This window comes from Callithrix jacchus, chromosome 1 (assembly GCF_049354715.1).
Source record: "Callithrix jacchus isolate 240 chromosome 1, calJac240_pri, whole genome shotgun sequence".
NCBI classification, from domain to species: Eukaryota; Metazoa; Chordata; class Mammalia; order Primates; family Cebidae; genus Callithrix; species Callithrix jacchus.
In genome coordinates this window covers 162,605,422-162,809,189 of record NC_133502.1, presented here as the reverse complement: position 1 = coordinate 162,809,189, position 203,768 = coordinate 162,605,422, and the positions used below count along the sequence as shown (strand labels likewise).

The 203,768-nt window shown below is 49.2% G+C and overlaps 3 protein-coding genes and 1 pseudogene across 19 annotated transcripts; 3 read left to right on the top strand and 1 right to left on the bottom strand.

The window, feature by feature from the left end:
* Positions 1-15,100: 15,100 nt before the first annotated feature.
* Positions 15,101-120,185, top strand: WHRN (whirlin). Of its 13 annotated transcripts, none has more exons than XM_035255557.3 (13): positions 15,101-16,418; positions 42,304-42,522; positions 54,727-54,852; positions 95,403-95,605; positions 96,771-96,807; positions 97,256-97,468; positions 98,281-98,490; positions 101,707-101,739; positions 113,878-113,949; positions 115,008-115,545; positions 118,223-118,401; positions 118,925-119,047; positions 119,332-120,185. In XM_035255557.3, the coding sequence occupies exons 1-13, from the start codon at positions 15,801-15,803 to the stop codon at positions 119,512-119,514; spliced, it is 2,754 nt and encodes a 917-aa protein (XP_035111448.1). In that variant the 5' UTR covers positions 15,101-15,800; the 3' UTR covers positions 119,515-120,185. The 13 variants fall into 13 exon arrangements, with proteins under 13 accessions (XP_035111448.1, XP_035111441.1, XP_078231162.1 ...); XM_035255550.3 differs by having other exon boundaries at positions 118,220-118,401; XM_078375036.1 differs by having other exon boundaries at positions 114,741-115,545.
* A 3,566-nt stretch (positions 120,186-123,751) lies between these two features.
* AKNA (AT-hook transcription factor) lies at positions 123,752-185,721 on the top strand. 4 transcript variants are annotated; one of them, XM_078375025.1, is made up of 23 exons: positions 123,752-123,784; positions 141,147-141,534; positions 144,741-145,807; positions 147,947-148,021; positions 154,398-154,554; positions 155,296-155,450; positions 158,778-158,837; positions 159,561-159,674; positions 161,044-161,171; positions 161,682-161,889; positions 164,213-164,379; positions 164,481-164,684; positions 166,141-166,387; positions 167,290-167,396; positions 168,668-168,879; positions 170,695-170,857; positions 174,106-174,252; positions 174,886-175,001; positions 175,979-176,125; positions 178,208-178,303; positions 179,821-179,937; positions 180,224-180,413; positions 184,543-185,721. In XM_078375025.1, exons 2-23 carry the CDS (start codon positions 141,261-141,263, stop codon positions 184,793-184,795), a joined length of 4,404 nt encoding a protein of 1,467 aa, XP_078231151.1. In that variant the 5' UTR covers positions 123,752-123,784; positions 141,147-141,260; the 3' UTR covers positions 184,796-185,721. The 4 variants fall into 4 exon arrangements, with proteins under 4 accessions (XP_078231151.1, XP_078231155.1, XP_078231143.1 ...); XM_078375029.1 differs by lacking the exon at positions 123,752-123,784 and adding an exon at positions 124,283-124,336; XM_078375017.1 differs by lacking the exon at positions 123,752-123,784 and adding an exon at positions 134,464-134,586.
* On the top strand, positions 163,223-163,949 carry LOC100411120 (large ribosomal subunit protein eL14 pseudogene; annotated as a pseudogene). Its single transcript, XR_013536135.1, has one exon. The product of XR_013536135.1 is annotated as a large ribosomal subunit protein eL14 pseudogene (transcript).
* A 3,423-nt stretch (positions 185,722-189,144) lies between the features above and the next one.
* Positions 189,145-192,718, bottom strand: ORM1 (orosomucoid 1). Its single transcript, XM_002760446.6, has 6 exons — positions 192,570-192,718; positions 192,014-192,156; positions 191,739-191,809; positions 190,910-191,017; positions 190,652-190,755; positions 189,145-189,352 (listed from the first exon to the last, which is right to left on the bottom strand). Exons 1-6 carry the CDS (start codon positions 192,681-192,683, stop codon positions 189,260-189,262), a joined length of 633 nt encoding a protein of 210 aa, XP_002760492.1. The 5' UTR covers positions 192,684-192,718; the 3' UTR covers positions 189,145-189,259.
* Between the last annotated feature and the right edge of the window lie 11,050 nt (positions 192,719-203,768).

The following is a 203,768-nucleotide window of genomic DNA, read 5'->3' as shown; positions in this document are numbered from 1 at the left end:
GATGAATTTGCATTGCCATAGAAAAAGACTGACCACATATTATTGATATGGTAGAGAAATTCAAATTATATATAATATATATAATGATAATATCTTTTATGTAGGGAAAGATGTATATATTACATACCTACATATGTAAAAAAAAAAGTCCCCAGGGTTTGGTAAAGTACTTAGCAATTGGTAGACACCCAATAAACCTTTGCTGAATGTGTACAGAAAAAATGAATTGTTCTTTATATTCACAGTTAACACTTCTGTGGCCCCAGATACGTGAGGATTTTCCCCACACAGACGGATTCCTACAATACAATTACATTCTGACACTATCTACCTGGAGTGAGCACACACCCACAGGTGAAGTGTGCAGTCCTACAAGACTGTCACCCACTTCAGACACCGATCACATGTCCACATCATCACCTGCGCTTCTGACCAACCAGCTGTAAATCGGAGGTTCCTACAACCTTCTCGGTTTTGATCTTTGCCAGAGCAGCTTACAGAACTTAGGGAAACACATGCTTATGCTTACCAGTGTATGACGCAGGATGTTATAAAGGCTACAGACAAACAGCGGAGGAAGTGGTAGCAAGTGAAGGTATGTGGGAAAGGGGGGCAGCACTTCCACGTCTTCTCTGGACTTGCCACCTTTCCAGAACCTTCATGTGTTCAGCAACCTGGAAGCTCTCTGGACCCCATAGTTCAGGGATGTTTATGGAGGTTTTATCACATGGTAGATTATTAAGTCAGTCTCCAGCTCCTCTTCCCTTCCGGGGGACGGGGGTAGGTGGTGTGAGGCCTCTGAAAGTTCTGAGCTTCTAATCACAGCTTCATCTTTCTGGTGACCACCTCCATTCAGGAACCCACCAAGAGTTGCCTCATTAGAACAAAATACGCTTCTATCATCCAGGAAATTCTAAGGGATTAGCAGCTCTGTGTCAGGAACTGGGGTCAAAGACCAAAAAATATATTTCTTATTCTAACTCACAATATCACACTGAATAAATGAATGAATAATTACACAAATAAAAGCTATACACCCAACATGTTTACATCCATTTTCCATAGTAGGGGGAATTAGGAGTGATCTTTTTCAAAGAAAAAAATGTGTTTTTATTCTTTTTGCATCTATTTACATCTATTTTTAAATTTTTATACAATAAGCAAAAATTACTTCTATAATAATAAGAAAAAAGAAACGGAATTCTGTCAGACTCTGCCATCAACTTATTTTCTGACCTAGGACACCACAACTCCCCTATCTTGCCTTAGAGTCCCCAGCAAGAAATGGAGATTTGGTTGGATGACCCCCCAGGAATCCCCCTCCCCTGGCCGGGTGGAGTGGAGAAGAGGGCAGAGCTAAGGAAGGCTCTGCAGCAGAGGGAACAGGAACAAAACAGAACTGGGAACAGAAAGATTCTCCATGAGCCAGCGAAAGTGTGCAGGGCAGGGAGCTGCAGTACGTCAATCTTGTCAGGGCCTCGAAGCCCAAAGGGAAGAATAGACAGAGCTGCCCCAAAACTGTGAGTTTTCCTGGGCCTGAAGCCACATCGCATCTCAGTGCTGGTTCGTAAAAAGCTGACAAAGAAAGAAAAACATCAATAACAACAAAGAAGAAACTGAAAGTAACACAAGCAGGTGTTAGATTAAAAGGCCTCAAAAGGTTGACTCTTGAAGGCTTTAAACTCTAAGGCTTATTGCAGCCATTTTGGAAAACGGTCTAGCAGTTCTTCAAATTGTTTAACAGCTTAAACAGCTCAGCAGTTCTACTCCTAGGTATATAACTAAGAGGAATGAAACATTTATCTGCACGCGAACTTCTACATTAATATTCATAGCAGCATTATTCATAGTAGCCAAAAGGTGAAAACAACCCAAATGTCCATCAGCTGATGAAGAGATAAACAAAATGTGGCAAAGACGTACGATGGTATATCATTCAGCCGTGGAAAGGAATCAAGTTCTGGTACATGCTACAACATAGATGAACCTTGAAGACACTATGCTAAGTGAAAGAAGCCAGTCACAGCTGGGTGTAGTGGCTCATGCCTGTAATTCCAGCACTTGGGGATCACTTGAGGTCAGGAGTTAGAGACCAGCCTGGCCAATATGGTGAAACCCCATCTGTAATAAAAAAATATATATAAAAATTAGCCGATGTGGTGGCAGGCACCTGTAATCCCAGCTACACAGGAGGCTGAGGCAGGAGAATGGCTTGAATCTGGGAGGCAGAGGTTACAGTGAGCCTAGAATATGCCACTGCACTCCAGCCAGGGCTACAAAGCAAGACTCCCATCTCAAAACAAATAAACAAACAACAGAAAAAAAAAAGCCAGTCACAGAAGGCCACATATTGAATGACTCCATTTGTATGAAATGTCCAGAATAAGCAAATCTCTAGAGTCAAGAAGTAAGTGGCATTTTAGGCCTGGGGCATTAATTATGGGGGATGATGGCTAGAAGGTATGGAGCTTCTTTTTGGGCTGAAGAAAATGTTCTAAAATTGATTGCACAACTGTGAATATATCGAAAACCACAGAACTATACACTTTAAGTGAGTAAATTGTGAATAATAATCCAATAAAGCTGTTACAAAGAAAAGAAGAGCAATTGAAGGTTCTCTTTTTCTAATTCATGTTATCAGTTCATCCTGCCAAAAGTGTGATTCCAGCTCCCATTCATTCGAGGCATCTCCTATCTCCCAGGCAAAGGTGTTAATGGTGACATGGAATTGGATGACAAGGGATGTGTGGGCAAGTTGCTCCTGTGGCCCCAGCCAATTGCCAGAGAACTGACAGGCAAGTGAGTAAGGGCCTCCTAGATCATTCAGCTCCCAGCTGAGCCTCCAGCTGACTGCAGACCCATGAAGGAGCCCAGCTGGCCCACAGAAGTGTGAGCTAAACCAGTGATGGTTGTTGAAGACGCTGCTTTTTGGGATGGTTTGTTACATAGCAGAAACCAATGGACACATGTCTGGTACAAATGTGTAAGAGTTTCCTCCAGGAAATATACCAAGATATGGAGCTGCCAGGTCTAGAGTTGGCATTTTTCAAGTCTACTAGATACTGTCAAGCAGCTCTCCATAGCGGTCGTGCCAATTTCTACTCTCACCTGCCCTGTAAGCACATTCCTTTTGCACCACAACCTTGCCAATACTTGGTAATGTCAGTTATTTTGATTCTGCCAATCTGGTATGTGTGAAATGGTATCTCAATGGTGTTTTAACTTGCAACTCTCTGATTACAAGTGAGGCTGAATATTGTTTCCGAGGTTTATTGGTTGAATAAGGTTACTGCAAAAAAAAAAAAAAAATGACCTTGGTCAGATCTGTGTTTCTCCCCCTTCTTGAACTGGCACACTCCCAGACGCATGTTAGTCTTCACTTCTGGATTCCTCTTCCCAACTCTTTTACCTGCCTTGTCCTTAAGATTCAGTGTAGGCATTCACTCCTCCAGGAAGCCTTCCTGACTTGCAGCCTCTTTGTTGGGTCAGGTGCTCTCTCCATGCCCCATCTGCCTTCCTCTGTTGGAGCGCCCACCTCGTTCTATCGCAGTTGTCTAACTCTCCTTTTAGAGCAGGGAAATTCAGTGGTATGAATGGATGAAACTCAAGCTTTGCCTTTTAAAAGCTTCACCTCCCAGCCTCAGTTTCCTCATCTGTTGAATGGGGATGATACAGAAATCTTGGAGAACTGATATGAGTCGTAAACAAAGAAAGGAACATAATGTATCTGATAAAGTAAGTGCTCAATAATTTGAAGCAAGTGTTATTTAGAATAAGGAGGTCTTAATATTTTTGGTCATGGACTACAGAATTTAGAAAAATGAAACATTGATAACGCACACATGCACAAAGATGGTGCATAATTTCTGAGACTTTACAGATGCTCTGAAGCCATGAGCCCCACATTAAGAACCTGTAATCTGACCAGGTGTGGTGGCTCACGCCTGTAATCCCAGCACTTTGGGAGGCCGAGGCAGGTGGATCACGAGGTCAGGAGATCAAGACCAACCTGGCCAACATGGTGAAACCCTGTCTCTAAAAACAAATTAAAAAAAAAAGAATCTATAATCTATAGATATTTATAAATGCCTATTATTTTTACTTTTATTCCCACGATTAGCACCTAATAAATGTTCAATAAGACAGTGCTGATGAAGGAGTTAATTTTGAAAATGGATCAGCAGCCACCCTCTCCCCATGAAATTCCTGCATCTCAGTCCATGGTCAGGCATTGTTGTCCATCACTTAGAAAGAAAGAGGACTCCCTGCCAGTGAAGTGACCTTGGCTTTTTTTGACAAGTGAGAAACAGTGGCACAAAGCTTTTGCCACATGACCAGCAAAAGCTTCCACGGTCTCCCTGGGCCGGCCACCCTTCCTAACCTCCCCACAGTCCAGTAAAAAAAATCCTCATTTTCTCCAACTCCAAAATCAGAACAATGTGATTCTGAAATGCAACTGCCATTGCCTTCTTGCTACAGTGCCTTTTAATTAGACGACAAAAAGCCCTGGAGATCATACTGCTCCCTTGTAATGGTGTGTTCCAGAAAATTACTGCCACCGGATTACATTAGAGAAAGGTTATTCAAGTGATTGGTTAGGCACATTCCAACAGTGTTAGGATAGCACCAGGGCTGTTGTTGCTGTTTTTGTTATTATTTTTTTTGTCATTTACAGAGCAAGGAGCAAATGCATGTCCTTCTAGAAGGTTTTCGATGACACAAACTAGTTTGCATACAATAGTTAGGATGGGAGTGACTGAGAAGTCATGCCTGGAATTGGGACATAAAGATTTTCACCAATTGGAGGTGGAGGAGGAAGCATCTAACGTTGGTTGGGAATATACATACTATTATATGCTGAATTATGTCCTCCGTTACCTCATATTCATACGTGGAAGTCCTAACCCCCAGGATCTCAGAATGTAACTATATTTGGAGATAAGGCCTTTAAAGAGGTAATTATGATGTTTTAGGGTGAGCCTTAACCCAATGTGACTTATAAGAAGAGAAAATTTGGGCACAGACATCGGCACATAAACAGGAAAAAGACCATGTGAAGACACAGGGAGAAGGCTATCTACAGGCCAAGGAGAGGGGGCTCAGAAGACACCAACCCTGCCGACACCTTGATCTTGGACTTCAAGCCTCTATATTTGTGAGAAAATAAATGTCTGCTGTTTAAGTCACCCAGGCAGTGGTATTTCATTATGGTAGCCCAGTAGGGTCTGGATCTGTGTCCCCACCCAAATCCCATGTTCAATTGTAATCCCCAATGTTGGAGGCGGGGTCTGATGGGAGGTGATTGGATCATCTGAGTGAATCCTTCACTGATGGTTTAGTACCGTCCCTTTGGTGCTGTTCTGATGACAGAGTTCTTGTGAGATCTGGGTGTTTAGAGGTGTGTAGCACCTTCCCCCTTCTCTCCCTCCTGCTCCAGCCATGTAAGATGTGCCTGTTTTCCCTTTGCCTTCCACCATGATTGTAAATTTCCTGAGGCCTTCCCAGAAGCAGAACGACTATGCTTCTCATACAGCCTGCAGAACCACGAGCCAATTAAATCTCTTTTCTTTATAAATTTACTCAGTCTCAGGTATTTATTTTTATTTTTTTATTTTTATTTTTATAAAGACAGGTTTTCACCATGTTGCCCAGGCTGGTCTCGAACTCCTGAGCTCAGGTAATCTGCCTGCGTCAACCTCCTAAAGTGCTGGGATTACAGACATGAGCCACCATGCCCAGCCTCAGGTATTTCCTTATAGCAGTGCAAAAGTGGACTAATACACAGCCCTAGCAAACTAACACACACACTGTATGCCAAGTGAGTACTTGGCATCTATAACTGTATTTCCTCTTCACTGCATCCTCTGTTATCTTCATTGAATGGCTGAGGAAATGGAGCCAGAGGGGTCAGTCATTCAAGGTCTTTCAAGCCAGTAAGTGGCAGAACCAGGATTTGAACCCTAGGCAGTCTGACTCTGATGTCTACCACATCTGCCAACCTGCATCAAACTGCGATGAGGAGAAAATGCAGTCATTGGCTTCTGTGGATTTTGACAGCCTCTTCCAACATAAACAGTCTGTGGCTTGGTACGCTGTGGTGGCTCAGACATATTTTTAGCAAGCTCTGATGTCTATCATACTCCTGAAGGAGTGCTACTGTCACTGTGGATCTTATGGAGTACAAGTGCATCTATAAATCTTTCAGAGCTGTTAGAGAAGGTGCCTGCTACCCCTCCAGGAAAAATCAGAACCTGCACCTGCCAGTGGATGGTTCTCTGTTGCTCTTAGGATAAGGTGAAAACTGCTTAGCCCAGCATTCCATTTCTGTCATAATCCACCCCTCTCCAGTCAAATCTCTGACCATGTGTTTGCTACATCCAGTTACACTGGACTTTCTTCATTTCCTGAACTTACTGCATTCTTTTTTGCCTCTATGTCATTGTTCATGCTGTTTCTCTGCCTAGAGTGTCCTCCCCACTTTGCCCACCTGGTGACCCTTTACTTACTCAAGTGTCATCCTTTAAGTGTTCCCTCTTTCAGTCCTTTTTTTTTTTTTGTGACAGAGTTTTGCTCTTGTCACCCAGGTGGAGTGCAGAGGCAAGATATTGGCTCACGGCAACCTCAACCTCCCAGGTTCAAGCAATTCTCCTGCCTCAGCCTCCTGAGTAGCTGGGATTACAGATGCCCACCACCATGCCCATCTAAGTTTTTTACTTTTAGTAGAGACCGGGTTTCACCATGTTGGCCAGACTGACTTCAGGTGATCCACCCGCCTTGCCCTCCCAAAGTGCTGGGATTACGGGTGTGAACCACTGGGCCAGGCCTCAGGAAGTCTTTTTGACCTCACCTGGAAGAATCTGTCGCTTTTTCCTCTGGTCACTTGCTATACTTGGACATTTTCTGTGTGATAGACACACCCTAAGGGGACCCCCCCGCCCAGTGAGTCACACCCATGTATAGTCTCCTCCCCTTCAGTGTAGGCAGACAGGCTTCTAACCCATAGAATGTAGTAAAGGTGATACAAAGGCCCTCCCTTGCTGAGGTTACTTTATGTGGCAAAGACAATGGGATGTTGTTCCTATGATTACAGGATGTTGTATAAGGTATTATCTTAGCAGACTAGAGAGAGCGAGATCCCCTCATACCTTTCAAGAAGTCAACTAACATGTGTGGACCATGGCAAAACACTGTGAGTAACTTCTTGGAATAGAGAGTGGCTTCCAGCCAACAGCCAGGAAAAAGGTGAGCCCTCAGTCATACTGTTACAGAGATGGACTCTGCCATCGACTGCATGAGCTTGCAAGTGGATCTTCCCCAAGTGAAGATTTCAAATAAGAACATAGCCCTGCCAAAACCTTGATTGCAGCCCTGCGAGATCCTGATCAGAGGAACCAGCTAACCCATGCCCTGACTCCTAACTCATAGAAACTGTGATGTAATAAATACGTTTTGTTTAGGCAGTCAAGTGAGTAACAATTTGTTACATAGCTTTAGGTTACTAATACACTATATTACAGCACATAGTGAGTATTATTCTTTATATGTTACTACCTCTTAGATGAGAGCCATGAGAACAAGAACTAGAGTTCAGCTCTTTCAGCCCACACACAGTGCCTGGCACATAGTAGGCACTTGATGAACTGTTTGTTGAATGAAAAAGATAAATAGGTCTTTGAGGTGCCACCTGGCTTTTAAAAAGGACTATAATTTTAGGATGCTGAAACTCCGTTTACTGTGACCTTCACAGAAGGTCAATGAGAGTATTATATTTCCAAGGAATAAAGAAGAATGCAGACAGAAAGCATTCTTCTGTAACAGTTACAGATTCTTTGACACAATTTGCCAAGTAGTTGGGCAAGCTGGGCCCTGTAAATGTAATAACAATGTCTGCTGAGTGTCTTTGAAGATGGTCAAAGTCAAAAGCAAAAATCACTGGCTGAAAGGCAGCTAGGACCATTAGCTGCTATTTGAAACCCAGAGACAGAGAGACATTAGGAGCTCCAAACCAGTCAGAGGAAGAGTCATCAGTCAGCTGTGGAGCCAGGGACAGAATTCTCAATTTGCATCAGCCCAGAACTCCCAGAAAATGTTTCACACCCCACCACCCCACCCCCTGTCCTTCTCTTCTTCCTTTCTCCTACCTCCTCCTCTGCTACAGAAACAAAAACATAATCCTTAGAGCTAGAGAGGGCTGCAGACCACCACCTCCAAGCCCTTCATTGTACAAATGGGAAGACTGAGGCTGGAGAGAAGGAACTTGACCAACAGTATACAGAGGGTCCCACATTACATTTTCACACTGCCCTGAACACTAAAGTTAAAAACAAAACCAAGCAAAAGGCTTCCTTAAGGATCAGTGAGAAAGTGAGGCAATTCCATGGAAAGTGAGACACCTCACTATTAAATACAAAGTTTGATGGGAGCTATACAGATAGGCAAAGCAAAGGAGCAAAGTTTTCAAAGTATTATAACCAGCCCAGAGCTGCCCCTTGTTCCATCTTTCTACTGTTTCCATTGCACTGTTCCGAGCCACTGTGCAATGTGCTTTACAAGAGTTCTTTTCACTAACCTTCCAGCCACGCCCCCTCCTCTTTTTTTTTTTTTTTTTTTTTTTTGACACAGAGTCTCGTTCTGTCGCCAGACTGGAGTGCAGTGGTGCAATCTTGGCTCACTGCAACCTCCAACCCCGATTCAAGCGATTCTTCTGCCTCAGCCCCTTGAGTAGCTGGGATTTCAGGCACATGCCACCATGCCCGGCTAATTTTCTTATTTTTAGTAGAGACAGGGTTTCACCATGTTGGAGACCAGGATGGTCTTGATCTCCTGACCTCGTGATCCATCTGCCTTGGTCTCCCAAAGTGCTGGGATTACAGGCCTGAGCCACTGCGCCTGGCCTCAGCCCCACCTTTTAGCTCTTTTTTTTAATAGATGAAAAAACTGAGGCTCAGAGAGATGATGTGATTCCTCCAATGTTAGTAAGCAGGGATTATTTAACCAAGTCCATCTGCAGTACTGACCATGGTGCTCTGATGCTGAAATGGGTGGGAAGCTGAGGCTCAGATTAGAGGATGCCAGCTGGGAAGCCTTGCCTGGAATCGTCACCTCACACCTCACAATGCTTGTATCCAGCCACCCATCATCACATTTGATGCACACAATGAAACAGCTCCTGACAGTCAGCTCCAGGAGGGCAGGGACCGTGGTGGTCTTGCTCCACCTGTTGAATCCCCAAAATGTAGTCTGGCAGAGCAGAAGGACCTAAGTACCTTCTGAATGAATGAATGGAGTGAGCTCATGAATGGATGCTTCAGTGAACCATGTGTACATGGCAAGAATGATTTTGCTAGGGGCATCTCTAATCAGAACCGAGCTGGTGTTGGTGTGAGTGTCCCAGTGAGTGAGTGTCCCAATACCTAATCCCCTGATTTAAGAAGCTCTTAACAGACTTGTAGCAATCAGATTACAGCACAGCATGCATGATAAGGTTGCCTCCACTGTTCTGCCTCTTTCCAGCCCACAAATCAGCTCCCTGCAATTTAGTTTTGCTATCATAATAGTCTGCTATTCCCTCCAAAGCTATAAAAGAGAAATTGGCATCGATTCTACCGGTCTTACTATAAGATGCAGTCAGAGCACAGACTTTCAAGAAACAACTCATAGCTTGGACACTCAGTTTCCTCATCTGTACAGTGAAGGAAATAATAGTATTCTTTTCACAGAATTCTGGGGATTAAGAGAAACAATGCCTGTAGAGTGCTTAGCCCACTGCAATCACTCAATATATTTTCCTTTAGGAAAAAATATTGGAACAGGCACCACGGTCTACTGGCAGTGCTACGGGCAAGACAGCAACCTTCTCTGGCCCCTGAGTGTCCCATATGTAACACAAGAGTGGGAGAGGGAGGAGGCTAAGGAACCATTCAGCAAATTATTATTGAGCATCTACTGTGTGCTGATCCTTGGGCTGAGCACTGGACACAGAGATAAAGGAGCCATGGCCCTGCCCTTGAGGTGCTCTCATGTGCTAAGAGCTTTGAGATGTATGTCAAGCATTGTAGGAGCACCTAATATGTGCAGGGCATATTGAAAAACACTTTGTATATAAGAGTACTATTGATATTTGCGGTAACACTGATGACAGCACCATTGTCCTTGTTTTAGAGGTACGGGAACTCAGGTACAAAAGCCCTGAATGATTTGCCCAAGGTCACAAAGGTCGTGAATCGCAGAGACGGGATTTGAACCTGGAGATCAACTCTGTGCTCTAACTCCCTTTCTTGCACAAACATCATACGATTCTCCATAATGATGAGACAGACTCAGGAGATTACACCTAGGCTAAGATAAATACCGGTATCTCTCCTCTTTTTGTGATGTTTTTGTGTTCTTTTTCTTGCCTCTCTTTTATCTCCCTGCACTTCCGTCAATATTGTCTGCATTATCTACCACTCATAGGAGTGACTGCTTCCCTTTTCATTGCTGATACCGTTGCCACTGACATTGCAGGGAAGAGAAAGGTTGTGGTCCTGGAGCAGAAGTGATAACTCCAGTTGCTAAGGTCCTTTCTCCAGGGATCCCAGAGCTGGAAAATATTCCTCATGATACCCAGCATCAGATAACCTTGAGCCTCTTACTCCTCCTGCAATCAGTCTGAGAACCCTGGGAGGGTCTCCAGATCCTCTCCGTCTCCATCTCTCCAAATGACATCTTCTTGACTAAACCCCTGTTCATTCCTGTCGCCACAAAATATCAGCTTATGAAATAGGAATTGTTTGTATGTAGCTTGTTTTAAACTTTGATATTCCCAGACACATTATTTTTATTTCTTTTCTTTCTTTTTTTTTTTTTTTTTTGAGACGTATTCTCGCTCTGTCGCCCAGGCTGGAGTGCAGTGGCGTGATCTCAGCTCACTGCAACCTCCGCCTCCTAGGTTCAAACGATTCTTCTGCCTCAGCATCCTAAATAGCTGGTATTACAGGCATGCACCACAATGTCCAGCTAATTTTTGTATTTTTAGTAGAGACAGGATTTCAGCATCTTGGCCAGGCTGGTCTTGAACTCCTGACCTCGTGATCCACCCACCTCGGCCTCCCAAAGTGCTAGGATTATAGGCCTGAACCACCACGCTCAGCCCCAGCCACATTTTCTAGAGAAAGTGTGACCCTCATACCATTCTCATCCATGGGAAAATGTGGTCCTCATACCAACCCCAGCAGAGATACTGAGACAGTTCAGCATTTCCAAGCCAAACATTGGGGGGATCACACAGCACAGGCGTTCAAAGTAGGAGCTCTGCGGCCAGTGCGTTTGGGTTCAAATTCCAACACTTCCATTCACAACTTCTATAAACTTGGGTATGGTTATTTCCCTATGTCTCAATGTCCTGTCTATTTTACCAGGAGCATGATGATGATGGTGGTAATGATGATGGTATCTCCCTTACAGATCATGGGAGGATAGAATGAGTTAAAATATAAGTGTTTAAAACAGTTTGACACTCAATAAACATTAGCTTTATTTTTCTATATGTCCCATTTCAAATCCATCTCCATTGCTTTTAATGGTATATTCCAGAGGATAAAAGGAAAAAGGAGACACTCCCTGTGACTATGAAATATGTAATAGCAAAAGGCTTTTTAAGATTGCCATGAAGAAGAGGGAAAATAACTCACACCCTATGTTACTCTATGAGTTGCAGCATGTTTCCATTTGCTGCACAGAATATGAAACATACAGGTCGCAGTTGTCTTCTGGGGAGGCAGGAGGTTTGGGGACCTCATTTTACAGATCAAAGGTGAAGTCACTTTGCCACATAACTAGTTAAAGGGAAGCTCTGAGACTGGAATAATGATTTTCTGCCTGGTATCCAGAGTGCAGCTCAACTTCTTGGTTAACACTAACACATAGGAACTAAACCACAGATCAGGCCTGCCATGGTGACTCACACCTGTTATTCTCGCACTCTGGGAGGCTGACATGGATGGATTGCTTGAGTCCAGGAGTTTGAGACCAGTCAGGGCAACATGGCAAAATTTTGTCTCTACAAAAAATTAGCCGGGTATAGGAGTGCCAGCTAACCAGGAGGCTGAGATGGAGGATTACTGTGCCTTGTGGTAGGAGCTGCAGTGAGCCATGATCATACCACTGCACTCCAGCCTGGGTGACAGAATGAGACCCTGTCTAGAGAAAGAAAGAGAGAGGGGGAGAGACAGAGAAGGAAGGAAGGAAGGAAGGAAGGAAGGAAGGAAGGAAGGAAGGAAGGAAGGAAGGAAGGAAGGGAAAATGTCCAACACAATTTACTCTTCTTCCCTCTGTCTTTTCTTTTTTTTTTTTTTTTTGAGACGGAGTTTCGCTCTTGTTACTCAGGCTGGAGTGCAATGGTGCAATCTCAGATCACCTCTACCTCCGCCTCCTGGGTTCAGGCAATTCTCCTGCCTCAGCCTCCTGAGTAGCTAGGACTACAGGCACGTGCCACCATGGCCAGCTAATTTTTTTTTTGTATTTTTAGTAGAGACGGGGTTTCACCATGTTGACCAGGATGGTCTTGATCCCTCTGTCTTTTCAACTGCTCCAGTGTGTTCAAGTTTCCAGAAACATTCCTAAGGGAAGGGCATTAATTGGCCAGGGCTGGGGAACATTCATGAACAATTAAAAGTGCCTTTGGTGAAGAAAGCAAACGGAAGCCTGCTGCGTGCACGGGCGAATAACATTTTCCCTCTGAAGAGGGCAGTATGCAACCAAGGCCAAGTTGTGTACTCAGGGTTTTCCAGGTCTTGCAGTGCAGCAGCCCTCGGAAGCGGGGGCATCTTGGGTTTCCAAGAGCTTATTTCTGAATGACAAACATATCTTCACACATAGAATAGGATTCTGGAGGTCGGAGCATAGTTACACACTTCCTCTTGGCTGAGGGGACACAGTGCAAAATGATACTAAGGTGGTTATGAAAGATAGATGGAAGCAACTCGAACGATTTCTTTTTCTATCATCTGTCCTCCCAAACCATCCTCTATGAAACTAAACAATAGCATAGCATCTCAGATGGTCTCTGATGTTTGCAGAAGAAAGTGTTTCTTTTTATGCTAAGACTGCATGGAGCCTAGTTTCTGCTGCCCAAAGCAAAACACCTTCTCGAAAACATCCTTTGCACAGAAATAAAATGTTGGGACTGGGGATCTTAGCTCCTGGGATGCATTTATCAAGCAAATCACAGTAATTATAATTAAAACACAAACTAAGTGAAAGCTGAGCATGAAATACATTAGCAGGAAACCTGAACTGCATACAATCAAGCCCTACTAGGTGGTGTTTTGAGGTATGTCATGAATACATTTTTGAGGTGGAGAAGATTGATTTTTTTTTTCTTAAATATCTTGGTTTAGTTGCATGAAAGGCTTCAACGTCAGTTACCAAGGAGGAATAAGGATATACACTATTAAGTGCTAAACTTAGAGCTGTAAGACAGATGTCCAAAGGTAGCCTAATTGACTACTTAAAAAAAAATCTTCCTCAGACACACTGTTAAATCTGTTTATTGGGCATTAATTTAACCTATGTCTGTTTTAGGGAAGTAAAATTAGAAGATCTTTAGGGAAAATACAGCTTCAGTTCCTAGCCTCAATGCATTAAGTCAACAGCCTTGAAAACCTTTCCACTCTTCTCCATTGTCTAGAGGAAAGTCCGTTCTTCTTAGGGGTTCTTCATTCAGGTATCACCTCTTCCGTAAAGTCCTTACCATATTCTCCTCTCCTAAACCTGGGCTCCCACAGCCATTACAACACTTATGATACTGTTTTTCAACTTTATTTATTTGATCTTTCTCCCCTGGGTCTCCAGCACCGAGCACATGACCCAGCACAGAACAGATGCTTTAAAAACATCGAATGAAGAGTAACCAAATAAATAAATAAAGGAATGCTCTGTCCTTCTGGGTCCAGTACAAACCAACTCCTCCAGGTAATCCTCCATCTTGCCTTACCCTGGATAGAAGTCAGCTGCCTCTACAATGGAAATTCTGGAAGAGTTTTAGGAAAAATACATAGGAGAGTAGTTTAGGAGAGGCAGTTCATGTTGGAAGGGATGTGTGTGAGGTGTGTGTGTATGTGTGTGTGTGTGTGTGTAGCACTGTGAAGCTCCCCCTTTGAATAAAAGCACAGGGCTTTTACTTAGATCGTTTTTGGGGGATTGGGTGGGTGACAACAGACTCCAGGCCATGCCTGGGTATATTTTCCCATTTTGCCTAGGGATAGGAGAGCATAGAAAAGTTTTTTTCTCCAAGCCACTTGAAATATGTTTATTTTAAATTTCTATTTTGAGATTGTAGATCCAAATGCAGTTGTAAGAAATAATACACAGACATCCCATGTTTCCCTTCACCCAGTTTCCCCCGATGTTGAGACGATGACATTGACATTGATACAATCCACCCACCTTACTCAGATTTCACCAGTTTTGTATGCACTCATTTGTATGTGTGTGCGCGCGAGCGTGGGGTGCACACTTTATATAATATTTCTGAAAGTGGCTTTTCCCTCGCACTGGAGACTGGGAAAGGTCCAGTCTGACCCATCCCTGCCACGGAGTTGGCGGACAGCAGTCTGTGCTTGTATTCGTCTCTTGCACACAGTAGGTGGCAAACGACCGTCCACCTAGACCCTTGAACTTGTCAGTACGCGTGCAGGAGGGGGGCGCCACATTGTAAGGAAGAAAACCGAGACCGAGGTGCCCAGTATTTTAGAAGCAAAAACCAAACAAATAAAAACTTGGCGGCATCCCCCATAATTGTGAATTAGCGAGCTGGCTAATTGCTCCAAAGCCATCCCGGTGCAGGCGCTCGCTGAGACCGCCGAAAAGCGCTGTTTTTTTGAGGCCCGCTCCCCTCTCTGCCCGTGGGGTCGGGGACGCGGGGGCTCCTCCCGCCCCTACCCGGGCGTTCACCCCTGTCTTCCCTGGGGCTGGACTGTTTCACCCCGTCTCCAGGCAACGGCCAGGCGCACCAGGCGGGACGTCATTTCCTGAAGAGCCCGGGGGGAGGGGGCGGGCAGGAGGAGGGGCGGGGGCGGGGCCCGGCCGGGCAGGCCGTGAGGCGGCGTCGGAACTCGCTGGAAGACTCGGCCCGGGCGGCTCAACAGTTCGCAAAGTCTCGGCTCGCGGCTGCTCGGCTGTGTCTGCGCCCGGGCGGTGCAGGGGCGCGGAGGCCCCGGGGCGGCTGCATCCCGGGGCTGCCCCGGACATGCCCCGCACCCCTTGCCGGACGCCCGCGCGGCTCCACCGCCTGCGACTCCCCGGACTGCTCTGGGACTAGAGCGCCCCCAGCCCCAACTTCTGACTTTGGGGTCCCCCAGCCCGAGAGGAACGGGCGGCCCGGCTGGGGGAGCCCCGGGCATGGTGTGACGGGGCGGTCAAGTCAGCTTGGTGGCGCCCCCCGACTCCAGCCACCCGTGGTCTCGGTGCCCTCCGGAATGTAGCTGCTGACTCCGCGCCCCCCGGACTTTGGCCGCAGTCTCCGCGACCTCCGGGCCCAGCAGCCAACTCCTGCGTCGCCCAGGAACCCGCCGACGTCTGCGCGTTCCCTAGCGGATTCCAGGTTCGCTACCCCCGCCGTCTTCGCGCCTCCGGGACTCTAGCAGCGGTCTCCGCGATCCCCTAGGATCCAGCCACTGTGCCGGTGCTCCCCAAACCCGGGCTCCAGCCGTCGTCTCCGCGCTCCCGGGAATCCAGCTGTCGCGCCGGTGCCCGCGAGGGCAGCACCACCCTCCTCCCTCCCGCGCGCGCCCCGAGCCCGGCCGGGCCTCAGCGGAGAGATGAACGCGCCGCTGGACGGCCTGTCGGTGAGCTCGTCCTCCACCGGCTCGCTGGGCTCGGCGGCCGGGCCGGGCGGCGGCGGGGGCGCTGGGCTGCGGCTGCTGTCTGCCAACGTGCGCCAGCTGCACCAGGCGCTGACCGCGCTGCTGAGCGAGGCGGAGCGGGAGCAGTTCACGCACTGCCTGAACGCGTACCACGCGCGCCGCAACGTCTTCGACCTGGTGCGCACCCTGCGCGTGCTGCTGGACAGCCCCGTCAAGCGGCGCCTGCTGCCCATGCTGCGTCTGGTCATCCCGCGCTCCGATCAGCTGCTCTTCGACCAGTACACCGCCGAGGGCCTCTACCTGCCCGCCACCACCCCCTACAGGCAGCCCGCCTGGGGCGGCCCCGACGGCGCGGGGCCCGGGGAGGTGCGCCTGGTGAGTTTGCGTCGTGCCAAGGCCCACGAGGGCTTGGGCTTCAGTATCCGTGGGGGCTCGGAGCACGGCGTGGGCATCTACGTGTCGCTGGTGGAACCAGGCTCTCTAGCTGAGAAGGAAGGATTGCGGGTCGGGGACCAGATTCTGCGTGTCAACGACAAATCCTTGGCCCGGGTGACCCACGCGGAGGCCGTCAAGGTAAGGCTGTGGTTTGGAGAGGAGTATGGGCAGAGTGGCACAGCTTCTTCAGTAACTCCGTGCTGTGTGTCCTTAGGGGAATCACTTGGCCTTTCTGGGCTTCTTTTTCTTTTCTTTCTTTTTAAAAATACTTTAAAACAGGAATATATAGCTTACAGAGCAAATAGCTGTCAGACACTGGGAATGTAGTGATGCACAACAGACATGGCCCTTGCCTTCGTGAGACTAAAAGGCTAGTGCAGGTGATAGTATGAAATACTTGAGCAAATATATGGTTACAATGTGTGAAAAGGACTGTGGATTCATATGAGCATTAAAAGAGAGAAAATCTCTGCTTGCAATCATTAGGTAGCCTTTGCTGCTGCCATTCTGTAGGTTTTTTCCCCTGAAAGAAAGTTTTGTTAGCTCTTAAGTGGCCTGAGGAGGCCTTTTGTGTGATCCACAGAGCTCTGGCTTGACCCCGCTGTTTGTGTACCGGGCATTGTATCCTGGAACAAGTCACTTGCCCTCTCAGGACCTCTTGTTCTCCACTTGGAAAATGGTGCCACTGGACCAGATAAGTGCTCCCTAACCTTTTTGAAAATAAGATTCCTGCCTGAATGTCAAAAATAAATTTCCCAGCCCCTGAGATTATTTGTCTTCTCTGCAGTCTGTTAATTGAGAAAAATAACCTCCTGACAACAAGCTTCCAGGGATTTAATCATGCTTTTTAAAGGAGTGTTTGTGCTCTCCGATCTCATAGCCCAGGGCTACTGAAAACCGGTTGGAGTCTGATGGGTAATGTTGGATCCAGGGTGGATTCCAGGATCCCTTGCAGGCATTTTTTCCCCTTTCCTCTTCCCCCACCTCCTTTGTGTGGAAGAAGTAAAGAGTTTGGGGAAAAGGGATAATAACACATACTCTGCTTCTGCAGAGAAATGCTTCTCAGGGGTTGGACTGGCCTGTAAACCCCCCAGTCCCCCCGCCCCCAGTGCAGGTGTTTTGAACTCCAGCTGAGGGCCTGCTGGCTAGTGGGGAGCTCCTAGGCAGCACAGGCCACGGTTACTTCCTCCTGAGTGCTGTTCAGTGACCCGTCTCCAGGTGAGTCTTGAGCCAGCGCCCTGGCTGTGCGCCTGATGTTGGCTTCCCTCATTTGCTTCCCAGCCCATCAACCCCTTGAGGCTTTCGGAAACTTCCTTGCAGCTTCTGGAAAAAGGCCGATCGGTTTATACTGTTCCAGGGTGCAGTGGGCGACGCTCATTGCGAGTTTCCATGCAACAATTCCTCTTCTCCCGTATCAACCTTTTCCCTTTGTTTAGCATTCCATTAGCCTTGGCCCAAAAAGGTCTGGAGTTCCCAGACGATAAATTTATGCACTAAAGATACTTGATGCAAATGGTCATTTATAAATGTGGATTCAATTTTAGTGGCAATTTAAAAAGACTTGGGTAACTTAACCGTCACAGGATGATAAGGTGATAGGCTTTGGAAAGGCTGTCAGTTACCTTGGGCACTGAAAACACAGACTGTCCCTTCAATTTGCAGCCCAGACTCAGCCGTGCCATAAGGGTCAAGCTGCTTGGCTGTGAGTTTCAGTTTACCAGCAGTGCTCTCCGCCTGCCACCCCCAGCTCCACCCCTCCACCACTTCATTGATCCCACTCCAGATCTTCTCTCTGAACCTCCCTCAACAATACCATGGTGCTGTTAAACTGTGGCTCAGAGCAGCACCGGCCTTTAGCTCGTTTAATTTACTCTTGCTGCTTCCAGAGTAAAAACTAAACTCTCCATGTGATAGTTTTTGAAGCCTGAGAAGGAACCCTTGCCGGCAAGGGAGAGGTCGATAGGAGCAGAGCTGTCCTTGAAGTGTGGGGGCCTGTGGTGCAGGAGGCTGTGCGAGCCCAGCAGCTCTATGTCTGACTGTCATTTTCCCATCAGAGGTGGCTGCATTGGCAAAATGAGCTCCTGCCCCAGGGTCACCCCTCTTCTAGCCATGGCGGGACACATAACCTGCCTACCATGGACCCCTTTGGACCCTTCAGAAGCAACAGGCAAAATGTCAGCTGCTTTGTGTTACATTAACACTCCAGGGGGAGAGAGGACAGACTTTTCTTTGGTGGGTGGAATTTAAAACGGAGGAGGAGGAACTTAGTCCCTGAGGCCAGGGCACTCCAGGGCACTCCTCGGGTAGTTTCAGGGACATTTTAAAAGACCGCCTGGAGAACTGTTGACACATTTTCACAAAATTAAGAGCAAAAAGTCCCTTAAGTGAAAGCCAAAGAGGCCCCAGCTTTTCTGCTAGGAACAGACTGCGCTTAACCAGGATTTCTCTACGGGGAACCCTTGTTTATAAACTGCAGTGCTGCAAGTCACCGTGTCGGGGATTTTATGGTAAAGGGACTGACTGTTGACTGGACTTCAGACTTCATTCAAATTTCACCAGTTTTTCTGCCTACATCCTTATTTTGTTCTAAGATACCACACTGCATTTAGTAGATGTGTTTTCAATCTTAACAATCTTTGTTTTCCTGCGATGGAAGGTGGGATGGGGGAGGAGATCTTCTGGGAGAGAGAGAGATAGAGAGAGAGAGACTGTGTGTGTGTTAAAAATTAAATTTTTAGATATCAAGTTACCTAAGAGTTTACGAAAAGGGAGTGTTGCAGCTTTTAAAGAGTGGGTCGAGCAAGGCTTTTTCCACTTCTCTTTCTGATAAATCAAACATCCATTATTACCTGAAGCAGTTCAGTGAGGATTTGATCTTATATCCATTGGGGCTGCCATCCCTCTCTTGAAACTCATTTATGAAATCAGCAGTGACAGGTCCAGATAAGGCAACCCATTTACTATTTGAAATTATGTTGAAATGTTTGATTTTTGAAAAAAAAATCGATATCTTGAATGAACAGGAGACAAACTCATAATAATAAAAAAGTAGATCTTTCAGAGGTTTTCAGCCAGATGTGCTTGACAAATTGGCCAAAGAGTCCACAGACCAGGGATGCTGCCTTAGTCCCTGCAGCATACTTGCTATGTGACCTTGGGTTATTCACTGACTATCTCTGTTCCAGGGTGGATGGGCCAGGAGCTGTCCAAGTCCTTTCCAGCTTAGACAGTCTGTGATTTGCTTGGTATGTGCTACACAGAAGGCATTTAGAATGTCTAATCTGATGTTTTCTTGTTCTTTTGAAATTGCTTTCATTTAAGGCAGAATCAGGAAAGTTGGCTAAGGATTGGGAGATGAGAATCTTGGCACTCTTGTGTGGCATTCTACTAAATCAGGAAATTGATGGGTTATACACCGTACTGACGAGAGCTTGACTGCTGTCTCTTGACCCACGAACTCCAACCCTGGTGCTATTCCAGAGCAAATGAGGAAACAATAGGATTCTGGCACAAACAGCACTGCCCTGGGAGCATTCAAAATCAAATTCACTTGCTCACTTGCTTTCTGAATCCCCTGGTTGTGTGGGTAGCAGAACACAGTGTATCCAGGTACTGCTGGGATATGTGTATGTATGTGTATGTTTTATCTCAGTAAAAATTAAATCGCTTCCTTATGGCTTCAGCACCCCCATGGGCAAGTTCAAGGAGCATATTAGAATTTGAAATATTCCAGAAGTTAAAAAATGTTGCTGGTACTTTAATTAGGATGATCACACCCTCCCTCCCTTTGCATAGTAGCCTGAAAAGAATCTGTCCATATTAATAAAAGACATTATATTTGGTCCAGTACATTCTAAATGACACAATTGTCCTTTTTCCATTGTGCATGGTTAGCTGAAGCCATTACAAAGTATTACCACTTCCAACTCCGTGTCTGAAATGTGGGTTCTCCCCCTGGTCTCGTTCCTGTGTTCCAATATGGAAACCATGGCACCAGGGCGTGCGCAGACTTTCCTCTGGCCCTGCTTTCACTCTTGGGTCCTGTGAGTCCTGCCAGCAGTGACATGTGGAATACCTCATTTATTAATAAGCCCATTATTGAGTAGATTCGTGGCTGCGGCATATCCAGAGTGTGATGCATTGAGAAGGTCCGTTTCTCGTGTAATTTAGTTGGCTCACTCTTGTGTATTTAGTTGGCTCAAGCTGACACTCAAGGTTTTAGAAAATTATGATGCCTAGGTAGGGCTAAATCCTTTTTCATTTGTTTAAATCAAAAAAGCATTTTGTAGGATGGAAGAGAATGCCCTGTAAAAATAAAAAAGAATCAGTGTTTTTATAGAAGATTCTTTCCTCCTGATTTGAAGCTGGACGTGAAAGAGATAGAGAACCACGCCAGCACTAGTGTCTTGTTTTCCTGTCATTTTCCTCTGCTGATAAACCCAGCATTGTTTATTACTTGCCATCGATTCATCATTTGGATGGAGCTGCAAAGATAAGTGTGATCCTTTAACCCTCCCCCCGCCCCCGCACCAACCAATGGGATTGTGTGTGTGCCTGCTGTCAGCCGTACCCGCAGTACACAGCCGGCCTGCACCTGTGAGTAGCTGCAGCCCCTCGCTCGTGTGCCTGTCTGCTCAAGCTTGAAGCACATGTACAGTCTCCTCAGATTCATAATCCCCCCTCCATCCTGCACAGGGCTTTGCACTGAAGCAGGCGTTCTTAGGAGATTAGGCGCCAACTGGTGATTCCTAGCAAGGTTCTTTTATGACCTGGAAGAGAAGCCTTGAGTTTACACTTCTCAGGGACCCCAGACTAATCCTCAGCCAGGACCAGAGAATCTGATTTGAAAGAATGACATTAAACGGCTGGAGGTAGCTGGAGGCTGAAATGCAGATCTTTCAAAACTGACTGTTTCTTTTTTAAACTCCTGAGGAAGAATCTGATATTAACTCTGAACTCACACAGACTTCTAATTGTGCCCCAAGGTAGAGGTGATTTTTAAGGTTTTTGTACTGCTGACATTGGCCTTTTACTTTTAAAGCCTGGCAAGCGAAAGGGTGCCAAGAATAGGAATCAAATGCTCTCTCCATTCTTTTTCCATGCATTCCTGGTGTCAGCTGCAGGAAGCAGCACTGTGGGACCAGTGCACTTGTGGTTATTTATTTATTTTTCAATAGACTGTTTTTTTAGAGCAGTTTTAGATTCACAGCAAAATTGAGCAGAAGATACAGAGATTTCCCAAACACTAGACAAATGCTAGCCTTCCCCATGATCAACAATCGATGATCCTACATTGACACATCATTGTCACCTAGAGTATGTCACTTACATTGCACTTGCACTTTAACTTTGCTTTAGTGGAAGCCTGTTGGGAACAGGGGAGACTGACATTAATGAGTACTTACTATGTGCTGGGTGCTCTGTCCTTCCTCTTTCCCTTTCTCTTTCCCAGGGGAGGCAGGCAGGTAAGGAGGGTCATGCTCAAGGACATGGAACTGGGGAGCTCAAGGTCCCCATTGGAATTGGGAACCAAGTGGCCTCCCTGCCTGGACCCCAGCCCAAGGGTTTTGTAGTCAGTCTCCTGGAAGAGAACACCAGCCAGTCCCCTTACTAGAAAGCATGGCAGATGTCACATGTTGTGTTTGACACGTGGGGGCCTTTTAACAACCACCCAGAGTCTGAGCACAGTGGCTCACGCCTGTAATCCCAGCACTTTGGGAGGCTGAGGTGGGCGGATCATGAGGTCAAGAGATTGTGTCCATCCTGACCAACATGGTGAAACCCTGTCTCTACTAAAAAAATACAAAAATTAGCCAGGCGTGGTGGTCTGTGCCTGTAGTCCCAGGTAGTCGGGAGGCTGAGGTGGAAGAATCACTTGAACCGGGAGGCAGAGGTTACAGTGAGCAGAGATTGTACCACTGCACTCCAGCCTGGTGTCAGAGTGAGAAAGAAAGAAAAAAGGAAGGAAGAAGGGAGGGAGGGAAGGAAAGAACCACCCAGAGACTTCTCTTTACTAAGTGAAGGGGTCTGAGACCTACATATCAAGGGAGAGTGGTGTATTTCAGCCTGTTCCATCATCCGGTAGAGCCATGCAACCATACATTCTCTGAGCAGCGCTTACCACATACAGGCCTATGGCTGATACTTGGACATCAGAGATGAACAGGACGTGACCTCTGTCCTTGGGGGATATAGACCCATCTGTGGCCACAGGTCACCCAGCATTTAAAGCACAATGACATTCTCATGCTTCTGCATCCCTGCCACCTGCCCACTCCTCTATCCTTTGTTTGACCTGGCTTTAATGGCCTGCAGCCCATTTGTCTCTACTAAAAGGACATTTCTTTATGTCTGTTTATGGTCTGCCTCCCCCATTACAAGTTTGCTTCAGGATAGCCAAGATTTGACCTGCCTTGCTCATTCATGTATCCCCACCTCCTGGCACACAGTAGGTGCTTTAATAAGTAAATGAATATTTGCCAAATGAATGGAATGATCTTGCTCCTAATCCAGCATTAGTGAGTTCAGAATTCCTCAGCTTCTGAGAGTGAGATCTGAAGGAAGTCAGTATGGTGTGTGGTAACGTTGTGGGTGCAAGATAAAACATTGAAAAAAGCCACAGACTGTAGTATTTGCGTTACCACCAAGCCGTGTGGCTGTGGGCAGTTCACACGACATCTCTGAACCTCAGTCTCTGGAGCTATGAAATGGGCGTAGCTACCTCCTACCTGCCTCCTTCCTGGGTGGCTGTGGGGGTCAAATGACTACTAGATGTGGCTACATTTGGAACCCTCTGCTATTTGAGTGTAAGGCCCTTAAAAAAAAAAAAGTGGTCTGTGCCTGGATACTTCTCATCCCCTGAAGCCCAGATCCACCGTACAAGACCCTTTCAGCTAGTTCATTTGTCACTTTGCTCTTAATTTTCAAACCACATCCCCAGAAGTGGGTTATTTCAGCAGCCTGATTGTGTCGGTGATTCCAAAATAGAATCATTTATGCATTCTGAAGCAATCAATGAACCAATTTTGGGTGAGATATATCTTCTGGCTTTTGGGTTTCTTTCTTTCTTTCTTTGTTTTGAAAAAACAAAAACCGTTCAGGTTTCTAGAAGCCCAGCATTTTGGGTGAAGGCCAAGTTTCCAGTAGCCACACGTATGCTTAAAAGCTGCTTTATTCTCTGAGCATGCATAAATGCATTTAGTTTTTCTTCCTTTTTAATCCCAGCACCTTTGCTTCCTTCCCCAATGAGAATTTGTGTTCCTTTTGCTAGCCTGGCTGTGGCTTTGCTTCAGTTAGCAACCAATTTTGTCATGATTTTTTCCCTCACCTGAGTTTCCTAATGTTAGCATCCTCTCAACTCTGAATGCAAAGCAAATATATCAGCCTTCCACAAACAAGTCCCCAAATGTCCTCTTTTCTGGATTCTAAAGCTGTAGGCTGCAGGGAAGTACAGAGTAAAATGATATATATATAAAAAAAGGTGTTCCCAAATACCCAGGTGTTGGAGCCTTAGAAGTGTAATTTACAATGGTTAGCTTGCTTAAGAATTAACAAGCTCCCCAGGCAAGCCTCAACCATGCTAAGGTTTGGAAAACACTGTCTTCCTTTAGGATTCCTCTACCCCCAACACTGTTTATCCCATAAAGACTTGACCAGAGAGGTGGTCCCTTCCTGTCCCCATCCTTAACTATTTTGTAGCAAGATTCCACTTGTGCAGGGTCAACTGATATGCTGGAAAATCTGAGTAAGGGAGGGTCCCTTTACCTTTCTGTTATTCAGATGTCCCACCACCAAACCTGCCTCATAGTTCTCACAAACAGGCCATTGTTGCTGTTGAACATCAAAGTCTGGAAAACATGGCAGTGGAGGTCCCCCTGCAAGCATTGTAATGAAAAATGGTATGGACTGCATTTGCTTATCTTTGAAAGTCTTCTGTTATGCCTACTTAGTTTTTTTTTTTTTTTCTGTTTGGTTGGATTTTTTTTTTAGGCACCATTGGAAGAAAATACTGAACTCAGGGCCCTTGTGATTCACTGTAGCTGTTTGAATTGCAGAGTTATTTACCAAATGTAGTCAATATCCCCACGTAGACAGAGTTTCTTTAAAAATGTAATTGCTCCTATTTGGCTTTTGGCATTGGCATTTTTGTTTTACAGCAGTAATAAAGCCCAGTGGTTCAATAGAACTGTGTCCCCCTCCCCCCACCATCCCTTCTGATTATCTGTGGGTGGCATACCATACAGTTGCATGACCCAGAGTGTGACAGCTTGTCCTCTGGATCAGCTGCATCCATAACTTTGTTCCCCAGCAGCCTTCCCTGATGGCCTCCCCAGGGGCCCTGATGAGGAGGGAAAGGAGGTGGCTGTTTTTAGAGCCCATTAAAGCAATTAATGCAGGTGAAATTGGTGATTTGATAACATGGGCTTCTGCACTTAAAAAAAAAAACCCTGTAATTTATTTGAACTACATCTGAAAAGGTGTCTCATTAAGAGGTTGCTGATTAAGAAAAGAAATGTGGTCCAGCTTTCAGAAACTAACCTCCCATGTAGATAGGAAAACTTCAAAAGTCAGGGAGGAGATTTTCCTTCTGCCACGTCCATTCTCCTGTCCCTACACGGAGGGGTGGCATCCTTTGTAGTGTCTGGACCTAGTGTACCCTTTTCCTTTTCTTCATATGTCTCCTTCTGCCTCCCTCCTCTTTCTCTTTAGGAAGCCACACATTTCTCCCAAATTTTCCTTGAGTCTCTTGAGCCCTCCTCCCTGCAAGTCCTTCCGATCCTGAGATTTTTAACTCTGCTTCAAAGGTCAACATACATGTACAGCTCTCCCTCAAATTCCTCTTTCTCCAAATGTCTGCATCTCCACCCATCCTCTGGCCTTGTCTCTGCACAGGATCTGTGTCTCTTTTTAGTGTATTCATCTATCTTTTCATTGCCTTCGCATTGTACCTTCTCTCACCCTTAAACTCATGGACATTTCCCAAGTTAGTAGCCTTCACCTTCTCTTCTTCTCCGCTTTCTCCTACTTGAGTGTTGTACCAGCCCCAGGGAGGCTGGACTCTCCAGCTTTAACTTCTCTCCAGCATTTTCCAGGCCACACCTCTCTCTTCCCCATCATCACCATCGCCGCCAGCACTGCCCAACCGCAGCAGCCTACTGACCTGTAGGCCTGTCCGTCTCCTGTCTTGCTCATCAGCTCCCTGGTCTGATGTGCATCCTGGTGACAGGGCACACTCTCTAACTATGTATCTCACCAAGCTGTGCCTGCAACCCTGCTCTTGAGCTGGGAGCCTGCAGGGCAGAGGCCAAACTCTTCAACCCAGTGTTTGGGCTGTCCATGCTCTGATCTTTACCTGCAGGCAGTCCTGTTACCCAAGTTATGTCCACTCTTGGCCAAGCAAGCAACATACTCCCCTCTGAAGCATGGCATTGACTCTGCACCTGTTAACACCCACTGATCCTGTCAGGTTCAGCCTCAGTACACCCTCTCCAGAGGACCTGCCTGCTCACCTCACTGCTGTCCCCATCCCCAGGAGCCTGCTCTTCCCTCCCGAACCACCGCCAGTGTCCTGGCCTGTCTCACTTCTCTCATGACACAGATAATGCATTTCTTGGTGTTTTCTTTTCTTCGTTGCTCATTGTCTGATAATAAGCTTTGATAGAGGGCTTAGAGTGAGCCAGGCACTGTCCTCAGAGTGTGTATAAACTCACTTAAACCTCGTAACAACCCTGTGAAGCTCAAGGTAGGTATCATTTTTATCACTTTGTTTTCCAAAATTGCCAAGAGTTTGTCACTTGCCAGTCATCACAAAGGTGGAAAGGGACAGAGCCAGGATTTACACCTAGGTTTTGTAGACTTGAGGGATTGTGTCTTTGCCCCAACAGCAAAGAGAAGGGATACCCCACTGTGCTCAAGTCTGAACTTTGAAGCCCTGGGTTTCAAAGCCTGGCTCTGCCACTTTGTGGCTGTGGGGCCTTGAACCAGCTTCCTAACCTCTCTGATTCTCAGATTCCTCTTGAATGAAATTTGTGACAGGAATAATGTAATATAGCAGGCAAGTTACTTACCTTCTCTGTTCAGGTTTCCTTGTCTTACAAATAAGGATACTGATGGTTGTGCAGATAATGTATTAAGGCACTGGGTGGGGCCAGGCGCGGTGGCTCACGCCTGTAATCCTAGCACTTTGGGAGGCCGAGGTGGGTGGATCACGAGGTCAAGAGATTGAGACCGTCCTGGTCAACATGGTGAAACCCTGTCTCTACTAAAAATACAAAAAAAATTAGCTGGGCACGGTGGTGCATGCCTGTAATCCCGGCTACTTGGGAGGCTGAGGCAGGAGAATTGCCTGAACTCAGGAGTCGGAGGTTGCAGTGAGCCGAGATCGCACCGTTGCACTCTAGCTTGTGAAACTCCGTCTCAAAAAAAAAAAATCACTGGGTGTATCTATTGGTCTGAACATTTGATGGTAGTTTTCCACGTTCAAACTGCTGTGTTGGGATCTGTTTCCTACCAGATGCTGCTGCTCTTCCAGACACTGTAGAAGGTACAAAACAGAGAACATGCAAGATGCTTACAGTACTTAGCGCACTAAAAATATCACCACCATTGGGAATCTTCTGTGACATCACAAGCTCTGTGTGGGTTTCACCTAAACCCCCGACTGACATCTCACATATCCGCCTGGGAGAAGACACTGAGCATTGGAAGAGGAGGTGACCCATCAGAGGCACACAGTCAGGGGTGGCAGGACCAGGATTTGAACATGGGTATTCTGGCCTCCAGAGTTGCCTGCTCATTGCCAGGGCTCTCGGCTGCTTCTAACAGAGAAGCAGGGTGTACGGCCCAGCCTGGTGCTGGCAAGAGCAGGAGTTCAGTAAATGTCCATTTCCTCCTTGAGTTTTTTCCTTGTGGAAGTGACTTCACAGCTATTTGATGAGAAGACCTAGGCTGCGGCCGCCCTGTTCTCTGCTGGGCACACCATATGCATTTTATTGACTAGACTTCAGGAACAGAGGTGGCATTGGGCACTTCTTCCTTTTTGTTTTTCTTCTTTTTTCTCTCTCTTGTCTCTCTCGCCATGCCTTGACCTTTGTCAGGTTTTTATTTTGCATGTTGTCTGTGGAAATTCCCTGATAGAAAACTGTAACCTCAGTGCCCCCGTTAGAATAAACTGGTGACTTGTGAAATTATCTCATTGACTGGTAGAGTCTCTGAATTCGTCTATACTGCCAGATCAACACACTTCAAGGATGAGAGCAGGGTTTCTCTCCCGGGCCTCATGTAAAATGCTTATGGTCATCAACCCTGCTCTCACAGACTGGACAAGTTAAAGGGGCATTTTGTTTGGTCATAGGAAACTTGTGGAATAGGGGAATTTGTCTAGGTTCTTAAAATAAAATGTGTTTCTTTCCTTCCCCTTCTTCTTCTTCTTCTCTTTTTTTTTTTTAAAGAGATAGGGCCTATTCTGTTGGCCAGGCTGGAGTGCAGTGCTATGATAATAGCTGCAGTTTTAACTCCTGGGCTCAACTGGTCTGCTTGCCTCAGCCTTCCAAGTAGCTGGGACTACAGGTGTGCACCACCACATCTGGCTAATTTTATTTCTTTTTGATAGAGATGAGGTCTCAGTGTGTTGCCCAGGCCGGTCTCAAACTCCTGGGCCCAAGTAATTCTCCTATCTCAGCCTCTCAAAACACTGGGATTACAGGTGTAAACCACTGTGCCCACCCTCTTTAATTACCTAACATGTATGGACTTAATTTTCTTTTTTTGAGACGGGGCCTTGCTCTGTCACCCAGGCTGGAGTGCTTGGGTGCGATCCTGGCTCATTGCAGCCTCAACTTTCCAGGCTCAAGCAATTCTCCTGCCTCACTCAGCCTCCTGAGTAGCTGAGACTACAGGCTCATACCATCATGCCCAGCGTGGTGTGTGTGTATATATATATGGGGTGTGTGTGTGTGTGTGTGTGTGTGTGTGTGTATGTGTATTTTTCTTCTGTAGAGATGGGGTTTCACCGTGGCTGGTCTCGAGCTCTTGGGCTCAAGCAATCCACCTATCTCTGCCTCCCAAAGTGCTGGGACTACAGGTTGAACCACTACACTGGGCCTGGACTTAATTTTTCGAACTTGAAAACCTCAGAAAAACACCAAGAAAAACCTCCCCAAATCAATAATAATTGTACCCACTCACCTACCCAGAAATAATCACTGTTGACAATTAGAGGACCCTGTGTGTCTGCGTGTGCTTTTACATTGGGAATTCTCCTCCCAGCTGCCATTCTGAGCATCAATATCTAGCCTACTTGTTACACCAAGAGATGTATCATGACTATGTTCCCACCTTGATAAATGTTTCTACAGTGTGATTTTTAGTGATCACATAATATAGCATAGTGAAGAGGTCCATGATTTATTTAACGAATGTCTTCTTGTTAGACAGTTTGTTTTTTAATATTATCCATATTGCTGCATCAAACATCCTTGCACATTAATCTTTAAGCACATTTCTAGTAATTCCTTGGGCTGTCTTTCTAGAGGTGGCATTGGCTTGGGGGAGAGGCATCATTTTAAAGCTTCTGATTAACTGTTGCCAAACTGCCCCTGGGTGGGAAGGAATTTGTTTTTTCTGTCCTCCCACCAGCGTTTAACAGCACTCGATGTTCTTCATTTTTCTCCAGCCATGCCAACTCTGGGTATTAGATTTCTTTTCCATTTTTGCCAATCTGATAGACAAAAAGGTATCCAGTTTTAATTTACATAACTAAAGTAGTGAAGTTAAACTCTTTTGTTTTTCAAATTGCAAAGCTATTTTTTTTTGTTTTTGAGATGGGAGTCTTGCTCTGTCGCCCAGGCTGGAGTGCAGTGGCATGATCTCAGCTCACTGCAATCTCTACCTCCTGGGTTCAAATGATTCTTCTGCCTCAGCCTCCTGAGCTAGGATTACAGGTGTGCACCACCACGCATGGCTAATTTTTTTGTATTTTTAGTAGAGGCAGGGTTTCGCCATCTTGGTTGGCCAGGCTGGTTTCGAACTCCTGACCTCAGGTGATCTACCAACCTCGGCCTCCCAAAGGGCTGGGATTACAGGCGTGAGCCACTGTGTCTGGCCAAAAGCTGCTTTTAGTATTTTGGGGTGAGCTTCACAAGAATAAGAAACACTGGGTAGGGGTAACCCTGTCACCCCTGGGAGTGACCCAGGGAGAGAGAGGCCACCTGAGGGGAAGGAAGTCCAAAAGGGACCCGCTGTAGACTCAGGGCGAAGGAAGCCATCAGGACTGGGACCTGTGGGCCCCGAAGGAGGAGACGTGGGTGTGGAGGGACTGGCTCCAGGCACTCAGGCAACGGCTGGACATGAAGCACAAAGCTACTTGGGTTCCTGCTGCTGCTTTTTTTTTTTTTTTTTGAGACGGAGTTTTGCTCTTCTTACCCAGGCTGGAGTGCAATGGCGCGATCTCGGCTCACTGCAACCTCCGCCTCCTGGGTTCAGGCAATTCTCCTGCCTCAGCCGCCTGAATAGCTGGGATTACAGGCACGCACCACCATGCCCAGCTGATTTTTTGTATCTTTAGTAGAGACAGGGTTTCACCATGTTGACCAGGATGGTCTCGATATCTTGACCTTGTGATCCATCCGCCTCAGCCTCCCAATGTGCTGGGATTACAGGCTTGAGCCACCGCGCCCGGCCATCCTGCTGCTTCTTGTTTGCCTCTTTCTGCTTGTGCTGCCATCATCTCCGAGTCCCTCTGCTTGCGGGCAGCAGCAGAAAGCCTGTCATCTGGGTGCTTTCCTTTACCCAAGGCACGCTCTGCTTTTTCATACTCTTCTGACTGGTTCCCTTGCTGGTTACCACAGGTCATGGTGATGGCAGTGGGTCTGACCTGCCTCTGTTGCATCCGCTCATTCTGTCCCACGTTGCAGTGAAGTTAAATTCTTTTACATATTTATTATTTGTGTGTGTGCTCATGTATTTACACGTATATATTTCATGCATAAGTGATTGATATCCTATCACAAGAGTTTTATATTTCAGTATCATCAAATGTATCGTTATTCTCCAGACATTGGCTGAGAAGGTTTTTAGGAAATGGTTGATTCATCCACCTTGAATTCAGATTTTTCACCTGAGGTCGAATTAAATTGGAAGGCTATCACCTTTTCAACTGAGAATTGTCAGAAAGTGATGAGGGAGGGGGATATCAAGAGTCTGGGAGGAGACTAAATCCCATCAATGTATCTACTCGTGGACTGAGAAAATGATATGGACATAAACAGATATTCCTGATGGATCTCTGCTTCGGACATGGATCCCAGGCAACAGAATCCTCCATTGCAGACCCATCTGGGGTCATCTTGAGTGAATATATATATGACTTTGAGAATCTTGTTCTACCTTAAAGAAAGAAAAGAGAATAAATAGACAAAACTTAAAAGAACATTTATAAAGCAATTTACTTAAATTATAACAGACTGAAAGCCAGGCTTTGAGGATAATTGAAGAATTGCATTAAAAAGGAACCAATATCTTTCTGGAATCTGTTCTCTCCTCATCTTATGAGTTGTTTCGCAAAGGAGTGGACAGTCTATCTGTCACTTCCTTGCAGATTTCTTGTAGCATTATCCCCAAGGTCAGGATTTTATCCCTCTCTTTGAAGGTTTATGTTTTTTCTTTTCACACAGCCTTAACTCACCAAGACATTTAGAAGCAATGACAGAGGAGAGCAGGGACTTTAAAATGTCAGGTCTTTCTTCCAGCCTCTGAGATCCCGACATCCCCAGCATGGGAGCAAATGTGTCCTTCTGCATCCTCACACTGAACCCTTGGAGAAGGTCAAACTCTTAAAGAAAAGAGGGTGGAAGGAATGAACAGTTGGTTTTTATATCTTTTTTTAAAAAAACTTTTTCTTTAAATGTTCTTCTTTCCTTAAATACTCTCCTATCCAGCCGTTGGTTTTTAAAAACCTACTTCGTGAGGCCCAAATTAAAGGCATATTTAAATAGCATTAAAGAAAACCAGAAAAGGGGAGCAGACACCCACGTTCCCATCGTCCTAACTGGACATCATGCATTTCTCTGCCATCTCCCTTGGCCTTTATCCCTGTGCATTCACGTTTCCTCAATTGTCGAATCACCTGCTTCCTCGCATTGCTGTTTTGACGTATGTTGTCATTTTGTTTCATGATCCTTGTGTTGAGCTGCATTTCAGGGCTGGGTCTTGGATGGTTTCACACCAATGGTCTGCGGTCCACTCGATTTACGCTGGAATGCAGCAGCTCAAGGAAGTGAGGTGGATGCACAGAGCCGAAGCAGATGGGCCACATTGTGGCATGGCTGTGTCGCAGGTCACGGCCCCTGAGGAGTGCACAGATGTTGAGGATGCTACTGTGAAGCTACAGTTCTTCGAGAAATACTAAATTCTTACCACACCGCTGCCCAGTTATGTCACATTCCTCAATAGTATAACACTTTTTGGACTTTTGTTTAAGAGAATGTTTACAAATGACGTGTTCTTAGACCACACTCAGTAGCTACAGAGCCTTTCTGTAGAGTGGAGGGAGGTAGGAGGAGAAAGCAGAATGATTGCCCAAGCATCTGTAAAAAGGATCTCCATTGCCAGTTGCATAGAAGAGGTGTCTAATTCTAGAAATGTGCTTAGATTTTAGTGTTTATTCACTCACTTGGCAATGGTTTTGTTGAGTATCTATCATGTGAATGGTGTCGTTTAACACCCATTTAAAACTCTACATGTTAGTTTATTTGCTAATATGTTTATGATTAAGATTCTTTAGTCAAAAGTAGTTGAGTGAGTTCATCTGAAAAGCACTTCATTTAAAAGGTAGAGGAATCAGAAGTGATCTTGGAAGGTGCCTTTGATGGGAACAGTGTTTAATATTGAAATTGAATTCTGAGCCCCCTAGCAACCAAGAGAAATTAGTAGATTATTTCCATTCTACTAGAGAAATCATCAGTAACTTCAGGAGAGGTAAACTTCTTTATTGGTGTTCAATTGCAAGAGGAAAGCATCCTTGCATTTCTTCACTGTCTCTTTATGTGGAATCTCTCACCATCTCCTGTGTTTTCTAGTTTTTGGTACATCTGTGATCAAGCCAGAACAATTTCTCACCTTCCTGGTCAACTGAGAGGGGTGTAGATAATAAAATAATCATTTGCATAAGTAAGTATGTTGAGATGTGTACTTTCAGGGACAGAGCATCACGTGCAAAGGCCTGAAGTGGAAAAGTGCTTGGAGTACTTGATCCTGTAAGAAAGCTCAGGTGGCAGGGCAGGAGATGAGGCTGGCCGGGCATCCAGGCCAGCCATACAGGCCTGTGATGCACTGTGGGGAGTTTTATAGCAGAAGCAATGGGGAGAGTTTGGGGAAGGGAAGGGCCTGAGTCCACTTATATTTTATAAGCATCCTCTGGTTGCTCTGCAGTGACTGGGCTGAGAGAGGAGGCTGGGAAGCTGCTGCAGTTAGTGGTCCCTGTAAGAGGTAATTAACACAGATAAAAATGGTACAGATGGAAGGAGCTTGGAAGACAGAGTGCTAATTAGGCTTTTACTTTCTCGTGGCATTAAAATATGCTACTGGGGCAGAGTCCGCATCACCAATTTCTGTCCTCCCTCAAAGCAGGGGTAAATGGGAAGGGACTTTCCAGTCCATGTGACTGGACCCAGCACCTGCTCAGGGTTCAAGACTCTAACAGACTTTCTCTTGTTTACCTCCTGTAAGGCCCGCGTCCTCTTTAAAAACCTTCCCTTGTCTGTCTTGGGCCAAGATGTAGGATTGGCCTGGTGTTATCCGAACCCCTTTAAACTGCTGGGGAGAGGGCCATGAATATGGAAAGATCAGGATCCAGATCCAAGCCCTGCCTTTTATCCTCTTTGTGACCATGCATAGACCCTTCACCACCTAGAATCTTTCCTCCACTGTGCAGTGGGAAGAATAAAATGTGGCATCATTGCTGTAATTTTGCTGTTACTAATGCTAATCACTATTTGCCGAGCATCTCCTGTGTGCTCTGCCCAGTGCAAGATGCTTCGTGTACATCTTCTCCTTGGTCCTCATTCAGTTTGCATGACAGCTCCATGAGCATATGCATTATGGCCCCTTTTAATAGGTGGGAACACTGAGGCCAGAGAGGTTAAGTAACTTGTCTAAACTCTCATTAAGCTAGGAAGGGGTTGAACACTCTTTGAGAATGGGAGAATGGCTTTCTAGCAAATGTGCCTTCCACTGGGAAACCTTTGAGAGGGTCCACACCCTAAGACACTACCAGGTTACCCTTTTCATTTTAGTACTTTGCAATGCTTTAGGGCCCAAGATTTAGCCCCCAGATGATTGAAAGATAGAGCCAAGATTAGCCTAAACTGGGAGCTTTTTGGAGCCTGTGGAAGAAAGCACGAAGGAGGGTGGATCTCTGCACCAGAGCGGTTACTGCCTTGGGAGAAGGACGTTGCGAAGCCTCCACCCAGCCCCATCCACTTTGTCAGGGGAATTCAGGGCCTCTGTGGGCCCAGAGGGTGTAGTGCTTCCCCCTGCAGGTAGATATAGGAACTACAAAAGGGATAGAGGCATGCCCCAGGGGTCACCCTGGCCAGGAACCATGATTGTCCATGAATAAAGACACGCTGCCTATGGATTCAGGAATTCCATTTTTCTCTAGTCTAGGGAATAGTCTTAGATGCATGTGTGCTCCAAGATGGCACGTACAAGGATGTTCATCGCAGGTGATGGTGCTAGCAAAAAACTAGAAGCAGCCTAACTGTCCACTGATAGGAGAGTGAGAGTTCAGTGGTGGTGAATCCCTTCCGGGGAATGGGATGTAGTGTGGGAAGAGATGAGCTTCATGTCATTGAACTGACAGAAAAGATCTTCAGAATACATTTTTAGCAGAAAAAAAGATGGCGCAGAAAATGTGCAGTTGCAAGTTGATTTATGTAATCAGATGATAAGCTGGTGTATGTATACATACATGTTTATAAAGTACAAGAGCAAGTCAGGAAGGACAGACACCACCGTGGATCAGTGGTTACCATGGGTGGTGGGTGGAGACTTCCATTCTGGGTACTGGGTTCTCTCCAGTAATAATACATAACTTTTTTATATCTCTTATCTATGTTCCAGGTGCTAAACATTGTTTTTTTTTTTTTTGAGGCAGAGTTTCACTCTGTCATCCAGGCTGGAGTGCAGCGGTACAATCTCGGCTCGCTGCAACCTCCGCCTCCCAGATTCAAGTGATTCTCCTGCCTCAGCCTCCCAAATAGCTGGGATTACAACTGCCTGCCACCATGCTCAGCTGATTTTTGTGGTGTTTAGTAGAGACGGGGTTTCACCGTGTTGGCTAGCTGGTCTTGAACCTCTGACCTCAGGTGATCCATCCGCCTCGGTCTCCCAAAGTGCTGGGATTACAGGCGTGAGCCATAGTGCCCAACCACTAAAACATTAACTAATTTAATCATCAGAACTACCCTGTGAGATAATACCTTTGTTATCTCATGGTTTTTGTTTGTTTGTTTGTTTGTTTGTTTTGCCTGGGAATCTGGGGACACAGATTGCTCAAGTAACTTGCCCAAGGTTACTGTTGGCAGGTGGCAGAGCTAGGATGGAATTCCTGCAGCCTAACTCCAGGGCTGCGGCTCTTAACCATACTTTCTTCGCTTGTCTCTCCACATTCCATGTGTATCTAAGGTGTTTATGCTTACATTAAGGTGGAGAAGCGTGGTCTGCCTGATTACTGATCTGAAAGAGAACTGTTCTTTCTGTGCCCTAATCTGAACAGATTCTTGGGGGCTATCTGGCATATAGAAAGCTCATTAAATATCTTGTTCAATGAATGAATGGATGATTGGCTAAATGAATGAAGAGGAGCAGGGAGAGGTTTTAAAGGAAACAGAACATGTACTGTGCCTCAAGGACCTTGTCTTGTAAAGACAGGATCATGAATGTGACTCAGAGCCTATGGTACAGATGGCAGCACAATCACAGAAGTGTGCTGGATGCTCCTGGAGGACGGAGTCAGCCACAATCTGGGAAGCCTTTCTGGAGGTCACGGGAAAGGAACTGAGTGTTGAAGGCAGAGCAGATATGAGGAAATGTGGATTATAGAAGGATGTTTGTTAAAAAGAGGAAAGTTGGGGGACGCATGTATTTGTGCCCATACAGATTCGAGGTTTAGAGAATTTCTGGGGCCTGTGTTTGGGAGAAGGAGCTCAGAAAGGGAATTAGCATGCAATTAGTACCTACCGTGTACCAGGTACTGTATAAGCAGTTTACAGTGTCTTAAATCTTCAGAACGGTTGCTTTTAATTTTATTATTGAGACAGAATCTTGCTGTGTTGCCCAGGCTGGAGTGCAGTGGCTTGATCACAGCTCACTGTAGTCTCGAACTCTTGGGCTCAAGCAAACTTCCCACCTCAGCCTCCTAAGTAGCTAGGACTACAGGTGCACAACATTATGCCTATGTGCTTTAACTTTTTTTGTAGAGGTAAGGTCTCACCGTGTTGCCCAGGCTGTTCTTGAACTCCTGGCCTCAAATAATCCTCCTGCCTCTGTCCCCAAAGTGCTCTGTTTGCAGGCGTGAGCTGCTGTGCCCAGGCAACAGTTGCTTTTTAAATGTAGAAACAGCCACAGAGAATTTAGGTAATTTGTTCAGTGTCACACAGGAAGTCATCTGCAGAACCAACCCCTGAACACACAAAGCCCCAGCTAGGTAAGGTGGGGCTGGGAAGAGCAGGCATGCATCATTCTTCCTCCCTTCCGGGTCACTAATCTGGGTCTTAGACCAGTTCTCCTTCCTGTTGTTGAGTCTCTGTTTCCAAAAAGAGAAGACCTTGGCCTTTGAGGTCTGTACCCTGAAATAAGCTGGGTGACTCACCATTATATGTCCTCACTTGAGACTTTCCTGGAATACCTCAGCACGAAGATCTGATAGTCTCATGACCTTGAGGTCCATCCCATGCTTGCCTTTGAACACAGGAGAGCATATGTGTGTCTGCCGTGTTAACACATCCCATTAGTTCCCTATACTATGACCCTCTCCAGTCTGTTTCTCACTCCTCTGCTAAGCAGAGAATCATGTCAGCCTGGCCTATGATTCTGGGGTTTCAGAGTTGTCTCCAAAGAGCTGAGTGAGGCATATTTGCCTCCTGAGAGCACTAGTCCAAGTAGCAAGTTATTAAGTTTGAAGACATACACATATAATTTATATTTCCATAATCATAACATACTGCCAGAATAGTCATCTGGTGATGGATGGTATCTTGGTCGTGCCATCTGCTGGGTCAGATTGAGATTTCTCTATGATCTGAGTTGGAATGCCCCAGGGTCAAGCTTCACTAGTAAACACGTGATAACGAGCATGGGAACACAGCTCTCTGATGACCATCCTGGCATGCGGTGGGCTCCCCACCCCGGACATCACAATTTTTTGTTTCAGCCTTAGCTCATTGAATTCCTCAGTGACAGGCATTGTGCAAATAGGGCTCCCCTACATAAAGAGAGAGGAGAATGATGAGCTTCATTTTGCAGGAGAGAAAACAGATGAACAGAGACGTTTGGTAACTTGTGTGAGATGGCACAGTTAATAGGCCATTGATTCAGGGAGACTGGTGGGTCCTGCGGAACTGTCATGGCTGGAGAGGGTGTGGTTGATGGAGAGTCACTGATGTGCTGATGGATGTGCTGGATGTGACTTATCACCTGCAGGCAGCTTCCAACAAAGAGCAAGGACACAGCCATGGCCTCGTCGCAGGGGCAGCCCTCTGGCCTCCAAGTCCTTTCACAGGTCTCCTGCTGCTGCTGATAGTGCAGAGTTGGGTGTGTATCCTGCTGTAACTGAGATGCCCAGTTGTCCTTCTGATGTTTTCTTAAACTCTGTGGAACCTCAGAGTCCCCAGGCTCTAGATCTAGTTCGGTGACCTGGTAGCACCACCAGCCAGCACAGTTCAAGCTCTCACTCCTGGGATGGGCGAAGCTGAGGACAGTTTTCCAGGCCCAGAAGTCAGGTGCCCACTAGGCCCAACCCTCAGCCTGCCTGGGGTCTATCCCTGGGTGTCCCAGAGCCCCTGATCTCTCTACTTTAATGACCCGTGACCACTGTGAAAGCAAATATAGTCTTTCATTCTATTCTAAATCCAGCCTGAACCAGAAAGACATAGAAGTGTAACTTGGAACAGGATCTTAGCAAACAAGCAAGACCAAGGCCTAGCAAGGGGAGAAGTAACCCTAGGACACCCAGCAAGCTGATGGCACAACAGGGACCTGCTGGGTCTCTGTCTCACAGTCTCAAGCTCTGCTGGCTGAGGCTACTTGCTCTGTAGGCTACTCTGGTGAGGGAAGTAAAATGATGGTCTTGTGTACCTAACCATGGCTGAGGACCTTGCACTCCCTTGGGTGGCCTGAGTCTCAGGGATCAAGGTAGCAATGGTGGGTGAGTTTGAAAGGCTGGCAGAGTGGCTACAGGGAGAAGGCATTACCAGCTTTGTTTAGGAAATAACTCTTCTGTTTAATGATGCCCTTTAAATAAGCAAGCAATGGTTTGTAGAAATGGAGACAAGAAGACAGTAGGAGCAGAGACCATCCCTCTCCCCTGCCCTGCATGACCCACACACACTTTAGTGGCATTAAACAGCGATGGGTAGAGCTGTTCCTGCAGGATTCTGATGGCCACTGCACCAAAACCATATCCCCAGAGCCTGCATAGATGTTGAAAATCTGTCTCAGGAATCTCGTTTATCAGTTTTGCCAGAAACATAAAAAAGCAGCAGAGGACGATGATATTCTTGCTTCCAAGACCCGTAAAAAGCCCATGTTTATCCCCAGAGAATAATCATCATCAGAGGTAGACAAATGGTCTATGCTTGAGTGGCTGTCCAAGTTGCTAATCCCCATCCCTGTAATGGGGAAACTGAGGCAGAGAGGGGAAAGAGGCACAGGGCTGGCCTCCTGCGTCCTGGGCTGTGCCTCTTGTACTCCTGTACCTCATCTGTCCCTTCCCTTCTTGGGACTTCAGGGTCCCCTTCTGTAAAATATCGGAATGGGCAGCACGTGGGAGACTCAGTGTCTCGGCCCAGGCCCTCTCCAGCTCGAACTCTCCGTGGTGTTCTCATCAAGGGCATTAACCTCCTCCCCATTCTCAAGGTTGCTGCGGGCCTATTTATAGAACTGACCAAGAGGATTCTACTGTTGCTGGCGGTAAAGAATACAAATGATGCTCTGCACGTGGTTCTTTATTCTTTCCTTCACTTTTTTTTTAAACTCCTTGGTCAATGTTTTTCTACCGCATGGTTTCCCATCTCCATGTAGACGTTCTGGGGAGAGGGGAGTGGGCTCTGCCATTTGCTGAGCTCCTGCTATGTGGCCAGGAAGGTTCTGAACTTCATGCACCTCATCTCATTTAGCCCACGCTGCCCTGGGAAGTGGGCATTGTCCTTCTCCCCAGTTCACACATGCAGCTTTGCAAGGGGAAGCAGCTGGCCCAAGGACTCTCCACCGGCAAGCCAGGGAAGTGCAGCTGGAATCCCGTTTTCTCTGTCTCCACGATCCATGTGTGGTTTTTCCACTTGCACTCCTCTGTTCCTGACCTGAGCATAACCTTCCAGACTAGATGTGGGTGCAGGAGAATGCCTGTGGATGTTAATCGTTTCTTTTGAGGGCAATATGTACTTTCTTAACCAATCAGGCAATCTTTTTTCAGAACCTACTGTGTGCCGGATGGTACTTTTATTTCTCACCAGGCTGTGAGCATCATTGAGGACCTACTGTGCACCAGACGATGCCTTGTCTCTCACCAGGCATGTGTCATGAAGACCTTCTGTGCACTTGGCTGTGCTTTGTTCTTCAGCACACAAGTGTCATGAGGACCTACTGTGCGAAGGACAATGCCACTCACCAGGATCAAGTGTCATAAGGACCTACTATGTGTCAGGCGATGCCTTGTCTCACCAGGCATGTGTCCTGAAAACCTTTTGTGTACCAGGCAATGCCTTGTCTCTCATGAGGCTCAAGTGTCCTGAGGACCTACTGTGTGCCAAGTGATGCCTTGCCCCTCCCCAGGCATACATGTCATGAGGACCTGATGTGTGCTGGGTGATGCCTTGTTTCTCACCAGGCTGCAAACTATCATGAGGATAGGCCCAGTTTGTTTCCTCTAGGCTTGGCACACAGTAGGCCCTGGGTCAGCCCTTGTTGAATGAAAGCTGTGGTGTAGTCCTGAAGAGGAGCAGAGAAGAAGGCAGGCCAGGAGGAACAGCACTGGAGCAGAGACCTGTGCCCTCATGGAAGAGGGAGCAGTGGGCAGAGAGGAGAGGAAGAGGGAAGATGGCCACGGAGGATGTGGTAGCCTCAGAGGCTTCTGCCAACGCCTCCTGTGCCCTGAGCCACTTTCCACTTTGCTCTGGGAGAAGCCACTGGGCTCAGGCTTTCTCCATCCCACATCTTGACCTTAGCAGGGATGTGATTTTCCCGACTGTTCTGCCAGGGGAGCCCCGGGGAATGCTAAAAGAGTACTGTAAATCTTACCCCACTCATCTTTACAAAAATCTTTTTTAAAAGCAGAATTTTGGAGAGACTCCATCTTCTCATTATCCCTCCACTGGGGACTGGCATTTAGCTGTGGAGTTGAGGGCCCAGGTGCCCCCTGGCTCAACCTTCCTCTGCTGAAAGAGGCTCAAATGTCAGAGAATTGCCTCTTCCCGCAGGCCTTGCCTGGCCAGAGCCCCCTCCTGTCTTTAAAAGCTCAGCCCAGGGTCTGGTTTGTCTGTTGAGAGTGTTGGGGAGTCGGTAGAGCTGTATGTGCAAATGGGGGCAAGCTTGGGGGACACAGAGAGCTAAGTGTCCACCCTGCTTCTTAGGCATATTATATATTTCTCCAATATTGAAAGCGATGTGACCTCCTTGTGGAACATTTGGAAAATATTGAGAAACAGGGAGAGCAAAATAATAATCACCCGTCATCCTCCCACCGGAGAGCAGCACTGCCTGCGTCTTGGCACATTATTCTCAGTTTCGTTTCATTTTGTTTTTCCAGTATGATTTTTCTCTTAACATAACTGACTTCATATTGTAAGGCATGATTTATAGCCTTTTAACCCCACTTAACATTAAAATATATCACATTTCCATGGCATTACAACCTTTGTAAGTATGATTTCAATGGCAGCATAAAATGTCAGTGTGTGTGAATTCCATCATTTATTCAAACAGCCAGATGGTGCTTCCATAACAAAATACCATAGCCTGGGTGGCTTTAGCAAGGCGCCTTTGTTCTCAGGTTCTGGTGAGGGCCCACTTTCAGACTTGAAAACTTCCATCTTCTCATTGTGTCCCCATGTGGAAGAGAGACCAGAACTCACTCACTCTCTCTTCCTGCAAAGCCACTGATCCCATCATGAGGTTCCCACCCTCACGGCCTCATCTAACTCCAGTTACCCTGCAAAGGCCTCATCTCCAAAGTACTGTCACATTGAGGGTAGGACTTTGGTGTATGGATCTGGAGGAAACCCATTCAGTCCCTGACACAGGCTGTGTTGATTAATCCTAGTGCTTAGTGACTGTCCCCTTGGGTAAATGTCTTCATCTCAGCTGCAGGTGCCTTGTGGTAAAGCAATATAGCAGACCTCAGCTTCCACCCCAGGCTGTAGTGTGGGCTTGCCCCTCCACACCGTGGTTCCGTCTGAAGACCGGGAAATGTACAGTAAAGGTGCTGTCTACATTCAGAATTAGTTGCTATGAAAAAGGAACCTTTTTTTTTTTTTTTTGAGATGAGGCCTCACTCTCACCAAGGCTGGAGTGCAGTGGTGCAATCTCAGCTCACTGTAACCTCTGCCTCCAGGGTTCCAGTGATTCTCCTGCCTCAGCCTCCCAAGTAGCTGGGATTATAAGTGCCCACCACCATGCCCAGCTAATTTTTATATTTTTAGTAGAGATAGGGTTTTGCCATGTTGGCCAGGCTGTTCTGGAACTCCTGGCCTCAGGTGATCTGCCTGCCTCGGCCTCCCAGAGTGCTGGGATTATAAGCATGAGCCACTGCACTTGGTGAGAAAGGAACTTCTTACTGTGGGCAGGCAGTTTCCCTCCATTTCTTCATCTGACAAACAAGATCCCCCTTTCCCTCTGCAATCTGCCTCCCCCATTGGATTTCATGAAATAATGCATATCAGGTGCAGTGAGGCACGGCTGACACATACAGGCCCTTATAAATGTTAAGCGATAGCTATAACCATTGTTTTATCTGTCGACTCTCCTGCCTGGTATTTCATCAGGGTCCCCAAGACCACACTGGGGTTCAGTGATTCTCTGAGAAGGCTAACAGCATTCAGCATATGGTTGTACCTGTGGCTGGGGTTTATTGTAGCCAAAGGATACCGAGCAGAGTGAGCACAGAGGAAAGGTGCATGGGGTCGAGTCCAGAGGAGACCAGGCACAGGCTTCCACGGGTCCCCTCCCTGTGAGTTCCACAGCACACACTCATTCCTCCACTGCCCAATGTGACAGAGGTGTGGAATGTTGTCTGTGAGGGGAGCTCATTTAGAGAGCACCCATGGTTTTTACTGGGGGGTGGTGACATAGACCCTGTGTTGGTGACATACCTACCTTCCAGACTCCAAGGAGGAAAGCGGCTTGAGCATAAACCACACCATTTGTAGACAGTCTAAAGCACACGAGCCACATTTCTCAGGGAATGGTGGGGACACTCTCCAAATCAAGGTCCTAGATGCCAGCGCAAGGCCGGCCCTGCACACGAGCCTGCCTGAGGATAGCAGTCTCAGGCCCGCGACGCAAACTCCTCTGCAGAGGTATCCTAAGGGATCCCATTTCTTGTATTTGGACCACTTCAGGATAGGGGTGGGACAGATGCTCTTGTTTTCATGGGACAAAACCGAGGGCTAGAGAAGGAAAGGGACTTAGGGGCTGTCCTCTTCTTCCACGTGGGGCTCCTGCGAAAAACCAAGGTCTGGGTCAGGGGAGGGTGTTTCTCAACAGCCCCAGTGCTTGCCTTCCTCTAACCTGTGTGTCCCTCTCTCCCCAGGCTCTGAAGGGCTCCAAGAAGCTAGTGCTATCTGTGTACTCAGCAGGGCGCATCCCCGGGGGCTACGTCACCAACCACATATACACCTGGGTGGACCCGCAGGGCCGCTGCATCTCCCCGCCCTCGGGCCTGCCCCAGTCCCACGGCGGCACCCTGAGGCAGCAGGAGGGTGACCGGAGGAGCACCCTGCACCTCCTGCAAGGTGGGGATGAGAAAAAGGTAAGTGGGATGGGGAAAGGAGGTCCCTTCATTCCAAACCCAGAGCAGCAAAGCTGGCTGGAGGCACCAGGAAGAAGCTGGTTCTCTGTCCAAGCTGTCTTCCCTCACGTCTGTATTGAAGGGTGGTGTTTTTTCTTTGCTTTTCTTTTTGACCTGTGTAGTGTCTGTTAGGATACAGGCTAAGCTGCCACAGTAAAAGAGCTCAGATGCTGTGATTTCTTTATGTATTGGTTTATTTATTTATTTTGAGACAGAGTCTCACTCTCTTGCCCAGGCTGGAGCGCAGTTGCACAGTCGCGCAGTCTTGGCTCACTGCAACCTCTGCCGCCAGGCACAAGCGATTCTTGTGCCTCAGCCTCCTGAGTAGCTGGGGTTACAGGCATGCAGCACCATGCCTGACCAAATACTGTGATTTAAATGAGAGGGTTTTATTTTTTTTCTCCGTCATGTAACCGAATAGAGGGCCAGTATCATCTAGGGGACAGTTTTGCTCCAGGACTTATACTGGGACCCAGATTCCCTCCATCTTCCCTCCCACAGCGTGTTGCCTGTTCTTGTGGTTGAAGCTGGGCCACGTCTAGCTCCATTTTAGCTCCCTGGAAAGGGGAGGAGAGGCATCTCTTTAAATTCAAGGTCACCCAACCTCCCACTGGCCCAGACCCAGGTGCATGGCCACACGTAGCTGCCAGGACTGTGGCCAGGATTGCTATTCCACGGGGAATCTTGTGCAGTATAGATCTTGGGTGTAAGGAACAGAAACCAGCTCTGGCCATTTCACAGAGCAGGGATGTACTGGAAGGATGGGGCCAGTCCCAGAATTGAAGCTGAGAATCTCAGGGTGCAGCCTGCAGGAGGAGGATGTCCACAGTTCTGTTCTCAGTGTCCTTCCCCTGAAGATTCCCAACAAGGGAGCACCTCACAGGCTGGCAGGGATGTCTGGGGACTTTGATTGATAGGACCACCAAGACTGTAGCCGCTGGGGGAGGGGTGGTTGCTCAAAGCACCATGGAGTGTTCTAACTTGCAGAGGGGGGCAAGGACACCAATGGATGTCCCCGGGGGAGCCCTTTCTCACCAAGACCTGGACTGTTTCTTGAAACACAAGAAGACTGGAATGTTCCCCGATATCTAACCCTTTTCTCTGGGTGCTGTTTGCATTGCGCCCCTTGGTTACTCCTGGAACCAAGGACGTAGCTGCTGCAGGCGGCTCCCTGGTGTGTAGGACCTTGACACTGATGGCCAGGAGGCTTCATGGCCTGGGGCTCCCAGCCAAGTGCCTTCCCTCTGGAGACTCTTTCTCAGCTCTCCTTTTCCTGTCGATAAGAGTGTAACATTTATTTAATGTGTTTTGTGTTCTTTGCTCAAACGTCAATATGCAGGACGCCGCAGAGATCATGGGCGGCAGTGGTTAGCTCGTTGGTATGCACTGCGGCAGCCCGGGCCGCGTCACGGTTTCCAGGGCTGGGTGGGCTTGTACCCCCACCCCACCAGGGAACTTGTTCTCTGGCAATCTTGAAAGAATGCTGCCAGTGGGATTGAGTCATGTTCAAGGGCAGCTGTCTAGTGTTGGGCACCAACCTTGCTTTACCTTTTTCAGTCCTTTTCCTGTGCAGGGCGTGGGGTCAGTTGAGCTTATCATTGATAGAGCTTGTGTGTCCAGCCCTGAGTCCCCCTCGCAGCCACCTCAGTGGTGGGTAGGTGTTGACATCCCCATTTTACAGATGAGGAACCTGAGGCTCAGCACTGTGGCCACCACGACCCAACCAGCAAGTCTCCCAGTGTTTACTGAGCACCTGGGTGCCTGACGATGTTATGGGAGGTGAGAATGAAGCAGTGAACCAGAACGCAGAGGCCCCGCTCTGGGGAAGCGTCCAGAGAGTTTGGAGGTGGCGGGAAGCATGAGATGATAATCCAGAAATGAGCACTAGCGAACAAGATAAGATAATGAAGACAGTGCAAACTGAGGGGAGGCAGCGAAACCAGGAGCAGGGTAGAGAGTGCCAGGGAGGGAGGGGCTGTTTTAGATGAGGTGGTCAGAGAGGACTTCTCTAAGGGGATGGCTTCTGAGCTGAGACCTAGAGAGGGAGAGGGAGCTGCTGTGTATCATTCAGGGACTGAAAATCCTAAGCAGCAAGGACAGTGTGTGCAAAGGCCCTGAGGTAGAACTGAGGCCAGTGTCTGCAAGGATTGAGCAGATGGTGGGGGTGGAGTAAAGTGCCTCTGGGAGTCTCAGAGTAACTCATATAAGAACGTGGGGCCAGGCACAGTGGCTCACACCTGTAATCCCAGCTCTTTGGGCGGCTGAGGTAAGAGGATTGCTTGAGCCCAGGAGTTCGAGATCAGCCTGGACAACACAGTGAGACCCCGTCTCTAGAAGTCATTTAAAAAAAAAATTAGCCAGATATGATGGCATGCATCTGTGGTCCCAGCTACTTAGGAGGCTGAGATGGGAGGACCACCGGAGCCCAGGAGGTCCAGGCTGCCGTCAGCTGTGATTGCCCCACTTCATTCTAGCCTGAATGACAGAGTAAGCTCCTGTCTCAAAAAAAAAAAAAAAAAATAATGCAGAGGTGGAAGCTGCATGAATCGTACTCCAGGGAGGACCCAGAGACCACAGGAGGCAGGAGACACCCTGAACCATGCCACAGAGAAGCCTTCCCAGATTCCACAGCCCCAGACTGGCACATCCACCCCCCTCTTCCTGACACAGCGGGGAAAGCCTATTGGGAAGAGGCATGGGCTGATGTCTCTGGATCCCTGGCTGCTGGATCTGGAGTAAGGGGCCTGGTGGGCTCTGATTCTCTTCTCTCCAGCAGCCTGGTTCCATCTTCTGATAGTCCAAAAAGCCACGACCAGACTCTTGGACCTCTAAACATAACCTCCACAGAGGAGGTGCACCTCTCAGGAGGTGGATTCTCAGGGCAATAGTGACATAAAAATCGCACATGTAGCCAAGTTACCCCTGAAAATCCTTATGCCGTCCCCTGAAGCTGGTTATGGTTTTATAGCTCTTTTCAGAAGTGTCCTCCTCTGTGCCATGGTATGAGAACTGTCCTGTGATGCTGGAGGCAAAGAATAGAGGGAAGAACAGATGTGGCTGGCGCTTGGAGAGTCAGACCCAGCTGCTCATAAATCACCGTCAGATACTCAGAAGTGAATGGGCAGGTGCAGAGCGCTCAGGATACAGCTTCCCATGTTGTGCTAACCTGCAGCCTCCATGGCCCTCATAAACTAGAATGGATTTGTCGTGGGGGGTTAAGTGGGATAGCATCAGTGTGGCGGGGATGGTAAGACCTTGGGTCTCAGGCGGCCTGAGTGCAAACCTTTGTTCTACCTCTTGCTTTTAGTTTTTTTGGTTATATACCCCCAAGAGGAATTGCTGGACCATATGGTGGTTGTATTTTTAATTTTTTGAGGACCCGCCATAATGTTTTCCCTAGTGTCTGCACCACGTTCCGTTCCCACCAGTGGTGCACAGGGTTCCCTTCCTCCACATCCTGGCCAGCACTTATTATTCTGTTGTTCTGATGGTAGCTGTCATCGTGGATGTGAGGTAGTATGAGTTTTTTTCCTGATGTGTCTTCACTTTGGGCCTTTATGTGATGCCTTAGCAACATGATGACAGCGCTGAGGGTCCCAGCAGGGACTTGGTGGTGTTCAGGGGCAAGGTCAATTCTGCCTCTTTTTAAGCTCTTGATCCTAACCATTCCCCTATTTCACCTCCCCAGTATGAGGAAGCAGGTTTGTGGCACAGGACTTGTTCTGGCACATTCTGTGAGGTATAAATGTGATACGTGTCCTCTGAAAGGGACAGTGAGAGTGCCGTGGTGTATAGAGGAGGGAGATCCTGCCCACCAGAGAAATTGGGGAAGGCCTCCTGGAATAGGCAGCATTTTAGGTTTGGACATGTGGCAGTGGAAGGGAAGGGTGATCCAGACAGAGGGAATAGCATGGCAACGTCCAGAGGATAGAGAGCACAAGATGGGTCCTAAGTGATTCCTTTGACTGTAAAACAAGATTGGAGAAGTAGAATATGGAGTTGGCTCCTGCAGGCTGAAATGCTGGGCTGGGAATGTGTGGGTGGGGGAGTTTATTTCTGTAGACAATGGAGACTCGCTGGGCATTCTCTTAAATGGTGAGGGAAGAAGGGCAAAATCAATTCTAGGTTTGCAAAGATCTTTAGCAAGACCATGAAAAAGAAGGTGTGCAAAGCTCATTTTCAAGAGGGGTGAGAGTGTCTAAGTATAAACACAAAGAACTTCTGGAGCCGGTGATGATGTTTCTTGTTTTAGTCAAGGTGAGCTTCAAAGGGGGAAAATGAACCTCGGGGGAAGGTGCCAGCACTCCCTCCCGTGTGCATATTCAGGATGAGATTGTTCTTGAGTTGAGTGGAGTGAACTCATTTCTTTAAAATGGCTTGAAATGGAGGATGGTTTGAATCAGCTTACAGGACTGGGATGGCAGGAGAGAAAGAAGGAAGACCCAGGGGAGGAGGCTGCATCAGGATGGGAGCGTGAGGGTGTTGCTTTGGGGTCTTTGGGGTGGAGGGAACAAGCATGTTTCCAGACCCTGCTCTGAGGCAGGCACCTTTGCTTCTCCTCCATGCCTCCCACAGGCTTGGGGATGCCGTCTGAGCTGCAGGACTGATTGCCAGTTCTTGGGTTCTGACTGTGAAGGTGTGGGGGCTCAGCCTGGGGCCACTGCAGAGCGTGCAACAGCAAGTCACAGATGGGCGTTCAGAAAAAGGCTTGCTTCTCCTGCCTCCACTGCTTCCACACACCACACTCACACTTCTGTCACGCATACTTTGGAGATGGGGTTGTTAACCTGGTGATGACCTAGCATCAGAGTGATAGAACCGCAGCTTCCCAGGGCTTTATCTCTGCACTGCAGTTTTCAGATTTCACTGAAAACTGGTTTTGTAGAGTCATTTGACTGACAGGCCAGTCCTATAAAATACCTATAGATAGTCTCATTACTCCCATTTTCCAGATAACAAAATGGAGGCCTGGAGAGCCTGCATGAATCATCCCAGGTCATATAACTAGAGAGCGGCTGGGGCAGGTCATGCTCACATTCTCAGGCTTATGCTGGGTCCCTTCAGTGTCCCCTGGCTCTGACCCTTTGGGTCCGGTCTGTGCACAGCCACAGTGGTGGCTCGGCTCCCTCCAGGTAGAGACTGCAGAGCCTGCCTGCCACAGCACCAGTCATCTTGGTCAGCATCTGGAATCTGCTCTGGTAGTGATGGGGGCAGGAACAGCTATTTGTAGAACTCAGATGCCCCTCTCACCCCTGCCCAGTCATTTGCCCATGAACTTTATTGAGAACCTCCTAAGTCTTATCTACTGCCCACAGTCCTCGACTCTGCAATGAGCAGTGAGAACCTGCTGCAGCAGAAGCAGCCACTCCCCCAAGCTCATGTGTCTCCAGCAGCCACAGAAACAAGATGGCACCTGCCCTTCAGCTCAGGCTGCTTCAAGCCTGGAACACAAGGAAAGGGTGCTTTGGGCTCAGCAGCACTGGGTGTGAAGCCTGTTTCTGAAACTTCCTGACTGTGTGACCTTGGGCAAGCCACTTAACATTGAATGAGTCACTTAGGCTTCCCCATCCTTGATTGGAGAATGGTCACACCAGCCATGTGAGGCTGTTTCAAGGATTAATAAGCAAGGCTCATAAGCACAGAGCACAGCGCCTGGACATAGCGATGAATTCCAGCAACAGCCATCAGTTACTGAATGCTGTCTAGGTACTAGTCTCTTTCCACCAAAGTATGCACTTTGAGTGCTCTGTGTACTGGGGCTACAGCAGTGCTGTGTACGCTGAGTGCTTTGCATACTGGAGATACATCAGTGAATAGACAAAGAACAGACCACACCTTGGCCACTATCAAGGGCTGACACTCTAGTGTGTTGTGGGGGGACCTTGAGGGGCATTAGGAGAAACAATATACAGTCTATTGTAAAATGGGGAAGAACTAAGCAAGGAAAAGGCATGGGGGCATGAGAGGGTGGTGTATGCATGGGGCAGTGTTACAGCAGGGGCAGGGAAGGCCTCATTAAGAAGGTGACAAAAGAAAGGGTCTGGGCCAGTGCAGTGGCTCACACTTGTAATCTCAGCACTTTGGGAGGCTGAGGCGGGTGGATCACGAGGTCAAGAGTTTGAGACCAGCCTGGCTAACGTGATGATACTCTGTCTCTACTAAAAATATAAAAATTAGCTGGGCTTGGTGGCACACGCCTATAATCCCAGCTACTTGGGAGGTTGAGGCAGAAGAATCACTTGAACCTGGGAGGCAGAGGTTGCAGTGAGCTGAGAGCGTGCCACTGCACTCCAGCCTGGGTGATACAGCGAGACTCCATCTTAAAAAAAAAAAAAGAAGAAGAAGAAAGGGTCTGGAGCTGATGAGGAAGTGGTTGTACACGGATCCATCCCATCTGGGCAGAGTGCCCCAGGTGGCTGGAGGCCTCAGGCAGGCGAGCAGGGCCTCTGGAGGAACAGCAGAGAGACCTATGGGACTACAGAGGAGTGAGGCAGCAGGCACAGGCAACCAGGTCGAGCCTGGGACTTCAGTCTGAGTGAGATGGGTACCATCGCAGAGCTTTGAGCAGAGGAGGGATCTGGTGCAGCCAGACTGGCAGGAGCAAGGGTGGAAGTGGGGAGCCCTGGCATCCTCATCTTTACAACAGCCCTGAACGGTGCTATGAGTTAGGGGTGCCTTTGGCTGGGGATCACAGGAAGCCTGTATTGCAGGAGCACACACACTCAGGTATTCACTGCTCTCCTTGGAAGTGTAGGGCTGGGCAGCCCCAGCTGTGGTTTGCCAGGGAGTGAGTCTCTCCTTGCTCCTGGTGTTGGCTCTTGCCTTGGGCTTGTTGCTTCACAGCTGCAAGATGGCAGCCACTGCTCCTGCCATCACAGCCTTTCACAGCCGTGCCCAAAGCAGAGTGGGTGGAGGGAACAGGAGGCCCTTCTCTTCCTGTATTTCTGTCTTTTCAGAGTGGAGAACCTTACCCCAAATCCCTTATCAGAGATCCCCCACCACGCCTCTTGGCCAAAACTGGCCCAGAACTACCTACATGTATTCCAGTCCCTGGTAGAGGGGAACGGATGACCTAGACTGGTGTCATTTCCTGGAGCTGCTCTGGTTGCCTCTGGATATAGTTGAGGCTCCGTGGCAAGGCAGGAAGGGAGATGGCTGCTGACTTGGCCATGGGCAGTGCTGGCCCCAGGCAGGTCACACAATTCTCATTTTATAAATTGGGCAACTGAAGATCTGAGAAGCAACAGGCTTATCCTAAGGGCGCCCAAGAGTGGGGGCAGAACCAGGACTTGAACTCAGGCCCGTGAGAGGCAGTGTGGTGCCTTGGTTAAATGCCCAGGCACTGCAGGCAGGCCACGCTGCTGGCTCTGTCAATCTCAGCCCCATCATTTCACCCCTCAGTGAGAGTCGAGCCTCAGTTTCCTCCTCTGGAAAGTGGGGCTAACAACAAATCCATAGAGGAGGAGTGAGGATTCAATGAGGTAATGCGTGTAAAGTGCTGAGCACGGCGCCTAGGCCGTAGGAAGCACTCAGTACATTTAGTGATCAATTTTGTGAGTTATTATTCTGTTAATATTATTAGCAGTAGTGTTGTTAGTTTCACTGGGCCAGGCTGCATCTCACTGTGTCGTTTGCTTTCCTATAGATGAATTCCGTTTCATGCCAAATGCTGGTTGAATTTTCAGCAAGTGATTGAGGCAGATTACCCTGTGCTTGATAGAACTGTCATTACAGTTCTGTGATAAAGACTCATTTTATTCCAATGTAAAGAATTTATGTGGAGTTGGGGAGGTTTGTTTTCATCCTTGGTATTCAGAGGGGACTGCTGCAGACAAGGGCTGCCATCTGTGTGTTCCTGGGCTTGGCTGCAAAGACGCCCAAGCTCCTCTTGGCTCTCTCCCTACCGAGATCTTCATGTCCTGGAGCTGCAAGGGCCCCAGGTGGGGTTGGCAGGGTGGAGTGGGGTGGAGGACTGACTGCAGGTCACCCAAGGAACTGGGATCCTGGGTGTGCAGACCCCAGGCCAGGCCTGGCTTGTACCAAGTCCTTAAGGTACAGCATGGAGGAGGGGGCCATTCCGGGCATGGCAGGAGTCGGGGTCAGGGCAGGAGCTGCCTACTGTGTCCTCAGCCACCCTTTCTGCTCTGTCCCTGGTCTGAACCCCACCTTCCTCCTACATCATCACATCATAAGACACAACTCCTTTCATGGGGGAGATCCAGATCCCCTCTCCTGCTCCCTGTCCCCAGGAGTCTCCCTGCAGTCCACAATGGAGTCTGTCACTGCCCTGCCCGCTCACAGCCCAGCCTCTTAGCCTGGCTCATGGCACCCTCACCAGCCAGGTGAATTTCAGTCATTTTCCCCACTCTCTGGCACACTCTGGCCATATAGGACCCGAGTGGTGACTCCAAGGGGCTGCGCGCTGTCCTATGTGTGGGCTTAGCACATGTCGTTGGTCCTGGGGTGGGATCTTCCCTCCTCTGGCCCTGGCTGCCCCGCCACCCCGCCCCAGCCTTTAAGGCTCATTGGTCATATTTCTGGGGAACTCTGCCTGTGGCTGGGCTCCTGGAAATAGACACCAAGATTTGCCTGAAAAAGGTTTATAGGAGTATCCCCAAGTTTGAAGATGTCCACCTCCTCCTCCCTGGAACCTGTGAGTGGAACCTTATATAGCAAAAGGGATGTTACAGATGTGAGTGAGTGACAGTCTTGACATGGGGGATTGTCCAGGTGGGCCCAGTGTCATCACAAGCGTCCTTGTAAGACAGAATCAGGAGGTCAGAGAAAGGGAGATGTGATGATAAAAGCAGAGAGCAACCGATTAGAAGATGCTGTGCTGCCAGCCTTGAAGTTGGAGGATGGGGCCGTGAACCAAGGAATGCAGGTGGCTTCTAGAAGCTGGAAGAGGCAAGGAAGCGGGTTCTCCTCCAGAGCCTCTAGGAGGAGTGGGGTCCTGCCGGCACACTTTATACTTCAGCCTCCCAAATGGTCAGATAACAAATCTGTGTTGCTCTTAGGCTCTGACTGTGGTGATTTGTTACCGCGGCAGCAGTGCCCTGGGGTCAGTGCTGGCAAAGGAGTGAGGGACCCAGGCCGGGGCTGTGCTGCCCTCTCAACACAGGTCTCGGCAGGTCCCACAGGGAGCTCTGGAGCTGGGATGGCCCTGCAGAGGTGTCCAGAATTGAGGCAGGGGCTGGCTTTTATCCAGCCCCATCAGCCACTAGCCACAGAGCTGCTTCCGAGGAGGGGTGTGACCCTGGTGACCCTGGTGAGGTGCTCCCTTGGCCTAGGGCAGTTCTTGAGGAGGGACTTGCTGCCCTGGAGAGGAGCGCCTTGGTCCTGGAGGGGGTGCACTGTCCCTTCCTGGGTGGCCTTAATCTTTCCTCTCAGCATTCTCTTACCACCTGGTGACTCTTGAGGGACCCAGCACAAGGCCTAGCACAGACTCCAGGCTCAGAGGCATTTGGATGAAACTCCAGCCTGGCTCATGTCCACATAGTCATCCTGGCCTGTGAAGCAACCCACAGTCATCGTCCCCCATGAGGAAGGCTGTGGCATGTTTTCCAGGTCGTACCTGCTGGCTTGGCCAAGATGCCACTGTGAGGATAACCACAGACACTGTTTCCTAGTGCTTCCCTGTGCCAGCCACAACCCGACACAGTCCACACAAATGGACCCATTCATCCCTCACAGCAGCCCAGCAAAGTGGGCATGACTGGTTTCCCCGTTTTCTAGATGAGGAAACTGAGGCACAGAGAGGTGAAGCAACTCGGCTGGGGTCACACACCTAGCAAGTTGGCAATCTGGCTCTGGAGCCCGAACATGTATTAACCACCACGCTGTGTTGCCTTCCAAATACACAGAGCTGCCTGTGACAAGGGACCAGGGTGGGCCTTGAACCCAAGTCCCCTCGGATCTGCTCAGGCCTTGGAGCTGGCACTGCACTGGGGCAGGACGGGTCAGATTGGGTGCTGGGTCACTGTTTCCAACTCTGACCTCCAGTGTCTGCAGAGCCTGTTGTTTCCCCAACATCTATCAAACCAGCGGCCACCTGTGAGTCTCCTGCTTGCTCCCTGCCAAGCTCCGTGGGCCTCACCAGGGCCCTCCTGACTAACGCGGCCGTTCTGTCTAAGGAGCAAACTAGAGCTGGTCCCACAGAGCTGGGATTATCCCTGGCATTACCCCACAAGCTGGACCACCCTGCCATACTGCGGAGTCTGCTGTCCTGGAACCAAACCCTGGAGAGTCACTGTCTGTTGGGCTCTTTCCTGACGTCAGTCGACAGCCAACAGGAGCAGAGCCACCGCTTTTGTTTCCAAGCAGTGGTCATCAGAGAGAAGCAGCACATTAAAGGGTTCTGGGTTCTTGAGGTGGGCAGAACCCAGGTCTGACTTGGTCACGAGTCGGCTGCGACTGTGTGACATTGTCCAGTTTCCTAAGAGGACTTAGGTGTGCAACAGAACCAACAGTAGCTGATATCTATTGAGCATCTACTGGGGCCAGAGACTGGCCACACGCTCTGATTCGTCTCTTAATCCTCTTCATGGTAACCTTATAAGACAGGCAGATATAATTGTCATCCTCATTTTTAGGGGAGGAGGCTGAGGCACACAGAGGTTAGGTAACTTGCTCAAGGTCACACAGCTGTGCCCTCCCCTGGAACGTTGGAACTTGAGTCTGTATTCTTCATCACCTCTCTCCTGAGACAACATGTTTAAGGGGCACAGAATGCTTGCTAACTCTTGGGTGATTAACTTCCGAAATAGAAATCTGGCTAGATGGCCTTCCTTACTGCAATGAGCTCTTTCCTGGGGCCTGAAGATCCCCACCCGTCCCAGTCACACTGCTCTCTTTGGATCCCTCGAATGTCACTGGGTCTTGTTGCCGCTTGTTTCTGGCCTCTTTGGCCTGGGTTTCAGCTATTCTGGTACCCTGCTTGCTTTTCCATGAATCCGCCTTTTATACCCAAGGTACACTTAAACTGCATGTTCCTGCGGCTTCCCTCATGGATTAGGACCCCTTCCAGAATCTGCCTGCAGCCCCCACTACCTGTCCTCCCGAGCCCCACCCTGGCCCCCAGCACTCACTGCTCTGGCCACAGCGACTCACCTCCTCCCGGGCGGTACTTGCCCTCCTGAGCACTGACATGAGCTGTCCCATATCCCTGGAATGCTCCATTTCCCCTTCCCCACCCCCTCGCTGACTCTCGCTCACCCTCCCATCTCATCAGAGACGCCACTGTTTCCAGGAAGCACCCCAACCTCAGTCAGGACCATTGCCCCTTCTCTGCACCCATGTGGCCCTCGAGCCGCTTTGTCTCACGCTGATCACACTGCCCATGAAGGTCAGTTGACTGTAGCACTAGACTGTGGGCCCCTCATGAGCAGGACTGTGTCTATCTCATCTCCAAGCCCCAGCTCTGGGGCTGCATTTAGTGGGGGTAGAGCTAGGGACCATCATGGTTCCTCAGGACGGATGGCACAGCATAAGATCCCAGGGAGGCAAAAGACCCCCAGGGAGGCAGAAGACCCCAGGGAGGTGGAAGACCCCCAGGGAAACAGCAGACATCAGGAGAAATAGACCCCTGAGGTGACAGGAGACCCCTGGGGAGGCAGGAGCCCCCTGAGATAACAGGAGATCCCTGAAATGATAGGAGACCCCTGAGGTGACAGGAGGTCCCTGAGGTGACGGGAAAGCCCTGGGGAGGCAGGGTGGTGGCTGCTCTGATCCTGGCCTGAGCTTTGATCCTAAGGAGGGAAGATGTTGCCTAATTGAGACCCCGGGGCATGAACAGTCACCCCCTGACTGAAGCCTCAGGTGAACCTGGCCACTGTGACTTACAGAAGGTGTGGAGTGTCTGAGTAGTCTTGGGTGCTAGTCCTGAGGGGATCCTGGAGGTCATCTCCCTCAGCACCTTCCTCCCACTGCAGTTGCAGCTGTGACCCAGAGAGGGTGAGGGGCTTCCTTAAGGTCACCCATCAAGTCAGAGGTGGAGCTGGGGCAGGAAGTAGAATGTTCTAGGGTATCTTCCAGGACTTGGCTTGGGCCTCCTTGCCAGCCGGATAAGCTGTGCTCTTCAAGGTACAAGAGGAGGCTCTGCAGCCTGCTGTCTCCTGAAGGTATGGCTCACCTGGTTCCTCTGATGTTCTCCTCTCCCTCTTACAGGTGAACCTGGTGCTGGGGGACGGCCGGTCACTGGGCCTCACGATCCGTGGGGGAGCTGAGTACGGCCTTGGCATTTACATCACTGGCGTGGACCCAGGCTCTGAAGCAGAAGGCAGCGGGCTCAAGGTGAGGGGAGGGTGTGGGGGAGGGCAAGCTCTGTGCATGGAGCTCTTTGATGCTGATTTTAATCAGCCTTCCAGCAGAGCAATCAGCACCCCACCTTGAGGACTGGTCCCAGCTGGGGAGCCCTCCCTGACTGCTGTACTTCTAAATTCACAGCTCACAGCAGCAGCGGGGTGGCCGCCTACATGGTGTGGGCAGCAGGCCAGCCTGAACTTGTCGTGCTACTGTTTTGCAAACACTGCTGATGGCCTGTGATGGCCCGTGATGGCCCTGACTTCGGAGTTTGTTAGGATGTGTTAACACGGAAGAGGAGAGAAAGTGATGTGCAGGGTTGGGGTTCCCTGGGCAGCTTCAGGCCTGGCATTCAATCCAGACAGCTAGCAGTTGTTGAAATGATATTATCGGCTCCCATTTTATTTATTTTTATTTTTATTATTTATTTATTTATTTTCTTTATTTTTTTAAGAGATGGGATCTCGCTATGTTGCCCAGGCTAGAGTGCAGTTGTGATCCCACTACTGATCAGCATGGGAGTTTTGACCTGCTCCATTTCCGACCTGGGCTGGTTCACCCCTCCTCAGGCAACCTGGTGCCCCCTCCCCCCACCGAGAGGTCACCATATTGATGCCGAACTTAGTGCAGATACCCGATCGGCATAGCGCACTGCACCCTGGAACTCCTGAGCTCAAGCGATCCTCCAGCCTCAGCCTCCCGAGTAGCTGGGGCTACAGGCACGTGCCACTGCACCCGGCTATTAGCTCCCATTTTAAGAGGCCTAACTGTGTGCCCAGCATTTGTGATCCACTTTACACATATCATCTCTTTGACTCCCCAAGCTGCCCTGAGGGGTAGGGTATTACTACCCACATTTTCCAGTTGGGGAAACTGAGGCATGGAGAGGTTAAATTGACTTGTCCAAGGCCACACAACTGGTGGGTTGCACAGCAGAATTTGAAGTTAGGCAGTCTGAATTTCAAAGCCCTCACTTAGCACGCTGCTGGTGAGCCCAGGAACTCGCTCAGAGAGGCGAAAGGTGGATGCTGGACCCAGGACACAAATCACCAAATTAAAGAGCACAGTGTGTTCGAGCTAAATTCTGGTGCCGGGGATGCCACAGCAGCAGCGATGGGTAGTGGTGACCATGGCACAGTTGGCCTTTGAGCCAGGCCATGGGGAGTGTGAGAGAGAGGGATGGGTAAAGGGGAAGGATGGAAGTGGCTGGCCAGAGGACCACGCTTGTCTGATTGTTGGTGACTCTGCATGGATGCCTAGTCTGTGTGCAAAGTCAGGAGAACACAGCACATGATGAGGCTGAGTCTTTGCAACAAAGGGCCTTCCTGGCATGCCCCGATATCACAAGATTTCATTCTTAATGCAGACAAGAAGAAAAGGTCACATGTGGCCACCAAACCACATCATGGCAGACAGGCTAGAGTACAGAGACGATGCGTCCGTCAGGTTCTCTTAGGAAACAGGCATCGTGGGAAGAGCTCTGGGTTTGCCGTAGCGGAGACTGGATTCAAGTTCCAGTTTTGTTGCTTTTGCTGTCACAGCTGTGTGACCTTGGAGAGTCCCTCCACCTGTCTGGGCTTCCCTTTCCTGTATAGTACTAAGTAAGCCCTCTCCAGACACTGAACCTGCTGGCATCTTGATCTTTGACTTCCAAAACTGTGAGACATACATTTCTGTTGTTTATAAGCTGCCTGGTCTCTGGTACTTTGATATAGCAGCCCAAAGGGACAAAGGCAGACATTATCATCACCGTCATCATTGCTGACGTAATCATTAACATCTGTCGCGTCTCCCCTTTCCCAGTTACTCTTCTAAGTGCTTTACATCATTAACTTGCTTCACCTTGCTTCCCCTTCCTATATAATAATAATAGATAACATTCCTTTCTCAGGTTTATTGCAAAGATCACATAGGGGAATTATTTAGTATAGTAAACATCGCCATAGATTGTTTCCTCCCAAATTCATGTATTGAAATCCTTAACCACAAGGTGATGGTATTAGGAGGTGGGGCCTTTGGGAGGTGATTAGGCCATGAGGGTGGAGCCCCATGAATGGGATTAGTGCCCTTATAAAAAATGCTGCAGGGGCTGCCTCACCCCTTCCACCATGTGAGAACACAGCAAGAAGGTACAGTCTATGAACCAGCAGATGGGTCCTCACCAGCCAGTGAACCTACTGGTGTCTTGATCTTGGACTTCCAACCTCTAAAACTGTGAGACATGAATTGCTGTTGCTTATAAGCCACACAGTCTATGGTACTTTGTTATAGCAGTCCAAATGGACTCAGACAAACATCATCATCACCGTCATTATCGATGTGGTAATTTACACTGATCATGTGTCTTTTCTCCCAGGTGCTCTTCCGGGTGCTTTACATCATTAACTTGTTTAACCTCATGATACTCTCATGAAAGTAGGTTCTGTTGTGAGCACCATTTTTATTAGTTTTAATTTTTGTGGGTACATAGTAGGTGTATACATTTGGGGGATACATGAGATGTTTGAATATGGGCATGCAGTGTGTAGTAATCACATAGTGGAGAATGGGGTATCCATCCTCTCAAGCATTTACCCTTTAGTGAGCACCATTTTACAGGCTCAGTAGGTGAGACTCAGAGAGTTGCATAGCTAATGAGAGGGAAAGCCAGGATTCTCATCCAGGAAGGAGGAGTCTGGTTCTAGAACTGTGCCCATAACCAGGCCAGCCAGATGGGTAGGAGGTGTTCCACAGTGTCGGTCGGGTCTAGATGATTCTGAAACGTGTTGGATCTAGGTACTTGCTTTGCTTTTAGCAGGTAGGAGTGAAGCTTTGTTGGGACTCCAGGAGGAAATAATCTTATAATATTCTATATGCAATTTTTGTTTAATAAATTTATGTTGGAATAATATTAGACTTAGTGAAAATTTGCAGAGAGTTTCTGTTTATCCTTCACCCAGCTTCTTCTAATGTTGACATCATGTGTAACTGTGGTATATTTGTCAAGACCGAGAAACTAACATCAGTACAATATCGTTAAACACACTGTAGGCCTTATTCACAGTTTCTCCGCTCATGTCTTTTTTCTGTTCTGGGATCCAGCCTATTCCAGCATACCACATTGCATTTAGTCTGTATGAAGTTTAAAAGCCATTTATTTTCACCAAAAAAAAATTTAAACAAAGGTTAGAGGCAGTTTCTAAACACAGAGTAAAGATTTTGAATAAGTGGAGGAGATTGGGGAGGAGGAAAATGGTGGCAGAGGAAAAGAGATGAAGCCCGGATGGGTGACTTCCCAGAGCACCTGCTGTGTGGGGCTTCAGACCCTGGTACAGGCAGGGCACAGACTTGGCTCTGAGCTTCCTGGAAGCCAGCACAAAGAGTGAAGCAGGTCAGATGTGTCCATAAGAGGAAAACAGACCAGCTGTGTTTGAAAAGTCCAGTTATTACTCCTTCTGAGGCCTCAGAACAGTTTTCCTCTGGCCCCTCCTTGAGAGAATGTTGTGTAGTGCCATAGTGTCCTTAGTGACATAAATGCATGAATGACTTACATACTGTTGGTGGTGAATACCCCTGATTAAATCGACATTAAGAGAAAGGGAGAGCGGAAGCATTCCAGAGAGACAGCGTGTTAGGTCTTGGCCTGAGAGCACTAAGCATCTCTCCTTATCTCTCTGATTACTGATGAGTGATGTCTTTTATTATCACGTTACTTTTTTATTGAGCAATTACTCTGTCAGGAACCGTGCTATTCTCATTCACTGTTACATAATTTTTGCAATGATATGTTTAAAGAAAGAATGTTCTTGTCAATTTACGGATAATAGATTCAGGAACGATGTTAAGTGACTTGTCCAAGACCACCCAGCTAAGTGCTAGAGCTGAGATTTTAACTCATGCCAGCAAACTCCAAGTCCATGTTCTTAACCACTATGATATAGCACCTCCCAGTCCTCAGTTTGCTGAAGAAACCAAGACTTATAGACTTAAGCTGAGTTGCCCAAGATCAAATTCTTTCTGTTATCAGAGCTGTTATTTCAACCCAGGCTTGACAGAGTCTGGGGTTGCCTTGTGCAGAGAAGGACAGGAGCCCTGGGACCTCCACTGACAAGCTGTGTGAAGGTGGGCATGCCCTTCCCCTCCCCGGGCCTCAGTCTCCCTGCTTGACACTTGGGCTAGATGATCTCTGAGGTCTTCTCCTAGATCTGCACATTTTCCTGCCCTGAAAAGTTGCAGAGAGTTCTCTTTACACAGAGTAAAAATTTTAAGTGAGTGGAGGAAATTGGGGAGAAGGAAAATGGGGGACAGAGAAAGAGATGAAGGCTGAATGAGTGATATTCCAGAAGAGTTGCCATGTGGGGCTGCAGACCCAGCCACAGGCAGGACACAAACTTGGCCCTGAGCTTCCTGGCAGCCAGCACAAAGAGGGTGCCCAGACGCCGGGAATGTACTCCATTCTTTGACCTGTAGTTTTTATATTCACAAAGAGATGTCAACATCAGCAACCAGCTGATAGATCCCTCTTTTGTGTGGAAGGATGTGGACATTGCATGCAGGCAAGTGTCTGTGGCTGTCTCTTGCTTTTTCTCTTTCCATTTAGTCTGTGAGTACACATACTTATGATTCCTGTAAGCTAACACTGTACTTTGCAGCTTCTGAGCTGAGCAAGACAGACACAGTCTCTAAACCTCCTCAGCTTATATTCTAGTAAGAAAAACAAAAACAAATTACACAACTGTATATTTAGTTACAATTGTGACAGATACCAAGATGGCAAAGCACATGGAACCAATGGAGTGTATAACAGGGGAGACCAGCCCTGGTCTTGGATATCTGGGAAGGCTTCCTGGAGGAGGAAGCACTTCTGTTGAAATTTAAAAGAGAACAAAACTAATTATGTGAAAGAGGAAATGAGAATTCCAGGCAGCAAGAACAGCAAATGGCAAGTCCCTGAAGTATAAATAAATGTTCCAGCATGCAGAGGAAGGCCTGTGTGGCTGACTGCAGAAAGCCAGGTGGGGAGAAGATGCCTGGCGATGCTGCTGAGGAAACAGCCAGATCACACAGGAGATGTAATTCACCCAAGACTGTGCAGCTGTGAAAAGACGATGACCAAGGTCTGCAGTTATTAATGTGGCAGGATGTCTGTGGGCTGTTATAAAGTGAGAAATGCGGGCGGCAAAAGCACATAGCTAACAGGATTTCATCTGTATTCTGTGTGAATGCGAGACTATGCATAGAGGAGCATCTGTGCTGGACACACAGCACAGTGTCAACAGTGGTTATCTCAGGTGGTAAGATGAGGGATGATTTTCACTTTGTTCTTTATGTCCTTAGGCAGCATCTGAATGGGGCAAGTATTCCTTTTATAGCCTTAAAAACAGCAACAGTAAAGTGATTTCTATTCGGAAACAAGGCAGAGAAAAAATATTCCGTAGAAGTTTTCCAATCATTTAGTTTGCCTCTCAGTTGCAGGCAATCAGAGGCTTTATTTGCTCATAAAATGCCCGCCTTCAGTAAAGTCCTTTCTATCTTCAGTGCCCTCTGCAGTAAAGCATTTTATATTCCTTCCATTATTGTACTTTCCCCTCCAAGGCCCTTTGGATATGCTAACACCTGCCTACACTCACTCGGACTGATTAATTCTGTGTATTGCCAATGCACTTTCAGTGGAATTAGACATATTGAAATGGAATAAAGGGGCTTGGCTATGTGGGCAGTGGAGCCAAGAAAAGGCTTTATTTGTAAATAGGGCTCCTTGCTGCCGTGCAGAGCTTCCCTGGAGAGAAAATGTGCCTTTTGCTTGGCTTCCAGCTGCTCAGCCCACTTAGTTCCTGAGGGCCTGGTTTGAGTCCAGGGGAGGGTCAGGACGGCACTGCCCTAAGTGGAGAAGCACTTGGGGGGTCAGGCAGGTTCCCAGCATTTGCCCTGGGGAGGCCCCATGGAACTTGGCACCTTACCATGCCCCCGCCCCCCAGTGGGTGCTAACACCCCTTTCAGAGTTTATCTTTGGATCTCTCTTATTCCTTTGCACCTGCCCCCAGCTTTAAACTCTGCCAGAGAATGGACCACAGAACCTTCTTTGTTTCTTTAAGGACAACTGAGATTGACTGACATTTAAAATTAACCATAGTGATAGCAGTTGCCATTTATTAACCAGTCATTATGAATCAGGCACTGTACTCACACATTAGATACACTTTTCTTTCATCCTCCTGGTAGCCCTGTGGGAGACATTAATAACGTTATTTAATACGTGAGCAACTGAGGCTCAGAGAGGTGCAGTATTCCCCGGGATTACACAGGGATCTAGTATCTGGCCTTTTAAGGCCCTCCAAAGGTCATACTTTGGAGGTGGCTTTGCTCTTCCACCTTCCTAGTACCCTGACCTGATCAAATATCAAAAGACTGTAGAGAGAGGAAATCAAGGACACTGAGTCTTCTTAGAAATCACCAAGCTTCCCAAGCCCAGTGTGGTTCCTGGATCTTGCCTGGCCCACGCCCTTCACACCTGAGGTTACCCAGGGGTGGGAGCACGTTTCATCTCTGCTAAGGGAGGCAGATGCCATCCTGGCTGAGGCTCCTTGGAACAGAATCTCCATTCCCATGAATGTCTCATTCTTGGGGTCACCGCGATGCTGCTTGTGGCCATAGGGCAGGCCCATTGAGTATCTGGTGCAGGAACAGTGTTTCAGTGATGGTGGGGATGACCTGCTGCTCTACAGGTCTATCACGGATGCTGGGCTTTGCCAGGAGCCTGACTATATTGGCTTCATAGGTGAAGCCAACCGAGCTGGGACTGTCCCCTCCATAGACTGGCTTCTGCCAGGGTCCGTTCTCCACACCCGCCCTCTCTGGACAGCATCCCATGCTAAGTACACACCAAGCAGCAGGTGATCTATATGTGTCATCTCTCTCTACCCAGCTCTAGGAGGTAGGAACTCTTTTCTTTTTCAGATGAATCTTTCTTGGTTGCCTAGGCTGGAGTGCAGTGGCGTGATCTCAGCTCACTGCAACCTCTGCCTCCCAGGTTCAAGCAATTCTCCTGCCTCAGCCTCCCGAGTAGCTACGATTATAGGTGCCAGCTACCCTAATATGCCTGGCTAATTGTGTGTGTGTGTTTTGTAGAAACAGGGTTTCACCATGTTGGCCAGGCTGGTCTCAAACTCCTGACCTCAAGTGATCAACCCACGTCAGCCTCCCAAATTGTTGGGTTTACAGGTGTGAGCCACCACACCTGGCTGAAATTCTTAGCCCATCTATAAATTGAATTGAGTACTTGTTTAATGAATGTCTCTTCTCCCAGATCATGGCTACATGGGGTAAAGAATGTTCCTTATACATAGTATCCCTGCCCAAGACAACACCTGGTACATACTAGGTATTCAGGAAATTGTTCCTGTCTTAAAGTGCCTGTGGAGAAGGCAGGCTCTGAGCCAGGTGGCTTTGACTCCAAACCTTCTATCTTGAGCGCTGTCTCCTTTGCATCCTGGCCTGAACCCAGCACAGAGCAGGCATTTTTGTTTGAGAAGTGTGACTGGTTTTTCCACTCACCTGGGGTTGTGAATTGAGCAATCAGACCCTGTCTCTCAGAGATGCTTGCCTTTGGGGTAAAGGAACTGAGTAGTGAGGTTTGCTCGTCACAGGTGCTCTCTGGACATTAGGTGCCATCTTCAGCTCTTCCCTGATGGAGGGCAGATGGCAGGAATCAGTCTACACTCACAGATCTCAGCTGCCAACCCTCCATTTTACACATGGGAATGCTGAGGGCCAGAGGGGAGGAAAGGACTGGCTGAGAGAAGGGCCCAGAGCTCTGGGCCCCCAGCATAGAGCCCCCTTGCCATAGGGCAGTTTGGTTTTGTTGCTGATTCTGTCCTGATGCTTCTGCTGGGAGGTGAGAGCAAGCCCAACAGACTCTCCACGCCTGCTTCCTGTATCTTCATGGAGGAAGGGGTGTGGTTACTGTGCTTGTTTTGCATTGCTATAAAGGAATTCCTGAGGCTGTGTAATTTATAAAGAAAAGAGGTTTATCATGGCTCACAGTTCTGCAGACTATGCAAAAAGCAAGGTGCTGGCATCTGCTTCTGGTAAGGCCTCAGGATGCTTCTACTCATGGCTGATGGTGAAATGGGAGCAGGTGTGTCACCAGGTGAGAGAGGGAGCAAGAGAGATCCAAGGCTCTTTTAAACAACCAGTTCTCACATGAACTAGTAGATCGAGAACTCACTCATTACCTCTGGGAGAGCACCCAACCCCCATGACCCAAACACATCCCAGCAGGCCCCGCCTCCAACATTGGGGAAAACATTTCAACATGAGATTTGAAGGGGACAAGCATCCAGACCACATCAGTTACTATATAATATTTGTTTAATAAGGACCTTTTAAATGTATTTCATTCTGTCGTTATGGCTGATCTTATGGCAGTCCTAATGAAGATGACAAAAATAATGTCTTAATATTTTTGTATAATTCCTAACAGTTAAAAAAAACCTCAGATAATAAGGGTATCTTACAAGAAACTCTCTGCATTTAAATTCCACAACTTGGATGAATGGACCAATTTCTTAAAAGACCCAAACTACTAACACTCAAGAAAGAAAAATAGATAGCCTATAGATATCCTATATACTACATGTCAAAAAGAAAAGAAGTTTATAGTTAAAATTTAAAAAAATCAAACCCAGACAGTTCTATGAATGACTTCTGTCAAGCAGTTAAAGAAGAAATACTGTATTTTCTTGTACTGAAAATAAGACATGAGAGAATACTTCCCAACTCGTTTTACGAAGCTGGCATTATACAATACTAAGACTAGATATATTATAAGAAAAGAAAACCCAACCACTATTCTTCACAAACACAGATGGCAATATCCTCCACAAAACATTAGCAAATCAAATCCAGCAATCTCTGTGAGGGATAATTCACCCCAACCAAGTGGGTTTATACAAGGAATGCAAGGCGGATTTGAACATCAATGTAATTAACAAATTTAAAGAGAAAAGCCATGCGATCAGAGAACGTACTTAAAAAAACTCAACATCTATTCATGATAAAGACTCTAAACAAACTAAGAATCAAATCTGAGGAAGAGTGTCCACAGCAAACTCACAGCTAACATATTTCATGGTGAAAAATTAATGCTTTCCTTTAAGATTGAAATGAGGCAAAATTTTTCTCTCAATTGTTCTATTCAGTATCATACTAGACATTGTATTCAGTGTAATAGTCAAGAAAAAGAAAGAAAAGGCATACAGATCCAAAAAGAACAAATAAAACTCTGACCGTCTGCATAGAAAATTTCAAAGATTTGGCCAGGTGTGGTGGCTCATGCCTGTAATTCTAGCACTTTGGGAGGCTGCAGTAAACCTCCCAGGACTAATAAAGGTTTAGCAAAGTAAAAAGACACAAAAGTCAGCGTACAAAAATCAATTGTATTTCTAGCAATGAACAGCTGGAATCCAAAGTTAGTAACAATACCATTTATAATAGTGCTAAAATACTTAGGTATACATAGCCAACAAAATGTGTGTCGTTTCTGCATGCTGACACTTAACAGAACAAAAAAACAAAAACCTAAATAAATGGAGAGACCTGTGTTCATTGATTGGAAGACTGAATAGTATGCAGATGTTAAATCTTCTAATTTCATCTAGATTCAACATAATTCAAATTCCAATCCCAGGAAGCTGGTTTTTTTTTAAAAGGATATTTATAAGCTGGTTCTAATTTTTTATGGAAATACAGAGAAACCAGAGGAGCCAAAACAATTCTGAAATAAGAGCAAGTTGGAGGACTCTGTACCTGACTTCCAGACTGACTGTAAAACTAAGATAAAAAAGATAGTGCAGTGTTAGTGAAAGGCGGGATACATAATAGGGTCCAGAAATAAACCCTCACAAATATACCCAAGTGATTTTTGGCAAAAGTGCAAAGGCAATTCACTGGAGAAAGGGTAGTCCTTTCAGCAGATGGTGCTGGAACAATTGGCTGTCTATATGCAAACAAATGAACCTCACCCTCACACCTTATATGAAAATCAACTCAAATCATAGACTAAAATGTAAAACTGTAATACTTTCAGAGGAATTTATAATACAAAATCTGTGTGACCTTGGGTTAGGCAAAACATGACCAATAAAAGAAAAGATTGACACAGCAGACTTTATTAAAATGAAAAATTATTGCTCTGCAAAAGATATTCTTTTTTTTTCCCCTCCCATTGCCCAGGCTGGAGTGCAGTGGCTAGATCTAGGCTCACTGCAGCTTCGACTTCCAAAGCTCAGGTGATCCTTCTGCCTCAGCCTCCCAAGTAGCCAGGACCGTAGACACGCACCACCATGCCTGAAAAGGTACTTTTAAGAGAATGAAGAGATAAGTCACAGAATGAAAATATTTTCCAGCCAGGCATAGTGGCTTATGCCTGTAATCCCAACACTTTGGGAGGCCAAGGTGGGCAGATTGCTTGAGCCCAGGAGTTCAAAACCAGCCTGGGCAACATGACAAAACTCTTTCTCTACAAAAAATACAAAAGAAAATTACCCACTTTTGGTGGTGCATGACTGTAGTTTCAGCTAGTAGAGAGGCTGAGGTGAGGAAGCCCAGGAGGTCAAGGCTCCAGTAAACAATGATCATACCACTGCATTCCAGCCTGGGCAACAGAGCAAGACCCATCTCAAAAAAAAAAATAGTTTCCAATCACATTTCTAACATAGAACTTGAAAAGATGGTCCTCAACTTATGATGGTGTTATATCTCAGTAAACCTATAGTAAGTTGAAAATATTGTAAATCAAAGATGCATTTAATACACCTAATCTACCAAACATCACAGCTTAGCCTAGCCTGCCTTAAATGAGCAGAGCACTTACATTAGTCTACAGTTGGGTGAAATCATCTAACACAAAGCCTATTTCTTAATGAAGTATTGAATATCCCGTATAATTTATTGAATACTACATTGAAAGTGAAAAACAGAATGGTTGTATAGGTGTTTGAAGTATGATTTCTACTGCATGCATGAAGTTGAAAAATTTTAAGTGGACCCACTATAAGTCAGAGACTGTCTGTATTAAGAATGTGTGAAAAACTCTTAAAAAAAAAAAAACCAAATCTCCAAATGGGCAAAATATCCAGGAAACTTTTGTGTTAGAATTGCAGTGGTGGATGCGTGACTCTGCATTTGTCAAATTCATAGAACTGTACATCACAGAGTGACTTTACTGTGTACACATTTGTAGAACTCAACCAGGATGTGTATGGGAGGGGACACCGTGTGGACAGGGAGAGGAAGATAGAATGCAGACTGAGATGAATGAAGACAGCACAACTGCTACGAATGATTTCCATAACCACACTGCAAGGGGATAGAGAAGGAAGGAGCTGACCTAAGTAGCTGGGAAACATTGGTTCAAATGGTATTATAAGACAGAAACCAGAAGAGCCATATACCAACACTGTACTTCAGTTGGAAACCCCCCCCACAAAAGTTAAATGGATTAGGGGCCGGGTGTGGTGGCTCACGTCTGTAATGCCAGCACTTTGGGAGGCTGAGGTGGGCAGATCACCTGAGGTCGGGAGTTCGCAACCACCTTGACCAACGTGGAGAAACCCGTCTCTACTAAAAATACAAAAAATTATCTGGGCATGGTGGCACATGCCTGTAATCCCAGCTACGGGAGGCTGAGGCAGGAGAATTGTGTGAACTCAGGAAGCGGAGGTTGTGGTGAGCCGAGATCACGCCACTGCACTCCAGCCAGGTCAACAAGAGCAAAACTCTGTCTCAAAAAAAAAAACAAAAAAAAACTGAGTATGTATATACACAGAGATGAACAGATACAGAAATAGATGTAGATATGTGCACATGTATGAGTTATTATACATATGTATTGTTCCTCACTCTATCCATTGAGAAGGGACTGTAGCCTGGGTCACCCCAATAAAAATAGGTACACCTAGCACCTGGATCTTGGTTTCTAAATACTGTTCTTCAAATAAGAGGAACCAGGGCTCTTTTTAGGAATGGTAGATTCCAGGTCTAGGGCAGGGAAAATGAACAACATGAATCTGGGATTTCTTGTGCCAGAAAGTAAAGACCTGCTATAAAGTAAATGAGTAAATGCATGAGCACATCAAATGTGCACAGAAGCCAACCTAAACGCACTCTCTGTAACCAAAGGAGAATAAAATAAGCATCCATGAGCCCATACTAATGTCATTACATAAATAACTGAACAAGTAGATACATGAGGGAGAAGGGATGATTTTTCCTGAAGGAAAAATGGAAATTTTCCTTTCCCATTAATAAACGTAGAAGGAACATGGGAATAGAAAATCACCCTTAGAACATTACGTTTGGTAATCATTTCCATGGCAAGAATCATAAATAGATGCTAAAAAGTAGGCATGAGTTAGCTAGGCGTGGGGGCTCACACCTGTAATCCCAACACTTTGGGAGGCTGAGGTGGGTGGATCACTTGAGATCAGGAGTTCAAGACCAGCCTAGACAACATGGTGAAACCTCGTATCTACTGAAAATACAAAAATTAGTCAGGAATGGGGGCAAGCATCTGTAATCCTAGCTACCAGGGAGGCTGAGGCAGGAGGATCGCTTGAACCTGGGAAGCAGAAGTTGCAGCAGGGCTAGATCATATCACTGCACTCCAGCCTGGGTTACAGAACCAGACTCCATTAAAAAAAAAAATAGTGGGTATGAGTTTAAGCAGAAAAAGGATTTTCTGTGTGATTTCAAATATCTCTATCAACGTATTTCATAATTATAAAGGGAAAACAGTAAGTTTACTGGAGGATTCGGGTAGTCACCCTTAGCAGAGTGTAATACGTATTTTTAAAATCTTTACTATGTTTTCCAATGCAGAAATAATACTTGCCAGTTGTAGAAAAGAGAAACAGTTTACCGGGATGTGACAGCAGGTGGCACGTCCTTCCAGGTCCCTTTTGGCCTGACCTACTGTCCACAGTGACTGGGGACCCTTCTTGTTTGTTTGTTCCTTTTATGATTCAACCATGAGCTTCATAGATGGTTGCTTCCCTTCTTCAAAACCTGACATCTCTAATTTACAAGATGTTGATTAAGTTGTTGCCATTTCAAAGTATTGAGATGGGCCTCCTTAAAAGTAGAAGCACAGAAATGTAGCAAATGTGTATTTTTGCAGGCTTAGCATTATCATTTTTTCCTATTGTGATTTAAAATCTATAATGTTGTCTCTTCTGCTGTCAGAGAGAGAAAAAAAAATGCAGGAAGAAGAAACTACAGAATGTCTCCTGAGCATGCTTGTGTTACGTTTTCCTTGAGCAGTGGGGTTTGGAGAGAGCTGTTTCCGGCAGCAGGGGGGTGGCCTTGTCCCTCCCTGGGTGCCTCAGGGCCCAATGAGTCTTTCTTGTTGTTGGAGCACTGCAGGCACTTGGGTGGGCACCAGGTACTGACAGCTCATAGACAGAGCAAGATGCGCGACCCAGCACATAGATTTGTGTCTGTAGCACACTCTGCATAGAAATGGCATTGACTGGGGAGGGTAGGAGTGGGAGGCAGAAGGCAGCAAAGACTCCTGGTACCCCAGGTGCTGTGCTGGTGAGAGAATGGTGGCAGCCAGCATCCACAGAGTGATTATTCTAGGCTGGGCACCCCACTAAGCACTTTTTATGTCCCACTGTAGTGAATCCCTAAAAAGTCTCCGCGGTAGGTACCATACCATCCTTCGTTGAAAGATGTGTAAACTGAGGCTCAGAGAGGGCATCACTTGCTTGAGGTCACAGAGCAGGGAGGTGGTGGAGCCACGATGGGGATCTGGCCCCAGAGCCTCCCTTGTTAGCCCTATAACTCTGAATTTGTGTGATGGAAACTCAGGCCGATGCCCCTTGGCAGCCGGGCAGCCAGCTCTCCTCACTTCTGCCCAGTTCTCTGCCGTCAGCACATTGGCGACACCTGCCCGATGTTTCTGCACAGTCTGCTTTTAGATTTGGAACCTGGAGGATTCTTCCGGCCATTTGGGATACGTTTTAGTAAAAGCGTGGTGAAAATGGCAGAAGATACAGCAGTGTGGGGGTAGTGGTGGTAACAGGGAACAGTAATAGTATATTTTTAAATGTTTACTCTTTACCTTTCCTGTGTTGCTGAGGGAATAGTAATGACAGAAATAAGTCATTAGGGCAGAGCAGTCTTCTAGTTATTTCTAACGTGCGGTAATGATGACAACAATTGCCAGCGTTTGGGGAATCTGCCCTCTGTCCCACCCATGGTGCTTAGTGAGTACTGTGCCTACAGTGAGTGATTTGATCCTCCCAGTATCTCTGCAGGGAGGCTCTGGTATTATCCCCATTTTAGAGTGGGCAGCTGAAGCCCAGAGAGTTTAAGTAACTTGCCCAAGGTCACACAGTTAATCGGAAGATGAGTTAAATGCAAGAAGGTCTAGCACTTAGTCACAGAAATCCCATTCTTATCTCGTCCCTCGCCTCACACCTTCTCCAGTGAACCCCAGAGGCTCTTACAGAACTTAGATGGGCCACCTCCTTGTGAAGTGGTTCTCAGGCAGACTGGGGGAGGAACACAGGGCAGGGCCTTCCCCTGTAGCAGCTTGAACTTACTGCTTCCTGAAAATGAGGGAGGAGCGAATGATCTTTACCTCGGGTTTTCCTGTGTGCAGTGTGTGTTCATGTACACATCCCCCTACAGTGGTATTTCTGATGTCTCCATAATAACGATGGCACAAAAGCAACTATTTCTTGACCGTCCGCTGCAGGCCCAGCCCCATCAAGGTGCAGCCTTGGAATCATCTTGCTCTGTCCTCTTAGTATCCCCAAGAGGATTTCCTGAGTTTCATCATGCCCATTTGACTGATCAAGAACCTGAGACTCAAGGAGATTAAGCAACTTGCCCCAAAACCTATTTTTAGTTGGCAGAGAAGCTGCGATTCAAAGGCCTCGTGCCTCACCTCTGTGCAGATGCCAACAGGGACGGCTGAGTACAAAGTCACAGTGCCTTGGACTGGCAAAGGACTTCCTATTTTACCTTGGGAAGGTTTTATCCATGTTTCTCTGACCCAAAATCCCATGCTTTTTCCACTCCCAAGGGCAGCAAGCCATCGATCACTTCCATGCCGATGCCGTTTCATCAGTGTGCCTGTACACGTGTTTGTACCTGTGTGGTTACAGCCAGACTCTGCAAGAAGGGATAGTTAGCTAATGCTAAGAGTTGCTTAGTGCTGTGTCTGCCATGGTGCAGAAAAGGGGGACCTGTGGCCCAGATGATTCAATGTCTGTCACCCCCAAGTCAGAGCATGGGCCTAGCTCAACTTTTTTAATTATTGAAGAATTTATAACTGAAACTGTATGTCAGCCAGAAAGTATTTTTTGGGGGGAAAACTAATAATAATAATGACAATAGCAGCTACTTCTGATACCTACTGTGTGCCAGGAGCGGGGATGACATTCCACTGTGGGGGGTGTTACAGGGTAGGTAAAACTTGTTTTGTCACTTTATCACCCTGAGACTCGTTTTCCTCATTTGTAAAGCTGGGGTAATAATATCTCCTGGAACATGGTGAAGATGTAGCCAGAGAATCTCTAGCAAGCCCTTGATGCAGATAAAAGTATTTTTTAAAAATTAGCTTTAAAATATTATTTCGGATTTTCGGTATAACCATGTAAGGTAACTGCATGAGTCTTGCTTGAGGCTGAGAAAGTGGAAGTGATTTGTCCAAGGTCACTTGCCAGGCAGGGGCTGCCCACGGTTGCAGGCTTGGCTCTGTCCTTGAACACCAGGTCAGCGCAGTTTCCACAGTGGGGTCTGCCTCCTGGGTAGGGGACAGTCTTGCATTGTCCCTCTGGGGTGGAACAAAGCCAAGGCTGAAGCTGCCTGTCCCTCTCTGGCACTCCAGCCCAGGCCCCACGCAGCCCCTGCTTTTGAGGACTCATGGCAGAGCAGCAGCCTCTCCAGCACCTGGTTGCTTTGGGGCCTCAAAAAATCCCCAGGCTTGACCAGGCACGGCTCAAGCCTGTAATCCCAGCACTTTGGGAGGCCGAGGCGGGTGGATCACGAGGTCAGGAGATCAAGAGCATCCTGGTCAACATGGTGAAACCCCGTCTCTACTAAAGATACAAAAAATTAGCTGGGCATGGTGGCGTGTGCCTGTAATCCCAGCTACTCGGGAGGCTGAGGCAGGAGAATTGCCTGAACCCAGGAGGCGGAGGTTGCGGTGAGCCGAGATCGCGCCATTGCACTCCAGCCTGGGTAACGAGTGAAATTCCGTCTCAAAGAAAAAAAAAATCCCCAGGCTTTTTTAGCAGGAGGTGGGATGACAAATTCCTTGTCCTTGCTGATGTCCAGCTCAGATAACTGGGCTTCTCCTCCCCACTGGCACCTCTTGCTGGAGTGGATTCTTTTCTAGTGAGCCCTTGGGACTGCCTGTCCCTGAGGTGCAGTGACCACCTCCTACCCCTGGGCGGGGGGGGTCCACAAGTCCTAAGCCTCAGAGTTGGCTCTTGCTTCCCTTCCTAGAGACTATAGAGGGGCGGTGCTTCCCAGGCTCCTACAGATTCCAGTTTCTGTTAATAATACTAATAATAGTACCACCTATATCCTAGGTACTATCTTGTCAAGACAAAATGAGCTAATGCATATAAAGCCCCTGTGCCTGGCACAGGATAAGCAACCAAAGAAAAAAATGGTAGCTGTAATTGTCTAAGTGATTTGCTTATGGCAAGATTGATCGGCAGTGGCATCTGAGATGCTCAGATAACTGAGGAATTGACATTGATGAACGTCTTTCCTAAGGAGCCGGAAGGTGATTTATTTCCCAAGAAGCTGCCACAGGCTGAGTGACTGCTGGAGCCTCTGTCCCCTACCCGCCCCCAGCTGTGCCACCTTCTCAATCCTTCCTTATGATACTCTTAGTTGGATTTTTGAAATGGCCTCTCTGAATGAGTGTGTAATCAATCGCAGAAGTTGGAGGTGCTTAGTCCTCCAGCCTGGTCTTTACAGCGGCCCTTGCTAGAGTGCTAATTGCTTCAAGGCAGGTCGCCACCAAAAAGACTTAATTTCTCTGGGCAGGCCCCATTAGAGCAGAGCTCACTTGCAGCTCAGCCACAGGAAATGGTGAGATCATTCGTTTGTGCACTCAGGGTCCCTGTGACCCATTCTGTCCACCAGAGAGAGGCTACTGGCTGGGGCTGGCTATGGGCTTTCCTTCTCATCTCATTCCCAAGTGGCTGAGAAAAGGTCCTGGCATAGGGTAGGGGCTTGAAGAGCTGACTGGCTCCAGGAATGTCATTAGTTGCCCTTCTGGCTTCACATGTGGCCATGCTAAATTAAATGCCTGCTCGTGGGTACGTGTGGTTTACTGAATCTGAGGTCAGCACGGTCCCCTCTTTCATAAGGGAAATGATTACAGTGAGCATTTCCTCAGCCTCTGCTGTGGGATGGTGCACGTGTGAAGGGCTTTGGGAGAGGTAGATGACTATATTAGGCAGTGCTTTGGGTACTTCACCATGAATACAGATTGCCAGGGGACCCTTTCAAGTACCAATTATGATTCAGCAAATATGGTTCTATGGCCATGTAACCACTGCAGAACTTAGGGATGTGCAGAACCATGAGCTGTGCTCCCAGATACTGTGGGTGAGGAAGTGACAGGGCACAGCAGGGGCGGCGTGTCTCTGCTCTATGATGTCTGCAGCCACAGCTGGAACACTCAACATCTGGGTGCTGGAATCATCTGGAAGCCTGTTTCCCCCTGTGCCTGGAAATTGATGTTGGCTGTGGGCTGGAGGCCCCAGTTCTTCCTGCATGGGCCTCTCCCTGTCATCTTTCCACAGTGCTAGTTTGGGCTGCTTCTAAGCATGGCAGTTTAGAGGGATTTCCAGGGGTTGGGTGCTGGGAGAGAGGTGGGTGGAGGCTGTATTCTTTTGATGACACAGTCTCAGGAGGCATGGAGTATCCCTCAGCTGGGCTGTCTTTAGAGCTGTCACAAGTCCATGCAGGTTCAAGGGGAGGGGGGCTAGGCTCTTCTTCCTGTGTGAGTGTCCTAGGGCTGCTGTACCAAATGGCCACAAACTGGGTGGCTTAAAACAACAGAAATGTATTTGATCATGGGGCCAGAAGTCCAGAGTCAAGGTGGCAGCAGGATCACACTCATCCCTCCAAATGCCCTTCCAGTTTCTGGTGGTTCCTGGTGGCTTTTGGCTCGTGGCAGTGCCACTCCAATCTCTGCCCTTGTCTTCCTGTGGTCTTCCCTGTGTGTGTCTCTGTGGCTCAAGTCTCCCTCTTCATTCTCTTATAGGGACAGAAGTCACTGAATTTAGAATCCTCCCTAAACCCAAGATGACCTCTTCTTGAGATCCTTAATGACACCTGCAAAGACCTCATTTCCAAATATGGTCTCACATGCACAGGTGCTGGGGGGTTAGAACTTGGACATATTTTTTGGGGCACACAATTTGACCCACTCTTTATGATGGGGTGACAGGGTCCCAGGGAGCACATGAAACTCGGAATATTGCTGTGGCCATTTTTGGAAAAATCAGCCTGCCTCAGTAGATTTGGGATGGAGCCTGAGATTTTGCATTTCTCACTGGCTCCTGGGTTTTGCTGTTAGTACACGTCTTAGTCCATTTTAGCAGCTCTAACAGAGTACCCGAGATTGGGAAGTTTATAATGAACATAAATTTGTTAGCTCACAGTTCTAGAGCTGGGGGAGAGAGAAAGTGTGTGTGTATATGAGAGAGAGAGAGAGAGAGGAAGAGAGAGAGAGTGAGAGAAAAAGTGGGTGAGGGAGAAAGAGAGAAAGGTGGAAAGGTGGAGTCTTTGTGGCCAGATCACCTTTGAAGGGTTTCATCTCTTCATACTGCCTAAGTTTTAGTGGATACACATTCAAAGCACAGCACTGTTGGTCCATGGACAACACATGGGGTCCTGCTTTCAAATTGCTGACAGTCTGGTGAGGAAGAGGGAGGAGGAAATAGCAACCTGTAATAAGGTCAGACCCGTAAGAAGTACTGTGCTTTTATACTTGGATAACAGTTAACATCTATGATGTACAGGGTGTATTCTGGGCAGTTTGTATGTATCAGTCCTTTTACCCTCACAGCAACCCTATGGTAGGGGTGCTTATCCCTTGCTTACCGATGTGAGGCTCAGAGAGATTAAATGACTTACCCAAGGTGACACAGCCAGGACGCGGTGGAGCCAGGCAGGCTGCTTCTGTGTCTCTGTGGCCACTACACGGCCCTTCCCGTGCTGGTACCTCAGGTGGGTGCAGTCAGTCCAGATGAGGGGGTCTGGTTGTGGCTGCAGAGAGGATGTGGATCTCGAGCTGGCCTTCTCTTGCTTAGCAGGTTCTTGCTGAGCCTCTCTATGTGCCTGACATGCAAGCATGAGCCAGAAAACACATGATTTTTACCCTTGTGAAGAGTGTGGTCTGGTCAGGGCGCTGAATGTGAAAGATTATTGTCAGGCAGAGAAATGAATGAAGAGCTCTTCCAGGAAGAATTAGCAGGAGGACAGACATAAGAGGCATGGGGGTCAGGGATGGGCAGGTGGGCTGAGAGGGACCAAGGAGCTAACAGAGAGGAGAGGTCAGGAGGGAGGCGGGAAAGGATCGGGAAGGAGACATAGCTCCAACAGCTTTTCCAAGACCTTGCAACTGGCTAGATGAACCTAGGGATGCACGTTGCACTGGAGTGAGAATATTAATTCCAAAGTCAAGGAGCTGTGAATTAAGGCAGGTGGGAAGAGGCCAGAGCTTTCAGAGTTTGGGATGTCCAGAGAGCTGAGTGGTGCTGTGCATAGAGCTTTTGGCCCAAACCCTTTGAGAAACGCTTTGAGCCAAACCCTTTGTTTTTAGTTTTATTTTTCCAGCTACTAAAGTAAAAAGTTCAATACGGAATACACACACAAACACAAGCAGAAAGTAGAAGGACCCAGATATCCTGCCTTTTAAAGCCAGCCTTTATTATCATCATTTGTTTGTTTGAGATACAATTCATATGCTGTAAAAGTCACCCTTTAAAGTGTACACATCAGCAGTTTTAGTACGTTCACAGGGCTGTGCAAGCATTACTGCTCTCTAATTTCAGAACATTTTTATCACCCCTGAAAAACTCTCGGTACCCATGAAGTCACCACGCCCTTCACTCCCTGAAAACTACTAATCTGCTTTCTGTCTCTCTCGATATGCCTATTTTGGAGATTTTATATCAATGAACCATAGAGTTTGTGGCCTTTGTGTCTGCCTTCTTTTACTTAGCATAATGTAGCATCTACCAGGAAATTCCTTCTTATGACTGAATAGTATTCTGTTGTCCGGCGATACTGCATTTGTTTATCCATCCATCAGTTGACGGATGTCGGAGTTGTTTCCATCTGTTGGCATCTTGATATAGTTCCTGTCATTCTTTTCTCTGTATTCTTTGACATGCTTTCTATCATATACATTGTTTTGCATTTCACATTCTCACCTGCATTTTCCCATGTAAATAAAAACTCACGAGTTGCATAATCATGTTGCATCTTGGGACCAAATTATAATTTACCTAACCATTCCCTTGAAGTCAGGCATTTAGCCGTTTCTAATTGAAATCAGGTTTTAAAAGGAGCAGCAAATGAGAGAAAGCTCAGAGGACCTTTCCAGAGGAGATTAAACTGCCTCTAAGCCTATCTATGCTAGCAGGCTTCAGTGCCCAGTGTGGGGCAGAAATAATTTATCCCAAATTACTAAGAGGCATGGAATGGACCAGGTGAGATAAAGAAGATTCTTCTCCAGCGTGGTACGGCATGTCTGCCGAGGGCCTAGACCCAGTCTTCCCCAGACCCCCCAACATCAAGGGAGATATTAGAGAAGGCTGGGGAGATGATTGTGGCCTGTGCGATGGCTTGTCTTCTCAGAATTTTTTCATTTATTGTTGGAATTTTTTTTTCTTTCTACACTTGGCAGTATGGTCTTTGCATACAATTTGGAGAAGTGCAGAAAATGAATAAAGAGCTTGAAATTAACATTGGAATTGATCAGTTGGAGGCAACACCTATGAACATTTGGCATATTTCTTCCCAGTCCCTTGAACACAGTTAAAGACCACATGTCTTTATAACATTTGAGGCCGGGCACGGTGGCTCACACCTAAAATCCCAGCACTCTGAGGCCAAGGCAGGCGGATCCCCTGAGGTCAGGAGTTCAAGACCAGCCTGGGCAACATGGTGAAACCCCATGTCTACTAAAAACACAAAAATTAGCTGGGCATGGTGCACACCTGTAATCTCAGCTATTTGGAAGGCTAAGGCACAAGAATTGCTTGAACCCAAGAGGCGGAGGTTGCAGTGAGCCAAGATCACACCACTGTACTCCAGCCTGGGTGACAGAGAGACTCTGTTTAAAAATAATAACAACATTAGGAAACCTGAATTCAAAAGTAAAGCATGTTCACTGCAGAAGACAGAGAAAAGTCTACACTTAGGGAAAGCTAGTGCAACCATTTTGTTGTATAACCTTTCAGTGTGTTATGCCTACAAGGAATATAATATGGATAAAAATATTTCGGCAAAACTGGGATCAGACTGTTTTCTTTCCCCCACCTTCCATAACATCTTAGCATTATCCTGCCAGAGGTGTGCTACACACACACACACACACACACACACACACACACACACAGCATTTGGATCCTTCATGTCAGAAAGACCTTTGCAAAATATTAAGTGAAAACAAGCAAGTTACAGCATATGGTTGTGTGATCCCATTTTTGTTTTTTTAAAAAGAAGAATATATTTATTTGTACATACTTGTATATGTGAAGAGAATCCCTGAGAAAATGCCTGAGAAACTGATTGTGGGGCCTTACATTTCAGGAACAGAGATGTGTTTAAGAGAAAGGGGCTTCGGAGGGGAGATTTTTATAGTTTGTATATACCCCCATGTTTACTGTTTGACAATTTGTACTATGTAAGTATATCAGTCTTGTAATTTTTAAGAGATTTAATTGGAAAAAATAATTACATGTGATTAAATATTATACAATGTCATTTTTAATGGCAGTAAAATAATTACTGTATGGATATACCATGCAGCATTTGACTAACCACTAATTCTTAGACATTTTGGAGGGGGTCCAAATTCTTTCTGTAAATTTAAATTTTGTATAACCATGGTTATTTGGTTGGGGTTAATTCTTAGAAGTGAAATTGCAAAAGTTTTTGCACCATTTTGTCAAATGCTTCTTAGCAAGTTTTTTTCTTTTTCTTTTTCTATTTTTTCCCTCATAAAGAATGCTTTCTAATCTTTCTTAGCAAGTTTCAACCAAGTTGTGCTCCAGCTGGTGAAGTGCCAGATGCCCCACTAGCCCTTCCTCACCTAAATGGGGTAGGAGGATTGATACGGTGTGGCTGTTTCCCTACCCACATCTCATCTTGAATTATACTCCCATAATGCCCACATGCTGTGGGAGGGACCCAGTGGGAGATAATTGAATCACGGGAGCAGTTCCCCCCATACTGTCCTCATGGTAGTAAATAAGTCTCATGAGATGTGATGATTTTATAAGGCGTTTCCCCTTTTGCTTGGCTTTCATTTCTCTCTTGCCTGCTGCCATGTAAGACATGCCTTTCACCTTCCTCCATGATTGTGAGGCCTCCCCAGCCACATGGAACTGTGAGTCCATTAAACCTTTTTTTTTTTTTTGTAACTTACCCAGTCTTGGGTATGTCTTTATCAGCAGTGAGAAAATGGGCTAGTACAGGGATCTTTTGGTGTTCTGTTCCATTTGGCTATTCATGAATACCCACCATGTTTTTGTTACCACAAATATGGTAGGCAGAATAATGGACACTCCAAAATGTCTACATCCAATTCCTCAGAACCTGTGACTATGTTAGATTACATGGCAGAGGGAGTAAAAGTTCCTATTCAGTTGGCCTTGAGGTAGGAAGATGATCCTAGATTATCCTGATGGGTCCTGTGTCATCACAAGGGTTGTTAAAGTAGACGTGGGAACCAGAAGGAGGGAACCAGAGAGGTGGCTATGTGAGAATGCCTTTTTGGTCTGAGGATACTGGCTTTGAAGATGGAGGAAGGAGCCACTAATATAGGAATATAGGAGGCCTCTAGTAGCTTGAAAAGGGCAAAGAATTGGATAGTCCCCTAGACTCTCCAAAAAGGAACTCAGTTCTGTTGATTTTAGCCCATTGAGATCTATATTGGACTTCTGACCCAAGAACTGTAAGAAAATAAATTTGCGTTGTTTTAAACCACTGAGATTGTGATGACTGGTCCCAGCAGTGTAGGAACTCATATGAGGTATACAGTATCACCAATACCTATTATAGCTCTTCCCCTTGGGAGGCACGTGGCTCTTGTCTAACATTCTTCCATCGTCTGGTGCTGGTCTCAGTGGTACTGTTTTCTTCTTGGTAGGAATTGGAGGATTCTAATGTATTTGGAAGAGGCAGGTCAATTTCCTTATTTATGACTGTGAAGCACAGAAATGGAAACACACTCTAGTCTCTGATGTCTGATGCTCCCCATAAAGTACTAGACCTAGATTTTTGTTTGTTTGTTTTTTATTTTGTTTTGTTTAAGTCATTTTATTTTCAAATAATTAAAAGAGTACCACAAAGAAGTCCTGTATACTCTTGTATCTGTGTGTTTTACGTTGCTCTAAAGGAATACCCAAACCTGGGTAATTTATAAAGAAGAGAGGTTTGTTAGGCTCACAGTCTGCAGGCTGTTTCAGCATCTGCTTTAGGTGAGGACCTCAGGAATCTTCCACTCATGGCAGAAGGCAAAGGAGAGCAGGCTTGTCACATGGTAAGAGAGGGAGCAAGAGAGAGAGGAGGGAGGTCCCAGACTCTTCAACAACTAGATCTCCTGGTAACTTGTTACCGTGCGGAGGGCACCAAGCCCTTGTGAGGGATCTGCCCCATGACCCGGACACCTCCCACTAGGCCCACCTGCAACACTGGGAATCACATGAGATTTGTAGGGGACGAATATCCAAACCATATCAGCCCTTCGCCTAGATTCATTAGTTTTTCATGTTTTGCCACATTTGCTTTATCTTTCTGTTTTTCTCTTCTCCCCTCTAAAGTATCGGACTTGTGTATCTCATGCCTCTTTATTCCTAAACACTTCAGTATTTTTTCTCTAAGAACAAGGACATTCACTTAATTTAATCACAGAACAATGATCAGTCAGGAAATTTAGCATCACCACAATGCTATTATCCAATCCACACAGCCCCAGCATTTGCCATTTGTCCCAGTAATGTCCTCCTACAGCAGTTCTTTCTGCTCCCCGTCCAGGAGCCAACCCAGGATCACGTGTTGCATTTGGTTTTTATGATTGTTTAGTTTCATTTAATTTGGAATAGTTCCTCAGCCTTTCTTTATCTTCCTATGACACTGATGTTTTTGAAAAATTCTGGCTCATTGTTTTGTAGAGAGTCTCTGTATGTGGGATGTCTAATGGTTCCTATGGTTGGATCAGGTTATACATTTTGGCAGGATCATGCCAGCCCTGATGCCAGGTCCCTGGTGGGTCCCGTGATGTCAGTTTGTCCCATTGTTAGTGAGGGTAACCCTGATTACTTGGGTCAGTCATGTCTGCCAGGTTTCTATACTGTTTTTCCTTTTATAATGAATATCTTATTTACAGGTGGTGTTTTATTCTGTTCTGTGTCAAACTTTTACCTACTAGTTTTGCCTGATTCCATTGTTTTGCAAAATTTTTAAAACTCACTTGGTATTTGACTGTAGAGAGCAGCTTTGTCCTCTTATTCATGCCGTATAATATGGATCCGTGCGTTCTTACTTCATTTGTTAGTATCAGCATCATTTACTGATGCTCAGACTGTCCCAGATTTGAGTATGGCAGGACCTTCAGTCTGGCTTCTGCATCTATTTGACATGCATCTGTCATGCTTAGAGAATTTCCTTACTTTCTGGCTCAAGAAGACTGTTCAGGCTCATCCTACACTTTTCCTGCCCAGCCTTGGAATCAGCCTTTCTCCACCAGGCCATGATTTTGCTCAGTGGGGAATGGATTTAGCTACCAAGATCTGGGGGCTATATGGGCTTGTGGCTACTGAGGTGTCATTACTTACGGGCCTTTTAGTGGACAAAGCTAGGAAATATACATGCCTGCATTTGTATGCACAGTCACCCCTCAAACAATGCAGGGCTTAGAGGTGCCAACCCTCCCACACAGTTGAAATTCGCATATAACTTTTGATTCTCCAAAAACTTAACTACCAGTAGCCTACTATTGACCTGAAGCCTTAGCAATCAACAGTCAGTTAACACATATTTTGTATGTTATATATTTATATACCATATTCTTACAATAAAATAAGGAAGGGAAATACATTTGTTGTACCTTACTGAATTTATTGATTTTGTAAGTTTATGTCGTCGGTTTACAAGATGAATTGTCTGCCTGAAATGGTGGCCCAGTGCAGATGCAGACCTCATCTATGGCACATATTAAGAAATTCAACTTTTTCTTATAATGTTATGACTTTCTTTGCTTCTTGGGAGCACTTCCAGCATCACTAGTGGCACTTCATAGGGGTCCCCTGGTGTTACTCACACTTTATGGTATTGCATGAAATATGTTAAAAAATAGAGGAGAGTCGTGAGAGACCACTTTTTACTGTGGTATGCAATTTACCATAGAAACAAACTGCTCACGCAGAGGTGATGAGCAGCACACAGTGTTTTAAGCCGATTCTTTCAAAACTTGAGTGCACCGAACTAGCAACAGAAGGTAGCTATGAAATTATTACAGTAGTACCATGTGAACTACTGTAAATTTTATGCAGTTTTGATTTAATATCACATCTTTATGTTTGCTTATATTTCTCTTGACTGTGAATGGTACCATGTCTTATATGCAAGTGTTTGTATGTGTAAGTTTTGATAAGTTTTACTTTTTTGGTCAGCTAGGATGGTTTACTCCTGTAAACCCAGCACTCTGGGAGGCTGAAACGGGCAAATCTTCTGAGGTCGGGAGTTTGAGACCAGCCTGGCGAATATGGTGAAACCCCATCTCTAAAAAATACAAAGAAATTAGCCAGGCGTGGTGGCACATATGTGTAGTCCCAGCTACTCGAGAGGCTAAGGCAGAAGAATCACTTGAACCCAGGAGGCAGAGGTTTCAGTGATCCAGGATTGAACCACTGCACTCCAGCTGGGCAACATTGTGAGACTCCATCTCAAAAACATGTTTTTCTTTTTAACTTTTAAAAATAATAGATTTGGCCGGGCACGGTGGCTCAAGCCTGTAATCCCAGCACTTTGGGAGGCCGAGGCGGGTGGATCACAAGGTCAAGAGATCGAGACCATCCTGGTCAAAATGTTGAAACCCCGTCTCTACTAAAGATACAAAAAATTAGCTGGGCATGGTGGCGTGTGCCTATAATCCCAGCTACTCGGGAGGCTGAGGCAGAATTGCCTGAACCCAGGAGGCGGAGGCTGCAGTGAGCCGAGATCGCGCCATTGCACTCCAGTCTGGGTAACAAGAGCGAAACTCTGTCTCTAAAAAAAAAAAAAAAATAGTAATAATAGATTTGTGCCTGGGTGTGGTGGCTCACACCTCTAATCCCAGTACTTGAGGAGGGCAGGGCAGGTGGATCACTTGAGGTCAGGAGTTCAAGACAAGCATGGCCAACATGGTAAAAACCTGTCTCTACTAAAAAGACAAAAATTAGCTGGGCATGGTGGCACATGCCTGTAGTTCCTGCTAGTTGGGAGGCTGAGGCAGGAGAATCACTTGAACCTGGGACGTGGAGGTTGCAGTGAGCCAAGATTGTGCCACTGCACTGGAGCCTGGGTGACAGAGAGACTCCGTCTCAAAAAAAAAACCTAAAAATAAAAATAAAAAGTAAAATAAATACAATAGATTTGTGTGTATTTTATGATAATAAATGATAAAGTAGATTACATATATTTTATGCATTCATGGCATTCCTTTTTCTTAATTTTCTCAATATTTCTAGGCTATGTGGCTCATCTGTGAGTTTTTTCAAATTGTCACAAATCTTCAAAAATTCCAATATATTTAATTTAAGAATTTGCATATAAATATACCTACACAGTTTAACCCATATTGTTCAAGGGTCAACTGTACATATAATACACATGCACACTCATATTCATACATGAGTATACATGCCTACATACAGATATACATGAAATATAGATATTTCAATATTTGTCTAAAATCATGAGTTCATTCATAGTGATACCTCCTCTTCTAGGCCAATAATACAGAGTTCTTCCGAGCTTCTCGCATTTCTTCAACAGTGAGAACTCAAGATCCTACCTTAAATGTTTACCCATTTGCCCATTTTGTGTCTTGCCATTACAAGACACAAAAGTAGTTTCAGAATTGCCACGTGCCTAACACTGTGAAGTAGAGCTTCTGATTTGCTTGCAGTGCGTTTTGTCCTTATACTGAGGGTTTACAGAGTGCTCTATTGCTTGGGTTAGTTATTTCCTTTTCCACTTCAGCTGAATTATGTTGCTTGTATGAACCAGGTTCCTCTGTTTTTGCTGATATTGAATAGGGTTCCCCCCGCCCCCCGCCCCCATCTTTATTGATTTAATTTTATTTTCTGAGTCCTAAAACATCAAAACTATACAAAAAGGTACACTTAGAGTACCATGTCCCTTCTACCCATTCTCACCTGCTCCTTAAAGGCAACCAGGTTAAGTGTTTGCTTTATTCTTCTTGTTCCTTTTTGCAAAAATTAGCAGATTTATGTATACGTTCCTTCTTCTGTAAAAGATGGCATACTGTAGACATCCTTTTGCACTCCATTTTCTTAACTTCACAATATCCTGGAAATCCGGTTCTGCCAGTGCACAGAGGCCTTTGTCGTTCTTTTGATGGGCCGTGTGTACTCTGCTGTGCGGCTGTACCATACTTTATCCAGCCATTCTCCTCTGTATGGACGTTTAGGTTATTTTCGGTATTTTACAATCACAAACAGTGCTTCAGTGAGTAACTGTGCGCCTATGTATTTTATTTTGGGAAGTATATCTTCAGGGTAAGTTTTTGGAAGTGGGATTCCCTAAGTGTTGGACCATTTTGAATTCCCACCAGCTGCGTAAAAGTGTGCCTGTTTCCTCGTAGCTGACAGTCACTGTCAAGTTTTTAATTTTTTTCCTCAATCTGTTAGGTGAGAAATGGTATCTTGATGTAGCTTTATTTTGCAATTTTTTTCCTTTTTGAGACAGGATCTCGCTCTGTCACCCAGACTAGAGTGCAGTGGCACAACCTCGGCTCACTGCAGCCTTCACCTCCCAGGCTAAAATGATCCTCCCACCTTAGCCTCGTTAAGTAACTGGACTACAGGCATACACCATCACACCTGGCTAACTTTTTATATTTTTTGTAGAGATGGGGTTTCACCATATTGCCCAGGCTGGGCAATTTTCTTATAATAGGTGAAGTTGAACATTTTTTCGTATATTTAATGGTCATTTATAGTGTCTTTTTTTGTAACTTGTTCATGTCTTTTATTATCCTTTTGCTCTCAGGATTTTGGATCTTTTTTCCCCAATACCAAGAATTGCTTAAATATTAGAGCTAACTGGCCCTTTGTCTGTGGTGTATATTGCAAGCATTCTCTCCACGTGTCTTAGCTTAGGCTGACTGAAATACCAAAGACAAGATGGCTTAAACAATAGGAATTTCTTTCCTCACATTTCTGTAGGCTGGGAAGGCCAGGGTCAGCATGTTGGCCAGTTCAGTTCCTGGTAAGGGCTGTCTTCATGGCTGACCTTCTTACAGTGTCCTCACATGGCCAAGAGAGAACCCTGGCGTCTCTTTATTTTCTTATAAGGACACCAACCCTATTGGGTTAGGACGCCACCATTGGATTAGAAAGTAACTGTATTTACCTTCTCGCAGGCCCTATCTTCCAGTACAGCAGATTCAGGGTTAGGGTAGGAATTCAGCCCATAATATGCTGGTTGTCATTTTCTTTTGACTTTGCTTATAGAGTCTTTTTCACTGCAAAACTTTTATACATTTTAGATCTAATTTAATTATTAATCCTTTCTTTTGTTGAATTTGAGTCTGGTTAGATGTTTCCTTATCTTCAGAGTATAGATGAACTTATCTGTTTTTTTCTCTTAATGCTTATATTTTTCCTTTAGACCTCTGATCTGTTTGGCATTTAGCTTTATGGAGGGCATGGTATGTTTTATCTTTTTCTAAATAGTTACTCATTTATCCTAGTACTCCGTATTAAAATGTCTATCTTTGTCACAATGATTGTAGTGCCACATTTGTCATATACTAAAATGTCGTGTGTCCTTGGGCCTGTTTCTAGTCTGTTCCACTATCTATTCATGAGGCAGTGCTACCCTGGTGTAATGGTGGAGGATTTAGAGCAGGCTTTAGTGTCTGGTAGCTCCTCTAGTGGCTCTTCTGTATCAGAATTTTTCAGTCATTCTTGCATTTTATACTTTTAGATTTTAAAACAATTGTTTTTATTCTTAAATAACAAAAAGTTTTTTTATTTTTATTATATTTAAATAATAAAATTATTTTATATTTTAAAATTAACTTATTTGTTTGTTTGTTTATTTATTTATTTAGAGAGAGTCTCACTCTGTCTCCTAGGCTGGAGTGCAGTGGCACAGTCTTGGTTCACTACCACCTCCACCTCCCAGGTTCTAAGTGATTCTCCTGCCTCAGCCTCCCAAGTAGCTGGGATTACAGGTACCCACCACCATGCCTGGCTAATTTTTGTGTATTTGGTAGAGGCTGGGCTTCACCATGTTGGCCGGGCTGGTCTCGAACTCCTGATCTCAGATGATCTGCCCACCTCAGCCTTCCAAAGTGCTGAGATTATAGGCATGAGCCACCATGCCTGGCCAACAGATTTATTTTTTAGAGCAGTTTTAGGTTTACTGAAAAATTAGAGAAAAAAGAAAAATTAGGAACTGCAGAGTTCTCATTATACCTCCTCTGCCCCAACCCTTCCCAAACACATTTTCCCCTATTATTAACATCTCATAATTAGTGTACAAGAGGTACATTTGTTACAGTTGATGAGCCAATGTGGATAATATTTTTATTAAGTCCATACTTTATATAAGGGTTCACAGTTCAATGGATTTTTATCTATACATGTCGTGTCAAACATGATAGTGTCATACAGAAGAGTGTCACCCCTCTAAAAGTCCTCTGCGCTCTACTTCTCAGCCTTCCCGGAGCCTCAGGCAGCCACCAATCTTTACCGTGTCTCTGTCAGTTTGCCTGTTCCAGAATATCACATAGTTGGAATCATGCCGTGTGTGGCCTTTTCAGACTGGCTTCTTCCCCTTAGTGGTATGCATCTAAGGTTCTACGTGCATTTTAATTTTTTCCCATGAATTTTTACTGACTTATCTAACAAAAGCTTGTTGATGTTTTTGTTGGAATAATGTTAAATATGTAAGTGAGCTGAGAGAGAGCTGATGTCTGGATGATTCTGAACCCTTTCCAAGAAAAGGGGATTTTTTATTTGTTGAGTCATTTTGAGCGTTTTAGGAGTGTGTGAAGTTTTCTTCATATAGGTGTTGTACATTTCTTGTTAAGTTTATTCCTTGGTAGTTTTTTTCTCTTCTCTTGCTATTATAATTGAGGTTTCCCCTTCCTTCCATCCTGTCTTCCAGCTGGTCACTGTTTGTGTCTATGAAAGCTGTGGCCTTGAGCTTGAGAACTTGATTCTTGCAGGTCTGCAGAGCAGCATGAAGCAGGTGAAAGACTGGGTTCTGGGCCAGCTTTGCCTCAACTGCCCAGGAAGCCTTGAACCTGTGACACTTCTTCTCTACCTCTCACCCCACTTTTCTTTCTTCCAGAATAAGGGGCTGGATTAAATGTATACCGTTTCCCAGAATGTGATTCCAGCAGAAGCAAAAGAAAATCAGTGGGTGATTTGTGTTTTTACCTGTTTGTCTTCCCTTTGATTGTAAAAACCAAATGCTCGTTTTCTGCTGCAGTCTGTAGAGCTGGGAGGCAGATACCCAACCTCCCTACATGCCCTGACCTTGTCAAACTCAACCTTTACGTAAATGGAAAATGTCTCCGGCCTGTCTGCAGGAACAGAACGGGCAAGGACTAGCTTGTTTGTATGCCTGCTCATCCATTTATTTAATTGTTTATTCATTTGTTCATGGATTCCTTCAAGCATTTGTCAGATGCTTCCAATGTGCCATTCAAGGGCGGGGCAGCACACTGACTTTGAACTCTATGCCTGTAGTCTAGTACGATGTCTAACGTGGGGAGTGCTGCAGCATGCCCTGGGTGAGGGGGCTTAGTGATATCTGCCTTGGAGCTGGAGAAGGCTTCTTGGAGGAGGTGTCATTTGAGCCAAGACCTGAACATTCAGTAGGCATTATCCAGGTGAGGAATGAAGGGAAATACATTTTGGACAGAGGAACAGTGTGCACCAAGGTCCAGAGTGGGGAAAGGGCTCCATCTGTTGAGCAAACTGAGAGATGGCAGGTATGGTTGGATTGGAAAAAAAAAAATGGTGGGGGAGGGAGGTGTGAGATGGTTTGGGAAGCTAAGGCCCCTCTCAGGCTAGGTAGAGGAGCTTGGAAGCTACTGGGGGGTTTTAAAGGAGGGTGTGACAAGATCAGGTTTGCAGTTTAAATGAATCTGTCTTCTATATAGGGAAAGTATTGGGCAGGGTAGTAAGAGTGGCATCAGGGAGGCCACATAGGAGGCCCTGGTAATGGTCCAGGTGAGAGACTAGACAGCTGGGATCTGAGTGGAGTGAGTGAAGATGGAGGGTCCTTTTGGAAGCAAAGGTAAAATCCACTGGGCTTGATGATGGAGCCAGTGGGTTTGGAATTTTAGGACTGAGCAATGAGTTGAGGAGCCCTGGAGAAGGACCAGGCTTGGAGGAAAGAACAGGAGATCAGGGGTTTGATCTGGGGCTGTGTGCAGGCTTGTTCGGGATAGTGGCCAGTCAGTAACCACATGTGGTTATTGAAGTGAAACTTGTTTGACTGGGGGAATGAATTTTTAATTTTATTATAATTTAAATTTAAATAGTAGTTGCAAATCTCTTGGATAACCTAGTTATACAACATTTCCATTATTGCAAGTCTGGGTCTCAGAATAGCAATTGGTTTGGCTTCAGATCCTGCTCTGTTGCTTGCTTGCTGGGTGTCCTTGGGTGAGTAACTTCACCTCTCTGATCCTCACTGCTGTCATCTACGAAACTTGGAACCTCAGGTGGTGCCTATTAAGTTCAGAGCTAAACTATACATGATAGCTGGCCTACGTGAGTCTCTTGGGGGTTGGTAGTTGTTATTCTTTCTGTGCTTGACCCCTGTGATTTCTCTAAGTTTACTTTGGAAGCCAGATTTTCCTGTGGGAAGAACTCAGGTCTGGCCTCTCAGGCCTAGCTCTGACCATGACTCAGAGTACGACCTTGGGCAAGTTCTTTCGCCTTTCTGGCCTGTTTTGGTTGATGGCTGGGTTAGAGCAGGCCTTCACTGAGGGCTGCCTGTGTTCTGAATAGAGTAAGCAGGTACTGACAATGGACCTGCCAATGTCGGAAGAGGTAACCGGAAGGAAGCATGGGCCATACTGGGAGTCAGTGTGCGTTAGCCTTGCTGGGCCCACCCACAGCGTTTCTGGTTAGGCTCTCTGCCTCCTGAGAGCTCTAAACCAGAGAGGGTTGGGAGGAGAGCTTGCCCAGACCCAGCCCATACCCTGAGCTCACTCCAAGAACCTTCTAAGCAATTACCTAGATCTTTTTATTTTCTTTTTCAAAATTTGGACAAGGTTTACTGACTTCTGAACTGTTGAGAAAAGCTAATGTTGTCTCATTAAAACTGCATTGCTCACTTGTAATGAAAGAAAAAAAAACAGCCCATTAAAGTTTTATACCTGACATGGAAAACTATTAAAGATTCATAATTGCAATAAAACTCCTTAATAGAATTTGAATTTTTCTCGTGATAATGGTGCAATCAACAGAGTCCTCCCTTGAAGCCACAAGATCCATTTTAACACAGGCTTGGGATGATGCTGAAGGCGACTCTGAAATGGACTTCTTTCGGCCCCTTCCCAGTGTGGCTGGTGCAGGTGCACACAGCCAGAGAGGATGGGTTCCCGTCTCCCAGCTCAGCCCGGGATCGGGTTGTTGGCAGGCTTCTCTCCTAACAACTTCTGGCGAGGGAGCTTGAAACTACTGCCATACCGCCACAGGTCCTTCCTGCTAGTTCCCTTCATCGGGCATGAATACAGTACCTACTGAGTGCATGGCATAAAGCCCAGGGCTGGGAGGGGTAAGAAGCAGAGGAAGGGCAGGCTGGCTTTTCTTAAAGGAGAGGGTGTTATTGGTTCGTGCAGGGACTTTGCTGGCTGGTAGAATGAAGGCCAAATCCCAGCTGTTACAACTCCACTTGCTGTCCTCAGCTTCCTCATCTGTGAAACGGGGATAACAGTATGAACTTCATGGGTGTGATCATGGAAGCCAGAGGCAGGGCCCTGGGGGAGGTAGGTGGAAAGGTAGGGGGTGGCACTGAGGGGCATCCTGGAGGTAGAATTGCTAGATTCGGTTGGTGAGTGATCAAGGGGTGACTTCAGGGATAACCATGGCTTTCCAAAAATGCATTTATTGAACACTTACTGTATGTTAGCTACTCGTTTATGTGTTTCATACATGTTCATTCAATAAATATTTGTTGAGCACCTACTAGGTGCCAGACCCTGTTTTAAGTGCTGGGGATACACTGGGGAATGTATTAACTCATGTATGAGCCAGGTACTGATATTATCTCCATTTTCCAGAGGAGATAACTGAGGCACAGAGAAGTAAAGTCAATTACCCAAGGTCACACAGCGAGTAAGTAGCAGAGTATGGACTTAGACAGAGACTCCTGAGCCTGTGCTCAGAAACACACACAAGATGGCCACTGGTGTACTTTGCACAACAAACTAGCTGTTCGTGGTCTTGTTCCCATTTTGGGAAGGAAGGTTCAGAACAATAAAATGATTTTCCTCAGGTCTTTTAGTGAGTAAGAGGGGGCTGTTAACCAAGTGAGGTCCACTGAGTCTTTCTGCTGTTCCAAGGGCCTCCTCTCCTCCTGGGGCTCCTGTGCCTGCCCCAGACCTAAGGGAAGTGAGTTCGCTGCTTCCTGGTAGTTGGCCAGTTTCAGGGAAATCAGTATCCTGTCCTTATCGAAGTCCTGCCATTTTCTCAGAGCGTGTGAACATGAGCCAGTCACTCAGTGGGCTGTGGATGATGGAGGAGTCTTTCCTCTGCCTTAAAATGAAGGGCATTCTGTGGCCAACCCTCCAGTCCTCCATCAGTGGTGACAAATGGAATGCCCATGGTGACAAATAAAATAAAGCTGCCTTTATTCGTTTATCCTTCCGTGTCCTCCCCATCAGTGCCGCGCAAGCAAGCTGAGCAATATTAGACACTCGATCACCCTTGGCACCTGTCCCTCCTATCTCCAGCACGTCCTGTCCCAGGGAGCCCAGGCGGAGGGATGTGAGTGTTTCCACAGTTAGCTGTGGGGTTTGGGCTTTGCCATTGCCTCGCTTTGTGGCCCGAGACACATCCCTGTCCTTTCAGGACCTCAGTCTCTGCATCTGTGAGAGACTCCTTGAAAGGGCCCGAGGGACACAGCATCATTGCCTCTATTTTCTGCTTTCTTTTCCTGTACCGTCTAACTCTGAGTTGGCTTCGCTGGATAGGAAAAAGTCACATTGCAATGAACAAACAAACAGAGCTCTTAGTTTTCTTACACTTTTTTTTTTTTTTTTGAGACAAAGTCTTGCTCTGTCACCAGGCTAGAGTACAGTCGTGCGATCTGGCTCACTGCAACCTCTGCCTCCCAGGTTCAAGCGATTCTTCTGCCTCAGCCTCCCAGGTAGCTGGTACTACAGGCATACGCCACCACAGCAAGCTAATTTTTTGTATATTTAGTAGAGATGGGGTTTCGCCATTTTGGCCAGGTTGGTCTCGATCTCTTGACCTTGTGATCTGCCCACCTCAGCCTCCCAAAGTGCTGGGATTACAGGTGTGAGCCACCGTGCCCAGCTGAGCTCTTAGTTTTCTTTGGGAAAGAGTAAAAGTAAGACCTTTAAACATGTTGCCTCCAAATTCACATCACACAAACCGAAGGGAAAAGGGAAGCAAGCAGAAGTGAGACTCAGAGAGCAGGAAGGCCAGGTCCCCCTATCCGTTCATTATTTACTAAGCATCTCCCACATGCCAGCGCTGTGCTGAGATGAAGGGCTCATAGGGTGATAGGAAGATGAGAAGGTTGGGCTCAAAGGCTGGTTCATTTGTTTACTTCTTGTATAGCCAGTGACCTTGAGCAAGTTGCTCGGCATTTCTGAACCCGTGTCCTCCGTTTGGAAGAGAGGCGCATGAGAAGCTATGGAAAGCCTCACGTGTCTCAGGCTCTACGCAGGGTGGAGAATCCCACTGGATTCTCACAGCTACCTGGGAACTGTTGGTAGTATCATCCCCATCTTACAGATGAGAAAACTGAGGCTCAGGTTGCACTTGAGAGCTGTGTATGCAGGGCCACACAGCTACTATGTCATGGTTGCCTGGCTTTAAAACTAGAGGCTGAAGTATAGGGATGGGACTCCACACTCCACTGGCCACATGGGTGACACTAGGACACTAGCAGCAGGGAAGACGCCAGACGTGGTTGAAAGTGATTTATGGACTCTCAATCACAGTGAACATGTAGACAACTGCTCTAACAGGGCTCCTAGACCTGGGGAAGCTTTCCAGCAAGTAGAGGGAAGGGAAGAGAGCTGGACACGGAAAAATGGGAGTCACTCAAAACCAACTCAGATGCTGCGGAGGCCCCATGGAGAGAGACCCTGTAGCCAATCCTGCCTAGCACTTTGGCTTGAACACAGGCCCTGGAGGAAGAAGAGACAGGAGGGGACTGAAAAGAGATGGGGAAGATGGGCTCACGTGCCCCCAGTAAGTCAGGGTTTCCCAAGCGTGACTCCCATTTTACAGCTATTCCCCAGCCGGACTGCACAGGAATCCACGCCGCCTTTTCAAATCTGGTAGGGATATATTTACTTATTAGGCATGAGGACAGTGTGACTAGCACAGCCAACCTGGGATTTCACGGATGTTAACGCCTAGGATGAGGCTGAAGTAAGTGGTATGCTGGGTAATTCCCGGGACTCAGGTTGCGTCAGTGCCAGGCACCAGGCTCAGGGTGAGGGAAGTGACCTAAGTTTGGAAGCTACAACACTAAATCAGCCCCCATAAGAGCCACTAGCTTTAGAGGTGACTGATGCCTCCACCCCAGGATGGCTGGACTTTCAGTAATAAAAATACAGGATGCCCATTTAAATTTGAGTGCAGATAAACAATGAATACATTTTTTAGCATATGTGTGCCCTATGCAATATTTGGGACATACATATATTTTTAAAGCATTTGTTTATCTGAAATTCAAGTTTAACTGGGCATCCTATATTTTATCTGGCAGTCTTCCCCCAGCCTCATAGAAGGCCGGGTCAGTGCCCATGGAATTGAGTTGTTCCCTCCCCTCACTGCCACGCTGGCCTGGACCCATAGGGAGAGGCCTGCACACAGAAGGATGCCCTTACATAGCTGGTCTCTTGGATGCCAGTTCCTTTAATTAAACTGCAGGGATGAAATTAAGTGCGTTAAAGGGAAGATTAAAATTGATTCCCTTAGCGTGACAACAGCAAAAGCTATTGACAGGGATACTTAAGGAAACAAAGCACTTCAGCAATGAAGAGTGCAGCCAGCTCCAGCTCAGAGCAGTGGGTGGAAGCGGAGAAGATTCCCGCCCAGCAGAGATGAGAGGTGGAGCTGCCACATGGGGAGGTGGTTTAGCTGGTTGGGTGCCAGTGAGCCCAGAAGGAATGAGTTTCTCCTCCACTCTCAGTAAGGCCTGAGTGCCTGGGAGAGCTGCACAGCTCTGCCTCTTAGCATAAGAGAAAGCCAGCCGGGAGAGAGACGAAGCTGCAGAGGCGAGATAGGAATGCGCGGTATCCACACCTGCATGCATAAGCACCGATGGAGGGCTTGCTGGTACCAAGCCCTGAGCCAGGTGTTGGGTCTCATCTCAAGCTCTTTACAGGAAGACCAGCCGGGGCTGCCTAAGTTCCCAGGGGCCTAGGCTTCTCAACCAGGGAGCTCAGAGACATAGAAAGGGAGAAAGAGAATCGCAGATATTGCTGGAGGCAGGGTGAAAGCATGTGGCATTGAGATGCTGTTGACTGTAGATATTTGGAGAAGGACAATCCTATGCTAGGACTCCCTTTTTACCCCCAATGAAAGTGAGGCACAAAAGCTAGAGAGGGTTTTGTGGGGTCACATGGCACGGAAGTGGCAGAGTAAATGATTGGAACCTGCGTCTGATCGTCTTTGAAACCCTTAGGCTTAGTGCTTTGCTTCCTCCTGGGTTACGAGGGGTCACATGAGGTGGTTAAGCAGAGAGATGTCAGCGAAGCAAAGAGTTGATGAAATTAATTTGGCACTAGCCAGGCATGGTGGCTTATGCCTGTAATCCCAGCACTTTGGGAGGCAAAGGAGGGTGGATCGCCTGAGCTCAGGAGTTTGAGACCAGCCTGGGCAACTTGGCAAAACCCCATGCCTACTAAAATACAAAAAGTTAGCTGGGCGTAGTGGTGCACACCTGTAGTCCCAGCTACTCAGGAAACTGAGGCATGAGAATTCTTGAACCCAGGAGGCGGAGGTTGCAGTGAGCAGAGATCATGCCACTGCACTCTAGCCTGGGCAACAGAGGGACTCAGTCTCCAAGACTTTCTACCAGTAGGCTGCTGCCAGGAGCTCTGTTTGGGGACCACGTGATATTACTTCAAATCCAGCATGTCCAAAGCTACTGTCCTGCCTTATTTTCCCTGATCCCGCCTGCAGCAGCCAGATCTGAAAACCTCACCCTATCAAAAACTCTGCCTTCACCCCTCTGAGTAGATCCTTCAGCAAATCCCATCCTCCGCCCCCATTGGCCCCCTGACCTGGGTCCCTACCTGCTCCCTCCCACATTCCCAAGCCAGCAATCTCCTCACCGTACATTTACATCTAAACTGGCCACAGACATAGTACCAGATTAATTTCTTTTTGCACTAGCTCTGTGACCACACACTATGCGCTTCACCTCTCTGAGCCTATTTCCTCCCTAGTGAAATGGAGAGCAATGATACCTACTGTGTAGGATGTTGGTGATACTAAGGAGAAAACATATAAAGGGACAAAGAAGGCTGGTGTGATGTGCATCTCTGAGCTGCAGCAGAGATGGTTCTGGAGTTGGGATGGATGGGAATGTGTGTCTTTTTATTTACCTGATGATTTGTTGTTATTTGAGACAGAATCTTGCTCTGTCACCCAGCCAGGCTGGAGTGCAATGATGCGATCTTAGCTTACTGCAATCTCTGCCTCCCAGATTCAAGCGATTCTCCTGCCTCAGCCTCCCGAGTAGCAGGGACTATAGCATGCCACCATGCCCAGCTCATTTCTGTACCTTTAGTAGAGATGGAGTTTTGCCATGTTGGACAGGCTGGTCTCAAACTTCTGACTTTAAGTGATCCGCCTGCCTCAGCCTCCCAAAGTGCTGGGATTACAGGTGTGAGCCACTGTGCCCGGCCTCATCTAATGACTTTTTAATTGAATTTCTCCTGTGTGCTGGGACCTGAGGATATAATGTGGAGAGGCTGATGGGGAAACCCAGTTATCACACAAAACTGAGATCACCATAAGCTAAGTGGAGCAGGAGCAGGTTGTCCTGCTCGGTGCAGCATCCCAGCACACAGTAGGCCTGCAGTAAATGGTGGTGAATGCTTGAAATGCAGCCCAGGCCCACTCTGCTGGGGTCATAGCGGCAGAGGCAGCAAGCCCCTCTGCTGAGCACGTCAAAGCCAGTGCAGAGGGGAGACATAGGGTCTGCCTTTGTGACCACTTTCTGGACTAGAAACTCTCAACTGTGGGGAGGCATTCCAGAAAAGTCAAGAAGCCCAGGAGCAGGGTTTTGGTTCTCAGCTTTGTCATCACGTTTTTTCTCCCAGGCTCCCGTGTGTCTCATCTTTTCCAAGTCTTGCTTTGAAAAATGCTGGGTAAACTACGGGAGTTGGTCATGTGCCGTCAGCAGGCTGGGAAACTGGGGAGAAGAAAAACCAGCATTGTGAAGCTTCCCTTCGAGGCCTCAGTGGCATGTGACCCTGAGCATCCCTTTCCCATCCTTGGGCCTCAGTTGCCCCATTTGTGAAAGGAACCCCGAGTTTAAAGATACACGCCATCATGCCCTGCAGCATCTTCCCTTTCAGCTGCTTCTATTTTTGTCACATAATTGTTTTTATTGGAAGGCTAGTTTTATTTTTTCCTCATTTTTAAATTCCTTCGTTAAAAGTATATTTTAAGAGACAGGATCTTGCTCACTTGCCCCAGCTGGTTTATGGTAGTGCAATCACAGTTCACAGCAGTTTCAAACTCCTGGGCTCAAGCAATCCTCCTGCCTCAGATTCCCGAGTAGCTAAGGACTACAGGCACAAAGCACCATGCCCAACTCATTTTATTATTTTTTTTTCTTTTTTCTCGAGACAAAGTCTCACTGTCGCCAGGCTGAAGAGCAGTGGCGTGATCTTGGCCCACTGCAACCTCTGCCTCCAGGGTTCAAGCAATTCTCCTGCCTCAGCCTCCTGAATAGCTGGGACTAAAGGCAGGTGCCACCAAGCACAGCTAATTTTTATATTTTTAGAAGAGACAGGGTTTCACCATTTTGGCCAGGATGTTCTCGATCTCTTGACCTCATGATCCACCCACCCCAGCTTCCAAAGTGCTGGGATTACAGGTGTGAGCCACCGCGTCCAGCCTATTTTTTTTTTTTTTTTTTTTTTTTTTTTTGGGAATAGGGACTCACTGTATTGCCCAGGCTTGTCTGCAACTATGGGACTCAAGCGGTCCTCCCACCTCATTCTTCCAAAGTTTTGGGATTATAGTCATGAGCCACTGCACCTGCCAAAAATATATTTTTTTAATTACAAAATAAAGCTGCCTACTTTAAGAATCTAAGCCATCTGTACTGCTTTAACGGGAGGCTAGTTTTCTCATTTATTGCTGTTTCTTTTAGTAAATTAAGGTGTTGTTTATACTTTAAGGTAATATAAGAATGCATGCTCAAGGTACAAATCTCAGCAGTGCAGAAGTGTAGGAGGAAAGTTACGGATGTTCACCTTCATGGCTTGCCTCATCCTACCCCCAGCTTCGCCCCCACCTTAGCCCTGAGATGATTGTTGGGAATGTCATTGTAGACCCATCCCTCAAAGCCATTGCTGGGTCATGGGAACATGCCCTCTCTTGATGAGAAGAGCATGGACTCTGGGTCAGGATCGGAAGGCTGCCTCTGCTGTTGACTTGCTGTGTGACCCTCAGGCATCCATGTATCCTTTCTGATTCTAGTGACCTCCTTGACAGGCTGGCCCAGAGGAGAATTCGGATCAGGGCTGTGAAGCCCCTAGTGTGACTCCTGCAAACAGCCTAGGTGACTGTGTTGTGTGGTGGTCTTGGCAGGTTGGGGACCAGATACTGGAAGTGAATGGGTGGAGCTTTCTCAACATCCTACACGACGAGGCGGTCAGGCTGCTGAAGTCATCTCGGCACCTCATCCTGACCGTGAAGGACGTTGGGAGGCTGCCGCACGCCCGCACCACTGTGGACGAGACCAAGTGGATCGCCAGTTCCCGGATAGGGGAGACCGAAGCAAACTTGGCAGGGTCTGGCCACTCTGCTCGCTCTGATCTCCAGACCCCAGGGCCATTTCCAAATGCCAGTGATAGCCCCTCCCATCCCTCCACTGCCATGGCTCTCCTCTCAGCCTGCAGTCCACACACCAGGGCCCCTCCATTGGCAGGGCATGACCTGGGGCACATCCTAGGTCATGGCCTCCTCTCTTGGCCTCAGTTTCCCCATGGAAAGCTGACGTACACCATCCAGCTGTCTCATTCTGTATTTGCCCCCAGACAAATTACTTAACTCATTCTTCAGACCTTAGTTGCTTCATCTAAAAAGTGGGAACCATAACCCTGCTCCCATCCCAGATCTGTGCAGGTGAAAGGGATGCGGGGAGGGAGAGAGAAAGAGATAGATCCTCTAGGGTATATTTGGCCAGGGGCCACCAGGCTGGATCCCATGAAGAAATTTGAGTGAGAGGGTCTTAAAGTCATAAAATGAGATCCAGTTGCCATGTGGCTACATAGTTGCTAATAATGTAATGTGTCACCTTTTGATCTTCAGGGGAAGTCTCAGCCCGGTGACCCCTGGCCAGATACACCTCAGAGGACCTCTCTTTCTCTCCCCCTCTCTCTTTTTCTCTCTGTATCTCTTCTCCCTGCTCCCTTCCGTTCACCTGCACAGTATTACACATTCTTAAAGTTACTTGCCAACATTTAAAAAGACACCAGGTTTTCTATAAAAAACTGGAATTTGGATGCCTCTTAAAAATCAGGAAGTCTGGCAGCCTGAGGCCACGTGGGCTGGAGCTGAGCCACACCTGCGCCCTGCATCTGGGATCTACAGTTCACCCGCCCCTAAGCTCCTGAGGGTTGCCCTGACCCTGAGGTTGCCTGTCAATCACCATTTCTTCCCTCCATTCCTTGTGTCACCTGCCTGGTCCTGTGGGGTTGGCAACGACTCAGGAGCCCACCTTGGGTGGTTTTGGAGGTGCCGACTACATTGCCGATTGGGAGGCTGGAAGCTGCCAGTCTGTCTGGAGTTTCGTTTCCCCCTGAGCATTCCCCAGACTGAACAGGCAGTGAATGGAGGCCATGATGCATGGTTCTCTCAAAGCTTTGCCCTTCCTGCCCCACGTCACCCTTTCCCTTGCCTGCGCCCATTTGATCTGCTCAGATCACAACTGGAGACATGTGTCTTTCCCCACAGGTTTCCTGGTGATCTCACAGCAGAAGGAATAAACAAGGTAGGGTTTCGTCTGTCTAAGGAGTGTCCTCCGACTCCTCACAGCTGCCCGAGTGAGGAGCTCTGGCCAGCCAGAGGGTGCCAAGTGACTTACACGACCAAATTCCAATTGAGCAGCCCCCTGTCTGGCCACCCACATCCTCCTTGTCTGTGACTGCCTGCTAAGTTCCAGGCACCACCCCTGGCACCAGGGTTAATGGCAGTGAACAGAGCAGACCAGGTCCCTGCCCTCATGCAGGTTATACTCAGTGAAGGAGATGTAAAAGCAAAACAAATTCTAATTAAGAAAGATACCCAGTACCATCAGGGCAAGGTGCTAGGGGTTGTGAGTGAGAGTAACAGGTGAGACGCCACACTTAGATGGGGTGGGAGGTGTGAGGGGGAGTGGCCTGGCCACTTGGCTCCAGAGCAGCTCAGAATTCCTGGGCTTCTGTCTTTCTGTCTTGCAGCCAGGATTTTACAAGGGCCCAGCCGGCTCCCAGGTGACCCTGAGCAGCCTGGGGAACCAGACGCGCGTGCTGCTGGAGGAGCAGGCTCGGCACCTGCTGAATGAGCAGGAGCGCGCCACCATGGCCTACTACCTGGATGAGTACCGCGGCGGCAGCGTCTCCGTGGAGGCCCTCGTCATGGCCCTGTTCGAGCTGCTCAACACCCACGCCAAGGTGACGCGCGCCCCTCCTCTGGTCTGGCTTCAGTGTTTCCAGGCCTCTGCATCCTGCCCTCCCCAATTCCTTTGCTGAGAACCTGCAAGGGGTCAGGCCTGAACTGAACCCTAGGCAGAGAGCTGGGACCAAGACAGCCCTCTGCCCCCCAGGAAGCTCACAGACTCCTGGGAGAAACAGACATTTAAAGCACTCTGTGATTGGGGCCCTATCGGAGTGGCTTCCAGCTCTGAGTGCACATTTAGAATCACCTGGATTGCTCTTAAAAGCAATGCTCAGGCCCCATCCCTGTCTGGTTAACTCGTATCTGGGGATGGAAGTCAGCTGTCAGTCATCGTCACAAGCCCTCCAGGTGACTGTGCCATGCCACCAGCTTGGAGAACTCTGGTCCAAGCTGTTTGAGGTCCAGAAACTGCACAAAGGAAGAAGTGGTGAAATCCATTGGGAGGGGTTGTGTTTTGGAAGACTTAACAGAGGAAATAGGATTTGGAGATGAGTGTTAGAAAGGTATTCCAGGTGGAAGGGACAGGCAGCCAGAGGCTTCATGGTGTGAAATGTTGCAGTGTGTTCAGGGAGTCACAGCCACATGTACATGCCAGGGAGGTGACAGGGAAACAGGAGTCAGATAATGCTGTGCCTGGTGTCCAGGCCAAGGTGTTTGGCCTTTCTCTTGAGAGCACTGGGGAGCCATAGAGAGTTAAGGAGGGGAGGCAGGGTCAAGTTTGCATGCCAGTCATTTGGGGGTAACAGGGGATCTGTTCCACCTTCTGGTAGGGCTTGCTGCTGAGTGCCCCTTTTGTCCCCACCTCCAGTTCTCACTCCTCTCTGAGGTGAGAGGCACCATTTCCCCGCAAGACCTAGAACGCTTCGACCACCTGGTGCTGAGGCGTGAGATTGAGTCCATGAAGGCGCGGCAGCCTGCAGGCCCCGGGGCTGGGGACACCTACTCCATGGTCTCCTACAGTGACACGGGTTCATCCACAGGCAGCCACGGCACCTCCACCACCGTCAGCTCAGCCAGGGTGAGCCTCCCCTGCCTTGTCCCTGGCTTAGTAGCCAGGGCAGAGTTAAGATGCTGGCTTTGGAGTGAGACAAGCCTGAGTTCGAATCCCAGCACCACCACTTAGCAGCTGTGTGCCTTGCCTCTCTGAGCCTCAGTCTCTTCATCTGTCAAAACCCAGTAGTTGTTGAGTGTCTACTGCATGCCAGGCATGGGCTCTAGGGGACAACAGGTGAATAGGAAAGATGTGGCCCTTCCTCCTGGGAAGCTGGGGGAGAAGGGTTAAAAAAAAAATAGGTCATCAGGCAAATCAGAAAAGATCATTAGAATCCTTGGAACGCCTCTGGCATGGTGCCCACTCCCGCTGGGCACTCAGTAGATGGTAGTAGGCGTGGTGACTTGGACTGTGATTTTTACTTTCCCCAAGAGGCCACCTTTTTGTCTCTGGAGCCCAAGCCCAGCTTGCCCTTTTTTTTTCCTCGATACAGTGTCATGCTCTGTCACCCAGGCTGGAGTGTGGTGGCAAGATCTCTGCTCACTGCAACCTCCGCCTCCCTAGTTCAAGCAACTCCCCTGCCCCACCCTCCTGATTAGCTGGGATTATAGGTGCCCTCCACCACAACCAGCTAATTTTTGTATTCTTTGGTAGAGATGGGGTTTTGCCACGTTGGCCAGGCTGGCCTCGAAATCCTGACATCAGGTGATCCACCCACCTTGGCCTCCTGAAGTGCTGGGATTACAGGTGTGAGTTACCACACCCGGCCCCAGTTTGACTTTCTTGCAGACTCACCAGTCCCCCAGCGAAGCATCTGGCCATCTCAGGTTATGGTTCTGCCCCCTGGATGCTTGGATTCAAATAAATCCCAGAAGGCCTTTGCAAGGAAGGGGCAGGAGGACATGCCTTGTTGTCTGTCTTGGGTAACGGCTGGTCGTTAAGGTCCATGCAGTGGAAGAGTCGGGGCTAGAGCTCAGGGGAGCTGGCTTGGCCCCATACTCTCCTCCATGCCCTCGTTTCCCACCTTTGGGTCATTCATCACCACTCTTCTATGGAAAGGGAGGGGGGAGAGTAATGTTTCTTAAGCACATGGTTGCTCCTAGATGCTGTAATGAGAGCTCTTTCTGGAGGAATCTCAGACTGGAGGCAGGGACAGTGTTAGTGTTCCTGTTTAATGGGAGAACAGGAGCTCAGAGGGTGCACTGATGGCCATGGTTGCAGACACAGGTGGCTAATGAGTGAGGATGAGCTTGCAGCTCCAGGAAGTGGCCCGGGAGCATGCACCTCTCTCTTGAGCAAATTCTAATTCCTAGTGTGGCTTTTCCTTAGTTCTGGGGTGATTCCTTTACACTCTTTTACCCCATCCCTGCAGTCCTGAGTTGCCATCATTTCCGAGAGTGCTCATCCCCTTCCTGAGATGTCCCCACAAGTTGCCCTGCATTCCTCCAGGGCTGGACGTGGCTGCAGCAGAGGCAGTTTCATGTTCTGGGACAAGCAGATCACTTCTGGGGCAGGGAGGAGGCTGTCCCTCACCCCAGGCTCTGAGCACGTACTTTGATATGGCTTTTAGGCGAGAATCTGGTTTAAGGTTACAGGTCCTTGGCCTGATGAGCAATTCTTTCTAAGATGGACTCCACTGAGATTGGCCTGGATAACGTTCACATAAGGCCTCAGCAGCCATGAGCCACTGCTCTAAGACCTGGGAAATTGCTGACTGTGCTTCTCTGATGGTTCCTTTGGAATCAGATATGAAATATCCAGTGAGTGGCGTGATGCGTTCTGGTCTGCGAGGCGGGATATCTAGCTTTGAGCCCCAGCCTCTCTGGTCTTCAGTTTCCTCATAAATTTTATCCCCAGGATAAAATGGCCTGGGGTCCTTGCTGGCTCTGGCTACAGCAGCCTGAAACCCTGAGGGCATATCAGGCTGGCATGCCAGGAGTCCAGTGACTGTCTTGCCTGGCAAGGGCTCTAGGCAGGAGCCCCCAGCTCGGCACTGGCCCACAGCAACCTTATCCCACCCCAGGGGGCTCTCTCTTACCCGAGAAGCACAGTCTGGGGCCAGCCAGTCCAGATCCCAGCTGTGGAAGTTGACCCTGCCCTGCCCGAGAGGCTCTCACTGCAAATTGGGGCACCCCGTGGAAGGCAGACCTCAGAAAGGCCATAGGATGGTTTTATACAGGGAGTTTCTCAGGGACAGATGAAAAGGGTGGTCCTGAAGTTTCTCCCCAAGTTTCTGAGGTGGGAAGGACTCAGAATTTGTTGCTGTGAAAGTCCATGGGCCACCAGGTGACATGTGCATATTATGATTAGGACTTCCTGGACCTGGATGAGCTCCTGGAGGTGATACTAACAGAAAATTGTGCAAGCAGGAAAGGCAGCGTAGAAACGGCACTTGAGCTCGCAGTGCCTCGGTTTCCTCTTTTGCAAAGGGGCAGTGATCCTTCTTTACCCAGCTTGTTGGAAGATTAAATGAGAGGATGCCCGTGGGCCCAGGGTGAGTGACCTGCTAGTACCAGCATCCCAGAAATGCCAATCACACCCCAAGGGCAGGTGAAGCCTCGGTTCTTTCAGACCCAGCCCCCCCTGGCTGGGGGAAACTACCTAGAGATTGTACCCAGGGTCTTGTGGACTCGTGGCGGCTCTGGAAAGTGCTAGGCTGAGGGACTGCCACTGCCCCTCCGACCTTCATCTCACCCAGGTACCCTCCACATGCACAGCCCAGAGCTCCCTTTCACAGACTCAGCTTCTCTGGCATCACAGGGCTCGGGCCTCCCTGAAATCCAGGCTTTCTCCAATCGAGGCTTCCAAACAGGGCCCTCCCTGAAGCCCTGCCTTTCATTAGCAGATGTGACCTCAGACAATTCACTTCCCTTCTCTGAGCTTGTTTTTCTCTCTGAAAGTAGGGATCCCAGCCCGGACCCAAAGTGAATGACTGTCTCCTGAAGGCCCTTCACCAGGGACAAATGGCATTTTCTCAGAGCAGTGGGGACTCCCCTGTTTCCTTGAAGGAAGCAGGCAGAATTAAGGGGTACTGGTCACAGCGGTGGGGTCTTTCCTTCCCCTGTCTCCTGTATTCCTGCCCAGAGCATTCAAGGTAAATGGAAAAGGGGTTTAGAGAACATGTTGATTTTGCGTGTGTGTGTGTGCACGTTTGGGGAAGGGGTTGTTGCTGCACCTACCCATTCCCTAATATTTATTTGATGTATCTTTTCTTTTTGCCTTTTGCTCATCCTTCCTCCCCAGGAGCGGCTGCTGTGGCTTATAGACCTGATGGAGGTACTGTCCTTCCTGCCGGTGGGGACTGTGGGAGTCCCTTAGCCAGGTGCTGGGGTAGAGGGCTGTGGCCTTTGCTGCCACCTCCTGACATCTGCACCCAGCCCTGGTGGGGACTAGGGGTTCTTTTTGGTGCTGTCTTTCTGGGTCACCAGTTCATCAGGTTTCCTGGGCTCTGGGGTGAGAGTCCCCTCCATTCAAATCCCAGCTCTGCCACTTTCTTGCTGTGAGACCTCAGGAAGTGGTTTCACCTCTCTGAGCTCAGTTTTACGACCTGTAAAATGAGGATGATAATTCCTGTGCCGTGATGGGAGAGACCTCTTGGCCTTTGCGTGTGCCATATGCTTCTGTCTGGCATATTCTTCTCCCCACTTCATATGACCTGACTGTCTTCTATGTGTGCTTCAGCCCTCATCTCAGAAGCCACCTCTTCCAAGAAGCTTCCCTGATCCTCCCAAGAGGAGTGACTTTCTGGCCATGGCTCCTCCTGCCCCCTGGGGCTTCCTTTGGCCACAGCTCTTGCCTCATGTCCCATTATAATAACCCGTACATGTCTCCCAGTTACCCACGGTGACTACTGACTGCTTGAGGGCAGCGATCACGTGTGTGGTTACCATCTAGTCCCTATCCCTAGTGCTCAGCACAGACCCTAGCCCACAATCTGGGCCTTTATTAATTATGACAGTAGCTGAGATTTGTTGAGTGCTGTGTACGGCACTGTGGTAGTGCTTTCCATCAGTATCTTCTTTGACCATCCCAGGAGCTAGGAGTTGTGAGTACTGCTGTGATCCCCATTTTGCAAAGAAGAAAACCAAAGCTCAGAAAGGAGAAGCAACTTGCTCAAGGTTGCACAGCTAGTCAGTGACAGAGCCAGGATTCAAACCCAGGATTGCTTGACTCTCAGCTCTGCTGTTAACCCCGCCCTCTGATGGTGATGCTTCTGTGAAGGATCTCACCAGCTCCTTGTAAAGCATCATCTCGTCATCTGTCTGCCTCTCTCCTCCCTTCCTCCTTGTCATCCTTCTTTTTTGTTAACAAATATTGAGCACTTGCTGTATGCTATGTACAGTTTGAGGTGCTGGGGACACAGTGATGAACACCAAAGAAATCCTTTCCGAGACAGAGTTTAGCAGAGAGCAGGAATGATGGACAATACACAGGATATAGGTAACTGAAATACACAGTATGCTAAGTGATGACAAGTGTTAGGGAGAAAAATAAGGCAGGCAAGGGGAGTCAGAGAGGGGTGGGGTGGTTAGGGAATGACCCTTGAGTCAAGACCTGCAGACGGTGAGGGAGAGAGCCATGCCCACCTCTGGTAGAAGAGCGTTTCCAACAGAACCGGCAGCATGTGCAAAGGCCCCGTGGTAAGAGCGTGCCTGGAGTGTCTGAGCAAAGTCCAGGTAACCAATGAGGCTGGAGCAGAGGGAGTGCAGGGGCAGATGTGCTGAGGATTTTGACTTTGAGTGACATGGGAGCCCTTGGCAGGTAAGAGCAGGGAACTGATGTGGTCTGACTTAGATTTAACAGGAGCTCCCTGACTACTGAGAATAGAAAAGAGTGGTTTGTACCAAGATGAACTGGTTCATTCCCAGAAACCAGCTACACCCAGAGGTCTGTGGGCCAAGAAGGGCCTGAGCAGGTCATACAGCCTGAGTTGCTAAAGATGTGATGACGGGTTCTGCAGGAATCAGCTCTTCCTGCTGCCAGGTCAGCCCCTGCCCTGTTGTCTCCTGGGAACCCCTCTTCTCCCCACCCCCCACACACAGCAGGCCTGAGATTGGAGACCCTGCCTTTTGCTCGCCCTTCCTCCTCAGGAGTGGCTGCTGTGGTTTATAGACCTGATGGAGGTACCCTCTTTCCTACCGGTGGGGACCGTGGGAGTCCCTTAGTCATGTGCACCCATGTTGCCTGCATGTGTGGCCACAGGACAGAAACCTCCTCCACCTGGAAGCCCTCCTGCAGAGCGTGCAGGGACCTAGGAGTCTGGACCCCCACACCTGTACTTCACTCTGTCTCTCCCAGGCAGTGTGCTCTCAAGAAAGCCCCTCACTTACCCTTGGCCTCAGTCTCAACATCTGTACAACCACGTGTCTCCTCCAATTCTGAGGACACCTCTCTGTGTCAGGAGGTGCTGGAAAATATTTGGGGGAGGCACAGCAAGGAATGGCAGCTCTGCATTGCCACCCCTCCTGTATGGATTTGAACAAGGACTACAGCAGTCCTCCAGAGAGAGAAAGAGCTGGAAATAATCATCTTTCTTTACCACCAAGTGCCACTATGTAGTCTGCAATGCCGCCTGTTAGTAAGCTTTTGCTGCAGTCATGCTGAGTCATAACCCCAAAATGTGGACCACAACCCAGAACATTTCTTTCTCATGGCCAAAATCCCTTCCCACACAGAGCTCATGTACTTCTCATATCTCCACTGAATCACCTGTCACCTTGCTTTAACTTCTTCGTGGGTTTCCCTTCCCCAGTAAACAGGGAGAGCTGGTGCACAGTGAAGGCCCAGGAAGTGTAGAGTGGAAATGGAAAGGAATCCACACTCTCCCTGGCCACCTGCAGGATGGTCTTCTACCATTTGGCCTTCTCAACATTCGCCTCCCACTTGATAGGAAAATATTCTTTGTTACAGTGTTCAGATGGGCAAGGTGACGTCACGTGGCTGGCTATCGATGACTGAGATGCCCCAGACACTGGCCCCAAATGGAGCCAGTTTCATTTAGCCTGAATTCCTCGGATCACGCTGTGCGGTTATTGATCCCGGGTTAAATGTGGCTCCCTCTGCAGCCATTTCTCTCAAAGCAGACACAGTCAATCAAAGGAAATCAGATCCAGCTTTCCCCTATTCACAAACTGTTTATTTTCCATTTGTCTAATAGAGAGCCAGCCCTGAGCATTTTTTGCTGCCTTCACACAATATCATTTCCCACCATAAAGACGTTGGCCAGGAGAGCAGAGTGAAAGAAGAAAGGTCTGCCTGATATTTCTTGAATTTCTCATCTAGTGCCAGCATGGCTCTGGCAGAGGGGCTTAATTTCACAGATTTTGGAATCCTACAACCAGGTTCTGCTCTCCAGAGTAGTAGCTTTGTTACCTTGGGCAGATGACCTGTGTCTTCTGGGCCTCCGTTTCTGCATCTGTACAGTGGACTGATAAGACCAGCTGCCTATGGGTTGTTCTGAAGATTCAGTGAGAACAGGAGTGGATACGCGGGTGTGGACTATGGAGAAGTCCATTTTATTTCTACTCCACAGGTTGGAAAAGAGCCCTGTATTAATCCATTCTCACACTGCTATAAGAAACTACTAGACACTGGGAAATTTATGAAGAGGCTTAATTGATTCACAGTTCTGTCGGCTGTACAGGGAGCATGGCTCGGGAAGCCTCAGGAAACTTGCAATTATGATGGAAGGTGAAGGGCAAGCAGGCACATCTTACATGGTGGGAGGAGGTGGAAGAGAGAGAAGGGGGAGGTGCTAAACACTTAATCAGATCTCATGAGAACTCACTCGCTTTCACAAGAACAGTAAAAGGGAAATCCACCCCCATGATCCAGTCATCTCCCACCAGGTTCCTCCCCCAGCACTGGGGATTACAGTTCAACATGAGATTTGGGTGGGGACACAGAGCCAATCCATCTCAGGACTACTGGGGATTGTAGAGAAAGGGGGATCAGAGAGGTCATGGCCAGCCTTGTACTCACAAGGCAAATGCCATTGAGGTCAGGAGGAAGCAGCTGGGATACCCCCTGGACTTGACCTCAGGCTTTTTCCACCTGGATTTGGGGGATTTTGTGCTCCAGCTCTGTCATATACCTGAAAGGAGGCTCCTAGCACCTCCCAAGGATTCTGGGGACAGGATCCCTGCCCTTGAAGACCTTACTGTCATTCTTCGCTCCTCTTGTCCCTCGAAAAGAAGGTGACCAAGGGGCAGTGGGCATGGCAGTCTGCACCTCGCTGCGTTGGCCTCTTTCCGTGGCCCCTGCACCTCTCTCCTCCTCTGCAGCACAGTGGGCTGGGAGAAGCTCATGCCTGTCTCAGGCCCCTCCAGCTGCAGGGACCCTCACTATCATGCCAGCAGAAACAAGTAGCAAATGGTCAAAGGACTTTATTTCTCCTCCTGCATCCTGATTTTGGTCCACCCTGGATGGTTTAGAGAATCCTTCTCCATCCATGAGCGAGGCGAGAGAGGAACTCTGTTGATTCCTTCACTCATGCGTTCAGCCCCTCCTTCATTCATGCAGCAGCCTTTGTTGAGCACCTCCTGCCTGCCAAGTGCAGAGCCTGCCATCTTGAAGCTGAGCAAGTCCAGTGGAGGAGGCCACCTCAACTCAGATCATTTCCATAACTCATGCTCTGATGAAGCAGGCTGAAGGATGGTGTGAGAACATATGTGAGCCCTGCCCAGTCCAGGGTACTGGGGAAGAGAGATTCAAGCTAAGATCTGAAGTCATTGGCTTCAGCCAGGCAATGGATGAGGTGAGACAGCTGAGGAGCTGGGTGGGCATGTTCGAGGGCCCTGAGCAGGGAGACACATGGCCACTCAGAAGAATGGAAGGAGATTAGTGGGGTCGGAGTGTCAGGAGTGAGTGTCAGAGGGCGAGGGTCAGGAGCAGGAGGCATCTGTGTTTAACCCTAAAACCATGGGGCACCGTGAAGAATCTCTAGTAACAACATGATGTGATTCTGTTTGTACTTTTTTTTTTAAGAGATAGGGTTTCTGTTGGGGTGGCTCACTGCAGCCTTGGACTCCTGGGCTTAAATAGTTCTCCTCCGTAGCTGGGGCTACAGGTGGACAGGCTTCCATGCACAATTGATTTTTATATTTTTTGCCCAAGCTGGTCTCAAACTTCTGGCCTCAAGGGGTCCTCCTGCCTTGGCCTCTCAAAATGCTAAGATTACAGGCTTGAGTCACCACATCCAGCCCTCTGTTTACATTTTTTTAAGCTGCCTCCTCTGTGGAGAGAGCCCAGAGGTGCAGGGTGGATGCGGGTGACCAGGAGGGGCTGTTGTTCCTGTCCAGATGACCTCCTATCTCCCACCCAGGAAGCTGCTGAGTACTGAGAATAGTGGGTATCTTCTCCTTGAGTAGAAGAGCCCCCTCCATCTCAGTGAGGCCTCAGCATATGCCCCCTGCACCTTCCAGAATCTTCAGCTTTCCCAGAGGACTTAGTGCCACTCCGCCTGACCTCCTCCAGGTAGCTTTACCTGAAGCCTGAATGGGACCATTCCTCCCAGCCAGTGCTTTGCCGTCTCTATGACGGTTTAGGGAATACCTGCCTTCCCCTGTGATGAAGTGGGGTTGCTGGAAGCTGTTTCTTTTCTTTTTTTTTTGAGACAGAGTTTCACTCTTGTTACCCAGGCTGAGGTGCAATGGCGCGATCTCGGTTCACCGCAACCTCCGCCTCCTGGGTTCAGGCAATTCTCCTGCCTCAGCCTCCTGAGTAGCTGGGATTACAGGCACGCGCCACCATGCCCAGCTAATTTTTTGTATTTTTATTAGAGACGGGGTTTCACCATGTTGACCAGGATGGTCTTGATCTCCTGACCTCATGATCCACCCGCCTCGGCCTCCCAAAGTGCTGGGATTACAGGCTTGAGACACCGCGCCCAGCCCTGCTGGAGGCTGTTTCTATCAAGCAGAGCCAAGTCCACAGAGGTCAGAGCCTGTTTGAATGTGGACCGGCCCCTGCTGCCCTCTGAGTGAGGACTTTCCCAGCTATCAAAGGGGGACGTGGAGAAAGCCCTGACTTAGGACTGGGGGTCGTCCTCATTTCTGTGCCACCGACCCCTCTAGCAGGCTAGGGAAGTCCTGGGACCCCTTCTTAGAATAAAGCTTTAAATGTCTAAAATAAAATACAGTACATAGGATGATAGATCGTATCAGGAAGGAAAACCCATCACAAAACGTGATACTTTAGGACCGAAATAACAAGGTTGAACAGGTCAGTAACTGCTGTCATGTGAAGCCAAGAGGTGCATAAATGGGCTTTTGGGACATCTGCAACAGCTGGAATGTGACGTGAAAGATCGGCGCTTTCTGTGGGTGACCACAACCAGTTCCACTGCGGCTTTGTTGCCTGTGCTTGCAATGAAAGGAAATGCGGCCTTTCAGTCAGAGGTTAATGAAAATGAAGCTGTAACAGTCTCCCAGCCAAGTTCTCAGGTGCCTGCATCCCCTCCCAGGAGCCCTGGTTTCCAGCCTTATCCTCAAGGCTCTTCTTGCCTTAACCTTCTAGAGATTCTGGGTCACTCTCTCTTTTCCACTGCCGTCCTTTTCCTAAGACCGCAGGGAGGGAGGGGCGGAGCGGGTTTCAGCTTCGCAGGAAGCATGGTCTGTTGAGCAGCACACAGGCCTCGTTGCGAGGCGGCAGTGACTCCTGCCCCATCTCAGGAGGGCGTCATGCAGAAGCTTCCCAGACAGCTCCTACTGTTGCGACTGGGTGGTCAAGTGTGATAGCCGGAATAGACAAGCTGGTAGCGAAGCACGGCCCAGTGTCGGGGCGCTCTCGTGATCTCAGCCATGCCAGCCATTGTGGGGCCCAGTTAGCTGCTGTCAGGATCGTTTCTCCCCCATTCCACACCTCTGACCTTTCCCTTTGGCCCCCAGACTTCCACTCCTACCCTGTGTTTGGGAGGGGGGGTCTAATGATCCCCTGTCACCGCCAGCATGGTTGACACTTCCAGGGTCTTGTCCCACAAATCTCTGGCTCCCTGGTCCCTGCTGATTCACTCCGGGGACCCTGCTGCCCCCCAGGAATGCCAGGACTTTCTGGCTCTCCCCAGCTCACATCCCTGTCCCTCCATCTCCCTACCCCCACCTTTTCCAGGGTCACAAGCTCCTCTGCCCAGCTGTACCCCCAGCCTTGCTTTGCTCTTTTCATTGCTCCCTCATTTTCTCTCCGTTACTGTCTGCCTCTGCCTTTTCTGCTGAGTCTTCTGTTTTCTCTCTTTTATTCTCCCTCTGATCTCTCCCTCCCTCTGTCTTTATCTCCCTTCCTGTCAGCAGCCCCTTCAGGCAACATCTAAGCCCCCACTGGCAACCTTCCAGAGGCCTTTGTGACTCAGTGCCTCAGTTTCCCCCATACAGAATGAAGAAAGAGCCACCTAGTCTCTGGCTTCTGGTGCATTTTGAGGTGGGGGTTGGGGAAGCCTGCTGGCTTGACATCAAGGTACAGAAGCACAACCAACAAAGAGCTGAAAATAGCACCTTTACGTAAGAGCCCTCCCATTGTAATGAGGGGGAGGAGACCTCGAAACGGGGAATTGGGCTGAGGGGAGGAAGAAGGGCTGGGAGGGAGGAGCCGCATTTTGCTGAGGTGGCCCCAGGTGCCCAGTTGGCCTCAGGCTTTGACATCATACAAGGGAGCCTTATCTGCCCCTAAGTCCACCCTGCAAAGCTCAGCATGGGGGTTGCCCTCTTCATGTCGTTTCATCACCTGACATTTCTCCCAGACCGTACCTCTGTGATATCAGGGCCCCGATTGGATCAGCTCAGGAAATAAGGGGTTCATTTCTCTGAAAAAAGGAATTTGCTGAACTGTCACAGGTTTGAGGAAAGAGGTGGAAGAACAGCGACAGCAGGTCATCTTGGCTCTCCTGGGAAGCAGGTTTCTGTCAGGGATGTGGAGTCAGGCCTTGAATAGGGTTCAGCTTTCTGCCCTGTCCTTGCTGTGTGACCTTGCACAGGTGACCTTCTCTCTCTGATCTTCAGTCACCTCAGCTGTAGAGTGGGTGAAGGGTCCCATCTGGCAGGATAAATGGAGCCGCCAGGCCGAAGCCCTCAGTGAGGCTCTGGCCTCAGTGGGTAGAGGGGGAGGGGCCCAGGTGGCTGTGACTATGTGTGGGTGGTGGCGAAAGCACACAGGCCCAGCTCTGGCATGAGCTCTGACCTTGAGCCTCCTCTGGAAGCCCGTTCTGTAGGCGTTTCTGCTGACGCATCCCCCAGGTCCTTAGCCGGCTGTCTGCAGCTATTTCAGATGCATAAGGAACATGGCTCGGGGACTTGGGACTCCTGAGTGTCTGGATTCAGCAGATGGAGTCTGGCAGGGCTGAGCTCCGACCCGTCTGCCGTTTGCTCCACTTCGGGTCTCCCCTACAGGGCTGGATAGTCATCCCTCTTCTACCCCTCACCCTCCCACCTTTCCACCTCCACCTGCCATGTCCCCAGGATGCAGTTAGCAGCAGGGAACGAGGCTGAGGCCAAGGCCAGCTATGGTTGCCATGTCTCATTTCTGAGAGGGTCGTTTGTGGGGGCCTCTGGTTGCTAGGACATGAGGGCCCTGCCCATTTCTGGGGCTGAGATTGAGCGGCATGGGCTTTGGGGTGACCTAGACCTGGGCTAGAAACCTGATCGTCTATAGAATGGTCAGATGACCCTGGACAAGTCTTAGACCTGGGCTAGAAACCTGATCGTCTATAGAATGGTCAGATGACCCTGGACAAGTCACTTCCCTCTGAACTTTAGGTGTAATAATAAATATAACAAGGGACAATCCTAGTGCCTGCCTCACAGGGTCATTGGGAGGATCAAATGAGATAATATAAGTAAAACACCCAGCACAGGGCCTGGCACACAGTAGGTCCTTCCTAATTTGTAGTTCTCTAATACCCTTTCCAGGAGAAAGCCACGCCCGCCTCCCCCCCAGCTTCCCTGGAAAGTCATCATGGCTTCCTGCGTGGCTGAAGGCGCAAACAGATTCCCACGGCATTGGTCCCACCATGTACTGTCATCTGAGCCCAACCCTGGCTTCTCCCAGGATCAGCTGCAGGTTGAATTCCTGGGGCAGGGGGCAGTGGCTCCCCTTGTCTTTGCTGTAGATACCTCTGAGGCTCTGACCCCTCTCTGTGCCACCTGCTGAAGCCGGGCCGTGAATGTTGAGCCTGGGGATGTGGTTGCGTGTCAATCACTGCCTCACTGTTCACCTTAATGCGCCTGGCTGGACTACTTCCAGGGAGCATCAGACTCATTATGGTCTAGGAGGAGGGAGGTGGTGGGAGAGGGCCGCCATTGCTTTCCATCCTGGTTGTCACATGGGCCAGGGCACCTCCTACGGTTCATTCTCTGGCTGGGGCAGATTGCAAGGCCTCCCAATCTTCCGATGCACGTAACAGTCACCTTCCTCATATGCTGGGCCAGGCCCTGTTCTGAGTGCTTTGTAAGTGTTAATATGTCTGCTACATAAGGCAGGTATTGCTGTTACCTCATTTTACAGAGGAAGGATTTACCCACCATCACTCAGCTGTAAGCGGCAGAACTGGGTGTGAACTCAAAATAATCTCAGAGGTGGCAAAGCCAGAACCAGTGTCACTCAGCAGTGGGTGAGAGAGCATCCCAATCACCCTCCCCATTTTCAAAGAATCCCCCAACCACCACTTACCGTGCCTGCATCCCAGGGGCTGTCAGCAGCAGCTTCCCATGAGGCAGTGTGCAGTGAACAGGTCAGGACCACGGTTTGCACATAAGCCTCAACTTTGTAGAGAAATGGGGGCAGTTGCCCCTTTGTGACTGTCCCTGAGGCACCATGGGACCAGACAAGGCGCTCTGGGTTTCCAAGGCTCTGACCCGGAAGGCCCGTGCGAGCATCTTTTGGGTGAGATGGGGATCTGTGTGGTATGACTGGCCTCTCTCTGTCTTAGGGGTATGGCATCAGGAGTGCCTTCTGTCCCCACCTGCTGCCTTCACACTCACTCAAGCATTCATTACTGTTCACTGCAGGGACCTGCAGCACCACCCCGCTCAATCCCTGCCTGCTCTGGCCACCTCCAGGGATGGCTAGAGTGATTGATTGATTCGTTCATGGATTCATCAGTTTGCTGAGCAAATGTTTATCAAGCAGCCACTGTTCTGAATGCTGAGGAGAGCATGAGGACCAAGTAGTTGCAAGTCCTGCCTTCTCAGAGTTCACATCCTATTGGGAAAGACAGACAGTATGCAAAGAGTGTAAAGGCAGATGGTGATAAGTATTACACAGAAAACCAAAGCAGGAGCAGGGTATAGGCCCGGAGGGCAGTGGGACAGTGCTGTTTTAAACAGGGCTCTTCTGGGAGAGGCTGGCCGAGGTCTGAACTAAACAGAGTGAGGGAATGAAACACAAGTGTGGTGCAGAGAGAGAGAGAACGTGGCAGTGCAAAGGCCCTGGGGCAAGATTGAACCCGTGATGTTGAAGCAGCAGCAGGAAAGGGTCCAGTCACGCAGGCAGAGTGAGTGTAGGGTTTGGAACTTCCTCCAACTGAGATGAAGAGACCTCGGGGGTCCCGAGCTGCAGAGAGATCTGGTGTGTGTTTCTGGGATGACTTTCTGGCTGCTGAGAGATAGCGATCAGTGAGGAGAAAAATAAAGCAAGGTGGGTGGGGTGGGGGGAAGTTATGTTTTAGCTGGGGTGGTGAGGGTAGACCTCGTGGAGGAGGTGACAAGTGGGGTAGGTCTTGAAGGAAGTGAGCAACACCACGCCTTGTGGATGGATAGCCAAGCAGAAGAGTTGGTGGCAGAGACAACAGCCAGTGTGGAGGCCCTGGTGCTTCCACGGTGCTCCAGCCTGGCTGGAGAGGATGTGAGCAAAGGGGATCTTTGTAGAAGGCAAACTTGACCACATCTCCATGGCAACCCACTGCTCTCTGGCTCAGGTCTAGGAGCTCCATGCTTGACTTCCGTGGAGCTGCTAGGAGCTGCTCAAACATCCTGTCTCCTTCCTGCTTTACACCCTTTCCTCTGTCTGAAACACCTATCGTTCCCTTCTTTTCTCTGCTTACTCACAAAACTTAGCTTTAGGTTGTGCCCCCTCCTCCAGGAAGCCTTACTTGATAACCCCTCTCCCAGTTGCATTATATGCCTGTGTTTGCCTACTTGATGTTCTCTCTGCAGTCTCGCTGTTGCTTGTTTGCTTGTCCACCAACCCCATTGTCTCTGAGCTACCAATGGCAGGGGTGGTGTCTCACCTCCTCTGTGTCCCCAGTCCATTACAGCCTGGAGCTTCAGAGACTGCTCAGTATTCAGCACTGCACTTGAGACTTCAGCCAAGTGTTGATGTGGCCATCAGGGTTCTCCAGAGACAGAGAAGCAATCAGATATACTATATTCATTGTGTGGATTGGCCCACGCAGTGATGGAGGTGGCAAAGTCCCATGATCTGCCATCTGCAAGCTGGAGGCCCAGGAAAGCTGGTGGTTTTGTCTTAGTCCAAGTCCAAAGGCCCAAGAACCAGGAGTTCCAGTGTCTGAGGGAGGAGGAGATGGATGTCTCAGCTCTAGAAGAGCACGCAAATTTGCCCTTCCTCTGCCTTTCTGTTTTGTTCAGGCCCTTAGTGGATTGGATGAGGCCGACCCACACTGGGGAGGGTAAGCTTTGCCCAGTCCACCCATCCAGATGCTGATCTCTCCTGGAAGCACCCTCATGGACACCCAAAGATAATGTTTTACCAGCTGTCTCAACATCCCTTAGCCTGGTCGAGTTGACACGCGAAGCTAATCATCACGGTGGTGGAAACTCTTTGCCATTCTGGACTCTGGGGCAGAGAGAACTGGCTCCCTTAGCCCACCTCAGAGAGGAGCTCCAATCAGCCACCCATAGAAAGCCCACAAATGGCCTTTTGGTAGCTCAGTGTCACTTAAGGGGGCGTTGGGTTTCTTGTGAATTGGGAAGGGAAGAAAGAAATAGACATTTTTTGCAAAACAAGGCCCATTTAAACTAAAAGCACCTTGAGATTAAAACCATTAGAATTTTAACAAGGGAGAGACTCCCTATACACTTCCCTCTCACCATTTTCACACCTTCCTGGGATTCGTCAGCAAGCGGTGGAGGGAGGCCTTGGGTTTTGGAGGCATGGCTGTGGAGCACAGCACTCATGGCCAAAGCCAGGAATTCCCAGGCCAGGCTGAAGATGGCCCAACAACTCTGGTAGTTCAGAGGAAGCCTGAAAGTGATCAGAAAGTCCCAAAGAAAACTTCAAAGTGACCAGCAGGCAAATTGACCTTCATTTTAATGGGCAGAGTAAATGTTGAGGAAGTGAGGTATGTCCGGGCTCACCCGCACCACATGAAGGTGTCCGAAGACTTGTAGATTTTGGTGTGCTGGAGAGCAAACCAGTTTTCCCTTCTCAGCTTCTGTTTGCTCACCTTGCTTTCTTGTCCATTTCTAGAACACTCTCGACCTGGAGGAAACTGGCGAGGCTGTCCAAGGCAATGTCAACGCCCTCCCAGATGTATCTGTGGTAAGGCCCTGGCTGGCCCTTTGGTTCTGCTCTTCCCGGTCTGCTCAGGCCCTGGGGGCTCTCTCCTCTCCATGACAGCCACAGAGAAAGAACAGAGGGTTGCAAAGGAGACAGAGGCCTCTGCCATGAGCTCTCAGACCCAGCTACAGGTCTGTGCACAGGTGCACCGTTCTGCCATCTCTAGCTGGTGCCAAGATCACTTGCCTCTGGTGATTTCAGGCAGGGCCATCAAGCTGATTGGCCACAGTATGACTGAGCAAGTTTCTTAGCCTCTCTGTGCCTCAGTTTTCCCATCTGTAAAGTTGGGATGATGATCATAGCATACCTACCCCGTAAGTTTGTGGCAAGGAGGAAATTAATTAAGTAAACCCTTTAGGATGGTGCCTGGAAGGCTGTTGGAGCTGTGCAGGTGTCTGCTGTAGACCTAGGCAGAAGGGAATGGTAGTCACAGTGTCCACAGCTGCCTCTCACCGTGTACCTGCTGTGATGCAGGCATTGTGCTAATGGTATCCACATGGCTTCTGACATCGCCACACCACCTCTGCTGGGTAGGTGTGCTTTTCCCCACTGCCGAGAAGTGTGCTCAGAGAGGTGTTGTGCCTTGCCCAGGGCCACACAGCACCTCAGCCCGTGGAGCCATCTCCTCCCATCCATTCTCTCTCCAGTTCTTTCACCCCTCATGCTTCTAGTACTTAATCCCCTAAAGTACTAGAAGGAAAATGCATTTTTAAAAATATATTTTCATCCTCTTCATCCTGTCTCTAATGAAGTCTTTTATTCCCTGTGACAAGCTCTGGCTGATGCCAAGAATTTCAGTTCCCAGAGGTAATGATGCCGTCCCCAGAGACACCCGCCAAGATCCCAGCGCTCATCAGCTGCCGAGATACGGGGGAGAAGTTTTCCACTCGGGTGTTGCATTATTCAGGGCTGCGTGGCCAGGAGCAGTTAGAGTGGGGACAGAATTCCAGCCAGGCCTGGCACCACTTGGCTGCTCAGCCTCCCCTCTTCCAGGCGTGATGGGTTCTGACTCCTTCTCCACCTGCTGGGTCTTTTGGCAGGATGATGTCAGATCCCCCTCCGAGGGGCTGTCAAGCTTCAAGCCACTGCCTCCCCCACCACCTCTGGCCCAAGGCAACGACCGCCCACTGGGCCAGCCCAGGAAGCTGGGGAGAGAGGACCTCCAGCCGCCTTCCTCCGTGTCTTCCCACTCGGGCACTGTCTTCTCGGCTCCACAGAACCGCAGCCCGCCAGCAGCCACCATGCCCACCCCAGGAACCTCCTCTGCACAGGACTCGCCCTCCTCCCCCATCTATGCCTCCGTCTCCCCTGCCAACCCTGGCTCCAAGAGGCCGCTGGACGCTCACCTGGCGCTGGTCAACCAACACCCCATCGGCCCCTTCCCTCGGGTCCAGTCACCCCCACACCTGAAAAGCCCCTCTGCAGAGGCCACAGTGGCCGGGGGCTGCCTTTCACCCCTGTCACCCTCCAGCCACCCAGACCAGACAGGCACAAACCAGCACTTTGTCATGGTGGAGGTCCACCGCCCGGACAGCGAGCCAGACGTTAATGAAGTGAGGGCCCTGCCCCAGACGCGCAGTGAGTACAGCAAGGCCGAGCTCTGTGGTCCTTGGGGGGGTCCCGGTCCTCTCTGGTGACATGAAGGGTGGGACTACTGCCTGTCAAGGGACCTGCTAGCCCAGATGTTTCCTGGCTTAGGGCCAGAGTGTCAAAGGGAGTTGGAGACCCCAGTTTGAATCCTGGCTCTGCTGCTGACTAGCTGCGTGACTGTGGACAAGCTGCTGTCTACACCTCACTTTCCCCATCATAAAATGGAGATAACAGTGACAACTCTGCCAGGTTGCTTCGAGGGTGGGGGTGCCTCCTCCAGCTCCCCCTGCCCTGGCCACCCTACATTCGCCAGGAGGACCAAACTCATGGAGGGCGGGGTGGCTTCTGTTCCTGTCCCCCAGGGCCTGGCCTGGAGGAGATGCTGGGGAAAAGGTGGAACCTGAAGTGGCCGTCTCTGGACCCTGGCAGGTCTAGGGTCAGGGTGCAGGAAGAATCTTGCGGAAGCCAGCCGATGCTGTGCCCCAGTTTGCTAGAGGACATGAGCTGAGAGGGTAGAGGGATGGGTAGAGCCTGCTTTCCCCACCCTGAAAGCTGTGGAGCTCCCGCCTGACTTTGGAGCATTTTGTTGGATTCTGCTGCCATCTTGCGGCTACAGTGATACATAGGACCCATAGGATGTTCCCCGAGCACCTGTACAGACCAGGATGCAAAATGCAGGGCCCTGGCGCTCACAGCTTAGTGAGGGGAGGCCTCTCAGGGAGAGCAGGCATACGTGGTGACAGGGCTCAGGGCTGTCACAGATGGATCACTGCTGCCTCTAGAGTTGGCACTGAGCTGGACACATGGGTAATAAGAACTAACAGCCATACCAGTAATAAGCACTTTCTGTATGCCAGACAGTGTTCGAAGGGCCTTGCCTGCAGTATTAACTCATTTAATCCTCGAAATAGCCCTATGAGGCTGGTACTACAATGATCTCCATTTTACAGACGAACAAACTGAGACATAGAAAGTAGCAATTTCTGGCTGGGTGTGGTGGCTCACAGCTGTAATCCCAGCACTTTGGGAGGCTGAGGCGGCAGGTCATTTGAGGTCGGGAATTCAAGACCAGCCTAGGCAACAGGGTGAAACCCCCATTTCTACTAAATATACAAAAATTAGCCAAGTGCGGTGGTGGGCACTTGTAGTTTCGGCTACTCAGAGGCTGAGGTGGGAGGGTCGCTTGAACCCAGGAGGCAGAGCTTGCAGTGAGCCAAGATTGCAGCACTGTGCTCCAGGCTGGGTGATAGAAGAGTAAGCCTCTGTTGAGAAAGGGGCGGGAGGCGAGGGGAAGGGGGAGAGAAAGAGGGAGGAAGAATTTCTAGCTTACTAAGAAAAAAAAAAGAAATTCCGAGAGAGAGAATTTCTAGCTTACTAAGAATAAAATAGAAATTCTGAGAGAGAGAGAGAGAATTTCTAGCTTACTAAGAAAAAAAGAAAAATTCCGGCACACCCGTCCTGAAGCCCTGCATGACCCCTGCCTGAGCCGAGTGAGGGGCACATGCCCTCCTGCCCACCAGTCAACCCAAGCCGCTTCACTCTATGCATAACAGCCTGGGCCCTGAGTTTGCAACCCAGGTGAAGAGCGCACCCCAGAGCCAGGCAGCCTAGCATAGGTCTGTTCCCTTGACTGCTCCATTCTATACATCGCACCTCTCAGTTTTTACAGTAACCCCAGTGGTCAGGCACCATCGTTTCTGTATTGGAAGGAGAGCATAGGAGGCTGAGAGAGGCTATGCTGCTTGCCCATGCTGCACAGCTGCTCAGTGGGAATTCACACCTGACCCGCCAGGCTCCAGAGTATGTGTTCTTAATTTAGGGTGTCAAACTCAGGGGCCAGGCTGTTACACACACAGTGAAGCGGCTTGGGTTGACTGGTGGGCAGGAGGGCATGCGCCCCCCACTCGGCTCAGGCAGGGGTCATGCAGGGCTTCAGGCCAGGTGTAGCAGAATTTCTCTTTTATTCTTGGGAAGCTAGAAATTACTTATCATATGAAATCTTCTAATTTGAATGTGTTGGTTCATCATTAAAAATTGATAGCATTGGCTAGGCATGGTGGCTCACACCTGTAATCCCAACACTTTGGAAGGCCGAGGTGGGCAGATCACCTGAGGTTAGGAGTTCAAGAGCAGCCTGGCCAACACAGTGAAACTCCGTCTCTACTAAAAATACAAAAATAAGCTGGGCGTGGTGGTGCCTGCCTGTAATCCCAGCCACTCGGGAGGCTGAGGCAGGAGAATCACTTGAACCCAGGAGGTGGAAGTTGCAGTGAACTGAGATTTCGCCCTTGCACTCCAACCCGGGCAACAGAGCCAAACTATGTCTCAAAAAAAAAAAAAAAAAAGATAGCGTTATGTGAGTTTTAAAACAAAGAAAACCCCCACATCTTTGGGCTGGGTTTACCTCCTGACCTCTGTTTTAATCATTATGCCAGTGGCTGGGAACTGGGAGTCACAGCCTTCAGGCCAGGTCTTGAGTCGGTGGAAAGGGTGGCAGGGAGTGGACCTGCCCTCCAGACCCACAGTCTCTTCATTCCTTCCCCCATCTTTGCCTGGGGAATTCCCCAAGCCTTCCAGCCTCCATCTCAGTCACTGCCTCCAGGCAGCCCTCCCTGCCCCCAGCTATATAAGCTGCTTCTCTGTTCCTTTTCTCCCCTCCCAGCAGCCTCTACGCTCTCCCAGCTCTCGGACAGCGGGCAGACTCTAAGCGAGGACAGTGGTGTGGACGCTGGTGAGGCAGAGGCCAGCGCCCCAGGCCGAGGCAGGCAGACTGCGTCCACCAAGAGTAGGAGTAGCAAGGAGCTGCCTGGGAATGAGAGGCCCACAGATGGGGCCAGCAAACCGGTGAGCTGGGAGGAGGAGGTTGGAGAGGGTGGAGAGGAACACAGGCCCAGTACAGAGTGGGAGGTCCCGGGACCCGGGTTCAGCTTGGCAAGTGACCGCAAGGCGAGGCATGAGCTCCCATCACTGGAAGGATTTGGATGTCCTGGAGGAGCACTGTCCTTTGCTCTGACACTGGGGGCTGAGGCTGCAGGTTGGCCTGGGGAATCTTTACGCTCCCCTCAGTTTTGACATGGCAGGTGGCTGAGACAGTCTTTGGAGTCAGGCCTGGATTCAAGTCCTCCTGCCACCGCCAGGCAGCCTTAGGCAAGCTCCTGAACCTCCTGAGTCTCAGGGGGATTTGGTGAGGATTAAAGAGCCAAGAACACAGTCCTTGGCTTAGCGTGTACCACACCTGAGGCTCCTGACACAGGGCTGGAGCCTGAGCTCTGCTGACCCAGGGAGGTGTCATGGCCCAGCCCAGACCCTGACCAGGCCTGCCAGCTGCGAAGACCTCAGTAGTGTCCTTCCTCCCACCCACCCACAGCCTGGACTCCTGGAGCCGACGTCCACTCTGGTCCGTGTGAAGAAAAGTGCGGCCACCCTGGGCATCGCCATCGAGGGTGGCGCCAACACCCGCCAGCCCCTGCCTAGGATTGTCACTATTCAGGTATGTCCCCAGGAGCTCCACTGGTCTTCTCTCCCTACCCCCACAGGGCACTTTCTCAGCATCTCCAGGGTTTTGCAACTTTCATGGGTAACATGGCACGCAAGGGCAGACATAAGCCAAGCTTATGTCACCTTTGCTCTTCTGGGCTTCAGTTTTCTTGCTCTGAGCGGTGGCCATCCAGATTGTAGCCACCTGCTTGGCAGTGTTGGGACTGGCCCAATGGGTGGTCAAAGCCAGGCCCACCTAATCCTCAGGCACCCCTGTACTGTGTCTCCTCCCTGCAGAGAGGCGGCTCAGCTCACAACTGTGGGCAGCTCAAGGTGGGCCATGTGATCCTGGAAGTGAATGGGCTGACGCTTCGGGGCAAGGAACACCGGGAGGCTGCCCGCATCATCGCCGAGGCCTTCAAGACCAAGGACCGTGACTACATTGACTTTCTGGTCACTGAGTTCAATGCGATGCTCTAGAGGCCATGGCCTGAGGGCCTCCCACCACTGCCCAGCCCCTGGACCCGGTCCCTTCTCACCGTTGGCTTCATCAAGCTCCTTGCGGGGTTGGGGCTGCATGGCCAGGGTAGCAGGAAGACATCCCCCCTCCATCCCAGCCCACTGGACCAGAACTGGGAGAGGAAGAGAGCAGGGCAAGGCAAACAGAAGGTCAGGTCAGGAACTGGTGCTGTACTGGGTACACAGTAGGCGCCCAAGACAAGGGGACTGCAGGACAGGAAGAAAGAAAAAGGAAGGGCAGAGCGCTGGTTTCTCCGGGTTGGGCGGGAGGCACTGCTGCCCCACTGTAGCTAGGACCCAGCCCATCCCCAGATGCCCAAGCCTTTGTCCAAAGTGAGGTCACTTGAGAATTCGTGGACACAGCCCCCACCAGGGGGCATCTTGCAGGACCTTTAGTGCCACAAATAAGTATTGAGCACCTCCCCATTCACACCCTCATTCCTCCTGGCTCCTTATCTCCCATGGTATTTATTATTTATTTCCCTCCCCATGTCCCTGGGGACCCAAGACCCCAGCTTCCCTCTGTACCCCCAGCCTATCCCAGAGGCCTTGCAGGTGACCATCAGTGTCATTGTATTTATATACAGAGCTTATGACTTTAATTTTTCAATAAAGAAATCTGAACAAGGTTAGAGGCCAGCATGCTGCATGGTCTACCTGTGTGGCTGGGGTTTCTGTGTGGAGAGAGGGGTGGGCAGGACAGGAGGGACAGTCAGTACATCACAGACCCCACTCTGCCTGCCCCCTGGCTCCATGTGGATTACACGGTGCGGTGTGCAGGGGTGCTGGAGCCACACTCACATCTTGGAGCTTCTTACTTGAAGACTTGAGGGCAAAACTTAAGTATTTACAGATGATACTTTTAGATTAAAACCCACAAGTATGTTATGAGGTGGAATGCACAATGAGCATGAATGTTTTAAATCTCAGATGTGGTTCGTCTACAGTCCATTTCCAGAAGCTACCTCTGAGATAAGGATTTATATGTAAGCAATCAGCAGGGAGTGCCCTCGGGAAAGACCAGCAAGGAAGGAGGGAAGCAGGACAGGGAAGGGGAGGAAGCCAAGCAAGGGTGAGATTTCAGGCAGAGTCTGCAGAGGGCAGCTTCAGCCTGATCCCAGGAGGACACCATGGTGTCCACTAGGCCTAGAGCTGTCTCTACTCAAAGCCAGAGGGCCAGGCTTTCATGCCTGTCAGTCTTTGGACAAGGACCATAGGAAAAGGCTATAAATTCCCAATCACTTCCTGCTCTCTACCTGTGTAGGCCAAGCTGTTCCAGTAGCCAAGGGCAGTGGGTGTCAGAGCAAAATCTATGGAGCGGGTGGGGAGGAAAAGGTAGCAAACGCAGTCTGCGGTACTGCTATGGTACTGCCTCAGTCCTGGCCCCAGTGCTCATTCCTTCCATCCTCAGTATTTGTCTGGAAGATGAAGAATTTGAGAAATCCTGCTTTGTCCAGTCCTGTGTCCAAAGTTTTGCCAGAGGTGGGTTAGGGACAGTTGGTTCCATGTTCTTGTCCCAGATCCTGTCCTTGGCTGTCCCTGTTCTCTTTCCAGCCTGGGCAGACCACCTGAGACCTGAGCCATGGATTCCCCTGAGGCAGCTGGTGTTTCTGAAGGCACCCCTGCCATTCCCCCACAGGGCGCTGTGGCTCCTCCGCAGGGAATGACCCCCCACGTAGCTGAGGAAGGCTTTGTCAGGCCTCAGATCTCCTGGCATTCAACTCCAAAGTTTGTGTGGTCATGGGCAAGTAGTTTAACTCTCTGAGCCTCAAGTTCCCCATCTGTAAAATGGGTTTGGTAGGCTAAATAATGACTCCCAAAGATACCCAGATTCCAACTTCTGGAACTGTGGAATGTTACTTCATATGGCAAAGGGACTTTGCAGACATGATTAAGTTAAGGTCCTGAGATGGGGTGGGCCCAGTGTAATCACCAGGCTCTTATAAACGGGAAGCAGAGAAAGATGTAACAGAAGAGGAAAAGGTGTGATCATGGAGGCAGAGGTTGTGGCAGTGATGCACTTTGATGATGAAGGAAGGGACCACAAGCCAAGGAATGTAGGCAGCCACTAGAAGCAGAGAAAGGCAGGACAGTGGATTCTCCCCTCAGAGCCTCCAAAAGGAAACAACAGTCCCACTATCACCTGGACCTGAGCCCAGTGAGACTGATTTCAGACTTCTGCCCTCTGTAAGAGAAGGCATTTGTGTTGTTTTAATTTATGACAACAGCCACGGGAAACGAACACAAGGGTGCCCCCAGCAGCTGCCACTCACAGCCCCGTGTCTGTACTTGGGAGGAGTAGGACAAGAATGAGTTTCTGGACTTCTTGCTTCTGGAATTCCTGGGCCTGACTCTGAGGCTGCAGCCCATTGGGTGTGAGGATTTAAAAAATTTCCTTTGCAATTGGACTTAGAAAGGTCCAGTTAGTTGTCCAAAGTCACACAGCTAGAGAGGACCCACAGCTGCCTGAAGCCTGGGTCTGCTCTTCCCTGCACCTGTCCTGGTGTCTTTTGAAGTGTGGTGGGCTAAGGCAGCTTCAAGTACTCGGAGAGTGGGGGAAGGGTTGTCAGAGGTCCACCCTGGCCACATGTACCTGTGACCCTGGCATCTTTACTCATGATAACCAAAATGGGAGGTGTGGGGGGTGGGAGACGATTGGAGAGTCTCAGGGTCTGTTTCTCCCTTCCTGGAGAACGCTGGGCAGGTTACAAAATGCACCAAGCCTCAGTTTCCCCTTCTGTTCAAAAGACAGGACTGCCATGCTTCTCAGGAACCCAGGAACACAGTTCACTTCCATGACCTGCGTGGAAAAGCACCTTGGGTTCGTCCTACCCTGACATTTCAGAGCCAGAGCCCAGAAGGATTAGCTAAAATGTTTGCCCCTGGCACAGAGCTGGTCCTTAGTGGGTAGAAGCTGCTGCTAAACTTACTACTGGATACGTGTCTAGGGAGTAACGGGCAACCTGGGGAATTGGCAAGTGCTTTCTACCAGGAGGAAAAACTCCAAAGCATTCAGCTTTGGATGCAGCTGGATGAGGGACCTTGGGCAAGTCTCTTCTTGCATCAGGACTTCATTAACCCTCTTGTGTTAATAGGGTCGGTCAAGGTGCTCTTTAAATCAGTACCACTGATTTATTTCTTACGGGCCTGCCATTATGTTTGTTTATTTACTCTCAGCAACTGTATAAGGTGTGGGTATGAATCCCATTTGCCTGAGGCTCACTGACAGCAGGTGGCAGAGCTGGGGCGAGAGCTCAGGTGAGTTGGACACTGTGCATCCCCATCCTTTGGGGTGTGCGAGTGGTGGACAAGGGATGATGTCTGTGCTGCACTCACAGTGGGACCTTGGAAAAGTTCTTGTCCGTCTCCAGGCTGGATTTCCATGCTTGTCTGATGGGGGGTTTGACTAGAATATACTCGCGGGGTGATGATAATACCTACCTACCTCACAGGAGATGACTGAGCAGCAGAAGAGCTTCCAACAGGTCTGACCTGTAATTAGCGATCAAGAAAAGTTTATTATTACTGTTACTAACCAGTACGTTTCAGCCAAGACAGTTTGTGATTACCTCCTCACTGTGGCTCTCTGCGATTTCTTTTTTTTTTTGAGATGGAGTCTCACTCTGTTGCCCAGGCTGGACTGCAGTGGCCCAATCTTGGCTCACTGCAACCCCCACCTCCTAAATTCAAGCGATTCTTGTGCCTCAGCCTCCCAAGTAGCTGGGATTACAGATGTGTGCCACTATGCCCAGCTCATTTTCGTATTTTGAGTAGAGACGTGGTGGGAGGGGTTTCGCCATGTTGGCCAGCCTGGTCTCGAACTCTCACCTCAGGTGACCCGCCCAGCCTCCCAAAGTGCTGGGATTACAGGCGTGAGCCACTCTGTGCGATCTTGCATAAATGTGTTACCCTCCGCAGACCGGGCCTCCATCTCTAGGTCAGCGGTGGGGCTGATCGCGGTGGGGACGCGCAGCCTCCCAAGTCCGACATTTTCATCCGGCAGCTGGGTTTGCGCTCCCCGCGTCCCAGTCCCTGGGGGCGGGCCCTGGCGGCCGCCTCTCTGCGATTGGTGAGCTCCCAGAGGCCCCGCCCCCTGGGCCGCCCCCCGCTGTCGTGGGCGGGCCTTGGGGGATTATGCAAAGGAGCCACCGCCCCGCCCCGCTCCCGGATTGGAGGCCTTTGTTTGCCGCTCAACTCCAGGAAACCACCCGCGCGCGGCGGCCGCCAGCAGGTGAGGCGCGGGGAGGGGCTCGGAGCGCGTCCGGGGTGGTCCCGGCCCCTCGTTGGGACTCAGTTTCTCCGTCGGGAGAATGGGGAGGGAGAGTGGACAGCACCAATGGGCTCCGTTCCACTGGGACGGCGCTGCTTTCGGTCTTTTCCACGTGGAAACCCCACGCGCACGCGAAGGAGACGCATCGCGGCTCCGGGAATGGGAGGGAGCCCTGGACGGGCGATCTGGGCCCCGGTCCAAACCCTGCCGGCCGCGGGGTTCCGCAGTCTCCACCCTCCGGCCTCAGTCTCCACCTCCGCACAATGGGGGCGTTGGCTTTTTCTCGCTCGAGCTGGGGCTGGTGGCAGGGAGGGGAGGGGTCCCGGGGGAGCTCGGGGATGGGCCTTGGCGGGGCCTCGGCCAGTATTTGGGCTGGAGGCGTGGCCCGGGTTGCTGTGGTTACTGGGGAGGTGGGGCTCTTCTGTCTGGGACTTGTGTGAGATTCGTTCACCCAGCAACAATCCGCGCAGCCTGGCGGCCCTCGGAGCCGCGCGCCCTTTCCGGACGCCTAACGCAAGTTTCTTTTCCTCTTTTTGTCACGGGGTGGGAGGTAGAGCAAGGGCCAGTGTCGGGTAGGCAGCCTTGACAATGGTAGGAACTGAACGAGCTGCAAAAATATGCCCAGTTCCCTCTTGGTACACATAGAGGAGGAGAAAGAAGTCCAGAGAGGGGTCGCGATTGGCCCAAGGGCGCACAGCAGGGAGGTGCAGAGCTGGGCTCTCCCCAGTGTGATGGGGCTGGCACAGGCAGAGCCAGAGTTTGCTTGCTGCGTAACCTTGGACGACACTTTCAAGGCTCCTTTCCCCGGCTTTTGTTGAAAGAAATGACGAATTGGAGCCCATCATTACCTATGTTTAAAAACCTGCTTCTGAGATAGTCGGAAGGGAAATTGCTGATAACAAATCCGGGCTATGTCGGAGCAGAGAGAAGCTGAGACAGGCTGCAGTGAAAAGAGACATTGTTCCTGTCCTCTGGAACAGAAGGAGAAGAAATGGGCTGGAACTGCAGCATGAAAGACTGAACTTAGATACACACAGGGACTTCCCAAAAGACTTTTCCAGGAGCCTCGTCCGGAGTTGGTGGGTTTTAAATGGGGGCTGTTTTGTTAATAAAACAGAATGGCTGCCCATCTATTAGAGGGGGCTTAAGTCTGGTTTACTTACAGGGGAGTGGAACCTATGGTGTTTTGGGACTCTGGGTTTATTCCCAGGGGCAGTCTCAGTTCTTCTGCAGGAGGGAGACGATGCCCACATGGGGCCTTTGCCTCCAGAAGTCCAGCTGGTTTGCATTTAACACATGTGATTGGGGCTGTTTGTTGCAAGGGGATTTCATCAGCTCCCACCGTCCTGCAGACTCTGCCAGAGGCGCTAGGATCGGGGTTTCCAGAGAGACTGGGAATGGTCCCAGCACTGCAAGGCCTTCATGCTAGAGGGTATTTTGGTAATTGGTGCACAACATGGACATTTGTTTCCCCCCATGAGGCGTGGAGAAGGAAGAGTATTTTTAAAGCATTTACATCCCCAGTCGAATGCCTGGCCCTTTTTATGTTTCCTAGGTCCTGGAAGATGGGAATGATCTGGAGACCAGGAATAGGAAGCCCTGGGTTTAGATCCCCAGCCTGACTTCAGTTCTGGGTGCCACAGTTTTCCCTTCCATAAAATGAGGCTGGTAATGCCCACTTTACCACCATAGGCTCGAGTGAGGGGGCATCACTGAAAGCTTTTGCTCAGTCCACATTCTAAGTAAATGAGGAAACTGAGGCTCAAAGAAAGGAAGGAATAATGACAACAATAATACCATTGATATTATTAGCTAATATTATAGCTAATATTTATTGAGTGCTACATTCTAGCCACTGTGCCAGGGGTTTTACTGCACGAAGTGAGGTTTAGGAGGGCAGAGGCTCTTATCTGTTTTGTCACCATGGTTATTCCCTCGTGCCTACCTAGTACAGAGCCCTGCATATAGTAGGTTCTCAAAACATTGTTGTTAATCTAGATGTTGTCAGTTACCTGATGTTGTTGAAGTCGGTGTTATTGCTGTCCCTGTTGTACAGATAGAAAGCCTGAGATTCAGAGAGGTTAAGCCACTTGACTAGAGTCACACAGCTTTTCACTGGTGTTAGCTCATTCTTACTTTGGGGTGCGGAGGGTGTGCTGCTGTCAGCTCAGGAGAGCAGATTATGCCCATCTCTTCCCAGTGCTGCATGCAGTGATGTCAATAGCCTGAAATTGGTATGGCCAATTTCAGTAAGGGTGTTTAACACCATCAAAATTAGTAACCACCACAAATCAGGGCTTTTTCTTACCGTCTTTTTTTTTTTTTTTTTTAAAGAGCTGCAGGTGAAGGGTGTGGGAGATGGAAGGCCAGCCTTGCTTCTGCTTGGCAGCCTGGAGTTGGGGGCTTCTTGGCAGAGCCCAGCAGAGCCAGGCCAGAAGGGCTGCCCCCCACTGCAGCTCCTCTGAAGTATGGGATTTGGGAAGAAAACCTTTGTGAGATGGCTTTTGTACTCTATGGTGTGAGTTACACAGTGCAGCAGCCCCTGACTTGGGAACAGGTTGGTATAAGCCTGAATCCCAGGCCAAAATGGCCTTTAACCTGAAAGTGACAGGAGCCACCAATGATCATTAAGCAGGGGAAAAGCCCAACAGGATGGTGCCTTAAGAAGGTTTATTCATTGTGCCAAAGGGGTTGGGGGCTGAGTCAGGATAGGTGATGGGGAAGAGGCGCTACAGTTGACCAGGGGAGCCAGGAGGAGCTAACAGAGGCCCCTCGTTTCTGAGCATGTCCTGTGCACAAACACGTTATCTTGTTACTTTACACATGCATGCCCGAGGGAAGGAAAAGCCTCTGTCTATAAATGAGGTTATCAGATAAGTTTTGAAACGAAACAGAGAAGGGCTGATCTACCAGAGATGACCTAGGCTTCCTGCCCCCAAAGTCTCACGTTCTCACTCCCCCGTCCCTCCTGCACCCCAGCTTGCAGTTCCATCTGGGCTCTGGGCTTCCTTGCCAAATGTCAGGCAAACTCTAGCTCCATTGCCAAGCGAGACCTTCTGTGCCCAGGGCTGCTCCCACAGCAGCCCCTAAGTCCTTGCCAGCATTCTCCCTCCAATCCCCCCCTCCACCCCGCTCAGCTTATTCTGGAGAAGGAGCCTGGGATCAGGGCCAGGGTGGAATGTCCAGCTGTCAGTCTCCTCAGGGTCCTGGGACCACAGCCAAGGACCAGGACTGAGGAGGAGAGGTCTCAGGGTCCAGGAGTCCACCACTAAGGATTCATCTGGAGGATAATGCTTTATTTGTGGATACAGACCCAACTGTGCCCTAACGTGCTGTGTGACTTTGGGCAAGTTGTATAACCTCTCTGAGCCTTTCTTCATCTGTTAATTGCTTAATTATTTATGAGGATCCAATCCAATCTAACCAGTGGCTAAGGCTGGTGGCTGATTGCATCTTTTCCTTTTTGTGATTTTCATGTGTTCCTGCATGTTGTGTAATGGGTGCATCACAGAAAACAACATATTGTATTAGAGTTTAAACAGAGGAGGAGAAGGTATGGGGGTTACAGAATGTTATAGGAGGTCAGAGCCTTAAAGGGCCTCAAAGAGCCCAACCATACCTTTCACCTTTCACAGGAGGGAAAGTGAGGATGGAAGTGCCTGAGGTCAGAATGAAGCACCACACAGATGTGAGGTGGTATTCGTTTGTTCTGTTTTTAAAAATAGTATATGTTCATTATTCTTATTTTTTAAAGGAACTGTTATTTTTAGAAAATACCCAGAAGGGAAAATGGCAAACTCCCCTATCAAAAGAACTTACCTACTACCTTGTGATAATTACTGTAAACTTTTTTTTTTTAATGGAGACGGAGTTTCACTCTCATCGCCCAGGCTGGAGTGCAGTGGTACGATCTCGGCTCACTGCAACCTCCGCCTCCCAGATTCAGGTGATTTTCCTGCCACAGCCTCCCTAGTAGCTGGGATTACAGGTGTCTGTCACCAGGCCTGGCTACTTTTCGTATTTTTAGTAGAGACGGTGTTTTGCCATGTTGACCAGGCTGGTCTTGAACTCCTGATCTCAGGTGATCCACCCGTTTTGGCCTCCCAAAATGCTAGGATTACAGGTGTGAGCCACCATGCATGGCCTGTTGTAAACATTTTAAAGCATGTCCTTCTCTTTCACTTTCTTCCTCTTTCTTTTTCCTATCCTGTCTCCTTCCTGTCCTCCTCCTCCTCTTCCTCCATATTTTACTGTTTTTTTGTTTTTAATGAGCTCAAACTAAATATATATTATTTTCTAACTGGCTTGTCCATTTCACATGGCAAAATTTTTACATTATTTGATGTTCTTCAATAGCATGACTGCTAACGGCTGCTAATATTATTCCTTTGAGTGGAAATATCAGTTTCTTTCAATGATCACCTACTACGGACACTGCGATTGTTTCCAATCATTTTACCCCTTGTGAGTTTCAGTTGCAAGTGATGAAGATTATACTGTCTGGATTCAAACAGCTTGGTTCAAACCAGCTTCCTCACCTATAAAATGAAATGGGCATAATAATTTTCCTCCTTGGATGAGTATGAGGATTAAATAATGAGGTCTGAATCCATGGAAAGGCTTTTACAAGGTATTTGGCACATAATAGGTGTTCAGTGAAGTTTTGCTGTTAGCAGCACCTTCCTGGCACGTGCTGTTTTTTCTGTTGTAGTTTGTTGGACTCTTTGGAAAAGCATGAATTTGAGTGTGTGTGTGTTTTCCTCACCATGGCCACACCCTCCTCATAACCCCTATCTCAGTTGGTTGAGAAGGGCCTGTTTGCTCTGCTCCTTAACTATTCAGAGTGAGGACAGAGTTTCTAGCTAGGTTGGTGAGTCCTGGACTTGGTTTAGGGGCCATAGGAAGAGGATCACAAGGAAATGTCAGCGTCTCCCTCCACTTGGGAAAACTGCCTCTCCCTTTTTGTGTCCAGGACTCATTGCTAGAGCTGGGGTTGAGATTGTGGAAGCTGTGGATGAGGAAGATTAAACTCAGTCCTGCCGGGAGCAGGTCATATGGGTGTTTCACGGAAAAGGCAAGGCCATTTATTTGTGAACAGTTACCCTGTGCCAGCTGGGCACTGGGGCCAAGAACTCTAGGCACATAGTCTCATTTGTCATCCCAAGAATCCTGTAATTATTGGCCCATGTTACAGATGTGGAATCTGGGATTCAGAGAGGTTAAGTGGCTTGCCCAAGGTCACACAGCTTCCAAGGGAGAACATGGAGTTCTCTGTTTGCCCACAATGCCCGTGTGCCTTAACACCTGTGCCCTGCAGCCTCCCATCAGCATGGCATTTCTGCCTGTGTGGGCAAATGGCATGAAGAATCCAGGAGGGTTAGCATTAGGAGATAATCTCTGATAACCTCAGAGATAATCGCATTAAGCCCAGGTTCCAAAGCTCAGAGAAAGGAAGGTGCTTGTTCCTGAGCACTCAGGCTGGAACTTGGGTCTCTGCTTCCTAAGCAAGGCTTTACCACTTCTTCTAGGTTCACTCCTGAAACCCTCACCTGCCTCCTCTCTCCCCCAGACTCCCTGTGGAATTTTCTTTTTTTTTTTTGAAGGCAGAGTCTCACTGTGTTGCCTAGACTGGAGTATAGTGACATGATCTTGGTTCACTGCAACCTCTGCCTTCCAGGATCAAGTGATTTTTGTGCCTCAGGCTCCCAATTAGCTGGAATTAGAGGCGTGTACCACCACTTCTGGCTAATTTTTGTATTTTTAGTAGAGATGGGGTTTCACCATGTTGGCCAGGCTGGTCTCGAACTCCTGACCCTAAGTGATCTGCCCGCCTTGGCCTCCCAAAGCACTGGGATTACAGGTGCAAGCCACCGAACGCAGCATCCCTGTGAATTTTAACTATGGGGTAAATGCAGCATCCTGGGCAGGAAGGAGTGGGTTACCTTGTGGTAGGTTTTCATTTCTTTTCCAGGGAAGGGAGGCAGGGAGCTCAAAGAGTGACTGAGGATGGAGTAACACAGCTGTCAGCCCCCAGGGCTCCTGAAGTTCTAGCTCCTGGTTTCCACTAGGATGGCAGAGAAGCCTGGTAACCTCCCCCCCCCCCCGCCATTGACCATGTCTGTGCTCCTGGGGACATGGTGTGAGGGGGTGACTGTCCAGGATTCATTACGTCAGCAAGTGTGGCCTAGCCCAGTCCAGGGGTATGTCCTGGGCTGCACCTGAAGACTTAAAGAGCCGCCTTCCAGATTGGTTAATATGCTTGCACTTAAGGGGGGGCTCAGAAATGGTTGTGGAGGGAGGTTGTGAGGGAGGGATGGTTGAGTGGGCGATGAGGAAGCAGTGAGGCGATGAGGAAGTAGGTGAGAAATGGCTCCTGTGGGGTTGGAACGTCATGAGCCAGACACTGGAGGGAGTAAATGGCTGAAGGTGATCTGGGCTCTGTGGGAAGGCTGGCAGGGCTCTGCAGATGCAGCCACGCGCACGCCTGTTGCTGGTGAAAGTCGTCAAGCCCTGGCAGTGGGAGTCCGAGGTTTTTGTTGTTGCTTCTTTTCTGGGTGAACAGGAACTGATCTCTTCCCTTCTCCGGGCCTCACCGTCCTCACCTATACAATGGAATAGGACTCCTGTTCTGCCCACTTTGACATTCTGTTCTTGAGCATCTAGTACTCAAAAGAAGAAGAAAGCATTTTGGGAAACCAAAAGGCGCTGTGTGGAACCGGTGCCTCACCATACAATTAGAACACTGGCTTTGTGAATTGCAATTCATTGGTAATAAACTCCACTCTCGATTTTACTGTGCACAGATGTTAACTCTCTGTGAATTGCAATGCTGTGAGCAGCAAATTGGGTCATTAGGAGCCGGGTCTTTGTGTGTTTGAAACTGCTGCAGCTCATTAGCATTGTGACCTTGGGACAGCTGCTTGGGCTGTAGGGGCCTCTGTTTGCCCAGCTGTAAAATGGGGTTGTCACATCAGCCTCATTGGGTTGTTATGAGGGCTCTGAGTCAGGCTTGGGCAAATAGCTAGGTTCAGTGGATCATCCAGCATGTATTCATTGTATTTCTTTTTCTGTTTTTTGAGATGGAGTCCTGTTCTTGTCACTAGGCTAGAGCACAGTGGCATGATCTTGGCTCACTGAAATCTCTGCCACCCAGGTTCAAGCGATTCTCCTGCCTCAGTCTCCCGAGTAGCTAGGACTACAGGTACACACCACCACCATGCCTGGCTAACTTTTGTTTTTTTAGTAGAGGTGAGGTTTCACCATGTTGGTCAGGCTGGTCTTGAACTCCTTACTTTGTGATCTGCCCTCCTCAGCCTCCCAAAGTGCTGGGATTATAGGCATGAGCCACTGCGCCCAGCCCTATTTATTGTATTTCTATTTTATATCAGGGTCTGTGTGCTGAGTCCTGGGGATATGATGATGAGAGCCTCACAGAGCTCCCAACTGAGTCAAGAGACAGATATTAGTCAAAGAAGCACATATGAAATATAGTTCCAAATGGTGAGTCCCCCAGGAGGGCACTCTGGAGCTGAAGTCTGCAGGTTGCCTACAAGTTAACAGGGAAAAGAAGTGGGACTGGGTGAGCAGAGGAGCAGGGCACATCTGTTCCAGGAGGAGCAAGGAGGCCTGTGTGGCAGGAGCATGCTAAGCAAGGGCAGAGAGGGTGGCAGGAGAAGAGGCTGGAGCAGCGGCCAGCCCATGGAGTTTCATCTTCTTTCTCAAAGCCATGGCAAGTTTGGAAACTTCTATCTTGAAGATCCCATCGGTGCAGTGTGGGGAATGGATTGGTGGACCCTAGAGCTTTCCAGGCAAGGCCCATCCAGGGACCCATGTGGGGATACAGAAATGGAGACAGATTCCGGTGAAATTTAGGAAATGAAATCACTAGGAGTTGATGATGGGTTGGTTACAGGATATAAGGGAAAGGGAAGCATCCAGGATGACAACTGATTCTGAGTATGTACCTGGATGAAAGATGGGCCAAACTAAGGAGGGGTGGGCTTGGAGGGTGGTAATACTAGGAGCTCAGTCTTAGACATGCTGCTTCGGTTTGGTAGAATTTGGCCTGTGAGTGGGGACCGTGATCTAAGAGAGGGTGCTGCAGCTGGGTGTGGTGGCTCACGCCTGTAATCCTAGCACTTTGGGAGGCTGAGGCAAGCAGATCACCTAAGGTCAGGAGATCGAGACCATCCTGGCTAACATGGTGAAACCCTGTCTCTATTAAAAATACAAAAAAATCAGCCGGGCGTGGTGGCACACACCTGCAATCCCAGCTACTTGGGAGGCCCAGGCAGAAGCATCACTTGAACCCAGGAGGTGGAGGCTGCAGTAAGCCTAGATTTCGTCATTACTCTCCAGCCTGGGCAACAAGAGCAAAACTCCAGCTCAACAAAAAAGGGTGGAGGCAGGCACTGCCTGAGCAAAGGCAGGGAGATTTGGTCGGGCTTGGGGGTGCAAGGAAATGGAATGCACTGCACCGGAGGCGGTTCTTCTTGGTGTTATGTGGCTGCCCCTAAGATGGGTTTGGGGTTATCCGTGGGCCACAGGCATGCCCAGCAACGGCAGCCATCTGGTGCTGCCTGCGTTAATGACCAGGGAGGGAGGGTGAGTGAGTGACGGAGTGTCAGGGGAGCCCGCCCCTCACACAATGGCACACATGGCCACCAGAGCTGGCAGGGAGGCGTCTGATTAGCATTTGGCTCTGCTCAATAAGGGGCTGGGGGCTGCAAGGAGAGCCCTGACACCCAGATGTGGGTAAAAGGCAGGGAAGGGGATAAAGGGGTGGGTGGTCACCAGGATGAGGGCTCCTGGTTCTAGCCCTGGCTCTGCCAGTTACTTACAAGCTGACCGTGGGAAAGTCCACTCATTAGTGAATTCATCCACTGATGGAACACATCCATCAGCCATAAACAGAGTGGCAGGCTTCGAGGAGACCAGAGACTTAGACCTAAGTAGCAGCAGTAGTTGTAGCAAAAACAAAAGAGCTGAATACATGACTGTGTTCTGGGTCCCCTGCTCTGCCTTCGCTAGCGTCACCTCATCAAATCTTTACAGCAGCCCCTGTGGGGTGGCTACTCTTTTTATCCCTATTTTACAGATGAAGAAACTGAGGCCTAGAGAGGTGAAGCCTCAAAGATCAGAGCCAGCAGGAGAGGGGGCTGGGATTTGAACCCAGGTCCACGCTGACTCGAAGATTTTTTCCATCCTACATGAGTGGTTCCCAAATCTGGCTGCTTATCAGAACTACCTGGAGGGCTTTTTGAACAATACAGAGGCCTGATTTTTTGTTCCTTTTTCCTTTTGTTTCCTGACACAGAGTCTCTGGGTCCTGGGTGGGGCCAGTGTTGAGAGCCTCTCGTGCTCCTTTGCCCCCTCTTCTGCAAAGCTCCTGCCTCTCCCGCTTGGCTTGCTCTGCCCCGGGTGCACAGGCCTTGCTGTTCTCAGGGAAAGCCTGCTGGCTCCCCCACCTTTGCTTACACTTGCCCTCCCAGAACACTCAGCCCAGCCCTTCTTGTGGCTTGCTCTTGCCCCCTCTTCTTTCCAGTGCCTTGTTTAAATGTCACCTCCTCATAGAGACCTTCCCGACCATCCCATAACCCTTCTCCTCCAACCTATTACTCTTGCTCCCGTGGGTTCTCTACCAGTGCCAGTCACCTGGGACACTTAAAATCTCTGATGCCCAGAGACTGACTCTGTTGGCCCAGGGTGAGCCCCAGGCTTCAGTGCTGCCTGGCCTGGGACATGGATGGTCACTGAGTCTTACTGCTCACCGCTCTCCCCTTGACATTATACATGTGCTTGGTTATTGTCCGTGTCTCTGCTAGAGTGGAGAGCAGGGACCTGGTCTCTGCTGTATGCCCAGCACCTTCAAAAGCACCTGGCTCACAGTAGGAGCTCAGGGAGTACCTATGAGTGAAGGAATGGGATGGTGGGGCTTGAGAAAAGGCAGCTTTGATTGACTGTCAGGATCGATCTGTTCCCAACATCTGGTGAACCCTTGGAGGGTTCTTCCCGCAGGAAACTTTTACCTCATCTGTCAGTATCACGCCTCCATGCTGTCCGGAACGTCCCACTCTGACTGCAGGACCACCTCCGGGCGAGGACAGTGGCTTGAGATGGCAGGAATCACCATGGCCTCCCTGAGATTCAGGCTGCACATTGGCAGAGTCAGAGCTGGAAGGGCAGGAGTGGGGTCGAGTCGGACCTCTCGCTGTGCAGATGGGCCCTGAGGCCTAGTGAGGGAAGGAGCTTCGGTCACAGTCAGGCCCTGGTTGAAGAGGGCCTAGAGGGCAGGAGCTACAGCATCCTGTGTGACCTCGGCCAAGCCTCTGACCTTCTCTGTGCTTTAGTCTCCCCATCTGTACCTGCAGGGCCTGGGCTGAGATGATCCCAAGCCCAGGACATCAGGAGTTTGTTCCCTGAGTCCTTTTCTGGGCAGTGCAGACCTTCAGAGGGCTTGTAAGGGGTTAAGCTCCTCTGGCTCTGCTCTGCACGCAGACAAACCCCCTCCTTCTGACAAACACTTGTAGGAAATCAGGCTGAGCGCTTCCTGCTGAGGCAAGGCGAGGCGGCCTCAGCCGCGGCAGGGGCGGGGAGAGGTGGGGAGCGATGCTGGTGTGTGAGCAGCAGCCTGGGCTGGCAGAACGGCCTGGAGGCGGGCCAGGGCACAATGGAGGCAGGGGGCTCCCTGGGTTTGGAACAAAGACTTCAAAGGCAGGTCCCCTGAAACTGGGCCGGGAGGATCGTGGTGGAGCCCAGGAGAGGTAAGGGATCGGAACGGAGGAGGGCCCGGGAGGCCGCCTTCCTTCTGGACGGGCCAGTCACCGACTCTTTGGGACAGCCCAGGCAGCCGGACCAGCCCAGCCAGGAAGTTGCAGCTGCTGAAGCTGCATCGCTTTTCTCTTGATTCAGGGGAGCCCGCCCCCCCAGCCCCAGGGCAAGCGTGGATTTAAGGAGGATTTCATCAAGCCTCAAGATGCTAGATTCCAGTCCCAGCTCTGATACTGATCTCTTGTGAACTTGGACAGGCGGGTCCATCTCTGTGCCTGGGGTGTCCTCATCTGCACCAGGAGAGTTAGTGTCCTTGGTTGCTAAGGGGTCTCATAGACAATGCAGGGATAGGGAGCAGGCCAAGAGGCAGTGGCAGCACTATGGGGGGTTCCCCATCAAAGCAGTAGCCCCTTATGTCAGCTGTGTAAGGGCAAGGAGAGGAGCCAAAGATGGTCCAAGGACCAGCAGACCCAGCTCAGCTCTTGAGGATTGTGAGACCAGAGACAGGGCACTGTTTCTCTTTCTCCTCAGCCTCTGCTGCTGGAGCAGGCTAGGGGCAGGGAGGGGACACACAGAGGGGGAGTGGCTGGTGCTTTCTTGCGGGACTAGTGTCCACACAGCTGGTGGAACCCCTTGAGAAAAGCAGGTCTGTGCCAGCTGGGGGTGTGGGATGGCTAAGGCCAACAGCACAGCCTTTTTGGAAGGCCTGGTTACTGATATAGGGGGTCTTCTTTCCCCCTCTCCCTGCCCCCTACATTTCTGATAGTCTTGGTTTCAGAATTGGGACACCTGGGCTTTGAATCCTTCAGCTGCACTTCCTGGCTGTGAGGTCTTCTGAGAGCCTGCCACATCTCTGTGCCTCAGTTTCCTCATCTGGGAGGTATCGAGATGGGGGTGGGGGTTAGAAGCAGGGGTGCACCCTGGGCAGCCCTGGCTGGAGGGAAGGGATTGCAGAGGGCACGGGAGGCAGTGCGGACCGCGTGGCTGTGCTGGTGAAGGAGGACCTGGGAGTCTGGACCGTTCTGAGGGATCGAGCTATACAGGGAAGGGTTGCTGACTGTGGAGTGGCTGAGAGGGCAGAGAAGCCCTGTGCGGGTGGCGGGGAAGAGGAGTCCATCCACCCAGGAAATGAAGATAGACACTTTGGGGGTGTGTTAGACCCTTGAGAGAGCAGGGGCAGGGGCAGCATGGGGGTGAGGAGATGTACAGAAGGAGGGCAGAGTGGCTGCTACTTCCTGGGGGGCCAGTTTCTCCAGGTATGGCAGGAGCCCTGAGCTCCACAGCCCTCCCGGTGGGGACTTCATCCTATAGGAGCTGACCCTCCTGTGGTCAGCCCCCAGCTCACATGGCTGGAGTCTTCACCAAACCCCACTCACTGCCTTTGAGGAGCAGCCTTGCTGCCCTAAGGAAGGCTGGCTGAAACAACCCTGCCTTTTCTGGCATTCAGAGACCCCTGCTCATAGCTCTTCTTCAAGGTCAGGTCGTACTTTCAGACTTCCATGCCTTTGCCTATGCTGTTCCCTCTGCCCTCTGCCTGGAATGCCCTCCCCAATCTTCTCCCCCAAACCCTCATCATTTCTCAAGCCCAACTTAAAGCTTCCTGTAGTAACACTTCTGTATTGCACTAACTGCACCATTCAAAATTTTGGAACGCTTTTACTTTTTCTACATTCTTTGCATCTTATGTAGTGCCTGGTATGTAGTAGGAAGTCATAAGGCTTTTTTAAAAAGTTAATTTGCACCTGCCAGGTGCTTGGTATGTATCTTTGTAGTTTGAAATGTGACCTCAGGGAGGAGGAGAGAGGCTAACAGCTCTGAGGCTGTTGCCCTTAGGAGCTGAGTCAACCAGGGACTTCAGCATTTTTTGAGTTCCATCCCCTGCCTCCCAACCCACCCTAGCAGGGTGAGCAGGCGGTACTTTCTCTATTTTACCATGAGGGAAATGCAAGCCCAGCCATACACGGTGAGTGACAGCAGCCAGGACTAGCACCTGTCCCCTGATGCCCAGCCGGCTTCTCTATCACAGCATCATCCCTGTCGGAGGTTGGCAGGTAGTCAGCACTAGTGTGTGTTTGTTGACTAACTAGCTGACCGGCCAGTTCAGGGGCTCTTGTGGTGCTGAGGGCCGTGGCTCGCATGGAAGATGGAGGCCTTGCTCAGGAAAGGCTCACTGGTGTAGGCGCCTGGGGGCAAGTGCAAAACTCTAGCCAGTCACCGCAGCTGCCTGTGACGTGCACCTTCCCCTGGTTACAGTGAGATTTCTGCCACGACTGAGTCATCCCAGAAGACAGGATGTTCCTCTTTGTGCACCCAGAGGCCTCTGTGATTGGGCAGGCTGCTCTGTGGCAGAGCTAGAAAAAAAGCCCTTTAAAAAGTCAAAAACCACATACCTTCCCTGGCCCCTTCCCAGCAGAGGCTTCAGAAGCAGAAAAGCAGCTGCAAAACTGTAGCCCCTCCTCCACCTGCCGTAACTGGTAACTGCAGGAGCGAGAAGGCCTAGCGGACTTCAAAGGACAGGCCATGCTTGAGGCCCTGGTTTAAAATGCAGATTCCTGGGCCCTATCCCAGGGCCACTGAGTCAGGCTCTCTGCAGGTTGTTTCAGGAAACTACATGCTGAGAGGATTCTTAAGCACCCCGAAGCTTAAGATCCCTGGCAGGGATTTCCAAGAAGGGTACAGGCCCTGCAGAAGGTCTGAGAAGCAAGGATTAGAGCTTCTATTTAAAATACAGTTGACCAGCTGGGTGGGTGGCTCATGCCTGTAATCCCAGCACATAGGGAGGCTGAGGCAGGAGGATCACTTGAGCCCGGGAGTTCAAAACCAGCCTGGGCAAAATGGCAAAACCCCATCTCTACAAAAAGTTTTTCAGAATGAGCCAGGCATGGTGGTGTGTACCTTTGATCTTAGCTACTCAGGAGGCTGAGGATGGCTTGAGCCCAGGAGGTCAAGGCCACTGTAAGCTCTGATTGCTACTGTACTCCAACCTGGGTAACAGTGAGACCCTGTCTCAATAAAATAAAATATAAAATACAGTTGACCCTTAAACAACACAGGGGTTAGGGGTGCCAACCCTCATACAGTCAAAAATCTGCTTATAACTTTTTTTTTGAAACACAGTCTTGCTCTGCAGCCTAGGCTAGAGTGCTGAGGCACAGTCTCTGCTCACTGCAACCTCCGCCTTCTGGGTTCAAATGATTCTTCTGCCTTAGCCTCCTGAGTAGCTGGGATTACAGGTGTGCACCACCACACCCAGCTAATTTTTATATTTTTAGTAGAGACAGCATTTCACCGTGTTGGTCAGGCTGGTCTCCAACTCCTGACCTTGTAATCCGCCCCCCTCGGCTTCCCAAAGTGCCGGGATTATAGGTGTGAGCTACCGAACCCGGCCTGCTTAAAACTTTTAACTCCCCCAAAACTTTATTAATTACCTGCTATTGACCGGAAGCCTTGCTGATAACATATACAGTTGATTAATGCATATTTTATGTGCTATATGTATTATGTCCTGTTTTCTTAAGCCAGAGAAAAGAAAATATCATTAAGAAAATCCTAAGGAAGAGAAAATCTAATTGCTTTCATTAAATGGAAGTGGATTATCATAAAGGTCTTCATCCTTGTCATCTTCATGTTGAGGAGGAGGATTTAAGAGGAGGGATTGATCTACTGTCTTAGGGGTGGCAGAGGCAGAAGAAAATCCACATATAAGTAGACCTGTGCAGTTCAAACTGTGTCATTAAGGGTCACCTGTATTTATGTCCTTTTTCCTTTATATTTTTAGCAGAGACAGGCTTTTGCAATGTGGCCCAGGAACTCCCGAGCTAGAGCTTTCTGCCCTCCTTGGCCTCCCAAAGTGCTGGGATTGCAGGCGTGAGCCCCTGTGCCTGGCCAATTTTCTATTGTATCTTTTTAGAAAATCCCTTTTGAAATTATTCTTTCTAATACAGGTACCATATTAGCATGATATATTCAAGCAAATACATTTTTACTGATGGGTTGTATGATTAAAAAAAATATTAGGGGGCCACTAGGCCAAAATTGACAGTAGCAAGTCTTGCTTTGGCAGGACATAGCTGAGTGATCTTAGCCAAGTTCTACCCTCATGTTTGTAGGGAGGGCAGATTCTGAACTTACAGGTACAATTTCTAGCCAGGCTGGGGCCGAGTGGGCTTATTGTGGTGGGGACTATGGGGCTGGAGGATGATACACAGGGCGATCTGGAGGAAATTCTGGGGCTCTACATTTGGGGGTAGAGAGGAAGACTGGGTGGGAACAGAGGATAGAAGCCCGAACACCCATCCACGGAGCAGGAGTCACAGCCAAGGAGGGAAGAAGGGGGTTCCCTGTCCCTCCCTCCTCCAGCCCTTGAGAAGTCAGCCTTTCCTGGGCTGCTCTGTTCCCTGGGGAACTTTGTGTCCAAAAATAGTTGCCTGCTGACTTTTCTCAACCACACAAATCAAGCAGGATCCAAAGGCTCACGAGGATAAAGGGACAAACACAGACTTTCTGTCCTGGGAGGCCTGGAGTCATACTGCCCTCCACACAGCATGCAGGGGAGAAAGCTCAGACTGTGGGCCAGGAGGCTCACTTTCACCCTTGCCTTGTGCAAGGCCTCTCCCCTCTCTGGACCTAAGTTTCCCCATCTGTGGAAGAAGGCCTTTGTAATGAGCTGCCCTGGGGGCCTGCTGTGCTGTTGGGCCATGGCCAGGAGCTCCCTGGGAGACCATGCCCAGGCTGGGACAGCTTTGCACTTCCTGGGCCTGGCTCAGTGCTTGGCATAGAGGAAGTGCTTGGGGAAATAGCAAGATAGTGGGAAAGAAGAGGCAAAAGGAGATGAGAGGGAGAAGGAGTGAGGGAAAGAAGGAGAGGATTGAGGGAAGGCAGTGGAGGAACCCTTCTCTGGCCACCCTGTTCCTGCAGCACTGCCTCGCAGGTCCCTGTGTAGCCAGGTTCCCCTGTTCATTCTCCCAGAGCTGCCCGATGGCAACAGGGAACTTTTAAACCACACCTCTGATGGGCTCTCCCTGTGTTCAATACCCCCGTCATCATCAGGGAAACCACTGCCAGGTCCAGGAAAGCCCCTGGCAGGCTTGCTCTCCACCCCCAGATCCTCTCACTTGGAAGGCTTTTTCTTGAAACTGAGGTGAAATTCATATAACATAGAACTGACCATGTTTAGGTGAACAGTTCAGCGACGTTGAGTACATTCAGTGCTGCGTAACTGCCACCTCTATCGAGTTGCAAAACATTTCCATCACTTTGAAAGGAAATCCCATACCCAGCAAGCAGGTAGTGCCACTCTCCTCTCCCCTGGCCCCTGGCAAATACCAATGTGCTTTCACTCTCCAAGGAGTTACCTTGTTACCTTGTCTGGACGTTTCCTATCCATAGAATCACACCCTCGGTGGCCTTGGTGTCTGGAGTCTTTCACTGAGCATCGTTGTTGAGGTTCATCTAGACTGTACCGTGTGTTGGGACTTAATTCCTTTTTGTTTGAGTGCCTGTTTTCAATTATGTTGGGTACTGGAATGCTACCTTGTTTTTTTTTTTTTTCTTTTGAGGCAGGATCTCACTTTGTCACCCAGGCTAGAGTGCAATAGTGCAGTCATGGCTCACTGCAGCCTCAACCTCCTGGGCTCAAATGATCCCCCCACTCAGTCTCTAGAGTAGCTGGGACTACAGGTGTGCACAGTCACACCTGGCTAATTTTTTGTAGAGACGAGGTTTCGCCATGTTGCCCAGGCTGGTCTCAAACTCCTAGACTCAAGTGATCTGCCCGCCTCAGCCTCCCAAAGTGATGCTGGGATTATAGGCGTGAGCCACCATACCTGGTCTGGAATGCCCTTTTCACCGTCTCCCCCCGCCCCACCTCTCAATCTGAATTCTTACCCGGGTGAGGGCAGAGATTCCCAGAGGAACTGGCTTCAAAACTGGCATCACCTGACTTTCCTGGCCTGTGTCGGGCAGCCCCCATGCCTCCTCCAGCACATCTCACCTGGATTTCTAGTTGCCTGGTGATGTGTCTGCTTCCTCCTGGGGCATCAGTTCTCCTGTGAGCAAGGCCCGTGCCCCATGCCCACACGCCAGAGCCAGTACTCAGTAACACTAGCTAGCGTGCATTGGCCTAGCAATCCCCCAATATTTTTTTTAATCACACAACCCATCAGTAAAAATATATTTGCTTGAACATGCCATGCTAATTTATTACATGTATTAAAAAGAATATTTTCAAAAATGATTTTCTAAAAAGATGCAATAGAAAATTGGCCAGACACTGAATAGAAAATTGGTGTGTACACTGGCCGCTGGACTCCTCATCCTGTGTCTCATTTGGTTTATAAAACCCTGGAAGAAGAGAGGAATTATTATTCCAGCTTTATTGATGAAGAGAATGAAGGTAGAGTGACTTGCCCAAGGTCACGTAGCTTCGGGAGGACGTAGCCAGGAGTTGAACCAGGGCTGTCTAATTCCAGAGTTCCTGCTGCAAACTTCTTGTTCTGAATAAAAGAGGGAATCAGGATTGATTAATGTTATCCCTTGAATGTGTCCCTGACAGGGCACAGGCAGGATGGCCAATGCTGATAGGAGCCAGCGGTGACTCTGGGGCCCCCCGGCGGCAGCTCTTTCTTCTGAAGATGAAGTGGCCTAGGTGAAGCCCAGGCCAGTCCCGATGGCCAGCTCGGGGACTGAGATCCACTGGGCTGAGCCTGGTTTGGGGAAGGGCCCCCAGCGGCGGCGCTGGGCCTGGGCCGAGGACAAGAGGGACGTGGATAGAAGTGGTTCACAAAGCTGGGGAGAAGAGGGACTCTTTCCCAATGCCACCAGCCCCGAGCTCCTGGAGGACTTCCGCCTGGCCCAGCAGCACCAGCCGCCCCTGGAGTGGAACCCACACCCGCAGCCTGATGGGCATCAGGATTCCGAGTCAGGAGAGACTTCTGGAGCAGGTGAGACTGACCCCTCACCTCCAACAGTGGTGTCCTGCCCCCGAGACATCGCACTTTCTAGCAGAAGGGAACGGAGTGGAGGCTCCTTCAACATTTTAAATTAAATTCTACGAAGTCTATCATTTAACATTTTTTAAGATTTAAATTGTATAAATAATACCATTGATTGCAGGACAATCAGAAAATATAAGACACAAATTAGGTAAAATTTAAAATTATCCATCCCCAGATCACCACTGTTTTCCATATGTATAGATATGCAAATGTAACATGAATATGGAACAGTATTCTACAGACTTCATTGTAACCTGCTTTTTTGTTAACTTAATAGATGTGAACATTTTTCTAGCTCATCAGATCCTCTCCCACAAGTCATTCCTAGACTTCCATGGTATAGATATTCCGTGGTTAATTGGCCTGTCTCCTATCGCTGGACATTGTAACAGTTTCTAGTTTTTGCTATTATAAATAATGCAGAGGTGAATGTCACTAATATATCTTTGGTAATTTGAATTACTTAGTACCAGGGTTATGTCCAGGTTGGATTTTTTTTTTTTTTTTTTTTTTAGGCAGAGTCTTGCTCTGTTGCCCAGGCTGGAGTGCAGTGGCAGGATCAGGGCTCGCTGCAGCCTCGACCTTTCAGACTCTATCAATCCTCAGAACTCCGCCTCCCAAATTGCCACCACACCCGGCTAATTTTTGTATTTTTTGTAGAGACAGGGTCTCACAGTGTTACCCAGGCTGGTCTCAAACTCTTGGCCTGAAGCGAGCCTCTCACCTTGGCCTCCCGAAATGTTGGGATTACAAATGTGAGCCGTCATGTCTGGCCATTTTTAAGATTTTTAAAAATCCCAATCAGCAGTGAGACTGTTGAGATTTCTTGTTTTCTACAATAACTGTGTTCTGGTTGCATGCAGACCAACTTAAACTGAATCCCTAGTGTTGCTTAGCAAGTTCCTTCTGTGTGAATCTTGCTTTTTCCTTCTATAAAATGAGAGGAATAATATCGTGGAGAATAGTAAGAGCTTGATACAAGGTGGCTATTGCACTTAGATTATGGGCAAGATGCTGCTGTTTTAGGGTCCTGTGACTCCTGCAGGCCGATGTGGATTGCATCATTACTCAAAGTTTTACACACCTGATCTGCTCAAAATGGGCATTGCCCACTGCTGCCCACTCAGGAGCCATTTCTGAGCTCTCTCTCCAGCAGGGGATGGTGAGTGAAATGCACTGGGCCTGACAGGGCAGAGGCATCTCTTCCTGGGGCCACATGGTAACCCCTGCTATGATATAACAGCTGCTACCCTATCCTGTGCCTTTACTATGTGCCAGGCACAGGGCTGGGCAGGGTCAAACCCTCTCTTGTTCCCTCCTCACCACCCTCTGTCAGGTAGGAGGAACTAGCCTCAAGTTTGACTATGGACCAGAGAGTTCAACAATTTGCCTATGGCCCTGGTGAGGGGTCCTAGAAGCCAGGACTGAACCCAGAGCTCCCTGGCTTCAAAGCCCAGGCCCTCCACCCCTAGAGTATGACCCCTAGTGGTGGAAGCAAACGCACCTGCATGGTTGGGGCCTGGGTCCTAAGTCCAGGGAAGCACTGGTTGATCATTGGCAACTTACGTAATGTTCAGGTGTGCTGCTGTAAGCAAGAGTAACCTGCTGGAGGAGCTGTTACGTGGTTAAGGGACACAGAGGCATCAAGGGTAGGGGAAGACCACGGAGGAGCAGAGAGTGAGACAATGGTGCGTCGGCCTGAACAGAGAGGCTATGCCTGGTGGTACCCAAACTGTGTCTCATGAAACTTTGGACCTATCCCAGAGGCTAACCCCAGGGTCCAGAGCAGAGTGGGTGCCCCAGAAACAGTGACAGCATGGATGGTGGTTAGATGCATGGATGAATGGACAGGTGGGTGAGGTGGGTGGTGGGTGATGGGTGGGTGAATGGGTGGGTAGATGATGGATGGATGTTGGAAGGATGGTGGGATAGATGGGTGGGTGGTGGTTGGGTGAATGGGTGGGTAGATGATGGATGGATGTCGGAAGGATGGTGGGATAGATGGGTGGGTGGATGGATAAATAGTTCTTGAGTACCCACTCTGTAATAATTACAATAACTGTCTACTTCCTGGGAGTTTTATATACCTTATCTTCCTCCCTCCCTCCCTCCTTCCTTCCCTTCCTTCCTTGCTGAGCCTGCTTTTCTCCTTCCTTCTGTTTGGTCAACAAATAGTGCCCGGTATCAGCACTGCAAATGCAATTGTAAACAAAAACAGACAGCATCCTTGCCTTCCTAGAGCTTGCAGTTTAGTGGGGGAGACAAATGTCAGTGAAACATAAATGGAAAACTGTTGCTATGATAAGTGGTACAAAGTAGAGGTAGCCAGTCCTATGAGGACCTGTAAAAGGGAGAACTTAACCTCGTCAAGATCTAAGACTTCCTTGAGGAGGCCGAGGTTGAGCGAATGCCTGCAGGACAGATAGGAGTTAACTAGGCCAAGGAGGGGAGAGAATCCCCTGCAGAGGGAGGTGCACACTTGTAGCCCCCGTGGTGGGAGGAGCATGGTGTGCACAGAGCAGGAGTAGGGGGAGCTTGAGGGGGCTACGGAGAGAGATGGATCAGGAGAGCTAATGGGACTGGAGTGGCAGGACCTTAGGACCATAGGGAAGGTTCTGCTTTTCTTCCACAGGAAGACATGGATGAGTTTTCAGATGGGGATGCAGGTGAGGATGGAGGAGATGATTAGGTGGCTACTGACTGCAGCTGGCCGGACAAGAGAGAATGGGGCGCCAGCCAAGGCAGCAGTAGTGGACCTCAGAGCAGTAGATGAGTTTGCGATTTTTACAGGAGGTAATGGGGCAAGACCAGGTGACAGATTAGATCCAGGGGATTAGAGGGAGAGAGATGGCAAAGATGCATCTCAGGCTTCTGGCTTGTACGCCTGGAGGGGATGGTGGTGTCGTCTGCTGAGATGGAAGACACTGGAGGCACTGCTCACTAGGTTTGGGTTTGAGTTTGAGTTGGAAGGACCTCTGAGCAACCAGAGAGAGTATCAGACAAGCACTCGGCTGTGTGCGGGGCTCCTTGGGATTCCTTCCATCCCCATGTGATGAGGAAACGGAAGCCAGAGAGTCGAAATGACTCAGGGCAAGTTACATGGTGGGTGCAGACCTGGTATATGCTAAGAAGTGAATGGCCTGTCTTTCCAGAGGCTGAAGCAGAGGATGCAGACAGCCCAGCAATTTCCCACGAGCCCCTCGCCTGGCTCCCCCCGCAGGGCCATCAGCTGGAAATGACTGAGGAGGAGCCAGACGGGACCCTCGGAAGTCCGGAGGTGGAGGATGCTGGAGAGAGCTGCCCGAGGTTGGGGTATGAGGCTGGTCTCAGCTTGGAGGGCCATGGAAACACCAGCCCCATGGCTCTTGGGCAGGGTCAGGTCAGGGGCTGGGTGGCTTCTGGCGAACAAGCCGGTGGAGACAAACTTTCTGAACACTCCGAGGTCAACCCATCCATTGAGCTCAGCCCGGCAAGGTCCTGGAGCAGTGGGACTGTGAGCCTCGACCACCCTAGTGACAGCCTAGATTCCACTTGGGAAGGAGAGATCGATGGCTCCCCACCCACTGCCCTGGCAGAAACCTTACCAGAGAGCCCCAGCTACCACCTTTTAAACCCAGATGACAGAACTGGAGGCAGCGTTGCTCAGGCAACCCCCATAGAATTCCAGGACTCCTCGGCTCCCCCAGCCCAGAGTCCACAGCGTGCCACAGATAGATGGAGGAGAGAAACGACCAGATTCGCCTGCCCTCAGCCCAAGGAACACATCTGGAAGCCGACAAAGACATCACCTAAGCCACTCCCTTCCCGATTCATTGGCTCCATCAGCCCCCTGAATCCTCAGCCCAGGCCAATCCGGCAGGGCAGGCTGCTGCCCAGACAGGGAGCCACTCTGGCTGGCCGATCCTCTTCTAATGCCCCCAAGTATGGCCGGGGACAGTTGAACTACCCACTCCCTGATTTTTCCAAGGTAGGGCCCCGGGTGAGATTCCCCAAAGATGAGAGCTACCATCCCCCCAAGTCTAGAAGCCACAACAGGCAGCCTCAGGCCCCTGCCCGGCCCCTCATCTTCAAGTCACCAGCCGAGATTGTGCAGGAGGTGCTGCTGAGCAGTGGAGAAGCCGCCCCGGGGAAGGACATGCCTCCTGCCCATCCCATCACCAGGGTACCACAAGAATTTCAGACGCCTGAGCAAGCCACTGAGCTGGTTCATCAGCTCCAGGTTAGTGAGACTCATGGCTGTGGGTGTGTTACCAAGGCCCCTGTTGGCTTGGGGTGTAGGCTAATTGGGGTGGGGAGGCCTGGGATAGAGGCTGACTGGGATGGGGAAGCTGGAGTGGAGGCTAGTTGAGCTGGGGAGGCCTGGGGTGGAGGCCAGCTGGGGTAGGGAGGCCTGGAGTAGAGGCTGGCTGTGGTAGGGAGGCCTGGAGTAGAGGCTGGTTGTGGTGGGGAGGCCTGGGGTGGAGGCTGGCTGGGGTGGGGAGTCCTGAGATAGAGGCCAGTGGGATGGGGAGGCCTTGAGAGAGGCCAGTGGGGGTGAGGAGGCCTGGGTAGAGGCTGGCTGGGGTGGGAAGCCCTGGGGTGGAGGCTGGCTGAGGTGGTCTGGGGTAAAGGCTGGCTGGGGTGGGGAGGCCTGGGGTCTGGGCCAGGAACTCCCTGTTGGTAGAGGGAGAGTGTGCCTGGAGCCCCGAGATAGACCCAAGCCCTTTGCTCAGAAAGAGCAGGGATTGTACTTATGTTTCAAGGATGATCTGTTTATTTTCAACTTCTGCTTTGAAAAAATTAAAATATATACAAGAGAGAAAATCGTGGAATGCACTCCCATTACCTACCCCCTGGCATCCACAATCAGCAGCTCCCGAAAACCTTTCTCATCTGTGGCCTTACCTCTCCCCTCTTCACCCCCACTAGTTTATTTTGAAGCAAAATCTCGGGCATCCAATTATTTTATCTGAAAATATGTTAGTGTGTATATGTCTAAAGATAAAGACCTTATTTTAAACACAACCACATACCATTATCACCTAAATGTTAACACCAGATCCTTAAATATTAACAAATATCCAACCCACAGCCACACCTCTCCATGTCTCATAAATGGCTTATGGGGTCCGTTTGTGGGCCTCAGCATCCAAACATGGCTTGTATATTGCATTTGGTGCCTTTCAAGTCTCTCCTCCCCTTTTTTCGTTTTCTTTCTTTCTTTTTGCATTTATTTTTTCAAACCCCTCTTACTCTCTTAGTCTGCCCTCCTCCTTACGTCTGCCGTGCAATTCATTTGCTGAGGAAATCGGTCAGTCCAGTGGTCATCCACATTCTGGGCTTTGCTGATGTGCTGTGGTGTCTCCTCATGCGTCCCATTGTCCTCTTTTTCTTAAATATTGATAGGTTTCGAGCTAGAGGCTTTGGGGGGCTATAATTACCTGTTTATCTGAGTATTTCCCCTCCAGACCACGAGAGAGTTTTGGCAAGAGCACATCCCAGGTGGCTTGTGTGCCTTCTTCAGCAGGCACAGGATGCCTGCTGGCCTCTTGTCTGATTTTGACAGCCTCTGATGGTCACCATCTCCGTCCAGTCTTTCACGTGGAGGTGACAAAATGGTAGTATGCTAATGCTCTCACTCCTGCATTCATTGCTGGAAATATTCCAAAAGACAAAAATGTCCCTCATCAACTACTTGGTTACCACGTTCTTGTTTGTATGGGAAAGGCCAGCGAGAGGCTCCGTTCTGACCTTTTCCTGTTACCATTACTGACCCGTTTTGAGAAGGAGTCAGCTCCTCACATCCTCCAAAGGTGACTTGTTTTTCCTTTTTTCCTGCAATGACCTGTCTTCCTAAAGCTCGTTAGATTTGTTTAAGGCAGGTGACTCTGAGTGGGTGGAACAGTGATTTTCAAGTCTTCTGTTTCTCTGCCATGGGACTCCGGTGATGCATTCAATTAGCCATTGTAAAAAGTATTTCAGCACATACTGCTTGAGGACCGGAAGCCGTGGGGAAGACAGATAGGGGCCTCACCCCACAGAGGCGACAGGTGGGCAGGAAATTTGAAAGATGAAACAGTGACAGCCCTCTGCAATATGGGTTACATATCATGGTAAACCAGCCAGACGCCGTCGGTCTAGACTCGTTGTCAGGGGTTAGGAGCGTCATCCCACTGCCCTCTCATGCTCAGAACTTGAACATGGTGGGTCTGTGTTGCACACGAGCCTGAAGATTGCTCAGCTTGGATCCCACTGTGGAATGCTGTCCGTTCAGGAACCCAAAAGCCCTTGTGGAGGAGGGTTTGCTGCCAGGGTCCCCCAGCAAGGAGGGGTATGTTGTGTGCCCAGGCATGTGACGATGCTGCTCCCTTTTTTTCAGGAAGACTACCACAGGCTCCTCACGAAGTATGCTGAGGCTGAGAACACCATCGACCAGCTACGCCTTGGGGCCAAGGTACCAGGCTGGGTTGGGGTGGAGGCATGGGCCTGAGTCCCTGCAAAGGTGACACTTTTCCACAGTCCTAGAGAAAGGTCACTGCCTCCTCCATCTATTGAGGCCCTGGAGATAGTGAAGCGCCAGTTTTTGTTTACCCCAAGGTCCCTCTGTGACCTTGGGCAGTGACCTTGCCCTCCCTGGGCTTTTTTTTATTTTTATTTTTATTTTTGAGTCAGGGTCTTGCTCTGTTACCCAGGCTGAAGTGCAGTGGCACAGTCATAACTCACCTTCTGGACTCAAGGCATCCTCCCGCTTCAGCCTCCTAGTAGCTGGGACTACAGGCATGTGTTGCTGTGCCCTGCTAAATTTTTTTCCAGACGCCCATAACATATCTGTGGACGTGTACAGCGATTGGATAGATGCCTGCAAGGCAGCCAATCAGTAGCAACACAGAGGACCCGCCCCCTGGGCAGCCCCACCTGCTGTAGACCCAACTGCTCGCTTTGGGTCTAGAGACATTCCATGAGTCCAGGGTGTGGGTCCTGGACTGTGGCAGCCCTCTTGTGTGGGAGTGGGTGTGGCATGGCTGTGTGTGTGAGTGTGGCTGCACATGTCACTGTGGGGTGGCCGTGAGTGTGTGTTCATAGGCACGCGGTGGTGTCCAGGGGTTGCTGGACCTGAGGGGCCTGAACTGACCTCACTTGGCTCTGAAAGCCTTTGCTGTGTTCCCTTCTTCAATCCCTGGCCCCCCAGCTTTGGAGCCATGGCTCCCCCCACTGGAAGTGGGGGGCTGTTTCCTGATATGCTGGACAGGGGAAGCCCAGTAGAGGCTGGAATGGAACCTCTCCAGCCTCCTCATCAGCACTGTACCCATCTGAACTGGACTTCCCACCCTCCTTCTCCACCTTCTAGTGCCCGTGCCCTGGGATTCAAAGCCACCATTCCCCAGGTCCCCAGGCTGGGCCCTGACAGGGAGCTGCTTCCCTACCCCCATGATAACCAGGAAGCTGTGTTTCATGTTCAGTTGCTTTTGCAGAGGAGGCAAGGGCTGGGATGGGGACAGCTGTCAATCATAAGCCCTTCAATAAAGCAACCAGTGCACAAAAAAAAAAAAAATTTTTTTTTTTTTTTAATGTTTTATAGAGACACGGTCTTACTTTGTTGCCCAAGCTGGTCTTGAACTCCTGGGCTCAAGTGATCCTCCTGCCTCAGCCTCCCAAAGTACTGCTGGGATCACAGGCATGAGCCACCACGAGCCCAGGAATTTCATTAAAACCTCTCTCCATCTAGATGGGCTCTGGAGTAAGGTCACCTGGGTTCGACTCCTGGCTCCATTGCTAACGAGCTCTGTGACCTCAGGGAAGTTACTTGGGCTCTCTGAGCCTAAGAGAGTAACACAGAATTTCTGCTCAGCCACTGGTGCTTGTTTTCCAGGCCTGAACCTTCCTGGATCACACCTTTGCCTTTCTCCCTCCCCACCACCTCACTATAGCCTCTCCCTTCCGCTGGACAGCAGCGTTGGGCAGGGGTAGAGTGGAGGGGAAACCCACCACCCCAGCCCCCACCCATCTTGGGAGGAGGCTGTGAATTCTGCACCTTCCTCTTTTCTGAGTGAGGCAGGAAGTGGGACCTGTGGGGCCCCTCGTGGCTTCCTGCTTTTGCTGTGCCCTCCTCTTGCCTCATCAGGCAGCAGTGGAGGAGAGGGTGGAGCTGAGGGGCAGAGATGTAGACCCCCCCACCGCCTGCCCACCCCATCATGCACCAGGACCCCACCCCCCACCCCCACAGCTGCTGCTTTCAGTGTCTAGAGGCACTTCCGGGGCAGGTGGGCAGAAGCCACTGTGGGGAGGAAACAGAAGTAGGGGGCTATTCCAGGACTGGGAGCCCCTCTGCATCCCCACACCTGCCGCCTGGAACAGGCAGGCTCTTTCCCTCTTGGCCTCATGGGGCACATCTGTAAAAGAGGGCTGGATAATCAACTTCCTCCCAGGAGCCGAGGAGGCTCCTTCCAGCTTTCTGAACCGCTGGGCCAGATCCAGGGTTGGAAGAGACAGGGGCGTCGGGAAGGGGAGTGGAGGGGAGTTTGCTAGGTTGTCTTCTCTGGGGAATTCACATTCTCTTGGCTGCAGAATCCAAGCAGGTCTGAGGAGAAAGGAACTGGTCATCAGACCCAAACACTTGGGCTTCCCCATTTGACAGATTGGGAAACTGGCTCCCGTTGGGGTAGGGGCCCCTGAAGGTCAAGGAATGGCCGGGGCTGGAGACTTGGAGCGTCTCAGCCCTCCCTCCTTCCCTCTTTCCTTCTTCCTGCACTCGTTTAAAGGCATGAATCAGTATACAGAAAGCAATTACCTGGCGCTTGGCAAGCTCTTTGTAAGAGTTAGGAAATATTATTGTTATAAAGGTGTTTACTGCAAGCCCCTATGTGCCAACTGCGGTGACACAGGCGGGGGTGGACATGGGGAAGTGCAGCCAGGGTGCCTCCGCTTGTGGGTCCTCTCTTGACCCAGTAGGACTCAGGGTCCCCCCCGCCCCCGTGTGTAGTTAACCCGCCCTGGCTGGCACCCAGACCCCTGGCTCTTGTGTGCGAGGGTGTCACAGGAGGAGAGAGCCAGGAATGGTTCTGTGCCAGCTCACTCACTCCCGCTTTCTAGAAAAACAATTGCTTGGCTCAGGGGCTCTCCTCCCTCCCCCAAACTTCTCTCAGCCTCAAGAAGCGTGAGCCTGGTTCAGGGCTCTGCCGGAAGCAGGATGATACTATCCCCCCAGAGCCTCCCAAAGCCCCACAGCGGGAGGGGAATCACTCCAGGTCCCTGGGGCTTGAGGGGAGCTGAGATTCCAGCTGGCCAGGCTTCCTCACTCCGTCTGGACCTCTGCGCACTCTACCCTGAAGGCTGGAGAGACCCCAGGATGGCCTTCTGCTCAGAGCCCCACGAGTTCACAGAGGCAGTCCTGCTCCTCAGACCCCCCCATGACCTGCTGAGCGACTTCACTCTGCTCAGTGCCCACCGGGGAGGGAGCCCCACTGTAGATGTTGCACTGGACACCCAGGCTAGGCATGGCGGTTAGGTGGACAGCAGTGGATGGGGACTCATAGGAAGGAGATTGACGTTCACTGAGCAGCAACAGGTATCCTACCCAGGTTTGGGGTCATCTTATTTGAGCCCCTCCACATGCAGACACTGCAGCTCAGCCAGGTGGAATGCTTTGCTCAACATCCCACAGCTGGTGCAAGAGACAAAGCTGGGACTGAAACCTACATCTGCCTGATTCTAGAGCAGGTGTTCTTTTCCTCAGGCCTAGGTAAGCCCTGGCACTGGCTATGGAGAGAAGTATAGGGATGAGGCAGATTGATGACAGTTATAGTAATAAGAATGGTCATAGGTGATGTTTATAGACCACTGTCCTAAATAATTTTCAGTTGGGGAAGCTGAGGCACAGAGAGGTTAAGTAACTTGACCAAGATCACTTAACAAATAGGTGCCAGAGCAGGAGTTGGAAGCCCACGAGTGACACCAGGCTCTAGCAGAACTGGACTCGGTAGAGGCGGGATCTGCAGCTAAGGAAGGCTGGCCCAGGACCTCCGCTGGATCTGGAGCCTTGGGGTTGGGGCAGGACCAGGGAGCCCGGCTGTGGGGCGGGGAGCCACGACTGGTCAGGAGTCACTGGGGGGCTCTGTTCTCTACCCTGGCCTGTGGCCAGGGTTTATGGTGATCTCACTGCTTTAGCTACCATGTTGTCACCTCCCCCTAGCCCCTATTCCTCCATCTGAGCTGCAGAGGGATCTGGAAGAGCTGAGGTGACCAGAAACTGCCCAGAAGGAATTCCGGAGGGGATGCCAAACCACCTTTCTTCAGTGTGTTCTGATGGCCGCAAATTGGCCCAGAAGCCACCGGATGGGGATGGGGGTTGGGGAGGTTTCTGTGTGCAGATGAGTTGGGGAAATGTCTTCCTCTCTCTTCCTGCTCCCCGCCTGCCCGCCCCATTCATAAAGCCCATTAGCATTTTAAAAGCTGAGAGAAATCCATCTGTGCAGAGAATATTCATTTGTTTAACCCAGTGTTTCCCAAATTCACTAGTCCTTCCTTCACAGGATCCTGATTCACCTTTCACAGGGTCCCACGAGGGAGTAAATCCAGCCTTGGGGAGTACCCAGGACACCCTGGCTGTGTCCAGGGAGATGGACTCTGGGAGGGCCAGGCTTGAACAGCTGCAGCTGACACCCCCACCCCCCACCTCGTTGCTCTGCCTGGGCATCTGCTTGGGGTTTTGGGCTTCTCTGCTTCAAACTCCTTTATGGTCCCTGAAACAAAGGATCCCACTGGCTTCCCTGGCCCATCCCTGTTCCCTGTCACTCCCCAGGTGGGGCCTGAGGCTGAGAGAGGGGTCAGGGGAGGGAAACATGTCAGAGGGCTGGGCCTGCCCTGGGATTTGGGTCACCTCAGGAGAGGGGTGCTGATAGGAAAGCCCCCACAGGGGGGTCTGAGCAGATGGCTGACAGGATTATTAAAATCCAGCTTTGTTCTCATCTGGGGAGGCTGGGCCCGAAAGAGGGGGAGGCAGCGGGGACCACGCCACACTTGGAGTTGATTTTTGAGCTACAGCCAGGACCTACACAGCTTAAGCAAGAGAGGCTGCTTGCCTGGGGGCCAGGGAGCCCCTTCCACCAAACCCACCCTAAACTGCCAGTTTCTGACCTTGTGCAGCAGGGGGCAGTTAAGATAACCCCCCCGACATCATGATGAGCAGGTGCCTCTAAGGGTGTTGCTTTTCCATGGACCCATCTCCATGGTGGCTGTGCAGAAAATGATGGTGATGATGATAATGGTGATGGTGATGATGATGATGGTAATGGTAAAAATGGTGATGATGGTGGTGGTGATAACTGGTGGTGGTGATGGTGATGATGGTAATGGTAAAAATGGTGATGATTGTGATGGTGATGGTGATGATGGTGATACTGATGGTGATGATGGTGATGTAATGCTGATGGTGGTGGTGATGGTGATGATGCTGATGATGATGGCGATGCGATCATGGTAGTGCTGATGATGGTGGCGCTGATGATGATGGTGATGAATGTCAGGGTGATGGCTGCTATTTACTGAGCACTTATTTCATGCAGGACCTGAGAGGTTATTAAGCCAACTAGGACTCAGAGGTGTGCCGTGGTAGAACCTGGACAGGAACCTGGGCTCTGGCTGCAAGCCCACATGCTAAGTCACAGTTGGCAGACTTTCTCTGTAAAGGGCCAGATTGTGAAAATTTTTAGCTTTGCGGAGCATATAGTCTCTGTCACAACTACTCAACTCTGCCACAGAGTGTGAAAGCAGCCAGACAACACATAAACAGACAGGCATGGCTGCGTTCAATAAAACCTTATTTACAAAAGTAGAACGTAGTTCTCCAAACTCTGCTCAAAGCTGTTGAACAGCATGTGGTTTCCCCTGCTTTCAAGCTTCAAAAGGTCTTCCTTAGCCGGACTCCAGACTTCTCCCTCACCAACGGCCATGTTAAATCCGCCCTCAAGTGAGAGAGATCTGCTACCAATGGCAGATCAGTTTGTTCACTTCCTGTTTCACTCATTCATTCGAACAGCGATTAGTTGCTATTATTATCAGTGTAACAATTGTTGGAAATATTTATATGAGTTAAGAAATAATTACATGTTATATTGTATAGTATGATATAATTATAACCCACATTATTAATTAAGAGTTACTGTTAACAGTAGAACCAGCCGGGCGCAGTGGCTCACGCCTATAATCCGAGTGCTTTGGGAGGCCGAGGCGGGTGGATCACCTGAGGTCAGGAGTTCAAGACCAGCCTGACCAACATGGAGAAACCCTGTCTCTACTAAAAATACAAAAGTAGCCAGGTGTGATGGTGCATGCCTGTCATCCCAGCTACTCAGGAGGCTGAGGCAGGAGAATCCCTTGAACCCAGGAGGTGGAGGTTGCAGTGAGCTGAGATCGTACTGTTGTACTCCAGCCTGAGCATCAAGAGTGAAACTCCATCTCAAAAAAATATATAGTAGAACCATAGATGTAGGGGTCAGATAGAGCAGTGTTGTAATCCTTACCCAAGGACTTGTCAGCTGGAGATTTTGAGTAAGTGACTTAATAACCTCTCTGCATCTCAGTTTTTTCTTCTATATAATAGGGTGTTGGGGTCCCCACCTTGTCTTCCTTTCAGGACTTCCATTAAAAGTAAATGAAAGGGCATGGAGTTCTTCACCTGTGTTTGACCCAGCCAAGGGCTGCCCTGAAAGATGGTATTTATTACTACAGGGTGTAGTAAGAAATGTGTGTTGAGCTCCTGAATGAAGATGAGGCATTCTGGTGGGTTTGTCCCTGCCCTGACTTGGCTCTGCCATGCCTACCCACTTCCACAGGTGAACCTGTTCTCTGACCCACCCCAGCCCAGCCGCAGCATCCACACAGGAATGGTACCGCAGGGGACCAAGGTCCTGTCCTTCACCATCCCACAGCCCCGCTCAGCGGAGTGGTGGCCAAGCCCAGCCGAGGACCCCCAGGCCTCTGTGGCCTCAGGTGAGTCCCAGAGAAGAGCTGCACTGGAGGCTCCTTCTGCCTGGGATTCTGCTCTGTGGGGCCTACTTGCTTTACCCTGGGAATGACACTGGCTTCAGGCCAGCGGAAGGAGGGAGGCAAGGCCCCACTCTGGACACTTTGACTCAAAGGGGTCAGAGATGTGGAAAGTGTCCTGTTTTGAGCCACAGCAGCATGGGGGCAGCCCTGGCCCTGCCACTTGGCGTCTTGGTGATCCTGGGTGAGTTGAAAACATGGAGCATTGTCCCTGGGGAGCCCATATCTCAGCCAGGCCCTGTACTAAGCCTTGACACATGTGATCTCAGTTAATCCCCACAACAGCCTGTTGAGGTGTACATTGTTGTCACACCCATGACAGTCAAGGGGACCAAGGCTCGGAGAGGTGAGGACATGCTGAAGCTCACATAGCTATGGAGGGGAAGTGTCTGGACTTGAACCCACGTCTCCCTGTGTGAGAGCCCACACTTGACTGGGAACCCAGAGGACTGGCATAGCTCTGCCCTTGCCAGCCATGTGACCTTGGGCAGATCTGGACCTTGTTCTCCCCTGTAAATGGGGGATGACACTCTGCCCAGCCCACTTCCTGGGGCTGATGTGAAGATAGCACATGATGACTGAGCTGGAACTTGATGACAGAGTTGGTGGCTTTGAGGTTCAGCCTCAGCCCTTTAGCCCCTGGAAGAACTATTCTTGGCCCCTGCCTTCAGCAATTGTGTATTTCAGGGTGGCCATCAGCTGGAGGAGACCTGAGCCCCTCCTTGCCCACCAGCAAGCCTACCCTAGGGTGGCTTCCAGAGAACCGGGGCGTCTCCAAGGACCAGTCCTCAGCAGATCAGACCCAGGCACTGGCTTCTCAGGCCAGACAATTCCTGGCCAAGGTGAGTGGACTCCCAGCTTTGCCCCCGAGAGACTTAACTCACCTGGAGAACACAGAACCTCTGCCTGCTTGGGTGAGAGGCACTCTGGGAGCCTCCCTCGTCATTCCCCTGTCTCTACACCAAGTTAACTCAGCTGTCCCCAAAACATGAACCCCTCCCTGGTTTTAGAGGCCACACAGCTCCAGCTCCTCCTTGCCACCAGTGCTAGGTTTAATGCCCCTTTTGGAGATGCATCTCATCAAAGCCCCTCCAGTTGTGCTTAAAAGTGTCTCTAGGCTGATTCCTGGAAGACTCTAAGCTCTTGCAGGATTCCGGAAGGGTAACAGAATCTCCACTCTGCCTTTTCCTCTTCAGGATAAGTTGCCTCTCTTAGTTCATTTTATTAAATAAATCAATTCTCAGTTACTTCTCAAGGGTCTTTGTATCTCCATCCAACAGTCCAAGTAACCATGGATTGTCTGCAGGTCTGTTTATAACTGTATATTGACTTTATTCTAGTTCTTTAAAGTACCTTATGAAAATACATGCGTTTTAACCCCATTCTGAAAACAGAAGCGAGTAAACTGGGGCAGAGAGGAAGTAAGGAGAGAAAAAAATAAAGTATGTGAAGTGAGTAAATAAAATGTTCTGCTGGAGCCTAAGCACATTAGAATCACACATTTAGTTTTGAGCTTCTGAGCTGCCAATGCAAAAAGAGAAATGCCATAGTTACAAGCACCACCATGACCATAAAACAAATTATTTCAGAGAAGCCCCACCATGCTATTCTTCTTCCCTTCCCTTCCCTCCCCTCCTCTCCCTTCCCCTCCTCTCCTCTCCCCTCCCCTGCTCTCCCTTCCCCTCTCCTCCCCATCTTCCCTGCCCTCCCCTTTTCTCCCCACCCTTCCCTTCTCTCCTGCCCTCCCCTTTCCCCTCCCCCCTTTGCTTTATTGAAATGTAATTCACATACCATGCAATTGATTCACTTAACGTGTATGCTTGCTTCAGTGGTTTTTAGTATCTTCACAGTTCTGCCACCATCACCACAATCAATTTTAGAACATTTTCATCACCCACTAAGAAATCTCATCTCTATTAGGCAGCCACTCCCCATTCCCTCTTCCCCCAGCCTCTGGCAGCTGCTCATCTGCTTCCTGTCTTTATGGGTTGACATTTCATAGCAATAGATTCATGCGATATCTGTCCTGTGTCTGACATCTGTCACTTGCCATGTTTTCAAAGTTCATCCGTGTTGGAGCAGCACATACACACAAGTACTTCATTTCTTTTCTCTTTTATTTTTTTGAGACAGAGACTTTCTCTGTTGCCAGGCTGGAGTGCAGTGGTGCCATCTCGGCTCACTGTAACCCCCACCTCCCAGGTTCAAGCATTTCTCCTGCCTTAGCCTCCCTAGGAGGTGGGATTACAGATGCGAGTCACCACACCTGGCTAAATTTTGTATTTTTAGTAGAGACGGGGGTTTTACCATGTTGGCCAGGCTGGTCTCGAACTCCTGTCCTCAGGTGATCCACTCGCCTTAGCCTCCCAAACTACTGGGATTATAGACTTTGTTTCTTTTTAACCACCACCATGCTTGGTTCCACAGCTGGAGACACATTTCTTCTTTGTCTTACCTGTTGTCCAGAAAATAAAGTGATGTCAAATCATCACACTGACCAGGAGCTGGGGCCTTAGCTGACCCCTCATGATCTAGGGCTGCACAGTCCAATTCCGAAGCCACTGGCCACACATGGCTGTTGAGTACTTGACATCACGTGCTCTGAATTGAGATGTGCTGTGCATACAAAACACATACCTGATTTCAGAGACTTAGAAAAAAGTATACAAAATATCTCCCTGTTTTTTTATATTGATTACATGTTGAAATATCATTAAAATGATAATTTTAATAAATAAAATATATTATTAAAATTTATTTTACCTGTTTCTTTTTACATTTTCAGTGTGGTGCTGAGAAAATTATAAATGACATGTGTAGCTCACACTGTATTTCTATTTTATATATTATATGCATTATATAAAATATGATTATATTATATACATTTCTATGTTACATTTCACAATGATCTAGAGCGTTCTTAAAACCGAACCTTAAATCCTCCCTTGCCTTGCTCTATCGCCAGGCTGGAGTGCAGTGGTGTGATCCCGGCTCATTATAACTTCCGTTTTCTGGTTTCGAGCAATTCTCCTGCCTCAGCCTCCCAAGTAGCTGGGACTACAGGTGCACACCACCACACTGGCTAATTTTTTTGTATTTTTAGTAGAGACGAGATTTCACCATGTTGGCCAGGACGGTCTCCATCTCTTAACCTTGTGTTCCACCCGCCTCAGCCTCCCAAAGTGCTGGGATTACAGGCGCGAGCCACCGAGTGCGGCCTCCTTTGCCTTCTTTCTAATTAAACATTTTTTGTTTTTTCTGTTTGGAGCAGGTAATAGACCCCCATGATAAGGACCCTTGCACAGTACAGCGGGCATATTGAGCAAAATATAAATGTTTCCTCCAACCCATGCAAAAACGTTAACTGCACACTCTCATATTTATAGAAATGGTTGCATAAGCTACTGTACTGTGACTTTTTGAAGTCCTAAATTTGAACATTGATTTTCAGGTAGGCAATGAATTCACATTGTTCAAAGTTCAAAGGAAGCAGAGGACATGTAGCAGAAAAATCTACTTCTCATCCCTGTCTTCCAGAGACCCAGTTCTCCTGAACAATTAATATTTAATTATGAATAAATTAGTTATTAAGTAATAATTAAATAAATTAATTGTTAGGAAACAATATTTTAGTTTCTTGAAGCCTTCTAGAGATAGTATGTTATATATAAGCAAATGTATTTATAGTTTTCCTTTTTATTCCCTACATATTTTATACAGATGGTAGCATACCATAAACATTGCCCTATACCTGGATTTGACACTGTAAAACAGGTCTTGGAGGTATTAAGAGCTCAGAACATACGTGTGTGCCTTCCTCTTGTTGATGGCTGCATACTATTCCACAGGCAGGCATTTAGGCTGTTTCTTGTCCCCTCCCTACTGTTCTTGCTGCACTAAATATTCTGGCTCATTAGCCTTCATGCACGTGAGTGAGTTTCTTTGTCCTCAGTAAATTCCTGCAGGTTTCACTTTGATTTTTCTCAAGGGTGCCACTCCTGGGGCTGGTGGTAGAGGCTGTTCCCGGCACCCACCTCTCCATGCTTGGCAGAAACCCCACATCCTGAGGACAGACCCAGCTCCTCTTACCAAAGCATGGATGTGGCTGGGTGTGGGAGTGTGCAGGGCTGGATTAATGGAGCATATTTCTTTCCCCTCCTAATGTCCAGGTGGAGTCCTTTGAAAGACTGATACAGGCAGGACGGCTCATGCCCCAGGACCAACTCAAGGTACTGCCCAATTCAGGACCTGCCCGTGGAACTGCCAGATAGCTACTGTCTCCCATGGCTCTGTCTCTGACGCCTCTTTTGCTGCAAACTGGGAAAGAGAATCCCAGACACAGTGTTTCTTTAGAGCAAACAGCTCCTGCTTAGCTTCCCATGATAACCATTGTAATATCACAATAGTTACCACTTACTAAGCAAGAATGGTTGTGTGCCAGGTACTGTGGTAAACCCTAGTGTATGTTATTTTATTTTATCATCATCAAAACCCAGTGAAGCAGTTACAGTCATCACCCTCATTTAACCAGGATGGAACTAAAGCTCAGAGAGGTGACTCAAATTATCCTGCCTCTCAGCAGGCAGAAAAAGGCCTTTTCTTTTTTATCACCTTAAAAAAAAATTACAAAAGTAGTTGCCCAAAGTTTGAAAACGAGGTTAAAAAAAAAGCAGAGCGGGGAGACCCTTTCTAGAATCCGTATTTGTGTATTTCCTTTTGGAATTTGGAGTTTTAGATAACTGTGGTCATAAATACCATTTACATTCCTGCTGCATCAGCCAGAGTCCCAGTAAGGAACAGGGGGAGCTTCAAATCTGGGAGTATGGAGGTCAAAGGAAGGAACTATCAGCACAGGTGTGGGCAGCATCAGGGGACCCAGCAAAGGCCGGGGGATCCCCAGGGAGTAGCATTAGCGGTTCCGGCTCTCAAGTCTCTCTCTTCCCACCCTGCAGTCTCTGATAGGTTCCTCCCACTACACAGACCCAACCAGAAGCCAGCAGATGGAAACCCCTGGTACTCAAAGCACAGAGCAGGGTGGGAGAGGAGCTGGGAGAAGGTCTAGAGAGGTAAATGCAACATGCCTAGTTTCTAAAAAATTGTTATGGCAGGAGCATTTTCCTGTGTGGTTATACAGGTGTATATACATACATTTTCCAATCACAGGATGTGTGATGCGTATCATGTAGTATCATCCAGTGGATGACCAAGGACCTTATAAACTAAAACTCTGTTCCCATATACAGGGAATTTGAGAGCTGTTGGAAGACTAGATGTAACCAGGGTGTGGGTTCTAGGTTGTCCTTGGCCTCAGTCTGTCCTGGGTTGAATGGGATGTGGATGGTAGTAAGACAGTGATACTTGCCGGGCGCAGTGGCTCATGCCGTATCCCCGCACTTTGGGAGGCTGAGGCAGGTGGATCACAAGGTCAGGAGTTCAAGACCAGCCTGACCAACACGGTGAAACGCTATTTCTACTAAAAATACAAAAATTAGCTGGACGTGGTGGTAGGCACCTGTAATCCCAGCTACTCAGGATGCTGAGGCAGGAGAATCACTTGAACCCTGGAGGGGGAGGTTGTAGTGAGCTAAGATTGCGCCACTGCACTGCAGCCTGGACGACAGAGCAAGACTCCATCTCAAAAAATAAAAATTAAAAGGACAGTGATACCAATCCCAATTCCTGCAGCTTTAGTCATGGATTACCTGTGATCATATTTAACATGCAAACCTAGCAGAATTGCTAAGACCATGAGCTCTGCGGCCAGAGGGCCTGGGCCCACACCTTGTCTCTATAGCTCACTCACTCCATGACCTTCACCAACTTAAATGACCTCTCTGTGCCTCAGTTTCTTTCTTTTTAAACGAAGATGGTAAATTACCCTTCTCATTACGATTATATTGAAGACGAAATAAATGCAAAGTGCTTTAGCACAGAGCCTCAGTGCTCAGTAAGCGTTCTCTGTCATGCAATGGCGATAATAACATTATCCGTGTTGATACTCTATAAGAAATTGGGGAAAGAGTGGCTAATTTTCTGAAGCCCACACTTTTGCAAATTAAGAATGAGGATCCAGAGCCTCTCAAGTAATAGGTCCTTACCGAGATATAGTGAGAGTGTATTTGACACTGTGACAGCTATGACAGTTTGTGGTACTTTGGGGTCTTTGTAAGTCTACCCAGGAAGGGCTGGTGCCCTCTGAAGCTGGTGCCAAGACTCTAAGTGGTGTCTCTGTTGTGCCAGTCTGATGGCAGAGAGCTTGACCACGGCAGCTCTTCAGAGCAAGCAGCCTCCAGGGTTCTCAACCCGACTGTATCTCGCATGAACTCAGGGGCCCAGGTGCCTCCCATGGCCTCCCGAAAGCGGTCTCATCCGTGTCTTCAGGGACAGGCCCTGGGGGCTGAGCACTCAAGTCTTCCTGGCCTGGTCTGGTTTCAGGGCTTCCTGCGGCTGAAGGCTGCCCACGCAGCCCTGGAGGAGGAGTACCTGAAGGCCTGCCGGGAGCAACTTGCCGACCAGCCACTTGCCGGCTCCGTGGGGACACCTGGGAGATTTGATCCTGGCAGGTATCTGCTGGGGAGGAAGGCCTGGAAGGACAGGTGGGAGGGGTCCCTGGGGTTCCTCAGTCTCCAGGAGGGAGACACTTTGTCCTTATGATTTATACACGAGGGAACAGAGAGAAATCCTATCCTAATTAACAACACATCCAAATGGTGGCACACTCAGAAGCTGAGATTGAGCCCTTTGGACTCATGTGCTGAGAATACTCCTTGGCAATAAGAGCTGAAATCCTTGTTGGACTATGGGGAAACTGAGGCTAGAGGGGAGTGGGGTTTATCTAAGGTCCCACAGCCCGTGGATGGCAGAGGGGACTTGGACTGTGGCCCCCTGATTCCCAGTGGAAACTTCTTTCATCTTGTTTACTTATTGTGAGTTCTCACCATCATCTAAAGGATGATACAAAATGAACCCCAAAGGGCCAACCCCTGCAGTCCCTGATCTGATGCTCTCTCCCGAACCTGCCTGATGGGGCTGCCATCTTGGGCTCCTGGCGCTAATGTTTTTCTGCATTCCAGGGAGCTGGAGGCAGAGATTTACCGTATGGGAAGTTGCCTGGAAGAGTTGAAGGAACACATAGACCAGAACCAGCAAGAGCCTGAGCTGCCCGGGTCAGACTCAGCTCTGGACAGCTCCCCAGCCCTGCCCTGCCCCCACCAGCCAATGCACCTGCCAGCTTCTTCCAGACAAGCCCCTACGCTAGCCATCAAGACCTCCCACTGTGAGGTACCTCTTTGCTCAACCATATTGGGCTGTTCCCCTGTGCATTCATTTCTTGATTAATTCATTTCTTCAGTACATATTGCATATTTATGAAATGTGTACCATATGCCAGGATCCATGACACATGGTGGGGACTCAGTGGGATGGGAGGTGGTGGGGAAGGTGGCCTCTACCTTGACAGAGTTTCCTGCAGAGTTGAACTAGTGACAGTGATTTAGTTATAGTTATTACTTCACTGAGGGAGAATTACGGGGTTCTGTGAGAGTAGATAGCAGGAGTAACATGACTGAGTTTGAGGAGAAGGTCAGAGAAACTTTCCTTGAAGAAGTCATATTTAAATGAGACCTGAGGCTAAGTAGGAATTACCAGAGACAGAAAGAGAAAAGCCATCCAGCAGGGAAAACAGCCTGTGCAAAGGCCCTGTGGCTAGAATATGGGAAGAGAAGGGAAAAATAGTCTGAGATGTGGCTGGAGAGGCAGGAAGGGGCCCCATGACATACAGGCTGGTGGGTCACATAGAGAGCGTGGTCTTAAACTCTGCTGGGTTTTCTGGCAGGGGATGACATAGATGACTTGTGGGTAGGCCAGTCTGAGGCTGACGAGGCAGCCGGCAAATGGAGAAGCACGTGTGGATTTGAGAGAGGTTGGGAAGGTATGTTTGAGTGGACTTGGAGCGGCTGTGAGAGGGAAGGAAGACACGGATGGCTCCCACTTCGAGCTTGTAGTACTGAACAGATGACGGGGCGAAGCCGAGATGAGAGTCCGACACGAAAGGGGCTTTGTAGGAGGCCCTCTGGCCCACACCACGACCCCTTGAGAGACAACCACTATCTCTGTTTTGCAGACAAGCAAACTGAATGTAGTGCATTCACACAGATGACAGTGGCGGGGTCTCTGTGCCTCTCAGCTCCTGTTGCCTGTGCTGCAAAGACTTGTCTGTTGGGGATGGAAGCAGGAGAGAGAGCCCAGCATGCTGGGGAGGGTGGGACTCTGGTAGGACATCCCTGACAGCTCTGGTCTTACTGGCCGCTTGGTTTGGGGAAAATCTTATGCAGTGCTCTGCCCTAGAGGCTAGGAAGATTCTACCAGGCATCACTACATGCATGGATGGAGAGAAAACCTGAGTACCTTATCTTGAGGGACCTTTGTGCCCTGCAGTGAAGGTATTGCAGGGGGCTGCGGTGGCCACATGGGAACGGATGCGGGCCAGGAGCGTTGACTCTGGCAGGAAATCTAGGTTCAAAGCTCAAATCTGCTCCTTGTTTCTGTTGACTTTGGGCAAATCATTTGAGTGTGAGTTACCTGTCTGTAAAATGGGTTGTAATAATTGTAGGTACTGCCTTCTCGCCTAACGCCGCCAACATGGTGTTCAGGCGCTTCGTGGAGGTTGGCCGGGTGGCCTACGTCTCCTTTGGACCTCATGCCGGAAAATTGGTGGCGATTGTAGATGTTATTGATCAAAACAGGGCTTTGGTTGATGGACCTTGCACTCAGGTGAGGAGACAGGCCATGCCTTTCAAGTGCATGCAGCTCACTAATTTCATCCTCAAGTTTCCACACAGTGCCCGCCAGAAGTATGTCCGGCAAGCCTGGCAGAAGGCAGACATCAATACGAAATGGGCAGCCACTCGATGGGCCAAGAAGATTGAAGCCAGAGAAAAGAAAGCCAAGATGACAGATTTTGATCGTTTTAAAGTTATGAAGGCAAAGAAAATGAGGAACAGAATAATCAAGAATGAAGTTAAGAAGCTTCAAAAGGCAGCTCTCCTGAAAGCTTCTCCCAAAAAAGCACCCGCTGCTAAGGCTGCTGCTCAAGTCCCAGCTAAAAAGATGACCGCCGCAGGCAAGAGGGCTCCTGCCCAGAAGGCCACAGGCCAGAAGGCTCCTGCCCAGAAGGCCACAGGCCAGAAGGCAGCGCCTGCTCCAAAAACTGAGAAGGGTCAAAAAGCTCCAGCCAAGAAAGCACCTGCTCCAAAGGCATCTGGCAAGAAAGCATAAGAGACAGTTATACAGAGTAATAAAGGTTCTTTTCAACATGTTGGCAAAAAAAAAAAAAATAATAATTGTAGGTACTGGCGGTGGTGGTGTGATGTGATACCTGTATGGTGCTTGGCAAATAGTAGGAGCTCAATTCGTGACAGCCAGTATGGAAGAGCACACAGCCCAGCCTCCACAGTGTACACACACATGAAAGGGTGGTGGGTGTAGTGAGTCTAATGTGCTTCTTACTCTTCAGCCCCCAGCATGAGCCTGGCAGGAGGTAGGTGCTTAAAAGTAGTGTTGAAGTATCTGCTGAATCTCTGTCCCTCCGTCTCTCTGACCCCAGCCTGCCACCACCACTGCTGCCGCCAGCACTGGCCCCTGCCCATTGCATGTGAATGTGGAGGTGAGCTCTGGCAACAGTGAGGTGGAGGACAGGCCGCAGGACCCCCTGGACCCACTCAGGGACAAGGAGCTGCAGACGGAGCAAGTTCTCCATGGCCTCTTAGAGCGGTGAGTGCCACCTGGACCCGACTGCAGTGTCCGGCCAGCAGCTGGATCTTGGCGGTCCCCCACTGGGCAGAGGTCATGCCCCTCTGTGTGTTCTTCTGCAGGTACCTCAGTGTGAAGTCTCTCCCAGAAGCCATGAGGATGGAGGAGGAGGAAGAAGGGGAGGAAGAGGAGGAAGAGGAGGAGGAGGGAGGCAACTCCTTGGAAGTTGATGGGGTGGCTGCAGCTTCAGGGAAGGCAGAGGCCACCGGGATCCTCCCAAGGCAGTGCCTGGTGCAGGCTGAGAAAAGTCACAGGGCTCCCCTGGAGTAAGTCGCTGAGCCTTTCCTGCAGAATGTGCAGTTCCACGCTAAAACCACAGGGGTGATCACTGTCAGAGTGAGTAAGGCAGCACTTCCCAGTTTACACATGGCTTCCTGTCCTGCCTCTTCATGGTGTGGAGTGTTTACCACTGATAGCCCTTGAAGTGATGTTGGGTAGTGTGGGACATGATTTTCAGTAAGACAGATGCAGTTCTAAAGAACAGTATTCTCAGCTGGGCACAGTGGCTCATGCCTATAATCCCAGCACTGGGGGAAGCCAAGGCAGGTGGATCACTTGAGCCCAGGAGTTCAAGACTAGCCTGAGCAAAATGGCAAAACCTCATCTCTACAAAAAATACAAAAATTAGCTGGGCATGGTGGTACACCCCTATAGTCCCAGCTGTTTGGGGGGCTGAAGTAGGTGGATCTCTTCAGCCCAGGAGACAGAGGTTACAGTGAGCTGAGATCAGGCCACTGCGCTCCAGCCTGGGTGACAGTGTGAGACCTCATCTCAAAAAAGAAAAACAAATATTTTTCTCCTTTTCCGTCTCAGACCTTCTAATGACACCAAGGAGAAAGTCTCAGTGCTGTGGTGTCTTTAATGCCTCTCTCGATCTTCTGTGGAAAAAGAGAGACAAGAGTGAAAGCATGCAAGCTGCCCTCGTGCCTAGAACCTGTAGCAGGCAAATGAATCTATGCAGTATATGATAATATTCAGGTTTCTTATATTTATTCTCAAAGTTAGTTTCTATTTGTCACATGACACACCGATCTTCTGTTTTAGGTTTTTTGTGTGTGTTTTTTTTTTTTTGAGATGGAGTCTCACTCTGTCACCCAGGCTGGAGTGCAGTGGTGTGATCTTGGCTCACTGCAACCTCCACCTCCTGGGTTCAAGCAATTCTCCATCCTCAGCTTCCCAAGTCACTAGTATTATAGGCACCTGCCACCATGCCCAGCTAATTTTTGCATTTTTAGTAGAGATGGGATTTCTCCATGCTGGTCAGGCTGGTCTTGAACTTCTGACCTCAGGTGATCCACCTGCCTCAGCCTCTCAAAGTGCTGGGATTACAAGCATGAGCCAATGCACCCAGCCCTGATCTTCTGTTTTTAATAGTGATCTAAAATCTTTTGAGTGGCTGGAAGTTTATGGAAATGGCTGAAATAGGGAAGATAGTATGTAAACTCCTCAAGCCTGCTTTAGCATTCCCTCTGTGGTGTATTGGGCAGGTTTTGTTGGCGTCCACATTTTACAGTTGAGAAAAGTGAGGTCGAGAGAGGGGAAGTGCCTTGCCCTAGGACACACAGCTAGAAGGGTGGCAGAACCAGGCTGGGCAGCCAGGGGTGTCTGACTCTGGAGCTTGTGCCCTGGACTGCTTGGCTCCCAAGACAGGCCAACCCCCACGTCAGGACTGCCTGGCCTGCAGCAGAACTCAGGGATGATGCTCTTCTCTTCCCATGCCAGGGAGGCCACAGAGCAGATGGAATCCGTGAAGCCACCAGGTTTCCAGACATCCCTGGCCAGAGACGGGCACATGTCAGGACTGGGAAAGGCTGAGGCAGCCCCTCCAGGCCCTAGCATGCCACCCCACCCTCCAGGCACCAAGTCTGCAGCATCCCACCAAAGTAGTATGACCAGCCTGGAGGGAAGTGGCATTTCTGAGCGCCTTGCACAGAAGCCTTTGCACCAAGCCGGTGGGTCCCACCTGGAGGTACGTCTCCCTGTGGGGAATGGGCCCAGAGCCTCAACTTTCTGCTTCTGGGTCTTTCTTTGTGCTCTTCCTTCTTGGAATACCTGCTGCTCCTGTCCCTCCCTGCCAGCCACAATCCCACCTGACATGCAGGACTTATGCCCAATGCCACCCCCATCCTGTCACTCTTCCAGAGCTCTTGTTCCTCCTCTGAGAGCTTGGAGCCCATTGCTTGTACTTCCCTGAGCCTGCTCATTACAGCTGGGGAGGCTAGTTCTATGCCCTTTAGAGCAGAGATCACTGCCGCAAGGTCACAGACCACAGTGGAAATGTGACTGTCATAGAATGTATATATGTACATTCACATGCATGCACACACACACACATGCTTCTGTAGCCCACTGTCAGGAGTTTCTGCCCTAGTTGTGAACTCACCGAGGGCAGGCACCTGTGCTGCTGTTTGTGTTCTTTGTGCTGTTCATGAAACCCAGTGGGTAGGACCTGTACATATTTGACAGTTTCATTTTTCCAATGCCTTGGGCCTGAGCATTTCCACAGTCAGAGAAGACCACAGTATTCCAGGCCTAAGTCAGGAGACACAGGAAATAAGGCTTCCTCCCTCTCCCCTTGCTAGTCCTTGTCCACGGCCATGTCTCTCCCAAGGGCTCTGGCTGCCACTCCTCAGGGAGGCAAGACTCGCTCAGGGTCCTCCTGGGGTATGGAGCCCCTGCTGGTAGCCAGATTCTTGTGCTGGGGCCTGGGAGTCTGAGGGCTCTCACCCCTGAGCCTGGCTGCTGGGCAGTGGGCCAGCCTTCTCAGTGCGTGAGCGTCTGGGAGGTGAGGCCCAGGCCAGGATTTGGGAAGGGTTTCCCAGGCTGCTGTGGGCACCTTCCGCAGACATAAAGGAATGCTGCCTCTTTCAGGAGCCCTGGATGGCATCCCCGGAGACAGACAGTGGCTTTGTGGGCTCAGAAACAAGCAGAGTCTCACCTCTCACCCAGACTCCAGAGCACCGGCTCTCCCACATCAGGTATCCTGGGATCCCGCCATTGTCCCGTCAGTGCCACATACCTGGGACACAGTGTCTGTGATGGTCCGGAATAAGAGGAATGGTCTGGCCATTCATACGGCCTCATTCATTCCGCCGACCATGATTTCTTGTTCCCATGTTATTGACAGAGCTTCAGGGAGGGGAGTGACCAGTCCAGCCTCACACAGCCAGTTAGTGACAGACTGGGAAATTAATTTTTGTTGAGCAATTGAATGGATGAATGAATAAAAACTACAAGGAGGGCTGGGCGCAGTGGCTCATGCCTATAATCCCAGCACTTTGGGAGGCGGAGGCGGGTGGTCAAGAGATCGAGACCATCCTGGTCAACGTGGTGAAACCTCGTCTTTACTAAAAATACAAAAATTAGCTGGGCATAGTGGCCCGTGCCTGTAGTCCCAGCTAATTGGGAGGCTGAGGGAGGAGAATTGCTTAAACCCAGGAGGCGGAGGTTGCGTTGAGCCGAGATTGCGCCATTGCACTCCAGCCTGGGAAACAAGAGCGAAACTCCGTCTCAAAAAAAAAAAAAACCAAAACTACAGGGAGGGCACTGTGAGGTAAACAAAAGAAGATGAGGACAAAGGGCACTCAGGGTGGCTACGTGGAACCCAAAGGGAAGGGAGAAGGTAGAGGGGACAGGGGTGAAGGGTGGAGGGATGGAGCCTCCAAAGCTGGGTGCAGGCCCTTCAGGAGGCCCACGTGGCAACCCCAGGGTACATGAAAAGGAAGGATTCGAAGTCCTATTTTTTTCTTTTTTGAGATGGAGTCTCACTCTGTTGCCACACTGGAATGCAGTGGCACAATCTCAGTTCACTACAACCTCTACCTCCTGGTTCAAGTGATTCTCCTGCCTCAGTCTCCTGAGCAGCTGGGACTACAGGCATGCACCACCATGCCCAGCTAATTTTTGTATTTTTAGGAGAGACAGGGTTTCACCATATTGGTCAGGATGGTCTCGATCTTCTGACCTCGTGATCTGCCCGCTTCAGCCTCCCAAAGTGCTGGGATTACAGGTGTGAGCCACCACGTCCGACCTCTCTTTATGTATTTTAAACATAAATTGAGCTTTATTATTTTGCATATTGGGTTGGCCAGTGTACAGTTTGTGTGTGTCCTTGGAAATAGGGTACCACCGAGATGCGACATCGAAAAGGGTGGGAGCTCATTGGGTTAGCAAGTGGAGGGGCTCACATGCCACCTGAGGGTCTCGCTCTGTGTGACCTCCGTGTGTCCCTTCCTCCACGGTCCCCCAGCACAGCAGGGACATTAGCCCAGCCCTTCACCACATCTGCGCCCAGGGATGGAGCCTCCTACCCCAAGGCCAGGGGTTCTCTGGTCCCCAGAAGAGCCACAGAGCCCGGCACACCCCGGAGCCGAGCGCAGAGGCACCTCTCCTGCCCAAGTGGGCCTCCCCGGCAGAGGGCACCCAGTTGCAGCCTGGAGCGGGTGTTGGCCACAGAGATGGGTGAGTGCAGGAGTCTGGCCTGGCCAGAACTGCATGGATTGAAACATCAAACAGAACAACTTGCAGAACCCTTTAGGATATAGCATATCAGCCAGGTCCCTTGTACGGAAATTTGAAATTATAGATAAGGTGGTCAAAAGGGAACAAAAGAAAAAAAATACTCTGGAAACCATTCATGCTGACGTTTTGGTGTAGAACCTGTGAGCTAGCTGTTTTCTGTGCTGATGTAAATGTGTGTTTATTTACACACACTGTCATGTACTGCAGGGCAGTTTTGTTCAACAGCAGACACCATGTACGACTCAGCCTCCCGAGTAGCTGGGACTACAGGCCTGCACCACCACATCCAGCTAATTTTTGTATTTTTAGTAGAGACCAGGTTTCACCATGTTGGCCAGGCTGGTCTTGAACTCCACTGGCCTCGCCCTCTCAAAGTGCTGGGATTACAGGCATGAGCCACTGCGCCCAGCCTGCACTGTACTTTTATAAGTGACCAGCAGAGCAGCCCGGCCTTTAATTAAATGTTTTATTTGGAGATAATTGTAGATTCACATGCAGTTATAAGAAATAATGCACAGAGATCCCATGTGCCTTTACTCAGTTTCCCCCAATGATAATATCTTGCAAAACTGTAGCACAGTGTCACAGCCAGATGTTGACATTGATGCAGTGAAGATGCAGAACGTCCCTTCACCACAAGGAGTGTCATGCTGCCCTTTCACAGCACCCACTTCCCTCCTGCTTGCAGCCTGTCCTTAACCCCTGGTAACCACTGATCTGTCCTCCGTTTCTATAATGTCATCATGTCAAGAATGTTTTATAAATAGAATCATACACTATGTAACCCGGGATTACATAGTATCCCAGAGACTGGCTTTTCACTCGGCATAATTCTCTGGAGATTTACCTAGAGTATTCCATGTATCAATAGTTAGCTCCTTTATATATTGATGAGTAGTATTCCAAGGATTTCATTGCTTTTATTTTTAATTTATTTGTTATTTTTAAGACGGGGTCTCGCTCTGTCACCCAGGCTGCAGTGCAGTGGCGCCATGATGGCTCACCGCAGCCTTGACCTCCCCAGGTCAAGCGATCCTCCCTTTTCAGTCTCCCAAGTAGCTGAGACCAAAGGGGGTAACTCCACATCCAGCTAATTTTTTTTTTTTTTTTGTACAGTGTTTTTTTGCAGCAAAGATAGGGTCTTTCTATATTACCTAGGCCAGTCTCGAACTCCTGGGCTTAAGCAATCCTCCCATCTCAGCCTCCCAAGGTGCTGACATTACAGGTATGAGCCACCATATCTGGCCAGTTCATTGCTCTTAATGCATGGGCCAGATGAGTGGTTTTTAACCTTGGGTCACCCATCCCTTTGGGAGATTGGTTAAAAGTTATTAATGCTCTCCCCAGAAATATGCATACATGGAAAAAGGTGACTATAATTTCAAAGGAGGTTCTGAAGCCAGCCCCAGAACAACATAGTAAGGTGATCAAGTTCTTGGGGACGCAAGTGAAGGAGTGTCCTTAATTCTTTGCAGGGGGAATTCCTAAAGACTTGGATGGTGTCATGGTGGGTGGGAAGACAGGATCTGGTTAGAAACAGCAGAGCAGGCCCAGCTCAGCACCCCACACACCCAGCAAAATTTAGATCTTCTGGTTTGGAGGTCAGTGTGGGTCATTGGCCTCATCAGGAGCTTCCTTTGTGACCTTGAACTGGGCACTGCTTCTTCACTTCCCCCGTCATTCCACCTGCATGAGCGTGAGCTTGGAAGTTCTCTCTGCTTAAACTCACTTTGGGTTCTCTCTCTGCCTTCCTAGTGGTTCCTGGCTCGGAGTCTGAGGGGCACAAACGGATTTCTGAACAGCTCCTTCCAAGCAAGACAATCAGTCCACCCCCAACCCCTGCCCCAGCCACTTCCCCTCTGCCCCGTGGACCAAAAGAGACCATCCCCAACTTCCCGCTCACCAGGGCAGAGCGAGAGTAAGTTAGACCCTTGGATCCTGGGGGTTCAAGCTCATCATACAGATGGGAGTGTGATGTGATGTGTTAGGGGTGGAGGTAGAGACCTGCCCAGCTCACACAGCTGCTGGTGGTGGCACCATGCTGACCCAGGTGTCCTGCCTCCCCGCTCCCAGCGGTTTCTGTGGGACCTCACTGTTCTAGTCATCAAGGACACTTCTCCAGCCAGTGGAAACTGACCTAAAGAGTCACCTTTCTGGTGCTGAATCATCTCCTCTCTCTCCCAGTCATCTCCCTTCCAAGATAAGCCTGTCCTTTCCAGTGGTGTGTTTTCTGCCACTTGCTCATTGATTGTATGAACCAAGAAGCTACTGCCTTCTGAGTTTTCTTTTCTTTTTTTAAGAAAAGAAATGTGCGGTTTTTTCTACTAAGAAAGTTCCATTTCCTTCGTTGAACAGAAATGGTAAAATGGCTTGGTCGGCTCTCTCACACCTCCTCTTAGTTGCTTTTAGTCAGTGATCACTCACATGTCCTTGCGGGAAGGGGTGTCTGTCTTGGGATGCACTGGGGAGACTGCTTGGTGGTGACCCAGCCAAGGCTGCTTTGGCCTGAACAGTCATGAGGCTGTCATGTTGCCCACGTGCCAAGTTGTGTCCAGCTGCTGGCGTCTGGCTTCCTTGTCTGCCCCTGCAGGCTCCCCTGACATCAGTGGAGGAATTAGAGTCTTGTTTCTCTATGGTATGCCAGGCCTTGGGAATACAATAGTAGACAAGACTCTGCCCTAGGCCTCATAATGCTTACCATCTTATAGGATGAACACACGAAGAAACAGGCAGTGGCACCCCCACTGTGATAAGTACCGTGATGGCAGAGGACTAAAGGACTGTGGGAACACAGAGAAGAAGCATCTAGTCTAGTTAGAGGCTTCAGGGAGGGCTTTCTGGAGGAAGTGGTGTCTCAGCAGACATCAGAAGGAAGAGAGGTAGAAGGGTATCTCCAGCAGAGGGAATGGCATGTCCAGAGGTCTAGAGGTGAGAGAGTGCCCATCACCTCTGAGGAGCTAAATGGTCAGCCAGATCCTCTAGTGTGAGGTGGGGTGGGGGGAGCAGGGTGCTAAGCAGTAAAGGAAGAGAGGGGTAGGTAGGAGAGACCTGTGGGAGATCCTGCCTGAAGGCCACGGGTAAGAGGGGACGTTCACTGCATATTCCGTGAGGGCACAAAGGCTGTGAGGACAGGGAAGGGGATTTTAAGCAGGGCAGTAGTGTGAACAGGTTAATGTTTTAGAGTTCTCTGGCCACCAGCAGGGTGAGAACAGGCTGAGAATCTGCTGAGAAGTCCGCTTCATCCAAGAGAGAGATGACAGGGCCTGGGTTCTCTAGGGCGGCCCCTGCAGAGGGAAGAAGGGATTCATTTGGGAAGAGAGATTTTGAGAGTTGGGCCCATGAGACTTGGTAGCTGATTAACTTCAGGGGTGTTCAGGGCAGGAGCAGGTCTAGAGGGACTCAGATTTCTGTCTGGCCAGTCAGCTGGATGCTGATGCCATGTGCAGAGATGGGGGAGTAAGTTTGCCGAGAAAGATGGATTTTAAGTGCCAGCTGGTACTCAGTAAGAAACTAAAGAGTTAAATCAGGGAGACTGAGATACCCAAGTGACTTCACGCTCCAGCCTGGTAAGCCTTTTTTTTTTTCTTTTTTGAAACAGAGTCTCACTCTGTCACCCAGGCTGGAGTGCAGTGGCACGATCTCTGCTCACTGCAACCTCTGCCTCCTGGGCTCAAGCGATTCTCCTGCCTCAGCCTCCCAAGTAGCTGGGATTACAGGCACATGCCACCATGCCCAGCTAATTTTTGTATTTTTAGTAGAGATGGGGTTTCACCATGTTGGCCAGGCTGATCTTGAACTCCTGATCTCAAATGGTCTGCCCACCTCAGCCTCCCAAAGTGCTGGGATTACAGGTGTGAGCCACCACACTGAGCCTTTTTTTAGTGCCTTCTGACTGGGAGCCGGAGCTCTCCCTTGCAGGGGTTAACTGGGGGCGGGGAGATGTCACTCTCCAGTAGCCACCGCCCACCCTTGCCCTCAGGGCTTTGTCTCAGAAACACCAGCGGGCATCTCCCTGGGGATTACCAAGGGAACCCACTGCCCTTGAACACACACACTCAGTGCTAGGGAACAGCCAGGAAGAGGCCTCCGCTCCTGACACACTAATCTGAGCACTCATGTCTGCTGGAGGCAGCACCAGGAGACACTCACCCACAAGTCCAGGGGCCACCAGGCAAGAACGGCCCCAATGGGAATTCCCACTCCAGAAGCCAGACCAAGGGATAGATGTGGAACCTGCATCAGCCTGGAGGGTGGTCTTGCTGAGTTGAAGCTCTAACGCTGCTCCATGTTGGGGAGAAGGAGTCTTGTGGGGAGGGGTGTCTGGGTAGGATTATCTGTTGCAGTCCTAGCAATGTCCACAAAACGAGACGCTGGAGATGCACGAACTGACTGGAGAGAAATGCAAACCAGATTTACTCCCTAAATGCTGGTGACTGGAGGTAGGACCACGTTGGGAGTTTCACCAGGATTTACTACAGCCTTGCAGACAGCTTCCAGCCTGCTCTCAGTCAGCCCTCCTGGGACAGATAGTGCTAGGAAGCATCAAGGTGTCTCCTTGTCTGCTTTCCACACACAGCGCTTTACTCTGCTCCCTCTCAAAGCCCAGATCCTCTGCAGTACTGTTTCCTGAGCACAAGGTGCAGGGGCTCAGGGGTTATAAGACAGGAAGCCATTTCCTTCTTGCCTGCTGGTGGCTCACTGTCTGTGTGGGGAGACAGTGGACAAGTGTCTTCTGCTAGGTCTGGAGGGACAGGCTTGCATAGTGGTAGGGAAAGGAGCTGCGCCTGGACAGAGAGTGAAGGTTGGTATTTCACAGTGAACTGTAGCTAGGGCCCTCTCTTACCTGCGTCCTCATCTCTAGCTCAGGAATTTGTCACTGGTGTTTCTGGACAGCTATTCAGACCCTGTGTGTCATGCAGGGGAAACTTCAAACAAAAGTTCTGTTCTGTTCACTGAATGCACAGGGACATGAACTCAGAAAGGGTGTCAAGTTGTGTAGCAAAAAAAGTGTTGCACAGGAAAGTTCTCGAATCATTTGGCATCAGAGCTAGACCCTGTGCCTGCTGGGACCGGCCAGAGGCTGCTGCATCCTGGCACCCTCTGGGGTGGCTGCAGCTCGGTTCCTCATGCCTCTGTTCTTTGTTTCTGTCTTCACTCCTACCCCAGCCAGGCCATCCGTGAGCTGCAAGAGGAGGTGTCCCGGCTCCGCGTGCGGCTGGAGGACAGCCTGCATCGGCCAGGCTTTGACCGCCCCGCCCGGGCCCGTGGCCGGCCAGTGGACTCCCCAGCCCTCTGGGGACCCCATTATGGCAGGTGGGTGACCTCAAAACGCCCACCTCTGTGTCCTGGTGGCAGCCTTGGAACATGGCCTCTGGCTCTCCCCAGACATACGGACTCAGGCACTGTCACATCCCTCTCTCACTCATTCACTCATTCATTCATTCACTGTTCCATTTGTTCACTGTGGAATATTTGATGCACAGAAGAATATGTAAACCTCTGTGTTAACAATATAGAACACCGCAATGAATATCCCTGGGCCCACCACCCAGCCAAGGAGTTAGAACATTGCCAGGATGCCTACCTTCTCACCCACTAATTTGGTGTTGGTTCATTTATGATAATAACATAAAATCAGCTGGCTTCTTTTTTGAGTGTTTCTATGAGAGGGCACTCAATGAAGAGTTTTATGAACATTTTCTCATTAATCTTTTCATAACCCTCTGAGGTAATCGCTCTTATTACCCCATTTGACAGATGGGGAGACTGCGGATCAGAGAGGCTCAGAGCCATATTCTGTGATACTGACTTCAGAGTCTTTGGCTTTGACTTTTATACTCTTCCTTCCATCGTGTTAGAATACCTGCTCCAGGCTGAGCTTCTCACAAATCCCTTTAAAGGCCACACAAAACCTCGTCCAATGACATCTCTCTTTCCTTTTGCCAGTAAATCCACAGAGAGATTGTCCGGTGAGCCTAGAGGTGGAGAGCAGACGGTCTCCGCAGGAAGGCGGCGAGCCAGGTCTTCCTCAGTGCCTCGGGAGGTGCCCCGACTGTCCCTGAGTAAGTGACCACCTGCCCAGGCTGATTTCTGGAGGCCACAGTCTGAGCATGTTGGCTCAGTGGTCAGGGACCACAGCGACAGCATTCAAGGAAATTTAGAGAAGGGTTTTTGTGCGTCTGTTTAGGATATCATAGTGCTGTGAAGCGCAGTGCACTTCAATTTTTTTTAGACAGTGTTTCGCTTTTGTCACCCAGGCTGGAGTGCAATGGCACGATCTCGGCTCACTGCACCCTCTGCCTCCTGGGTTCAACTGATTCTCCTGCCTTAGTCTCCCAAGTAGCTGGGATTACAGGCACGTGCCACCACGCCTGGCTAATTTTTGCATTTTTAGTAGAGATAGGGTTTCTCCATGTTGATCAGGCTGGTCTCGAACTCCTGATCTCGGGTGATCTGCCCTCCTTGGTCTCCTAAAGTGCTAGGATTACAGGTGTGAGCCACCGTTCCCCACCAGCACGGTGCACTTCTAATGTACGGCACACCTACTGTGTGCAGGGTGTCTGTAAGGACTTTGTAGCTGCCATCTTGCTTAACCTCCATTGCAAGATGGTCATATTAACCGCATTCCACAGATAAGGATGCTGAAGCCCAGGGAGCGCAGGGGACATGCTGAAGGATCGGGGCTCTGGAGTCAGTAGCCAGGATCAGCCAAGCTCCCTCCACTTGTCCTTGACGGAGTTGTTTACCTGCTCTGAGCAGTTAAAGGGACAGCTCACCATGTATTTATAAAGTGTCCATCTCATGGGATTGCTGTGAAGGCGCCCGACACAGCACACACAGAGCGTCTAGACTAGCACTTGGCATGGGGGCGGGGTTCTGGAAATGTCAGCTGTTACTCCTAAGGGGCAGATTGGGGATTAAGATTGGGGATTAAAACCCAGGCATCCGCCCCAGAGCCTGAACTCATGATACACCCACTCCTTGAGGTATGTGACCCCCACCCCTTGCCCCCTCTGATGCCCTACTTTTTCCACCCCAGGTTCAGACTCTGAGTTGCCCCCCCTGCCACTGTTCTCTGAGATGAGCAGAACCACTGAGGACAGTCCACAGGCAGCTCGGGACAGAAAGAGAGGGAGTGGCAGTGCTGGATGGTCAAACAGGGTCACCTTCCGGGGCCAATACACAGGTAGGTCGGGAGGGAGGGCCGGGATGGGTCTAGTCCCTGGTGGGGGCGGAGGTCTCCTATGTTATGAGAAGCTTTTTCCATATGCCCAGTGGGTCATTCAAATATCATTTTCTGTCTGTTCCATGATATAAAAACCAGCAGGGAGTATTGTTATGAATCTCTGTGCATTTGTTCATTCATTCATTCATTCACTCATTCAGCAAATGCTTTCTGATGCCTCCCCTTCACCAGGGCCCGCGCTTGGTTCTGGGAAGCCTGTTCAGCTGGTCGATCCTAAATTGGTTTCTGATCACCTGCTCTTTCCCAGCTCAGAGTATACAGGGTGGACACTGACTTGGGTATACCATTTGCATATACCATTGGGTACACCTGGCTTCCTTCAGGTTCTCATTTCCAGAGGGTCCCTGTGTCTCAGGAAGTAGGCACCTGGCACAGAGTAAAGACTTGAGATGATGCATGGTAGCATTTCAAGTGCTTAACAGTTAAAAAAAAATATATATATATATATATGGGCCGGGCATGGTGGCTCATGACTGTAATCCCAGCACTTTGGGAGGCCGAGGTGGGAGGATCACCTGAGATCAGTAGTTCAAGACCAGGCTGGCCAATGTGGTGAAACCCCGTCTCTACTAAAAATACAAAAATATTAGCCAGGTATGGTGGCAGGCGCCTGTAATTCCAGCTACTTGGGAGGCTTAGGAATGAGAATTGCTTGAACCTGTGAGGCAGAGGTTGCAGTGAGCTGCGATCGCGCTACTGCACTCCTACCTGGGTGACAGTGGAACTCCATTTCAAAAAAAAAATTATATATATATATATGTATGTGGTTCTCACCTTCATGAATCTGACTGTGTAGCAGAGAAGATGATAACCAATAGGTAATTATAGTAAAGGCAACATCTCTCACTGACACCTTGTGGAGGAAGGAGGGCTGCTGACCTCAGATTCTGGGGACAAGGCAGGAGGGCAGAGACACATCTCGGCTCCATGGAGCATAGTGAGGGAGTCAACAGAGGCCAAGGAGTTAGAAGCAAGAGTTGCAGGAGCGCCTTCAAGCTCACCGGACAATCTCTCTATGGATTTACTAGCAAAAGGAAAGAGAGATGATGTTGTTGGATGAGATTCTGTGCAGCCTTTAAAGGTGATCTCAACCCTTAAAGGTGAGCTCAACCTGGAGAAGTGCTTCTAACACAACGAGAGGAAGACAGTATACAAGTCAAAACCAAGGACTCTGAAGTCAGTCTCACAGAAAATGGCTCTGAGCCTCTCTGACCCTCAGTTTCCACATGTGTTGCATGTGGGAAAGAATAGCAGTGACCTTCAGTGCCACATACACAAAGCCAGAACAGCATAGGAGGGAAATGAGATGATGAGACCTCTCCGCTGTGGCTTCAGGTGTCACATAGAAGGCCTTATTTAAAGCTCAGGGATGGATAGGCCGGAGGTGGTGGGGCTGGGTGAGGAGGCTACAGTCCATCCAGCTTTCTTATAACATCGAGTGCTTTACATCTGCCAGGCACTGGGCGGAACATGACATGGATATGGCCCCATTCAGTCCTCCCTACCAGCCTGTGAAATGGGCACTACATTCATCCACACATTACGGCCACTCAGAGCACGGAGGCGAAAACGCCGCTGACCCCATGCCTGAGCCATTAGATCCAAACCAGCAAGTTGGGGTGTGGGGAGCAGCATCACTTGTTAATTTCTTATTGTTGCTTTACTTATCATTTCTTCCTGGCCTGCCTTCCAATCCTGACTTAGTCTGGGTGTGTTGGTTGCTACTGGGTATCAGCTGGTTCTTGGATCTGGGATGAAACAGAACAGGCATCTGGGAAAAGCTTACAATAAACAGACACAAAAATGTGCGGTGACGTATGTGTGTATATGCATGTCAGTCATACTCACATATGTACATATTTTACACATGATGTGTGTATGCACATTCACATGTGCACACATGAGAGAGACACAGACTATTAAAACCATTTGGAGGAAGAGGAGAAAGATCATTATTCTGGAATCCTCGATTTTGCATCCATCCAGAGGGCTGATACTGACAGTTCTGGTTCCTTTCCCCAGGACACGAATACCATGTTCTGTCCCCTAAGGCGGTCCCAAAAGGCAATGCCACAGTCTCCTGTCCCCACTGCCGGCCCATCAGGACCCAGAATGGAGGTAAGGAATGGTATCTGGAAAGCTGTCCCGGGCAGCTGCGGCTGCAGCTTCTTGCCCTCAGGGGAGTGCGTACGGGACCAGATCTGGCCTGCCCTGAACTCAGCGGTGGGTTATAGGGACAGACCAGGGAACAGGATTTTTCTGGGTGTCCTCTCATCTCATCTGCTGCTCTAGGTGCTGCTGCCTGAAGCCACCTCCTTGATTTAACAAGTTCCTGAAGGGTCCTGGTAGGTGAGCTCTAGGCCACAGGTGACCTGGCAGCAGTGACTATGTCTTATTCTCCACTCCCTCCTCCCTTCGCCCCTCATACTTTTCCCCAAGCCCACAGGGAGGAGTGGCTGGATCTGCCCAAGCAATCAGAGAATTCAGGCAATGGCTTCTAGTCCCAGTTCTGCCACTGACTTGCTGTGTGACCTTAAGCCAGTTCCTTGACTTCTCTGTGCCTTGGCCACCACATCTCTAATGAAAGGATTGGAAGAGATGGTTTCTAGGCCTTTTCAAGCAATGGTGATGATAATGACTGATGATAACAAGCTGCTATTTATTAAGTCCCTCTGTATAGAGGGTATCAGTTCTGTGAAGTTAAGTACTGCAGTACTATTATATCCATGTTATAGGCTAGGACACCAAGGCTCAGAGAGATTAAGTAACTTGCCCAACAACGCACAGCTTATAAGTGGTGGTGGAAACAGGATTCGAACTCAGGTCTTTGTGACTCCAGAAACCCACCTCTTCACCACTATGCCCTGCCTATGCTAGCATTAGAGTCCTGCATTCATTCATTCATTCCTTTAGCATGTACCCCGATGGGGCACTGGACCCTGTCTCCCAGGAGCACAAGGCAGAGTGGCCAGAGCTGGGTTAGGGGAGCACGAGCAGGGCTGGGGGGTGCCTGACTCTGCCTGACGGGGTGGGAGGGCTTTCCAGAGGGAGTGGTTGTTGAACCGAGGCATGAAAGAGAAACAGAGCAGCCCTGGAACTCACCCAGGTATGGCATTGGGGATTTGTGTGGGAAGAGAACAATGGTGCCCACTCTCCCCTGCTCCCTTAGGCCTCTGCCAACATCCCTGGTTCCCCTGGGGACTGTTCTGGGCCACTGCCATGTGGAGAATGGGTCTGTCTCACTGTGGGTAGGGGGAAATGGAGGTGGGCTGCATTTGGGAGAGCCCAGGCTTAGGATCCAATGACCACTGCTTCCTGGCTCTGAGACCTTGGCAAATTACTTGATGTCTTGGAGCCTCAGTTTTCCCATCTATAAAGTTGGGGGGCGGGGGGGATGAAGACAGTAACTAGCACAGTAGCTTGTAGGATTTGATAAAATAATGAGAGGGCCTGGCTCGTCAAATGCTTGCTCTCACTGTCATGGTTGTTGTCAATATCATTGCCCAGATGCAGGCAGCCTGTCCCCTCCACAGTGGACCCGGGGAGAGCTCAGTGCTGCATAAGGCCTGCATGGGGCCTCCTAATCTGATGATTTAGACGTAATCCTCTCCTGACATCTCTTCTTCCTCTTCCAGGCGATGCTGCCACAGGGGACCCACTGGGACCACCTCCTGCTGATACCCTTCAGTGTCCCATGTGTGGTCGAGTTGGGTATCCCCGAGAGGGAAATGATCCAGGCTCAGCCACCTCTGGTAGGGACAAACGCTTCATTTCTTCTCTTAGCCAGACCCTCAGCTCTCCTTGCCCAGGGTTTGGGGACCTGGGTGAGTTTAGCTGGGGCGATTGCTCTCCCAGTCTGTGACAGAGCAACCGGGGCAGAGGATTTGTTCCCCAAAGAGAGGCTTCTCCAGCGTGGAGTCTCACAAGGGAGGGCCTGTCCAGGTCTCATATGGGAAGGGCTGAGTAGATCCTCCATCTTTGCCCAGATCTGGCCAAGTGGTCAGACTCTGTCTCTCTCTGCTCTTCCCTCCCTGGTAGGGGCAGAGGCCACCACGAGGAGAAAAGCACCGTCAACTCCCAGCCCCAAGCAGAGGAGCAAGCAGGCGGGGTCGTCGCCATGCCTGGCCCCTGGACTGTGGTATCTGGCGGCTGCGCCCTCAACACCAGCCCCTCCGGCCTTTGCCTACATCTCCTCAGTTCCCGTCATGCCTTATCCACCAGCCGCTGTGTAAGAGCCTTTCATTCTGACCTTCCCAGCCTCTTTGTATAGCTCACTGAATATGTCAGCATTCAGACCTGTGTGGGGTGGCTGAGATGCACTGCACTCCTCCTGTGTTTTATTCCTGCATGGATAATATGCAGCAGGAGCCCAGCACTTACACAGTCACTCAACAAACCCAAGTCCAAGGAAAGTGCTTAGCCCTGGGACCCAGCAGTGAAGGGAACTAGGAAGAGGGAGCGCTCTGCCCTCTGGGAGCTTCTAACTTTGCGGAGACTGAGAATCCTAACCATCTTCCCTTTTCCTTGTGGGTTTTCTCAGCAAGTAAGTGATGACCACTGTTGTTTTTTAAATAGACTTTATTTTTTAGAACAGCTTTGATTTATAAGGAAATTGAGCAGATAGTTAGAGAGATTGCCACACACCTCCTCACTCCTGCACACAGCTTCCTCTGTTGTTAACATCTTACATCCGGCACATTGGCTACGTTAGTGAAGCAATACTCATACATTATTGGAACTGAAGTCCATGGTTTATTCAGGCCTCCTCCGTTTTCCTCAAAAGTGCTTTATTCCAGGATCCCACATGGTGTGTGATTGTCATGCCTCCTTAGGCTCCTCTCGGCTGTGACAGTTTCTCACACGTTCCTTGTTTTTGATGACCTGGACAGCTTTGAGGAGTCCTAGTCGGGTATATTGTAGAACTTTTTGCATAGATTCTGGACGTACCATCAGTCAAGCCAGGAGAGGCAGGGAAGCCAAGACGGAAGTGGCTTGAGTTTGGAACTGGCCAGAACGACTTTGGAGTCCCATCTGCCCCCTAGTAGCACTGTGGCCCTGGCAAAGTTACTTCCTCTCCAAGCCTCAACTTCCCCATCTGTTAAATGGGGGAAGAATCTGAACCGTGTATTTAATTCTGCGTGTGAGATTGAGTGCGGCACAGGGCAGGAACCAGATGAGATGTATGTGGAGTTTGTGGTGCCGGGTGAGCATGAGCTCACTGCTGAGCACACAGTAGCTTTGCCATCCCAGAGGATGTTGCTATTGCTCAGCCTGGTCACTAATAGGAAGAAAAAGGAGTAAAATTGGGTTCAACATGATAGGATTGTGCAGAGGACCAAAGCCCAGACCCCGGGAGTAGGAAACCTGTCTTCTTGTCTCAGCTGTCAGCAGCTGCTTCTCTGCCTGCTTCCCCTGATGTGAAATGGGTTGACTGGGACTGACACCTTCAGTGCCTGTGTTGCCAGAAGCCTGTGTGTATAGGCAGTGAGGGCCTGAGTCACAGGGAGGGCTGGTGCTTGGTGGAGCAGGGACCCCAGGCACCATCCAGCCCTGTTCTCTATTCGGGGACCAGGCCTATAAATGTGCTTTTAAAATTTTTTTATTTATGTGTATTTTCTGAGATAGGGTCTTGATTTGTGGCCCAGGCTGGAGTGCAGTGGTGCCACCTCGGCTCACTGCAACCTCTGCCTCCTGGGTTCAAGCGATTCTCATGCCTCAGCCTCTGAGTAGCTGGAACTACAGGAATGCACCATCATACTCAGCTAATGATTTTGGTATTTTTGGTAGAGAAGGAGTTTTGCCATGTTGGCCAAGCTGATCTTGACCGCCTAGCCTCAGGTGATCTGCCCGCCTCGACCTCCCAAAGAGCTGGGATTACAAGGCGTGAGCCATTGCACCTGGTCTGTAAATGTACTTTCTTGCTGCCCTCTCAGCTGAGTCTGAGCAAGTACTTAAGGGATCTTCCGCTCCAGCAACGTTGAGAACCCATGCCACATTCTCAGACCTCCAGCAGACGTGGGGGAGAACGCCTGCCCATGTTCCTACTCATTGGGTGGGAAAGGTTTTGCCCGGAATTCACCATGGAGTCTTTACTTCTCCCGAGGCCCCATTCCACATTCTTCCAGGCTCTGGCCTGTAGGCAGAACTAACCAGGTTGCTGTTTCCAAGTTAGGATGGGTGAGTTATATCTATGCCTCAGTTTCCTTCTCAGCAAAATAGGTTGTGGTGAGGATTGAATGAATTAATACATGGAAAGCCCGTAGTACATAGAAGTTGGCCAATGACAATGGTGCTTCTACTGCTGCTAGAATGTGGGCTGGTGGCACCCTGAAGTTTCTCCAGCTGCTGGTCAGCAGGACTGAGCGGGCTCAGTGGCTGAGGCCAGTGCAGTTTGGAAAGTGGAGTGGGCCTGTGCTGACCCCTGCTGGGCAGCTGCCCCCCTCCCCAGGCCCTGCAACCAAGACTTTCCAGCCTAGAGGGTCTTTTTCAGTGTCTGCCCTAGGGAGAGTTTTGGGTAACTTTCAGGCCAAGCTGGTCATCAATTTAACAGAAGGTGGGGGTGTATGAGAACCTAGTCCAGACAGTCCCCACTTTGACAATGGTTCGATTTATGATTTTTCGACTTTACGGTGGGTTTATAGGGATGTAACCCCCTCGTAATTTGAGGAGCCTCTGTAGTTACTTACACCAGACTGTCCCTAGAGGAGGGAGTGCAGGCTGCTGTTTATGGGATCTGGGAAGCCCATTCATTCAGTTCAGATTATTTTTATCAGCATCTGCTAAGCTTGCCAGTTAGCACAGGTTAGAGATGCGGGGAAAGTCGGGGCTGGGTGCGAACCCATGGCTGCCCCTTCCAGCCCTCTGACCCTGGGTCTTAGGAGCTCACATTTAGGGAGCACTTACCATGGCCAGGAAGTGCCAGGCTTTTTACCTGAATTTTCCATGGGATCTAAGCTGAGAGGTTCCTAACTGAGGTTGTTTTAGGTGGGAAAACAGAGCCCTTGCAAAGTGACTTAGCTTGTCCAGAGTTGCATGGCTAGCCTAGCAGAATGACTGGGATTTGGGGCAGGCCGCCAGGACCTGAGCTGCCAAGGCCGGCATGTTCTGTCTCCTGACTCACTTAGTGTCTCTGAGCTCCACTTTGCTCATCTGTAAAATAAAGATAAAGGCACCAACTGGTACATGGGTACCTGGGCTAGGCTCTGGGTTTAACTGTTGGAGGAACTGCCAGACTGTTCTCCACAGCGGCTGCACCCTTTACATTCCCACCAGCAGCAGTGCTGAGGCTTCCAGTTTCTCCACGCCCTTGTCAACACTGGTCGCTATCTGTCCTTTTTGATTTTAGCAGCTCAGCGGGTGTGGAGTGGTTTCACTTCGCATTTCTTGCTGGCTGACGATGCGCGTCTTTTCACGTATGCATCGTTCGTTTGAATGTCTCCTTTGGGGGAATGTCTGTCTGGATCATCTGTTGTTACACACTGTACTGTAGTGTAGGTTAGAAAGTGTGCACTGAGGAGGAAAGCCAGACTTCACAGTGTGCCAAGTGAGATGCCAGCGAGTGACTCCACCAAGGCCTCCTAAACTTATGCCTCTTTATCGCCCTCCCCCACCACACACACTTTATTCAACAATGCAGAGGCCACACCCCTCTTCCCACTGCCAGTTTCCTGGAACCCTGAACTTAGTGGCCCTGATAGATGCCATTGTCACTTCTTAGGGAAATCCATGCTTCATCTCAATAGGCTTGTCAGCCCATTCCCACAGCACTTTAAAACAGCACCCCACATTCCTGTAGGACTGGGCCGGGAAGGATGCCCTTCCCCCCACTTCCCAGGATATCTGGGGCCAGACCCTCCCACTCCTGCAGAATTCCTGTTATTATTGTTATTGCCTTTCTCCAGCACCCCATGCAAGCATGGAACCTGCAGATATTCTCCAATGAGGGGGCTTTGCTGTCAAGCCTGGGGTGATCCTGGGCTTCCCAAGATCCGGCTCCAAGAAGGTTGCAGGAGTCCATGTTATCTCGTCCCACTGTAACCCCAGAGCCTGGCACACTGGCTGGCAGGTACTAGGTGGGCAGTCAACCACTGTGAGATGAACAGGTGGATTGAACTTCCTGTCCTTGAACACTTTTTCTGGGTCAGGCACATGTGTTGTTATCGTCCTCATCTTTCCAAGAAATCCCTCGATGTGTTCCTATTATTCCCATTTTAGTGGTAGAGAAGTTGAGACCCAGAGAGTAGGGCCCAGTGGCCCAGCTGGGATGTAGAAGGGGGTTGACCCCACACGCGGTGCTCCTCAGCTCGTCCCTAGCCTCCCCGTGTGTAATGAATGAGCCCACTCACTTCTCCCCACAGGTACTATGCGCCCGCAGGACCTACCTCAGCCCAACCAGCTGCCAAGTGGCCCCCCACAGCCTCTCCCCCGCCAGCCCGGGGGCACCGGCATTCCATCCAGCTTCACCTGGGCGACCTGGAGGAGCTCAACAAGGCCCTGAGCCGGGCCGTGCAGGCTGCCGAGAGCGTCCGCTCCACCACCAGGCAGATGAGCCGCTCGCTGTCGGCCGACCTGCGCCAGGCTCACAGCCTGAGGGGCTCCTGCCTCTTCTGACTCCACTGGGGGCCCAGAGACAGATGAGTGTGTGGGTGGGCAGGTGGCCACCAGGCCAGGAGTGGGCTGGAGCTGCTGAGGCCTGGAAGGCCCGCATAGTTTCTCAGCAGGAGAGTATCCCTCCAGCACAGACCCCGCCTGCTCAGTCCCTGTGCTTTCTGAATGGAGGGGGTGTCAGCTGGATCACCAAGAGAAGTGACTTTCCAGGAGCACCCGTCCTTCACAGAGGTGCTGTGAGCGAGGCCCACTTACGTCCAGCAGAGCCTCTGGCAGTCTCTCCTGGTCCTGCACGTGTCCACCTCCTGCTAATAATAGGCATTTTATATATAGATGGACAGATATTTTTAAACTGAGGAGTTTTCCTGATCTTGGGTCCTCCTTAGGAGGCCAGACAAGAAAGGAAAGGCGACGGTTTCTGGAGCACACTTGTCCCCCATGTGACCAGTCACTCTGGGGCAGGCACCTCTGGGAAGGGCACAGCTGGAGACCATTCTCCTAATGACTGGCAGTCAGCGGGGCATTTTAGGATGTCAGAGCCCCAGGCTGACATGCGTCCAGCTTCTCCGTGGCAGCAGAGGCTTTTCCCACAGGCCTCCTGGGATGGAGGCAAGCTACAAAGCACCCAGGACGCTGTCCACTGTGGTCCCTCTCAGTACCTCATGCAAGGTCCCCAGCTTCTCCTAGGATCCCAGTGGCATTTATCACTGGCCAGCTACCTGCCAGGCCAGGGCTGGGGCACGGTCTTTGGCCATAAGGCCAGGCCACCTCCCACACCCCCACCCCGTGGCAGTGCATACCTCTGCATTTCTGGAATGTGTGTGCATCAATGATGTTTGTATATTTGAGGCATTTAAAAATCTATTTTCGTTACAAGGGCAAATGAAGAATGACTATTGATCTTAAATAAAAAAGAAAAGACAAAAAAATACCCAGAGCCATGTGTGTCTGTGGTGTGTGTCATTAACGTTGCCTTCTAGGCTGGGCATGGTGGCTCACACCTGTAATCCCAGCACTTTGGGAGGCTGGGGTGGAAAGATCACGAGATCAGGAGTTCAAGACCAGCCTGACCAACATAGTGAAACCCTGTCTCTACTAAAAATTACAAAAATTAGCCAGGTGTCGTGACATGCGCCTATGGTCCCAGCTACTTGGGAAGCTGAAGCAGGAGAATCATTTGAACCCAGAGGCAGAGGTTGCAGTGAGCTGAGATGAGGCCACTGCACTCCAGCCTGGGTGACAGAGTGAGACTCCATCTCAAAACAACAACAACAACAACAAAAAAAAAAACTTTTGCCTTCTAAAGTCAAGTTTATGGGTGGAAGATTTGATGCCCAGCCCAAATCTTTCCCAGGAGACCTGTTGGGTGTCTGCCTGCCTCCCTCTGGTGGCTTCTGTTTCTCCAGTTTTTCCCATCTGCGTATCTAAGAATCATAAATCTTTCAACTGCAGAGGGCTTTGAGGTAGGGCTGCCTAGCCAAGTCCCTTTTGACTGAGGCCAGAGATGTTGATGAGGCTCATGCCAGGTTGGTGTCTACAAGAGCGTGGACCTTGACTCTCTCCAGTGCTCCTTTCAAGAGCGAACAGCAGCTGCCATTTAGGGAGCACCTCCTACCCCCTGATCCCTGTGCTAAGCTCTGGGCCTGTCCTACTTCACACAGCCCACGTGCTAGCCCTCAAGACCCCTACTATGCCCCCGCTTTTACTGATGAGGAGAGTGAGGTTCCACTGGACCATCTGCCCAGACTGGTTCGGGAGAGAGCCTGGGTTTGAACTCACATTGGTCTGACTCCAAAGTTCACATTCTTTGTAATGTGTGTTTTTCGCTTCCTATACCCCCATGACTTTTTTTTCTCTTCACCTCCTGCTGCTTCTTTACGTGGGTTTTCCTTCCACCTTCTCCACTTCTTGCCTCCCTGCTTCTCCCTGTCCTGCCCACCCCGACTCATTTCTGTTTCCTTTTTCAGCAGATCCTCCTCAGTAGGGTTGAAAATGGTGTCTCACTGAAGGTAACACTGAAATGGAAAAGACTGGGTAGTTTATTTTTTAAAAAGAGGTATAATTGACTCATAGTTCCACAGGCTTCACAGGAAGCATGGCTGGGAGACCTCAGGAAACTTACAATCATGCTGGAAGCAAGTCCCTTCTTCACCAGGCAGCAGGCGAGAGAGGAGAGAGAGAGAGAGAACGAAGTGGGAGATGCTACACACTTTTTCTTGTGAGAAACAGCACTCAGGGGATGATGCTAAACCATTAGAAACCACCCCCATGTTCTTGTAGGTTCTGAGCCTTCAGTTCCAGGCCATTCTGGGGCCCCAGAGGCTGTTTTGTCCACTTGCCTTCTGAGGACATCAGCACGGCGTCCCTATCCTCTGTGTTGTGGACACAGCAGTGGTTTGGGTGCTGAGCAAAGGATGCTGGAGTCTTGGGCCTATGGAGCTTGGCTGTTGGGACAGGAGGTACAAAGCGGAGTGGTGCCTCAGGACACAGGACTGGACCCTTGGGTATCAGGGCTTTGGGCTCATGGTCCTGTCACCCTGGGTGGCATAGGCAGCTGCACACGCAGAATTGCTCCAACAACTCAGCCCAACTTTTCTGCCACTGTAAGGGTGCTGCTTCCCTCATAACGAGAGGCTGTCATTCCTTTTTAACAAGAGGCTGTCAATCGCAAGCCCGAGGTCCGGGTGAGGCCAGCCCTTCATGGCTTGTGTCACCAAGTGGATTGTGTCTCAGGTTTGGCTCCACCTCAGGGCTCGACATTTGCAAGATGTCAGCTGATTTCCAGGGACTGGCCTCACCCTTAAGTGTTGCCTTCTTCTTCTGGGCCTTCCAGGTGGGCATCCTGAGGACACCTCCATGGAGACACCCAGCCCATGTGGCTGGGCCCCAAGTCCTCTCCATCACTCTAACCCTTCCCTGCCCTGCCCTGGCCAGGCAACCGTCTCTGGCCTGGATGCCCACAGCAGCCTTCACGTAGGCCTTCCTGCCTCCAGCCTGGTCCCCCAATGTGCCTCCCAATGGTCATGGTAATACTGAAATAAGGACCTTATGATTGGCACCACATGCCATGAAGTCTCCCTATCCCATCCACCTTATATTAGTCTGTTCTCATATTGCTATAAAGAACTACCTGAGACTGGGTAGTTTATGAAAAAAAGAGGTTCAATTGACTCACAGTTCCGCAGACCTAACAGGAAGCACAGCTGGGAGGACTTGGGAAACTTACAATCATGGTGAAAGGCAAAGAGGAAGCAAGTCCCTTCTTCGCAAGGCAGCAGGAGAGAGCCAGCGAAGAGGGAGGTGCTCCACACTTTCAAACAAGCAGATCTCATGAGAAACAGCACTGGGGGAATGGTGCCAAACCGTTAGAAACTACCCCCATGCCCCAATCACCTCCACTAAGACCCACCCCCAACACATGGGGGTGACAATTCCATGTGAGATTTGGGTGGGGACACAAGCAAACCATATCACACCTCCACTTCTGTTTAGGGTCTTCTGCCCCAAGGTTTCTCAAATGCATCCTCTCATTTCCTTGCTTGCAGGAGGAAAAGAAAAGTTTTTTGTTTTTTTCGTGACTGAAGTTTTATTACAATCTTGCTATTAGGAGAAAGGCCTTACAGTAGTCTCAGTGTAGAAATTCACATGTGTAGGCCGAGCGCAGTGGCTCACGCCTGGAATCCCAGCACTTTGGGAGGCCGAGGCGGGCAGATCACAAGGTCAGGAGTTAGACCAGCCTGGCCAATATGGTGAAACCCCATCTGTACTAAAAATACAAAAATTAGTGGGGCATAGTGGCACGCGCCTGTAGTCCCAGGTATTTGGGAGGCTGAGGCGGGAGAATTGCTTGCAGCAGAGGTTGCACTGAACCAGGATTGCATCACTACACTCCAGCCTAGGCCACAGAGCAAGACTCTGTCTCAAAAAAAAAAGCTACATTTCTTTGCTTGTATTATTTTAAATTGACACATAATGTACATATTTATAGGTACTGTGTGATATTGAATGTTCCCAACACAAAGAAATGGCAAATGAGGTGAAAATGTTCATGACCCTGATTTGATCTTCACACATTGTACACAGGAACAGCAGGTTGTATTATGCTCCTCATCTTTCTAGATTGGTTCAGATGCCCCTTCCAGGAAGCCTTTCCAGATTTCCACCCTGTGGAAGAAATTATCTTCCCACGGTGCTGGCCTCCCACAGCACATGGTGCCTGTCATCATCTATCCTGGCCCATGTGAGGCTTTTTCCACCAGGGACAGTGTCTTATCCAGTGCCCAGCCAGGGTCCAATTCAGGGCAGGCTTCAGAATGAATGAATGAATGAAGAAATGACTAATAACCCAGCTGTTCCAAACACAGAGGCTTTATTGATGCAAGTGAGGGAAAGAACTGAGGTACACGTGCTGGGTTGGAGGGAGAGGATGGCCCCCAAGTCTCTGTCCTGATCCAGGGTTGTGTCCTGCTAGGATTCCTTCTCCTCCTCCTGTTTCCTCTCCTTCTCCTCCTCCTGTTTTCTCTCCTTCTCATGCTGCTTCTCCAGCGGCTCACACAAATCCTAGAAGGCAGCGGTGAGGTGGAGTGAGGGGGAAGCAGAGGAATGGGGAAAGAGTGGGAGGTCTTCTGTTGGGGGGCAGAATGAGTTCTGGGCTGTGGAACCAGTTCAACCAGCATTCCAGCCCCGGCACTGTCACTTCCCAGCTGGGTGATCTTGGGCAAGTCATTTTCTGTCTCTGAGCCTCAGCTTATTTGCCTCTAAAATGGCTCAGACCCTTAAAAACCACGGATATTTACTAAGCACTTAGGACCCGAAGGACCCTTACGCTGCATCTCCTGAATTCCTCACCACTGCCACTACTATGCAGATGATGTAACTGAGGCTCAGGGTGACCATGGAGCCCATGCGAGGCTCCCTAGCCAGACTGCGGGGGTGCCAGGCTGTGGATCAGGTGAGCTGACTCCAGTGGTTGTGTTCCTAAGCCCTGTCCCAGGATCCTGGAGCTGGGGGTTGGGGGGAACAGGTCACACCACTGATGGTGCTCTCAGGTGGCAAATGGCTGGAATTTGTTTTTCTTTGAATAGTCATGGAAGTACTGCATGTGTATATTTTAAAAACTGGAACCAGCTCATCCACACTGTGATTTCACAGATATTAGGGCACAGGGCCACACCAAGGCAAGACTTCAAACACAGATTTAAAGAAAAGTGTTAAGGAGCTCATTACACAGTAATTCTTATTTGTAGCAAAAATCAGGATGGTGATTCTGGCCGTGCTGCAGTGTGGGTGACACTGAAAACCACAGTATCAATTCCCCATTGCCCGGGTATTAAAAATAAGCAGGGGGCTGGGTGTGGTGGCTCATGCCTGTAATCCCAGCACTCTGGGAGGCCGAGGTGAGTGGATCACCTGAGGTCGGGAGTTCGAGACCAGTCTGGCCAACATGGTGAAACGCTGTCTCTACTAAAAATACAAAAAATTAGATGGGCGTGGTGGTGCACGCCTGTAATCCCAGCTACTTGGGAGGCTGAGGCAGGAGGCATCTGTAGGTGGTAACTCCCCACATTGCATCTCCTCCAGTTGCCAGTCCCCCTCACTGCTGCCACCTTGGCTCACACTGTTCCCTCCTGTTAGCTTTGAGATCCTCCCTGGTTCCGCAGGGACTTCTCCTTCCTGGGCTCTCATCCACCACCTGGGCATCTGTAGAGCTCAGCTGTCCCTACAGTGAGGCAGGTGCCTAAAAGCAGAAGATCTGCCCAGTTGTGCAGCCTTGTCTGGCAGCTCTCCCACTCTGGGGCTCTGAGGTTGCCCAAGGTGGGCCATGGACAAGGTGGGCACTACCCAATCCCTTGCATTTACCTTTTTTGAATCGGTGTACAGGACTTCTGACCTGGGAATGTGCATGCAGTCGAGAGCTTCGTAGAACTCTCCCAGTTGCTCCTGGGTCGTCTCTGGCTTGTCAGCTGCAGGAGGAGCAAGGAGAGTGAGTGGGACACAGTGGGGCCCGGGTGAGAGGCCAGGGAGGGCAGGGGTTCTGGGGGCCCAGCCCCAGGGGTGGGTGAATGGGGGGGCGTGGCCTAGATGGGGCATGCACTTGGGTCTGCCAAGCGTGCCTACCATAGACAGACAGCCCCGACTTCTTCTCATCGTCCATGTCAAAAGCGAGCATGAAGGTCCTAGTGTCCCTGAGGATCAGCAGGTAAGCAACATGTTCTCGTCCTTCCTCTGGAAGAGAAAAAAGAGCCTCTGGGTGAGAACATGGGATGGCACAATGGTGCCTATCTTACAGGTGAGGAGGCCTAGGTGTGTCCAGGCCCACACAGCCCATCTGTGAAGGCCTGAGGCTCCCTTGGGCCACCCCTGCTGTGTGCCCAGCCCCACTCTCGTGTGCCCAGCCCCACTGCGTGCCAGGCTCCATGCCAAGGACTTTCTATACATAGGATCACAGGAGCCTCACACAGACTATGGCAGCGAGGGCCTTTCTCCCCATTTTACAGGTGAGGAAAATGAGGCCCAGAGAGGAGGCTCAGCTCCATCAGCTGTCAGTTCAGCTCCATCAGCTCCCTGCTATGCGCCACCTCTGTGGTGATGGGAGGACAGAGTTGAAGGCACCACCTGTCCAACATACAGGCTTCCACCCTGGGTTTCCAAAGCATCTTAAAGAGGGAGAGAGAGGCAGGTCTGAAGCCAGCCTGGAGTTCTAATTCCAGTTCTGATTATAAGTTGTGTGGTCTCAGGGAAGCTGTTTGAGGTCTCTGTTCTGTTTTCTCATCTGATTCTCCCAATGTCCTCTTAAAGTTGTTTCTGAGCACATCGTAAGAGCTCGAAAATGTTAGTGGTTATTTCTCTGTGCCCAAAGTCTCCAGGACCCTCGACACACCCCCCACCTTATGCTGGCCTGCCCTGTTCCCACGGTGAAGCCTCCTGCCTGAGGGCTGGCCCTCACCAAATTTGGAGATGGTCCCATTCTCCCGCTGGACATTCAGGTAGCTAGTGTTATAGATGCATGCGTTCCGGCTAAAGCCAAACAGAAAATGGAAGGAAAACAGCACGATTAACAAGGAGAAGTGGACAATCACTCATCACAGTCCAGGGGCAAGAGGCTGGTGGAGATTAAAGCTAGCCCTCCCGGCTCCACCCATGGGAAGGCCAAGGCCAGAAGAAGGAGGGGCTTGCTCAGGTCAGAAGCTGAGATGGGGGCGCTGGAATGGGGGATCTCACTTGGTCTGGTACTCTCTGAGAAAGATCGTGTCCTCTGTCTTGTTGGGGGTAAAGTAAAAGAAAGTTGCTTGAATATCCTGAGCCAACTTCTTGAACTCCTCGTTTTTAAAAGCCGATGCGATATAAAACCACTTGCCGGAGATCTAGGGAGAAGGTGGGAGTGGTGATGGGGGCTTGATGCTGAGTCTTTGACTGTCAGCCAGGAAAAGACTCAGGCAGATATCTCCCTGATTTTGCAAATGGGGAGATGAGGCCCCTGGTGGGGAGTAGACATGCAGGAGCTCACCCTGAAGATCAGTCACTCCCCCTGGGCAGCCCCTCCAGGCCCAGCAAAGAATTGTCCTCTGTGAAGGACTCTGCAGTGAAGTTTCTGAGTTTGGAGGCAGGCGGCGCCTCCAGAGTCCCCTGGGGTGGTAAGAATTTTACCCCAAGGACCCAGCAGAGAAAAGGGCAGAGCCAGGAGCAGGCGGCCAACCACAGCCATTAGGGAAAGGGAAGCCCAAAGAAGGGAGGCAGCTGCCCACGTGCACAGGGCAGGGCTAGCACAGGCACTCACCAGGTCTAGGGTGGCATTGGTGATGGGCACCGGTCTTAGGTTGACACACACTGGGATCTGGGCTTCTAGCAGAGGTAGGAGGCTCAGGACTGTAAGAACCCAGGGCAGTGCCATGTTGGGACCGGGGGCATGTGGAGCCAGGCAGTGCTGGTGGCCAGAGGGTGTAGTCACTTTTATAATAACCTGTGGGCGGTCACCTGGAGCCCAGCAAAAGTTTGCTTTGTGTCTGTGACACAATCCTGTCAGCACTTGGGAAATACCTTGCACAAAACCTTTTCCCAAAGGCCAGCTGAGGGTACAGCCTGCAACCCCAGGTCTAATTTGAGTTCCTGACATGGAGATGTTACAAAAGCTCTGGAGTCTGGTGGCCCAAGGCCAAGGTGGGTGTGGGGCTGCAGCCATGTTAGTAAACATGTGAGTCTGTACATTTCAATAGAGAGGCCTCTGGCTCAGCAATCTTACGTCTTCATTCAATTCCCATCCCACTGAGTGCCAAGACTTCAGAGGGACCCAGCCGCAAGCCAAATGATGAAGCTACCTTCCAGAGTCACCAGGCTGGCATGGGGTGTGTTGTGGTGGGGAGAGTTGGGGTGAGGGGTGCTGGGTGAAGGCAAACATGGATTCAGTTACCGAGACTGTGGCAACAGCTGTGTCAGAGCCAAAGTTCAGTGGGGCCCCAACCCAGCCCTGGACGCAGGCACATTTCCAAAAAGGGACATCCAAGTCAAACGTCTGTTTCCAGTCAATTTATTACATGAAACATCTCCCAACATCTAAAACAGGAAACGATGTCCCTGTTTCCCCCCATCTGAGCAGGCATCTTGCTTCTCTTTCACCAACATCTCTCCGATCCTGGAGCAGTGCCAGAATCACTCGTTCCGCCGTATGTACCCAGTGCCCTTGAAGTGCCAGTCATTGCTCTTCTACCCCACTTGTCTTTCTAGCCCATCGGTCAAGTCTTTATTTGTATGAATAAATGCTTTCAGAAAGTATGTAACCATTTCTTATGGCACGGTTACAATTTTGCATTCTTATTCATTTCATTCTGAATACTTTTTCATGTTTCCATGTAGTTTGTAGTTAAAAGTTTAATGGGGCCAAGGTGGGAGAATCACTTGAGGACCAGAGTTCAAGACTAGCCTGGGCAACACTGTGAGACCCTATCTCTACATAAAAATATTTAAAAATTAGCCAGGTCTGGAGCCGTGTGCCTGTAATCCTAGCTACTCTGGAGTCTGAGGCTGGAGGATTGCATGCGCCCAGGAGTTCACAGTTGCAGTGAGCAGTGATTTTGCCAGTACACTCCAGCCTGTGTGATGGTGCCAAAATAAATAATTAATTAAATGTGTAAGGGATGCATAACTTTTCATTCACTTACTCTATTCTTTTATGTTTTTGTTTTTGAGATGGGGTCTCACTCTGTCACCCAGGCTGGAGTACAGTGGCAGGATCTTGGCTCACTGCAACCTCTGCCTTCTGGGTTCGAGTGATCCTCTCATCTCAGCCTCTGAAGTAGCTAGAACTGTAGGCATGCACCACAACACCAAGTTAATTTAAAAAAAAAAAATTGTAGAGACAGAGTCTCACCATGTTGCCCAGACTGGTCTTGAACTTCTGGCCTCAGCCTCCCAAAGTGCTAAATTATAGGCTTGAGCCACCATTCCCAGCTTATCTAATAGCATTTCGTATTGTGATATTTCCTCTGATGATAAGTGTCAGAGAGTGACCAACTTCCCTTCTAAAATTACCTTACCCAAGGGAAAGAAAAGCACCTCCCATGCACAACGTCTTATATATTAACATTCATAACAGCATTGTTCAAAATAGCCAAAACTAGGAATAATCCAAATGCCCATCAGCAGAAAAATGGAAAATAAAAATGTGGCATTTTCTTACTAAGGAAAATGACTTGGCAATAAAAATAGTTGAACTACTGACACATATAACCACATGGATGAATCTCAAAACCATTATGCTGAACAAAAGAAGCCAGATATAAAGGAGCTAATACACGGTACGCTTTCGTTTATATGAAGTTCTAGAATCGCCCAAACAAGTCTATGATTTTAGAAATCAGATCAGCGGTTGCCAAGGGCAAAAGAAGGCAATTTGACTGCAAAAGGACGTGAGAGAACACTGGAGTGGATGACAATATCCGAGTTGTCATTGAGGTGGCCGTTATACACACAGGTATGGTTGTAAAAACGAATTGAATTGTAAACCTAAAATATGTGCATTTTATTTGATTTATCCAACCTCAAGAAAGTCGATGTTTTAAAAACCCTCCTCCCAAACATGACAAATCCAGAAGCACCAGGGATTTTGAATGCCAATTTGGCAATGCACAAGTGAGTCTCCTTATCCACAACCTTGTCACAACAGAAATGTCCCTTTTTTCCTCTGTTTTATGTGTTTTTGCCAGCTTGGTTTATTTTTTGAATTTGCATTGCACTCATCTGAGGCTTGAAACAATGATTGGGGTTATCAGGAGGGAAGAGAGCAGGTGAGAGAGTGGATGTAACAGGGAGCTGAAAGGTCTGTGCAGCTGGAGCATGTGATGGAGCCAGAGTGCCCAGACTTCAAGTTGAAGAGGGCGGCAGGAGACAGAGCCTGTAGGGCATGGAAGCCAGGCAGAGGGGTTTGCTGGGCTCCGGAGGTGATGGAGAGAAATTGAAAGATTTCAAAAGGGGTTGGAAGGCACAATCAGATTGCTTCTTTAGAAAGATCGCTCTGTCTGTGTGGGAAGAATGGGGAGGGAAAGGGCGGGAGACGAAACCTGGGAGACCAGTGGGAGTTGATGCAGTGGTCCAGGAGTGAGATGACGGGGACAGACTCCAGATATCATTTATCAATTGATTGATTGACTGATTGATTTGAGTCAGGGTCTCACTCTGTTACCCGGACTGGAGTGCAGTGGCATGATCTCAGTTCACTGCAGTCTCTGCTTCCTGGGTTCCAGCAATTCTCCTATCCCAGCCTCTCGAGCAGCTGGGATTAGGTGGGATTACAGGCGTCACCACCACACCTGGACAATTTTTTTTGTATTTTTGGTAGAGATGGGGTTTCGCCATGTTGGCCAGGCTGGTCTCGAACTCCTGACCTCAGGTGATCCACTTGCCTCTGCCTTTCAAAGTGCTGGGATTACAGGCATAAGCCACCGCGCCCAGCCCAGATACCATGTATTTTGAGGAGAAGCTGAGCATTCTGTGGGGACAGCACCACACGATAGACTATTGGGGCCTGGGGATTTAGAGGGCCCCACATATCACACCCACCCATCCACCCACACCACACACACACACACACACACACACACATCCAGTTTATTAAATAACAGATCAGCACCTCTGTCCTTTGCGATCTGGTGCCTGGTAGTGGCACAGTGGGACCCACATCACTAATCATTCTCTTTCACAACCAACACTGTGCAGGCCCAGGAAACAATCTCTACATCTGGCACTCCACTCTTTTTTTTGAAAGAGAAAAAAGAAAGAAAGGAAGGAAGGAAGGAAGGAAGGAAGGAAGGAAGGAAGGAAGGAAGGAAGGAAGGAAGGAAGGAAGGAAGGAAGAAAAGAAAGAAAGAAAGAAGGAAAGAAATGAAAGAGCGAAGGAAAGAGGAAGAGAAAGAGGGGGAGAGAACAGGAATCTTGCTCTATTGCCCAGGCTAGAATGTAGTCTAAAAAATGGGTATTAAAAACCTCTTTTATACCAATAAATGCTTAACAGTGGAGACAGGAAGGAAAAGGGGAGGAAAATAACAAACAAGCAGCCAACCAGTATCTCATTTAAACCTGTGAAATGCTATGCAATTGCTGAGGAGTGATTTACTTCCAATTTTGTGGTCACTTTTAGAATAGGTGTGATGTGATACTGAGAAAAATGTATGTTTTGTGTATTTGGGGTGGAGAGTTCTGTAAATGTTTATTAAGTTTACTTATTCCAGCTCTGAGTTCAAGTCCTGGATATCCTTGTTAATTTTCTGTCTCATTCATCTGTCTAATATTGACAATGTAGTGTTAAAGTCTCCCACTATTTTTATGAGGGAGTCTAAGTCTCTTTGTAAGTCATTAAGAACTTGCCTTATATATCTGGGTGCTCCTGTATTGGGTCCATATATATTTAGGATCATTAGCTCTTCTTGTTGCATTGATCCTTTTACCATTATGTAATGTCCTTCTTTGTCTCTTTTGGTCTTTGTTGCTTTAATATCTATTTTATCAGAGCTGAGAATTGCAACTCCTGCTTTTTTTTTTTTTTTTCTCTCCATTTGGTTGGTAAATCTTCCTCCATCCCTTTGTTTTGAGTCTTTGTGTATCCTTGCATTTGAGATGAGTCAGGATGCAGCATACCGATGGGTTTTGGCCTTTTATCCAATTTGGCTGTCTGTGTCTTTTGATTGGGGCATTTAGTCCATTTAAATTTAGGATTGATATTGATATATATGAGTTTAATACTGCCATTTAATGCTAGCTGGCTGTTTTGCCCATTAGTTGATGTAACTTCTTCATTATGGTGATGCTCTTTACCTTTTGGTATGTTTTTGGAATAGCTGATACTGATTGTTCCTTTCTATGTGTAATCCTTCTTTCAGAAGCTCTTGTAAAACAGGCCTGGTGGTGATGAAATCTCTCAGTACTTGCTTGTTCGCAAAAAATTTTATTTTTCCTTCACTTATGAAGTTTAGTTTGGCTGGATATGAAATTCTGGGTTGAAAGTTCTTTTCTTTAAGAATGTTGAATATTGGCCCCCACTCTCTTCTGGCTTGTAGGGTTTCTGCTGAGAGATCTGCTGTGAGTCTGATAGGCTTCCCTTTGTGGGTAACCTGACCTTTCTCTCTGGCTGCCCTTAGTATTTTCTCCTTCATTTCAACCATGATGAATCTAACGATTATGTGCCTTGGGGTTGCTCTTCTTGAGGAATATCTTTATGGTGTTCTCTGAATTACCTGGAGTTGAGTATTGTCCTGTCTTGCTAGGTTGGGAAAGTTTTCCTGGATAATATCCTGAAGAATATTTTCCAGCTTGGATTCATTCTCTTCATCACATTCAGGTACACCTATTAAACGTAAATTAGGTCTTTTTCACATAGTCCCATATTTCTTGGAGATTTTGCTCATTCTTTTTTAGCCTTTTTTCTCTAAACTTGTCTTCTCATTTTATTTCATCAAGTTGGTCTCGACCTCTGATATCCTTTCTTCTGCTTGATCAATTCGACTGTTAAAACTTGTGCATACTTCGTGAAGTTCTCGTATTGTTTTTCAGCTCTATTAATTCACTTATATTCCTCTCTAAATGATCTATTTCGTTAGCATTTCGTCAAGCCTTTTTTCAAGGTTCTTAGTTTCTTTGCATTGGATTAGAACATGTTCTTTTTGCTCACAGAAGTTTCTTATTATCCACCTTCTGAAGGCTGATTCTGTCAATTCATCACACTCATTCTCCATCAGGCCTTGTTCATTGCTGATAAGGAGCTGTGATCCCCTGTAGGAGGAGAGACATTCTGATTTCAGGTGTTTTCAGGCTTTTTGTGCTGGTTTCTTCCCATCTTTGTGGATTTACCCACCTGTCGTCTTTGTAATTGCTGACTTTCAGATTGGGTCTCTGAGTGGATGTCCAGCTTGTTGGTAATGAGGGTTTTTCTGTTTCTTAGTTTTCCTTCTGCAGATGCCCCTCCCCCACTGAGCTGGACCTTCCCAGGTTCAGCTGTGCTTGCTGTAAAACTCTCAATCTGGAATCTGTGTAATTTCCCCTGCAGTGACCCACTGTACTGGCTGAAACAGCGGTGTTGAGATTCATGGTGCCCTTCCGCCTGGGAATCTTTCGGTCTGGCTCCCTGCCTCAGTCCCCTTTTCAGTCAGCTGAATGGGCGACTCTGCCTTCCCAGAGCTACCAACACCAACCAAAAGGGCACCCAGTCCCATATACTCTGCACTGAGAACCGCTGTGCCGGCCAAAAGAGTCACGCTGGTGACCTGCAGGGCTCCTCTGCTGGGAACCTACTGGTCCATGGGGAACAAAAATTCGTCTGGAAATGTGGCATCCACTCACTCTCTGTGCTTTCACTGGGAGCTACAAACCTGAGCTGTTGCTAATTGGCCATCTTGGATCTCTCTCTCCACTTTTTTTTTTTTTTTTGAGATGGAGTCTCCCACTGTTGCCTGGGCTGGAGTGCAATGGCACCATCTCAGTCACTGCAACCTCCCCCTCCTGAGTTCACATGATTCTCCTGCCTCAGCCTCCCGGGTAGCTGGGATTACAGGTGCACACCACCACACCTGGCCAACTTTTGTATTTTTAGTAGAGACGGGGTTTCACTGTGTCGGCCAGACTGATCTCAAACTCCTGACCTCAAGATCTACCCACCTTGGCCTCCCAAAGTGCTGGGATTACAGGCATGAACCACCGCGCCCGGCCTTGCCCTCTGCTCCAAGTGTCCTGATAAGTCACAGATGATACCACCGCAGACACAGGAGACAGACACTGCTTCAAGAGAGGATTTGAATGAACTTGAACTTACAGGTAAGAAAAAAGACACATTAACATTTTAACTCTTTCCTTTTAGCATGAATGCCAATGAAAAACTCATTTTGCCAGAAACACTGAAAGTCTATTTTCTTGCAATGTGTGGTTAGCGAGATCCTCTTGAGTTAGAAAAGAAGCAGTGCTTACAACAGTTGCACATGGTTGCTGAGAAACATTTGGCAATATTGCATTATTATGACTCCTAAATGTATGTGTCTGGTGTGTGCAGATGGTGCCCACATACAGCCTGTATCTGGTTCTTTTTTTTTTTTTTTTTGAGTGGTGTCTGACTCTGTCACAGAGGTTGGAGTGCAGTGGCATCATCTTGGCTCACTGCAACCTCCGTGTCTCAGGTTCAAGCAATTCTCCTGCCTCAGCCTCTCGATTAACTGGGATTATAGGCATCCGCCACCATGTACGACTAATTTTTGTATTTTTAGTAGAGACGGGGTTTCATCATGTTGGCCAGGCTTGTATCAAACCCCTGACCTCAAATGATCTGCCATCCTGACCTCCCGAAGGGCTGGGATTACAGGCATGAGCCACCACACCCAGCCAATTGAATCTGGTTCTCTACATGGGCATCTAGAGGTTGCATGCTAGCCTCGTGAATAATTTTTAGTTGTACAAATCTTTTGGACATGATTTAATTGATTAATTAAATTTCTAAAACTTAAATGTAAAAATGTCAGCTTCATTTAAAATACTTTTGATTTATAACGTTCAGGTACTTAGGCCAATGGTCTCAGGTCTTTATCTGTTCGAATGTAGAAATCCCCAGCGTGGCCTGCATAGGGGAAGGGTGAAGAAGGAGAGCCATTGCCTTCCAGAGCAGAACTGTGCCCTGTGAGTGCAGTGCAGAGGCACTTCCGAGTGTGTGGTGGTGGGTGCCTGTAATCCCAGCTATTAGGGAGGCTGAGGCACACTTCCAAGTGCCTCTCCTCAGCAGGAGGAAGGGGTCTTCAGCGTCCTCACTGTCCCTCAGGCTGCCGCACAGGGGTCTCACTCTCCACCTGAGACTATGCAAGTAATTCCTCCAAGCTTATCTGGCACCCACCCTGCCACAGCATAATCTTCTCCATCTTCTAACATTTCAGGTGTGCTTGAGTGCTTCTAAAGACTGAGACTCTGGGTAGTCCTCCCTAGCTTGTCTAACCCTGTCCTCCAAGCGGCCCTGGCAGGATGTCAAGAGAAGTTAGGCAGGAACGAAAGAAACAGAAAAGGCCTCAGGCCAGTACAGGCTGGTGGTAAAGTGCAAGTTACTTAACTTCTCTGTGCCTCAGTATCTCCACCTGTAAAATGGGGATAATAGTGGCACCTACTTCATTAGGTTGTTATGAGGATTAAATTGGTTCATAGTTGTAATGTTTGGTTTTAAAAACTTAAAAAATTTTTTTTGGTAGGGATGGGGGCTCTTGCTGCATTGCCCAGGCTGGTCTCAAACTTCTGGGCTCAGGTGATCCTCCAACTGCTGGGTTTACAGGCATGAGCTACTAAACCCATAAAATGCTTCTTAAATAAAATAAATTTGTTCCTAAAGGTCTGCTGATGATAATAACTATCATCGGTTTGACCATCCCCAAGACAAGCTGGGACGGGGAGGAAAGAAAGACTACTGCATTGCAAATGTCCTTCAGTGACTGCAAGCTACCTCCCACTTTTAAAGACATCAAAACACAAAAACATGTTTATCCTAGGCTCAAGAAAACAGGACATTTCCTCCATTATACAGATGAGGAAAGAAGTGGCTCAGAGAGGTGAGGCAGCATGGAAAGGTCACACGGCAGGTGAGCTGGAGGTAATCAGGGAAACGCACCTGTTCAAAACACATCATTTCCTGAAAAAAGCCACGCTCCACCTTTCTTCATCAAGGTCTGTGTGAGACCAACTTGTGACCTGCTTCCACATAAGGATACATAGGCCAAGCAAACTGTCCGCGTTGAGAACCTTGTGTGTGGGCGGAGGAAAGACCCTAAAAGATTTTCTCAAGTTGAAATCCTGTTTTGTAATCTTGGGCAACTTAAGTAACCTCTTCAGACTTCCAGGGTTTGAAAAACCAGGGTTACAACATGTGTCCCACAAGATCGTACATGAGATGAAAATGTGGGGATTGCACCTAGCATGGCACCTGGTGTGCGGTCCGTGCACAAGAAATTGTAACCATTGTTTTTCTGAATGGCACTATTCTTGGGTTGAACCATATGAAACTGGGTTCTACAGGTCCAAAAGCAATTGGCTACCATTCTATTTCATACACTTTGCTCTACTATTTTTTTTTTTGAGACGAAGTCTCACTCTGTCGCCCAGGCTGGAGTGCAATGGCGTGATCTCGGCTCACTGCAACCTCCACCTCCCGGGTTCAAACGAGTCTCCTGCCTCAGCCTCCATCACTATTATTATTGAACAACAGTCCTCAAGAAAGGCAGTGCATATTGGCCCCATTTTGCAGAGAGAGAAACTGAGGCCTAGAGAGAAAGAATGGCCTACTCAGGGCCATGTCTCAGTCAGGAGCTGGAGTCTGCCTGCCAGCCTCTCCTTCGCTTGCTCTTCTTTTCCTCACTTTCCCAATCCCGGGCTGCTGGCCATGATGGGGTGCGACCGTAGCCAGGGTTCGATTCACTGTGAACAGAGCAAACACAGGCTGGCCTGGGTTTTCTCCTGGAATTGGCCCTGCCTGGGAAGTCCCCCTGGCTGTTTCCTGACACTCTATTGTGCAACAGGAGATTGGGAACTATAGGTACTGCCAGTTTGGGGAGAGTTTCCTTCTGTTCCCCAACAACCTCCTACCTGTCCCTTCTGGGAATGAGCTGGCCTAGCTCCAGCATCCTCACTGGCCCACCTGGGTTTGGAGACCAGGCCGAGGGTCAGGAGTGTTAGAGTTCTAACATGACTCCTCTTGCTTTCCCCGTCTGGCCCTTCTGGGTGGCTTGTCCAACCTCTACCATGTCCTCCAGGCCTAGCAGACGCTATTGAGGCCTCCAGAGCTCTGAGTGTGAAACAGACTTCTCTCCTGTCCCCGGAGTGCAGGCAGCTGCCTCCCGGATGGCTCTGCTCCAGGACCCATGGCAGTCAAACCCAAGCCAACCCAGACCTCTGTTCATCTGTGCAAACCTGTGACTCGTCATGTTCCCAGCTGCCATACCCCAGGCCTCCTCACACCCTTTCTTGTAGCACCACATGGGACCACTTACCACTCACTCCCAGCTCTCACAGAGCTTTCTGTGTATGTATGTATATATGTATGTGTGTATGTATTTATTTTAAGACGGAGTCTCACTCTGTCGCTCAGGCTGGAGTGCAATGGATCTCCAGGGGGCTTGTTAAAAACACAGATTGGTGGCCGGGCATGGTGGCTCATGCCTGTAATCCCAGCACTTTGGGAGGCTGAGGTAGGTGGATCACGAGGTCAGGAGTTCAAGACCAGCCTGGCCAACATGATGAAACTCCGTCTGTACTAAAAATACAAAAAATTAGCTGGGTGCAGTGGTGGACACCTGTAATCCTAGCTACTCAGGAGGCTGAGGCAGGAGAATCAGTTGAACCCAGGAGGCGGAGGTTGCCGTGAGCCAAGATCATGCCATTGCACTCCACTCCAGCCTGGGTGATAGAGCAAGACTCTGTTTCAAACAAACCAACCAACCAAACAAACACAGATTGCTAATCCCATCCTTGGAGGCAGTGATTCAGTAGGTTTGGGGTGAGGCTCAGAATTTGCATTTTGAAGGAGCTCTCAGGTGCTGCCTCTGCTAGCTCCTGGGCCCAATCACGTAACAGTACTGCAAGCAGTCATGGGTTTAAATTACAGCTTTGCCTTTCTCCTTTTTTTTTTTTTTTGAGATGAAATCTTGCTCCCTCCCCCAGGCTGGAGTACAATTCACAATCTGGGCTCATTGCAATCTCTGCCTCCCAGGTCCAAGCAATTCTCCTGCTTCAGCCTCCCAAGTAGCTGAGATTACAGGTGCGTGCCACCACACCTGGCTAATTTTTGTATTTTATTTGGTAGAGACGGGGTTTCACCATGTTGGCTAGGCTGGTCTCGAGTTCCTGACCTCAGATAATCCACCCGCCTCCACCTCCCAAAGTGCTGGGATTACAGGTGTAAACCACTGTGCCTGGCTTGAATCACAGCTCTGCCTTGGCCTTACCTGTGATCACAGGCCCTTTCTTGGGTGTCAGCTGCCCTCTATGTAAAATGGGAGGGTGTGCTTTGGATGTGGAGATCACCATGCCTTTCCAGACCTTGCCTCCTAGGCTCTGCGGAACCATGGCAGGGTGGCTCTGGGGCTCACTGTCTGTGACAGGTGCAGGGATTGGGGTTGGGGGGCAGAAAACGGAGCTGTATGTGGACTGATAACCTTGAAGCTTGGTGCAAAGTTTTAAAATATAAAATCCTGGGTATAAACTCAACTGTTAGTGATTTGTTCTTTGTCCTCAATGAGAAGGACAGAAAAGTTCTGATTCATTCTTAGTCCTAGAGAAGGAGGAACAAGCTGAGGAAGGAAGAGATCTGAAACAAGGGTCAGGAAACATGGGCTCCAGGCTAGGATACTCAGATACACGTAAATTTCAGATAAACAAAAAGTAAAATGATTTTTAGCAAAAGTATATCCTCAAAATTGCATGGAGCATACTTGTACTACAAAGTAGCTATTGTTGGCCGGGTGTGGTGGCTCACACC

What these genes read in the sequence shown, in the direction of transcription:
- WHRN (XM_078375034.1), top strand. Translation starts at nt 15,801, where the DNA reads ATGAACGCGCCGCTGGACGGCCTGTCGGTGAGCTCGTCCTCCACCGGC. An exon ending in AAGGTGGGGATGAGAAAAAG is followed by an intron (nt 42,523 to 54,726) that starts GTAAGTGGGATG and finishes TCCCTCTTACAG; the next exon opens with GTGAACCTGGTGCTGGGGGA. An exon ending in CCACCGTCAGCTCAGCCAGG is followed by an intron (nt 98,491 to 101,706) that starts GTGAGCCTCCCC and finishes CTTCCTCCCCAG; the next exon opens with GAGCGGCTGCTGTGGCTTAT.
- ORM1 (XM_002760446.6), bottom strand. Translation starts at nt 192,683, where the DNA reads ATGGCACTGCCCTGGGTTCTTACAGTCCTGAGCCTCCTACCTCTGCTA. An exon ending in CTCAGAGAGTACCAGACCAA is followed by an intron (nt 191,810 to 192,013) that starts GTGAGATCCCCC and finishes GTTTGGCTTTAG; the next exon opens with CCGGAACGCATGCATCTATA. An exon ending in TGTACACCGATTCAAAAAAG is followed by an intron (nt 189,353 to 190,651) that starts GTAAATGCAAGG and finishes GCTGCCTTCTAG; the next exon opens with GATTTGTGTGAGCCGCTGGA.
- AKNA (XM_078375025.1), top strand. Translation starts at nt 141,261, where the DNA reads ATGGCCAGCTCGGGGACTGAGATCCACTGGGCTGAGCCTGGTTTGGGG. An exon ending in GGTGCCCCGACTGTCCCTGA is followed by an intron (nt 175,002 to 175,978) that starts GTAAGTGACCAC and finishes TTTCCACCCCAG; the next exon opens with GTTCAGACTCTGAGTTGCCC. An exon ending in CCTTATCCACCAGCCGCTGT is followed by an intron (nt 180,414 to 184,542) that starts GTAAGAGCCTTT and finishes TTCTCCCCACAG; the next exon opens with GTACTATGCGCCCGCAGGAC.